Source organism: Lithobates pipiens, unplaced genomic scaffold, assembly GCF_037356315.1.
Source record: "Lithobates pipiens isolate NorthernLeopardFrog02 unplaced genomic scaffold, aLitPip1_a1.2 Scaffold_18, whole genome shotgun sequence".
Classification (NCBI taxonomy): domain Eukaryota; kingdom Metazoa; phylum Chordata; class Amphibia; order Anura; family Ranidae; genus Lithobates; species Lithobates pipiens.
The window spans coordinates 342,700,913-342,979,293 of NW_027507758.1; the positions used below are offsets into that span (position 1 = coordinate 342,700,913).

At 44.7% G+C, this 278,381-nt stretch overlaps 1 protein-coding gene across 3 annotated transcripts; it reads left to right on the top strand.

Moving 5' to 3' along the window:
* The first annotated feature begins 110,101 nt into the window (after positions 1 to 110,101).
* Positions 110,102 to 238,935, top strand: ASRGL1 (asparaginase and isoaspartyl peptidase 1). Of its 3 annotated transcripts, XM_077487397.1 has the most exons (8): positions 110,110 to 110,232; positions 112,778 to 112,856; positions 155,306 to 155,497; positions 172,919 to 173,061; positions 200,882 to 201,024; positions 207,820 to 207,938; positions 213,951 to 214,061; positions 234,818 to 238,935. In XM_077487397.1, the coding sequence occupies exons 3-8, from the start codon at positions 155,311 to 155,313 to the stop codon at positions 235,030 to 235,032; spliced, it is 918 nt and encodes a 305-aa protein (XP_077343523.1). In that variant the 5' UTR covers positions 110,110 to 110,232; positions 112,778 to 112,856; positions 155,306 to 155,310; the 3' UTR covers positions 235,033 to 238,935. The 3 variants fall into 3 exon arrangements, with proteins under 3 accessions (XP_077343524.1, XP_077343523.1, XP_077343522.1); XM_077487398.1 differs by lacking the exon at positions 112,778 to 112,856 and having other exon boundaries at positions 110,102 to 110,239; XM_077487396.1 differs by lacking the exon at positions 112,778 to 112,856 and having other exon boundaries at positions 110,115 to 110,232.
* The last annotated feature ends 39,446 nt before the right edge of the window (positions 238,936 to 278,381 follow it).

Below are 278,381 nucleotides of genomic sequence, written 5' to 3' on the forward strand. Positions count from 1 at the left end.
TAAGTCTCCACCTCCTTTCTTTTCATTGGTGCTAGGACCCAGCTAGCCTGGCGTCAATGTCTACTGGTTTCTAGGACACTGGCATTTAATTATCCTTCACCATCGGTCTCCAACTGAAAGATCCAACCTCCACACACTGGATCCAGTCTAGGACTCTCTAAGGAAAAAAAGAGGAAAAAAAAAAGTAGATGCTATGCCTAAGTGCCCCTCCAACTATAGGGAGAAGAAGCAAACTGGGCTCTGAAGGTAGGTGAGTAAAGCCCCGTACACACTATCAGTTTTTCCTTCAGATTTATCAAAACCATATAATATGAGGTCAAACCTTAGGAGTTTCAATGTGTATGCAATCAGGCAGGCCCTTGGACTACATGGTTTTGGTAAATCTGAAGAAAAAAACTCAGCAGAAAATCTGATAGTGTGTATGGGGCTTAAATGTAGTTAAATTCCTCTTGTTGTGCTTCCTGTACAATTCAGGTGGGAAAAGCTCTCTTAGTAATGGCATGGAGGAGGGGAGGGGGCAACTAAATTCAGCAGTTACTGAGATTTCTGGGCATTCTCTGAGAACATATTGATACAGCAGTTGTACATGACAGACTAACAGTGTCAATTAAAATGAAGCAAAACCACACAAAAAGAGAATACACAATAAAAAATGTGTTCTAACTGAACTTGTCCCACCATCTGGCTCTCTAAACTATTTGAATCCATTATTCAATAAAGATCAGTAGACAAAGAATGCCTATTTCACCTAACTTGCCCAACCAGCACACATGCATGACAAAAATATAAACTCTTATGCACACTGACCCATAATTATACACTACTAGCATACTACTCATATTAAAGAAACCTGCACAGAAAAAAAATATGGGACTTTCATTGCTAAGAAGTCAAAATGCCTGATCTGCATTCTCGTTCTTGGTCAGTGCTCAAAAAGGAAAACAGCAACTGGATTAACAAGACAGCCAGCCAACTAGTAGAAGTTACAGAAGTAATCAGTAGTACCCTCAATGTTCTCTCATTATAGGTCTCCTTTAAGGCCACAGGGATGTCTCAGGAGGACTCTGGTACTGAGATGAATGGCTCAATACACTCAGCAGAGCAGAAAACTTGATTCACATTCCACCAAGAGCAAGCAACAAGGGAAGGATTTGTCTGCACCTGGCAATACTGTCCCATTCATTTATACTCTATACCTATTGTGAGGAACGCATGGCACAAATGCTCATCTGGGTTTTCAGGAATGTATAGGAGTTACTTTTGTGCATCGCACCTGTTTGTAGCCCTATAGTATCAATAGAAGTCTGGGGTGGACTGCTTTATTTTAATAAAAGAAGGCTTCAGAATTAAATCCACAAATCAAAATGATACTGTCACAAAAGAAGAAAAAAAAAACGTCAAAATTTCAAAAACGACAATAGAGGATCTGGATGTTTTCTGATTGCAACAGAAATGTAGCAGAATTTTAGATTGTGCAGCATTGGCTCTACAGAACATGTCACCTAAGATGATCTGATGGGACGGTGTTTTTATTCACTGAAGGGGTCCTCTTTGGATTGTGGCCAAAAGCACCTGCTTCACATGCTTTGCCATCAAGCCAGCCTTCTCAGTAGGCCATGTTTAAATCTCTGTGACCCTCTGTGCATTGATAAATGTATTCATGTATATAACATTTAGCCAGCTATCACAGCTTATTTTTCTTATTAACAACAATGTTGTAACCCATCTGAATCTTTTTGCAACTAATCAGGTTACGTCACGTTTTCAGGATTTGTCAGCAAAATGAAAGTTTACTCACTGCATTCCTGGCCTAGACGCACCACATTTCTGGCCTATGTGTAAAAGCCAATGTGCAAATCGCAGTAATTAATACAGCCTTTTCCAGTACCCCCTAGAAATAACAGTCATTTAACCCCTGGAGTGCAGGGGGACCCCACTGCAAGAGTATTTTCTTATTACAATCTTAAAGCTCAGCTTTAAAGTAGAAGGAAAGGCAATACAATCCCACCTTTTTAAATGTTGCCTCCCCACTGCTTTTTTATTTCCTAAATACAATTATTAATATATATCAAAGTAAATCCCTTTTCCTAATTTGTTCTAGCGGTCATATGCCCACAAAGCACCAATGAGTTTGCTTGTCTGTGCAGCAGGTGGCCGTGAATTGTTTTAGGGCCAACAATACCCTAGAACATGGGTGGCCATTGTTCTTGATATGGAGTGGCTCAAGTGCAGGCCTTGACATCAACAAAGGGCAGAACATAAATGTCAGTGAATATTTAGTGTCATAGACAACAGACACAAAACGGTATATATGCAAAGACTATGAGCATGATATAAAAGATAGTCAGAGACTGCATACATGATAAAGAACTTGGGGAGAGGCTGGGGATTTGATACCAGAGATGGTCAGAGACAGCAGACATGGTATAGGAAATGTTCAGGGACTGCAGACATGATTCAAGGGATGGTCAGAGACTGCAGATATGGTATAGGAGCTGTTCAGAGGCTGCAGACATGATAGAAGTGATGGTCAGAGACTGCAGACGTGATAGAAGTGATGGTCAGAGACTGCAGACATGATAGAAGTGATGGTCAGAGACTGCAGACATGATAGAAGTGATGGTCAAAGACTGCAGACATGATAGAAGTGATGGTCAGAGACTGCAGACATGATACAAGAGATGGTCAGAGACTGCAGACATGGTATAGGACATGGGTGCTCAACCTGTGGCCCCCCAGATGTTGCAGAACTACAAGTCCCATCATGGCTCTGCCTTTTGGAGTCATGCATGTAACTGTCCGTGGCTTGCAATGCCTCATGAGGACTTGTAGTTACGCAACAACTGGAGGGCCACAGATTGAGCACCCACGGTATAGGAGATGTTCAGAGGATGCAAACCTGCTACACGTGATGGTCAGAGACTGCAGACATGATACAAGAGATGCTCAGGGACTGTACACATGATACAAGAGATGGACAGAGACTGCATCATTGATACAAGAGATGGCCAGAGACTGCACACAATACAAGAGATGGCCAGAGACTACACACATGATACAAGAGATGGCCAGAGACTACACACATGATTCAAGAGATGGTCAGAGACTGCACACATGATACAAGAGATGGCCAGAGACTGCACACATGATACAAGAGATGGCCAGAGACTACACACATGATTCAAGAGATGGTCAGAGACTGCAGACAGGATATAAGAGATGGTCAGAGACTGCACACATAATACAAGAGATGGTCAGAGACTGCAGACATGATTCAAGAGATGGTCAGAAACTGTGGACATGCAGTCGCAGACTGTGAACATGTTATAGGAATTGTTGTAGACTAAAGACATTAGTCATTGACTGAAGACATATTACATGAGACTGCTGAAAATCACTGCTATAACACAAGGCATAATGGGAAACACAGATTTGTGTCTGCAGTGGCCCCCAAGGGCAACACAAAAGGTGCCAAGGGGCCCCATGCAGCCTCCGATCCACACGTCAGGCATTCGGGCCCTAAAGTTATGGACACTGGTAGGATGACGTCATCATTCTTTAAAGGCATTGTAGACAATGCACAGACAGACACACTCACCAGAGCTTTGTAGGCATGTGACTGCCTGGAAAAACATAATGTGTTTCCATTGAGATTTAATGGTAATTGTATGCAGAAAATACAAGAGCAATGGAGAAGCAACATTTAAAGCTGAACTATAGGCAGACATAAATGCCATAAACTAATGTAGCCCTGTAATCGTTAACCTATTGCTGACCGTGTAAGGCATATGTGTGGTGACACGAAGAGTGGGTCTTAATGCCTACAAGCGGCACATATTCATCCATGGGGGCCAAGGTATCTGTGTGGAAAGTATGCCTATTGGATGGGATGGGAAGGGGTTAATGTACGATTAAATGTATTTTTTGAAACGTAAGCAGTATAAGTATCTGAATTTGTATCAGTCTCTGTACAGCAGGGCTGGAGTGTGCGAAAAGTAGCAAAAGTAGCCAATCAGTACATGTGCTGACAAGAAGCATGATGATAGGAGTGGAAACCAGAGTGACAGAAGGATGAGCTCATCACTGTGCTGTTTCTCCTTTCACTGTCCATTCACAGGCTGGGTAGAATGAAGCTGGACATCAGACCCGAGGACATCTAGTGGCAGAAAAAAGTAGCTTTGGACTGAAAGTAAATAATTTAGCAACAGCTGCTAATTCATGTTATCGTTTAATAGGCTATTCATTTTTATTTTATTACTTATGGCTGAAGTTCTGCTTTAAAAGGTGGGTGATAAAACTGCCTTCCTTACAGTTTTTTTAAGGTGACCTCACCCTCCACAGCCTCAGTACGTTTTGCACTATTTTTTTGAAAAAAAATAAAAAAATAAAACACACGCACACCTATTTCTGTCAAAAAAGATACTTAAAAGAGACAAGACACTTGAAAAAAAATGATGATTGTCACCAAATGAGTCCAATTATGTTGGTTAAATTTCCATGTGCAAGCAGGATATGATAAGGAAAAGTAAGATGATGTCATCTGATCATATTTTACCCGCTGCATATGCCTTTAAGCTGCCACACCCACCCCTGAATCCATGAACATTTATGCTGCATTTCACATGTGACCATTTTCTCCATGACAGAACAGTTTACTATTAAATCGGCATTCTCAGCGTTTTTTACTCGCTGCACAGAAGAACACTTGAGACTCTGCACGCTTCTACATCATAATCCTTTACAGGTTAACACACACACACATCCAGCTGTAAACATATTCATTATAGCAATAGGACAGACAGTGATCCTAATATTATTTCTTAGTAGTCATCATAATAATATTTGTTAGGGGTGGCCATATTATCAATTCTTTATATTAGTAGTCATCATAATAATATTTGTTAGGGGTGGTCATATTATTATTCCTTTATGTTAGCTGTCATCATCATAATATTTGTTAGGGGTGGTCATATTATTATTTCTTTATGTTAGTAGTCATCATAATATTTGTTAGGGTGGTCATATTATTATTTCTTTATGTTAGTAGTCATCATAAAAATATTTGTTAGGGGTGGTCATATTATTATTTCTTTGTTAGTAGTCATCATCATAATATATTTGTTAAGGGTAGTCATATTATTATTTCTTTATGTTATAGTCATCATCATAATATTTGTTAGGGTGGTCATATTATTATTGCTTTATGTTAGTACGGTAGTCATCATCATATTTGTTAGGGTGGTCATATTATTATTTCTTTATGTTCAGAGATGTGATGTACAGTGCAGACATTTCCCAACATCTGTTCCCCCCAGAAACAGCTTTCATTGCGATGACCAGTCTTAGCTATTAACACAGAAAGGAAGTCGTTTCCTATAGCAACCAACTTGTTGCTGTAATCCACAGCAACTCTTTTCTATTCTCTGTATCAGGGGTAGGCCAACTCGGCACCCCAGCTGTCATGGAACTAGAAGTCTTATGAAGCACTGCAAGACTCTGGCAGCCGCAGGCATCACTCCTAGATGCAAAGGCATGATGGGATTTGTAGTCCTACTAAAGCTAGAGTGCCGAGGTTGCCTATTTCTGCTCTAAATGTTGGAATTTGGGTTTCAATAAAATATACAATATTTACACAGGAATTGTTAAAACTAAAATGCTGTTTTCTTCCTGATCTCCCACAGGCCTAGCAGGTCAACAGAATTACCCTGCATCCATTTTTAGACGCTCTGACGCCCTGCTGGCATTAATGCACAGAAACATAATGGACTGTAATGCATCAGGAATGCTAGTTCATCCCCAAAAAGAGCTCATTTCTTCTATACACATTGGGATAACGGATTTCACATCATCACTAACCACTACTCATGTAGTTGCTGCTACACAGCCTTTCACACTTGTATCTCTATGGCTAGTAAGAATAGAAGGGGGAAAAAAAATGAACATTTGTGTTTTTGACTTAACAGGGTGAAAATCAAGGCATGAAAATATTAAAATGCTTACACAAGCTTCATTTTCTGTAGGCAAGGCAAGGCCTGTAGGTTAGAAGTAAGCAAGATGTTCTCCTTTATCAGTAATATAATAACAACAGGTAGATGCAATGTCATTGATTTTTTTTTTTTTGTGAATACAGAAATGATCAGGCTATAGGACTATAGGTTCTATCATTCTGGATGGTATATAAAGATAGATAGTCATCAGTAGCTAGAAAAAGGCTTTCATCGTTTTCATCTATAGATAGATCTCCGGTGATGAAAGTTGGGATAACATGGCAGCAAGATGAAAACAGTTGGACATTTTCCACCAGCATCAGCATCAGCAGTAGCAGCAGAAAAGACAACCACACCCCATGCTCTCTGGACCAGCAAGTCAGGAAGAAGTCAGTGTTGCACTTGCCTTCAATCCCAGTCCTTATCCAGAAACATGATTGTGTATCATTAGAGGGGAATGATGAGCCCTCCCTAAAGCCTGGATGTGTCGCCTGTACACAGGGGGGGGGGGGGGGGGGTAAACACATCCATCAGCATTCACCTCCCATCCCACATCTCCAGCCATGATTTCCTCCTTGCACTGCCATCCCAGGCAGGGCTTATGTGTAGAGCAGCAAGCATCAGCTGAAGCATGAATGAAAACAGCTGTATGGATGCAGTAAGAGGATGTGGGCAGCAGCACTGGCTTTTCCCAATGGCAGGGCTGGCATCACTAGGCCTGGAGGGCTAGAGGTTGTGTACAGAAAACAGGACAGGCTTTGTGCAGGCCATACTGCCCATATATATTACAGACAGAGTGGGGCACCACATTGTATGGAGGGGGGTGCCCCCCCCCCCACATTGTATGGAGGGGGTGCCCCCCCCCCCATCCCTAGCCAGGCTCAGCAATGGAACCTGTCATTGGAAGGGGATGATAGAATGGATCATCAGACATCATCATTGTCATTCAGTAAACACTGCACACCTGGGGGGAGGGGGGTGCAGTCCACCTTGGCACCATCTAGGCACACAGCATGACACACACACACACACACACACAATGTCACTGATCGCCCATCCATATACACTATGCACATCATGTCATCATCTCCTTACTTTAGCATGGCCTCTTCCTTCTCCTCCTCCTCCTTCTGTCGGTTCATCACTGCCATGATAGTGTTCCTCTCGTCCTCTGTCAGATGGCTGAGATCGGGGAGATCGGACATGGGGGGAGGCACTATGGGTGGCCGAGGGCCTCTGGGCCCCATTGAAGAAGACATGGTGAGAGGGGAAAAGGGCGGGGGGGAGCGCCCACCTTCAGCCTGAACGTGCAGAGAAATGGACCACTTGTCTCCCCCACCCTACCTTGTCAGTGTAGTCCTAGCAGGCAAGGCAGACCGGTGCGGATCTAGCCAACAGCACATCCTCGGCATCCCTTTAGAGGTGCACGCCCCTTTGCCTTTCCCCCCGCCGGCCAGTGGGTGGCGCTCTACCTCTGCCTATCGGTAACCTTGTATCAGCTGAGCTGCCGGTGCGCTAAATCTCCCTCTCTAATGCCAATCACACCCACCTCTCTCACCCTGACACCCACCTCATACGATCATTTACAGTATCTGCGGATTCACATATGAATTTGCACAATATTCCTCACATAACTAGATCTCTATTGGTATAATAACACTATACCCCACTGTGTGCTGTCAGGGTGCCAGAGTCATTTATTACCTCCACACAGATTGCATTATCATTTCTCCTCTATGATAATTAACCCCCTACTACACTTATCATATAGTCATATATTTTTAATCGCTTAAGGACCGGAAGATTTACCCACCTAATGACCAGGCCACTTTTTGCGATACAGCACTGCGTCGCTTTAACGGACAATTGCACGGTTGTGCGACATTATACCCAAACAAAATTGACATCCTTTTTTCCCCCTCACAAATAGAGCTTTCTTTTGGTGGTATTTGATCACCTCTGTGGTTTTTATTTTTTTTGCGCTATAAACAAAAAACAGACCGCCAATTTTGAAGAACAAAAAACAATATTTTTTTAATTGTATTATTTTATTTATTTATTTTTGCTATAATAAATATCCCAAAATTAAAAAAAAATCTTCATCAGTTTAGGCTAATATGTATACTTCTACATATTTTTCGTAAAAAAAAAAAAATCGCAATAAGATGTTGATTTATTTGCGCAAAAGTTGTAGCGTCTACAAAATAAGGGATACATTTATGGCATTTTTATTATACATTTTTTTATAATAGCAATGGTGGTGATCAGCGATTTTTAGCAGGACTGCGACACTGCTGCAGACAGATCTGACACTTTTGACACTTTTTTGGGGGCCAGCGGCATTTATACAGCGATCAGTGTTATAAAAATGCACTGATTGCTGTATAAATGACACTGGCAGGGAAGGGGTTAACACTAGTGGTGAACACAGGGTTAAATGTGTTCCCTGGGAGGTGTTTCTAACTATGGGAGCAGTGTACTGACTGGAGGAGGAGAGAGATCGCTGTTCCTGATCACTAGGAACAGATGATCTTTCTCTACTCCCGTCAGAACAGGGATCTGTTTATTTACATTGACAGACCCCGTTCTGGTTCACTGTGGAGAGTTTGTGCGTGGCCGACGGACATGGTGGCTGCCAGCCACGCATGCCGGCACCCCCACCGAGCAGCAGGCACGTGTTCGCGCCTCCGGCAACACATGCACACCTACTATAGCTCCTAAAGGAGCCAATGTACCCCTATGGCGATTTGCAGGAACAAGCCACCCTACCGCAGTAGAATGATGCCAGCTGGTCAGCAAGTGGTTTAATGTAAAAAATTCATAGCAGTGGCTCTTATTTTATTTTTTTTCCTACAGTTCTCCCTCCCAATCCTTTCCTTTCACTTCTATTACCTCATTGTTTCTATTCATTTCTGTTGTATTTGATCCATTTGTTTATATACACTATATTACCAAAAGTATTGGGACACCTGAGTTTACACACAAATGAACTTTTAAGTGGATGTAAACTTCAATGATTATTAGTACCTACAGGTAAGACTATAATAAGGCTTACCTGTAGGTACTGTAAATATCTCCTAAAAAGTGGTGGCCCTTCCATAGGTGGAACCGCCCCCCCACCCAATCTACATGCAGGGTGTCAGGCACATGGGTTCCCATGTGCTTTTTTTTTTTTTTTTGAAGCACATGATTAGAGCCTGTGAGGCTCTAATTGGCTTCAAAAAAGGGTGGGCAGGGCGGCCACCCACCCCATCCAGTGTGTGACAATAGAAGAATAGAATAAAATTAATATTCGCTATTGTCTTGCTGATTCTCCTCCCGACCAATCAGGAAGCAACTCCTGAGACCCAAGGTCTCAGGACCCACTTCCTATTCAGCCAAGAAGAGATGCATTGGCCCCCGGAGTGAAGAGCAGCAGCCAGGATCCTTCTCAGCCTGCCACTGGTCCCAGAGCTACCTTACACCCATCATTAAGCTGCAACTGCCCCATGTACCGGCCTGCTCCCCCTCAGAATCTGTCCTTCTCATCTCTCAGTCTCCTCGCTGGCTGGCAGGATGAGGGTCAGGATCATCGTGCTGATCGCTGGATTAATAAGGTAAGGAGGCCCCTGCTCACCTACTCATCCATCTCCCATGGGGGGGGTCATTGGTCTCTTTAGTGCTTTGGCCGCTCTGTGTTGCTGGCTGGCTAGGGGCCGTGTGGTGCAAGATTCAGTGCACCACACGACCCCTCTTTTTTTTGTTTTGCACAATCTTTATTTGAAGTGTACAAAACATACACTTCATTCACTGCAGTGTTGGGTGGCACAATGCGTTGCACTGTCTGACATTGCAGTGTGATTCAGCCTTGTGCGTTGTGATAAAATGCAACATGTCTGCATTTTAGCGCAGTGTTAGACTGCGTTGCTGTGTGAATGGGACACATAGAAAACAATTGTTTCTTGCGGTAAAAGTCTGCCATTATCTGTCACCTCATGTAGTGTGAATTGGCCCTTAAAGCAGAGTTCCACCCACATTTTGAAGTCCTCAGCATTCAGCTGTAAGTGTGCAGTAATAAAAAATTGTCATATTTTATTTTAATTATTTTTTGGATCACTTTACTAATTTCATGATTCTGTTCTCACATCCTGCCGCGCGCCTCATTTACGGCTTTGCAATGTCTCCTGGGAGATGTGTGTCATCAATCCCAGGAGACAATAGGCATCACTGGATAGTAGCATTGCGTTTTTTCGAAACCGAAAATTATGCAATGCAAGGCCCAGCTCCCTGTGTATACTGCACATGAGCGAGATTGGGAGGTGCATGCTGGGTAGCCAGCAGCACCTTATCCCAGAAGAGACTCCATGTGGGCTTCACGTGCCCAAAGTGAAGATGGAAGCGCTCTTCATTACAGAAAACAAATGTGAGTAACTAAATATCATGGGATTTGAGTGGCGATTTTGTTAATCACACACATTAAAGTATTTATTGCAGTGAAGCATAATGGATTACCAGAAAAAAAATTCTGGGTGGAGCTCCAATTTAATTTTTCACACAAACCTTTTTATTGCCACATTGTTGTTTTAAAAAGCCATAAAGAATATATATAGTGAAGGAAAAAACACTATTTGGTTCAGCTAATCATTTTTTGCTTATTAACTCTTCATGGACCACTAAACTAAGGACGTGGCAGAGGGTGTGCCCCTCTATGGGTACATGGTTGTAGCAGTATAAGGTTAGGCTCACACTTGAACTTCAGCTCCCTAAAGCATTATTTATGCATTTCTTTTACGTGTTTTTTAGGCGTTTACAGGCTTGAGCATTTTTGTTTTAGCCAATGGAGAAAGAAAGGTAAGAAATCTCATGTGCAATTTTTTAGGCACTCCCATGTCTATAAAGGGACCCAAAACACACTACCCTGCCCCAAAAAAGCAATTTTTTGTATTTTTTTTTTTTTTTTGAGCTTTGAGTGGTCACCATAGGATACTATGGAAATCTGCACATTAAGTATGTTGAGCATTAAAGTGCTTCTTGAAATATTGTTTTAAATCATAAATAAAAATACCAGCTATACAACATAAAATGCTGTCTGGCATACCGCATTTGGTCTTTAAAGGACCATCATTATTTGGTTCTGGTAATTGTATGCAGTACTTGCAAAAAGTATCTTTTATTGTATTGGCTGAAATGTTGCAAATGCTCATGTATCTTTGGCCAGGTTATAGTTTCCCAAACCCCTGTCACCTTCACTTTTGCTGGGCTATTAGGTCACCATGCAACTGTGGAGAAAATATAAGGGTGTGTGAAATACAAGAGATTCATATACTGAATGCTGTAATTACATTAATAAATTATTAGAATAAAATTCCTGAAACTAAAGCGGAACTAACTGTACCTAAACACTTCAAACTGAAAATGCAATTTAAAGAGGGACTGCAGTCTGCTCACATAATTTGTAATAAAACATCTTTGCCATTCGGAAGCTTCCCTCCAACCACTTTGCATATTATTTTATATATACTGTGATTCTGTACTTGCCAAATATGCTGCAGAAATCTCCCACCACTGAGTTTAGCTGCATCCATTGTGGGCAGCTGAAGCTGCTGCCTGTTCACTTCCTGGATTTACACAGACACACATAGGCAGCCCTGCAGCTCTCATTGGTCCTCTTATGACTCACCCCCTTCCCTTCCTGGCAAATTCTCATGAGAGTGAGAGAGAGAGAGAGCGGTGCATGATGCCATAAGCCTAGGCTAATGACCAGACAAGAAACAGAAAGTGGGCTGTATAAGGTATTTACTGGCAGAAAAAAAAAAAAGTTTTACTGTCCATAATTAAAACAACAAGGGCAGAAGATTTAATAGATGGAAAGTTTAAAAAAATGACTGATGGTCCGCTTTACAGAGGATCTTCAGGTTGTATGAAAATAATTAAAAGTCAGCAGCTACAAATACTGTAGCTGCTGACTTCTAATAAAAGAAAGCTTACCTGTCCAAGGATCCAGCACCATCCTCACCCAAACAGGTTCTCTCCTGTGAAACTGAGTTTTTGTAATTTTTTCTTACTGATCTAAACATGGTGTTAGTTTATTGATATTTACATGCCTGTGGGGTTGATTTACTAAAACTGGAGAGTGCAAAATCTGGTGCAGCTCTGCATGGTAGCCAATCAGCTTCTAACTTCAGCTTGTTCAATTTAGCAGTGACAAAACAACCTGGAAGCTGACTGGTTTATTTCCAGAGCTGCAGCAGATTTCTGCACAGTCCAGTTTTCTTAAATCAACCCCTGTGTGTATAGGCCCATTGAAAGCAATGGAAGGCATTCTTTCAACTACATGCTCACGATCAGAAGTATGTCTTATATAAGCAGTGATGTGATGTCTCCTGGGTAGGGATGAGCCGAACACCCCCCTGGTTTGGTTCGCACCAGAACCTTCGAACGGACCGAAAATTCGTCCGAACTTTAGAACCCTATTAAAGTCTATGGGACTCGAACATTCAAAAGCAAAAGCGCTAATTTTAAAGGCTAATATGCAAGTTATTGTCCTAAAAAGGGTTTGGGGACCCAGCTCCTGCCCCAGGGAACATGTTTCAATGCAAAAAATTTTTTTTAAAACGCAGTTTTTTTCGTGCGATGTGGCTCCCAATCAAAATTGACGCCCTTTTTTTCCCACAAATAGAGCTTTCTTTTGGTGGTATTTGATCACCCCTGCAGTTTTAATTTTTTGCGCTATAAACAAAAAAAGAGTGACAATTTTGAAAAAAAGGGAATTATTTCTTACTTTTTGCTATAATAAATATCCCCCAAAAATATATAAAAAATAATTTTTTCCTCAGTTTAGGCCAATACGTATTCTTCTACATATTTTTGGTAAAAAAAAAATTGCAATAAGTGATTATTGATTGGTTTGCGCAAAATTTATAGCATTTACGTGTCATTTTTATTAATATTTTTTTTTTACTAGTAATGGCGGCGATCAGCATTTTTGACACATTTTTGGGACCATTGTCATTTATACAGCAATCAGTGCTATACAAATGCACTGATTCCTGTGTAAATGACACTGGCAGTGAAGGGGTTAACCAGGGGGTGGCAGTGTAGGGGTTAAGTGTGTCCTAGGGGCATGTTACTAACTGTGGGGGGGGCTGGGCTGTGTGTTAGTGAACACTGATCTCTGCTCCAATCACAGGGAGCAGAGATCAGTGTCACTTGTTGCTAGGCAGAACGGGGAAATGCTGTTTACTTCCGCATCTCCCCGTTCAGCCTCCCCGTGAGACGATCGCGGGTATCCCCACGGCGATCGAGTCTGCAGGACCCACGGGAGTCCCGAACCGCGACGCTATGGCAGGGCAGCAATTTCAAATGGACGTACCTGTATGCCAATTTGCCTGCCCGTGCCATTCTGCCGACGTACATCGTCGTGCGCCAATCGGGAAGTGGTTAATGTGAAAAAAAGTGAAACATTCCTTTAAATATTGTGCCTGGGGTGTCTATAGTATGCCTGTGAAGTGGCATGTGTTTCCGGTGTTTAGAACAGTCCCTGCACAAAATGACATTTAACGGAAAAAAGTCATTTAAAACTGCTTGCGGTTTTAATGTAATGTCTGGTTCCGGCAATATGGATGAAAATCATTAAGAAAAATGGCATGGGTAGCCCCCCCACCCATATCCAGCCCCTTTCGGTCTTGTAAGGATATTAAGGGGAACCCCGTACCCAAATAAAAAAAAAGGAAAGGCGTGGGGCCTCCAGGCCCTATATACAACAGCAGTATACAGGCGGTGCAAACAAGACAGGGAATGTGTAGGTTTGTTGTGTTAAGTAGAATCTGTTTGTAATTTTGAAGTTGTACATTTTTAAAGTGTAGCTCCAGTCAAAAAATCTATTTTTAAGATTTTTGGAAAACATAGGGAAGGGTTATCACCCCTATATAATTTTTTTTGCCGTCCGTCTTTTTTCATCTCCCTTCCTGTTGTCTCCTTCCGTTTGCAAGTAGGGGACGTTTGTAAGTTGGATGTTTGAAAGTAGGGGCCTGCCCTATATGCTCTGCAGAAATTTGGGCCTAAGGTGTTGGTGTTGCCACAACACTGTAAGCCCTCAAAGTGACTCATGGTGGGCGCTGGAACGCCCTGCAGTGAACTATTATATCAAGAGTTGAAATTACATGCCATTGTTGAACAGTGGTAGAAAAATTGGGCCTTTGGTGGTTGTGGTGGTGCTGGTGCCACAACACTGTAAGTCCTCTCGTGGGCGCTGGAATGGGCCCTGCTGTGAAATATTATATCAAGAATTGTAATTACATGCACATTTTAAACAGGGGCTGAAAAATTGGTGCCACAACACTGCAACACCTCATGGAATCTCTAGTTGGAGAGCAGGAATGAGCCCTGCTGCAAATTATTGCATCAACAACTGTAACTACATGCACCTGTTAAGCAGGGGCTGAAAAATTGGGCCTTAGGCACTGGTACCACGACACTGCAACCTCTCACAAATATTGTAGTTGAGCGCAGCAACGAACCCTTCTGCAAAATATTGCATCAAAAATTGTACTTATACGCCCCTGTTAAACAGGGGCTGCAAAAATTAGCCTTAGGCACTGGTGCTGGTGCCACGACACTGCAACCTCTCCCAGATACTCTAGTTGGAGTGCAGGAATGAGCCCTGCTGCAAAGTATTGCACCAAAAATTTTAATTACATGCCCCTGTTAAACAGGGGCTGAAAAATTGGGCCTTAGCCACTGGTGGTGGAGCCCAGAACCAAAAATGTTCTTCCAAGCTATCAGCAGGATCATTGAGGAGGAAGAGGATAGTCAGTCAACATAACAGGACAGTCACTCAGCATTAGCATAGGCAGTCTTGAAGGGATGTGAAATTAAAAAAAAATATTTGGTTACATCAGCTTCAGGTGCTTGGTAGCTGGTGGTGATCCAAGACTGATTAATCTTTATGAAGGTCAGTCGATCACCCGAGTCGGTGGACAGGCGCACCCTGTGATCGGTTACAAAGCCTCCAGCAGAGAACGCTGGATGCAGGACAGGCCAGTAGCTCAATTGCACACTGTGCAAGCTCTGGCCAGTGATCCATCCTCAAGACCCAGTAACCCAGAGGGTTTTCGGTGGGAAAGGTGTCCAAGTCTGACCTTGCCCCTAGGTATTCCTGCACCATGTAAAACAGACGCTGGCGATGGTTGCTGGAACTGATCATACATTGGGGCCGCGGACTAAAAAATTGTCTGAACGCATCGGTCAGATAGCCACCTTTTCCACCGCTCCTTCTGTGACTGACCGAAGCCTCAGCAACACATTGTCCAGGACCAGGAGTTTGTAACCTCCCAGTCTCTGGGAACGAGTAGCACAGACCTTTCTGCAAAGCCTCCCGGAGATGTCTCATCCTTTGCTCCCTCTGCGATGGCAAGATAAGGTCCGCAACCTTACCCTTGTACTGTGGATCAAGGAGAGTGGCCAGCCAGTAATGGTCCCTCTCCTTGATCCGAAGAATACAAGGATCCTTCCACGGGCTTTGCAGGATCAGGGAGGCCATGCAGCGTAGGTTAGCTGAGGCATTCGGTCCGGAGTCCTCTGGGTCACTAAGGACAACATGATTCGCAGCCACCTCCTCCCAGCCACATACAAGTCCACAGGTTTCTTGGGACTGTAAATCATCCCTAAAAGACTGCTGCTGCTGATACTGAGTGCCAGGCTCCACCTCCATGCTGACACAATCCTCCCCCTCCTGCTCCTCTTCCTGTGTGATCGGCGGGACAGCAGAAGCACTGTCTGGATAAAGGGGGCCTTGAGAGGCAAGGAAGTCCTCCTCTTCCTGCCTCTGTTCTGCCTCAAGTGCCTTGTCCATTATTCCACACAGCGTGTGCTCCAACAGGTGGATAAGAAGTACAGTGTCACCGATGCATGCACTGTCACTGCTCACCATCCTCGTGGCCTCCTCAAATGGTGACAGAACAGTGCATGCATCCCTGATCATGGCCCACTGGCGTGGGGAAAAAAATGAGCTCCCCTGACCCTGTCTTGGTCCCGTAGTCATACAGGTACTCATTGATGGCCCTCTGCTGTGTGTGCAGCCACTGCAGCATGGCCTACGTTGAGTTCCACCTGGTGGGCATGTCACAGATAAGGCGGTTCTTGGGCAGGTTCAACTTCTTTTTGGAGCTCAGCCAGTCAAGCACTGGCATTATATGACCGGCGGAAATGAACACAGACTTTCCTGGCCTGCCTCAGGACATCCTGTAAGCCCGGGTCCCTGCCCAAGAACCGCTGCACCACCAAGTTAAGCACGTGAGCCACACAGGGCACATGTCGGAGGACAGAGAGGAGGTTGGTGCCATTGTCGCAAACCATCATTCCTGGCTTAAGCTGACATGGCATCAACCACCTCTCAGCCTGCCCCTGCAGAGCTGGCAGAATATCTGCCCCAGTGTGGCTCCTGTCCCCCAAACACACCAGCGCAAGCACGGCATGGCATCCTTTTGCCTGCATACTTGCGTAGCCCCTTGAATGCCTACAGAGCACTGTTGATTCTGAGGACAAAGCACAGGAAGAGGCCATGGAGGAAGAAGAAGAGGAGGGGGTGGAGGAGAGAGGTGTGTCACAACCAGTAGTAGCATTTTGGAGGTGTGGTGGGGGAACAACCTCCAACACTACTGCACTTTGTCCTGCATCCTTCCCAGCTGCCAGAAGAGTGACCCAATGCACCATGAAAGATAGGTAACGTCTCTGTCCATGTCTGCTGGACTATGAGTCAGTGGTAATATGCACCTTAGCACTGACCGCCCTGTCCAGCGAGGCATGGACATTGCCTTCCACATGCCGGTAGAGAGGCGGAATCGCTTTCCTTGAGAAAAAGTGGCATTTGGGAACCTGCCACTGAGGAACCACACATTGCACAAACTCACGGAAGGGGGCCGAGTCTACCAAATGAAAAGGCAGCAGTTGAAGTGCTAGCAATTTAGCCAAGCTAGCATTCAACCGCTGGGCACATGGATGGCTGGGAGTGAACTTCTTTCGACGGTCCAGCAGCTGGGGCAGGGAAATTTGCCTGGTACAATCGGACACTCTGCTAGTGTACTGCTAGCAGAGTGCCCGCAAGTACTTGGCTGTGACACACCTAATTCTACACCTTCATTCCTCTCAGTGCAGGTTTCAGAGAGGACTGAAGGTCTAGTGGGGTTGGAGATCCCAGCTGATGAGGAGCAAGGAGAGGTCCGCTTTGTTCTTTGGTGTGGGTCTTTAAGGTACGCTTGCCAACGAGCTGCATGGCAGATCAACATATATCTGGTCAAGCATGTGGTGCCAAAGCGGCTGATGTTTTGGCCACGCGAGATACACTTGAGACTTATGTTGCAAATAGCAGCGGTGCGATCTGATGCACTCGTCTTGAAAAAGGCCCACACCAAATAACTTTTGGAATAACGTGCAGAGGCAGCGCCCTGCACAGGTGGAGCTCTGCGGTGTGATTCAGTCAGTGTGCTGCCCTTAAGCTGGCCCCTGGAGGGCATCCTGCCTCGGAGATGTGCCTCCTCCTCCTCTCTCCTATCAGGCACCCACATGGAGTCAGTGACCTCATCATCCCCTCCCTCCCCATCACTGGAGAAAACTTGGCAGTATGCTGCAGCTGGTGGAACATGACTTCCAGATTGCTGTCCTTCTTTAGCATCCCCTCTCTCTTGGCCCACCCTACTGCCTTCCTCTAGCTGGGTATCATCATCAGAGACTTCAAAACGCTGGGCATCCTCTTGGAGGATGTACCCAACACTGTGCCAACAGTTCAGGGGACTCCTCAGGAGGACATGGTGGGTCTAGGGAAGGAGTGACTGATGCCGTTGAGAAGAGGGAAGAGGACGCGTTGGCAGCTGCTTTGCCAGTACCCTGAGCCTGGGTGAGAGAGGGTGAGGAGGATGAGGAGGGCTTGGTCATCCAATCTACCAAGTCTTTGGCATGTTGCGGCTCAACTCATCTAGCTGCCGAAAATAAGGACAAACGTGTCCTGTGGCCACGTGCTGATGACGATGCACCACGTCCACGACCAGCACTGTTGCCTCTAGACATAGAGCCTGCTTGCCCTCTTTCATTGGCTCGTGACTGTCTGCCTCTCCTTGTTGGCCTTTCAGATATACTAATGGCCTGCAAGGAGATGAGAACACCAGCAATTAGGGTAGCTTTAGGTGCACACTGAGCAGATGACACAGTACACCGACTGTAATTACTGCAGCTGCATGCCTGTGGTAAAGGATCTGAAGAAAACACAAGCAATTGGGGTAGCTTCAGGTGTATAGTGTGCAGGTGGCACAATACACCGACTGTAACTGCTGCAGCTACCTGTGGTATAGGAACAGAACAACACCAGCAATTGGGGGTAGCTTCAGGTGTATACTGTGCAGGTGGCACAATGCATTGACTGTAACTGCTGCAGCGGCCTGTGGTATAGTTCCAGAACAACACCAGCAATTGGGGGTAGCTTCAGGTGTACACTGTGCAGGGGACACAATACACCGACTGTAACTGCCCACAAAGTCGAACGGGCAAACACCCAGCTCATTCCTACTCCTGGGGTGTTATTGTAGATTGTAGAGCACATATAGTAATGAAGCTTCATAATTCACGGTTACTATTTTCAGCATTAAAAAAAAATGGCAAAGCATTCTCTAACTAGACACTTATGACACCACCACCCTGTCTCCCCACCTTGTCAAATCAGAGAACACTGTGCATTCAATCAGGAAACGCAAAGCATTCTCAAATGGCACCCATGCCATGCCAAGGCAATCCCACAGGTATGGTATATATACATAGTTACATTCTTCCAAGCTTCTAACCATTCAGAGCCGGTTCACACAGCGGGCGATGCGAAGCGACACGACTCGCCTCGCCTCGCTCTCGCAAGTCGCCCCCGTTCTGTACAATGGAACCGTTCTGAGAGGAGCGACTCGAGTCGCTCCGACTCAGAAAAAAGGTTCCTGTACTACTTTTGGGCGACCTCGGGGCGACTTGCATTGACTTCTATACAGAAGTCATTTGCAAGTCGCCGCCGAGGCCGCTGCAGGTCGCGGCGAGGCAAGTCGGAGTCGCCTCGCCTCGCCTGCAGTGTGAACCGGCCCTCACTGTTTTCTGGGAAAAAAAAAATTGTTGCAATCTGTCTCCCAATGAAATATCTCTCCTATGTCTACACAGCTCACAAATAAAAACCTGACAGAGTTTCTAATACTTCCTGTCTGTGTCAAAAAAAGTTTGGGCTGGAGTAAGGCTTAAAGAGTATTTGTTACCACAGGGACACTAACAAACCAAACCCAGCCTGTAAAATAATAGCATCTATGCTTACCTTTCTGGTGGCTTCAGCCTCCAAATGCCTAGCTGTAGGTATCCCACCATTCTGGGTGTATAAAATTCCTATGACACTGGACGCGAGGAAGTGTGTTGAATGATGCTGGGTGTCATTTACCCTTGTTAGACCACAGAGTGGTGAATCATTGGGGTACAGCATCAGAGAGAACGTGAGTATTGAGTGAAAGCTGCAATGTTTAAAGTGATTGTAAATGATCAGTTTTTTTTTTTTTTTTTTAATAAAATAGGATGCATTAAGGTGAAAAAATACGAGGGTTTGCAAGCCCTTTAATTTTACATTTGCTGGGCAATTTTATTATTTAAGTAAAACTGGAATCGGGCTTTAATCAAACAAGATCCTCTGAGGTTGCTCAAGGAAATTATGGGAGGTGGTGAAAGATTTCTTTATCTAAATGATCACACGTTTGTGATTTGGCTTATAGATTAACCAAGGTTAATCTATATATTTTTTACATGTGATTGCTTCAATAGACCCATTTTTTTCTGAGGAAGGATACGGTATGTGTGTAAAATGTGGAAAATTTATGGTCTATGCTCAGTAAATTGAACTTATATTGACTTGAAGTGTTTTTGTACCTTGTAACATTGTTACCAAATCTCCCTTGGATTGTGGTTGGCCGGGTTAACCGTGTGAGCTGACACCACTGAAAGCATGGGGAGTCCTTTCCAGGAGGAAATACTGTGGTATTATTATGTTGTATTTTATGCCTGTCTTCAAGTTTTGATATTGTGAGTGTGATTTTAATAACATTTAATTTTTAATTGCATCTTTTTTAGAAATACTACACAAGCAGGAGAGTGTCTTCTGCATGTTTTCCTCCTAGCATCAAAGGGTTTCAGTCCACTGCAAAAAACAAAGAATCTGGAAGAGAGGGGCTAGATTTCAAATTGGTTATGCAAACAACCGTGTCCCAGAATAAATTGCAAGGTGTATGGATGTCAGTAGGAGAAGAGTGCACCGGACGCATAACAAGTGAAGACCAAAAGTGATGATTAGGGTATATTTTTTTTATTTTTATTTTTTATTCAAATTTTTTTTATTCAGGATAATAAAAAAGGCAAAACATAAACATATAATTGCGGGCGCAGCCGCTAGATGCATAGTACAATAGGTTAAGAACAACAAGAAACCGTCAGTCATAAAAAGTTGTCCAGCAGGTATTGAGTCTGAAGTCTATCCATTTAAGGCTGAATATGAGACATATAAGGCAAAACATGTAACCATTAGTTTATGTATTGTGCCTTACCCTAACCAATATTGTTTGTGCTTAATGTTCGTATTCGTTGTGTGTGACTGGATAGAAAGCATATTTTAATATCTGTATATGTCTATGGTGAGATGATGTTGAATACCTGCACATTCTGTTATATACAGAATTATAGTGTGGGAACAGATACCAAGGATTTTAAAAAACAACAATCGTATAACTACAATCCAAGGGGCACCATAGCCCTTTATTTTGGTCGCAATCATTTACTCTGAGATCTCTAACAAGTGTAAATAAAAACTTAGTCTATAAAAAGTGTTGTATGGAATCCATATCAACGGGGAATAAACCTATCTGTCTTTGGGCTGTTAATAGAGAGCTCGGGAGTGTGGGGTTTCCTCCCCCTCCCTCTCACCCCTACTGGGATCTAGGGTATATTTTTTAAACACTTAAGGACCAACCGCCACAGATGTACTGCGGCAGGTTGGCTCTCCAGTGCAAATCGTCGTACATGTACGGTGGCTTGCACAGGCGCAGTTGGGTCAGGCGGACTCGATGTATGCGATGCCTACTGGCACATTATGACATTGCCTTGCAGGTTTAAAAGGGAAAAAAAAGCCAGCGGTTTACTACCAGGTAAAAAACACACTTTACTTTCAGAACAACTTGAACTTTGAAACCAGGAAAGAGCTGATGGCCACAAGTCTGTGTGAGACAATAGTGATGGCCGAACGGTTCGCCCGGCGGTCGTTTCGCGGCGAATTTCCGACTTTCGCCGTCCGCGGGTTCGAACGCCTTTTTCCGTCGTTCGCCCCGGCGGACTTACGTGTTTAATGTATACAAGAACTTTAACCTTTCGTGACACGTTTATCATGTGTTACAGGACAACCAATTGAGACATGACAGCTCATGGACACTTGGACATTCCCCCTAACCTATAAATACACCCGATCCGGTGGCCATTTTACATTCTTTCTTCTGTCACTGTAGGGAAAGGATCCTGTGTGGAGTAGGGACAGAGAAAACGCTAGCTATTTGGTACACAAAAGTTCTTTTCAGGACTGGTATAGGTGTTAGGTCAGCAGCCTGAGTTTCTTTTGTCAGTTTAGATAAAGGGACAGAGCGCTGTATGCTGCTATTTTAGGGACAGCTCAGCCAGATTAGTCTTTCTTCATCATCATCATCATCATCATCATTAGCTGTTACTATCAGGTCCACAAAAGAGCTGTTCCAGCTAATCGTTCCAGCCTACTCTTTTTTGCCAATTTGTATAGGGACAGGCAGGAAGCAGTGTGTCAGGCAGTGAGGATAATTTTAAAGACTTGCTGTTACTATTAGTTCCACAAAGGTTCTTTTCAGGACTGGTATCAGTGGTACGGTAATAGGCTTGTACACGTATAATATTCTTTCTTCCAAATATAGAAAGAATATTATACTTGACTGCTGCCCTTCTGCTGCAGTCTGCTAATCATTCACAACTCACTTGTTCCACAAAGCTCTTTATCAGGACTGGTAACTTGGTCTGTCTAGGGTGCTACGGTACATAGGCTTGGGTGCGGTACAGTCTGCTGTTCTGTAAGGACCGCTATCGGTCCACAATACATAGGGTTGCCGTGCACTACTGCTGACCGCTGCCCTATACTGCAGCAGTCCTTCATTGGTATAGGGACTGACGTACAGTCTGCTAATCACTAACACACAACCTGCTTGGTCCACAAAAGTTCTTATAAGGACTGGTAACTTGGTATAGGGTGCTACGGTACATAGGCCTGAGTGCGTTACAGTCTGCTGTTCTGTAAGGACCGCTATCGGTCCACAATACATAGGGTTGCCGTGCACTACTGCTGACCGCTGCCCTATACTGCAGCAGTCCTTCAGCGGTATAGGGACTGACGCACAGTCTGCTAAACACTAACACACAACCTGCTTGGTCCACAAAAGTTTTTATAAGGACTGGTAACTTGGTATAGGGTGCTACGGTACATAGGCCTGAGTGCAGTACAGTCTGCTGTTCTGTAAGGACCGCTATCGGTCCACAATACATAGGGTTGCCGTGCACTACTGCTGACCGCTGCCCTATACTGCAGCAGTCCTTCATTGGTATAGGGACTGACGTACAGTCTGCTAATCACTAACACACAACCTGCTTGGTCCACAAAAGTTCTTATAAGGACTGGTAACTTGGTATAGGGTGCTACGGTACATAGGCCTGAGTGCGTTACAGTCTGCTGTTCTGTAAGGACCGCTATCGGTCCACAATACATAGGGTTGACGTGCACCACTGCTGACCGCTGCCCTATACTGCAGCAGTCCTTCAGCGGTATAGGGACTGACGTACAGTCTGCTAAACACTAATACACAACCTGCTTGGTCCACAAAAGTTCTTATAAGGACTGGTAACTTGGTATAGGGTGCTACGGTACATAGGCTTGAGTGCGGTACAGTCTGCTGTTCTGTAAGGACCGCTATCGGTCCACAATAGATAGGGTTGACGTGCACCACTGCTGACCGCTGCCCTATACTGCAGCAGTCCTTCAGCGGTATAGGGACTGACGCACAGTCTGCTAAACACTAACACACAACCTGCTTGGTCCACAAAAGTTTTTATAAGGACTGGTAACTTGGTATAGGGTGCTACGGTACATAGGCCTGAGTGCGTTACAGTCTGCTGTTCTGTAAGGACCGCTATCGGTCCACAATACATAGGGTTGCCGTGCACTACTGCTGACCGCTGCCCTATACTGCAGCAGTCCTTCATTGGTATAGGGACTGACGTACAGTCTGCTAATCACTAACACACAACCTGCTTGGTCCACAAAAGTTCTTATAAGGACTGGTAACTTGGTATAGGGTGCTACGGTACATAGGCCTGAGTGCGTTACAGTCTGCTGTTCTGTAAGGACCGCTATCGGTCCACAATACATAGGGTTGACGTGCACCACTGCTGACCGCTGCCCTATACTGCAGCAGTCCTTCAGCGGTATAGGGACTGACGTACAGTCTGCTAAACACTAATACACAACCTGCTTGGTCCACAAAAGTTCTTATAAGGACTGGTAACTTGGTATAGGGTGCTACGGTACATAGGCTTGAGTGCGGTACAGTCTGCTGTTCTGTAAGGACCGCTATCGGTCCACAATAGATAGGGTTGACGTGCACCACTGCTGACCGCTGCCCTATACTGCAGCAGTCCTTCAGCGGTATAGGGACTGACGCACAGTCTGCTAAACACTAACACACAACCTGCTTGGTCCACAAAAGTTTTTATAAGGACTGGTAACTTGGTATAGGGTGCTACGGTACATAGGCCTGAGTGCGTTACAGTCTGCTGTTCTGTAAGGACCGCTATCGGTCCACAATACATAGGGTTGCCGTGCACTACTGCTGACCGCTGCCCTATACTGCAGCAGTCCTTCATTGGTATAGGGACTGACGTACAGTCTGCTAATCACTAACACACAACCTGCTTGGTCCACAAAAGTTCTTATAAGGACTGGTAACTTGGTATAGGGTGCTACGGTACATAGGCCTGAGTGCGTTACAGTCTGCTGTTCTGTAAGGACCGCTATCGGTCCACAATACATAGGGTTGACGTGCACCACTGCTGACCGCTGCCCTATACTGCAGCAGTCCTTCAGCGGTATAGGGACTGACGTACAGTCTGCTAAACACTAATACACAACCTGCTTGGTCCACAAAAGTTCTTATAAGGACTGGTAACTTGGTATAGGGTGCTACGGTACATAGGCTTGAGTGCGGTACAGTCTGCTGTTCTGTAAGGACCGCTATCGGTCCACAATACATAGGGTTGCCGTGCACTACTGCTGACCGCTGCCCTATACTGCAGCAGTCCTTCATTGGTATAGGGACTGACGTACAGTCTGCTAATCACTAACACACAACCTGCTTGTTCCACAAAAGTTCTTATAAGGACTGGTAACTTGGTATAGGGTGCTACGGTACATAGGCTTGAGTGCGGTACAGTCTGCTGTTCTGTAAGGACCGCTATCGGTCCACAATAGATAGGGTTGACGTGCACCACTGCTGACCGCTGCCCTATACTGCAGCAGTCCTTCAGCGGTATAGGGACTGACGTACAGTCTGCTAAACACTAATACACAACCTGCTTGGTCCACAAAAGTTCTTATAAGGACTGGTAACTTGGTATAGGGTGCTACGGTACATAGGCTTGAGTGCGGTACAGTCTGCTGTTCTGTAAGGACCGCTATCGGTCCACAATAGATAGGGTTGACGTGCACCACTGCTGACCGCTGCCCTATACTGCAGCAGTCCTTCAGCGGTATAGGGACTGACGTACAGTCTGCTAAACACTAATACACAACCTGCTTGGTCCACAAAAGTTCTTATAAGGACTGGTAACTTGGTATAGGGTGCTACGGTACATAGGCTTGAGTGCGGTACAGTCTGCTGTTCTGTAAGGACCGCTATAGGTCCACAATAGATAGGGTTGACGTGCACCACTGCTGACCGCTCACCTATACTGCAGCAGTCCTTCAGCGGTATAGGGACTAAGAGTTTTGTCACAGGGTCATTTAAAAAATGACATGCAGAGGAAGAGGCAGGCCCTTCCGCAGGGGTGGTAGGGGTAGGGCAGGAGCAACAGGCTTGAGCCAAAGTGGGAAGTTGCAGAAGGTGCGTTCAATTACTTTAAAGGATGCACCAGACTTGGTTGAGTGGCTCGCTCAGCCTTACTCTTCTGCACCCTCCTCATCCTCTCGATCTGCACCCTCTTCTTCACTCTCTGCTATGTGCACCCCCAAAGACACTACCACCAACAACACGACCACCACCACCACCACCACATACCTTCCGCTTGAGTCACTGGAATTATTTTCCGATCCATATCAAGAGGACATTTCTGATGCGCAGCCACTCTTGGTATTGGATCAGGAAGAGGAGGTAGCAACAAGCGCTACTCAGCAGTCTGACGCCAGTACCCAGATCAGCCCAAGGAGGAGGTTGGTCCCCGGTGTTGCTGCCTACTCTACTTATAGCGGTGGGGAAGGTGACGTTGATGATGACGTGTCTAGTGATGTCACGTGGGTGCCCACAAGAGAGGAAGAGGAGGGGAGTTCAGAGGGAGATATGGACCAGCAGATAGGGAGGAGAAGCAGCAATGACTTACATTGCACAGCAGGGACAAAGCAGACTGCAAATGTATCAGGAGCGAGTCATCGACCATGTACGGTCACATCTGGCGCTCCCAGGACACCGGCACATGGCTCCGCAGTGTGGGCTTTTTTTAACGTGTCCGCTGCTGACAATAGCGTTGCCATCTGCAATCTTTGCAGTCAACGCGTTAGTCGCGGTAAGCCCAATACTCACCTAGGGACGACCGCCTTAAGAAGGCACATGAGCAGCCATCACCGAGCCCAGTGGGAGCAACGGAACACACAAAGCCACACTGCAGGCTCTCACCGTCCAGCCTCGTCTTCTACTTCTCCTTCTCCTCTCTCCTCACAATTGTCCTCCACTCCACCTTCCATCACGCCAAGCTCACATTTTTCTGCAAAAAGGCAGGCTTCCGTGGGCCTAATGTTTGAGCGTAAAAAAATGATGACGCCGGATAACCCTCTTGCCCAACGGTTGGCGGCTGGCTTGTCAGAACTCATAGCCCGCCAACTACTGCCATATAAACTGGTGGACTCGGAGGCCTTTCGCAAATTTGTGGCCATTGGAACACCACAATGGAAGGTCCCAGGAAGGAAGTATTTCTCAGAGAAGGGCATCCCAGAGCTATATGGCCATGTTCAGCGGCAAGTGAATGTATCTCTGGCACACAGTGTCGGTGCCAAGATACATCTGACCACAGACACGTGGTCTAGCAAACACGGGCAGGGAAGGTATATCAGTTTTACTGCCCACTGGGTGAACCTTCTGACGGCCGTCAAGCATGTAACCCGTGGCACCCGTGTAGATTTGGTTTTACCGCCACGGATTGCATGCAGGCCTGACTCTTCTTCTCCTCCTCCTACTCCATCCTCCTCCCTCTCCTCCTCAGCTGCCTCCTCCTTTTCCGCTGCTAGCGTCTCTTCCACTGCACCGCCCAAGCTCCCCAGAACCTATTCCACATGCCAGGTGAGACGTTGCCATGCCGTGCTGCGTCTGTTGTGCCTGGAAGCAAAGAGCCACACTGGCCCGGCACTCCTTTCAGCTTTGCGTTCACAGGCAGATGAGTGGCTAACACCGCTCAATTTGACAGTTGGTAAAGTGGTGTGTGACAACGGTGCCAATCTGCTTAGCGCATTGAAACAGGGCAAAATCACGCACGTGCCGTGCATGGCACACGTCTTAAACTTGGTCGTGCAGCGATTCCTTGTCAAATACCCTGGGGTCCAGGACATCTTGCGGCAGGCAAGGAAAATCTCGGCCCATTTCAGAAGATCTTACACGGCCATGGCTCGCCTTGCTGACATTCAGCGGCGACACCATCTGCCGGTCAGACGTCTTATTTGCGATTGCCCGACGCGATGGAACTCAACCTTCTATATGCTTGATAGGCTGCTCCAGCAGAAACGTGCAGTTAACGTCTACCTGTATGAACTCTGCGAAAGAAACGGTTCTGGGGAGCTGGGTTTTTTTTCACCGCGCCAGTGGCTGCTCATGCGCGACACATGCAGACTTCTGCGGCCATTTGAGGAGATCACCAAACTGGTCAGTCGCAGCCATGGCGCCATCAGTGACATGGTACCTTATGCCTTCTTTCTGGAGCGTGCATTGCGTCGTGTCATTGATCAGGCTGTGGAGGAGCAGGAGCGGGAAGATGAGGAAGTCGCAATGCTGGATGAATTCCCAGGGGGGGCTACTCTATCTGAGACAAGTCAACAACAGGAGTCTGATGAGGAGTCAGAGGAGGATGGTGCCGGGGCGGATGAGCAGGAGCAAGAAGAGCATGCTTTAAACCTTTCTGGGATCCCTGTTGTGCGAGGATGGGGAGAGGAGAATGAAGAGGACGACATTATCCTGGATGATGAGCAGGAGCCAGGCCACCACACCGCTTCCACTTTAGTGCAAATGGGGGCCTTCATGCTCCAGTGTTTTAATAGGGACCCCCGTATAAAAAGCATGAGGGTCAAGGACCAGTACTGGGTGGCAACGTACTTAGACCCCCGGTACAAACACAAAATGGCGGAAATGTTACCGCCGTCGCAGAGGGCTGTCAGAATGCAGCACTTCCAGGCCTTGCTTCGAGAAATGCTGCATTCTGCTTTTGCGTGCGCTGGCAGAGGAGCAATTCCCACTCCCAGAGAAGGATTTGCGGGTACCAATCCAACAGCGCCTGCAAGAAGAGGCCGGTTTGAAGATGTGTTGGTGACTTCGGATATGAGGTCATTCTTTCAGCCGACCCATCGACAGGTGTCATCCGGATCCAGCATCAGGGAACGCCTAGACCGTCAGGTGTCCGACTACATTGGGTTAACGGCCGATGTGGACGCTCTGAGGAGTGATGAACCCCTAGACTACTGGGTGGGCAGGCTTGACCTCTGGCCAGAGCTTGCCCAATTTGCAATCGAACTGTTGGCTTGCCCCTCATCCAGTGTCCTGTCCGAAAGGACGTTCAGCGCAGCAGGGGGGATTGTGACCGATAAGCGTACTCGCCTAGCTCACCACAGTGTTAACTACCTCACATTTCTAAAAATGAATGAGGCATGGATCTCGGAGGAATTCAACACATGTGATCAGTAGACCATGTATATGTCTATAAACAATTTTTGGAATCAAGCACACAGACCTTCTTAATTCATTTGGCTCACTTCCCTGACCCAAAAAAGCACACCGTACTATATGCCCCTACCCTCCTCTTTGAAGAGGTTGAGCGGTGTCATATTTCTACTGGGGCTGCTTATTATGAGGGGTTCCCACCATCCCTGTGCTGTGCTGACTTCCTCCTGGGTGTTCTTATTATGAGGGGCTCCCACCATCCCTGTGCTGTGCTGACTTCCTCCTGGGGGTTCTTATTATGAGGGGATCACACCATCCCTGTGCTGTGCTGACTTCCTCCTGGGGCTGCTTACGGTGCTGCTGTCAGCGCTGTATGTCACGGAGCTGCTGTCAGCGCTGTATGTCACGGAGCTGCTGTCAGCGCTGTATGTCACGGAGCTGCTGTCAGCGCTGTATGTCACGGAGCTGCTGTCAGCGCTGTATGTCACGGAGCTGCTGTCAGCGCTGTATGTCACGGAGCTGCTGTCAGCGCTGTATGTCACGGAGCTGCTGTCAGCGCTGTATGTCACGGAGCTGCTGTCAGCGCTGTATGTCACGGAGCTGCTGTCAGCGCTGTATGTCACGGAGCTGCTGTCAGCGCTGTATGTCACGGAGCTGCTGTCAGCGCTGTATGTCACGGAGCTGCTGTCAGCGCTGTATGTCACGGAGCTGCTGTCAGCGCTGTATGTCACGGTGCTGCTGTCAGCGCTGTATGTCACGGAGCTGCTGTCAGCGCTGTATGTCACGGAGCTGCTGTCAGCGCTGTATGTCACGGTGCTGCTGTCAGCGCTGTATGTCACGGAGCTGCTGTCAGCGCTGTATGTCACGGAGCTGCTGTCAGCGCTGTATGTCACGGAGCTGCTGTCAGCGCTGTATGTCACGGAGCTGCTGTCAGCGCTGTATGTCACGGAGCTGCTGTCAGCGCTGTATGTCACGGAGCTGCTGTCAGCGCTGTATGTCACGGAGCTGCTGTCAGCGCTGTATGTCACGGTGCTGCTGTCAGCGCTGTATGTCACGGAGCTGCTGTCAGCGCTGTATGTCACGGAGCTGCTGTCAGTGCTGTATGTCACGGAGCTGCTGTCAGCGCTGTATGTCACGGAGCTGCTGTCAGCGCTGTATGTCACGGAGCTGCTGTCAGCGCTGTATGTCACGGTGCTGCTGTCAGCGCTGTATGTCACGGAGCTGCTGTCAGCGCTGTATGTCACGGAGCTGCTGTCAGCGCTGTATGTCACGGAGCTGCTGTCAGCGCTGTATGTCACGGAGCTGCTGTCAGCGCTGTATGTCACGGAGCTGCTGTCAGCGCTGTATGTCACGGTGCTGCTGTCAGCGCTGTATGTCACGGAGCTGCTGTCAGCGCTGTATGTCACGGAGCTGCTGTCAGTGCTGTATGTCACGGAGCTGCTGTCAGCGCTGTATGTCACGGAGCTGCTGTCAGCGCTGTATGTCACGGAGCTGCTGTCAGCGCTGTATGTCACGGTGCTGCTGTCAGCGCTGTATGTCACGGAGCTGCTGTCAGCGCTGTATGTCACGGAGCTGCTGTCAGCGCTGTATGTCACGGAGCTGCTGTCAGCGCTGTATGTCACGGAGCTGCTGTCAGCGCTGTATGTCACGGAGCTGCTGTCAGCGCTGTATGTCACGGTGCTGATGTCAGTGCTCTGTATTACGGTGCTGCTGTCAGTGCTCTGTATCTCCTGCACCCTCTTGTTTGCCTACCCTGGTCCCTGACCTTCCCTCTCCTCCATTGCCTTCATTAGCTCCATAGTCCTGAATTGTCAGAACAATTTCCCAAATAAAAAAAAAATGCTTGTAGTTATCGATCCCAAATTCACCTCATACATGTATTATGCTATTGTCCAGGTGGTGGGACTACGTGCTACCCCCTAATAATTACCCCGTGGCCGCAAATTCGACCTAAAGGTTTGCGAAATTCGCCTCCCATTGAAGTCAATGGAGCCCGCGGCGAACGGTCGTTTTCGCGAACGTTTGTGTCCGTTCGCGTTTCGCGTTCGCGAAACGTCCCGTCGGAAGTTCGTCCATCACTATGAGACAACAGAGAAGAAGACAAGGGGGCTGTAACTCAGGCTGAAATAAACTTTTTGTTTTCTTAATGTACAAAGGATTTGTGCGAACAAAGAAGTAACAATATTGGAGAACTGTTTGTAATTCTTAAAGTGGAATCAGTGGAATCATAAATCAATCAACATTGACTATTTTGAATTCTTATGCTGCTAGCATTAGATAGGAAAGTATATAATATTTACTTGTTTGAAACCATTCATGCCTAAACCTTTTTCTGACACTTGTTGCTTACAGGTTAAAATCAGTATTTCTTGCTAGAAAATTTCTTAGAGCTCCCAAACATTATATATATATTTTAGCAGAGTCCCCAGAGAATAAAATGGTGATTGTTGCAATATTTTATGCCACATTGTATTTGCGCAGCGGTCTTTCAAATGCAATTTTTGTTTTTTGGAAGAAATACACATTCATGAATTTAAAAAAAAACAGTAAAGTTAACCCAATTTTTTGTATAATGTGAAAGATGATGTTTTGCTGAATAAATAGATACTTTTGCTTTTCAAATTGTGCACCATAGGCAATGCTTTAAAAATTTGTACAAGTTACCTATTTAGAGAGGGGGTCTTGTGCTAGAATTATTGCTCTCACTCTAACGATCATGGCTATACCTCACATGTGTGGTTTGAACACTGTTTCCACTATTGTGGACGCGACTTTCCGTTCGCTTTTGCCCGTGAGCACGGAGGGATGGGGCGCTTTAAATTTTTATTTTTTTCTTCTTATTTTTTTTTGCACTGTCCCTTAAAATTTTTTCTTTTCCATCACTTTTATTGCCATCACAAGGAATGTAAACATCCCTTGTGACAGTAATAGGCAGTGACAGGTACTCTTTATGGAGGGATTGGGGTTCTATAAGACCCCCAAATCCCTCCTTTGCACTTAAACGCATTCAAAACATCAAGTTTGGCTGTTTTGAATATTGTAATTTTTTTTAAAACTGGCGCCTTCGGTCTTCAGTAAACCCCACAAGTGATGTCATGACATCGCTTCCGGGTTACTAGATCTGAGACCCAATCAAAGCCGATTCCTTCTTCGTTCGGGTCTCCGGCCGGCTGGCGGAATGCGCCACCTGGTCGCTTAGGCCTCCCGGTGGGACAGAAAAGCCTGGGGAGAGCGGCGGTAGCCGGGGGGTAGTCTCCTCACGCTTCTTGTAATAACAGCCATATATATATATATATATATATATATATATATATATATATTTATAAAAGAGCTGGAAGAAGAAAACGGAGGCCCGGCAAGAAGACTCCCATATGGTGGCGGCGACGACAAAGAAGAAAGCCGGGCTCCTCCGCTAGTAAAAGAACTCGCAAAAGATAGCTGAAGAGTCCGGCGAGAAGACCCCCCAAGACGGAAGACCACCGGAGCTGTGCAATAAATTATTTTAAAAACATGTGTTGTGTTTTTTTTTTTACACTTTTTTTCACCAGGTGAATGGGTAGGGGTACATGGTACCCCAATACTCATTCACATAGGGTGGGGGGCCGGTATCTGGGGCCCCCTTATTAAAGAGCGCTCCCGGATTCCGATAAGCCCCACCTTCCCCAAAGCACCCTCCCCCATGTTGAGGGCACGCGGCCTGGTACGGCTCAGGAGGGGCGGGGGATGCTCGCTCGTCCCCACCCCCTTTCCTGACTGGCCGGGCTGCGTGCTCGGATAAGGGTCTGATATAGACTTTGCGGGGAACCCCCACGACGTTTTTTCGGCGTAGGGCTTCCCCTTTAAGTCCATACCAGGTGACAGGGCCAGCGAGTTGTCAATCTCGCTGATGGAGGAGGTGACATTGACCTCCTTCGCTAGTCCCGTCTACCTGGAGCCGCGTTCAAAGTGAACTGACTTTTCTCTGTGTGGGGGCAAGTCCATTCATTTCAAAAGTCCAGCGGACTAGCACACAGACAGGCGGATTGTCCGCTGGACTGCCGAGTCCGGCGTACAATTTTGAGTCAATACTTCTTTCTAAGTCTGCCGGACTTTTGTAAAGAAAAAGTCCGTCAGAGCCCACACACGGGCAGAAAGTCCGGTCGCGTGTGGGCAGGTCCGCTCGTTCAGAAAGTCCAGCGGACCTCCGCTGCAAAGTCCGGCAGTTTGTCCGCAGGATAGTCCGATTGTGTGTACGCGGCATAAGTGAGCAAAGGGGTGATCGCTGATGTAAAAGATTTTTTTTTCTATGATTGCTTCAATAAATGTATCTAAGTTTGCCTCACACACATTACAATCTGATTGTATAGGCTTTGTAAAAATGTACTTTAGATTTTTCTAGGGTTGCACTGATAATTTTTTTTTAAGAACGAGTATGAGTACCAATACTTTTGCTCAAGTACTCACCGATATCAATTACCAATACTGTGCGGTGCATTGTGACTTGATCCCATACAAAATGAATGGACTCAAATTGCACTGCAAAGAATCGCATGTGATTTGAACAGGTATGCGGTGCAATTCCTGTCTGAATCACATGCGGTTTCCCGCACCACTCCGTGTGAACCCAGGCTGAAGCTACTATGTCAAGCTTAGGTTTACACAGAGTGGTGCGAGAAACTGCATGTGATTAGGACAGGAATTGCACCACATTCCTGTTTAAATCACATGCAATTTTTTTGCAGTACAATTTGAGCATATTAATTTTGTATGGGCTCAATTCGCACCACAAAGGTATCAGTTTCTAAATATTGGAGCATTTGCACGAGTACAAGTATTCATACAAATGCTTAGTATCGGCACCAATACCTGTATCAATGCAACCCTAGATTTTTCCAAAGGACCTGAACAAACAATAAATACAGAGGAAGGCCTTTCTTAGGTGTTGGTAAATCTAAAGAAGATTGCACAATCATATTGTAATGTGTATGGCTTGCTGAACAAAAGAAAAATATTGCACTGTGCTGTTGCCGCAGTAAATGTAATTTAATAATGGCATATTGTTTCTGCAGACAGCCTTAAAATAGAGTCAGTTTTATTGAAAAAATAAGTCATTCATCGTCACTGGCTATCAGTTTACTGTAATGTTGGCCACACACATCAGTTTAGCATATTTTTAACTATTCAATCAGAATTTTCAGTGATATGTTTCTAATATTTCTATTAAGAAGGCACCCATGATTTTTGGTTTTATCCAAATTATGATAAATAAATATTCATTCATTGATCATTTTTTGGGCTCTTTAAAATCAACAAATCGTAAAGAAATATATTTTCTGCAATATTTATGCTGTAACCAGCTTAAAGTCATACTAAAGTCTAGTTTTTTTTCTTTAAAAATAACAAACACTTCATACTTACCTTCTCTGTGAAATTATTTTACACAAAGCAGCCATGATCTGCCTCTTCTCGGGTCCCTCGCTGGTGCTCCTGGCCCCTCCCTCCTGTTGAGTGCCCCCACAGCTAGCAGCTTGTTAATAAGGGCACCCAAGCTGAGCCACAGCTCCATGTGTTACAGACACAGAGCTGCGGTCCGGCCCCGCCTCCTCTCTTCTGATTGGCTAACTGACTTTGATTAACAGCAGCGGGAGTCAATGGCGTTGCTGCTGTGTCTAAGCCAATCAGGAGGGAGAGTCCCGGTTGGCCGAGTCTCTCCTGCAATCTGGATAGAGATGGGCTCAGGTAAGTGTCAGGGGGGTTGTTGCCCATAGAATGCTTTTTATCTTAATGCATAGAATGCATTAAGATTAAAAAAAAAAAACTTCTGCCTTTACATCCCCTTTTAAAATGAACAAAAAAATGTCAACTTGTCTAATTGTTGCCACCTTTAACAAACCCTATAAAATTGGTTGAAAAATAACAATTGTCAGTATGTTTGACTCACTGTATACAGTTTTCTTAAGCATTTTTTTGTGACCATTTTCCGAAGTTTCTTACCTGGAGATCCTGCCAATAACAGCACTTCCTGTTGCACTGCCTTGCAGTTAGCAGCATAGTCTGTCTGCCCTATGCTCTCCTTCAGTATGCTATTAGGATGGCAATTAGGTCTATCAGTGTGAGTCTAGAACTAAAGCACCACATTTTCTTTTTAAAGCATCATATTTTTATGATGTAGTGCAGGGGTCTTCAAACTATGGCCCTCCAGTTGTTCCAGAACATTGCTATTGAAGCACGTTGGATTATATATATATTTATCGGCGTATAACACGTGCCAGAGTATAACACGCACCGGTGTATAACACGCACCCCAAGTTTAGAAGGGAATTTTAAGGAAAAAAAAATTACATTTAAATACCCATCAATGCAGCCTTATTAGTGTCCATTTGAAGCCTTGTCCATCATTGCAGCCTTCTCAGTGTCCATCAGCAGCCTTCCCAGTGTCCATCTACAGCCTTCTCAGTGTCCATCTGCAGCCTTCCCAGTGTCCATCTGCAGCCTTCCCAGTGTCCTTGCAACCTTGTGTCATTTAAAATTGGCGCCGATCGGAGGAGAGGAGTGAGCACCGCCAACATACACAAAGCCGAGTGTACTTCGGCTAGACTCGGCTCTGCTCACAGTCAGGGGCCAGACTGCGAGAGGAGCTGAGTCTAGCCGAAGTACACTCGGCTTTGTATATCTTGGCTCCGCTCGCTCCTCTCCTCTCGCAATCAGTGGAAATGGGCGGGACTGCGAAAGGAGCCGAGTCTAGCCAAAGTACACTCGGCTTTGTGTAGCTCAGCTCCACTCACTCCTCTCATCACAATCAACGGAGATCGGCGGGGATCGGAGCATAACACACACCCACAATTTCCCCCTGATTTTAAGGGGAAAAAAGTGCGTATATACACCGATGTATCTGGTGCTTCATTTTGTGGTGCTTTGTTGCTTTATCCACTCATTCCAGTCCAGGCTCAGGGTGACAATGAAAGCCCTCTTGGGTCTGCAGAAGCTGCCAACCTAGTATGCCAACCTAGTATTCAGACATTGAAAATCAATATGACCAGCAGTATTTAGGAAAAGCTCCAGGGATCCAGCATCACATCCACTCTCATTAAGGACAACCCTGGGCAAAAAAAGACAAACCCAGCCATTAGCCATTGCACAACGGAAAGTTTTGGTTCGTTGTGATTCGTAAAATACATCATTTTATTCTGTTAAATTCGTTGTGTTACGTTAATTTGTTTTCGGATAATTAATTATTTCTGTAGAGTGTCGATCCGTTATACTGAATCTCGAATCATGCGAGATTCGTTATATCCGCTATAATTTCTTTCTTATTCCTTGAAATTCGATATTTATGTATGTATATATGTTCGTGATAATGATTCGTAGTTTGGAAAGTTGTTTGTTTATTGAATCTTTTAACACACACAATGACAATAACCAATTGAACAGAAGAAAAACAAATATATACTTTTCCATCTGCACGTACAGGTACCTAGTCAGCGATATATTTTAGTCCTCAGTAAATGGCCTTTTTACATACGACACTCCAGCCTTAATTCTTCTCTCCTTTTCTTGTTTACATCCACCAGGGTCCTTCACATGTCCTTCACATGTCCACGTTTTTGCGTGCATGATGTGGACACTTCTTATTGGCTGTCCAGCAGTGGTTTCCTTTCTGGATCCAAGTAACCTCTTCAAGAGAGAACTGTTAGGGGCTAGACAGCAGGGGCACATCTGTATTAGTGGTCCCCACACCTGGAAATGGTATTGGTGAGGGACCTGGATGGCAGACTTAGGTGAGCATACAAGGTAAGGATGAAAATACATATTCAGGATGGTTTAGAGAGGGGTGGGATGGAGTTCTTGTTTTGACCAGAGTTGGGGTTTAGGTATAGGTGATTAAAAGCTGACCATTGTGAGCACCCCTGTCAGTGTTAAATGGTTACTCTCAATTAGTGATGAGCTTGGCTGAACCTGGAAGTTAGCTGTTATTAAAGTGGAGTTGCACCAAAAAAATAAAATAAAAAATTCATGAATGTTCCTAAAAAAAAAAAAAAAAAAAAAAAAACATTTGGAAATTTTTTTTTTTTTTTTAACTTACCTCTAAGGCTGGATTCACCTTATGCATTTTTAGTGCTTTTTGCAGATTTGCACTACAGTCCATGTAACATGGTTTCCTATGGAACACATTCTGTACTGCAAATCTGCAAAATGCAGAAAACACTAAAAATGCATAGATGTGAGTCAGGCCTAAATGCCTTTTGCTAGGGTGTCCCTCGTAGTCTGCCTCCTTCAGTGCCTGGGCTCGTGACATCACTTCCCCTCGGTGCAGGAAGGGCTCAGCTCTGCCCCCTCTCTCTCGTCAATCATCTGGGACATGTGACAGGTCCCAGTTGATTGCATGGCCAAATACAGCATGCGGCGCCACTCGTACATGTGCAGTGGGTGCCCGGCTGTGAAGCCACAGCCGGGCACCCACAGTTACAATGCCGATGCCGCCAAATGGAGGGGGAGACGAGCAGGGCTTCGATCCGCCGCATCGCTGAACCCTGGGACAGGTAAGTGTCCAATTATTAAAAGTCAGCAGCTGCAGTATTTGTAGCTGCTGACTTTAAATTTTGTTTTTTTAAATGGCAACACCACTTTAATAAGCCAATACCAGGCCTGCAGTTCATTGGCCCAGCAATGATAGCTACCTTTGGGTTTGTAAGACCTTTGTTTTGGACTGAACCCAAGCCCTAACCCATGCTCATCACCAGTCTTACCCTTTATCTGCCACTTTTGCTGCACAGCTCGGTTTGTTAAAGGAAGGGGAAAAAAATAGGGCTGTTACTGATTAAAATTTTCGGGTTCGATTGATCGATTTTTTTTTAATCGACTAATTTTGATTAATTATAATGCACATACAGATCTAACTATTTTTAGCTGATCTCCTTGCATTGCAGCTCTGCATTAGTCAGTGGTAAATGTGGTATACACTATGTACAATCACCCGACACTAGTTAGTTTCCACAACCCATGACTTAACTTCACAGTTCCCACAAATATGTTTTAAATTCAAACTGTAGCACTGACGTAAGTAATTTTTTTTCCACAGTAGCATGACAATCCCTCCACCCCTGGTTTAACTAATCACTCTTACCGTATGGCATGGACCCCTGTGCAAACAGGTGGTCATGCAAGTGGGTATCAAAAGGGTTAACACGGACCATAAACTTCTCTCACGTCTCCTTAGATCTCAGCAAGGACACCAGGTCATGGGTAGAAAGAAAAGATCTAAGTGCTCACCCCTTAAGTATAAGATTTAGTTTTTGTGTTCAAACACAAATTACTCACATAAAGATGATAAAAACACAGCATGTAAAGCCGACAATCGTGTTAGTTCTGTACGACAGCAGCAGGTGATGTCATGCATAGCTCCTCCCCCGTACGCGTTACGTTCAATCAGAACTTCAACGTCATCAGAACTTCAACGTCACTGGACTCCCCCCCTTCCCTTCATTAGCAGACGGAGGCACGTGAGGAAGGGGGGAGGAGTCTGGTGACATCAATGTCCGTGACGTCACCGGGTCTCCGACGGAACACCCTGAAGACCCGGAAGCTGGCGGAAAGGTGAGTACCGATCAAAAGAATTTTGATCGATCAAAAAAATTAACGATTAATCAAGGAATTCATCTTTAATTTCCACAGCCCTAGAAAAAAAACAGACAGATCAACAGGTAATAAATAATACTGTGTTACAGAGGGGACTGCTGGGGTCAGGGCCTTCTTTAACACAAGCCAAAAGGGGCAGCTTCACCAGCCCAGTCACTGTTGTGGGGCCCAAGGCTGCTTCCCCTTGAGCCTGCACTGCCCTTAATTAGTTGATAAGTGGATTTGGGAGCGCCCAAGAAAATGTTTGCCTGGGGTCCAATCAATATTAAGGACAGCCCTTGCCATTGTAATGCTACTGACACAATGTACCAAATATGTAATTTTTATTGTGCAAGGCAGTGGTCATCAACTCCTGTCCTCAGGACTCATTACCAGGCCAGGTTTGCAAGATAACTGAAATACATCACAGGTGTAGGGTGGTTTCCACCTCATCTCTTTAAATCCAAACACATATTAATTACACAGGTTCTGAGGCTAATTTAATGCAGATCAGGCACCAAGTGAGTTTAGCTACCACCTTAGTTAGCCACAGAACCCGTGTAATTAATATGTATTCGGTTTTAAAGGAATGAGGTGACAATCCTACACAGGTGATATCATTTGCTGCTCAGTGACTGCAGTATTCTAGTCTGCAGCTCCCCAAAGTAATACATAAACCCTGGCCTGTTCGTGGGCCCTGAGGACAGGGTTGACGGCCACTGGTGTAAGGGGACTGCAGAGATCAACTGCTCCGAAACCTGATAATACAAGATAACTGCAAAATCAGTTATAAGTGAGAATGAGGGTGCACGGGAGAACCTGCACCACCCCAAAGGGCATGGATGAGCGAAGAGCATGCCCATCTAAAGGGAGACATGGAATGCTTGCTCATAGTCTACCGGAATCACTGCACATCCCTAGAGCAGTCAATAGATTGGCTGGAAAGGCTGACTCTTGTCGCAAGTTTTATACAGTCTGATGTATGCTTGTTGTATACTAATGACCTAGGTGCTTAATACTACTAGGAGATGGTCATCACCTGTTCCTGACTGTGCTCAGTGTACCCAGCATCCTGTAGCTGTCCCAGTGCTGCAGATGACACGGAGGCTGATGTGGGAGTGGAGGAGGGGGGTGTGGGGAAATGAGCAGAAGCTGTTAACACTGTGCTGTGGGGGAGGGGCACATGACTGCATCCCTCCCTACCAAGACAGCAACATCCCTTTTCTTCTATCTTCATTGGCATATATTAAATGCTTGTCTCATCATATATATATATATATATATATATATATATATATATATATATATATATATATATATATATATATATATATATATATATATATATATATATATATATTTATGGTCGGAGCCCTCCGCTGTAAGAGATATGAAAGAACACATAAACACGTCACAAGACTAACAACATAAAATAGACCTGAGTTGTGCCCTTGGTCTGCTGTAAGGTAAGCCCTGGTGAGCTGGGCAGTGAGCCCTGCTCTGCTGGGCGATATGCCAAGAGAAGGCCGCATACCTTAAGAAAGTAAATGGATGTTTCTGTAGAGAAACGTGTTTTAAGTGAAGTACTCTGAGAAGGGAAATGGGTGGGTGGGTACCTTGCACTGGAACCGACACAGACCGTTGTGGGTGGTCTGATTATATACCCTCCGGGCTCCTCCCATAATTACGGGCCACCATACTGGCCCTCTTATTTATGGTCGGAGCCCTCCGCTGTAAGAGATATGAAAGAACACATAAACACGTCACAAGACTAACAACATAAAATAGACCTGAGTTGTGCCCTTGGTCTGCTGTAAGGTAAGCCCTGGTGAGCTGGGCAGTGAGCCCTGCTCTGCTGGGCGATATGCCAAGAGAAGGCCGCAAAAGATTTGGTGTAGGGAGGTAATTATTAATTTATGTACAACAAGACACTACGGGGCAAAGTTTCTGAAGGCTCAGGACATTTCCACTTGTGGATTGGAGATGTATCGAGTAAAGCAGGTGGATTCCCGCCTGCCCATCTTTGATCGCGTGGACTGGGACCCCGTTTCGTGAGGCTGCTGATGCTGCTCCAATGCGAAAGAATGTCCAAGAAAATGACCAAGGTCCTGGCCTAATTTGCTCAAAAGGAACCTGACGTGACTAATGAACTGGTTGCTGCCTGGGGTACTAATCGAGAACGGTAGTAATGGGCTGTCCTGCGAGGGATCAAACATATGGGCCAAAAATTGATCTAGGATGGACACGGGGCACCAGGCTTTGAGAGTTTGGAAAGGTTTTATGTCAACCCCTGGGCCGGACTATTGTGTTTTGGACACGCTGAGGAGCAAGATGAAGTCTGATGGCGTGTGAGGTGGTGTCTACGTAACACTTTACAACTGGGATGGTGACAGTATTCACTGGGGCGTAAGAAGCTGTAGAAAGCCAGGTAGATGGCTGCTTGAAGGACCAGGCTGAATTTAGCCAAAAGGGGAATGTGACAGGATGAAAGACATGTCTCGGAATATGGCGCTGGTGACGGGTAGCCGTTTGATACTGATTTGGGGTCATTGCCTGTGAATACCACACAACATGGTCTTGACCGTATGGACGGCGAACAAGACGGTTTGTTAGGATCTCATAAGGGGATGAAATACTGGATGTCAGCTGAGTGGGGTCTTAGGTATTGTGTGACAATGCCAACTGTGTGCGGTGGCATAATATGAAGACCAGGATGTGATGGAGAACTCTTGGTATTGCTCTGGGGTTTGAGGCTAGTAACCTGACATAGAACCTCTACGCTGCCCGGTAGGCCTTCAGGGTGTTGTGAGATAATGAAAGATTAATAAGGCAGGTAGCATCGTGAAAGTGTTGTTTGAATCCGAGGTTAGCTACGACCAGTGTGGGATAAGAGACATGGTCGGGTCGGTTCCAGGTTCCTGCAAAAAACAACGAAGCAAAGTTAACGGGTAGTGCGTCGGCCAGATTATTGCGTTTGTCTGGGATGTGGACGCATAGGACGTTAGATTGGTGCTGTGGGGATAGTGGCACCGGCCTGCACAGGAAGGCCACAATGGCCAGCTACTAGGACCTCCTTTATTTATAATACTGGCTGTAGCTTGGTTGTCTGTGGTGAACGTCACTGTTTGTCCTGCCCAGTTGTTGCACCAGACTTGAGCTGCTGCGACAATGGGGTAGGGGTCGAACAAAGAGGAGGACTAACTGAACCCAGGAATCAAGAGGATTTCTGATGGCTATGACCCTATAAACCCAATTTGGCCAAAATTGAGGCGAGGACCTGTGGAGGCTGCGGTGACCATGACTACCTGAGATGAAGAGAAAGATGCTGAGGGAATACACATTGGCATGCCATTCCAATTTGTGAGAAAATCGACTCTCATGGGCAGATCTGCTATAGCTGGCACATCTTAATTTAAGGATTTAGTCAGGGTCTTTGCCTGGAAGAGAAACACTAAAAGATGGGAGGTAAAAGATCCCCTTGAGTCTGGCTGCTACCTTGGCTGAAAATGAGCAGTGATAGTCAAAGGATGGGCACCCTGTATACTTGTGACCTGCTGCGTGCAGATACGGGTCCAATTCTACCCTCCTGTTGGGGTTGCTCTGCCTAGCATGTCTCTGACTGTCCCCAAGGCCCGCACAAACTCTGTGGCAGTGAGCTTGCGATTAAGTAAAGGGTCTCTGGCTTTCAGGATGACGGAGACATCTCCCCGCGAATATGATTTGTTCTAGGCCAAGTTGTGTACTGCTATGAGGAGGGATGCTAAGTTAACGTCGTTGTCATCCAAGATGTCCTCCTAGATGCCCTGCTAGGACAAGGTGTGCAGGGAAGACGATGGTGCAGAAGTTGGGTGTATCTGTAAGTGAAGGTACGGGAATGACGGTGGTGACTGGAGCTGGTAGGGGCACGGCTGGGCGTACCTCCAGGGCTGTCACTCTGCTTGGACTTCGGCGACTGCTGCTGACAGTGTGGTTACCCAGGAGTGCAGCTGAGTAGTCGCAAAGAAGATAGACTGAAGTGGTGCCTGGAAGGGCTGCCACTGGCGGTGGAAACAGTAGCCTAAAGGCTCGGTTTCCTGGCTGCAGCAGGGTAGGATTTACTCCTGCGACACCGTTCTGCTATGAGCTTATTTTATTTATTTTTTTTTATTATTATTTTTATTTTTTGTTTATTTTTTTTTTTATTATATTTTTTTTTTATTTTTTTTTTATTTTTTTTATTGGTCCAAGCTCTTGTGAGACTGTAAACCGCCGCTTGCTGAGCCCGTAAAGGGTGATGGCAGGGCTGAGGCAAAGTCCTCACTGTCTGCCTGCGACATGGCGTCAACTAAAAGCAAGGAGGGGGTGCGTATGTTTGAGGTAAGTTGCAAAGGTAGGAGGGGATAGTTGCGTTGGGTAGATAAGATGAAAGGCGGAAGGAAACAAGAAGAATAGGACAAGGAACGACAGACATAGTGACAGTTGGTTTGCGCTTGAGCGCTGTTGAGTGTGACTTTAGAAAACTCAAAAGAATGCGTAACAACCGAGGTGAGCCAGGAGGTGACTGGCTAGGTAACCGATAGCTCGGGTGTCAGTCTGTGCTCGGCACAGACTAATGAACCAGAGCGCCCCAGGGCGGACTGGGGTGGGTAGCTGAAGTCTGGTATACTAAGTAGGAATGTTGCGATCTGTAGTTAATTGACGTGGGTTCGGTCTACTAATGCTTGCACTGCCAGCAAGTATGGAGATTAGGCGACCTTGTCTGCGTATTGAAGGTTTGTGCTTCGAAAACAGAGTGAAGTGCACAGAAGTATGTGACAGTTGCTAACGCCTCAGGAGCAGGTCAAATTCTGTATGTGAAGTAAAAATATGTAGTGAAAGAGTGTTTAAGAGAAAGGGGGAATCCCATTGAACTACACACCTAACTTTATGCACTAGTTGTGAAGTTGACTGGTTGGAGGCGAGAACTGAGTTGACCGGGAGCCTGTAGTAAGGTGACATGAGAATTTCGTTTTGACAATGGGGAATGCAAAGAGCTGTTTGGGGCAAAGCTGGCCCCCTGGTGAAGATGCAAGCCCTCGACAATGGTTTTTTTTTTTTTTTTTTTTTTTTTTTTTTGGAAGATACTGTCCAAACCTGGTGCAGGGTGGACTAACTGGTGTACTAACTGGCCTAAAAGGGGAAAGCGACAGAGAAAACGATGAGCAGCCGTGTTGCTACTGGAGACGATGAGTGGCAGTTTGAGCCATTTGCTGAAATGCTTGCAGCGATTGCAAGGAAGCGGCCTTATTTGAATTATAAATTGAATTATGAGGTGAGAATGAATGAATGAATGAATGAATGAGGTGAACAGCTGTGTTGCTACTGGAGACGATGAGTGGCCGTATTAAGCCATTGCAAGAAAGCAGCTTTATTTGAATCTATAAATTTAATTATAAGTGTGTAGGAATGAGGAGAGCAGCCGTTTTGCTACTAGAGATGAGTGGCCGTATTGAGCCATTGCATCGATGCTCGCAGCGATTGCAAGGAAGCAGCTTTATTTGAAAGGTGAAAGCAATGTTTTGCGGATTTATAAGTGTGTAGGTATGAGGTGAACAGCAGTGTTGCTACTGGAGACGATTGGCAGTTTTGAGCCAAATGCAGCAAGACTTGCAGCGATTGTAAGAACGCAGCTTTGTTGAAAGGCGAAAGAAAGGTTATAGAGGAAATGTGATTATGTAGGAATGACCGTGCGCAATACTGAGCAAATTGGTGGAGAGAATTGTGTACGATAATGTATGGATAGACTGAGAAGGTCAAATGTAAGTACTGCTGAATTCGTACAGTCGATGTGACTAGTTTGAACTGGGCTATAGCTATGGAATAGTCTGCAAAAGATTTGACTCATTTGAGTCGGTGATGCAACAGGATTCGGCTTGGTTGCGTTTGGCAAGGACTGGAATCGTTGCGCCGACGCTGCGACTAGACTCGAATCCTCCGTAGATGCGACTGAGAGGCTCGTATATGGGATCCGACCGTATCGCTGAGGATATGGCTGGGTTCGGATTGATTGAATTGTGATGGTGGTTGAAGGGGCTGGTGATTGTCAATGATCCGAAACATAGAAGCGAAGTTGCGACTAGATTCGAAATGGCCGTAGATGCGAGGTGACTACAGGGCTCGTATGACAGATCTGTCAGTGTTGCAGATGATATGGCTGGGTTTGAATCGACTAAATGGTGATGGCGGTTGAAGGGGCTTGTGACTGCCGGGGATCCGAAACATAGAAGCGAAGTTGCGACTAGATTTCGAATCGGCCGTAGATGCGAGGTGAGTAAGGGGCTTGAATGTCGGATTTGACCGCATCGACCGTGAAGTGATCGGCTCGAGTAAACCCGCGTTGGGTAGAAAGGATGAAATACATGAAAGCTGACATAGACTTATGGTGGCGTAAGTGCGACTTTGCAAAACGAACATGATAAGGTAACTATTGGAGTTTAGAAGAGCGGTAACAACAAAGTCCTACCTGCGACAGCGAGTGTGTAGCGGTCCGAGCGTGGGACAATCGATGAAGATATACGACCGATCTCGAAGGTACAACTACGTGGACATGCAGTGAGTTGGCAGAGTCAGCCTCTGCAATGCATTTGACACGAATCAGCTCAAAAATGTATGAGATGAATCTGATATAAATTGGCAGTAAGGAGTATCTGATACGAATTGGTTGTAGAGTGTATGCCATTCCTTACTGTGAAACCAAACACCTATCAACCACCCATCCCCCCAGGCTAGTCAAGTGCAGGAAAGACATCAGGTGGGTTTAATTACACCCCAATCAGCCACAGAAACCCATACAAACAATACCTGTTTATCTCAAAAAAGGATGAGAACAGTGAATTTTATAACCAGTGAAGCCTATGGCGAGTGATATTGGAGAACGACCAACAGCGACTCGAAGGCTTGGATCTATGAATGAATCGTACGTTTGGTAGAAAGAATTTACGAATGTACTATGCCTGTGCCGAACAATGTCGGGACATGAGTGTCAACAACTCAGAGGTAGGTTTTGCGAAAGGGGTGCAGGATAGTAAGCATGATAAGTCGCAAGTTTGCACATGATATGAAAAGATTCGGATACTACTTATCTGCGACCATGAGCGGGAACCGCCGACGAAGACCACGAATGAAGAAGCCGAAGTGCACCTACGATTGGACGCACGGATAGACGACCGTGAGGGAGCTGAGAAGAGTCGGCCCCTTGATGTGCAGTACCTTGCACTGGAACCGACACAGACCGTTGTGGGTGGTCTGATTATATACCCTCCGGGCTCCTCCCATAATTACGGGCCACCATACTGGCCCTCTTATATATGTGTGTGTGTGTGTGTGCGTGTATTTGTTGTTTTGTTTTGTTTTATTGCAGATTGTATCTAAAAACTCACAAAAAATGTTGATCAATTAAAACATTACTAAAACAGATTTTAGTGCACAAAAACACTATATAGTCTCAATAAAAAAATTTAAAAAAAGATGTAACTGCACTGTCACAATTTTTTTTTGCATGTTAGCATGTGCTACGTCAGGCAGCCTATTCAAAATGAATGGACCAGCACACACCTCAGCAGCCCAGAAACCATACCTGCACCTTTTCTGTCGGTGTACTGACTGTGCATGGCCACATGTTGTCCTGCAGTGCACCACACCTTCGTTGGTAAGGTGCGCTGGGGTGTTATCCAGAATGATCACGTGTCTAATGTATGCTTGTAAGGAAAGATGTTTGCCATTTTAGTATCTAAGGGCTGGCTCACACTAGTTGTAGTACATGATTGTGTGCGTTTTCCCGCACAAAAACCCTTATACAGGTTATATAATGCGTTATGATGGTCGTGTGACCACTTAACGCATGCAGTAATGAAAATATAAAGCCACTATTTCTCATATGTGGTATTTAGAGTAAAATCTCTTGTTAAATACCTCATAAAAAGGCATTAAAGTAAATTCACAGAAGGAAATAAATCAATGCATGGGGTAATTAAAGCAGAGATTCACACAAAAATGTAACCTCCAGTTTGCGGACACCTTTCAGGGTGGAGGGGGGTGCAGATACCTGTCTAAGACAGGTATTTGCACCCACTTCCAGGCATAGACTCCCCGGGAGTCTATGCCTCTTCCTGTCCCGCCATGCTGTCTGCTGGGACTCAGACGGGTCCCAGAGACAGCGCGGAGCATTCTCATTGCGCTGCGCGACTCGCACATGAGCAGTAGGGAACTGGGAAGTGACGCCGCAAGGCGTCACTTCCTGATTCCCTCACAGAGAATGGCGGTGGCAGCAGCTGACAGCCAAGCGATTGCTCGACTTTGGCTGCCGACATTGCTGGACTCCAGGAAAGGTAAGTGTCCATTTATTAAAAGTTAGCAGCTGCAGTATTTGTAGCTGCTGGCTTTTAATAATTTTGTTTTAGGTGGACTCCTTCTTTAAGTACTGGTCCAAGCTTGGGTTAACTATGCGATAACTATGGCAATGGTCAGACCCCCTTCAATGATTGGTTCAAAATATTGACGGGAAAAGTGCAAGCTGGAGCAGGTGTCAGCTAGATATTAGTCAGAAGTTGTTTGTGGAGGCTGGCAGACAGCATAGCAAAGAGGATGGAGCCCTTTCAATCCAGTCTTCAGGAATTTAACTCCTTCAATACCAGGCACTTACACCCCCTTCCTGCCCAAGCCAATTTTCAGCTTTCAATTGCGTGGTCATGCTACACTTTACATAAACAGAATTTTTATCATTTTGTTCCCACAAATAGAACTTTCTTTTGGTGGTATTTGATCCTCTCTGCGGTTTTTATTTTTTGATAAACAAAATAAATACATTTTGTAAATAAGTAAGTTTTCTCCTTCACTGATGGGCACTGATAAGACGGCACTGACGGGCACTGTTAAGGCAGCACCGATGAGGGGGCACTAATGAGGTGGCACTGATGGCCACTGACGATGGGTACTGATAGGCAGAACTCATGGGTGGCACTGATATGCGGCACTGATGAGCATTGATAGGGGGCACTGATGAGCACTCATGGGTGGCACTGGTGGGCACTGATAGGCGACACTGATGGGCACTGAAAGGCTACACTGATGGATACTTATGGGTGGCACTGATAGGCGCGAGTGAGAAAAAGCCGATCAATGGCCCTTCCTGTTTTAGATCGTGATCAGCTATGATTGGACACGGCTGATCATGTGGTAAAGAGCCTCCATCAGAAGCTCTTTAATGAAATCGGTGTAGCCACCTATTGCCGTGGCATCACCGATCGCCACGATGCACACCCCCACAGACGTCCAAGAGCAGTCGTTCTGGAGGGCCGTCATATGAATTCCACTCAGAATGAGAGTCGCGCCACCCAGCCATCATTTGACAACCGGCAGGCGGGTAGTAGTTAAAGCAATGCAGAAGAGGAGGAGGAGAATATCTCAAGTGGTCCTTTTAAAGGAAAGAAGCTTTAAGGAGCACACACTGCTGGATTAATTCATGGATGCTGATACCCTGCAGAAGTTCAGGTTGTACAGGCCACTTATCATGGAGCTTCATTCTCTACTCATAGGGTACATTGGGCCCTCATCACAGAGAAGCCATGCTATACCATGACTAAATTGCTGGCTGCCTTACACTTTTTTGGAAAAGCATCATATCAGATGCTTGCGATAAATTACTGCATGATTTCATATGGTATTTAAGGCATACTTATTTAAGACTGTACTTCATACAGAAAGATAAGGCAAGCAAGATTTTAAGGAGTGTTTCTCAGGGAATTACACTTTTTTTTTGGAACGTTGTGCGTTATTTTACTGCATACTTGAATGTGGTAAAATAATACTTTGTTTGAATTATGCCCATCATAATAAACCCAATAATACTTAATGGTACCCTACGCATCTGGAAAACAGACATACCATGCGGTTTGGTACAGTGTGATTTTAAAAATTGCGCCGGCAGTACTTTTTGCATGTTCCCACACATTTGCCAGTCTATCAAAATGAATGGGCTGGTCTAAATGTGCATGCTCCTTAAAGGTGTGAATCAGCCCTTACAGTAAGATAACTTACATGGAACAAGTGCCGGTTAAGGGAACCCTGTGGCAATGCTGCAGTGCTAATCTCTCGAAAACATTGGTCATAAGAACTGCCTTTAGCAATATATTGACATTTAGGGCTTGTTTACACCTGTCACCCCTCTGAAGAGAGATCTGTGGTGGATTACCTTTCAAGGTGGCGGTGGTGAGGAGGCATTACAGTATGCTGACTCCTCACTGCCTGTTTTAACTTTTAAAAATCTGCACTACTGCCCACATGTTGCAGGGATAATTTTTGCCACACTATTATTCAAAGCATCATGGCCAAGGCATATGCACATTCACATCGAATGTCTTTGTTGCTAAGGGAGAGCAGTTGGGGGAAGTAAAAACACATCTCAACCATGTGTTTATACTGCCCCAACTGCAAGGCCTTACTTCTTGCATATATGGGATAGTACAGGCCATATGATGCATTAACCTCCCTGGCGGTATGATTCAGTCTGGTTTTAGGTGCTGAAAGCGGTACAATTATTTTGCATGGAAATTTGGCGTTTTATATTGTAGTCCTGTAATTCATAGGAATAACTCTCTTAAATCTGTTCAAACCAGAGTCTAGCAGAAATCCCGGGTATGATAAAGTTTATAATATAATAAATAATAATAAAAATTATTCAATAATGTAATGAAATCCTAAAACACTGAAAAAGGGACACTTTTTGGTTGCTATGGACAATCTCCAAATTGCAGGCAGAAAAAAATGTATTTATAATATAAAAGTGCATGCAGGGCATTGCACAGACCACTAGGGACAAAGGGTGTGTGTATTTTTTAATACAGTACTGTAATCTGTAAGATTACAGTGCTGTGTGTGTTTTGTGTCTTTTTACTTTTTTGAATTTGCCGCCATTCTCCGCTCCCGTGCGCCGTAACGTTGTAGGGAACGGAGCTCGGCGGCATTCAGCACTATGAATCGAGCGGAGGACAGCTCGATCACACAGCGTGGAGGACATCGCTGGATCCAGGGGACAAGGTAAGTAACTCTCCCTGTGTCCTCCCTGCATCCAGCGATGCAATCCCGAGTCTGGCTCGGGGTTACCGCTCCTGTTAGTAAAATCCCAACCCGAGCCAGACTCGGGATTACCGCCAGGGAGGTTAAGAACATGCAGAGGGTTATAAGAGGATTGCTTGAGGTCGAAAGTTCGCAAACCGCAAAGTTCGCGTCAGGCCCCATTGACTTTAAAAACCTACAGGTCATATTTCCAGCCACAAAATAATTACTAGCTGTGCACACATAGTCCCACCACATAGCCACTGACATAACACATGTATGAAGTGAATCTGGGATCGACAACTACAAGCATTCTTTTTTTATCTGTGAAATGTTGACAATTCAGGACTCAGGAGCGCATGAAGGCAATGGAGGAGAGGAAAGGTCAGGGTAGGCTATGAAGAGGGTGCAGGAGATGATCATCAGCACCGTGATATAGAGCACTGACACCAGCACCATGATAGAGAGCACTGACACCAGCACCGTGATAGAGTGCACGGACTGACACCAGCACCGTGATATAGAGCACTGACACCAGCACCGTGATATAGAGCACTGACACCAGCACCGTGATATAGAGCACTGCATCAGAATAGGACAGCAATCTGCAGCAGTGCACCACAACCTTATATATTGTACACCTATACCAGTCCTTACAAGGACCTTTGTGGACCAAGTAGCTAGTGATTTGCAGACTGTACCTCAGTCCCTACACTGATAAAGGACTGCTGCAGAATAGGGCAGCAGTCAAGTATAATATTCTTTTTATATTTGGAAGAAAGTATATTATACGTGTACAACCCTATATACTGTACACCTATACCAGTCCTTAAAAGGACCTTTGTGGACCTAATAGTAATAGCTAGTGATTAAACTGACTGTCCCTGCTACACACAGCGCCCTTTCCCTCCCTGCACTGACAAAAGACAGGCTGCTGCAATCACAAGCACAGCAGTGCACTGAACCCTATATACTGTACATCTTTACCAGTCCTTAAAAGGACCTTTGTGGACCTAATAATAATAGCTAGTGATTAAACTGACTGGCCCTGCTACACACAGCGTCCTTTCCCTCCCTGCACTGACAAAAGACAGGCTGCTGCAATCACAAGCACAGCAGTGCACTGAACTCTATATACTGTACACCTATACCAGTCCTTAAAAGGACCTTTGTGGACCTAATAGTAATAGCTAGTGATTAAACTGACTGTCTCTGCTGCACACAGCGTCCTGTCCCTCCCTGCACTGACAAAAGACAGGCTGCTGCAATCACAAGCACAGCAGTGCACTGAACTCTATATACTGTACACCTATACCAGTCCTTAAAAGGACCTTTGTGGACCTAATAGTAATAGCTAGTGATTAAACTGACCGTCCCTGCTGCACACAGCGTCCTGTCCCTCCCTGTACTGACAAAAGACAGGCTGCTGCAATCACCAGCACAGCAGTGCACTCAACCCTATATACTGTACTACACCTATACCATACCAGTCCTTAAAAGGACTTTTGTGGACCTAATAGTTAGTGATTTGTGTCACTACAGTCTCTCCCTGCTCCACACAGCGTCCTGTCCCTACACTGAAATAAGACAGAATGTAAAATGGCCGCCAGATCAGGTCTATTTATAAGGTAGGGGGAATGTCCAATTGTCCATGTGCTGAAATGTCTCAATTGGCTGTCCTGTACCCCGTGATGGATGTGTCATCATGGGTCAAAGTTCTTTCACACTGTAAACACATACTTCCACTGGGCGAACAGCGGCAATAGTCCACCGATCGCGCGAATCGCGAACACGCAAAATTCGCCGCGAAACGACCGCCGGGCAATTAGTTCAGCCATCCCTAGTCATAGATATATGGAGTTATGGATGTGGGGCTGTAGAAATATTAAGAGAGATAATGTAATACTGTGAGCGCAGTACTTACCTGGCCATACTTTGTGTGCTAACTTTGATATATTCATGTATATGCTGTAGTCCAGATGGCAATGTTAAAGTTATTGTAAACCCTTCCATATAAAGAAAATAATGCAGCACCTCCAAATATAGAATATTACAATCTTAAAGCATGTGCAATCAACACAGTATTCATAATGTGCAAAAAGCATCCACAATATTCAAAAATGATCATAAGAAATAAATCAGTGTGCAATGCAAAAGAGTCCAAAATATGTGTTAAATATCACCGCAAAGACAGTGTCTTTCACCAGAAAATGGAAATCCTCTCCACCACATGTGAGTAACAGAACAAAAATGCGTTCACTGACAGCAACATGTGCGCTTGTTTCAACAGGATCCTTCACATGTGGTCAACCAGCTTCATTCTCACAAAGGGGACACCCTGCAGTGCCGCTTCTCACCACTGGGGACAGTTAGAAGATTTGCTTGATACTGTCTGGGAAAAAAGTGCTTACCACACGGAGCCACAGAGCCACAAGCAGGGGACCACATATAGTGTAGTATATTTATTAAAAAGTAAATATTCCACTGTCTGTCAATCACCTATTGCTGGAGGGGGGCCGGGACTGTCCTCCGAGATTCTGTATTATTAACATAGACTGTCAGAAGTGACTATTGCAGATAGCAGATGGAGGATAGAGCAGATAGGGACTACACTGGGTGCTGGATTGAGACTAGTAAACAATGGGGGAGATTTACTAAAAGTAGAGCACACAGAATCTGGTAAAGCTGTGCTTGGTAGCCAATAAGCTTCTAACTTCAGCTTGTTTAATTAAGCTTTGACAATAAAACCTGGAAGCTGTTTACATGCAGAGCTGCACCAGATTTTGCACCATGCCATTTTAGTAAATAACCCCCAATACACTATAAAAAAATCTGTTTTGTTAATTTTTCATTGTAGAGGCTTCCAACCGCTTTAAATTATTATTTAGGCATCAGTGAAAATTTTCCGTGCTTGTGACATTCATATAACACCATTAGGGATGAGCTTCGTGTTTGAGTCGAACATACGTTCGACTCGAACATCGGCTGTTCGTCCGTTCGGCGAAGTCCGAACATTTTGGTCCGTTCGCGCCAAATTTGTGTGGCGCTCACGGCCCACAATGCACTGCGATGGCGCAGTGCATTGCTGGCTCATGATTGGCCAAGCATGCACTGTGACCCCGCATGCTTGGCCAATCGCAGCGCCAGCAGCGAGGAGAGCCATGATTGGCCACAGGCAGGATGCCTGTGGCCAATCATAGCTCAGGCTGTGTAGTGCACGCCCCACACTATATAAGGCCGCCAGCGCGGCGGCCTTGTGTAGTGTGTTGGCGTCTGAAGCAGTGGGTGTTCTGTGTACCTTCAACACAGTACACACCGATCATTTTCGGCCGATTTTCGATCTTGCTGTTGTGTAGTGGTTGTTGTCTTCGTGCCCTGACCGCAGTATACACCGCTATATTCACCTCACCTACATAGCTAGTGATCTATCTTTTATAATAGAGCTTGCAGTCAGTAGTGTTAGGAGCTAGTGCGTGCTGTCTGCGTGCTCTGTACCCAGTACATACCGCTATATCCACCTACATAGCTCTTCTCTATTTGAGACCACTTGCCATCTGCAGGATTTTTTGGAAGTTGTGTGTGCCTCCAGCACAGCACAGTATACATCTGTATATACCCCTTTATCTCTGGTGTTCTATAATAAAGGCATCTGCAGGAGTTAGTGGGTGTTGTGTGCCTCTAGCACAATATACACTACCCAACTGCTTTTTTACCCAACTCCCTTCAGGCCATTACCATGTCTGGAAGGCCAGCAAGGAGAGGCAGACAGGCGCGAGCCGATAAAAGAGGGCAAGCAGGCTCTGTGTCTAGAGACAACAGTGCTGGTCGTGGACGCGGTGCATTGTCATCAGCACGTGGCCATAGGACACGCTTGTCCTTCTTTTCGGCAGCTGGACATGTTGAGCCGCAACATGCCAACGACTTGGTAGAGTGGATGACCAAGCCCTCTTCATCCTCCTCATCCTCTCTCACCCAGTCTCAGGGTACTAGCAAAGCAGCTGCAAACGCATCGTCTTCCCTCCTCTCAATGTCATCATCAGTGACTCCTTCCCTAGACCCACCACGTCCTCCTGAGGAGTCTCCTGAACTCTTTGAGCACAGTGTTGGGTACATGCTCCAGGAGGATGCCCAGTGTTTTGTGGGCTCTGATGATGACACTCACCTAGAGGAAGGCAGTAGCGTGAGCGCAGAGAGAGGGGATTCTCAAGAAGGACAGCAATCTGGCAGTCATGTTCCACAAGCTGCAGCATACTGCCAGGTTTGCTACAGCGATGAAGAGGGAGGGGATGATGAGGGCACTGACTCCACGTGGGTGCCTGGAAGGAGAGAGGAGGAGGAGGAGGAGGAGGCACGTGTCCAACGAGGCAGGATGCCCTCCGGGGGCCAGCTTAGGGGCAGTACACCGACTGAATCACACCGCAGAGCTCCGCCTGTGCAGGGCGCTGCCTCTGCGTGTTATTCTAAAAGTTCTTTGGTGTGGGCCTTTTTTGAGACGAGTGCATCAGATCGCACCGCTGCTATTTGCAACATATGTCTCAAGCGTATCTCGCGTGGCCAAAACATCAGCTGCTTGGGCACCACATGCTTGACCAGACATATGTTGACCTGCCATGCAGCTCGTTGGCAAGCGTACCTCAAAGACCCACACCAAAGAACAAAGCGGACCTCTCCTTGCTAGCACTTCAACTGCTGCCTTTTCAGTTGGTAGACTCGGCCCCCTTCCGTGAGTTATATATATATATAATGTGTGTGTGTGTGTGTGTGTATATGTTTAGGTGTTCTAAGTAAATGGAAGGAGATATCTCCATTAGCATTGCTGGTTGTAATTCCAACGGCCACCACAAGAGGGCGCCAGATTCCAGAAGGAATAGGATCACAGAAGGGAATAGGATCACAGAAGGCCTCAAAGCCGGGGGCTCAATTACCGCCCGCCAGCGGCGCGGCCCGACGCAATCACGCCGGGGGGGTCCACGGAGACAGGAGACCCCCAGCTGTGCTGCCCCAGGCTCCAGGTCGCTAATTCTAGTCGCCAATGCGACCTGGCGCCCGGGTTTTGTCGAGCCTTGAATTACACCCATTCAATTTTAGAGGACTAAAATGAGTTTTAGTCGACTAAAATGTACTGGAGATTTTAGTCGACTAAATACAACTAAAACTAAAACAATTGTTGGCCAATATGTGGACAAAAATATAAACCCGTTACTAAGTAAATTTAAGCGGAACTGCGACGCCTGGAGTCGGCTTCCTTTGTCGGTGGCAGGCCGTTGCAGCCTGATTAAAATGATATGGCTACCACAATTGTTGTATGCCTTACATAATGCACCAGTGTGGATATGCAAGAGATGGTTTAGAAAGGTTGAAACCCTCTTTCGGGAGCTGATTTGGAAAAAGCGACAGGCGAGAATCCGGCTACAGGCGTTGCAGTTGCCAACGGACAGAGGGGGAATGGCGGTACCTTGCCCTAGGAATTATTATCTAGCAGCTCAGCTACAACATATGGTGGACAGTGATCAGGAGGAAGAGGGCAGTTCAAAAAGCAGCGGGAGGCTGGTAGAGGCTCCACATGAAATATTGACTGATGCTTTAGAGGCAAGCTCTTTTAAACGTAAGGACCCTACAATAGTAATGATGAGTAAAATATGGATAACTGCAAAAAAACTGACGGGGAGTAAGGAATGGTCAGAATATACGCCCCTATGGGATAATAAGAACTTGCAGGAGGTATTATTAATAGGGAAGATTAATACATGGGAGGAGAAGGGGATAATAAGACTGGGTCAATTATATGAGGGTGGAACCCTGAAATCATTCATGGACTTAAAAAAGGAATATAACATTCTACAGCAGACATTTTTCCGATACTTACAGCTACGGCACGCTTTGGAAGCACAGTTTGGTTCCCAGATGCCCGAGCTGGATAAGACCTCTCTGTCACAGAAGATACATAAGATAGATAAATCCAGGGGGTTTATATCTATCATGTATGAACTATTATGTAAAGGTCCCAATAAGGAACTGGTTCTGGTTAAGCAAAAGGAGAAATGGGAGGCGGATATAGGAGTAATTACAGAGGAACAGTGGAGGAGAGTGTTGGAATTGGGACCATTGACCTCGGTCTCCCTATCACAAAGAATATCGCATCTGATGCTGATTCACCGTGCCTATTTTACCCCCAAGAGGTTGCTTATGTTTGGAAGGAGGACAGATGCTGACTGCCCCAGATGTGGGGACTTTGGAGACCTCATACACATGGTGTGGAGATGTCCAAAGCTGTTTCGGTACTGGGAGGAAAAAGTGGAAACCATAAACAGGATCTTTGGGACAAGGCTAGACCTGGACCCAGGAACCTGTATATTGGGTTATAGGAGAGTCCCCGGGGAAGGGTGGAACATAACAACTGCAGTCACACGGTGCTTGTTTCAAGCACGGAAACTGATCGCACAGAAATGGCAGGCGACGGGAGCACCTCTCTTGAGGGAATGGACCCAGGCTATGAATGACTTACTGTGGAAAGAAAGGACGGTATATATACGTAGGGGAAATCTTAAAGGGTTCGAGAAAATATGGGCCCCTTGGTGGAAGGAAATGGAGCATCCACTTGATTCGTTATATCAGATGTGCTAAGGATAAGATAGGCTATAACACTTTTTAATAACCGACTCGTAATAATGAGGATTATAGAGTTTGTGGTGGTAGCTGCACGGGGGGGGGGGACTGAGGGGGGGAGGGGGGAGGGGGAGATAAGGGAGATGGATCCATAGGTTAGTAAATTCCAATGTATCGTGTTTACTCTTTTATAATATGTATTTTTTTGTAAAGAAATTGGATTGTGACATGATGAAATGGAAAATAAATAAAGAGAAAAGAATTAAAAAAAAAAACTAAAACAATTGCAGAAGACTAAAATGCTATTCTAGTCCCAAGACTAAGATTAAAACTAAATCGAAATTTGCTGCCAAAATTAACCCTGGAGTGTGCTTATCTAATGCTGCGTACACACGTAGCAGACTATCCGGCGGACTTAGCCTGGCGGACTTTCCGCCGGACTGTCTGCCGGACTTTCCGAACGAGCTACTTGCCCACACATGGCACTTTTTCAGCAGACTAATACGGCGTACTAAGTCCGCCGGACTACCCGCCATACTTTTGAAATGAACGGACTCGCCCACACACGAGGAGGAAAGTCTGCTCATGTTGAGCGCGTCTCCCGGTAGCCGGGGCCAGCGAAGGAGGCGTCGCTGGGCCCGTCACCTGGTATGGACTTAAAGGGGAATCCCTATGCTGAAAAATCGGCGTGGAGGTCCCCCCCAGGTCCATATCAGACCCTTATCCGAGCACGCTACCCGGCCGACCAGAAAAGGGGGTGGGGACGAGCAAGCGCCCCCCCCCCCTGAGCCGTACCAGGCCGCGTGCCCTCAACATGGGGGGGTGCCTTGGGGAAGGGGGGGCCGTGTGGCCCCCCACCCCAAAGCACCTTGTCCCCATGTTGATGAGGACAAGGGCCTCATGCCGACAACCCTGGCCGTTGGTTGTCGGGGTCTGCGGGCGGGGGGCTTATCGGAATCCAGGAGCCCCCTTTAATAAGGGGCCCCCAGATACCGTCCCCCACCCTATGTGAATGAGTATGGGGTACAATGTACCCCTACCCATTCACCTGTGAAAAAAAATGTAAAAAAAACAACACACAAGGGTTAAAATAGTTTATTGCACAGCTCGGGGGGTCTTATGTCTGTCTTCGGGGGTCTTCTCGCCGGACTCCTCCGCTATCTTCTGCTAGCTCTTTTACTAGCAGAGGAGCCCGGCTTTCTTCTTCGCCGCCGCCCTCTTCTTCCGACTTCGGGGGTCTTGTCCCCCTCTTCGGTTCTTCTTGCCGGGCCACCGCGCCTTCTTCTAGCTGTTTTACAAGCGGTGGCCCGGTCTTCTGTCGCCGCTGTCGCTGTCTTCTGTTCTTCTCTTCTTCTCTTCAGATGTTGCCTCGTCGCTGTCTCTGCTCCCAATGACAGGGACGCGGCGCGCAGTGACTTATATAGGGACATCACCGGATGATGTCCCACCCATCACGATGTCACAGTCCCAGAGGCACCCCCCCATGTTGAGGGCACGCGGCCTGGTACGGCTCAGGGAGGGGGCCGCTCGCTCGCTCATCCCCACCCCCTTTCCTGGCCGTCCAGGTAGCGTGCTCGGTGCTCGCTAGCGTGCTCGGGTAAGGGTCTGATATGTACCTAGGGGGCGATCCCCACGCCGATTTTTCGGCGTAGGGATTCCCCTTTAAGTCCATACCAGGTGCATTTGCACTTTTGATCATTGTGATGCCTTGCTGAATAATCATAGTCTTCTTCTGTCCTGCTTCCCTACTCACCTGCAAACATCTCCACCATCCAACATCAAGGAGCTGGAACAGTTTTGCAAGGAGGAATGGGCAAAAATCCCAGTGGTAAGATGTAGCAACCTCATAGAGACTTATCCCAGTGGTAAGGTGTGGCAACCTCATAGAGACTTATCCCAGTGGTAAGGTGTGGCAAGCTCATAGAGACTTATCCCAGTGGTAAGATGTGGCAAGCTCATAGAGACTTATCCCAGTGGTAAGGCGTGGCAACCTCATAGACTTATACCAGTGGTAAGATGTGGCAAGCTCATAGAGACTTATCCCAGTGGTAAGATGTGGCAAGCTCATAGAGACTTATCCAAAGTGACTTGGAGCTGTGATAGCCACAAAAGGTGGCTCTACAAAGAATTGACTTTAGAGGGGTGAATAGTTATGCACATTGACTTTTTCTGTTATTTTGTCCTATTTGTTGTTTGCTTCACAATAAAAAAAAAACATCTTCAAAGTTGTGGGCATGTTCTGTAAATGAAATGATGCAAATCCTCAAACAATCCATGCTAATTTCAGGTTGTAAGGCAACAAAACACGAAAAATGCCAAGGGGGGTGAATACTTTTTTTTATTTATATCAATTATTTAATATACAAGCAATCGTTTTAGTTTTTTTTGTGCTATGTTGGTTATGCTTTTTGCCTTTTGAATGTTGATTTGGATGGAGGTTGACTTGCCCTTTTCTGCTATATCATTAGATAGGCAGTTAAGGTCTTTCTAACATTCTGCAAGCAAAACCATATCATCGTCACAAATTTGCACCTAGCTCAGTAAATTGAATGAGGGGAAGCTAACTGAATATTCATTTTGCAAGGAAACCCATGTACAAAAAAAAAATGCTTGCTCACACATAATTGAATGATTGAATTCAGCATAGCTTTACCTCATTCACCAAACTTAGTGAATTTTCACTTAGCATAGTAAATTAGGGAACGCAAAGCTGAATTCAATCATCCATTTAGATTAATTTAAATTACCTTTTCCCATAATTGGAAATTCAAAGTTAACAGTTTTAAAGTAAACATGCTCTGTTCCTTTAGTAAATGAACCCCATAGTCTGCATTAGTGTCATTTGGGTCCCAGTTATCGATTTTGTGGGGCAGGAGCAGAGTTGGAAAGGAAAACATTTTCTATATTATTAATAATATTATTATACAGGATTTATATAGCGCCAACAGTTTGCACATGACTTCACAACGTTAGGGCAGACAGTACAGTCACAGTACAATTCAATACATGAGGGATCAGAGGGCCCTGCTCGTTAGAGCTTACTATCTAGGAGGGAGGGTCAAGTGGTACAAAAGGGATATGCCAAGGAACAGTAAGATGTAGTAAATAGCCAATGAACCATAAAAAGTGAAACCCTGCAAATGAAAGGTATTCTTTATACCAAGCAATAGACACATGTAAGCAGACACAGATGTGTACTTAACGAGATCTCTTTGCCCTTGTACGCACGGTTGGAGATTCCGACGGAATGTTTCCTATCGGACCGTTTTGCTGGATATTCCGACTGTGTGTGGTCTGCATCGGACTGTTTCCGTCTGAATATCTGACGGACCAAGTTTTCCAACTTGCCGGTAAAATTTTCCGACAAAATGCTCCTATCGGACATACTCCAATCATGTGTAGCCTTCTCCGACGGACAAAGTGCCACGCATGCTCAGATCAAATTCCTAGACCAAAGCTATTGGCTACTAGCCTGAATGTAGTCCCGTCGTAACGAAATAACGTCATCACGTTATGTACAATCGGATTTTCCGACAACTTAGTCCGACCGTGTGTATGCAATATTACTTCCAGACCTCTTCCGGAATTAATCCGTCGGAATTACTCCGACGGATTTGGTTGTCGGAATCTCCGACCGTGTGTACAAGGGCTTTAAGAATTTGTTCACATTAGTAGCTAAGGGGTGGTAGTAAAAGGAGGTGGTTCAGCTTTTGTTCTACACCTCCCAACTGCCCATCTAAAGAAGTACATTAAATTGCTCGGAGCACTTTACTTCACTGCAATGGCAAAAACTAAAGTGCATGTCAAATTCAGTCAAGGGCTACTGTCACTGAATGCAACCCATTTAAGTGTATAGGGCTTGACAGTATTCACCCTGCAGCTGTGTGCAATGCACGTGGTTGCAGCGTGGTGTTTAAAGTGAAACAATACTAACCTCGGCTCCAGCAATGTGGCATCCTGGAGCTTCCTGCCCGGCCACTGGCATCTAATGAAGGTGGGCTTCTGGGTCTCAATCGCCAGCCGCGTTTAATGACCAGGCAGGGGTGACGTCATTCCCACGCATGTGCAGAGAGTTCAGTCAAATTCGGCATTGCTGAATTTGTACAGTGTTTCATAGGGGCAGAAAGGGCTCTCGTCTGTGAGAACCAACCCTAATGCGCTGTATACACGGTTGGACAATCCGGCAACAAAACTGTGGATTTGTTTCCGACAGATGTTGGCTCAAACTTGTCTTGCATACAAACGGTCAAACAAATGTTGTTGAAAATTCTGAACGTCAAGAACACAGTGACGTACAACACGTACGATGGGACTATAAAAAGGAAGTTCAATAGCCAGTGCGCCACCCTTTGGGCTCCTTCTGCTAATCTTGTGTTAGTAGAAGTTTGGTGAGAGACAATTCATGCTTTTCAGTCTCGTGCTTTTCATTTCATTACTCTCTTCAGTTTGTGCTTGTGGGTTCGTATCTGTTCTTCAGTGCGTGTTATCGGTTCATTTCTGTGTTTCGGTGTATTCTATTTATTAGTTTGTATCTGTTTTTCAGTGCATTCTTGTCTGCTTCTCAGGTCCTTTCTGATTTTCAGTGTGTTCTGTTAGTTCATTCTGACCAGCCGACCGTTTTCTAGCCATGTTGCGAGATACGTAATCTTAGTAGATTTCGTGCTGTGCAAGGGCATGGTGTTGGAGTTCTTGCTTTGACCCAAGCCCAGTCCATGAATAGGACGAGGAGGAGTTCATGGACGAAGAATTGGTTGCTCCAGCGTGACCAATTCTCGCACATGCCTTTGTTGCGGGAGATCCAGGAGAATAACCCTGATGATTTCAGGAATTATCTCCGGATGACGGACCCCGTTTTTCACCGTCTGTTGGCTTAACTGTCCCCTTATATTACGAAGCAGCACACCTGCATGCGGCAAACCATTACTCCCGAGCAGAGGCTCGTCACCACCTTGCGGTACTTTGCACAAAAAAGGGTGAGGGGGGGAAATTTGGGACTTTAAATGAGGCAATGAATGTGTAGGATCATCTACCTCCATCCCTAGTCATGTCTTAAGAGGGAAATAAAGTTGAATGAAGCATAGCTGCAAAATAAGTATGCAAGGACATGTTTGCCAATTCCTTATCGATGTACAGAAGTAAAGGGTAAAAAATATATATAACATTAGTAACAACAATGTCAATTGGTTAACTTGTATTTCATATATGTATACACACAAATACATATTCAAACATGATATAAATGCTAATAACCATATCATTATAAGGTACTCAGTTAGAAATTACATAAATAATCTTCAATTGATTAAAGGATAAAACATTGTAGATAAAATCACGGAGAATTTCAAACACAAGCTTGCAAGTGGTAGCATAAAAGCACTCTACACGTTTCGTGGAGTTCATCCACTCATCAGGAGCAATTCCAAGGTTAAAATTATCTATAAAAAGATAAATGAATGCAAAGGGATCAAAAAACAGCACAATGGGCAGAGGAACAGAGAGGGGAAAAGAGTTAATAGGGGGTGACACATCTAAGAAAACGTAATCTCCAGGGTGAACATGTGTAAACAGTTCCAAAGGATTTCTGTGGGGGAATAAATATATGAATGTATAGACATGTCTGCACAAAGGCGGATAAGTGAAATTACAGTCCAAGGTGTGGTTAGACCAGTGAATGGGACCAATAAGTGAAGGGAGCAGAATAGCCGAGCCAGATAGGTTAGGTACACATAGTGTAAAGATGAAATCATTGTGAAAGGTGAAAGATAAAACATTAAACCACATTGATAAGGAATTGTCAAACATGTCCTTGCATACCTATATCGCAGCTATGCTTCATTCAAAATCCCACTTTATTTTCCTCTTAAGACCTTGCGGTACTTGGTGATGGGGAGAAGTCTCCTGGACATCAAGTTCTCGACTGGAATCTCCCCCCAGGCTCTGGGAATCATTATTCCAGAGACCTGTTCTGCCATCATACAGGTCCTGCAGAAGGACTATATAAAGGTAAGTTTTCTTCTTTAACCACTTGCTTACTGGGCACTTAACCACTTTCAGACCGGACCATTTTGCTGGTAAATGACCAGAGGTCTTTTTACAATTTGGCACTGCGCTGCTTTAACTGGTAATTGCGCGGTAATGCAATGTTGTACCCAAACAAAATTTGCGTCCTTTTCTTCCCACAAATAGAGCTTTCTTTTGATGGTATTTGATTGCCTCTGCGATTTTTATTTTTTGCGATATAAACGTAAAAAGACCGAAAATTTTGAAAAAAAATGATATTTTCTACTTTTTGTTATTAGAAAAATCCAATAAACTCAATTTTAGTCATACATTTAGGCCAAAATGTATTCAGCCACATGTCTTTGGTAAAAAAAAAGTCAATAATTGTATATTTATTGGTTTGCGCAGAAGTTGTCACATCTACAAACTAAGGTACGTTTTCTGGAATTTACGCAGCTTTTAGTTTACGACTGCCTATATCATTTCTTGAGGTGCTAAAATGGCAGGGCAGTACAAAACCCCCCCAAATGACCCCATTTTGGAAAGTAGACACCCTAAGGAAATTGATAAGTGGCATGTTGAGCCCATTGAATATTTTATTTTTTTGCCTCAAGCGATTGAATAATGACAAAAAAAAATTTTTTTTTTTTTTTACACAAAGTTTTCACTAAATGATATATTGCTCACACATGCTATGGGCATATGTGAAATGACACCCCAAAATAAATTCTGCTGCTTCTCCTGAGTACGGGGATACCACATATGTGGGACTTTTTGGGAGCCTAGCCGCGTACAGGGCCCCGAAAACCAAGCACCGCCTTCAGGCTTTCTAAGGGCGTAAATTTTTGATTTCACTTCTCACTACCTATTACAGTTTTGAAGGCCATAAAATGCCAAGATGGCACAAAACCCCCACAAATGACCCCATTTTAGAAAGTAGACACCCCAAGCTATTTGCTGAGAGGCATTTTGAGTCCATGGAATATTTTATATTTTGCCACAAGTTGCGGGAAAATTACAAACTTAAATTTTTTTTTTTTTTTTTTCACAAAGTTGTCACTAAATGATATATTGCTCACACATGCTATGGGCATATGTGAAATGACACCCCAAAATAAATTCTGCTGCTTCTCCTGAGTACGGGGATACCACATATGTGGGACTTTTTGGGAGCCTATTTGAAAAAGTCACGAGGTCGTGACGCAACGCGTCAGGGAGGGAGCTTTTGGTGTTGCATTCATCACTTCCGTTCGCGGCCGAGACCGGAAGTTCCGTTCGTATTTGCGTAGTTTGTTGTCATCTGCTCCGTTCGTACTTGCGAAGTTTGCTGTCATTTGCTTTAATGTAAGTGATTCATTTTATCTATTAAAACGCTGCTATTGATTACTACCCATGAGAGCCTCCCCTTATCTTTCCTATGTACCACGAACGATAATCTCACCTGTTTGAAGACATTGGGGAAACACTATTCCTATATATACAGTGGTATCCTGCTGAAGCTGGACTGCTAAGGACGAGTGAATATCGGTTTTGTTGCAGTGCTTATATATTTGATTTCTGAGGTGAGAGGCTGGGGGAAACAGTGGGTGCACGGAGTTGTGGCACTGAAATTGGGCACTGAAGTTGATCGGTGGACAGTCACGGATTTGGAGAACACTTTACTAATTTTGCATGAACTGAGATACATGCTCACTATTTAATTGCATGGACTTCATTAGAGAAGCACTTTTTATTTATTATTTGTCATTTTATTATTATCCGTCATTTCTCGGACTGTTTTCATAAGAGTATTTATTCAGCAATTTTCACATTTAATATTTTGTTAATATTTCATGCATGATGTTTTGAAGATTTATACACTTTATTTTATCGGATACTATAATATTCACGGTTGAATATTGCACATTTATCACTTTTAGTGAGGTGAATTCACTGTTGCACTACATGTGTTTGAGTATTGTATTTTATTCTAGGTAGCGCCGCATTTCTTGCATTTTTATATTTTTATAAAATGCCGAGATGGCACAAAACCCCCACAAATGACCCCATTTTAGAAAGTAGACACCCCAAGCTATTTGCTGAGAGGCATGTTGAGTCCATGGAATATTTTATATTTTGCCACAAGTTGCGGGAAAATTACAAACCTTTTTTTTTTTTTTTTTTTTAACAAAGTTGTCACTAAATGATATATTGCTCACGCATGCCATGGGCATATGTGAAATGACACCCCAAAATAAATTCTGCTGCTTCTCCTGAGTACGTGGATACCACATATGTGGGACTTTTTGGGAGCCTAGCCGCGTACGGGGCCCCCGAAAACCAAGCACCGCCTTCAGGCTTTCTAAGGGCGTTACAGTTTTGAAGGCCATAAAATGCCAAGATGGCACAAACCCCCCCAAATGACCCCATTTTGGAAAGTAGACACCCCTAAATTTAGGGGTACACTAGTGAGACTAGGTAATAAATGGCGGGTGCCCTGAAACTATAAAAAAATAACTAACCAACCAGCGTCACCTGTAACAATTATATGGTGATCACTGGTGAAAGGGTTAACTAGGGGGCAATCAGGGGGCTTTATGCGGTAGTATATGGGGGTCCCTGGCGCTATAAAAAGCTGCGGCGAACCTAAATACCTACCTGCCTAACTAGCGTCACCTGTGACACTAATACAGCGATCAGAAAAACGATCGCTTATTAGGCTGGGTTCACACTGGAGCGATGCGGGAACGCCACGAATCCACGGCGGGTTCCCGCATCACATGCCTCCCGGCGGCAGTTCACACTACCCTATGCGAACTGCTGGGAGTGTCAGTGAAATGTTAATGACACCCCCAGATCAGTTCGCATATCGCAGTGCGATCTGCAAACTCGGATCGCATGGTGTGAACACCCATGCGATCCGATTCTGCTGCGGACCAAAAAAAGGGTCCCGTGCGAGTTTGCGGCGGGTGCGGCGGGTGCGACACGAATTCAGCCATACTATCTGTATGGCTGAACTCGAATCGCACAGAGATCGGATGTGATTTGCACTGCAGTGCGGTGCGAATCACATCCGTTCTCATAAACCGCTGCAATGTGAACCCAGCCTTAGTGACACTGGCGACGGGGGGTGATCACGGGGTTAAACCTTTATTGGGGGGGTTAGGGGGGTACCTTAGAACTAAAGGGGGGCTAACCCTAACTGCCCTAACAGTTATTACAGTCACAAATTACACCCGCCGGGTGATCAGGGGGTTAAACCTTTATTAGGTAATAAATGGCGGGTGCCCTGAAACTATAAAAAAATAACTAACCAACCAGCGTCACCTGTAACATTTATATGGTGATCACTGGTGAAAGGGTTAACTAGGGGGCAATCAGGGGGCTTTATGCGGTAGTATATGGGGGTCCCTGGCGCTATAAAAAGCTGCGGCGAACCTAAATACCTACCTGCCTAACTAGCGTCACCTGTGACACTAATACAGCGATCAGAAAAACGATCGCTTATTAGGCTGGGTTCACACTGGAGCGATGCGGGAACGCCACGAATCCGCGGCGGGTTCCCGCATCGCATGCCTCCTGGCGGCAGTTCACACTGCCCTATGCGAACTGCTGGGAGTGTCAGTGAAATGTTAATGACACCCCCAGATCAGTTCGCATATTGCAGTGCGATCTGCAAACTCGGATCGCATGGTGTGAACACCCATGCGATCCGATTCTGCTGCGGGCCAAAAAAAGGGTCCTGTGCGAATTTGCGGCGGGTGCGGCGGGTGCGATGCGAATTCAGCCATACTATCTGTATGGCTGAACTCGAATCGCACAGAGATCCGATGTGATTTGCACTGCAGTGCGGTGCGAATCACATTCGTTCTCATAAACCGCTGCAATGTGAACCCAGCCTTAGTGACACTGGCGACGGGGGGTGATCACGGGGTTAAACCTTTATTGGGGGGGTTAGGGGGGTACATTAGAACTAAAGGGGGCTAACCCTAACTGCCCTAACAGTTATTACAGTCACAAATGACACCAATGCAAAAAAAAAAAAAAAAATGACATTGGTGTCACTGTGACTGGGGGGCAGGGGTAATTGGGGGGGTGATCGGGGGGTGTGAGTGTGCCTGGCATGTTCTACTGTGTAGTGTCGTGTTGGTGCAACTCACCGATCCTCTCTCCTCGGTGTCGGAACGAAAAATACCGACACGGAGGAGAGAATACATCACTTCCTCTTCTGTGTTTACATTACAGGAGAGGAAGTGATGTCACGGAGCATTTTCATTCGTCGGGAGCGATCGCGAGGGGGTGGCCGGGATCGCTCCCGAACGAATACCGACCGCTGCAGGCACCGGGCGGGGGCCCGATCGGGCCCCCGACCCGCGGGCAGGCAAGGACGTACATGTAAGCCCTTATGCCTGCCCGTGCCATTCTGTCGACGTACATCGTCGTGCGGCGGTCGGCAAGTGGTTAAACACCCTTCCTGCCCAGACCAATTTTCAGCTCCAGGACAATGGAAATGCCCACAAAGTGACCCCATTTTGGAAAGCTAACACCCCAACGTATAATCTATGATGCATAATGAGTCTTTTGAACGGTTTACTTTTTTCCAGAAGTTTTGGGAAAATGTGGAAAAAAATGAAAACGCATTTGTTTTTACGCAAAGTTGTCCATTTATAAGATATTTCCAACACATAGCATGTAGATAGCAAAAATTACACCCCAAAATACGTTCTGCTACTCCTCCTGAGTATGGCAATATCAAATGTGTGAGACTTTTACACAGCCTGGCCACATACAGAGGCCCAATATTGAAATAGCACCATCAGGCGTTCTAGGAGCATAAATTACACATCTCATTTTCTCAACCACCTATTACATTTTTGAAGGCCCTGGAGCACCAGGACAATGGAAACGCCTACAAAGTGACCCTATTTTGGAAAGCTAACACCCCAACGTATAATCTATGATGCATAATCAGTCTTTTGAACGGTTTATTTTTTTCACAGCTTGTGAGATTTTTACACAGCTTGGCCACATACAGAGGCCCAACATGCAAGGAACACCATCAGGTGTTCCAGGGACACATAGCATGCACATACCAAGGATTACACCCCAAAATACATTCTGCTGAGCAAAGAGTAAACAAAAGATTACCTGTGGTTTTAGCAGCACAGTTGTCCACAGGATGATAGCACTGGTCCAGGCAGCAGGCAGGGACTTGGTCAGCAAAAGCGAACACAATTTTCCAGGCAACAGGCAGGTATACTGTCCATAGTCAATATGGGCAGCAGGCAGGGATACTGTCCATATACAGTCCAAGGTCAGTGCAGGCAGAGATTGTCAGCAGTGCCAAAATATTGGTCCTGGTAGTAGGCAGGAACATGGTCCATCCATGTGGTGTGGTCAGTTCATGCGACAGGCAGAGGCATGATGGTATAGGTCCTACAGGCAGCAGGCAGAAGTAGGGCCTTGTTCAGGACAGAATGGGGATAGGGGTAGAGGCTTCTCCCACCCAAATCTCTTTGAAGCCTCCGAGTCTCCAGACCCTAAACTAGGAATGAGAAAACAAATGAAATTGTCTTCTTCATCCAGAAAAACAATTCTGGAGCCCCTCACATATGTGAGACCCCTGATATGAATCCCACTAGTCCACTGGGAGGGTACAAGATCAGTCCAAGAGGCAGGCAAGAGGCATGGTCAAACAGTCCAGGGTCAGTTCCAGATCAGACAGAGGTATGTACAGAATCGGTAGGCAGAAGCCTGGTCAATTAACAGTCCAGGGTCAGTTCCAGATCAGACAGAGGCATAAACAGAATCAGTAGGCAGAAGCGTGGTCGAATAACAAGCCAGGGTCAGTTACAGAGCAAGAAGAGGCATAAGGGGTGTGAAGGTAAATGGCAGGAAGTGAGGGTTATGGTTACCATACTTCACTAATAATTCACTGAAGTATGGTAATGATGGAAACAGTCACCTATGCAGAGGCCTGGTTGGGAAGGGCATTGGGCACAATGATAAGTGGTGTCTCTTCTCAATCCTTGTTTGCTGCACACCCGACATTTTTTCTGACGTTTTCGGCCTGTTGGTCTGGGAGAGATTTTATCAGGAATGTGGCGTTCAGAGAGTCTGCTAATTACATCGGATCAAATGTTTTCTGGTGGGCCGTTCAGGTATATAAGGACAGTGGTGATGTCCTCCTGGTAGCCAAGGAAGGGTATGGGTCTTTCTGTGGATTTTCAATAGATTACATACATGTTGTACAGAAATAAATTGAATTTTTTTTATACCACTGGTATGTTCTTCTTGTGGAACGGTAGGGTTCGAGCATCTGGTCGTTGAAGTCGAGACCCCCATGAACATGTTGTACTCATGGATACAAGTTGGCTTTTGTATTGGGCCATTCCTCCTGGTGATCTCAACGAATGTATTGTTGTGGATCAAAGAAAGCATGTACACATCCCTTCTGTCCCTCCACTTCACAGCCAAAATTTCCTCGTTCCGTAAACTCGCTGCTTCACCTTTTCTTAACTTTTTGTTGACGAGGCTTTGAGGAAAACCCTTCCGGTTCATCCTTACGGTGCCACATGCTGGGGTTTTCTTTCCATGGAGGTTGCGGAACAGGGGTAAACTTGTGTAAAAATTGTCCACATAGAGATGGTAGCCTTTCTCCAGGAGTGGGTTTATGAGTTCCCAAACAACTTTCCCACTCGATCCGATGTATTCGCTGCAATTAGGGGGATGTAGCTGGGTGTCCTTCCCTTCGTACACCATTAAGGAATATGTATACCCTGTGGCTCGGTCGCACAATTTATACATTTTCACCCCATAGCGGGCCCTTTTGGAGGGAATAAATTGTTTTAGGCCCAGCCTGACAGAAAATTTGATCAGGGACTCATCCACGCATATGTGTTGGTCTGGGGTAAACAACTGGGGGAAGATCTCAGAAAAAGAATTTATTAGCGGCCGAATTTTGTAAAGTTTATCAAAATTTGGGTAATTTCGGGGGAAGGGTATTGTCGTTATAGTGTAGGAATCTCATAATCATGAGATATCTGGTCCTGGGCATTATTGAGGAAAAGATGGGCATGTGATAGATGGGGCGGGATTACCAATATGAACGTAATTATTTTTTTCTGTTTAGTCCCATACAGAATGTGAGGCCCAAAATTTTTTTTAACTCCTCCACTGTTAGGGCTCTCCGCTCATAGGGACGGGCATAATAGGACGTTGGGTTGCTTGCAATAAATTGTTGGGCATATAGGATGGACTGGACCACAATCAATTCAAGCATGTCCTCGGTAAAAATGAAGTGGAAAAATTCCATCAGGGAAAAATTGTGTGTGTCCACCTGGACTCCTGGGCTGGCAGTGAAAGGGGGAACGTTAGCTTCTCCTGAGCTAGGAGGAAGCCACAAGGGGTTTTGGAGGGAATAGGGAAGGCTGGCATGGGACCTAACCCTTTTGGGGCTGAATTGACACACTGGTACTTGGCCTTTGCCGAGGTACTGTGGTGCTGGTGGATGGCACTGCGTTGCTGGTGGATGGCTCTGTGGTGCTGGTGGATGGTACCGCCTCCTCACCAGTATGCCTTCGTCTGACGGGCTGACTCTTATCTTCCTCCTCTGAGGCTGTCATTGTACTGCTGCTGAGGACAGGCTCGTAGTCCACGTCAGACTCACAATCTGAATATGAGGAGGAATCCGAAGCGGAGAGCTCCTCGTTGCTCTCGTCGGCCGCAAGAATATTGTATGCCTCCTCGGCTGAATATAACCTTTGTGATATTTTTAGTGATCACAAATGGCACTGACAGGTGACAGTGATGTGGCAGATGACACTGACAGGTGACGATGATGTGGCAAGTGACACTAGCAGGTGACACTAACTGGTAGCACTGATCACAGGTGACACTGATGTGGCAAGTGACACTAGCAGGTGACACTAACAGGTAGCACTGATCACAGGTGACACTGATGTGGCAGGTGGCACTGACATGGCAGGTGGCACTGACGACACGTGACACTGACACATGGCACTGATATGTGGCACTGATACGTGGCACTGACACGTGACACGTGACACTGGCAGATGGCACTGGTGGTAGATGGCACTGGCAAATGGCGCTGGCAGGTGGCACTGGCAGATGGCGCTGGCAGATGGCGCTGGCAGATGGCTCTGGCAGATGTGGCTGGCAGATGGGGCTGGCGGATTGCTCTGGCAGATGGCACTGGGGCTGGCAGATGGCACTGGCACTGACAGATGGCACTGGCAGATGTCGCTGGCAGATGTTGTTGGCAGATGGAGCTGGCAGATGGAGCTGGCAGATGGCACTGTGGATGGCAGATGGCACTGACAGATGGCGCTGGCAGATGTCACTGGCAGATGGCTCTGGCTAATTGTTCTGGCAGATGGGGCTGGCAGATGGCACTGGCAGATGTCACTGGCAGATGTCACTGATACTGACAGATGGCACTGGGGTTGACAGATGGCACTGGGGCTGACAGATTTATACACTGTAACACTAACACTTACAGATCGCTCTCCCTCCTCACACGCTGTCTCTGTGTGAGGAGGGAGAGACAGGGCAATGAGAGGTGATCTCATATGTTTGCATGTCAGATCATCTATCATTGACAGCTACGATCGCGCTGTAAACGGCCGCTTTGATTGGCCATTTACAGCGATCTGTGATTGCCTGTGTCCGGGGAAGACGGCAAACACAGAACTTCCCCGATGCACGCCCACGGCGGCACACATTGCGGAAGTAAACAGGAGGGCGTCCAGGGACGGCCTCCCGGCAGATAGCGTCCGCTCTGTAGCCGTCTTTCGGCTATAGGGCGGGTGCGAATTGGTTAACATCACATTCTATGATTTAATGTTTGATAATGTATTGTATTTATTTCATCATTCCCTAATTACCATGATTGTAATATGCTGTGAATGTGCTCTGCATGCTGGAAGCTTTTAATGCTCTTTTTTGTCCATCATGCATATTTGCCTTCACTAACCTCCCCAACATGCTATCCTGGGCCCATACACACCTAGCCTAGTCACTTAACAATGTATATTCTCAGCTCCATTGTAATGCTTACCCTAAACACCCCCTAAAATGTGTACAAATGTTATTTATGTCATTAAATTCATGCAGAGCGCAAGATGCTTTTTTTTGGGGTGGCCCAAACTCATTTGGAACCCTCCCTCCTCCAATCGCTAAGTCAGCTGATACCAATACGCTATCTGCTGACTTTGGCAACCCATACACACTATACCTACTTCTTTTGCAGTCATATTTATGGATGAATTCACCAAAGCATGTAGTGCAAGTGCCTGCCTGAATACCGTATATACTCGAGTATAGGCCGACCCGAATATAAGCCGAGGCCCCCAATTTACCCCCAAAAAAACTGGCAAACTTATTGACTCGTGTATAAGCCGAGGGTGAGACATGCCTGTCCATCCCTGTGTGTGTGTCCGTCCATCCCTGTGTGTCCGTCCATCCCTGTGTGTCCGTCCATCCCTGTGTGTCCGTCCATCCATCCCTGTGTGTGTGTGTGTCCATCCATCCATCCATCCCTGTGTGTGTGTGTCTCCATCCATCCATCCATCCATCCCTGTGTGTGTGTGTCTCCATCCATCCATCCATCCATCCCTGTGTGTGTGTGTCTCCATCCATCCATCCATCCATCCCTGTGTGTGTGTGTGTCTCCATCCATCCATCCATCCGTGTGTGTGTGTCTCCATCCGTGTGTGTGTGTCTCCATCCGTGTGTGTGTGTGTGTGTGTGTGTGTGTCTCCATCCATCCATCCATCCGTGTGTGTGTGTCTCCATCCGTGTGTGTGTGTGTGTGTGTGTGTGTGTGTGTGTGTGTCCAGCCTACCTGTGTCCCGAGCCTTTGTCCCGAGCCTCCGTCCCGTGTCGTGCCTTGCCTTCGTCCCGTCCCGTCCCGTCCCGTCCCGTGCCTTGCCTTGCCTCCGTCCCGTGCCCTCTTCGTCGGCGGCCATTGTAAAATTCAAAAGCCGCGCCTCCTCCTTCGCCTGTGATAGGCGGAACACTGAATTTCCCAGCAGCCTGTGTTCCGCCTATCACGGACGTCGTATCATCCTCGTCCGTAGTACGAGGATGAGCGGATGCCCGTGATAGGCGGAACACAGGCTGCTGGGAAATTCAGTGTTCCGCCTATCACAGGCGAAGGCGGAGCCGGAGGCGCGGCTTTTGAATCAGAATGGCCGCTGTCTGTCTGCTCGACACGCTGATCGAGCGGGCAGACAGCGATGACTCGAGTATAAGCCGAGGGGGGCACTTTCAGCCTCAAAAAAGAGGCTGAAAATCTCGGCTTATACTCGAGTATATACGGTACTTTCAAATGGTACTGTTTAAAGATGTGTTCTTCTATTATCTTTATAGGTAATTGCAGAATGTAAAAATGTGCTTCAATTTGCACAGTGTGTATTCATATTTTTGTATTATGACACTTCTTACCTGTCCAGTGGGCTGCCAATAGTGTAAGTAAGGAGGGGCTGGCCAAAGTAATACACATTATTTATGCATTCAGCTCTCAATGAAATGGAGAGGGGTACCTGTCCAAAACAACCCCCCCCCCTAAATTTTTTACAATTGCCCATCAGAGGGGGTGAGGAATATAAGTGGACCTTATACGTTTGACTTTAAATACCCCTCAAAATAAATGTTATACTTATGTTGGCCAAGAATGTTTGTGTCTAATCTGCTTGCAATGTTATGTGCAAAAGTATAAAAATTTTTTTTTTTTATTGTTTGACTCCACAGTTTCCTTCAAACCCACAGGGATGGCAGACTGTGGCCTCCCAGTTTGCCTAGCAGTGGGACTTTCCTACCTGCGGAGGGGCAATCGATGGGAAGCACATCCACATCGTCCCATCCCCTAGTTCAGGGTCATACTATTATAATTATAAGGGGTTTAATAGTATTGAGCTGTTGGCAGTGGTGTCGGTGACATATCAGTTCCTGTATGTGGACGTGGGGAAAAATGGCCAGATGTTGGATGATGGAGTCATCATCGTCCAGACGGAGTTCTTCCGACATCTCCAGAATGGCGGCTTGGGCTTGCCACCTCCAGAAGACAATGTGGCTGGTCTCCCGTTTATGTTCGTCACCGCTGAAGCATTTGGGCTGGGTGACCATCTGATGCAGCTGTTCCCAATGAGGACCCTCACCCCGGACCAGAGGGTTTTTAATTATCGGCTGGCCAGAAGGGTCATAGAGAATGCGTTTGGAATAATGGCCAGCCGGTTTTGCCTATTTCTGACAGCAATCCATATGGCGGAATATAAACTGAATCATATTGTCCTTGCCTGTTGCATTCTCCACAATTTCCTATGGAAAATGCTATAAACTATGTGGCCTCAGTTAGGACTGAGGCTGACGTACAAAATCCAACTACATGGACCACACTTGAACCTGACCGTCCTGGCTGGCCCCCCAAAGCGCCCGCAAAGTTAGACAGAAGTATGTCGAGTACTTTCCGGATTGATATGCCAACCAATGTGTGAAACATTTTTTAATTATTTTTTTTGGTATAAACTGAACTCATATTTCATTTGATTTACTGCTTGTGTTTCTTTTAGCTGTCTCCTAGGTTCTCCAATGGCCTTTTTTTGGGGGTATTTTCTTTAATAGTGCAAACATAATTTATTTGACATAAGGTGACAATCTCTTCTTCAACTAACTATTATGTTGTGGGCCTGCTACACACACACATTGTTTTTGTTGTTAATGTATGTAATGCATTAATGATTAAAAAATAATCATCCTTTTCAGCTGAAATTTTAGAGCACTGTGTTTTTTTTTTTAGTATAGGCAAATACACTTTGCACTACAAGTGCTTTGAAAGTGCACTTGTAGTGCAAAGTGGATTTGCCTTTAGTAAATACCCCCCATTGTCACTGTAAACGACACCAACTTACTCCAAAAACTGGTATTGAGCATTGAAAGAAGAAGCCACACATTGTTGAGTATAAAACATTTTACACAAAGCACATTCACATGTTTTTTTAACAAACCAACATCTTTGGTGTATAAATTTTTTATGTTTGACAGTAGAAATATCATTTTTTTAGTTAAACAGGCATAGTTTCATAGTTAGTAAGGTTGAATATAGACACCAGTCCATACAGTTCAACCTGAGTGATTGTCTACCCCATCCCTGTACATTGCACACTCACATTGGTCCCTACCCTCAAGAAGCCCACAATCTAAGGTCCCCAATCATATGCTAGGGCCAATTTTTGGACAGAAGCCAATTAACCTACCTGCATGTCTTTGGAGTGTGGGAGGAAACCGGAGTACCCAGAGGAAACCCACGCAGGCACAGGGAGAACATGCAAACTCCAGGCAGGTAGTGTCATGGTTGGGATTTGAACCAGCGACCCTTTTTACTGCTAGGTGAGAGTGCTAACCACTGCACCACTGTGCTGCCCAATCATAAAACCATAACACAACTCAGGAACCTACAAAGTTCAACTTGGATAAATTGAAGGTAATATGTGACATTAGTATGTCATAACTGTGTTGATCTTGCCTTCATCAGATGGGGTGATGCTCACAAATAGGGAGTAAAAATGTAGATTTCCCTCCTGATCCTATGCCTAATTTAAACATACTAACTAACATGCTAACTCCCATTATGGGGGATCAATGGACGTGTTTCGGGGGTGAAACCCCTTCCTCTCATCTACTTTATAGTTGCGAGGAAGGGGTTGCACCCACAAAACGCGTACATTGATATCCCGTGATGGCAGATAGCACATGTTGACACACTGTGTGCATCTTCAAAATTTAGCTTTCAAATTACTTTAAAACTTTTTTAAAAATAAAAAAATATAACAACAAAATGTAAACATTTCATATTCTGCCTAAAACATCAATGATGTTGTTGAGTCTTTTTTCAACATCATTGTTGTTTTCCTTTATCTTCTCTAATTCCTGATTGCACACCATGATCTCCCCATTGCGTATCTGTGTACTTGCACTGGTGAAATGAGTTCCTTCTTCCACAACATCCACATCACCTATAAATAAAAAAACACACCATGTATTATAAATATGCAGGGATACATCTATTACCTGAAGCTGTGGTCTCAGACACTGACCTGTTGTGGTCACTATTAAGAGGTTGTTCTGGTGTCCCACACTAGTGCTCCTGTGTCCAGATGTGTAAACAGCTGCTGAGTGTCCTCTCCTTACACTGAATTAGGTTTGTATTTCATTATAGTTACAAACACATCTAGGCAACAATGTACTAAACGTATTTTCATACAAATAGGCCTGAACACATGTAGTTAACCTGCATCTGCCAAAAACATTGTATCAGTGGTCGAACGAGTGATGATTACGACGGACGATCAAACGAACGATGTTTACTACGGACGATCTAATGAACGATGTTTACTATGAACAATTACTGTCCCCATGTCATTTTAAAATGTACAGCAGTAAAGAAAAGCACATGGAGCAGCATGCAAGTAATAATAATTGAAACAAACCCCAAAATTCTTCTGTAGACTTCTCACAACTTTAGTCATGATCTTAGCCTTTCTCACATTTGGGTTGCTGTACGGTCCATACTTCCCATCATAGTCGGCCCTCTTCAAGATGTCCACCATCTCCACAATCTCTACAAAGGACATATTTGAGGCATTAAATCTCCCCCTAGATCGGGACGTCTGTGGCTCTAGGCTTTTGTTGTCCTCCTCATTGCTGATATTATCATGCAGCTGTTGTCGCTCCGTCATGTGCTCTCCCACTGTGCCGAAAGAGAAGGGGCAGGGAATATACTATAAAGAAAGTCAGGGACAGAGTTTCACGCATGTGCAGTGTAGATAAAGCATAACACGCATGCGGCGTACGTACGATCTGTGAGCAGGGGACGGAGTAGCATAAGTGCCAATCGTGCAAACGAAGGTATCATTTTAACTTGGGGCATCAGTGGTTAGTGGCTTATACTGCTTTTATAGATTGAAGCCTATATTGGGACAAGATTAGGAGAGTTTAGCCTGACATTAGGGTTTGTCTTGTGTTGTGTCTTGCAGATAAAATGGATACATTTAATGACCATGACTTCCTCCCCAACTTCATTGATAAGTATAGAGAGCTGCCCTGTCTGTGGCAAGTGAAACACCAATTTTTTAACAACAAAATAAAGAGGAAGGCAGCGCTGGATCAACTATTGGAATTGGCGAAGCCAGTGATTCCCACGGCAGACATATAATTGGGAGCGCAAAATGGTCCAGGATTACATGAGATCAGGAGCAGCAGCAGATGACATTTATGTCCCCAGGCTGTGGTACTATGACAGACTGCATTTTTTGTCAGACCAGAGTGAACACAGGCCATAACTATCTACACTTCCTTCCACTCTTCCACCTCAGATAAGGCTTCTGACGTACAACCTGGGCCTTCCACCCAGGAAGAAGATGTGGAGGAGCCCAGCTTGAGCCAGGTATAGCATTGTTCAAAATATTTCTTGTCAAAATTTTAATGATGTTAACTAGATGCTATTATTGATCACTAATTTCTGATTTAACAAAGTGGTTTACATATCAATAGACAATAGTAGCCAAAAATGTTTGGGACAAGAATGAAAAATGCTGAGGTCAGAAGGATAATCTTTTCTATTTGTTAACATTCAATTTGCAACAGTCATGAGCTCTAAATTGCGTGTGATTGATGACCAAAAACCTAAAACTATGTCACATCTTCATACACAGGAAAGTCTCAGCCAGGTGGAAGCCCTGGAAATTGGCACCAGGGGGTGGCGGGGGAAAGCGGCAGCCAGGAAGTGGCCGTGCCCACTAGTATGACCAAATCCCAGGTTCCTCCCCTCCATCTTACAACAAAAAGGCCCAGGAAGGGTAGGAACGTGGAGGAGTCAGTGGTTGTTTTGATTTGGCAGGCTACTGCGGTACTCACACGCACCCCTAATGTCCAGGAGGCCTTTGCGTGTATGACGGCCAGCAAAATTCAAGTAATGGAGGAGGGCCAATGCCTCATCTGTGAGTAGGTCATATTTCAGGCCCTAAATAAGGGGGTGTGGGGCCAACTCAGCCATAAAAGTCAAAAATGTATTTGCGTTGGACCATACTCCTCCTCCACCTCTTGCAACACCTCCCACACCACAGCCACAGCCTGGAAGGAAGCATGCAAGGAATTCTTGAGAGCGATGGCCTGGGATCGGGCTGGTCTGGCAAAAGACTCAGGCTGTTATGAGACCACAGCCTTGGGACATATATGTCACCTGCTGCTGCTCCCGATCTCTCTGAGTCCTGGACCGGATTGTGCTCCCTATTAAATGGACTCCTCAGGCTACCAATTTATCCTGTCAAATAATTGATGTCTGCCCTGGGGTACAAAGGCTACACCAATTTCAACAGTTTATCCAGCATTGCCTTCCTCTTTATTTTTTTTGGAGAATACTTGCCTATGTGTTTTAGTTAAAAAAAACACAGTTTGTTTGTGAGTAGGCAGGTACATTTCAAAAATACAATGTCAAATTAACAAGGGACGCCGACACCAACCAACCTCTTTTGATGTTAAAAAATACAAGATAATAATGGTGTTGTGGTAACTTGACACACAAAAACGACAAAAAATATTATGGAGATCACTATAAAAAATAAAAATTTCAGGAGATCTTGAGAAAAATAAATAAAAGTACATCACTATAAAAAACAAATAAACATTACTCTGGAGATCTGAAGATTATTCAGGAGATCACGAGAAATAATAAGAAATCAGTTTGTCAGAACTCTGTGTGAATATCAGCAGCAAAGCAACTTCATTATTCTAGCATTATAAAGAAGTAAAAAAATTGACAGCATGACGAATGTACTATCTCCATTACAAACGCTAGTTTTACAAAACCGAGCGCTTCTGTCTTGTACCTGAGTCAGAGCATGCGTGGAATTTTGTGCCTCGGACTTGTGTACACACACTCCGAGTTTCCAAGAACAAAAATTTTTGTCGGAAAATTTGAGAACCTGCTCTCAAATATTTGTTGTTGGAAATTCCGACAGCAAATGTCCGATGGAGCATACACACGGTCGGAAATTCCGACCGTGTGTACATGGAATAAGAGTCCACCATTCGAGTGTATATTATATTGTGATTCAATTATAGTTTAATTCTTAACCCCTAGGCACTGAAAGTGTGCAAATATGCGGCCTTGGCGCCGAGCAGCAGCATATTTGCATTCATTAATGCAAATACAGCTGTGCCAAGAGCACACGTCCTGTGCACTACCAGCACAGTTACCGGCAGCTGGCAAAAAGCTCCAGATTGCTGCTTGCTGCTGCTTACTGATCATGTGACCGCTTAGACAGCCAATTACGGTGGTCACATGATCTTAAACCCCAACCCGCCTTCCGGCATCCTAAATCCCAAAAAGGGCTGGGGGGTGCCGGCTCGAAGTGGTTAAAGGGCTACATGCAAAGAGAAATAATAAAAAATGAAGACAAAACCCACTGCAGCTTGAAATGTTAGTACCCATACAAAGATTTAATATATATATATATATATATATATATATATATATATATATATATATATATATATATATATATATATATATATATATTGTGATAGACTCACCCGGGACAGAGGTTTTTGGAGGGAATTGAATGCTAGCCTCTTGCATCCTGACTATGGGTCCTGGCATTTGAGGGAGCTACAAGCATTTAGGAAGATATTCTGTTATGTAATGCAAAAGGACATTATTAACCACTTCAATACAGGGCACTTTCCCCCCTTCCTGCCCAAGTAAATTTTCAGCTTCCAGCGCTGTCACTGTTTAAATGACAATTGCACGGTCATGCTACGCTGTACCCAAACAACATTTTTATCACTTTCTTCCCACAAGTAGACCTTTCATTTGGTGGTATTTGATCAACACTGCAGTTTTTATTTTTTGTTAAACAAATAAAAAAAAAAAACGAACATTTTGAAAAAAAAGTTTCTTTGTTTCTGTTATAAAATGTTGTAAATAAGTATGTTTTCTCCTTCACTGATGGGCACTGATGAGGCTGAACTGCCGGGCACTGATAAGGTGGCACTGATGAGCACAGATAAGGTGGCACCAATGAGGTGGCACTGATGATGGGCAATGGTGGCATCTCTGGTGGTCAAGGGTGGGCATCCGGAAGGGGAGGGCTGCGCTGATAAACAATAAACACAGACCCCCCTTTCAGGAGAGCCACCGATCGGCTCTCCTCTACTCGCATCTGTCAGACGCGAGTGAGGAAAAGCAGATAAACGGCTCTTCCTGTTTACATCGTGATCAGCCGTGATTGGACATGGCTAATCACGTGGTAAAGAGTCTCCGTCAGAGACTCTTTACCTAAATCGGAGGTGCGAGTTGCAGACTGACATGCCGCAATAACGATTGCTGCGATGTACGCCCCTGGGGGAATGCAGCGACTTGTTATCCTGACCACATTATGTGACATCTGGTCAGGATATCACAATCACTTTTGCGATGTCATTTTGCTTTATGGCAGATGGAAAGTGGTTAAGGAAGCCATGATGGTCTCTGCCAGTGTGGGACTCATAGCTGATGTATGTGAAAGGAATGCTGATTAATGAGATCTGGAAAGCCCTGGGTCTCCTGTTATCTACTAGTCGGAGGGTCTTTCACCCATTGTTGTTCGTTTTAATTAACTCTGCTATTGTGTGAAGGAGTTCTGTGTTGATAGTTATGATAATGTGTATTGCAGTTAGGGAGCTAGGAGATAGCAAGCCTAGGACCTGAAAGGTCATATCTCTGAGTCACCTAGTCTGGAAATGATTAGTTAATTAGCTCATGTTATATTATGTTTCTGGTTACAGTTGTATCATTAGAGTAATATGAGCAGGAGGTGGGACCTCCTCTTCAAATGCATAAAAGACTGTATTCTGTGTTCTAATAAACTGTTCATATTTAGCAACCAAAACGAGTACTGTCTAGTTATTGGTTGTCAACGGTTTGGAATATCTGATATCTATAGTCAGACTGGAGGAAGCAGTACATGACGAAAGCACTCAAGTGAGGTGTGGGATGTTTTGTTACATATATCATTTGCCTCCACTAAAATGATTGCAAGTTCAAAATGTCCCTAAGAATAGGCAGGTCTCCAAGCTGCCTATAAGATCTGCTCATCTATGCAGTCCTAAAACTACCCATAGACTATAGAGTGGTTGAGTGAACATGCTATTTGTTACTGTTTAGGCCAATTTTCACCCATCAAGCCACATTTCCAAGTATATTTCATTGAGAGGGATAGGAATCAAGACAGAAAAGTAGGCCATGCACATAGTAGAGTATGGTTATCTAGCTTGCATTCACAGTTAGAGGTTAGGATGTGTTTTCAACACATCTTGGCTAGAAGTTAAAGGTAATTAAACGGCTTTATCAAAATTGTTTGAGGTTTGTCAAATACTTTGTACGTGCTTATTCAAGTTGATGCTTCTTAGACCATGAAGACTGGAAAAGAATGAACAATGCCTGTATGTCTAGGGCAGCCTTTCTAAAACTTTTTTCTCCTGAGGAACCTTTAAATAATGTTCAAATGATGGGGACCCCCCTGCTAGAATCAATTCATTGGGGGATCAGTGGAAAAAATGTCCCTCTTAAAGTGGTGGTCAGAATTACCCCCTTATAAACACTTAAGATCACTGGAGTCATGCCACTGGATTACAGAGTGGTTTTGATCCTGTAACGGGTGCCATCAAATGGGAGGTCAATCAGCCACAACTTGGGGTAACCCATAGAAACCTCTAGATGAACCCTAAGGATCCTAAGGATCCAAGGAACTCTTGTTGAGAAAGTGCCTAATGATTCAGAACTTACGGTACACAAGTTACTTTTGAACTTAAAGGAGAAGTCCAGCCTGAGCTTCTTAGGCTGGGCTTCTCCTCTGGGTCACAGGAGTGCAATTTGTTCTGTACTCCTGTGCCCCGTTTTTAGCGGAGAACGGTCTGAAATTCTGCTCTCTGCTGATGTCACTGCCATCAGTCGAGGCAGTGCATCATCGCAACTTCCGAAGTCTGGATCTGCCAGCTGCCTTGACTGATGGCAGTCTCAGCAACTCAGCGAGCCGCTGAGACGGCTGCTCCCACCCCTCCACATCTCAGCACTCCAGTGAGTGTGGAGGAGCAGAGACGAGAGACGCTGACTGTCAGCAGCTCTCCTCTCAGGGATATGTGAAAACCGAGGCCATCATCAGTGTTTGGTGGCTCGGTTCTTAGTGCAGACACAGCCTAGGTAAGTATGAATCTAAAATAAAAAAAACGTCTCTTTTAATTCAAATTCAGTTTTGCTCATTGCAGAGTATGCAGACTTCGTATGTATAGTACAGTAAGTTTAAATTTATACATCGATATTCTATGTCAAATCTATAGAAAAGGCAATCCAGCTTTCCTTATTGCATTGTGATTACTTTATACTACAACATACACACTAGTAAAGGTAAGCAAAAAATAATCACTGTCTTTTACCATACATGGCAGTGGTAATTATATATTTCTTCTGCAATTGGTCCGGCTTCCTTACTGTCTCCTATTTCTCATCATTGTCATTTTGTAATGTCTTCTTCACTGTCTTTTACCTGCCTCATCACCAGCTACCAGATGAGTCACTAATTATATCATAAATTAGGGAGTGATATGCTTTTTTTAATTTCCACAGATTTTGGAAGAAGGAATTACACCCCCACATTATTTTATACAATGAAGACTTGTACATGGCTCATATGAAAATAAAACTTTGAGAAGTCTACATAAAGCAAATTCAAAAAGAGAATAAGGCCGCGTACACACGCGGGGACTGTTCGGCCAACTTTGTCCGCTGAACAGTGTTTCGGCGGACAGTCCGCCCGTGTGTGGGCGTTCAGCGGACAGTTTCAGCGAACAGTCCGCTGAACAAGGTTTTTCGGAATTTCCGAAAAACTGTCCGCTGAAACCTTGTTTCAGCGAACAGTTCCCTCGTGTGTAGGCTTGTTCGACAAACTAAGTTCCGCGCATGCTCAGAAAGGATTTACACGCCGAAAGTTATAATGCAGTGTATAGGACGTCGTATTTTTCGTCCCGTCGTACGTGCCGTTCACGTCATCGCGCACGGTTTCAGCAAACTGTTCGTACGTCGTGTGTGGCCATGTCCGTCCATGCTAATTTTGAGCGGACTGTTTGCCGAAACTGTTTGACGGACAAAGTTGGCAGAACAGTCCCCGCGTGTGTACGCAGCCTAATACAGTGGTGTGAAAAAGTGTTTGCCCCCTTCCTCATTTCCTGTTCCTGTGCATGTTTGTCACACTTAAGTGTTTCGGAACATCAAACCAATTTAAACAATAGTCAAGGACAACACAAGTAAACACAAAATGCAATTTGTAAATGAAGGTGTTTATTATTAAAGGTGAAAAAAAATCCAAACCATCATGGCCCTGTGTGAAAAAGTGATTGCCCCCTAAACCTAATAACTGGTTGGGCCACCCTTAGCAGCAACAACTGCAACTAAGCGTTTGCGATAACGTGCAATGAGGCTTTTACAGCGTCCTGGAGGAATTTTGGCCCACTCATCTTTGCAGAATTGTCCTAATTCAGTTACATTACAGGGTTTTCGAGCATGAACGGCCTTTTTAAGGTCATACCACAACATCTCAATAGGATTCAGGTCAGGACTTTGGCTAGGCCACTCCAAAGTCTTAATTTTGTTTTTTTTCAGCCATTCGGTGGTGGACTTGCTGGTGTGTTTAGGATCATTGTCCTGCTGCAGAACCCAAGTTCGTTTCAGCTTGAGTACACGAACAGATGGTCGGACATTCTCCTTCAGGATCTCTTGGTAGACAGCAGAATTCATAGTTCCTTTTATCACGGCAAGTCTTCCAGGTCCTGAAGCAGCAAAACAGCCCCAGACCATCACACTACCACCACCATATTTTACTGTTGGTATAATGTTCTTTTTATGAAATGCAGTGTTCCTTCTACGCCAGATATACTTGGACACACACCTTCCAAAGAGTTCCACTTTTGTCTCATCGGTCCACAGAATGTTGTCCCAAAAGTCTTGGGGATCATCAAGATGTGTTGTGGAGAAATTGAGACGAGCTTTGATGTTCTTTTTGCTCAGCAGTGGTTTTCTCCTTGGAACTCTGCCATGCAGGCCATTTTTGCCCAGTCTTTTCCTGATGGTGGAGGCATGAACGCTGACCTTAACTGAGGCAAGTGAGGCCTGCAGTTCCTTGGACGTTGTTGTGGGGTCTTTTGTGACCTCTTGGATGAGTCGTCGCTGCGCTCTTGGGGTAATTTTGGGCGGCCGGCCACTCCTGGGAAGGTTCACCACTGTTCCATGTCTTCGCCATTTGTGGATAATGGCTCTCACTGTGGTTCGCTGGATTCCCAAAGCTTTGGAAATGGCTTTATAACCCTTTCCAGACTGATAGATCTCAATTACTTTCTTTCTCAATTGTTCCTGAATTTCTTTGGGTCTCGGCATGATGTGTAGCTTTTAAGGATCTTCTGGTGGACCTTACTGTGTCAAGCAGCTCCTATTTAAGTGATGCCTTGATTGTGAACAGGTGTGGCAATAATCAGGCCTGGGTGTGGCTAGAGAAATTGAACTCAGGTGTGGACAACCACAGTTATAGTATGTTTTAACAAGGGGGGCAATCACTTTTTCACACAGGGCCATGATGGTTTGGATTTTTTTTCACCTTTAATAATAAACACCTTCATTTACAAATTGCATTTTGTGTTTACTTGTGTTGTCCTTGACTATTGTTTAAATTGGTTTGATGTTCCGAAACACTTAAGTGTGACAAACATGCAAAGGAACAGGAAATGAGGAAGGGGGCAAACACTTTTTCACACCACTGTACATAAAATGTGTGTTCAGAGAAATAACCCACTCGAATAAATGATATTTTGGCAGCAGCGGTATTCTGAGGTAAATATGGCACTCTCAGAAGTCCTATGGTTCAAACAGAAGTCAATTAATAGTATTAGAAAATGTGATTTGCCAGCATATAATGATAATGGTAAAGAGCACTGGGTAATAGGGATGGGCGAACGGTTCGGCCCAAGCATAAGTTTAGGCCGAACTTTGATTGTTCGGACGTTTGGCGAACAAAGGGGTCGTTTGTTTGTTTGGCCACCCGAACTGACCACAATGCATTGCAGAGCTGAACAGTGCATTGCAATCCCTGATTGGCTGAAGCAGTGAAAGCTTCTGCCAATCAGGGCACAGAGCACTGTCAGAATCATGATTGGACATTGTCATCGTGAGTTTATCCAATCATGGCTCATTCCCGCCCCACAGTATAAAAGTATTCTTTCAATGGCAGCCTTTTTCAGTGTGATTTAGTTGTGTAGAAAGATAGAACAGGGCTCTGTTCAGTGCTATTAGTTTGTTAGTGCGCTATACTGTGCTATTTTGCTTCAATTGTCAGTGTAGAATATTCGTTTAGTGTCATTCTAGGGATAGTGTGAGTGTAGTGAGGAGGAACATCATTCAGCTTTGCATAGTGTGCAGCTAGAGTAGGGACAGCTCAGATAGTTTCACTGTAGTGTAGTGAGACCTTGCTATTCATACATACATTAGTGTAGCGTAGGGACAGCTCATATAGTTTCACTGTAGTGCAGTGAAAGTGTGTCAGTAATCTTTACATTAGTGTATAGCTAAAGTAGGGACAGTTCAGATAGTGTCAGTATAGTGACGGTTGAACACCGTTTACAGTATTTGATTGCGTTACTACCAGTTTAATGTAATTTACTTCTGTGTGCGTTATTGACAGTTTTGCCCCATATTGTTTTATGTGCGTTACCTCCAGTTTAACGCCATATAGTTTTTTTGTGTGTTACTGCCAGTTTAACGCCATATAGTTCTGTGTGCCTTACTGCCAATTTAACACCATATACAGTGCCTTGCGAAAGTATTCGGCCCCCTTGAACTTTTCAACCTTTTGCCACATTTCAGGCTTCAAACATAAAGATATAACATTTTAATTTTTTGTGACGAATCACCAACAAGTGGGACACAATTGTGAAGTGGAACGAAATCTATTGGATAATTTAAACTTTTTTAGCAAATAAAAAACTGAAAAGTGGTGCGTGCAAAATTATTCGGCCCCTTTACTTTCAGTGCAGCAAACTCACTCCAGAAGTTCATGTTGTCCTAAATGACTGATGGTGATAAATAGAATCCACCTGTGTGTAATCAAGTCTCTGTATAAATGCACCTGCCCTGTGATAGTCTCAGGGTTCTGTTGAAAGCGCAGAGAGCATCATGAAGACCAAGGAACACACCAGGCAGGTCCGTAATACTGTTGTGGAGAAGTTTGAAGCCGGATTTGGATACAAAAAGATTTCCCAAGCTTTAAACATCGCAAGGAGCATTGTGCAAGCGATCATTTTGAAATGGAAGGAGTATCAGACCACTGCAAATCTACCAAGACCTGGCCGTCCCTCTAAACTTTCAGCTCAGACAAGGAGAAGACTGATCAGAGATGCAGCCAAGAGGCCCATGATCACTCTGGATGAACTGCAGAGAACTACAGCTGAGGTGGGAGAGTCTGTCCATAGGACAACAATCGGTCGTACACTGCACAAATCTGGCCTTTATGAAAGAGTGGCAAGAAGAAAGCCATTTCTCAAAGATATCTATAAAAAGTCTCATCTAAAGTTTGCCACAAGCCACCTGGGAGACACACCAAACATGTGGAAGAAGGTGCTCTGGTGAGATGAAACCAAAATCAAACTTTTTGCCCACAATGCAAAACGATATGTTTGGCGTAAAAGCAACACAGCTCATCACCCTCAACACACCATCCCCACTGTCAAACAGTCAAACATGGTGGTGGCAGCATCATGGTTTGGGCCTGCTTTTCTTCAGCAGGGACAGAGAAGATGGTTAAAATTGAGGGGAAGATGGATGCAGCCAAATACAGGACCATTCTGGATGAAAACCTGTTGGAGTCTGCAAAAGACCTGAAACTGGGAAGGAGATTTATCTTTCAACAAGACAATGATCCCAAACATACAGCAAAATTTACAAAGGAATGGTTCACAAATAAACGTATCCAGGTGTTAGAATGGCCAAGTCAAAGTCCAGACCTGAATCCAATCGAGAATCTGTGGAAAGAGCTGAAAACTGCTGTTCACAAACGCTCTCCATCCAACCTCACTGAGCTCGAGCTGTTTTGCAAGGAAGAATGGGCAAGAATTTCAGTCTCTCGATGTGCAAAACTGATAGAGACATACCCCAAGCGACTTGCAGCTGTAATCGCAGCAAAAGGTGGCTCTACAAAGTATTAACGCACGGGGGCCGAATAATTTTGCACGCCCCACTTTTCATTTTTTTATTAGTTAAAAAAGTTTCAAAAATCCAATAGATTTCGTTCCACTTCACAATTGCGTCCCACTTGTTGGTGATTCTTCACAAAAGATAAAAATGTTATATCTTTATGTTTGAAGCCTGAAATGTGGCAAAAGGTTGAAAAGTTCAAGGGGGCCGAATACTTTCACAAGGCACTGTAGTTTTGTGTGTGTTACTGCCAGTTTAATGCCATATTGTTTTTTGTGTTACTGCCAGTTTAACGCCATATAGTTTTGTGTGTTAATGCAAGTTTAACACCATTTACTTCTGTGTGTGTTACTGCCAGTTTAACACCATATAGTTTTTTGTGCATTACTGACAGTTTAACGCCATATAGTTTTGTGCATTACTGCCAGTTTAATGCCATATAGTTCTGTGTGCATTACTGACAGTTTAACGCCATATAGTTTTGTGTGCGTTACTGCCAGTTTAACGGCATATAGTTTTGTGCGTTACTGCAAGTTTAACGTCATTTACTTCTGTGTGCGTTACTGCAAGTAGGGATGAGCTGAACACCCCCCGGTTCGGTTCGCATCAGAACTTTTGAAGGGAACTTTAGAACCCCATTGAAGTCTATGGGACTCGAACGTTCGGAATAAAAAGTGGTAATTTGAATGGCTAATATGCAAGATACTGTCCTAAAAAGGGTTTGGGGACCTGGCTCCTGCCCAAGGGGACATGGGTCAATGCCCAAAAACTTTTTGGCGGGAGCGCTGATTTTAATGACGATTAAAGTGAAAAAAAAAGTGAAATATTCCTTTAAATATCATGCCTGGGGGGTGTCTATAGTATGCCTGTGAAGTGCCATGTGTTTCCCGTGTTTAGAACAGTCCCTGCACAAAATGACATTTAACGGAAAAAAAGTAATTTAAAACTGCTTGCGTTTTTAATGTAATATCTGGTTCCGACAATATGGATGAAAATCATTGAGAAAAATGGCATGGGTAGCCCCCCCCTGCCCATTACCAGCCCCTTTGGGTCTTGTACGGATATTAAGGGGAACCCCGTACCCATATTAAAAAAAGGACAGGCCCTATATACTCAGAACAGCAGTATACAGGCAGTGCAAACAAGACAGGGACTGTGTAGGTTTGTTGTGTTAAGTAGAATCTGTTTGTAATTTTGAACTGGTACCCCCTGTCCACCCCATGGTCCCCCTGTCCACCCCACAGTCCCCCTGTCCACCCCACGGTCCCCCTTTCCATCCCATGGTCCCCCTGTCCATCCCACTGGGGTGCCTTAGATACGATGGACGGATTAGTAGTGTTGAGACAGAATGGGCCACTTTGGTGTGGTGTTGATATTGTTGGTTATAGGTTGGATGGGCTACTTTGAAATGTCAGTGGAAGGGTGCAGTGGAACGTAAGGGTTGTTGTAGGTAGGGTGGGTTTAATTTAGGCCCCTTCCACGTTATTGCAATGTGGCTACACCCTCTGTTCACCGTGGCGTACACAGCACACTATGTTACTACTCTTTAAGCCACCTAAAGGTATCCAAGGCCTTTTACAATCCTATTGTCTATATAGCGATAACTAGAAAGAAAAATGCAGCGCACCAGAAAACTGTTCGGGTTTGGCTTAAAAAAAAAGGTGGCAACCCTAGCCACACCACATGGACCTGTCTACTACCAGGACTAATAATTTGGCACTGCTGACAATCTCTGCCTGCACTGACCTTGGACTTTATATGGACAGTATCCCTGCCTGCTGCCTGTACTGACAATGGACAGTATTCCGGCCTGTTGCCTGGAAAATTGTTTGCTTTAGCTGTCCAAGTCCCTACCTGCTGCCTGGACCAGTGCTATCATCCTGTGGACAACTACGCTACTAAAACTACAGGTAATCTTTTGTTTACTCTTTGCTCAGCAGAATATATTTTGAGGTGTAATTCTTGGTACGTGCATGCTATGTGTCCCTAGAACACCTGACGGTGTTCCTTGTATGTGGCCAGGCTGTGTAAAAGTCTCACTCACGTGGTATCACCATACTCAGGAGGAGTAGCAGAATGTATTTTGGGGTGTCATTTTTTGCTATGTATATGCTATGTGTTGGAAATATCTTATAAATGGACAACTTTGCGTAAAATAAATGCGGTTTCATTTTTTTCCACATCACCAAAAACTTCTAGAAAAAAAATGAACCATTCAAAAGACTCATTATGCCTCATAGATTTTACGTTGATGTGTTAGCTTTCCAAAATGGGGTCACTTTATGGGCGTTTTCATTGTTATGGTGCTCCAGGGCCTTCAAAAATGTAATAGGTGATTAAGAAATGATGTGTCATTTATGCTCCTAGAACGCCTGATGGTGCTCCCTGCATATTGGGTCTCTATATGTGGACAGGCTGTGAAAAAGTCCCACACATGTAGTATCACCATACTCAAGAGGAGTAGCAGAATGTATTTTGGGGTGTCATTTGTGGTATACACATGCCATGTGAGAGAAATAACCTATTAAACAAATCTTAAATTTTGCAAAGAATTGTGGGAAAAAAATTACAACATCAAAAACCTCACCATGCATCTTACTAAATACCTTGGAATGTCTACTTCCAAAAAATAATGTGTGGGAGGTAATAATTTTACAATTTTGTGTGCCACATCCAAAGTTATAAACCAGAATTTTGGAATACCCCTAGTGGTGGACTTTTAAGGCACGTACAGTAGATATCAAATTTTAAAGATACTAAAGAGTTTTTTTTATTGAAAAGATTAACCACCTCAGTACAGTGCAGTTACACCCCCTTCCTGACCAGACCAATTTTCAGCTTTCAGCGCTCTCACACTTTGAATGACAATTACTCAGTCATCCAACACAGTATCCATATGAAACTTGCGTCCTTTTTTCCACACAAATAGAGCTTTCTTTTAGTGGTATTTAATCACTAGTGGGTTTTTTATTTTTTGTGCTATAAATAAAATAAAACGTAAATTTTGTGAAAAAAATGCCTTTTTCTTCGTTTCTGTCATAAATTTTTGCTAATTAGTAATTTTTCTTCATAAATTTTGGCCAAAATTTATACTGCTACATATCTTTGGTAAAAATAACCCACATTAGTGTATATTATTTGGTCTTTGTGAAAGTTATAGAGTCTACAAACTATGGTGCCAATCACTGAAAATTCATCACTTCTGATCAGGCCTTCAGTACATCAGGTGTATCTCATTTCTTGAGACTCTAACTAGTCAGGAAAGTACAAATACCCCCCAAATGACCCCTTTTTACAAAGTAGACATCCTAAGGTATTAAGTAAGTAGCATGGTGAGTTTTTTTAAGTTGTCATTTTTTCCCACAATTCTTTGCAAAATGAAGATTTTTTATTTTTTTTTATTTTTTTTTACTAAATTGTCATATTATCAGGTTATTTCTCACACACAGCATATGTATACAACAAATTACCCCCCAAAATACATTCTGCTACTCTTCCCGAGTACGGCGATACCACATGTGTGAGACTTTTACACAGCCTGGCCACATACAGAGCACCAACATCGATGTAGTACCTTCAGACGTTCTACGAGCAAAAATGACGCATCTCATTTCTCAACCACCTATTACACTTTTGAAGTCCCTGGAGTACCAGGACAATGGAATTTCCCATAAAATCACCCCATTTTGGAAAGCAGACACCCCAACGTATAATCTGTGAGGCATAATGAGTCTTTTGAATGGTTAATTTTTTTCCAGAAGTTTTTGGAATATGTGGAAAAAAATTAAAACGCATTTTTTTTTACACAAAATTGTCAATTTATAAGATATTTCTAACACATAGCATGTATATAGCAAAAATTACACCCCAAAATACATTCTGCTACTCTTCCCGAGTACGGCGATACCACGTGTGTGAGACTTTTACACAGCCTGGCCACACACAGAGCACTAACATTGATGTAGTACCTTCAGACGTTCTATGAGCAAAAATTACGCATCTCATTTCTCAACCACCTATTACACTTTTGAAGGCCCTGGAGTACCAGGACAATGGAATTTCCCATAAAATTACCCCATTTTGGAAAGCAGACACCCCAACGTATAATCTGTGAGGCATAATGAGTCTTTTGAACGGTTCATTTTTTTCCAGAAGTTTTTGGAATATGTGGAAAAAAATTAAAACGCATTTTTTTTTTACACAAAATTGTCAATTTATAAGATATTTCTAACACATAGAATGTATATAGCAAAAATTACATCCCAAAATACATTCTGCTACTCCTCCCGAGTATGGCGATACCACATGTGTAGGACTTTTACACAGCCTGGCCACATAGATGGGCCAAACATTGAAGTAGTACGTTCAGGCGTTCTAGGAGCATAAATGACACATCTTATTTCATTCCTACCCATCACACTTTTGAAGGTCCTGGACCACAGGACAGTGAAATTACCCACAAAATGACCCCATTTTGGAAAGTAAACACCCCAACGTATATTCTATGAGACATGGGCTGCAAATAGGTACTCGGGTACTCCGATGGGCTGGAGATAGGTACTCGGGTACTCAGGTGGACTGTGACAGGTACTCGGGTACTCAGATGGACTGGAACAGGTACTCGGGTACTCTGATTGCCTGGTAACAGGTACTCGGGTACTCTGATGGCCTGGTGACAGGTACTCAAGTACTCTGATGGCCTGGTGACAGGTACTCGGGTACTCTGATGGCCTGGTGACAGGTACTCGGGTACTCTGATGGCCTGGTGACAGGTACTCGGGTACTCTGATGGCCTGGTGACAGGTACTCGGGTACTCTGATGGCCTGGTGACAGGTACTCGGGTACTCTGATGGCCTGGTGACAAGTACTCAGGTACTCTGATGGCCTGGTGACAGGTACTCTGATGGTTTGGTGACTGGTATTTGGGTACTCTGAAGGGCGGTGACAGGTACTCAGATGAACTGTGACAGGTACTCGGGTACTCAGATGGGCTGTGACAGGTACTCGGTACTCTAATGGACTGTGACAGGTACTCGGTACTCTAATGGACTGTGACAGGTACTCGGTACTCTAATGGACTGTGACAGGTACTCGGTACTCTAATGGACTGTGACAGGTACTCGGGTACCCTGATGGGCCGTGACAGGTACTCGGGTACCCTGATGGGCCGTGACAGGTACTCGGGTACCCTGATGGGCCGTGACAGGTACTCGGGTACCCTGATGGGCCGTGACAGGTACTCGGGTACTCTGATGTGCCGAGACAGGTACTCGGGTACTCTGATGTGCCGAGACAGGTACTCGGGTACTCTGATGGGCCGGGACAGGTACTCGGGTACTCTGATGGGCCGGGACAGGTACTTGGGTACTCTGATGGGCCGGGACAGGTACTCGGGTACTCAGATGAACTGTGACAGGTACTCGGGTACTCTGATGGGCCGGGACAGGTACTCGGGTACTCAGATGGGCTGGGACAGGTACTCGGGTACTCAGATGGGCTGGGACAGGTACTCGGGTACTCTGATGGGCTGGGACAGGTACTCGGGTACTCTGATGGGCTGGGACAGGTACTCGGGTACTCTGATGGGCTGGGACAGGTACTCGGGTACTCTGATGGGCTGGGACAGGTACTCTGATGGGCTGGGACAGGTACTCGGGTACTCTGATGGGCTGGGACAGGTACTCGGGTATTCTGATGGGCTGGGACAGGTACTCGGGTACTCTGATGGGCTGGGACAGGTACTCGGGTACTCTGATGGGCTGGGACAGGTACTCAAATACTCTGATGGACTGTGACAGGTACTCTGATGGACTGTGATTGACAGGTACTATGAGGGGTGGTGACAGGTCCTCTTTATTGGGGGGGGGGGCAATCAGTATGTTTGGTGTACACTGTATGCGGTAACGAGATGTTACCGCAATCTCCTCCTCACACACGATCGGTGTGTGAGGAGGAGAACCCGGTAACATCCCGTTACCGCGGTTTGTTTACATTTTAGTGATCGGCTGTGAAAGGATCACAGCCGATCACGTGGGTAAACAGCCAGCCAATGGCTGTTTACCAGTGTCGGTGACGAGCAGTGTTCCCGGGGAACACGCCGCCACCGACGTGCACGCGCAGCGCGCTCGCGATCGCGCGCATGCGCCGTGCACGTAGGGGGTGTGACCATCTGTGATCGGCCGTGACTTCATCACGGCCGATCACGTGGTAAACAGCCATAACGAATGGCTGTTCACCCCCTTCGGTGGCGAGCGGTGTCTCCGTGACACGCCGCCACCGAAGAAACAGGGATGCGCGCGCACGATCGCGCGCATCCCTGTTTAAACGGGAGGCCGTCATATGACGGCCTCCCGCCACGATAGCTGCGCCGCCTGGCCGTCATTTGACGGCCGGCGGTCAGCAACCAGTTAAGAAAATATATAAAACAAGGAATGCATAAATACACTGATTTAGGTTATTTGAAATAACATACGCGTTTCGGAGAGACTAAATCTCCTTCAGGGGGTATGTACTATTGTAAGACATAATCTATTGGAACAGAAAATAAGATATAGATTAGAAAAGGATTCCTATCTTCAAAAAAAACGCATACATAGTACATTCCATATAAGTCACTATTGTGATGATCACTTACATATTCAGAACAGTGTGTTGAACTGTGTTGAACATTCCATAAGATTTATAGTTCGTAAATAGCGCTTTGTAAATACCAAAACGTACGTTGCGCCTTGGTGTGTGCCTCAACTCATGGCGCAAACAGTTGGTAATTCAGCCCCATTGAGTTGTTTCAAAAAGAAATTAATGAATGGAATAAAACTGGAAGCAATATTCTCCATGTGATAAGGAAAAGCTCATTAACATGATCAGCATTCCAATGAGCAAGTGCCCGAAACTGTAGTAAAGTTATCCACAGTATTCAGACAAAAATGTAGAAGATCACATTGGCTGTGCTTGCTTATAGTAGGCGCAAAAGATTGCACAATATCGCTTCCTTTGTAAATATGGTTCGGTGCATGTGAGTGCACCATCATTTTTGATAAATGTCTCGAGCCCCGTTTTTTGTGCAATTGCTCCAATTTCTCCACTGCACCACAGGCGCAGGTCTTTAGTAAATCATCCCCCATGTGTAGTGAGGGGGCAAGTGTGTCCAGGGAGGATGTTTAAAAAATATATATATTTTAGTATAACTACAAAAATAAGATTTTTGTACTCACCGTAAAAACCTTTTCTCTGAAGTTCATTGACGGCAGCTCCATTAATCTTGAACTAGGCAGAACATGTAATACATGTGAAAAACAACAAAACTGTACAGTTCCGCCCAAGGGGCGGTCCCTCTGGGTATAACCCCTCAGCCTGCTTCCTGCAGCTCAGTACGTCAACAAGCAGTATAACGTAAACTATAGGAGGGGTGGGTACTGTGTCCATCAATGAACTACAAAGAAAAGGATTTTACGGTGAGTATAAAAATCCTATTTTCTCTTTTGTTCATTGATGGACACAGCTCCATTAATCTCGACCGTAGGGACGTCCCCAAGCAGTGTCATAACAAGGGGTGGAAATGGCAAACATAACTTCAACGGAGGAGTCACCATCTGAACCGACCGCATCAGAACTTGCGGTCAACAAATGCATCAGCATGCATTGGCAACTAAAATGTAACTTTCTCTAACAAGAAGAAAGAGTGTAAATTGCAACCATTACAAAGCCACCTGCAAAACTTTGCAGCCAAAGCAAGCATCAGAAGATGCGCTTGCATGAATTTTGTAGAACTTTGTGAAAGTGTGAACGGACGACCAAGTCACAGCCTTACACACCTGGGAGACAGATGCTTGAAAGTCCAAGAGGTCACAATTGCCCTGGTGGAATGGGCCATGACAGGAAAGGGGGCACCCGCCCCTTCAAGGCGTAAGCCTGGTCCACGATCTGTCTTATCCACCTTGAGATGGTGGTCGACGAGACCGCCAGTCCTTTTTTCGGACCAGCTACCGAAACAAACAGAGAATCTGACTTCCGGAAGGGAGCCGTGGCAGAAAGATATACCCCCAGGACCCGGACCACCTCCAGGGAATGGAGGGCCACCTCCTTAGGGTGTGTCGGCTTAGGACACAGAAATGGTAACACAATGTTCTCATTGAGATGGGAGGCCGAAACCACCTTCGGAAGAAAAGAAGGTTGCGGATGCAACAATACCTTATCCTTGTGGAAAACCAGATACGGTGACTTGCAAGACAAGGCCGCCAACTCAGAAACCCTCCTGGCAGATGTAATAGCCACTAGAAAGACCACTTTTGGAGAAAGAGTCAACAAGGGAATTTCCCTGATGTTCTCAAACAGCGGTTTCTGAAGCGCCGATAGCACCAGGTTCAGATCCCATGGGGGTAGAGGTGGTTGCACTGGAGGGACTACATGCCGAATCCCTTGCACAAATGTGCTCACCAATGAGTGAGATGCCAGGGATCACTGGGAAAAAAAACAGCCAAGGCTGATATCTGCCCCTTGATGGTGCTTAAGGCCAATTTCTGGTCCACTCTTCGCTGTAAGAACAGCAGGATCCTGGAAACGGAATAGGTGCGCGGACGCCACCCCATCTCCTCACACATGGAGATATAAGCCTTCCATGTATGATGGTATATCTTCAGTGAAGAAGATTTCCGTGCCCTCAGCATAGTGGAGATTACCAAGTCCGACAGACCTCAGTTGCATAGCACCTGGCTTTCAACAGCCATGCCATTTAAAACCAGCGACGGTAAAGCAGGATGGAGTATCGGACCTTCCGATAGGAGGTCCTCTCGCATCAGCAACCGCCAGGGAGCATCTGCTACCAGGCGTATTAGGTCGCGTACCAGGGACACCGGGGCCAATCCAGAGCGATTAGTATCACTGGAATCCCCTTGGCCTCCACTCTGCGAAGCAGACGAGGCAGCAGTTTGAGCGGAGGGAAGGCGTAAATCAGCCCGTACTGCCCCCATGGAATCACCGATGCAACTGATGCGTCCGCCCAAGGATCTCTTGTCCTGGACATGAATCCCCGCACCTTCTGATTGAGGTGAGAGGCCAGAAGATCCACATCTGGTGTGTGCCACTGCAGGCAACGAAGCTTGAACACCTCCAGATGCAATGTCAATTCTCCTGGGTCCAGCATCTGCCGACTTAGATAGTCTGCCTGCCAGGTTTCTACTCCCGGGATGTATATGGCCGACAGGGCCGGTACATGACGCTCTGCCCACCGAAGGATGTGAGCGACCTCTCTTGCTGCAGCCGAGCTCCTTGTTCCTCCTTGATGGTTGACAGATGCCACTGCCTTGGTGTTGTCTGACTGGAGCCTGATTGGACGCCCTCGTAGCCTCATTGACCATGTGGGGAAACATAGCCTGATCGCTCGAAGCTCGAGCACATTGATCAGTAACTGGGATTCCTTCCTCGACCAGAGGCCCTGGGTCAACTGTACTCCAGGCATTCCACCCCAGCTGGTCAGGCTGGTGTCCGTTGTGATCACCATCCAATGAGGCAGGAACGATTTCCCGGACTGAAGGGCTGGAAGACCAAAGGCCACCAGAGAAGAGAGTCCCTGACTAACTGGTTCACCCAAATCTGTAGATCCAGAGATAACAGAGATTTATCCCATTTGGACAATATCTCCCTCTGCAAGACTCTGGTGTGAAATTGGGCATATGGTACTGCCTCGAAGGAGGCTACCATGAGGCCCAGAACTCGCATGCAGAAAAGCAGCGACAACCACTTGCGGTTCATCAGCAGCTTCACCGCAACTGTGAGAGTCTGTAGTTTGTCTGAAGGGAGAAACACTCTCCCTTCCACGGAGTCTAGCAGTAAACCTAGGTACTCCAGGTGCTGAGTCGGCACTAGTACTGACTTTTTGAGGTTCAACACCCACCCAAACTCCTGTAGAGTTTGCATGGTGATCGCCACATCTTCCCTTAATTCTGAGGCGGAAGCTGCTCTCAGAAGGAGATCGTCCAGGTAACCCACAATTGCGATCCCACGTCGTTGCAACAATGCCAAAATTGGAGTCAATACTTTGGTAGAGACTCGGGGTGCTGAAGCCAGACCAAAGGGGAGAGCCACAAACTGGTAGTGCTGTTCCCCCACAGCAAATCGCAGAAACCTCTGATGCCTGAGGCATATGGGTATATGTAAGTAAGTGCCCTGGATGTCCAAAGACGCCAGGGAGTCCCCCTGATGGAGTGTAGTGACTACGGAGCGAACTGATTCCATTCTGAACCTTTGTACTTTCACAAAGGAATTGAGGGCTTTTAGGTCCAGGATTGGACGTACCCCTTCCTTTTTGGAGACTACAAACAGATTGGAGTAGAATCCCTGAAACCTTTCTGGTTTTGGAACAGGTACTATCACCCCACGACTGAGCAGGCCCCTTACTGCCCCAGACGGGTCGGCGAGCTGGGAGTAAGGGTATGCTGGAGGGAAAAGATCTGTTTGGTGGCCAAGAGAGGAACTCTATCTTGTAGCCCGATGAAATCAGTTTGCAGACCCATTGGTCGGACAGCCGAGAGGCCCACAGAGCTGCAAACTCCCAAAGGCGACCCCCCCAACCCGAGTGTTGAGTGGGGGCAAACCTTCATTCGGTAGTAGTTTTGCTCGCAGGCTTGCTGGGCTTGCGAGACCAGGGATGCTTTTGTCCCTCAGCAGTTGCTGTATCAGACTGGGTGCATTTACCTGAAGTCCCGGGCGGACAAAAAAGCCTCTTTTGAGTGGAAAAGGAGGGCCCTTGCCTGCGGCGCGGCTACTTACCCTTCTTGGACTGTGGGAGCAACGTGTTCTTCTCACCTATGACTTTCTTAATAATGTTATCCAGAGAAGCTCCAAACAGTCGCTCACCAAGGAAGGGCAAATAAGTCAAGGCTTTTTTAGATGCCTGGTCCGCAGACCAGCATTTCAGCCAGATCAGGCGCCGCAGCACCACTGCTGATACCGATGTTCTGGAGAGCAGGGGGAGTGTATCCGGGGCCGCATCATAGACATACTTAAGGCCGTGCACCATCTGGTCTGCTAGTTCTACGCAGACTGGAAGGGACTGTTTTTTTAGCAGCCTTGTGCCCACACACCGTCTACCCCGTCCAAAGGCACTACACTATTTGCAGGCGAGCCGGTTGAAATTGCAGGGAGGTCTGGGGAAGAAACGCCAACTTCTGACGCCATGCTGACCCAACCTGTTTGCCACCCTTGGCGACTTAGGACAAGGTGCTCAATCCCACCCTCCTGACTGCTAACAGACTGAGTGGCCCCACCACAGAACTCACCACCCTGACCAAGTGCTGGGCCGCATTGTCGCTAATCGCTGTGTCCTGTGTCAGCTCACAAGTGTCCAGGAACAAAAAACGCGCTGTTCTGAGGCACAGGAACCAGTGTTTGGGGAGAAAAAAACTACGCTGAGGCTAGTTCTTGTATAGCAAAAAACACAGGGAAAATGGCTGCCGGACTCCGAGAAAATGGCCTACTACCATGCTTCCCATGGAGGCTAACAGAAAATGGCTGACAATCATGCTTTATACAGTGACTACATAGAAAATGGCGGTGGTCAGCTCTAATGGCGGCAGCACATGCAGACCCCACAGACACCAGCAGAGGGAGGCATCGGGCGCAAGCGCACTGAGCGTGCAGTTTCTAGCGGCGATCATGCAGCTGGTGGCGGCACCAGCGCGCATGCACGGGAGTGACATCATCGCAGCTCCGGCCAGTCACAGCGCCGGAGCTGCGATACCCGGAAGTCACTCTGGGTATCACGGCGGCGACGGAGGAGGTGACCGAGGACCGCTGCAGGGACTTCGATCTCAGGTAAGTAATTTATAATGAGCTAGTATTCTATGCATACTAGCTCATTATGCCTTTGCCTTGCAGGGTGCATTTTTATTTTTTATTTCTTAAGAGGCTTTATTTCCTCTTTAACAATTTTATTGATCATTAGATCTGTTTTTTGTATGCATAAAAATTGTCCTGTTCCTTTTTCAGTGATGTACATGTATACGCATGATTTTTGGATTCTGCTACGGATCTAAATGTAGTGCATGCATCTCACTGATCGCCGGGCAAAGTCAAGTGCAATTAAAAAATTGTAAGGGAAAAGGGAGAAGGGGAAAAGAGAAAGAGACCTTCACACAAAAGACCTCAAGGAAAAGTGTTGGTTCTATTCGACTGTTTAGGCAAAATTAAAAAATGAAAAACGATATATTCAAAAATATTACTTATTTAAAAAACTAAAAATTAGAACAAAAAAAGGGGGTATTATAAAAACATATCAAGTGCTGCTTTATATCCTGTCAATGTTAATACAGTCTAGACAAAATCCATATTCATTTCCATATATATCCAAAAAATTACAAATTATACATTAATACAGAAAGTAAATAAGACAGGGTATCAAGTACAGAACTAAGACTCAGATATGTTCTGGCGCTCTACATGTTTCGTGTTTTTGAGCAACGCTTCCTCAGGAGCTTTAACAATTTTCTAAAATACAGAGAATATATCAATCAAATCAGCATCATAAAGTATTTCACATATATTTATACAGTCTATCAATATATAAAACGAAAAAAACACAATAAAAATTGTTGAAAAAAAAAAAGGGGTGGGGGGAAGGGGGTATATGGATAGGGGGTATGTGTTGTGAGGACTCCCATGATTTGAAGCAATATGGGAACGGATGTGACATTTAATTTTCGTGCATATAGTGTCAGTATTTTAATAAATTTACTTACGTTTCTCCATGGGTACACCCAAAGAGAAATGTGCAGAAGGGAGAAGAAAATTGAAAGGGAAGTATTTTTCCAAGTAGATAAGAGACCAGTTTTCACTTCGGCAACACCCTTTGATCTATATGAGAGCCTGCGGTTTAGCATAAAGGCTTCAGGTACTATGTAGTGTGAGGTAGCCACGAAAAACAGGAGGGGGTTATAGTGCCCCGTATTCTGTATAAACAAAATTAAATGAAATGCTTTTTAGGGTGTTTATGAAAATAAAGAAAAAATATATAGATATATCTTAATATATATAGGAAACAGGTATAAAGGATCTAGTGTATTAAGAAATAATGAATAGAGCAGTGTGAAAGAGATTCCAAACAGCTGATTCAACAAATTGTCCATCGTTTATATGAGACTTATTGTTAATAAGTAACGACTATTATGTAATTGGTGCATATGAAAAATGTGCAGAGCATAATTGATGATAAAAGCAAGAGAAAGAGGGAGAAATGGTGCACAGTACAAATGTGCTCAGCATGTGCTAATAGCAGCATAGTGAAAAGCAAAACAAAAAATAAGAAGGTTAATGTGTTATTATATCACCTTTAAATTTAATTGGTCGCTTCTTGTGGTGTCTCAAGGCAGGTAGAATAAAGACAGACTCTCCCAAATAGTCCAAGGTGAAAAGGGGATCCTTGTAGCCCCTATAATATTTCGCCTGGTAGGGAGGTAGGACCGCTGTGCATGGATGCCGGCCCCATGTGTCCGACTTATGCACAGCCGTCCCGGTAGTGACGTCACTTTGCGGCCAGCGGAAGTGACGTTCACCAGCCCGACCACGCCCCCTTGGGTGGCCCCCGTCAGCCAAAACGCCGTGGACCGGAAGTCCGATGTCCTCACAGTCGGCGCGTATATTGGAAGGGGGCGGATCTGTCGTCCCGCCCCCCAACCAAACAACCACGCCGAACAGCAAAGGAGACACCACACAGCCCCCTCCCCGCCGATGGACAGACCAAGTCCAGCACCCCGAGGCGAACCCCAAGGGAGAGTGGGTGCATACCAACCTCCCCCATGGGGCAGCGCCGACCCGCAGACCCCGAGCACAAAGCAACGGGGCCACCGCGGGCGGCGCTCACGTGGCCGCATACTGCAGTCAAATCAGTCCAAAATTAACACAAAAAAAAAACAAAAAACAATCATTCCAGTAATTAGGAACACATCATTTAAAAAGAAAAATAATAATATTAAAACATAAATTTAAATCAAATATACATTATATACATTTTAAATAAATCCCGATGCCATATATAGCTAAATAGGATTAGAGGACATTATCTAAATATCCAGATATCTACAGTGGCATCATTGTTAAAGCTCCTGAGGAAGCGTTGCTCAAAAAGCGAAACATGTAGAGCGCCAGAACATATCTGAGTCTTATTTACTTTCTGTATTAATGTATAATTTGTAATTTTTTGGATATATATGGAAATGAATATGGATTTTGTCTAGACTGTATTAACATTGACAGGATATAAAGCAGCACTTGATATGTTTTTACAATCCCCCTTTTTTTGTTCTAATTTTTAGTTTTTTAAATAAATAATATTTTTGAATATATCATTTTTTATTTTGCCTAAAAAGTCCAATAGAACCAACACTTTTCCTTGAGGTCTTTTGTGTGAAGGTCTCTTTCTCTTTTCCCCTTCTCCCTTTTCCCTTACAATTTTTGAATTGAAGTTATGATTAGGACGTGGCAATTGGTTTTTTGACTTTTGAGTGTATCCGCAGATACCACCCTGTGATAGATACACACCCCTATTTAATGTTAAAGTCAAGGGCAAGAATTCCAAATCTACATTCTTAGCTTATTGTGAAACACTTTTCCACATCTTCCAGCATTATCTTCTATTATGCCTTTTTAAATTTGATCACAGAGCACCTCAGAGCCGCATAAGACTTTTGCTGGTGTGAGACTTTGCTCTATCAGACTCTGTGATCACAGGTTTCAATGGGGAGCAGCTATGCTCACTGTTGGGTTGATTTACTAAAGAGAGTGCATAATCTGGTGCAGCTCTGCATAGAAATTCAGCTTCCATGGTTTATTGTCAAGGCTTAATTGAACAATCTGATGTTAGAAGCTGATTAGCCACCATGTACAGCTGCACCAGATTTTGCATTCCCCAGTTTTAGTAAATCAACCCCTGTGCGTCACTGACAACAGGTCTTGTAAAGAAACCATAAATATTTCACATACTGTTAGATGTCCTTCTTGGATAATAAACTGCTATAATCTAATTATATCAGCGGAAGTGGTACCTGCCCTTTTAAACCATTGTATGGTCTTGGCCACCGTGCTGCAGCTCAGTTTAAGGGTTTTGGCAATCTTCTTATAGCCTAGGCCAGGGATATGCTATTAGCGGACCTCCAGCTGTTACAAAACTACAAGTCCCATCATGCCTCTGGATGTCATGCTTGTGGCTGTAAGAGTCTTGCTACGCCTCATGGGACTTGTAGTTCTGCAACAGCTGGAGGTCCGCTAATAGCATATCCCTGGCATAGGCCATCTTTATGTAGAGCAACAATTCTTTTTTTCAGATCCTCAGAGAGTTCTTTGCCATGAGGTGCCATGTAGAAATTCCAGTGACCAGTATGAGAGAGTGATAACACCAAATTTAACACACCACTATGTACAAAAATGTGAGGGGTCTACTTACTTTGGTGAGATACTGTACTTGGTTAAATGACATATTTTATTTAGTTTGTTTTAGCTTAGTTGAACATATAGAGATAATAATCATGCATGTTGGGTGTTTAGTAGATTGTCTTACTAGTAATCCATCTCACATGGGGAAAAATTGGAGATAAGAAACTTGTATTTACATATCTACTGTACATTCAAGGATTTATATATTTTTAAAGCCCAACTCTACCCCAAAAATAATTTTTCTGCCCATCCTTCCCAGAGTCAAATTTTCCTTACCCAGTGAGGCCAGTTATACTCACCTGAGTCCCCCATCCAGGCTCCTCATTGCTGCCATTTAGGCTGGGTTCACACTATTGCGAATTGGATGTAGGTTTCTCAGCATCCAGTTCGCATTTCAGGAGACTGTGGCTGGCTCTCTATGGAGTCGCTTCACACATCTCTGTAGCGGCTCCAGTGCAAATTGCACAGGGGTCCTGTGCATCTTTTGGTCCATTTCAGGTCCAAAATCAGCCAAAAATTTGGGTTAAAATTGGACCTGCATCAGTGAATGGAGACGCGCCGGACCCCCTGCTGTGAGCCGCTCTGTGGTCTAGTGTGAACCCAGCCTTATTCCTGTGGGAACCGATAATCCAGTGTCGCTTGTTAACCCTGGCTGGCCTATCACTCCCAATCGGACTGATTTTAGTATCCTAAGATGGCCTCTTCACTGGGCAGCCAAAAGGAATTGTCCACATCACGCAGGGAGTAATGTGGACATCTGGAAAAAGGACCCCACGTTAGGTGATGATGTGACTGCAGCTTTAGGTGAGTGAAAATTGGGTTTTTTTTTTTTTTTGGTCAACCCAGCGATCAGATTGGGGGAGTGGGAGTGCCGTTACATTCATCCTGGAGTTGGGCTTTAACAGCTTAAGGACCACCCCATGTACATTTACTGCAGCAGGGTGGCCCTTTAGCGCGAAATCACGTACCTTTTTTTCTTCAGGGTTTGGGGCGCGCACGCAGGCTGCCGGTGAGCAGCTGCAAATAGACAGTGTGTCCGGTAGGCCTGATGTCCGCCAGGACCCGCAGATCGTTCCTGAAGCAAACAGAACAGCGGTCTGTCTATGTAAAAAGGAGACAGGAGAAGACAGAGATCTTGTGTTTCTGTTAAGCAGGAACACAGATTTCTGTCTTGTTACAGTTAAAGCACATTCCCCACAGTTAGAAAGCACCCCCTAGGGACACAACCCTTTGCCTGCCCCTGATTTAACCCCTTACCTGACCATATCATTAGTACAATGACAGTGCATTTTTTTTTGCACTGATCACTGTATTAGTGTCACTGGTCCCCAAACAAGTGTCAAAAGTGTCACTTAGTGTCTGCTTTGTCTGCCGCAATGTCACGGTCCCACTACAAGTCGCTGATCGCTGCCATTACTAGTAAAAAAAAAAAAAAAAAAGTTTCCATAAAAATATCCCATAGTTTGTAGACTCTATAACTTTTGCGCAAACCAATCAAGATATGCTTATTGGGATTTTTTTTTACCAAAAATATGTAGCAGCATACATATTGGCCTAAATTTGAGGACATTTTTTTTATTGGGTATGTTTTTAGCAGAAAATAAAAAATATAGTTTATTTTCAAAATTGTCTGTCTTTCTTTTGTTTATAACGCAAAAAATAAAGAGGTGATCAAATACTACCTAAAGAAAGCTCTATTTGTGGGGAAAAAAAGGACGTCAATTTTATTTGGGTACCGTGTCCCACAACCACGCAATTGGTAATAAAGGTGGGTAAAACCTTCCAGAGCTGAAGTGGTTAAAGTGGTAGTAAAGTCTTTTTTTTTTTTTTTTTTTTACTAAGGAGGGCTTTGTTCTAAGGTAAGTATTTTAGAATGTGCAAATATGTGATGCATACTAGCACATTTGTCTTGCCAGTTTTTTTTTTTTTTTTTTAAAGGTGCGGTTTACTACCGCTTTAAGCAAAACAAGCCCTCAATGACTTCTGTACCTGCAAGCTCCACAGCACTTGGTCCTCAATGTTCACAGCCCACTCTGTGTATACGTTAGAGATTAGAACACTGCCAAGTCACTACTGTGAGTAGGGAACAGGGTAAACTGATATGCTAAAAAGGAATTCAGTGTTTCAGCTGTAAATTTTGAGGATGGATTATTCCACAGTCCCCACAGCTACAGAGGTCAGTAGCATTAAAACTGTTGTCCATTACTTGGCCACAGATATTATTTTGACTGCTGTTTTTATGGTTGTTACTTCTCTGCTGTCAAAAATATTCACTGCATTTCTACAGTACATTTTCCCCTGCTTTCACCAGATCTAGGTACGTTCGTTGCCATTTACCCAAAATCTAGATTTCCTATTCTTCAGTGGAAAATCCAGTAAACATTTAAGATATGGCCAATGTTACATTTAACATTTTCAAGTGGAAATCAATGATTTTATGAATGGTCAATTATTGATCCCTGTGGAGGCCTAATGTACTTTTTCCCATTGTTATTTGTGTACACTTTCACGTCCTAAACTTGTCACCACAATTTTTTGTGCCTGAGTAGTCATCTTGAATTTATATGAGCTTTGGCATACAAATATGCCTACATTAGCACACAATTTTTTTATAAACTAATAAAACACTAGAATTGGTCAAAATACCGTCTAACACTGTGCAAGGATGACCAGAAACAGAAAGCATAAGAGGTTTTCTTATCAATAAAGAAGATTTATTAATTACCAAATAGAAGACAAATTACAAATTGTGATCAATAAAGATATGATAATATAAAACGTACTTTCTTACGGTTTTATATATGAGTTATAACGGTTCATAGGATGAACCCTTATGCTATATAGGCAACTTGCAGAATATGAATTAAGGATGTCCTTATTCTGATAATCTTGAAATAACATGGTACAAATAATGTTTCAATAAACATACAAATATTATTAACTTCTTCAAATCCGCGCTATAACCAAATGACAGCGAGTTCAAGAGTCTCGCTGGATCATTCCTGACCCCTTACCACGTGATCAGCTGTCAGCCAATGACAGCTGATCATGTGATGTAAACAGAGACGGAAATCGGCTATTTTTTTCTCCTCGCACTGACAGCGATGACCGGCGGCTGTGAAAGGGACTTCAGTCCCGATCATGGAGAGCTGCCACCAGCTCCTCAGTGCCCACCTAGCAGTAGACAACAGTGCCACCTACCAGTGCCCACCAGCGCCACTCATCAGTGCCTCATCAACAGTGCTGCACATCAGTGCAAACTATCCATGGTACCTTTCAGTGCCATCAGTGCAGCCTCATCAGCGCATATCAATGAAGGAGAAAAATTACCTGTTTGCAAAATTTTATAACAAACTATGAAACATGATTTTTATTTTTTTTTAATTTTCCATCTTTTTTTGTTTAGCAAAAAATAAAAAATCCCAGCTGTGATTAAATACCACCAAAAGAAAGCTATATTTGTGTGAAAAAAAAAAGTATAAAAATGCCATTTGGGTACAGTGTTGTATGACAGCGCAATTGTCATTCAAAGTGCGTCAGCGCTGAAAGCTGAAAATTGGTCTGGGCAGGAGGGGGGTTTAAGTGCCCAGTAACCAAGTGGTTAATGATAACGTGGCATTAAACCCAAAACCAAAAATGTCATATATTGCAGTTTACCAATCATTAGGTGTGGTGACTGCATTTGTTTTTAGTCTTTTTTCCCCTGATGATCTTGCCAGTAACACCTCCTATATTAGCCCCCATTCTGGAAGGAGCAACACAGGGAACCTCTGGACAGCAGCTGTGTCAGTCTGGGGAGAGGGGAGCGATAGCTGTACTAGCATTTTTAAATACATTAAATTGCAGCCAAATTCCATATCACACTTTATAACATAACAATAATGCCACGTACACACGATCATACTTTCCGACAACACATTTTTTTGTTGAAAAATTTGAGAACCTGCTCTCAAACATTTTGTTGGCGGAAAGTCCGACAGCAAACGTTCGATGGAGCATACACACAGTCAGACTTTCCAACAACAACAAGCTCACATCCAACATTTGTCGTCGGAAAGTCCGACCGTGTGTATGGGGAATTAAGCCCCCATACAGATTTACCAAAACCATATAATATGTTATATGATTTTGGTAAATCTGAAGGAAAAACTCAGCAGAAAAACTGATAGTGTGTATGGGGCATTAGACTTCATCTACACTGTACTTTTTTTAAAAAAATTCCCAACTGCTCCTAAAATGTCCGTTTACCACCAGCAGTGTGCATGAAGACATTTTTTTTCCTTTTGGGGTAAAAAGTTTTACATAAATACAAGATGATCATTGTAAGCACTCCTGTTTAGAGGTCGACCGATATATCGGCCGATATTTGCCGTTTTTTAAATAATCGGCCGATTGCGATTTAGAACTACAGCAGGACTTTGAAATGACTTCTGTATAGAAGTCAGTGCAAGTTGACTGAGTCGTCATAGCAACCCTTTCCTCCTCTCTGGGCAGGCTGCCAAGAAAAGAACAGAAAGATACAATGTTTACACTTGAATGAATGAAATCATCTCTGTGTGTAGAAGTTCTCAGTTTAACCATTTAAAGACTAAATCTTTTCTGACACTTGTTGCTTCCAATTAAAAATCCTGTATTTTCTGCCAGAAAATCACTTAGACCCCCCAAAAATGATATATATTTTTTTAGCAGAGATCCTAGGGAATAAAATAGCGGTTGTTGCAATATTTTATGTCACACGGCATTTGCACAGAGGTCTTTCAAATGCATTTTTTTGGAAAAAAAATACACCATTTAAAAAATAAAAGTAAAATAAAAACAGTAAAGTTAGCCCATTTTTTTTTTTTGTCCAAAAGTTTTGACTACCTGTTTTTATTTAGAGCCCGTTCACACTGAGGCAGCACGACTTGCAGCGCGACTGCCTCAGGCGACCGGGATCCGACTTTAGAGGCGGCTTGCGAAATGACTTCTGTATAGAAGTCAATGCAAGTCGCCCCAAAAGTCGTACAGGAACCTTTTTCTAAGTCGGAGCGACTTGAGTCGCTCCGATTAGAACGGTTCCATTGCACAGAGCGGGACGCGACTTGTCAGGCGGCTAAGTCGCCTGACGGGTCGCCCCTGTGTGAACCGACCCTTAATATATAGGTTTTTTGTTTTTTTTAGCTAAATCATACATACAAGTAAACTGATTGGAGGTTTGTTTTGTTTAATAAATGTTTAAGTGTAAGAAATTTTCTGTATCACTTATGAAGGCTGCTTTCACACTGGAGCGGGAAGGCGTTGATGGTAAAATGCAAGTTTTAGCGGCTCTTTACCATCATTTTAGCAGTGCTATTTGGCTGCTAGTGGGGCACATATAACCCAGCTAGCGGCCAAGGAAGAGGTTAAATGCGCCCATGAAGCACCGCTGCCAAATCGCATTGCATGCGCTTCGGCACTGGTGCCCATTCATATCAATGGGCAGGAGTGGTGGAGGAGCGGTATACACCACTCCAAACGTGCTGCTTGCAGGACTTTTTTTTTTTTAAGATCCTGCCAGCGCATCGCCTCAGTGTGAAAGCACTCTGTCTTTCACGCAGACTGCAGGGGAGCCATTTTGCAGGCACTTTACAGGTGCTATTTTTAGCCCAAAAGCGCCTTAAAAAACGCCCCAGTGGGAAAGGTGTGTTAGATCAAGGGGGATTAAAAATAAATAAATAAAATAAAATCGGCCTAACATATCGGCCCAAAAAAACGGCATCATATATCGGCTATCGGCCGCCATGATTTCTAAATATCGGCATCGGCCAGAGAAAAACCCATATCGGTCGACCTCTACTCCTGTTATTGGTAAATGGTTTGTCTCCAACTTTTACATTTGAAGCAGTTTGTTATTTTGCAAAGCACATTTACTGGTTAAATCACCAGGTAAAAATAGGAGAAAAACAAGTCAAACAAAAGAATACAAATGCCATCAAATCTAAGAATTGGTAGACTGCAATATAATCTTTGCTTTTTTAAAATACTGCTTTAAAAAAAGAAAAGCACATAATGAATACATTCTAATTCCATGCTTAGAAATATAGCTAAAAAAAAAAGTTTTGAGTTTTGTTGCGCCATCACCATTAGGCTGCTTTCACACTGGGGCGGTATTCAGGCGTTACAGCGCTAAAAATAGCGCCTGTGTAACGCCTGAAAAAAACCGGCCCCTTTAACTCCAGTGTGAAAGCCGGAGGGCTTTCACACTGGAGCGATGCGCTGGCAGGACGGTGAAAAAAGTCCTGCTAGCCGCATCTTTGCAGCGGTGAAGGAGCGGTGTATTCACCGCTCCTATACCGCTCCTACCCATTGAAATCAATGGGACACCGCGGCAATACCGCCGGCAAAGCGCCGCTGCAGCGGCGCTTTGCGGGCGGGTTTAACCCCTTTTCGGCCACTAGCGGGGGTTAAAACCACCCCGGTAGCGCCCGCACACCGCCGCTAAAACGACGGTAAAGCGCCGCTAAAAATAGCGGCGCTTTACCGCCGACGCTGCTCCCGCCCCAGTGTGAAAGCAGCCTTAGCAACCATACAGTCATAACTGCTGTAGTGGACTTGGGTTTAGTAAAGTTTCATTACAGGCTGAAGCTATGTAATTTTTCTGTACTGTGGAAAAAGGAATTTGGGATAGATACATGGAATAATGCTGATTCCTACTAGCCAGTAGAGATGAGGTTGGGCATCCTTCAAAGTCATCTCTATGCAAACATCAAAATGATGTATATATTAAACGCAATGGCATTGGCTAAATATGGGCATGTTTCCATATGAGGGTACGGGCATCACCACTATCCTTCCCTTTGTTTATGTGTGTTGTGGGACTGGAAATGATCTGGGCTGCATGCCAATTGGAGTAAAATAAATAAATGAATTAAAAAAAAAGCATGATTTTGATGTTCAGACAGAAGTAGAGATAGAGATCAGAGGATGCTTAAGTTCATCTCTACTAGTCAGTTGTGAGATGGCCTAGGGAGCACAAACAGATAAATGGATTCCGTTGTTACTACTTTACAATTAGATCAGGGTTAATGATCCATCTAAAATATTAAATCCAACATGTAATGGCTTGCTAAATACAGCATCACATTTGCATATTAATATAGGTATTTCTGTTTCCTGGTCTGCATCATAGAAGCCTAGTAAGTTGCTATTTAAATCCAACTGCATTTTCAATCGGTTAATCTTAGCAATTCCAAGTGAAAGGCTGGTGTCCGATTCATATGAAAGACGATTTCTCTTCGACTGTAGATATCTTTTACACTTTGCGTAAGTTACACCCACACACCAGTCATTAGACATACTGACATCCACTAGGCAATGGATCTTACTTGATGTGTCTCCAAAAATGCAATCAGGGATGACCATAGGAAGTTTACATTTGCAACTTGGTGTATTGGAATAATTTTGACCCAGAGCATTTACTCTAAAACGTGCATCATCATAACCAAACACACCAAGTTGCTTTGATATATGGTTTGGAATGTGTTTTGAGTTGTTTCTAATTGTTAATGTTTTGGACTGATTCGAAACACTACCAGTATATGAGCAGTGTGCGCAATGGATTTCCGTAAAGCTTAGGTTCATTTTCTCAGATGTTTGCAATTTCACTCGAGGAGCCTTCATTTGATTTTGCACTTTTATCCGTTGACTCCCAGACCACACATGCTGTTCGATTTGCTGCGACAGAACATCATGCATGTATGCCAAATGCCGGCCAATGCTGGCTATGTAGTCAGTGGTTTCCTTGTTAATGTTTTCAATCATTTCTTTATCAGCCTCCATGCCAACAACCTGCAGTGTATTCATTTGGGAACTTTGCTGTTTGATCAAAGCTGGTGACCTACCGAAATCCTTTACAAACAGCAGATCATCGGGCTGTTTTCTTAAAATGGTCAGCTCTTTCAATGCCTTTTCGGTGGCAGCTTTTGCATCCTCCATCTGCTTTATTGTGCTGGTAATATTTGATGTGGCCTGTGCTTGATTGATAGAAATTGCCTGTGTGGTCTCTTTAAATTTGCCCCTAACTAGTAGTACAATCTTCTCACAGAGATCTTCAAGGGGCTTGGAAAGTTTAACTGTATTGTCCGTTATCTTTCCCAGACCGACTTGGAGATCTTCGATGTCCTTGCAGAAAGCAGACACGCTATTTGACAAGGCGGACGTGGTTGATGATAACGTGGCCAGCTGCTTTTCGTGTGCTTCCTTCAATGTCATGATGTTGTGGCCCTTGTGGGTGCCAGCGATGTAGCAGGTGACACAGATACATTGGGCGTCCTGCTCACAGTAGTACTCCAGGAGCTTGTCATGCGCAGCACACTTCCTATCCTGGACAGAGGCGGTGGGCTCCAGCAGGAAGTGGCCCCTGTTGGCATGTCTCTCCAGGTGTTTGTGACACAGGGACACCTCACAGCTAACACAGGTCTTCACTGCTGGACTGGCCTGATCCAAGCAATCCCCACATGGGATCTGGGCGTGCTCAGTGTTCTTCTGCATGGACACATAGCTTTCTACAATACTGGACAGCTGCAAGTTCTTCTTCAATTCGGGGAAGTCCTCGTAGTGCTTCTGGCACATGGGGCACGTATACGGTCTGCCCTGATCTTTCTGATGGCTCAGAGCCTCGCTGATACACTGCCTGCAGAAACAGTGACCGCAACCCAGCGACACCGGATCCCGGTACGTGGACAGACACACGGGGCAGGATAACTCGGCCTCCAGCATGCTCCCTTCCGTACCAACGCCCGCCATCGTCACAGCACGAATTGAGGAAGTGATAAGCGAAACCAATAATCCAAAGTTCGTCAGTGGTGTTCAAAGAAGTGATGATGTCTGCTCTCTCCAAGCAACGGTCTCCGCAGACATACATAGAGTTTTGATCTCCATAGTCATGGCCGCCGCATTGAACTGAATGGACCACGGCTGGAGATATAGACACTGGTTGGTTTCTGCCTCTGTGGCGCGTCCTTACCAAAGTAGGCGTGGTTATAAAGAGCCGAGATCAATTTGCAGTGCTGGGAGAGAGCCGTGTGTGACAGCTGACAGGTGAGTGGTAGGCGCTGTAGATGCGTTTGGTGTATTATTAGCATTTCTTCTTCTATTGCTACATTGGTGGGAATGTTGGATATTAACCACTTCAGCCCCGGAAGGATTTATCCCCTTCCTGACCAGGCCATTGTTTGCCATATGTGACTGCGTTGCTTTAACTGACAATTGTGCAGTTGTGCAATGTTGTACCTTAACAACATTTATGTCCTTTTTTTTTACCCCACAAACATTTCTTTTGGTGGTATTTGATCACTTCTGTGATTATTTTTTGCACTATAAACGAAAGAGCAACACATTTTGAAAAACGCTTTTTTTTTTTATTTTTTATTTGGGTTATAGCAAAAAAAGTCATCACTTTATATGTGTGTGTGTGTGTGTGTATGTGTGTATGTATGTGTATGTATGTATGTATGTATGTATGTATGTATGTGTATATATATATATATATATATATATATATATATATATATATATATATATATATATATATATATATATATATATATATATATATATATATGTATATGTATGTATGTATGTGTATTCTTCTACATATTTTTGGTATAAAAAAATAATTCCTGCAAGCAGCTTCTTTGAGGCTCTTTAGGAGCAGTGTATACACCGCTCCTAAAGTGCCCCTGTCCATTGAAATCAATAGGCAGTGCCTGCAAAGCACAGCAGTGTTTTATGGGTGCTTTTAACCCTTTATTTGGCTGCTAGCAGGGGATGAAAAGTGGCACGCTAGTGCCTGAAAAGCTCCACAAAAACTAGCGGTGATTTACTGCTGATGCCCCCGTGCTGACAGTAGGAAAGGGCTCTTATTGATAGTTTACTTATTTATTTTTTATTTTTTCATGATGTGGGTGTAGTGACACTTTAACACCTCATTTAGCTGTAGGGTACGGGAGATGCAGTTTTACTTTACCAATCTTCTACTCCCTAAGCAAACAGCACTCTGGTGGTGGACTTCTTTGGGTTCCAGTCATCCAGTGCAGAACTATGGTCCCTGCAGCAGCCTTGATGACATTAAAGGGTATCTGACCTCTGAAGCATGGGGGATAAGAGGGTGCAGGGAGCACTCTAGCAGCATGGAGGTGCCTGCAGGGGTTTAGATGAGTAAAACTACGTTACCTGGTCCCCTTAGACATAAAGGAGTAGTTAACTCTTGCAGTGCGAGTGTAGCTCCACTGCAGGGGGAGATTTTTAGTTTTCATAAAGTTTGGATTTATGAAATCTTCCCTACAGTGTCTTTCACAGCCACTGGATACTGTCGTGGGCGTTTGTTTTCTGGCTATTCTGAAAAGTCAGGCACCCACCTCCTCTATTCACAGAACTCATATTACAATCCCACACATCATGCTTTGTGAATGAAGGAGGAACAGTTAACCACTTCAGCCCCAGAAGAATTTACCCCCTTCCTGACCAGAGCACTTTTTGCGATTCGGCACTGCGTCGCTTTAACTGACGGTTGTGCGTCGTGACTCCCAAACAAAATTGACGTCCTTTCCCCCCACAAATAGAGCTTTCTTTTGGTGGTATTTGATCACCCCTGCGGTTTTTATTTTTTGCGCTATAAACAAAGAGCGACAATTTAAAAAAAAAAAAACGCATTCTTTTTTACATTTTGCTTTAATAAATATCCCCCAAAAATATATAAAATAACATTTGTTTTCCTCAGTTTAGGCCGATATGTATTCTTCTACATATATTTGGTAAAAAAAATTGCAATAAGCTTTGATCGGTTTGCACAAACGTTATAGCAACTACAAAATAGGGGATAGTTTTATGGCATTTTTATTAACTTTATTATTTTAATTTTTTTTTCATGACTGTGACATTATGGCGGACACATCAGACATTTTTGACACCTTTTTGGGACCATTGTCATTTATACAGCAATCAGTGCTATACAAATGCACTGATTCCTGTGTCACTGACAGTGAAGGGGTTAACCACTAGGAGGCAGTGTAAGGGTTAAGTGTGTCCTGGGGAGCGTTTCTAACTGTGGGGGGACGTGGCCACGTGTGACACATCACTGATCTCTGCTCCTGATCACAGGGAGCAGAGATTAGTGACATTGTCACGAGGCAGAATGGAGAGATGCTCATTTACATTAGCATCTCCCTGTGAGGCGATCGCGGGTATCCCCGCAGCGATAGTCTACGGGACCCACGACCTGACTCGCGGAGCTTACCGCCTCTTAAAGGGCCATGTACAGGTACGTTAGTTTGCCTGTACAAGCACTTCTGCCGACGTATATCGGCGTGAGGCGGTCAGCAAGCGGTTAAATGACGGGATCTACACTACCTATTCACAGAACACGATGCATTGTGAAAGTGTCATAATACAAGTTATTTAGAGGTAAAGTTGATCCAGAGAATATCCGATTGCCTCTTGGGAGGTCAGAGAGGATTTTTTTTCCCCTGCTGGAGTAAATTGGATCATGCTTTGCTGGAGTTTTTTTTCCTTCCTCTGGATCAACTGTGTCTTGCGTATGTAGGATTGTAATTTTGGTTGAACTAGACTTTTTTTTTTTTTTTAGAACAGCCGCCCAGGCTATTCAGCAGATTTGAAGGGGGGACACAGAAGGGAAGATTTGTAGCACTATCAGATACTTGCAGGTAATGTGATACACACCATTACACATAATTGATAGAGAGAGAGCCTCCGCTTTGTGCTAGGATGTCATCGGGAGCTGAAAGCCTCTGATTCAGGCAGCTGGCTCACTGATGACATGCTACAACATCTGCCCTCCTCCAGCCAGTGTATTGAAGCGGATGCCTCCTGGGAAATGTGAAGCACATATCTCGATAATCTTCAGGAACAGAGGGGATGTGTATGTACAGTATATATACAAAAAAAAAAAAAAAAAAAATATATATATATATATATATATATATATATATATATATATATATATATATATATATATATATATATATATATATATATATATATATAAGCACAGATCCTAGCACAGGACCTGATGTGCAGCACAGAGCAGAGGATCTCGGCATATCAATGCTGGATTCACCAGGTAAACATGTAACCTCTAAAAAATTTGAAAGCGTTGCCTATGGAGAGTATTAAAGCGGAGGTCCACCCTAAAGTGGACCTTCCGCTCATCGGAACCCTCCCCCCCTCCGGCGCCACAATTGGCACCTTTCAGGGGGGAGGGGGGTGCAGATACCTGTACAGTACAGGTATTCTGCACCCACTTCCGGGATAGCTCTCTGCGGAAAGGGGCGTAGGTTACGCCCCTTTCCGCAAGTGCCCCGCTGCCTGCTGGGAAACACACAGATCCCAGAGGCAGCGGGGACCGTCCTAATTGCGCAGCGTGGCTCGCGCATGCGCAGTAGGGAACCGGGAAATGAAGCCGAAAGGCTCCATTTCCTGATTCCCATACCCAAGATGGCGGCGGCAGCACCCGACAGACGATCTAGAGATCGGCTTCGGGTGCCGACATCGTGGGCGGGCTGGACAGGTAAGTGTCACTATTTTAAAGTGGAAGTAAACCCACTTTTTTAACTTTTACCTACAGGAAAGCCTATAATAAGGCTTACCTGTAGGTAAAAAAAATATCTCCTAAACCTGTACGGTTTAGGAGATATTCCCCTCGGTATGCGCCGCTGACTGCAGCGGCGCATGCGCACAAGGGGGTTCTCTCCGCGAAAATCCGGCAGCGCTCGTCCGGCCGGATTTAAATCTCCCGCGCGCATGCGCGGGAGTGACGATATCGCGGCTCCGGCCACTCACAGCGCCGGAGCCGCGATACCCGGAAGAGACGCCGAGGGAGCATGTCGGCTTCCTCGGCGTGGATCGGGCGAGATGTCGGGGCCTCGTTCTAAGGTAAGTATTTCATAATGAGCTAGTATGCGGTGCATACTAGCTCATTATGCCTTTTGCTTTGCAGGTTTTAAAAAAAAAAAAAAAAAATGCGGGTTTACTACCGCTTTAAAAGTCAGCAGCTGCAGTATTTGTAGCTGCTGGCTTTTAAAAAAAAAAAAACGCGGAGTCCCGGCGGACTCCCGCTTTAAGTGCTGAAGTGTGGCGCCATTCCACAAGTGTGCACAATTTTAACCACTTAAAGCGGGGTTCCACCCTAAAGTGGAACCTCCGCTGATCGGATCCCTCCCCCCCTCCGGTGTCACAATTGGCACCTTTCAGGGGGGAGGGGGGTGGAGATACCTGTCAAAGACAGGTATTTACACCCACTTCCGGGTCCCATTGACAGCGCGGAGAATTCCTATTGCGCTGCGCGACTCGCACATGCGCAGTAGGGAACCGGGAAGTGAAGCCGATTCACTTCACTTCCTGATTCCCTCACCTAGAATGGTGGCGGCAGCAGCCGAGGGCCGAGCGATCGATCGGCCTCGGCTGCCGGCATCGCTGGAACCCGGGACAGGTGAGTGTCCATTTATTAAAAGTCAGCAGCTGTAGTATTTATAGCTGCTGGCTTTTAATATATATTTTTTTTTTGGTGGAATCACTCTTTAAAGACCGAGCCTCTTTCTGAGATTTGTTGTTTACAAGTTAAAAATACCCTAGAGAATAAATTGGCGGCCATTACAATACTTTGTCACACCGTATTTGCTCAGCGGTCTTCCAAGCACACTTTTTTTGAAAAAATAAATAAATTTTTTGAATTAAAAAAAACGGTAAAGTTAGCCCAATAATTTGTATTTATTTTTTTAATATTATGAAAGATAATGTTACGCCAAGTAAATTGATACCAAACATGTCACGCTTCAAAATTGCAACCGCTCATGGAATGACAACTTTTACCCTTAAAAATATCCATAGGCGACTTAAAAAAATTCTGGAGGTTGCAGGTTTTGAGTTACAGAGGAGGTCTAGGGCTAGAATTATTGCTCTTGCTCTACTGATCGCGGCGATGCCTCACGTGTGGTTTGAATGTGGTTTTCTATGCGGGTGCTACCTATTTGACCTTTTTTTTTTTTTTTTTTTTTTTTTTCCCTATTTAAAAAAAAAATTGTCATTTGAAAAAAATTATTAACTGCTTAACCACTTGCCGACCGCCTCACGCCGATGTACGTCGGCAGAATGGCACGGGCAGGCATAAGCACGTACATGTACGTGCTTTGCCTCCCGCGGGTCGGGGGCCCGATCGGGCCCCCGCCCGGTGCCTGCGGCGGTCGGTTTTCGTTCGGGAGCGATCCCGGACGAGGGGACGGCCATTCATTCATGGCCACCCCCTCGCGATCGCTCCCGACGAATGGAAATCCCCGGTGACATCACTTCCTCTCCTGTAATGTAAACACAGGAGAGGAAGTGATGTATTCTCTCCTCCGTGTCGGTATTTTTCGTTCCGACACGGAGGAGAGCGGATCAGTGAGTTGCACCAACACATCCCACACACAGTAGAACATGCCAGGCACACTCACACCCCCCCTTTACCCCCCGATCACCCCCCCAATTACCCCTGCCCCCCAGTCACAGTGACACCAATGTCATTTTTTTTTTTTTTTTTTTTTTTTTTTTGCATTGGTGTCATTTGTGACTGTAATAACTGTTAGGGCAGTTAGGGTTAGCCCCCTTTAGTTCTAATGTACCCCCCTAACCCCCCCAATAAAGGTTTAACCCCGTGATCACCCCCCGTCGCCAGTGTCACTAAGGCTGGGTTCACATTGCAGCGGTTTATGAGAACGAATGTGATTCGCACCGCACTGCAGTGCAAATCACATCCGATCTCTGTGCGATTCGAGTTCAGCCATTCGCCGCACCCGCCGCACCCGCCACACCCGCCGCAAATTCGCACGGGACCCTTTTTTTGGCCCGCAGCAGAATCGGATCGCATGGGTGTTCACACCATGCGATCCGAGTTTGCAGATCGCACTGCGATATGCGAACTGATCTGGGGGTGTCAGTAACATTTCACTGACACTCCCAGCAGTTCGCATAGGGCAGTGTGAACTGCCGCCGGGAGGCATGCGATGCGGGAACCCGCCGCGGATTCGCGGCGTTTCCGCATCGCTCCAGTGTGAACCCAGCCTAATAAGCGATCATTTTTCTGATCGCCGTATTAGTGTCACAGGTGACGCTAGTTAGGCAGGTAGGTATTTAGGTTCGCCGCAGCTTTTTATAGCGCTAGGGACCCCCATATACTACCGCATAAAGCCCCCTGATTGCCCCCTAGTTAACCCTTTCACCAGTGATCACCATATAACTGTTACAGGTGACGCTGGTTGGTTAGTTATTTTTTTATAGTTTCAGGGCACCCGCCATTTATTACCTAATAAAGGTTTAACCCCCTGATCACCCGGCAGGTGTCATTTGTGACTAATAACTGTTAGGGCAGTTAGGGTTAGCCCCCTTTAGTTCTAAGGTACCCCCCTAACCCCCCCAATAAAGGTTTAACCCCGTGATCACCCCCCGTCGCCAGTGTCACTAAGGCTGGGTTCACATTGCAGCGGTTTATGAGAACGGATGTGATTCGCACCGCACTGCAGTGCAAATCACATCCGATCTCTGTGCGATTCGAGTTCAGCTATACAGATAGTATGGCTGAATTCGTGTCGCACCCGCCGCACCCGCCGCAAACTCGCACGGGACCCTTTTTTTGGTCCGCAGCAGAATCGGATCGCATGGGTGTTCACACCATGCGATCCAAGTTTGCAGATCGCACTGCGATATGCAAACTGATCTGGGGGTGTCATTAACATTTCACTGACACTCCCAGCAGTTCGCATAGGGCAGTGTGAACTGCCGCCGGGAGGCATGCGATGCGGGAACCCGCCGCGCATTCGTGGCGTTCCCGCATCGCTCCAGTGTGAACCCAGCCTAATAAGCGATCGTTTTTCTGATCGCTGTATTAGTGTCACAGGTGACGCTAGTTAGGCAGGTAGGTATTTAGGTTCGCCGCAGCTTTTTATAGCGCCAGGGACCCCCATATACTACCGCATAAAGCCCCCTGATTGCCCCCTAGTTAACCCTTTCACCAGTGATCACCATATAACTGTTACAGGTGACGCTGGTTGGTTAGTTATTTTTTTATAGTTTCAGGGCACCCGCCATTTATTACCTAGTCTCACTAGTGTACCCCTAAATTTAGGGGTGTCTACTTTCTAAAATGGGGTCATTTGGGGGGGGGGGGGTTTGTGCCATCTTGGCATTTTATGGCCTTCAAAACTGTAACGCCCTTAGAAAGCCTGAAGGCGGTGCTTGGTTTTTGGGGCCCCGTACGCGGCTAGGCTCCCAAAAAGTCCCACATATGTGGTATCCCCGTACTCAGGAGAAGCAGCAGAATTTATTTTGGGGTGTCATTTCACATATGCCCATGGCATGCGTGAGCAATATATCATTTAGTGACAACTTTGTGAAAAAAAAAAAAAGTTTGTAATTTTCCCGCAACTTGTGGCAAAATATAAAATATTCCATGGACTCAACATGCCTCTCAGCAAATAGCTTGGGGTGTCTACTTTCTAAAATGGGGTCATTTGTGGGGGTTTTGTGCCATCTTGGCATTTTATGGCCTTCAAAACTGTAATAGGTAGTGAGAAGTGAACTCAAAAAATTACGCCCTTAGAAAGCCTGAAGGCGGTGCTTGGTTTTCGGGGCCCCGTACGCGGCTAGGCTCCCAAAAAGTCCCACATATGTGGTATCCCCGTACTCAGGAGAAGCAGCAGAATTTATTTTGGGGTGTCATTTCACATATGCCCATGGCATGCATGAGCAATATATCATTTAGTGACAACTTTGTGAAAAAAAAAAAAAAAAAAAAAAGTTTGTAATTTTCCCGCAACTTGTGGCAAAATATAAAATATTCCATGGACTCAACATGCCTCTCAGCAAATAGCTTGGGGTGTCTACTTTCTAAAATGGGGTCATTTGTGGGGGTTTTGTGCCATCTTGGCATTTTATGGCCTTCAAAACTGTAATAGGTAGTGAGGCGTGAAATCAAAAATTTACGCCCTTAGAAAGCCTGAAGGCGGTGCTTGGTTTTCGGGGCCCTGTACGCGGCTAGGCTCCCAAAAAGTCCCACATATGTGGTATCCCCGTACTCAGGAGAAGCAGCAGAATTTATTTTGGGGTGTCATTTCACATACGCCCATAGCATGTGTGAGCAATATATCATTTAGTGACAACTTTGTGTAAAAAAAAAAAAAATTTTTTTTTTTGTCATTATTCAATCGCTTGAGGCAAAAAAATAAAATATTCAATGGGCTCAACATGCCTCTTATCAATTTCCTTAGGGGGTCTACTTTCCAAAATGGGGTCATTTGGGGGGGTTTTGTACTGCCCTGTCATTTTAGCACCTCAAGAAATGAGATAGACAGTCGTAAACTAAAAGCTGCGTAAATTCCAGAAAACGTACCTTAGTTTGTAGATGTGACAACTTTTGCGCAAACCAATAAATATACAATTATTGACTTTTTTTTTACCAAAGACATGTGGCTGAATACATTTTGGCCTAAATGTATGACTAAAATTGAGTTTATTGGATTTTTCTAATAACAAAAAGTAGAAAATATCATTTTTTTTCAAAATTTGCGGTCTTTTTACGTTTATATCGCAAAAAATAAAAATCGCAGAGGCAATCAAATACCATCAAAAGAAAGCTCTATTTGTGGGAAGAAAAGGACGCAAATTTTGTTTGGGTACAACATTGCATGACCGCGCAATTACCAGTTAAAGCAGCGCAGTGCCAAAGTGTAAAAAGACCTCTGGTCATTTACCAGCAAAATGGTCCGGTCTGAAAGTGGTTAAGGACCACCTTACACCGATTTACATCGGCAGAATGGCACGGTCCGGTCCTAAGCTCCATGGCCACGGGACCCGCGGACCCGATCGCTGCCGGTGTCCCACAATCGGGTCAGAGAACTGAAGAACGAGGAGAGGTAAGTGTAAACAAACCTCTCCTCGTACTTCCTAGTGTGTCTGTCACTGATCGTCTGTTCCCTGTCATTCCCTACACTGCTCCCTAGTGGTTAACCCCTTCACTGCCAGTGAAATTTTTACAGTAATCCGTGCATTTTTAATTGCACTGGTTGCTGTATTAATGCCAGTGGTCCCAAAAATGTGTCAGAATTGTTAGTGTCCGCCATAATGTTGCAATCACAATAAAAATCGCTGATTGCCGCCATTACTTGTAAAAAAAAAAATATTAATAAAAATGCCATAAAACTATCCGCTATTTTGTAGAAGCTATAACTTTTGCACAAACCAATCGATAAATGCTTATTGTGATTTTTATTATTTATTTTATTTTATTTTTTTACCAAAAATATGTAGAAGAATGCGTATCGGCCTAAACTGAGGGGAAAAAAATGTTTTTTTAAATATATTTTTGCAGGGTATTTATTATAGCAAAATGTAAAAAAGAATGCATGTTTTTTTTAGCTGGAAAATGGTCTGGGGCTTAAGTGCTTAAAAAAAAAAATGCCCCTTTAAGAGCTGGGGGTGGAAGTGACGTTTTGATGTCGCATCTGCCCAGCAATTGTATGGAGATGGGTGGGCCATCTTCCCTTCACTCGTCTCATACCTAACAGGAGACAAAACACGATTGCCTCCGCCACTGCTGACAGCTCCGGTAAGCAGCGGAGGGGGGAGCCCCCCCTCGCCACAATAAGTGATCTCGCGTTGAATCTGCCACAGAGACCACTCTGATCTTGTAGTGGACCGCCTGCTGAAGAAGAGGATACCGGGGTTATGGCAGCTAGCTGCTGCCATAACAATATCATCCTTCAACTAGCCGATGTAAAACTGCGACGGGCGGTCCAAGTGGTTAAAGCATGACATGTTGGGTATCTATTTACTCGGTGTGTGTGTGTGTGTGTATATATGTATATATGTATATGTATATATATATATATATATATATATATATATATATATATATATATATATATATATATATATATATATATATATATATATATTATAATATTCATGAAAGTTTCTTTCCAAAAAAAACACGTTTGAAAAATTGCTGTGCAAATACCGTGTAACATAAAAAGACAGCTATTTTATTCCCTAGGGTGTCTAAAACAATATATGTAATATTTGGGCATTCTGAGTAATTTTCTAACAAAAAATTATGATTTTTACATGTAGGAGGAAAGTGTCAGAATTGGCCTGGATGGCAAATGGTTATTACCATAAGTAATATACAAATAATTTATTATATATTTTTTAAGATAATTTACTATATTTTCAAAAACTGTACTCAAGCAGGTGGCTTAACCACTTCATATTCTTCATACCCTGCCCATAGTCAAATTACATCTGCAGGAGGGATGGCCCATCCTGGGCGAGCGTAATAGGACGTCCTGGGCTCCCCAGCCATCTAGGGGGCATGTCACTCGGTAGCCGGTGTGCGTGCCCAGCGCCTGGCGATTGCCAGTAATGCAAAGCAGGGGAGAGGAGACTGATCATGTGTTCCCAGTACAGAGGAACACTGATCTGTCTCCTCCCCTTGTGAGTCCCCTCCCCCCTACAGTTAGAATCACTCCCTAGATCGCCCCCTAGTGTTAACCCCCTTCCCTGCCAGTGACATTTATACAGTAATCGGTGCATTTTTATAGTAGTGATTGCTGTATAAATGTGAATGGTCCCAAAATGGTGTCTGATGTGCTGCCACAATGTTAGTCATGATAAAAATCACTGATCGCCACCATTACTAGTAAAAAAATAACAAAATATAAAAATGCCATAAATCTATCCCCCATTTTGTAGACGCTATAACTTTTGGACAAACCAATCACTATACGCTTATTGCAATTTTCTCTAGTCGTCTGTCCAGGACAGCACTAGAGAGATAGGCTCCACCTCCAGAGGCAGGAAACCCAAACCAGATCTTTAAAGGGCGGTCTCCGTCCCTTCCCCTACAGTCTTTGTGTTTCCTCCACCGGAGGAGGAGGCTGGATCAGGAGCTCCCCTTCCCCTGACGGTGGGATAGCCCATAAGAGACGGGGAAGGAGTTCGGATTACCTGTTGGTAAACGTACGTTTTTGAAGTCCTCCGGTCGGGTTGACTGCAGCTTCGAACCGGCGTTCTCCTTCTGAAGCCCGGGGAGGGCGTTCGTTTCCCCGCCTGACAATAGGTTCTAAATTGGCGCGAAGTCAGGCGGGGGGCGGGCACAGGCTTCGAGTTCCGGCCTGTGCATCACAGGAGGAGGATAGAGGACTTCCGGCAATCCACTACCGGTTCCGGGTCGCGTGGCGAGCGTGGACGTTCGGGACTTTGGCGGCTATTATAAAAGCCGCAGCCACGAGGCGTTCGCGCTGCATCGCTTTATCGCCATTACGAAGGAAAACCTCCAGGCGGTTAAGCGCGTGCTTCAAGCGTTCGTGTTGCATCGCTTCATCACCGTTACGAGGGGAAGCCTTCAGGTGTGCTCTGAACGAAATGGATGCAGTGGAGAGTGGCAGTGGAGCCGAACCAGCTCAGGTAGGCAAACACAGAGGTGTCTTGTACCTACAGGGCAGGGAGAGAGGGGGGGGGGGGGGGAGTAATGGACTAATCAATGCAAAGGCATTTTGAAATGGTCCAGGTGTATTTTTCCTCCCTCCCTCTCTATCTCAAACAGGATCCGGACTAAAGAGTCTTGCGAATCCTGTTAGCGGTTGGTGGGGTGCACATAGGTGTTTGGTGAAGGCGTCCTATTTTGCTAAAGGTTTCGCTGACGTTGGCTTGTTTGTTTTTTCCATTCCTTCTTCTCTCCTTCTCTTGCCTTAGGCTCTGCCCAAAGAACCAGAGAGGTCAGGGGGGAAGAAGAGATGTCCTTCATGTATGGCTAAATTAAAAGAAGGATGGTCTAAGCCCCTTTGTAAACCATGCATAGACAAATTGGTCTATAAGGAAGCTACGGGAGCTTGTAAGGATTTGATTTCTGGAGTACAGAAAGAAATGGAATCCATCAAAGCAATGTTAGCGAACCTTGAAACCCCAAAACCAGCCGCAGTCCCCTCTGCTTCCACCCCAGTTGTAGGTGACGAATCAGAGGAGGAGGAACTTGATTCTCTGGATGGCCTAAGTGAGGCGGCATCATCCAGAGATGTTCCTGTTCAAGGGTCAAGCTCTCCCAGATACAGGCTCTCACTCGAGGAGGTTGATGCCTTACTGGGGGTAATTTATGAGACGTTCGAAATCAGAGAGGAGCCAGTCTCCCTGTCCTTGCATGACCGGATGTATCAGACCCTTAAAACTGATTCAGTTAGGGTCTTTCCGGTTCATAGCACACTGATAGACTCAATCAAAAAAGAGTGGGAGGAACCAGAGAAAAAGTTATTTTTTCCTAAAAGCATGAAGCGGAGATTCCCCTTCAGCGAGGACCCCTCTTGTGTTTGGAATAAAGTGCCCAAGGTAGACGCAGCTTTTTCCCAGTGTGCAAAGTCAACAGATCTCGCCTTTGAGGACATGGGTGTTCTAAAGGAACCCATGGATAAAAGGATGGAAGTACTGTTAAAGAGGTCATGGGAAGTAACCATGAATAACTTAAAACCTGCAATGGCCACGACAATAGTGGCTCGCAACTTGGAGGTCTGGCTGGAACAATTACAGGGCCACTTGGAAGGGGGGACCTCCAGAAAGGAAATTCTGGATTCCCTTCCTATGCTACATAAAGCAGCAGGCTATATAGCAGATGCCTCTGCGGAGTCTGTTAAATTGTCAGCCAGGACCGCTGCCCTCGTAAATTCATCACGTAGGGCACTTTGGCTGAAGTCTTGGTCGGGAGACTCAGCCTCAAAAGTGAGGTTATGTGGCATCCCCTTTGAGGGAGACCTTCTGTTCGGACAGGATCTTGAGAAAGTCCTGGACCGTACTGCAGACAAGAAAAAGGCTTTTCCTGTCAAACCTAAGAAGACTACAGGCAAACGCTTTTTTCGTCCTCAAAGACAGGGACAGTCACAAGGACAGACCTCTAAGGAGTCAACCCCTAAGAAACAGTGGATGGGAGGAAAACAGAAAAGCAATCTCTTTTCCTCTTCTAAAAAAACCACTAAATCCCAGTGACGCGGTTCCTGTGGGGGGGAGACTGGGGCAGTTCCTCCCACAGTGGGAATACACTACTCCAAGTCCTTTTATCCGGAGGATCATCAGGGAGGGTTACAAAATACAGTTCACACACGTCCCACCTGCAAGGATGTGTCTGACCAAACCTCCCAAAGACCCCCAGAAAGCGTCAGCGTTGCTGTCGCAAATTGGCGATTTAATAGATCAGAGGGTTCTAGTGCCAGTTCCGCCACAGGAAATAAATCAGGGTTTCTATTCACACGTGTTTGTAGTAAGGAAACCGTCAGGCAAATTCCGGTTGATCTTGAATCTGAAGTTACTGAACAAGTGGGTAACTTACAGGAAATTCCGGATGGAAACAATTTTTACAGTGAGATCAGTACTCCCTCCAAATTGTTTCATGGCCTCTCTCGACCTAAGGGACGCGTATCTTCACATCCCGATTCGAGAAGACTCTCAAAAGTATTTGAGGATAGCGATTCTTTGGGGAAGTCAGATTCGATACCTCCAATTCAGGGCTCTGCCTTTCGGTCTGTCTTCTTCCCCCAGGATTTTCACCAAGGTCCTGGCAGAAGCATTGGCTCCCCTAAGACTGAAAGGGATCGCTGTCATACCGTACTTGGACGACCTTTTATTCTTTGCCCCCTCAAAGCTCCAACTGCAGGGAGATCTGAGGGTAGCTATCTCTTGTCTAAAAAGGTTGGGGTGGTTGATAAACCAAGAGAAGTCACACCTGATACCAACACAGGTCTTACAGTATCTAGGTTTTCTGGTGGATTCAGTGTCACAGAAAGTCTTCCTCACGGAGGAAAAAGTGATAAAGGTGAAAGACATGGTAACCTTCCTGCAGTCCAATCAGACAATTTCCATCAGGTCAGCTATGGCAGGGTTGGGCCTATTGGTGGCAACAATCCCTGCAGTTCCTTGGGCAAGAGCTCATTTCAGGTGTCTCCAGGCCAATATTCTGGGCAGTTGGGACGGGACACAAGAGTCCCTGGACAGGACTATCCATCTATCCTCAAAGACCAAAAGGTCTCTTTGGTGGTGGAAGAGAGAAGAGAACCTAGTACGGGGTCTTTGGTGGTCTCCTCCAGTGTCTGTTCGCATCACCACGGATGCCAGTGCTTGGGGCTGGGGGGCCCACTTGGGGTCGAAGGTAGCCCAAGGATGCTGGGGGAAGACACAGTCCCAGAGGTCAGCCAATTGGAGGGAGTTGCAGGCAGTCTGGGAAGCCTTAAGGGTGTTCGCCAGGGATCTGAAGGACCACCATGTACAGGTCCTTTCGGACAGTATAGTGACGATTTCCTACCTAAACAAGCAGGGAGGAACAAGATGCCCGTCCTTGATCAAACTAACAAGTACGATCATGCATTGGGCAGAAGAAAACCTAAAATCGCTTTCAGCGGTCCATCTAAAAGGGGTGGACAACCACCTGGCGGACTTTCTGAGTCGACACCGGGTGTACGAATCAGAATGGTCACTAAACAGGGAGATTTTCCAGATGTTAGTGCGCAAATGGGGTCTTCCGGAAGTGGACTTGTTCACCAGGAAAGCGAACACCCAGGTCCCAGTATACTTTTCCCTAGAGAGGGAGGCAGGGGCAAAAGGGATAGATGCTCTGGCACAAAGCTGGGCTTTTCACATTTGCTACGCCTTCCCCCCATTCAAGTTAATTCCTCTAGTCCTGAGGAAATTTTTGCAGGAACAGACCACATTGATACTAGTGGTTCCGTACTGGCCGAAGAGACCATGGTTCTCGGTGCTGCTGGGCCTGACAGACGAACCTCCCCTCATACTGCCCGAGAGAGAGGATCTGCTGTCTCAGGGTCCAGTTCTGCTACAAGAACTACAGACCCTAAAGTTATCGGCCTGGCGTCTGAAGAGAGTCTCTTGAAGTCTAAGGGACTCTCAGATAGGGTAATTAAAACACTTCTTGCTAGTAGGAAGAAGGTAACCCAAGCAATTTATGTTAAATACTGGAAAGTTTTTTGTTCATGGTTGGACACTAAAAAGGTGTCTATAAGTATCCCGACAGTCTTGGAATTTTTACAAGACGGTGTGGATAAGGGGCTGGCCATTAGTACCTTAAAGGTACAAATTACGGCCCTGTCTGTTTTTTTGGATCAACCTCTGGCGATAGACCCGCTAGTTAGCAGGTTCTTTAAGGGGTTGACCAGGATTAAACCTGTTCCTTTCAAAATTTTACCCAAATGGGACCTGTCAATTGTGTTACAGGGATGGGTAAAAAAGTCTCTGGAAGAAGAACCTTCCTTGAGATGGATCACGCTTAAAACGGTGTTCCTAGTGGCTATTTCCACAGCCAGACGCATTAGCGAGCTTCAGGCACTTTCGGTGAAAGAGCCGTTTTTACAGATTTTTGAGGATAGGCTGGTGTTGCGCACGGACCCTGGGTTTTTACCCAAAGTAGTGACAAAATTCCACAGAACACAGGAAATTGTTTTGCCTTCGTTCTGTGGGTCTCCCACTAATCCTAAGGAGGTTGAGTTCAACCAACTGGATGTGAGAGCCTGTGTCTTACAATATCTGGAGATGTCAAAAAACATTAGAAAATCAGATGCATTATTTGTTTTACATGTGGGTAAAAAATTGGGGTCACAACTTCAAAAAATACAATTGCAAGGTGGATCAAACAAGCTATTGTAGAAGCCTACAAAGGAATGAAAATGGAATGTCCTTTTTCCCCCATGGCTCACTCCACACGGGCGCTATCGACCTCATGGGCAGAGCGAGCTGGAGCAACACCAGAACAAATTTGTCGAGCAGCAACTTGGTCAAGCTACTCGACGTTTATGAAGCATTACAGATTGGACCTTATCTCAGCGCAAGACCAGGCGTTTGGGAGAAAGGTCCTTCAAGCGGTAGTCCCCCCCTAATCTGGGAAGTTCTCGTTGATCCTCTCTAGTGCTGTCCTGGACAGACGACTAGAGAAAACGAGAGTTAGACTTACCGGTAACTCTGTTTCTAGGAGTCGTCCAGGACAGCATGGATTCCCTCCCTATATGCTGTTATAATGCTGGACAAGTGTTTTTGTCGTTACAGAAGCCGTTTCCGGGGAAGTTCTCGTTTACAAGACTGAAGGGGAAGGGACGGAGACCGCCCTTTAAAGATCTGGTTTGTGTTTCCTGCCTCTGGAGGTGGAGCCTATCTCTCTAGTGCTGTCCTGGACGACTCCTAGAAACAGAGTTACCGGTAAGTCTAACTCTCGTTTTTTATTTTTTTTTTATTTTTTTTTTTTACCAAAAATATGTAGAAGAATACATATCAGCCTAAAAAAAATGTATTTCTCTTTTTAAAATTGGGATATCTATTATAGCAATATATTTTTTTTTTTAAACTTGTCACTCTTCTTTTGTTTATAACGCAAAAAATAAAAAATGCAGGGGTGATCAAATACCACCAAAGAAAGCTCTATTTGTGGGGGGAATGATAAAAATTTGTGTATAGTGTTGCATGACCGCGCAATTGTCATTCAAAATGCGACGGTGCTGAAAATTGGCCTGGGCAGGATTGGAGTGAAAATGCCCTGTATTGAAGTGGTTAATTGACAAATTACTGAAGTTTGAAGTTATAACTTCAAATCAGTACGTTCACAGTAAATATATAAATAACTTATGTTATAGCATATAAATATATGGTTTAGCTTGTACCTTTTCAGCAGCAGATTAACATTCTCCCTCTTAACAGTGTGAGAAACAAAATGGGATTATGGGTAAACCTTATACCCATAAATACATGTATTTCCTTGTAGTTAAAGAGGGATTCCACCAAAAAATTTTTTATTAAAAGCCAGCAGCTATAAATACTACAGCTGCTGACTTTTAATAAATGGACACTCCCCTGTCCCGGGTTCCAGCGATGCCGAGGCCGATCGATCGCTCGACTCTCGGCTGCTGTCGCCACCATTCTAGGTGAGGGAATCAGGAAGTGAAGCGAATCGGCTTCACTTCCCGGTTCCCTACTGCGCATGCGCGAGCCGCGCTGCGCAATAGGAAATCTCCGCGCTGTCACTGGGACCCGTGTGTGTCCCAGCAGACAGCGCGGCAGGGCAGGAAATGGCATAGACTCCCACGGGAGTCTATGCCCGGAAGTGGGTGAAAATACCTGTCTTTGACAGGTATCTCCACCCCCCTCCCCCCTGAAAGGTGTCAATTGTGACACCGGAGGGGGGGAGGGATCCGATCAGCGGAGGTTCCACTTTAGGGTGGAATCCCGCTTTAAGAGGGGTGGGCTGGAAGGGAACATGTCTTTTAGATGCATGAACCCATTCTATATCACTGCAGTTAGAGGAGAGCCTCCACTGCAGCATTTTTATTGGACAGCTGGGGCCAATGGTACTTTACCATTGGTCCAAGACTCCGAGCTGGCCATTGAGGAGAGGCACTGTGGGCTCATCCTGTTTGCTGCAGTGTGCCAGCTTGTATTTAACCTGACCGCTCTGTATGTAGCTTCTGACAGGCTGCGCAAGGAGACCCATATCTTTGGGATCATAGATATTGACCAGTGGTGGGGTAGGATATTGGCTACCAGCCTACCCCCCAATATGGGGTCTCTGTGAACACAGTTCGCCAAGCTGCGACCATCAAAGTCTATCTATCCTATCTATCCTATCTATCCTATCTATCCTATCTATCCTATCTATCCTATCTATCCTATCTATCCTATCTATCCTATCTATCCTATCTATCCTATCTATCCTATCTATCCTATCTATCCTATCTATCCTATCCGGTTTTTTTTCCTCTAACTTTCTTAGTTTTCAGCCATGGCAGGGTCCTATGGAGTCACCTATTTGTGCACTCACTTGTGATTGGACTACAGCCCAACAGGAAGTCATTGCCCGACACTGACATGCACAGACTGTCCAAAAGAAAACCACACTGAGGACACACCTGCTTCTCCTTCAAAGCTGAGCATAGGCATGTCTTCAGTCTGCTTTCCCCTGCAGTTGACTACACTTGCCAGTGCAGGGCAGCATCCTCACATTGAACAAATGTTTTACAATTAATGGGCATGCTGGTGCCATGAATCATTGGACATGTAGTCCAAATGATTGTCATCAGCTGGCTATTCATGATCTGAATGCTTGCTTCCCAACTGTTTTTTGGGCTAAGCAGTGCACATGAAGCAGTATAATGTACCTGGAAAATAATTTTTTTACTTTTTTTAATGAACTTTGCTAAAAACATTTATTGCAACGTGCCATTTTGGGTAGGAGGCTTTAGTATTACTGTAAATGACATCAATACATTTTTGTTTCCTTGATTTCAGGCACTAGGCTGCTTCTGGTTATTGAACAACCATAAAGGAATTTAAACAGATACATGGAATATGGAGTGGGTTGTAATTATTTATTATGAGCTCTATAAAAACATAACTCAGAGAAACTGATCTGAAATAATGGCTTGCCATTATTACAGTAGACTGAAAATTGGCTATTATAGGTGAATGCATGGTTTTGCAATATTTTGCTACATGAAATTAAAACAACTTTGGTTATAGTACATCGGGAAATTAGCCACAATTTTTACCATCTTAAGTCAGTGGGCAGGCTGGGGAAGTGCATTGTTGGTGTGTTTCCGGATGCATTCCAGGTGCTTTTTTTTTTTTTCTCCCTTTGTCTTTTAGGACAGCACCTTGGAGAGAGTGTAGCTCCACCTCTTAACAGGAAACGCTGTATGACAAAGCCCTTTTAAAATGAGCCGCTTCCACCATGCCATCAGTTTTAGTAGTTTTTCCTCCGCCATGGTGGAAGCACTGCTGGGGAACCAGAGAGGCTGCGCTCTCTCCAAGGAGGGGATTTTGGCAGTACCTATTTCCTTTTTTTTTTTTTTTTTTTGTCATCAGACCAGTCCAGCTCCCTCCCGCATGGGGGTTGCTCCAGTGCCCGTTCCTTCACTGGCTCACAGGAGTAAGGGTCCGCTGGTCGTCGTCCGCCATGGGTGTGCTCAGATGGAGCGTCCATGCCAGGCTCCAGTGGGGCGTAGCAGCACGTGATTCCGGCTGCTAGAACGCAGGAGGAAGGGGCGGGTCATCTGGCCGGGACTTTCTTCCGCTCCTGAGCAATGGATGCCAGGAGCTTAATTTAAGGAGCACACAGGTTCCTGGCCAGACCCGGGTAGGAGAGGTGCAGAGGCACCTCTTTTCACTGGGTGGCTGGTTGTTTGGTGTGATGGTTGGAGCCTGCAGCTGTCTGTTAGGATGACCCTTTCCCCTAGCAGTTCAGCATGCAGGGAGACTCTGAGGCATGGTTGGGAGTATGCATTGGGCACTGTGTTTCTTGTCTCAGTTGTTGCAGTAGTATCTCGCCCTAATAGAGGTATGGGGTTTTTTTTTGTCTTGCAGAAAGCCACCGCCAAAACAGAACTGCAGGAAGAAAATGCCCTTCATGCAAAAACCCATTAAGGGGCTCATGGGCCAAACCACTTTGCAGATCCTGCATCACTGGTTTAGTAAGGGAAGAGTCCACACAGGAGTGTAAGGAGCTCTTTTCCTCAGTGAGAAAGGGTCTCTGCAAATTCCTAGGGACAGTGTGTTGTCCCTTATGAAGAAAAAGGACTAGCGTTCCAGCCAGGAACAGAGTTCCCAGTCCAGTCTTCCTTCTACCACTTCAAGACTAATTGAAAGTGAGTCTCCCCTCAACAATTGACTAAGGAAGATGGAGGGGAAGAGGGGAAGAGGATACGAGAACGTCTAGATGTAAACTAATACTAGAAGAGGTGGATGACTTACTAAAAGAGGTCTATACCACTTTGGAAATTCAAGAAGAGAAAGCCCAGCTGACATTACATGACAAAATGTATCGGGGGGGCTAGGGGAGACAAAACGGTTTTCTTTTATTTTTTTGGTTTTCCTGTCCATAAAGTTCTGACCGACAGGGCCGCTGTTGGAAATCATGGGGCCCTGTACAGCCTACCTGACAGGGCCCCCTTCGACCCCGTCCCCACCCCTGGCCCCTCCCTGACAGTTGAAGGGGGGGGGGGGAATGATGCAACAGTTGTGGAAGTGAAAAGTGACTTCAGAACTGCTTGTATCACTTCCACATGAAACCTGACAGTTGCTTTTACAAATATACACACAGTCCTGGCTGCTGACTGCAGCTGGAAATATGTATGTGTTTAAAAAGACATGCTTGCAGCAAGGCCCCAGCTCTGATCTAAAATGCTGTGGTTAAAGGAAAATGGTTGGGGGTTGTAAAAATGCAGCTTTAGCTGTGCATTTTTACTGCTCCAAAAACACAGTGCCTTGTGATCTTTAGGCCTCATGCACACTTTTTTTTTTTTTTTTTTTTTTTTTACTGCTTCCAAGCACCCCTTCCTGTTATCCTATGTGTCTATGCACACATAGTATTTTCAAATTTTTAGTGGCAGGGGCGTTTACAAACGGGAAGAAAAAAAAACATGGCCAGTGCGTCCAGGAGCAGCAGTTTTTTGACCAGAAAAATGCTTGACACATGCAAATGCTCCTAAATGCATGTTACCATTAGGCACGTTTACTGCTTGAGTGATAATTAATTTCAGTGACCAGAATAACTTATTATTTTGGCCAATCAAATGAATGCCTAAGTGCTTTATGCCTGTAATTGAGCCTAAATGCTTGTAAAAGTGTTAGACACTTTTACAAACGTCAGGCATTTTTTCTGGCAAAAGGCTGCTGCCAAGAGGAGGTTCGTTTTTAAAGCATCCTGTGTGCATGAGGCCTTATAGGCTTATGGCATTAGGATAATCATTCGCACAGCAGGTGCTCTATGGCACTTTCAAAGTGTGTCACATACTGTTGGGTGCTGACTTTTCTATGGCTGTACAGTGGTACAATCTGTTACTTTATGGCTGTACCGTGTGTTACAAAGTCAGCACACAACAGCGTGTGACACTGACAGAGCCATAGAGCACCTCCTGTGCCAATGATTATCCTATGTTGAGAATCATAAGGCACTGTGAGGATGTGGATGACTATATTACAATGGGTGTTGTAACACCTCAACTCACTGTGTGCAGATGACTATATCCTGTGCTGCCACTGCTCACCTGAGTTGCTTTACTGCTTCTTCTTATGCGGAGAGACGGGAAGGAATCACTCCACGGCACCAGGGGGACGGCAATACAGAGGACACGCTGGCTGGGACTTGAGTGTTCTTCCGCGCCCAAAATACTAGAAATAGTCCCTCCCCTGCCGCCACCTAGTCGTGCCCTTAGCGATCAGAAAAACGTCATCCTGCCGACCAATACAATTAAGAAGGAATGGAAGGTTCCATAAAAAGGACAGGTGTTTTTTTTTTTTTTTTTTTTTTTTTTTTTTTCAAAAGGAGGTTTACTTTTGAAGAGGATGAAGCGTTGGTGTGGAATAAAAGACCAAAAATTGATGGCGCCTTTTCCCAAGTGTCTAGACTGACCGATCTAGCATTTGAGGACATGGGCGTACTTAGATGCCATGGACAAAGTGCGAACGCACTTTTAAGGAAAGCCCGGGACTAGTCCTTAACCTAAAGCCAGCGATGGCCGCTACAGTAGTAGCCAGAAACATGGAATGCTGGCTGTAACAACTTAAAGGCCATGTGGTAGCAGGCACCACTAGGAATAATTTGCAGGAGTCCTTCCCTACCCTTTTAAGATTGGTCAAATACATGGCAGATATCTCGGCAGAATCCATCAGGATGTTGGCCAGATCTTCAGCCCTAGTTAATTCAGCCAGGAGGGATCTTTGGCTTATGTTCTGGTCAGGGGACTCCCCTTCAAAGGTAAATTTTTGTGGAATTCCCTTTACAGGAGATCTGATGTTTGGACCAGAATTAGAGATCGTCCTTGATAGAACGGCGGACAAGAAGAAAGCTTTGGGCACTGCGTTTCTTGTCTCTGTTGCAAAAAGAGCGGTGCAGCAAAGGAAGAATTTTCGATCTTTTCAGCAAGCCCATAAAGAAAAAGATCAGACCCAGAAAAGACCCTGGAATCCTCAAAAGGGGAGAGGCAGAGGAGGGGTGCTCTTTAGACCAACCCCCCCCCCCCTCCCCGAGCAAACCTCAACAAAGCAATGATGACCATCTACCAGTAGGTGGGAGGTTGCAGGCCTTCCTGCCAGATTGGGGAAAAAGCAAAAAAAAAGCCAATTTGTTCTGAATCTAATCAGTCAAGGATATTGGCTAGAATTTTCAGACACCCCCAAACGAGTTTTGCATTACAAACCTACTAAAGGATCAGGAAACTTCTGAGAGAACAGATGCATCAGGATGTAATTTGCCAACTCCCGAAGGACCAAGAAGGGAGGGGTTTTTACTCCCACATTTTCTTGATCACGAAACCATCTGGGACATTTTGTCTGATTCTCAATCTTCAGATTAAGAATCAATCTATAAAGTACAAAAGGTTTCCGCTGGACACGCTTTTCTCTATGAAAAATGTACTCGCCCCCAACTGTTACATGGCATCCATAGACCTGAGGGCTGCTTTATTTCCATGTACCAATTGCAGCTTCATAGCAGAAATTCCTGCGACTAGCAGTCAATTGGGGGGGGGGGGTGAGATTTGGCACCTTCAGTTTAGGGTGCTGTTCTTCGGCCTTTGCTCCTCTCCCAGAGTCTTCACAAAAGTGATGGGAGAGGCTCTGACATCCCTGAGGCTGTTTGCAGAAACAAAAGATCATGTAGTGGTCAATCTACAAGTAACCCAGTGACATCTAAACAGCCTAGGTTGGCTTCTGAATCTCCAGAAATCAAATTTGATACCATCTCAATGAGTAAGGTTTCTCAAATCGCCTTTTAGGACATCCCCGGAGAGTGTAGCTCCACCTTCTTCTCAGGAAATGCCCACATGCCCACTTTAAAAACACCTCCTCTTCCCCCATGGTTTCAGGTATTGTGTTTCCTCCATGGGGGAAGCATGTGCCTGGAACCAGGGGAAAGCTACACTCTCTTCAGGGGATTAAAGGCTTACCTTAAGGTGGTTGTTTATATGGCCCCCAGCAGCATCTCCAGTGGGAGAGGTCTCCTGGAGCTCCTGGTCCCGCCATCTCATGGGAGTGAGGTCCCTCGGAGTGCCGGCATCGTGTGCCCGGTGTCCGCTGGATTAGCGCAGGGAGGGCTCTGTGGTTGGCGGAGGTCGCTGCGGGTCAGCGGCGTGGCTCAGTTTTTGGTGCCGGGTCCCGGGCGGCGACAGCGTCGTCTACGGTGACGCTCGGGCACTCTGAGGGGGCTTGGCGCCGTGGTTCAAGCGCCTTGAACGCAGGGACCATGGGTCGGGTCAGGTGACTGAGTGCTTCCGCTTCCGGCCAACCCTGATGACGCGGCGGCCGGGAAAATTCAAATGGATGGCGGAACTGATTGAAAGAAGCTGTCTCACTGTCTCACTCGGCGGAATGGAGGAGTGTACGTCCACTATGGCAGAGGCAGGTGCCCCTAGCACTGGTCCAGCCCAGGTATGTAAGGTGCAGCGGCACCCTCTGCTTTACTATTGGGCTATGCTTGTGGTTTGTCTGTTCCCCCCTCTTGGGGGGGGCCTGTCGCTGCAGGTCAGAGGTGACTTCGCTCTGACCCTTGCAGCTTAGTTCTGGGGTCTCACTAGTGGTCTGTTTGGTGATGGGTCTCTGCACTGGCTTGGTGTTAGCAGCTGCTAGTTAAAACATTTAGTGAGTTTAACCTGTATGTCGTTTCAGGAAAGGTCACTAGGGAAGGCTAAACCAAGCCAGAGGAAATGTCCTTGCAAAAACCCCCTTAGAGACTCATGGCAGAAGGCAATGTGTAGAGCTTGTATCAGGGAGGTGGTGGAAGAGGAAACATCCCAGCAGTATAAGGCGTTGTTTTCCTCAGTTAAAGAACTGACAAACTCCTTGAGTTCAGTCAGGTCCATCCTGGTACAAAACCCTTCTGGACAGACTGAGCCTCAGAACTTGCCACCTAGCCCCAGGGCATCGTCGTTCAGACCGGTGGAGAACGAGGACTCTGGAGACAAAGGGGGTAGTACTCTTATCTCCATCGGGGATTCTGAAGAGGAGGAAGAGGAAGAAGATAGCAGGGGCTCTTGATACACGCAATCGCTAGAGGAGGTAGATGACATCCTTGGAGCAATCTACACAACTCTAGAAATTCAGGAGGAAAAAGTACAACTGTCCGTTCATGACAAAATGTACCAGGGTTTGAACGAAACAAAACAGTTTTTCCAGTCCACAGGGTCCTTTCAGATACGGTGAGAAAAGAGTGGAAGGACCCAGAAAGCCCCTTTTTTCTTTTAAGGCCCTCAAGAGAAGGTTTCTCTTTGAGGATAAAGACTCGGAGGTGTGGAACAAAAAACCCAGAGTCGATGCAGCTTTCTCGCAGGTATCTAGACGAATGGATCTAGCCTTTGAGGATATGGGGATCCTAAAGGACCCAATGGACAAGAAAGCTGACTCCAACCTCAAGAAGGCCTGAGATGCAGCGTCAGTCTGTATGAAGCCGGCCATGGCTGCTACGATAGTGGCCAGGAACCTGGAATGCTGGGTGGAGAAACGGAAGAGCCATATTTAAGCGGGAATGCCCCGCAAGGATCTTAGTCTTTCCCACTAATTTTGAATGCAGTCAAGTATATGGCAGATGCTTAAGCAGAGTCGATCAAGCTGGCCGCCAGGTCTTCGGCTCTTGTGAATTCAGCCAGGAGGGCAGTTTGGCTGAAGACATGGTCTGGGGACACCGCCTCGAAGGTCAAATTGTGTGGTCTGCCTTTCTCAGGTGACTTGCTCTTCGGCCCCGATCTAGAGTCGGTGCTGGATAGGACGGCTGATAAAAAGAAGGCCTTTCCATCCAAGAAGAAGCAGGTTACCAAAAAGAATTTTCGTGCTCTTCAACGTTCCCATAAAAAAGACCAAGACCGTAAGAGCCGATGGGGTTCAGAGAGGTAGAGGCAGGGATGGAGTTCTCTTTAGATCTCCCCCAGAGCAGACCTCCAAGAGCAAATGACCATCTCTCCCCAGTGGGGGGGGGGGGAGGGGAAGACAGCCTGTCCAACTGTTCGTGAAAAGCTGACAGTCTCCAAATTTGTTTGTGAAAAGCGTAGTCGATCAGGGGTAAAGGTTAGAGTTTGCAGAACCACCCCAAGCAGGTTCTATGTGACAGCTTTGCCGAGGGATCAGGAGAAGGCCTCTGCAATGAAGCTCTTATTACAGGAGCTGATACAGCAAGAGGTTTTAATCCAAGTCCGAGTAAATCAGCGGGGCAGGGGTTTTTACTCCCATATTTTTCTGGTGAGGAAACCCTCAGGGAAGTACCGTCTGATCCTGAACTTAAAAGTTCTGAACGGGTCTATATGGTACAATCATTTCAGGATGGATACAATTTTTTCCATCACAAAGTTGTTGACCCCGAATTGCTTCATGGCATCCCTTAGATCCAGGGATGCCATCTTCATATACCCATTCATCAGGCGTCATAGCAGTTCCTACGCCTGGCATTGAATTTGGGGAGTTCGGTGTGGCACCTCCAATTCAGGGCTCTGCCATTTGGACTCTCGTCCTCTCCCAGAGTCTTTACAAAGATTATGGCAGAGGCTCTGGAGCCCCTGAAATTAAAGGGGATTTCAGTCGTCCCTTATCTGGACGACCTTTTGTTTTTTGCGGACTCCAGGGAGCAGGTCCTAATCAATCTTCAGACATCCTAGTCTCATCTTGAGGACCTGGGTGGCTTCTGAATCTGGAGAAGTCAAACCTGGTCCCCTCACAGGAGATGAAATTTTTGGGGTATACGATAGACTCGGTTCTCAAGAAAGTGTTCCTGCCACTGGAGAAGCAGGAAAAGTTGCAGTTAGCTGTAAAGCAGATACAGGGCAACCAGGCAGTCTCGGTCAGGACGGCTATGGCAGTTCTGGGTCTATTTATGGCGGCAATCCCGGCTATTCACTGGGCCAGGTTCCATTCCAGACCCCTTCAGAGGGAGATTCTGTCAAGCTGGTCCTATCAGGTTCCTCTGGAGAAACAGTTAAGGATCTCGTCAAGGACGAAAAGGGCTCTTTGGTGGTGGAGAGACCAAGCAAATCTCTCAAGGGGTCTGGTGTGGACTTTTCCCATGGACAAGCGACTGACAACAGACGCAAGTGCCTGGGGCTGGGGGGCCCACCTGGACGGTCAAACATCTCAGGGGGGTCTGGTCCAAGCAGGAAGCCCAAAGATCGTCCAACTGTAGGGAGTTGAAGGTGAAAGTTCTGGGTTTAGTGGCCTTTCAGTAGATTTTGAGAGGTCCCCAGTTCCAGGTGTTGTCAGACAACACAACAGCGGTAACCTACATAATGAAGCAGGGGGGAACCAGGAGCAGGAGCTTGATGGAGTTAGCCAATGTGGTGTTGGCCTGGGCAGAGCAGAACACAGCCTCGCTATCGGCAGTGCATCTGAAGGGCTCTCAGAACTTGTTTGCGGATCTCCTAAGCAGACGGAAATTGTAAGCCCTTGCACAAACGGTCAGGGAGATTCCGACGCAATGTGTCCTATCGGACCGTTTTGTCGGATATTCCGACCGTGTGTGGTCTGCATCGGACTGTTTCCGTCGGAATATCCGACGGACTAAGTTTTCCAACTTGCCGGTAAAATTTTCAGACAAAATGCTCCTATCGGACACTCCGATCATGTGTAGCCTACTCCGACTGACAAAGTGCCACGCATGCTCAGATCAAATGCCTAGACCAAAGCTATTGGCTACTAGCCTGAACGTAGTCCCGTCTAACAAAATAACGTCATCACGTTATGTACAATCGGATTTTCCGACATCTTAGTCCGACCGTGTGTATGCAACATCACTTCCGGACCTTTTCCGGAATTAATCCGTCGGAATTACTCAGACGGATTTGGTAGTCGGAATCTCCGACCGTGTGTACAAGGGCTTAGAGGCAGAATGGAGCCTGAATCAGGAGGTGTTCCTGATGATTTCCGAGGCCTGGGGGGTTCCACAGATAGACCTCTTTCCCAGCCAGCAGAACCAAGGTGGACAAATTTTCTCTTCACCAGGGAGATGCAGCAGTAGGGTTGGATGCATTTGCTCACCCCTGGCACTACCAGCTGTGGTACGCCTTTCCCCCTTTCCTCTAATTCCACTAGTTCTGAGAAAATTCAGAGAAGAAAGGACAGACTTAATAGTAGTCACTCCCTTTTGGCCAAAAAGACCTTGGTTTGCGGGACTTCGAAAATTAGCCTCGAAGCCTCGATGGAGGTTACCACCCAGAAAAGATCTGTTATACCAGGGGACAGTAAATCATCCAGAGGTGGAACTTCCACAGCTAACCGCCTGGTTTCTGAGGAGGACCTCTTAAAAGCAAAAGGGCTCTCAGATAGTTGTAAAGACCCTGCTATCCAGCAGAAAAGCAGTCAGGACAGGAATGGTTTATTCTTAAATTTGCTACTTTTGTTAAGTTACCACTATGTATGCTGCTGGATTACGTCCAGAAGAAATTTTTGAGACTTTGAGAGATTTTGGAGGAATGGAAAATAAGCCTAAAATGTCTGGTTTCACCTCCTAACAGCCAGATGGGAAGCATTTCTGCTGCTATGGTCCAGGGTGGTGCTGGTCAGTTGTCGGTGAAGGGCACATATACTGCACCAGTGGAAAAACCACATGACATGGAAGGGCCAAGCGTGGACCTGAAAGCAGCAGAGATCCTGACCAGGGCTCAAACAAAGGTGGTTAACAAAGGTGGTTAACAAAGGTGGTTAACAAAGGTGGTTAACAAAGGTGGTTAACAAAGGTGGTTAACAAAGGTGGTTAACAAAGGTGGTTAACAAAGGTGGTTAACAAAGGTGGTTAACAAAGGTGGTTAACAAAGGTGGTTAAAGAGACTGGGGTCCCCAGTCCAATGGTTGGTTTAGGTGACAAACCTAATAAGGTCCACGAGACATGGGGACGGACAAGGAGTGTGATAAAAATTGTATTTTTATCCACCTGAACAGGCAAGCTCTCGTCTGATCCACATACAGATGGCATCAGAACCAGTCAAGTGGTAGGACAGCTGCCTGCAGACTGGGTGAACCCAGGGGAGGTGACTTCCTGTGGGTGATGGCGGCCCTCTGTTATGTGTGCATTATTGGTGACATGTGCAACATTGAAAGGTCTAATGTTGGTTTGAATATGTCTGTCAATGATGAACCAAGTAATGTGTTAATGGTACATGATAATGTGGTGTCCAAAGGTACATGTAAACCTGGTAAACAATTGGTGACTGCTGAGTCAGGTACCAGAAATAAGAGGCTGGTTCCCGTTATAAACACCATAGAAATAGGCCCCCTACAGTCTCAGAACAGTAATGCTGAGAGAGTTTTGGGAAACCTTGAAGCGTGTGGGGCAGAAGGGTTGGTAGACCAGGGGTACCCTGTTTAAATTTCAGGAGAAGAAGTCTTTATGGAAATGCACCCGGAAGAAGAGTCGAAGATCTCCAAACCCGGTGCAGAGTGACAGGGGGGGCAAAGAGACACCAATGGAAGTCGTGGGTTCAGTTCCCCTTTAGGAAAAGTGAGGTTGGACAGGGTTTGACTTCCGTAAGGTGTAGTTGGCACATAGGTGCCAAAAGTAAACAATGTGTTTCGCCCTCTGGTTCGAAACAAGGGGGAGGGATATGTGACAGTACAGTTCCCTGTCCTAGTAATTGTCGCCCAGGGTTCTCAAATAGGCAGGTTGAGGGGCTCCAGGGGTATTTAATGTGGAGGAATCTGTTTTATCAGTTTCCTCCAAAGTTTGTAAAATCCACTTGGGGACCTGGAGCCTGGAGATTCCATAGCGTTATGGGTGGGATGGAATCTCCAATCCTGGGACTGGATTTTTGGAACAGCCAGGAGTCTGGCTGGTTGAGCAGGTGGGTCCTGGGCTTATAGCAGAGTTAGGATTGGGGTTCTGGGCTCCACCCAGAGAGACAGGAGGTCTCCACCCAGAGAGACAGGAGTCCAGAGAGTGCAGGTGTGCACTAGTGAAAGGCAGAGAAAAACCCCTGTGTGGGCAACCAAGTGAATGTATGAACTTTATTTTGTTCCTTTTAATAAAAGTGGGCTACCATGCCCTTAAACTAAAATTCCTGTTCGCTGTGAACTTACTGAAAAGGCATCTACCACTGAGTTAAACATCCCCCCAATGTCACAATATATTCAAATTCCAGTTAAGTGGTAAGTGATCAATCAAGGGGGACCCCAGGAACTCAAAATGTGGGGGGGCCACCTTCTGCAGAAAGAATACACTAAGGTAAGGGGGGGGGGGTGGGTTAATAATATAAGGAGGAAACCCTTTATATCAGTGCCCGCTTACATTATTGTATTCACTCCCCCCCCTTACATCAGTGACCCCCTCCGACTGGCCTGGTGGTGCTGTCACTGACCTCCTCTCAGGTGCACTGTGCAGGGCTCAGTCAGTCGGCTCCAGCTTGGTGGCTCTGGTTTTATCCTATAGTCTAATCTCCACAGTCCACACAAGTCTGACTTCGCCCATAGAAAGAACAGGGGTGGGGAGAATGGGGGGCTGGAGAGCACTGAGGTGGGGGCTGGAGAGTGATGGGGAGAGCTGGAGAGTACTGGGGGGGCCCTGATTCCCCCCCCCCCCAAAGGTGAATGTGGTACATTGTACCCCTATCCGTTCAACAAAAAAAGCTGTGAAATGTGACAAAAAACAATAGCCGGTTTTTGACAATTCCTTTATTGTAAAATAGCTCTGAGTGGTCTTCTCCCCCGAGCAGTGTCTCCTGCCATCATCTTCTCCCCTGAGCAGTGTCTCCTGCTGTCATCTTCTCCTGGTGCTGTCTCTTGCCGCCATCTTCTGTCGCTGTCTCTCCCGCCACTGCCTACTTCTCCCAATGCCATGTTCTTTTGGCGCAGTATATATCCCCATACCAGACCTGACATTTAAATAAAATTGATGTGAAGTTCCCCTTAATATCCATAACAGACTTGAAGGACCTGGTATGGACTGGTGGGGGAAAGCTATGTTGGTTTTATTTTCTTTGATTTTTAACGCCTATATTGCCGGGAATCGGCAATTCATTACAACCACAAGCAATTTTGCATAAAATGTTTTTTCCTTTTAGAAATATCATTTTGCTGTGGTACAGTAAGGGCCGGTTCACACTGCGAGCCGCGGCGAGGCGTCTCCGACTTCCTCGCCGCGACTTGCAGGGGGGGTCAGCGGCGACTTGCAGAGGACTTCTGCATAGAAGTCAATGCAAGTCGCCCCCGAAGTCGCCCCGAAGTAGTACAGGAACCTTTTTTCTGAGTCGGAGCGACTCGAGTCGCTCCTCTCAGAACGGTTCCATTGTACTCAATGGGGACAACTTGCGGGAGCGAGGCGAGGCGAGCCGTGTCGCCTCGCCTCGCGCCGCAGTGTGAACCGGCCCAAATAAACAGGAAAGATGCACTGCTTTACAGGCATACCATAAACACCCCACAGACACGATATTTAAAGGAATTTTTAATTTTTTGGTTTGTTTCACTGTAAGCATTTATTAAAATCTCTGTTCCTCTGGGACAGGACCCAGGTCCCCATACACTTTTTATGGCAAAGAACTTGCATATAAGCCTTCAGTGAGAACTTTGGATTTTGCAGGTTCGAGCCCCATTGACGTCCACTATTCCTGCATATGTGATCTGACAGGCATTTTTGCTGGCAATAGCACTGCTTTCCATTTGCATTAGCGCCCAGTTTCTGAGAGTTGAAGTCTCAATTGGGTGCTATTTTTTGGCACTATAGTAAATGACCCCCACTGTGTCAGTTGGGTGGGGGTCATTTACTATAGCGCCGAAAAATTATCCTGCAATCACAAAAAATGGCACTCAATTAAGGCCATTTAAGACTTCAGCTCTCACTGGCTATAGTATGCTTGTAAAATAGTGCACCTTTCCTGTGTTTATTACTGTACCGCAGCAAAATTACATTTCTAAAGGAAAACTTTTTTAAAATTGCTTGCGGCTGATATGGCATAGGGGTACCCCCCAAAATCCATATCGGACCCTTATCTGAGTACACAACCTGGCAGGCAGCAGGAAAAGAGGGGAGGAGAGATGAGAAAGTGCCCTCCCTCCTGAACCTTACCAGTCCACATGGGTCCCCCCCAAAACATCTTGTCCCAATGGGTTGATGGGGACAAGGGCCTCATCCCCACAACCATTGCCTGGTGGTTCGGGGAGTCTTCGCGGGAGCTTATCAGGATATAGAAGACCCTTTAATAAGGGGACCTCCAGATCCCAGCTCCCCTTATGTGAATGAATATAGGGTACATTGTACCCCTACACATTCACCAAAAAAGCAGTGAAATGTGACAAAAGACAATAGCTGCTTTTTGACAATTCCTTTATTAAACATGTCTTCTTCTTTCCCCGCTTCTTCCTTCGGTCTTCTCCATCTTTCTCTGGCTTCTTCTTCCCCTGATCAGTCCTCTGGTCTTTCTCCTCTGCTGCTCCCACCAAACATTCAAAAAACGAACCTCCGCCGCTGCCGCAATCAGGCGGATGATGTGACCCCGAGATCAGTGTCGGAGGATGTTTGTTGTTTTCATATTCAGCAGGTCGGTGGCGAAAGACCGGAGCCGGAGGAAGAAGAAAACCAAAGGAAGACCAGAAGCAGAGAACGAAGACAATTTAAATAAAGGATTTTCAAAAACCAGATATTGTCTTTTTTGTCATGTTTCACTGCTTTTTCTGGTGAACGTGTAGGGGTACAATGTACCCGATACCCATTCTCATCTGGGGGGGTGGGGATCTGGGGCCCCTCTTGTTAAAGGGGCTTCCAGATTCTGTTAAGCCCACAGACCCCCACAAGCACCAGGCAAGGGTTGTGGGGGATGAGGCTCTTGTCCCCATCAACATGTGGCCTGGTACGGTTCAGGAGGGGGTGCTCTCACCCCCCCCCTCTTTTATTGTGGCCTGCCAGGTTGCGTGCTTGGATAAGGGTTTGGTATAGATGCTGGGGGAGACCTCACACCATTTGGTGCAGGGTTCCCCTTAATATTCATACCAGACCCTACGCCATTTTTTTTCTTGATTTTTGAATAGCTGAATTTTTTTTTTTTTTTTTTATTCCACACCATAATATTATTGAATAATTACATACCATTGCATGCATTTGAAGAGTTAAAATGATGGAATAAACCAAACTTATGTGCATTCGCTAATTATTCTGCTGAGTACAATGTATGTTTTCAGGAGGTGATATCATTGGTGGGTTTCAAACCCATGGCTTGAACCTTTGAAGGTAGCAGGGCATACCACTAAGCTATGGAGCTGAGCACAACCATACATAGAAAATACTATTACTAATGTTTGATTCTTTTCATTCTATGCAATAATATTTTACATGTGAGGCATTATTATTATGGTACCAAACATGCTCATGTGCCATTGGGTAGGGATGAGCTGAAAGCCCCCCGTTCACTCCAGAACTTGCAGAGAGGCAAAAATTAGTGCGAACATCGTTAGTCTATGGAACACGAACATGAAAAATCAAAAGTGCTAATTTTAAAGGCTTGTATGCAAGTTATTGCCATAAAAAGTGTATGAGGACCCAGGTCCTGCCCCAGGGGACATGTATCAATGCAAAAAAAAAAAGTTTTAAAAACTGCAGTTTTTTTTTCAGGAGCAGCGATTTTAATAATGTTTAAAGTGAAACAATAAAAATGAAATACCGTATATACTCGAGTATAGGTTGATCCGAATATAAGCCGAGGCCCCTAATTTACCACAAAAAACTGGGAAAACTTATTGACTCGTGTATAAGCCGAGGGTGAGACATGCAGCAGCTACTGTTACACCCCTGTGTCCCGTCCATGCCTGTGTCCCGTCCATCCGTCCATGCGTCCATGCCTGTGTCCCGTCCATGCCTGTGTCCCGTCCCTCCCTGTGTCCATCGCAGCCTACCTGTCTCTTTGCCTTCTGCAGCCTCTGTGTGCCATGCCGCGCCGCACCTCTCCTCCTCGTCTGACAGACGGCGGCCATTCCACTGTTCAAAAGCCGCGCCTCTCTGTCTGTGATAGGCGGAACACTCAATTTCCCAGCAGTCAGTGTTCCGCCTATCACGGACATCCTCTCATCCTCGTCCGTAGTATGAGAATGAGCGGATGTCCGTGATAGGCGGAACACTGACTGCTGGGAAATTGAGTGTTCCGCCTATCACAGACAGGGAGGTGCGGCTTTTGAATAGTGGAATGGTTGCCGATCTGCGTGACTCGAGTATAAGCCGAGGGGGGCACTTTCAGCCTAAAAAAAGAGGCTGAAAATCTCGGCTTATACTCAAGTATATACGGTATTCCTTTAAATATCATGCCTGGGGGTGTCCTTAGTGTGCCTGTAAAGTAGCGCATCTTTCCCATGTTTAGAAGGGAAAAAAAGGTAATTTAAAACTGCTTGCGGCTATAATGTATTGTTGGATCCTGGCAATATAATGTAAAAAATGTTCAGCCGCCCCAGTCCATTACCAGGCCCTTTTGGGTCTGTTATGAATATTAGGGGGAACCCTGCATCAAAATTAGGAAAATTGTGTGGGGGGTTCCCCCAAAATCCATACCAGGCCCTTCGGGTCTGGTATGGATATTAAGGGGAACCTTACGCCAAAATTTGAGGGCGCAGGAAAAGGTGGGGGGGGATGAGAGAGCGGCCCCCCCTCCTGAACCATACCAGGCCACATGCCCTCAACATGGGGAGGGTGCTTTGGGGTCCCCCACAAGGGCCTCACACGCAGACCCCCACAACCACCAGGCATGGGTTGTGGGGTCTGCAGGTGGGGGGCTTATTGGAATCTGGAAGCCCCCTTTAATAAGGCCCCCCCCTTTTAATGCATATCGGGTACTTGTACCCCTACCCATTCACCAAAAAAAGCTGTGGAATATGATAAACAATAGCAGGTTTTTGACAATTCCTTTATTGTAATATAGCTCTGAGTGGTCTTCTCCCCCCTGAGCCATGTCTCCCGCTGTCATCTTCTTCTGGTGCTGTTTCTCTTGCCGCCATCTTCTGTTGCCGTCTCACCCACCACTGCCTACTTCTCCCACTGCCGTCCTCTTTCTCACCGCTGCGTTCTTCCACCCCCCGCCGTCTTCCTCCGTTGTGTTGTCCCCGCTGTCTGGTGTCTTACACAGCTATAGGGCGTGACCATCTGTTGACGTCACACGCAGAGCCTGCCCCTTTATTTTCTGGGAAAAAGGGGGCAAGCTTTCCGTGTGACGTCAATGGATGGTTGCACCCCATGGCTGTGTAAGACGCCAGACAGCGGGGACAACACAACAGAGGAAGATGGCGGGGGAGGAAGAACATGACGGTGAGGAAGATCACGGCAGTGGGAGAAGTAGGCGGTGTCAGGAGAGATGGCGACAAGAGGGACAGCACCAGGAGAAGATGACGGCGGGAGACACTGCTCAGGGGAGAAGACCACTCAGAGCTATTTTACAATAAAGGAATTGTCAAAAACCGGCTATTGTTTTTTGTCACATTTCACTGCTTTTCTTTTGGTTAATGGGTAGGGGGTACAATGTACTCGATACTCATTCACATGAGGGGGCGAGATCTAGAGGCCCCCTTATTAAAGGGGGTTTCCAGATTCCGATAAGCCTGCAAACCACCACAACCACCACAACCACTGGGCAAGGGTGGGGGGGATGAGGCCCTTGTCCCTATCAACATGGGGACAAGGTGTTTCGGTGCGGACCCCAAAGCACCCTCCCCATGTTGAGGGTATGTGTCCTGGTATGGTTCAGGAGGAGGGGGACCGCTCTCTCATCCCTCCCCCTCTTTTCCTGGGGCCTGCCAGGTTGCGTGCTCGGATAAGGGTCTGGTATGGATTTTGGGGGGGCCCCACGCCATTTATTTTTATTTTTTTCAAATTTTGGCTCAGGGGTCCCCTCCAAAACCATACTAGACCTGAAGGGCCTGGTATAGACCTGGGGGGGGGGACCCCATGTAGTTTTTTGTTTTTTTGACTTTCAATGGGGAAGTTGCTGACAGCTGAAGATTCATTGGTTGTTAAGGATGCGGCAGATGGCTTCCTGGCCCTCCAGTTAGCAACCAGCTATATACAGTGTTAAAATAATAAAACGCATCAAAATTCACATCACACACCCAACAGTTGCGTTTCTGGTGTGGTTCCATTGAAACCTATTACCTGCAAATCGCGTGAAAAAAGTCCCTGACCATTTACAAAAACACACTAACCCCAAAATGCATAGATGTGAACTAGTACCGTAGGAAACCATTTTAAATGGACTGTAGAGTGTTTCTCAAACGCATTAAAAAAATACATAGGTGTGAACCTAGGGTCAGGGCCAGTTCACACTGGAGCAATGCGGGTACTCTGCAAATTTAGTGAGAGTTCCCACATCGTATACAACTTGCAGGCAGTTCACACTGCCATATGCAAAGTGTTGCAAGTGTTCAGTAGAAAGCTAATGACGCCCCCCAAATCAGTTTGCATATCGCAGAGCAAACTGCAGATTTGGCCAACACTCATGCGATCCGATTCTGCTGCGGACCAAAATATGGGTCCTGTGCAAGTTTGATCCAAATGCGATACAAATTCAACCATACAATCTGTACAGCTGAGTTTTCATCCCACACAGTGCGGGGCAAATCACATCCGATGTTGGACAGCACAGCAGTGTGAACCGGCCCTAAGGCTCCTTTCGACTTGTTCTGCCTCCATAGACCTCAAGATTACACTGGCATTGCTTCAAATCGCATCAATTTGTGGCAAAAAGCGCTGCAAAATCACGGGACTTTCAGCTCACACAAGTGTGAAATGGTCCTTATGGACCTCAAGCTGTATGAAAAATCAGGCAAGTCAAAGGAACCTTTTTGAATTAGGCCCCATTTGTACTCGTACTCGTGCGACCAATGTCTGTGTAATTTTGCTGTATATGGACCTCAAGTTGCATCAAAGTCAAACCAAAGTACTGCAGGGACGAATCTGACTCACTTGCAGGATGCACAAGTAAGAATAGTTCCTAATTCAAAGGTATTATACATGAATCTCACTCACACTGCTGCAACCTGATAGTCGCACTGTTTTGCTGCTGGTACTTGGTCCCTACTTCTGGGAATGCCTGTGTAATATTGCGCCCTATGTACCTCAAGTCACATGAAAGTCGCACCAAAGTAGGACTACTTTGAAGTTGTTGCAACTTGAAGTAGCACAGATATGAATGGTTATTTTGAATCATGGGGTACAACTTGTCATGCAACTCGGAGGTCCAAATTTGCTGAAAAAGTCGCTCAACTGTGAAACCAGTCATATATACTTTTAATACAAAGGAGCTATCATTTATATTTGCATAGTCCTTACTAATTTACATCAGCAGAACAAATGCAGGAAATGATTTGTGCACATACACAAATCAATGAACCCCACCCACACCAAATCTAACTACCACCCCCACATTGAGTAAGTACATATCCTACACTTACCCTGCAAATCAGCAGCACCTCTTCTTTGCTAAAGAGGGACCTTGCCATGTCCACCTAGATGGAGATCCTGACCAGCACAGGAACTTCTGGGTGATTACAATGACTAATTTCCAGGTCAGAAGGTGAAACCACGCTGTTTTGATCACAACCATGATTAGAATTTTTTCATTTTTGTTTATTTGCAGATATGCAAATCTGTATTTCTACATATATTTGAAAGTAAACTTGAGGGAGTTTGATAACAAAATGGTGTGCCTGGGACAGCAGCAGGTGAATTACAAAGGCCCAGTTTGAGCCCTGGTTCACACTGAAAGCATGTGTGAGTTCAGCTGAACTCACAATTCAATTCCTGCATGTCAGTCCCGACTGCGGGGGGGGGGAATTTCAGAAAAATCTGTGCAGGTTTCTGCACTGACGTCAATAAAAATTGCCCCCAAAGTCACCAAAAAGTAGTACAGAAACTACTTTTGAAAATTGCGGCGCCACACCAATTAGAACGGTGCATTTTCCACCGATTTGACATGTCAAATCGCACCAATGTGAACCAGGGCTGACACATACAACACTGCCTATCCACCAGCTGAATTCATTACCTGCAATTCTCCACAGCTGTTATAAAGATTTCACTGAAGAGATTTGAGGAAAAAAAAAAACACCACAAACAGGCTCAGGTCATGTACTTTTACTTTGCCAGGAGAAACAAAATTATGTACATTTATTTACTAGCTTAAAAAAAAAATTCTACAGGCTATATGATGCTACATTTAGCAAAACAGCACTTGGGTTTTAATGACCCTGCTCATAGGAGCTTACAATCTAAAATTTGTCTAAACCTTAGAGTGGACACAGCTTTACTGTCGGTGTATAACGAGCAACGCATCACATTTTATCTGCAAGATTATAGAAACCTACTTAACAGTGATTATTCATACAAAGCATTCCAACATAATATAAAAAAAAATGTTCAACATCGAACCCCCACAACCACCCCACAAATCCACACACATACATACATTTGTGACCACATTCTACTGGAAACTGCATTTCTGTGTACATGATTAAGCAATGAATTCAAAGAGTAGGTCAGCACATGCTCCTAAACCATGTTTGCGTGTTAGGCTTCGGCTATGTGCATCAAATCTCCAACTACAGGCCAAAGATCGAAGTCCATTTGCATGCACATAAACAAAGCAACTGTTTTCTAAGCATATGTACCTATGCAGTGTAAACCCTACAATTTTACATTTCCAAGTCCCTGGACATGATTAGTGCTAACAAACATTAACATCAGTCCCTGGCTGCAATGAGCTTCCAATCTAAAGTCCAAAATGACTTTCTTACATTAGAAACTATTTTAACATGAGACCAATAAAATGCCAGCATGTCTTTGGATTGTGGTGAGAAACACACAGAGGGAGAACATATAAACTTCAACACAAGCATTAGCATGTTGGGGAATTAAACCAGCAACCCCAGTGCTGCTAGACAGAATTGCTACCCTCTTAGCCAGCAGACAGCCTCACACGTTCTCTGCATCTCTGTGGTGTGAACCAGCCCTAAGGCTGGATTCACACCTATGCATTTTTTGCTTTTTGCATTCTGCAGATTTGTACTACAGAATGTGTGCCATAGGAAACCATGGTAAATGGACTGTAGTACAAATCTGCAAAATGCACTAAAAATGCATAGGTGTGAATCCAGCCTAAGTCCATAGCCATGCTCAGTGTCACAAGCAATATACAACACATTGGCCTAAGTATTGGGACACCTGCCTTTTTTATATGCACATGAACTGTAATGGCATTCCAGTCTTAGTCTGTAGGGTTCAAAATTCATTTGTCCCACCCTTTGCAGATATAACAGCTTCAACTCTTCTGGGAAGGCTATCCACAAGGTTTAGGAGTGTGTCTATAGGGATGTTTGACCATTTCAAGTGCATTTGTGAGGTTAGGCACTGATGTTGGATGAGAAGGCCTGGCTTACAGTCTCCACTCTAACTCGCCCCAAAGGTGTTCTGTTGTGTTGAGGTCAGGACTCTCTCCAGGCCAGTCAAGTTCCATAAAGACATGGATGAGTGAGTTTGGGGTGGCAGAACTTGACTGGCTGCACAGAGCCCTGACCTCAACCCGATAGAACACCTTTTGACTGAATTAGAGCAGACTGCGAGCCAGGCCTTCTCATCCAACATCAGTGCCTGGCCTCACAAATGCACTTCTGGTAGAATGGTCAAACATTCCCATAGACACACTAAACCTTGTGGATAGCCTTCCCAGAATCTGTTCTAGGTGCAAAGGGTGGGCCAAATCAAATGTTAACCCTACAGACAAAGACTGGACTGCCATTAAAGTTTATGTGTGTGTAAAGGCAGGTGTCACAATTCTTTTGACTAGATGGCGTATCTGCCAGGATTTACGATGGTGGTGGAACCCTCCTACATATAAAATACTACATTTAGAACCTGGGAGATGAGACAACTTCTCTACATTGAAGTGGCATGTTTGGGATTCAAACCCAGACGCTCAGGAATGCTAAGCAGAAGTTCTAACCTCTAAGCCACGGAACTGCCACATGTGAAAACCTCCTACACATAAATACTGCATTTCTTTGGACTAACAGGTGATGGAATTACAATACTCAAGAGTTATTCTTGATTTATTCTGTGATATTTGCTGGTTCTTTGTGGGTGAGTGTAGAATAGTGATATTACCCTCAAATTTTGGGGAATTGCATTTTGATTTCTGTTATTGGTACACATATCACATTTTTTTGGGCTCAAATTATGATTATTTGGAAATAATAAAAGCACAAAAAATGGTGACTCATTTTATATTTGCATCAGCAATGGTATTTATGCTTTGTAAAGATACATGTGTGAGTTTTGGGTAAAGGTTGTTGTGAAATGGAGAGTAACAAGTGAAAGTGACAGAGAAAAATATTTTATCAAAAAAATCCACATTCTAGAATTCTTAAAAACAAAATATTTGAAGTAGAAACAACAATGTTGCAAAGGAAAAATTATTTCAGAGAAAGATATATTTCATCTCGACATTAAAAGGATTTATTTGGGGAAGTTACAATTTTTCCATTAGAATCAATGGCTAAAACTTGCATTGGACTATAATAGCGCAGATTTTCACTTCCAAAAAATGCCCTTTAACACAGTGCTCATTTTCGTATCTACTATAGCGCCCTGTAAAAAAGTCACTGGAGCTAAAATTAGCTATTTGCAGGACTGAGCATGCTCAGTTGTGTTGGCACCTAGTTGTACAAAAAGGGGGAATTTATCTCTTCTCAGACTTTTAAAGATATTTCAGTGTAGAAATCACTTTTTTACACAGTTTTTAAAAGCAGATTATCTTAAATATCTTATCTTATCTAAATAATATACTGCATATTTCAGTACCATTTAGGCAATTATATCATGTTCTAAACAATATTTCCATGTGCAATTCTCCAGGTTTTAGCAGAGTAAGGGCTTGGGCACTATTTGGTTTCAGGGAACTATAGTAAATTTGATTTTGGGAGTATTTTCTTGCCAGCAATACAGTGAATACCGCATTAGAGCTAATTAGCTCAGCGGCGCTATAGTAAATGACCCACTGTGTCTTTTTGTGTAAAGCAGAGTGCCACCCATTTAAAAGTCAGCAGCTACAAAAAGTGTAGCTGCTGACTTTTAATAATCAGACACTCACCTCTCCTATGGTCCAGTGATGCAAGCGCACAAAGCCTTTCTCTTCTCCCCCTCCTCTGGCACTGGCATTCTCACTGTGGGCACCCTGGCTTGGCTGTGTGAGCCACGCTGTTATTGGCTGGGCAATCTTCTGGGACCTGTGACGTGTCCCAGAAGATTCTAGGGAGGGGGGAGTTGATCTTCCTTCAGGCACCAGGGAGGAAGTGGTAGCTGGCTGCCTGTAAAAACGAGGTACCCGCTCCTCCCCCAAAAAAATTACATGCCAAATGTGGCATGTCAGGAGGTCACCAGCACTTAAAGTGGAAGTTCAGTTTTTGGCTGTAACTCCATTTTAAGTATATCGCCTTTTATCTGTGGACACTATTGGATCAAGATCTAATGATTGTCTGTTCAAATATGTTTGAAAAAGTAAACAATTTCCATGGGGTGTTCTTACCTATTGACATGAGTGGATGTGTTAAAGGCTATGTAAGGCCTCATGTACACTGCTGCTGCTGTTTTTTTTTGTTGTTTGTTGTTTTTTTTTTACCTGCCCCTGAACTCTCCTCTGTTGTCTTATTGTATGTACACAGGGTCTTTTTTTAGTGATTTCCAGGCAGTTTTAGAAGCATTTTTCTGGAACGCAAAAAAATGCGTTCAGGATGAATTTTCAGAGGCATTTGAAACGCCAAATGCCTATAACTGCTTGTAAACGCGGTAACTCATGTTTAGCCTTGTTTCGTTTACAGGCATTTTTTACTTTTTAGCTATTTGAAGAATGATATATATATATATATATATATATATATATATAATTTATTTAGGGGTGCGCATCTTCATTGGTCTCAGGGTTCAATACGATTGTCTGGTCAATGATTCAATTTGATTCCGCGATGCATCACGATTACCGACAAGCTCCCACTCCTGGCTTGGGCCGCCTAGGTGGCTCTTCCACCCTGCAATCTTCTGGGACACATCACAGTTCCCAAAAGATTGCCGGGCTAAAAAAAAATGTCACTTCATACCGAATATCAAGTAAATACATCCCGATCATGTGCCAAGCCCGGCCCGCCTCTCTCCTCTCTCTTCTCATGTTTCACGTCTCTCGAGTCCTGACATCAGCGGGGAATTCTCAGCCCCGCCCGCCTCTCTTCTGATATGATAGCTATAGTCAGCGGACGGGGCTGAGAATTCCCTGCTGACGTCAGGACTCGAGAGACGTGAAGCGTGAGAGGAGAGAGGCGGGCCGGGAGTCACATGATCGGGATATTTACTGTGAAATTCGGTATGAAGTGACATATTTTTTTAAAAAGCGGGGCACATCATTCAATGCAACTCGGCATTTATTAAAATAAAGGAATTGTAAAAATGCACTCAGAGCATTTTCCCGGGAGGGGTGGGGCATGTCGGGAAGATGCCATCCGCAATTGATTTTCCGGTCCTTATGCATACTAGGGTTACTATCTGTCAAGTTAAATCGTTCAGGAGAGGTTGTAAAAACGTCCCGTGTACAGGAAAGCCTTAAGGCGTTTTCGTTTAAAAAAAAAAAAAAAGCCATACTTGCCTCCCCTGTGCAGTTGGTTTTGCACAGTGGCCCCGATCCTCCTCTTCTGGGGTCCCTCAGCAGCGCTACTGGCTCCTCCTCCTCTTCTTGAGTGGCCCCCTGGAGATCCGCTTTCCCTAGGGACACTCGTGCGGGCGTGCTCCCATGTCCTGCCGTTGCACCTATTGACAGACAGCAGGACTCGGGCCCACCTCAATGGCTGCGCTGTTATCAATCTATCCAATCAACACCCAAGACCCCGGCTGGAGCTAGTGTGTTTGTCCCCCTCGATGGAAACGGGGGGCTTTAGGGGGCAGTTGCATCACAGGAGGTTTTTCACCTGGATGCATAGAATGCATCCAGGTGAAAAACCACATGGGTTTACAGCCCCTTTTAGCACACACTTTGGAAAGGTGGTAGTCGAGCAGGATTCAGTGCCAGTACTTTTCAGAAAAGATTGTGGAACTATACAGCATATATACAATGCTTGAATGTAACTGTTGATGTGCACGAGTATCACAGATTTAGAATGAGCTAGCTGTGTCAACCAGCTGATGATATAGGCGTCCATAGTTAAATTTCAAATTACTAGGCTATAACTAGTCTAGAAATTCAAGCAAATGGTGAGAGTGAAAGCAAGCAGAATCGGGGCAAGGGGCATACCTGGGAGATATGAAACTGGCTGAGCACAGGCAGCATAAAAGTAAAGTCTTGTGTCAAGATGAAGTATGGCCATGGGCACACACAGAGGCATGATACAGACTGAGATAGAGGGCATACAAACTGTTCTGTTAAAGCCTTTTTATATATATATATATATATATATATATATATATATATATATATATATATATATATATATATATATATCAAACAGAAAAAATAATAAGGTAGGGAGAGGCCTAGGCGCTACCTGTCGTAGCTAAATAAATATGTGTATAAACCCTATGTGTTTTTTGCTGTTTGCTTTTTAAAACAAGCTTGTTATACATATACAATTTTATTTTTATTTTTGCTTTTTACTTTTGCTTTTGTTGTTTTTTCTTGTTTTTTCTTGTTTTTTCATGTTGGCGTAATAAAAACTTTTAAACATATATTTCTTGAGCGAATACATACATATATTTTTTGAGCAAACTTTCTGAGCATATTTTTGAAAAAAACTTTCTCTGAAGATACTACACTATGAGATCCCTTTCATTATTATCTTTCTGAGGATCCTCTGGCACAGTACTACCTGCTGAGTAAAAACTAGCCCACGCATTAAGGAAGGTGACACAGTTAGAGAGTGGAGGTTTGCCGGATGTCCCCCCCTTTTAGGAGGTGCCCACCTGTGGAATAATTAGACCTCGCACCGTGCAATACTGAAGGCTTGAACGCCCCGTGTGGGCACATAGTTGTGGTGAGTGGGGACCTGAGGGGGTGAGCACGGAAGTCACCTGAATTTCTTCATGTTTTGAGCACCAGTCACTTTTATCTGTTATCACTGGAAGAATCTGAAACTGAAATATTACTTGAACTGTATTTATCCTGGACTGTTTTTTGCCCTGTACTCCTCTAAAGGACTGTTTTCACTGTCTGTGTAGGACGTTTTTTAGTAATCTAATCATGTATACAGTATAACTGCTGCACCTTTTTGTACTTTTTTCCGCACCTTTTCTGCACCTTCTTTGCACTTTTTTGCACATCCTTTTCACATTTTTTTGTGCAAAAAATCCTCTAAGGGGGCCCCTCAAATACAGGAGCTTCTTTGGAAAGGTTTTGGAATTTTTTGCATTTTTTGCACACCAGCACACATTGACTGCTACTTTTTGCACATAATATATATATTATCTACCGTACATACACATACCCGTCGCACAGTTGTTTGCACATATACAATAACCTTTCTATGTATAAAATATATATATTATTTACGGTATAGTGAACACTGTCACACTCTGACATTTACTTAAGACTATACAATATTGGAGTACCTATACTTCTACCTTTTGAAATTTTATTATTGTTTATTTTTCTTATTATATTTTTTATATACTGGCCACACGTCTACGTAGAATCTGGACACAATTGTCTTTCTTTCTCGGTAGAGGCACTTATACCCAGTACTTTCATGTAGCCCGCTTTGGACATAACTTTATACGAAATATTTCCTACACAATCTTTCACTGTGACCTCCTGTGTGTGGTGATAACTCTCTCCACTTGAATTTTCCCTATTTATTGCACACACATAGGGTTTATACACATATTTATTTAGCTACGACAGGTAGCGCCTAGGCCTCTCCCTACCTTATTATTTTTTCTGTTTGTTATATCTCACACCCCTTTGGGACTGTGAGCTATAGGGGAGGCGACACCTTTCTCTCGATAGCGTTTTGTCTGGTGTACCCACATATATCATATACCATTTAGCGCGGCTGTGGCCTTCGGAGACCACTTCTTACATAGTCTTTTTCTATATATATATATATATATATATATATATCTCTTTTCAAAGTAGAGGAAAGCCGCAAACTTCAATTAGTGCAATGCGATCTGGTCATCCCACTGACCAAAATATAAGAAAAAGTTCAGAGGATCCTCTTGATTTTTCATAGATAGATTATATATATATATATATATATATATATATATATATAATCTACCTAGCAGCTTATAGTAGCAAAAAGGATATATGGTAAAGGATCAGAGAGGGATACCAACCAAAATGGATACTCAGAGTGCAATATAGTCCTCAGCTAAACGTGTATTTTATTTTTATATATATATATATATATATATATATATATATATATATATATATATATGTTGTCTGACCCAATTTCTGCCCCTATGTTCCTTTTTGTTATGTGGTCTGCATATTTAAGATGGGACTTGCCCCAAATTTGCATGCATTTTGATAGCTGCGATCACCTGGGACTGGCTCATATCACTAGCCATTGTGTCTGTTTCTCTCTGCAGCCATGTAGACACCAGGGTAGGTAGGTCAATGTAACAGGGAACTTCATGCATACATAGGATTTCCTGAATGTCATCATCATCATCTAAGCAAAAACAAAAAATTTGTTAAACTGTAAAAACGAACCTTAACGTAGCACAACATTTTTATTTAAGTTCCTATCCTATTCCTGCCTCTAAACGCTCCTGCCTATAAACTGAACTAAATCTGAACCTATAAACACTTACCGTATGTGTGCATGAACACGTATGATAACCTAGAGGAGCATTCAGGAAAAAACGCCAAATGCTTAAAATAATGAGCTTATATTGGTACATTAAAAGGTACTCCTTTTTTTTTTTATTATTTTTTTTTTATCATGAACTGTTTTTGTGGGTGGGAGCAGGTTGGGTTAAATATGTAATTTTATAACATGGGTGTCTGCATTAGATTATACAACTATTATCTTGTGTTGCTTCAAAGGTTGAAGAATTGCAGAGGTTAATGGTTACCTAAACCCCAGTGTATGCTTCGAGTAAGAAACACGTTTTGTTTTATCCTTGCAGTAAAAATGAAGCCTGTTGTTGTTGTTCATGGCGGGGCTGGTACAATTGTACAGGAATATGCAGAAGAAAACCGTTCTGGAGTGAAGAGAGCAGCCCTTCGAGGCTACGATATACTGAGACAAGGTGGGGATGCAGTAACGGCAGTGGAAGAAGCTGTGGTTGTGCTGGAAGATAATCCACTTTACAATGCAGGTGAGCTTCATCAAAGTTTACAAAATAATGCATAAAGCGGAATAACATTTTTAAGATTTTAATGCATGTATTGTTATCCAGTCCATGATTTTTTTTTAAACCATGTGATCTCTAGCTATCATTGACCCTCATTGCTGAAAATAAGGGCACCATGGTGATTATTGATCTTTTTAGCTTAGTGATTTGAGCCTGTTGTCTTTTGGACTGCTTAATTAGAAACATATCATTTTATATGAAGGTTTCAATCAGTTTTCGTTTCAAAGCTATTTTTTGGCGGAATTAAATCTGCTACTGACACTTTTTCTGATGTTACTCCCTTTTTGTTGCACCAACTCGTGCATCAAATTCAGGTATTTCTTAAATGCGTCACATTGTGTGCGCCACTTGTGTGCGCCACTTGTGTCATGTTGAATGCACCAAATGTAAAAGTGGGGCCAATTAAAGTGGAACTTCACCCTAAAGGGGTTCCAATTTATGCCCTCCTCCACCCCTCCTCTTGCATTTTTGCCACTTTTTTGGGGGTGGGGAGGGGGAGGAGAGAGGGGAGAGGAGAGGATACCTGTGTTTTGACAGGTACCTGCTCCCACTTCCAGGTGGATCGCTGAGTCCCTCCGCCAACAGTTCTCCTCCACTCCTCCCCCCCCCCCCCCCCAAACCTTCTGGACATATCACAGGTTCCATAATGCTGCAGAACTATTCACAGATCAGTGTGGCTCACGCATGCACCATGTGCAGCCAGCTGTGAAGTCGCAAGGAACCATAGCAAGTTGTCTACAGTAAACATGCTGGCGCCAGGGACCTGTGAAGAAGCGGATTGGATGAGGACAGTGCCTGACCCCTGGACAGGTGAATGTTATTTTATTAAAAGTCAGCAGCTACAGTATTTGTAGCTGTCGTCTTATTTTTTTTTTTCAAACCGGGTGAAGTACCGCTTTAAGACCAACTCTTTAGACCTACAGAGAGAAAAACTGATTCAGACTGCTTAGTAGTATTGCACAGTTTTTGCTACTTCTGACTGATTATAAACTATGCATTCTCTATAGGCCAAATTAACCTGCCCAATAAAAGGAAAGAACACTATTTGCTGCTGTTTATTTATGAAGAAGGAAGGACTCTGATCCCAAAGTGCTGGTTCACACAGGGGCAACCTGTCAAGCGACATAGCCGCCTGACAACTCACGCTCCATGCATTGCAATGGAAATGTTCTAATGGGACCAACTCAAGTTGCTGTACTACTTTGGGGTGACCTCGAAGCGGCTTACATTGACTTCAATACAGAAGTTCTTTTCCAAGCCGCGCTGAAGTCACGCCGTATGGGACAGCTTGAGAGTCGGGCGACTTTGAACCCGCCCTTGTGAACCAGCACTTTATTTTATAAAAAACTGGAAAATCTCTGGGTGCAGTAATAAGAAATTCTGGCGTTTACATTGCTTATTTTCTCCCGTCTTCTAGGTACCCCTAATTTTCCCTTTCACACACGCAGACCATTTATCTGTTTTCCATCCATCCAATGACAGATCAAAAAACCGACATCAATGCATCTCTTTGGAAAAAAACAATGTAAATGGATCATACATTTACATCAGTTTACATTCCCAATTGTCCACATCTGTTTTTTTTTTTTTTTGATCAGAGCTCTATTTTTCTTACATTTCAAAAAACGTATCGGACGAAAAACTGACGTAAACTGACAAATGGTCAGTTTTTCATCCGTTTTTGCATTAATAGTGGATGTAAAAAAAAAAAACCTGCTAAACCTAATGACAGAACTAATGAAATGAACAGTCTGCATGTGTCAAAGGGGCCTTATATTCACTTCCTTTTAATAGGGAGACAACGGTGCTTCCTCTGTTTGTAAATTCCTCCGTTGTCTCCTTCTGCATGGTGCTGCTGTGAAGAAACTACAGCGTGCCGTCCTGACATCGCTTGGGGAGGTGATTCTTCAGTCCATAGAAAGCTCAGGCAATGCAATCTTCACAGATGTCCCGACATGGCTCTGCCCACCCAATACAGTTAAAAACCTTTTGTGAGAATTTATTTTTTTTTTTTAATCCAACACAATCCTATCTGTGTCACCTCAGGGTGCCTATTACTCACAGAGGTGAAAGAGTGACTGTGACATAGCTTTGGGAAGCAGGTGGGGGTGGTTGCACTGGATGCAAGATCTAAAGGGGAGCAAAAAATTCACCCGCTGTCTGAACTCAGGAATATGCTGTCACTCTCCTTGCTCCCAATAGCAGCCTGAACCTGGGAGCTGTTCTCCCCTCCACCTGGCTGCCACTACTCTAATCTGTTCACCTGGCTCCCTCCTCCTCTCCACCTGGCTGCCACTTCTCCTCTGTGCACCTGGCTCCCTCTTCCCCTCTATCTGGCTGTTACTCCTTCTCTGTGCACCTCTCTCCCTCTCTCCCCATTTAAACCTTAAAAATCTTAGGTCAGATACCAATAAAAATTTACATTATAAACGTAAGGACCAGTGACAACTATTCCATATTCCACTAAGAGCATTGCTGCAGCAGCACTAGCAAAGTCACACACATTGTACTTGACATATGGGCGTGTGTTATGTAAAATACTCTCAGAAACGTAGAAAGCACAAGGAGTCATGGAAACTGTAGTTCCCTGTGGGAGATGTAGGTACTAGAACAGTGGAAGGAAATGACATGCCAACTCTGCAGAACTCCTCCCACCATCACTAGCATTATCCAAGAGGGAAGGACCGGTGGAGATAGTAGAGACCCCTATATGGTAGTAAAATAATAAATTCAGTTATGTTTATTTCTATGTGAAACTTTCAGGTATTTATTTTAGGATTTACTAAAATGTGTAGGTTGCCTTTAGTTGTACTTTAAACGTTAGAGTGCAATATCTAAGATCATACCATGTCCTGAAGGAAAAAAAACACACACAGCCACATCCCAAACCATAAATTGAGACAGAAGAAGGCTGCTAAAGTAGCTGGCTACAGATGCCCGCACTCGTGAACACTATTTTTGAGTTGCGTGTCCTTCACGTCGTTGTCGGATGGTCTGATGCCCATGATGCCGCCTCTTGCCTATTTTGGTGGGGGTTGGGTGGTGATGTCAGTTGTTGTTTTGGATTGTAGCAAATAATACAAGTTTGGCACTAAATTCTTCTACAATGCTTCTGTGGTCTCCCTGATGAAGCAGCAGTAGGCTGTGAAACGCGTTGGATCAACCACTGAAATCTTGAGCATCAACACTTTTTTTCTGTTTTATAATAATATTATATAATACTTTTAAGGGTGTTGGTTCCCCTTCTTTTCTCTGTGGTTTTCAACTCCTGGCCTCAGGACCCACTAACAGGCCAGGTTTGCAAGATAACTGAAATAAATCGCAGTTGATATCATTTGCTGCTCAGTTATTGCAGTATTCTAGTCTGCATCTCCCAAGGTAATACTTAAAATCTGGTCTGTTAGTTAAATCCTGAGGACAGGAGTTGAGAACCACTGATCTAAACTTATACTTTACTATATAAAATTATATTAAACCGTCAGTTTTTCAATCACTTTCAGCAGCTGATTTAATCACTCACGGTGTATGCAGCATCTTTATTTTTTTAATACCTGCCTGTGGCAGACCTAGCCAGGACAGAGGCTTTTGGAGGGGACTGAAAGTTATCCTCTTGCCCACCGATCATGGGCCCTGCAACAACTGCGGAATTCCAGGGAGCTGGGGCACTTGGCCTCTCTCCCCAACAGTTAGCTGGAGAAAATGATGTAGGGAAGCTCCTACACCCAGCTGAACTTCTGGCAATGGAGCAGAGAGCTGCTAGCCTCTGCCCTCCACTAACAAACGATGGATTTCCTGCAAAAGTGGATAGGACTTCGGTCTCCACCTGTCTACCCCAGGGATGCTGGGCAGTTGGCCCAGATGCCCAACAGAATGGCAGAGTGAGCCCAGCAGCAATGTTTTCTCTCCAACAGCTGAAGGGGCTCCAGGGGGAAAGACCAGTCCACACCCCCCCCCCCCCAGCAGCGAGTATGTTCTATGAGAGAGGCAGAGGTTGGCTGGGTGAGTAATGCTCTGTTTGGAACAATTTGTTTGGGGTACTGTGTGGGTACAGGCATTGGATCACTTGAACTATGCACTAACTTCTGAGTCAACCCATCTGGGGTCTCCTCCTGTGCTAGTCTTCTGCCGAAAGGGGAGAAATGTGACAGACCTAGCCAGGACAGAGGCTTTTGGAGGGGACTGAATGTTAGCCTCTTGCCACCGATCATGGGCCCTGGCATTTGGAGGAACAGTGCTCTTTGTGAGCTGTATGCCTGGGGACCCTGGAGGTGGTGTTGCTTTGGATTCAAGTCCATATCCCCCCAAGACGCACAGACTCTGGGAACCCTTTCTATCCTATTGTTGTTTGTGTTAATTAACCCTGCTATTGTGAGGTTTTCTTGGATTTGCCCAAAGAGTATTCTTGGACTTCCAAGACTATTCTTGGTTGTTAATTCTGAACAATACGTGATCATTTCAAGACCTGATCACATTGACCTCCGGAGACGGAGACGGTGACCACCTAGATGACCACCTAGGCTACCTTAAGGGCTGTGTTAATTAACATGTTAATTATGTAATTGTCTTTTAAGTTGTTGCTATAGGGGAGGGGGGAGTATCCATGAGCAGCCCTACCTCATTATCTAATCCCTTGTGTTAAAAGTGTATAAAAAGGCTGTATTCTGTCCAATAAAGCATTCAAGGTTCTACAAGCTATTTTCGGCTAGACTTGTATTCAATGCACCTATAATAATATATCTCTCTGATGGTCAGTTTGGAGGAAGCACGCATATACTAGCGGAAGCACGCAAGTGGAGTGTGGGATATGATCCATCACACTGCCCTCGCTTGCCTATGGAGTTGTATCTTCCTATACTATGTGCATCAGTAGAAACCTACGTCCCTGACAACGTCATGTGACATCAGCCCATGCTCACCACAGGGATGTGCGGCAATCGCAGGCGCACTTAGTCACTGGGACATGGCGCGATACTGATCTTGGTAAAGAGCCGATGACGAGGCTTTTTACCCATGTGATCGGCTGTGTCCAATCACAGCTGAGCACATGTAAACAAGGAAGTGCCGTTTATCGGCTCTCCTCGTCTCACACAGTGCGAGTCGAGGAAAGCCGATCAGGAGCATCTCCTCACGGGGGAAACCTGTACAGATAATCAGGGCACTGATCAGTGATCTGATTATCAGTGCAGCCCCAACAGTACCCAGCAGTGATGCCAATCTGTGTCAATCAGTGAGGCCATTCTGTGGCCATCAGTGTGGCCCATCAGTGGCAGCCTATCGGTGCACATCCCTGAAGGAGAAAAATTCCAACATTTTCTGACTAACTAACAAACTTAATTTTTTTACATTTACTTTCCCTGCTGTATATCGTGACAACTTCTGCTTGGTCTGTACTGTACAGCGACACTGGTGGGGGGGGGGGGGGAGCAAGCTTGAAACATCCAATGAAGCCTACAGAGGTCACTGCAGGAAGATTTTATTTCATGTGGCAGAACTAAACCGACTGGACACTGTCCTGGTCACGTGTGCTAAAATTATGACTTCCAATATAAAATAAAACTTTATGTAAGCCATTATTTATTGTCTAAATTGAAAACTGTAATAAAATGAAAGCAGTGCTTATTTTCTTAGATGGGTGGAAGTTGAGTTTGTATGTCACACGAAGTGGCTAGCAGAGGAGAAGAAGCCCCTGTCAATTTCTGCTGGGGTCTCCAAACAATATGACACAGCAGATCACGTGGGGTGGAGAGAAGGGGAGAAGAAGCAAATCTCAATCTTCTGGAGCCGCCCCACAATCTGACAAGAAGACATGGGCTGACTTCCAGAGACCAAATGAAAGTGAAAGGCTGGACCTTCAGAGCGCATGCGCTGGTGACGTCACTGGCTGCAAGGTGAAGATCTCCTAAACGTGCAAGTTTTAGGAGATATTCACAGTATCTACAGGTAAATCTTATAGGCTTACCTGTAGGTTCAAGTGGTAAAACTAAGTGTAGCCCCTGGTACTAAACTGGGACTATAATGTAATTTTAGTTTTTGGCTGGGCTCTAGGCAGCTCAATTAGGTTTTGCATTTCTGAGTCACCAGTAGGTGTCACTGGTACCACACGCCAATATGAGATAGTATAACTAGGTTGAGTTATGAATATTTATTTCTCTTCCAGCCAGCGCAGTAGGAGGTTCTTGGCCACTGGTGCATTCTGGGAGAGGATATATATTTGGACGGGGCCATGTGCTTGCTCTCTTCCCTCAGGCCCTCCTGGCCTGAGCATGTGCTGCTGAAGTGAGCTCTGCAAGTAGGCTCAGAAGCCTGTCTGGGGCCAAACGTGCTTACAGTGCTGCTCGGTCAGCTTAAAGGTTCTGACACTGTGAAGCTGGATCTTGTTCTACATTTAAAGCTGTGTTTGCAGTATCGCTGGGTCGGCTTAAAGGTTCTAGCACTGTGAAGCTGTTCTTTTTTTTTCCGATCTGAGTAGTCTGTAAGTTATCTGCTACTGGTATCTGAGGCCCCTTACCCTCTCTCCTACTACCTACTTTCAAGTTCCACATTAAAGCTTTGAAAAGATCAAAAGTGACTGGTGCCCAATTTCTGTTCAAAACTCCCCATTATAGCCACGGACACAACCCTTGGGTAAATGCTAGCTTGCGCCATGCCTCTGGAGGTGACACCCTGTCTTTAGTAGACCCAGGATAGGGTTGCCACCTCTTCCCTTTAAAACCAAAAGAATATTAATTACGCATGTTCTGTTTCTAATTAACCACTTGCTGACCAGCCGCCGTCATTATTCTGCGTCAGGTTAGCACAATCCCGCGAACCGTTGTAGCTGCACATCGGCTCCTTTAAGCGGGATAGCAGGCGCGCGCATGCACCCGCTGCACTGTGGGGTGCTGATGCTTTTGACCGGTGATCGCGATGACCGCCGGCCACACGTGATCATGGGCACGAGAGGCAGAACAGGGACGTGTGTGTGTGTGTGTGTGTGTGTGTGTGCACACAAATCCCTGTTCTGTGAGGAGAGAAGATGCAGATCGTGAGTTTCTAATGGCTAGGAACCACGATCTGTCATCTCCTATAGTCAGTTCCCTCCCCTTACAGTTAGAACACGCACTAGGGAATACAGTTAACCCTTTGATCGCCCCCTAGTGTTAACTCCTTCCCTGCGAGTGACAGCTATACAGTAATCAGTGCATTTCTATAGCACTGATCACTGTATAATTGTCAATCGTTCCAAAAATGTGTCAAAAGTGTCCAATGTGTCCGCCATAATGTCACAGTCCCAATAAAAATCAAAGATCGCTGCCATTACTAACGGTAGTAAAAATTTAAAAAAAGCCACAAATCTATCCCCTATTTTGTAAACGCTATAACTTTTGCGCAAACCAATCAATATACACTTATTGTGTTTCTTTTACCCAAATATGTATAACAGTACATATCGGTCTAAACTGAGAAAAAATTAGCTTTTTTTAAAAAAAAAATTGAGGCTATTTATTATAGCAAAAAGTACAAAATGTTTTTTTTTTATCAAATACCACCAAAAGAAAGCTCTATTTGTGGGGAAAAAAGGACGTCAATTTTGTTTTGGGTACAGCGTTGCACGAACGCGCAATTGTCAGTTAAAGATTTCCCCTCTTTTGCTTTTCTGGGGACAACCCAACATTTGGGATTTTCTTTTACTTTCGCTTTGAATGATAATGGTAAAAAGCACAAATAGGGGGTGTGGCTAAGGAATGGCCGAGCAAGGCAGCTTTTTTCCGGAGCTCCCGGTCCACGGCCTCATGCCCCGGCGATCGCAGCCTTTTCTACCGGCATGAGCTCATCCAAGAAGCACCGGACACGGGGAGCGACACGTGGGACCCCTCACAGCAAATCTGCCGGTTCGTTCCGCCGCTACTTCGGGAGCAGCGAGGGATCTCCGCCGGGAGCGGCTGCGGCGTCTCCACGAGGCACCTTACAGGCCTCACCGCAGCGGTCGTGTATGGCGCCCTCAGGCTCACTCCAGCCCGACGAAGAGACACCTCCGGTGTACTGCATGGCAGAAGCGGAGCAGGGAGAAGAGGTGATGCCTGCCCCGGTGGCTCCTACACCCTCCATGCTGGACCAGGACATTAGAGACATGCTCCAGGCCCTCCCAACACAATCTGCAATTGAGGCATTGATCCTGCGCCTGGAGGAAACACACAGGAGGGACATTCAGGAGGTCCGGGGGGAGGTCTCCAGCATAGCAGAGCGCGTGTCCACAGGGGAGACATCCCTTACATCCTTGGAGGCCAGGGTTTCCGCTCTGGAGCAGTCGCGGGACCAACACCGGGATACCGCCATCTCCCTCCAACTACACATGGAGGACCTGGAAGACCGGAGCTGCCGCAACAACCTGCGGCTCCGGGGGGTCCCGGAGGCAGCGGGTCCGGAGGATGTGAGTGAAGTGGTTAGAGGTGTCTTGCGCGGTGCTCGGTGATCCGGAGGTGGCGGTGGCCTTGGACAGGGCGCACAGAGCCCTCGGCCCGAGATCGGCTGACCCGGACAGACCGCGGGACATTGTGTGCAGGCTACACCGCTACACACAAAAGGAATCCATCCTGAGACGCGCCTGGGAGCACGGTGATGTGGAGGTAAATGGCGCGAGCATCCGTATCCTGCAGGACCTGTCCTGCTCTACGTTGCGACGGAGGGCCCTTCTTAGACCGCTCCTGGACCTGGCCAGGCAGCTCGGCTACACATATCGCTGGGAGTATCCCCTGTCAGTCATGTTCCGCAAGGACGTTGGAGGTTTCACCCTACAGACGGCCGCCGATCTGCCGGCTCTTTTTCGGTTTCTGGGAGCGGAGCCTATTCCGGTTCCGGACTGGCTACAGCTGCTTCCGCGGCAGCTGGGTAGATCAGGCGCATCGGTCAACCGGGGCCCCCAGCCCCCCCGCCAGCAACTAGGCCGTCGGCGGCACCGATCTGCTTCAGGAGGCGCTCCACGTGAGTAGGCCATGGGCCGCCCTCTCCTGACACTCATCCCACTTCCATAAGGCAGGAACAGCACTGGCATAGGTGGTAGGAGCACTCTGCACTAGTTTTGCTTATGCCCTTGACTCCTTTACTATCGAATCTTCTTATGGACACACCCCAATCCCCCTTGCCAGTCGATCACCCCATTAGCTACGTGGGGTTCCCCCCCAGAGACCCACAGTGGCCACACTGGAATGTGCGGGTGACACGGGCTTCTGGCCACATTTCCGGACAGGACTCTTTTTTGTATGTGCATTGTTTGCTTTTTGAGCCCCGGCATCCTGGCCAGAACAAACAGTCCCGTGCCGTCATGGGTTTACCATGGCTAGATGTCACCATTGCCACCCATTTTGCCCTGGGCAGGGATGCGCTTCACTGACTCTATGGCCCTTCTTTTTTCTTAAGCCACGGTCCGGAGGAGCACATTGCCGGCCCTGACTATAATTTGACTGGGGGAGAAGATCCGGCTGGGACTCCCTGACACAGGTCAACCAACCTCAGGCTCGTTAGCAGGTCCTCCATTTGCAGGAACTTTTTACACCCCAGTACAGACGGAGCAGATGAGATTTCTACCACGGGGGACTTGTTGTCTGCACATAGCAAGCAATTTACTTGTGGGGGAAAACACAGGGTTTTGTGTTGACCTGATACCTTTTTTTTTTGCACTGGGGGAGGAGGGGAGAACCACGGGTTTGCCAGAGAGCCTTTGAAGGCCTTTACACCTGCCTGGGCACCTTACCTGATAGTATTGGGGAGGGGGGTTCTCCTCTACATTGACCTATGCCTCAGCACCAGAGCATGCGTTCTGGAGGGTGTGGGATTGCTTGGTGGGGCGGGTGGCCGCGGCGGAGACACGCATCCGGATGGACTTAGGGTTCGGCGCCGGGTGCTGGTGTCCCTCTGCGGCTTCCGCTTCTGCGGGGCGGTCCCTCATGGTCCGTGTGGCCTCCTGCCATTGGTAGTTTACCTCCCGCCTTGCTATACCTGATGGCGCAGAGGCCAATATAGGTAAATGCTAACTTGTCCTTAATTTTTGCTTTTTCTTGTTATGCCGGTTTCTATAGTTGTCTTTATTTCTTTTAGCATGTGGTTGTAGGTTGCCGGGGGTGGGGTACCGCGCAGGACCGGGAGTTCACCTCTACAACTCGGTTCACCCCAGCTCCCACTTAGGTTTACGCTCGGTAACCAGAGGTAGCTCTGGAGAGCGTTGCAGCCGACTAGGCTAATTTAGTTTTTCCGTTTGGCCGCACAGTTCTGTGACGGCCCCATACCCCTCACATATTTTACTTACGCCCCCCCCCCCCCTTCCCTGATACTTCCCATTTATTATAACTTACTCCCATCCCCCCTCCCCCTTGTTTTTGTTTTTATTTTCTCCTTCTCCCCTCCCTCCCCCCCCATTCCCCTCCCCTGACTTGGTACTCTTTCGCTTATAGCGATGGATTCTCTCCACATAATCTCAGTCAACGCAAAGGGTCTTAATATACCTGAAAAACGTAGGATTCTTATACACGACATGCGCCGTGCCAAAGCGGATGTGGTGTATATACAGGAAACTCATTTCAGGGACAGTAGTCTGCCATTACTTAAAAGTCAACATTTTCCACTGGCATACCACTCCAAATATACTGCGGCCAAATCTAGGGGGGTGACGATCCTAATCTCGGCGAGGGTGCCGTGGACATTGATAGACTCCCAGACAGATGAGGAGGGACTCTTCCTGTATTTAAAGGGTATGATTGGGGGGAGGAAGGTCACGCTAGCAAACCTTTATGCCCCAAACGACCGTCAGGATGTATTCCTTCGCAAAAGACTGGAACACCTTCAGCGTTTTGCTGACGGCCAGTTAATAGTTGGGGGCGACTTGAACATCCCCCTCAACCCTATAGAAGACACTTCTTCGGGTACATCTACTACCACGAGAGACATGCGCAAACGTATAGGCCTATCCTTACATTCGGCACAACTGATAGACGTCTGGCGAATTCTCCATCCGGGGGGAACGCGACTACACATTCTTCTCAAAACCACACCAGACTTACTCACGCCTGGACTATTTTCTGATACCACACAGACAACTGCACACAGTGGCGTACACTTCCATAGGGTCGATTACGTGGTCTGACCACGCCCCGATCAGCATGCAGTATAATTTGTCAGACAAACATACGCACCCTCAAACGCAGTGGCGCCTTAATGAGAGTTTGCTACAAGACCCCGTAGTTCTGGCAGATGTGATCAAGGAAATAGGCCATTACTTTGTCACAAACAACACCCCAGACAGTGACATGGGCGTAGTATGGGAAGCCCATAAGGCAGTGATCAGGGGGGTCCTCATAACACACGGGGCCAGACTGAAGAGAGAGAGGACTGAAAAATTGAACTCCCTACTTGCTAGGCTCCATGCTACGGAACAGACGCATAAAACAGCTCCGTCTCGAGCCCTTGGCGTAGAATTAGACGTTATCCGCTCACAAATAAATGACCTCCTTCAGTATAGAGCTAAAGCAGCTCTACAGAAATGTAGGCGAACGGTGTACGAATCGGGCAACAAATGTGGGCGACATCTCGCTCAGACCTTAAAAACACAACGTATGGCGTCCTATGTCTCACATATCATGACCCCATCGGGACAAAAACGGTCGTTACCTCTACAGATCTCCCAGGAGTTCAAGAACTATTACAGCTCACTGTACAACTTGTCCGGGTCGCCGCCATCCCCCGCCGCTGTCTCACAATATCTTGCTGACTCCAAAATGCCATCCCTATCACCGGAAATACGTGACTCCCTGGAGGGGCCCATTACGTTGACGGAAGTACAATCGGCCTTGAAGAGTGCGAAACTGGGCAAAGCGCCAGGCCCAGACGGGTTGACACTCGCCTACTATAAGACCCTGTTTCCATGTTTGGGTGGCCCCCTAGTGGATCTCTTTAATGGGCTGGGGACGGCGACCAGATTGCACGACACCACTCTGCAGGCGCATATTTCGGTCATACCCAAAGAGGGCAAGGACCTGTCCCAATGCGGGAGCTATCGCCCGATCTCCCCCCTGAACTCGGACCTGAAACTTTTCACCAAAATTCTGGGCACGAGGCTGCAACAACACCTTCCTCAGTTGATCCACATGGACCAGGTAGGTTTTGTTCCATCTAGAGAGGCAAGGGACAACACTACGAAAGTCCTTAACCTGCTCCATATAGCCTCCAAGACCCAGACCCCGAGTGTGTTTCTGGGCACGGATGCCGAGAAGGCATTCGATCGGGTTGAGTGGTCATTTATGTTTGATACACTAAAATATGCTGGCCTCGGAGACAAAATGCTACGTTGGATTTCAGCAGTTTACACAAAGCCATCAGCAAGGGTACGAGTGAATGGGATACTTTCTGATGTCTTCCCTATTACGAACGGCACTCGACAGGGTTGCCCCCTGTCCTCCTTGCTGTTCGCTCTGACCTTAGAACCCTTTTTATGCCATGTTCGTAATAACGCTGCAATCACGAGAATAGGGACCAAGGAGGCTCGGCATAAGGTGTCTGCTTATGCCGATGACCTTATGTTCTCCTTGGCAGACCCTGAGACTTCTCTTAAGACCCTTATGCAGGAGTTTCATGTTTATGGCCAACTATCTAACCTTCGGATTAATTTCTCCAAGTCCGAAGCAATGGGGGTGGGGATACCACACGCCCGCCTACAACGTCTAAAGGGCTCTTTTAAACTGAAATGGTCAGATACTGCCCTGAAATATCTGGGCACTTTTATTCCCCCTTCCATATCGCATCTTTATAAACTTAACTCTCCCCCTTTACTGAAATCGGTACAGAAACTTCTGGATAGTTGGGAGGGCGGTATGCACTCCTGGCTAGGCCGGTGTAATATTCTTAAAATGTCGATACTGCCAAAATTCCTCTATCTATTCCAGGCCCTTCCGATCCACATCCCCAGAGCCTTTTTTGGGCAGGTTCATTCGCTTTTCACCCGCTTCTTGTGGGCGGGCAAACGTCCACGCCTACACAGGAAAATACTATCCAACCCCAAACATCGAGGGGGTTTAGCACTCCCGGAGATTCGGAAGTACTATCATGCCACCCACCTCAGTAGACTCCTAGACTGGTGTCGCCATAAAGACACCAAACTGTGGACGCAGTTAGAGCAGGACCAATTTGAAGTACCCCTGGCAGGCAGTCCGTGGTGCTACGGAGACTTGCCTTCTGAGCTTAGACGTCACCCCCTGATAGGCAATACTGCGAAGATTTGCTCGCTCCTCTTGACTGACCCGGAACTGTCGACACCTGACTCGCCGGTGCGACCTGTAATTGGCCATCCGAATTTCACCCCAGGACTCAGAGACAAACGTTTTCGGGACCTTGGTAGGCAAGGTCTTTTCCAAGCGTCCCATTTTAGTGTAATGGGTAGGTGGAAGACATACGCGGAACTGACGGACCCCGGGGGCCCATACCACCTAGACTTCCTGCGGGCTTCCCAGCTTACCCACTTTCTTAAGAACATGCCGCCACCACCCAATGACTCACGGAGACCCCTTACTAACCTAGAAAAGCTCTGCACGGAGAGCAGGACCCTCACCCACGCATTGTCCATAACATATGCAATGTTGATTGAACCTCCAAAAGATTTCCAGCCCCCGTATCTTGCTTAGTGGGAAGGAGACCTAGCGGTTACCTTCACGGACACTCAGAAGCAACAAATACTTAACTTCACCCACAAGTCCTCACTATGCACCAGGCAACAGGAAACAAACTTTAAAATTCTCTCACGCTGGTACAAAACTCCCGCTCTTTTACATAAGATCTTCCCGACGGCCTCGGACAGATGCTGGAGGTGCCACTCAGACGAGGGCACCCTCCTGCATATATTCTGGTCCTGTCCCCGTTTGTACAATTTCTGGGGAGAGGTGTGGCGTATTACCCAGACATTCACTGACAGAGTGGTGCCGTTTTCACCAGCCTATTTTCTTTTCCACGTGACGGATATACCTTCCCGGAAATATGGCAGATCTGTGATACGGCACCTTCTGGATGCAGCTAAGACGTGCATACCTCTCAACTGGAAATCCCCGAACCCACCAACTACTGCCCAATGGCTACATAAAGCGGATGACATTAGCCGACTGGAGGACTTGATCCTCACTAGCCAGCACCGACAGGAAACATATTCTAAAACGTGGCAGGCGTGGAATGCCTTCAAGTATTCTACTGAAGGCCGTGCTCTCAGGAGAGTTGACTGACAACCTTTTCAGAATAATGACACTGTACCCACCCTCCCCACCCTCCCCTTTTCTATTTGTATTTCCCCCCCCCCTTTTTTTATCCCCCCCTTCTAATGACCCGACCCGTCTTGCCCTGCTGCACCCCTCCCCCGCGGACCTATTCCGGTTCTTTAGTAACTTTAGGGGAAACCCTGGAGGGAGAATTTAGGATAAAAAAAGAAAAAAGGCAAGACCACGTTTACAGGGACAGACGCGTTGCTGCTCCCCTCACCTAGACAGGCCACACCCCTTCCCAGAGGAGACGGTACCGGCCGTGGGAATCATACGTGTCTAAATAGCCTTACACTCTAGACCCACCTAATGGTGAAGTCTTAGTGATGAGCGTTCTGTCTGAATTGGTATAGATATATTGCCGTTTGTTTAACTACAGTTGTACTGTTGTCTATACTGTTGTTTGTTCTGATCCCTGTATACTGGTCTTGTATTAAATAAAAAATTTGAAAAAAAAAAAGCACAAATAGTTGGTGAATCTCCCTGACGGGGACACAGAACGCAATAAAAATTGACACATGTGCCAATCCCTCTCCACTGTCAAAAAAAAGTTTCCCATTTAGTTGTACTTTAACCCCATTCCATCTTTAAATACATGAATTTTAAACAGGAATCAGTGGCGGCTAGGGGGGATGTTTGAAATTCAGCTTTGACAAATGGTTTTCCTGACTGATGATAAACGTGTGAAGTCTGTCCCCTTTAGAAAATCTGTAACTAACCTGTCCTGTTAGTTAAAGATGCTTATTTGAGAATGCAGTCCTCCATGATCTTTTATATAATGCCCTTTTGACCATGTTTAAACTTACCAATAGTTAGTTATAACATGAAACATGTTAACATTTACCAACCCCTCACCCTAAATCTGCCCACCTCCTACTTCTCTGGATTGCAGGGTTCTTCTTCCTGCAGCATGCTGCTATCTTTTGAATTCGATGTGGCTGTGTGTGGCTCCAACCACATATCTACTTTATCCATTTGCATCCATTCACAGGAATCGGTGAATGTAGGACTAAAAGGCCTACCTTCCCCTGGTAAAAGGACACATAGACCTCAATGAAGCACAATGACATCATCACATTTGTAGTCCATTGATTACTTCCTTCAAACCCATAACTGGAGCTCAGTACCTCCAAATGGACCCAGGGTGAGAGAACAGCCAGCAGGAGCCTGTGCATTGCACCCCCAATCCGATGATTGTGTCTGCAATGCTGCAGGCTTTAATTTCCCTCTTTTTTTCAAACAGTGTACTATGTCTATAAGACGTTGAGTGACATTAAAGTGGTTGTGGTTGTAACATCTTTTAATGGTAGCTCCCCTCCACCCCCCCCCCCCAATACTTAAAGCCTGATCGTGATCTATCCCTGTGCATATCTGCAGTGGGGGGGGGGGCAATCCGGGCTGTGTGTCGGAATAGACGCAAACAGCCCAGCTCGGGATCGAGCACGCATGAGTGTCCTCATAGAAAGGCGTTTCCTATGGAGGCCCTTGGTGGGTGGAGGAGCCAGGGGGACCCCACAAGAGGAAGATTTGGGTTACTCTGTGCAAAACCACTGCACAGAGCAGGCAAGTATGACATATTTGTTCTTTTAATGGTAAAAAAAAAAAACTTTAATGTGAGGGAGATGGTGTACCTGTCTTTGCAAATCCTGTTTTTGTGTTTCATGCTATGGTGTTTCTCAGGAATAAACAGTAGGGCAGTGTTTGTTTTAGCCCTTGTACACACGGTCGGAGATTCCGACAACCAAATCCGTCGGATTTTGTCTGAAACTGTTGCATACACACGGTCGGACAAAGTTGTCTGAAAATCCGACGTGATTACGTTATTTCGTTACAACGGGACTACGTTCACGCTAGTAGCCAATAGCTTTGGTGTAGGAATTTGATCTAAGCATGCGTGGCACTTTGTCCGATCGGAATTCTCTACACATGATCGAAGTATGTCCGATCGGAGCATTTTACCAACAAGTTGGAAAACTTGGTCCGTCTGATACTCCGACGGAAACAGTCCGATGTAGACCACACACAGTCGGAATATCTGACAAAACGGTCCGATCAGACACATTCCATCGGAATCTCCGACCGTGTGTACAAGGGCTAAGAAAGAAAAAAACTTACTAAAAAAAGTTTACATTGCATTCTGTAATTTTGTCCATTTTAAAATTATGTGCCTGGTACAAAGCATGGTAAATGTATTACACATGGGAAAAGAGATGCTAGGAAAAAAATAACAAACAACAAATGGGAAAGAAAATAAAAAAATTGGCATTTTGTTTGCTGGTAAGGCTTCTTTAACTGGTGTCATATGTAGATTAAAGGTTACACCTTTGATCTACATATGAATGAAATGGTAAATAAGATGTAGTAATTCATGTTACCCAATGACACCCGAAGACTATCTGCAAGTGCCACATTGCATCGAAGCGGCTGCATTTTGACTGTGTAATGCAAAGAAATACCTAGCTGTCATTTTGACAGTGGGTAATTGCCAATAATTGCCAATAATAGTTTCAAAATCAGGGGGAGAGGAGCTGAATTTAGAAGATGCACCTTAGAAACCTTAAAGTTTCTTTTTAGTTTTTCTGCTGAGTTTTTCCTTCAGGTTAACCAAAACCATGTAGTGCAAGGGCCTGCCTGACTGCATACAAATTGAAACTCTTACAGGTTGCACTTACTGTACCTCCTGAAACCTTAGGCTGTTCCTTCTACACTATAGCTGGATGGAGCCTAAGGTTTCAGGAGGTAAGTGCAACCTGTGAGGTTTACTCACTTATAAACATGACCCTATGACCCTATTGTCTCCATGGATACCGACAAAGGTGACCACCTTCGTTCTGCAGCAGCATTACCATTGGAGAATACCACAGAGGTAAGTCTTGACGCTATTTGAAAAAAGCTTTCCTTCAAAGAAATATTACGTTAAAAAAAGCAGGAAAGTGGCTAACAAACAGCTGCCATGCATTAACTTATACAATAGTAATAGTTGTAAATCTAGTGCTTATACTGTGCTTATACTTTGCCTTAGATTTTAAGATAAGTGATAACAGAAATGATTTCCTCTCTGAGCATATAATCCCAAAGTCAGTCTTTTGTCTGTTAACCTTTGTTATTATTTCTTTAGGCCATGGATCTGTTTTGAATGAAGAGGGAGAAGTTGAGATGGATGCTATTATCATGGATGGCAAGGATTTATCCTCGGGAGCTGTCTCTGCAGTCAGATGTATTTCTAACCCAATAAAACTTGCCCGCCTTGTAATGGAAAAGGTATTTTAACAAAAATAATGTAATGGATGTATGTCATATCTGGCTAAGCTGTGTGCTTATCTTTCTCAAATCACTGGCATGGATAGCATCATTTAAATATACTCAAATTATTAAACAGCTCTTTGACTAGTTTAAGTGCGCACCTTTTTAATAACCTGATCTCCTGGACCTTATTTACCCCCTTGATGTATTTAAAGCTTTCAATCATGTCTCCCCTTTCCCTTCTTTCCTCCAAACTGTACACATTAAGTTCCTGAAGTCATTCTTGATATGTTTTATCCTCCAGACCTTCCACCATTTTGTTACCTGTCTCTGTACTCATTCTATTTTATCAATATGTTTCTGTAAGTGAGGTCTAGAACTGAGGTCTCAATAAAGATCTATATAGTGGAATCGGGACCTCCTTCCTCCTGCTGGTGATGTATCCTAGAATTTTATTCACTTTTCCCACTGCCTGGTCACACTGTTTTCTCATTTTGCAATCATCTGAAATAAGTACCCCCCAATCTTTTTCTTCTGTAGTGCTGGCTAACACTGTACTCCCACTGTTGTACTCTCTAAAGATTTTTTTTCCCTTGGTTTATTAATTTACATTTAGAAACATTAAACTGCAGTCCCCACTGCTTTGACCAATCTTCCAGCAATGCCAAATCATGTTCCATGTTAGACACCTCCAGGCATGGGCGTAGTAGAAGGGGTTGCAAGGGTAGTAATTGTGACCCTGCTCCTGCTTCAGGGGGGCCCGTGCAGCCTCCCTCTGACATTAAGCTTTATATCACTGTAACTGTGTGGGTGGCGGAATCACATGAGGGGCCGGTATATGATGGGCCAGACCACTCCTGGTGCTAGGTGGGAGCCTATGAGTGGAGGAGGCAAGTCATCTGCACAAAACGTAACATGCTGCTGCCTCTCAGCCCCATGTCCTCCCTATCCCTGCCCCTCTGTGAGCTGGTCCCACTCCTCATCTCCTGACCTCTTGCTCCAGGTCAATCCCTGCTGATGTCACCTCGCTCTTCTTATTGCCCCCCCCCCCCCCCCACCTGTCCTCACTGATGGTGGGGGGCCTGGCCGGGAGTGCCTGCTCTCTAGCAGGAGCCATCCGGGTGCAGAGGATCCTACAAGCAAGTTCATCACTTGATAAGAACGGAGCATGGGGGATGTGGAGGAGCAGTCCAGGACACTGACAGGGCTGGGGGTCTTCTGCACATTGTGGGGACTGAGCAGGGCCTAAACTAGGGGGGGAACATGTACCCCAGTGCTGCACAGAGAAGGGGCACTGCTGACAGGAGTAGTGACAGTCACATCACTACTGCTGTCAACCCAGAACCACAAGTGAGGAGGAGAGGGCTGGAGGGAGGCTGCTGTGCATAGTTGCCAAAAGTTCCCCTGGTTAGCTGTGTGTGAGATCCCTCCTGGGGACTGGCTCCTTTCCCTCTCCTTGCTTGCAATGAGTGAGAGCTCTGCATGGTCAATTCAGCTGCTGGGGGGAGGGGCAAGGCATCCTTGCCAGAGAGAGACACAAGCTACCTGCATGGAGGGATGAGCTGAGTGGCTGTCTGGAGCACAATGTAGTGCAGAAGAATCCAGTGGTCCCAGACATCTCTACAGACTACAGGTCTAAGTTTAAATTAGAATTGAAAAGTTGTATTTTGTTGTCAACATTTAATTGGTTGTAAAGAATGGTGCAGTGATGAAGGTGGATCATGATGAAATCCATAATTATCATTGGGACATGAGGTTGATCAGGATTACAGATTTAATTTTGTCATTATAATGTGTAGCAAGAAATGGAAAGTTGCTAAAGTAATAATTTGCACTGTGAATGTACTTTTATATTTTATTTGTAATATGAACATGTGGATATTTATTTGGGTTTGTTAATATAGTTTATACCAAACTATAATAAAAAATATCCTTATGTTCATATTACCAATAAATAAGTATAAAAGCACTTTCAAAGTGCAAATGGTCACTTTAGCAGTTTAACACGCACGCCTAAAATCAGGGGGAAATCGATCGGGGGTGCGTGTTATACGCCGATCCCCGCTGTTTCTATCCCCTTCTGCCGCTCTGTTCGGCTTCCGGGTATTTTCGGCTATCTTCAGCTGTTCTCGGCTATTTTCAGCCATTCTCTGCGGCTTTCGGAAAGCCGAAAGCCACCGAGAATAGCCGAGTTTGGTTGAAAATAGGCGAGAATGCCCGAAAATAGCCGAAGGCCGCCGAGACCGGCCAAGTACTACCGAGCACCGCCGAGATACACAGGACATCCGCTCTGTATCTCGGCGGCGCCATTTTTAAACGGCAAACACACTAACAAGGCTGCAATGGAAGGCTGCAAATGACTAACAAGACTGCAATGGAAGGCTGCAATGCAAGGCTGCAAATGACTGAGAAGGCTGCAATGCGCTGCAATTGACACTGACAAGGCTGCATTGATGGGCATTTAAACGTAAGTTTTTTTTCCTTAAACTTCCCTCCTAAAAGTTTTTTTCTTTTAAATTCCCTCCTAAACTTGGGGTGCGTGCTATAAGCCGATAAATACGGTATGTGCAGTAGCATGCCCTGAGCCCCTACCTGGGCACCCCCTAGTCTGAGGCTTGGCAACCCATTGGAACCTGTAAAGGGGGGGTGGTGGGAGTAGTATTTAGTAGAACTGACAGACTGTATTTTCCTCCTGCAGTGGAAAGCCAAATTTGCCTGCTGTCCCTTCTGCTGGCATTCAGCTGTTGCATGATAATATAGCTCATTGGTTACACTATATGCCGCCCCCACCATCCCTCCTTTTCCAGGTTTCTCTTCCTTCTGCTGATCAGCTTCCCCTGATTGACACCATCCCCTGCCCTAATGACTGACAGAAGTGTAACTTTAAAATAAAAAAAAACCTTGTCCAGAGAAGAAAAGGTGAGCGCTATGCAATCATCAGTCCTGTGTCATGACAACAGTAAATCATCCTGAGACCATTAATGTGTGGGGTGGGTTGCTTCTCTGCCAAGGCAGTGGGACCACTCACAATTTTGCCTAAGAACATAGCCATGAATAAAGAATGGTACAAAAACATCGTCCGAGAAGAACTTCTCCTAACAATCCAAGAACGGTTTGGTGATGAACAATGCCTTTTCCAGCATGATAGTGCAACTTGCCATAAGGCAAAAGTGATAACTAAGTGCCTTGGGTAACAAAACATGGACATTTTGGGTCCATGGCCAGAAAACTCCCCAGACCTTAATACAACTGAGAACTTGTGGTCAAACCTCAAGAGGTGGATGAACCAAAAACAACAAAACACACAATTCTGACAAACTCCAAGCATTAATTATGCAATAATCAGCTGCCATCAGTCAGGATGTGGCACAGAAGTTGATTGACAACATGCCAGGGCGAATTGCAGAGGTCTTGAAAAAGAAGGGTCAACAACTTAATGTTGTTGTCAATAAAAGCCTTTGACAGTCACTTATGAAATGCTTGTAATTATACTTCAGTATACCATAGTAACATCTAACAAAAAGATGTAAAAACACACAGCAGACTTTATAAAAATTTAAATTTGTGTCATTCTCAAATGTTGGTCACAGCTGTACAAGCACACACAGCACACTGCACAGGCACTGTCACTGGCAGTCTGACACAGCATAATAAACCAGTATTTGAGGCTAATGCTCATTTCTACAATAAGAATCAATCAGTTTATTATTTCAACAGTTCTAGTTCTCAGATACATTCAGAGAAAAAGTGCACAGTCTACAATGTCATTAGTGTGTGAATTATAATAGTCACCACTTTTTATGAATCTCTCTCTCTCTCAGCATTTGCAATGACAATAGAGGTAAATATCACACTAAAAAGACTACTGGGGCAAGACCCCGACGTAAGACTGCCCTTTTTGACAGTTACTGATCTATTTTCCCCACCATCTTTCAGGACAGCCACAATGAGAGACCTTGGCTCCTCCCCTTCCCAGGAAACACTGCGTCAGCACTAAAAAATTCCACTTGTTTGTGTTTCCTCTTGTGGGGAGACACTGTTAGGAACCTGGCCAAACAGTCAGGGAGACTGGCTTTGAAGCCCTATAGGGGAGGCCGGGGCACTCCCAGGGAAGTGGTGGGGTACATACCTGACCGCACAGTCCACCACCTCATCTTCGCCGAGTGCGGGGGGAAGATCCGGGGGCCGGCCATCACATTCACAGGGATGCAGCAGGGAGGCAATGGAACCAGGTGGGCCGAGTGATGGGTGACGTAATTTCCAGCGGATGTTTCCCTTTGACCCGTGACTTCTGGTTCCATGTTGCAGTGCTGATAGCAGGCCGTGTGCAGACTGGAGAGGAGTTGGGAATGTGGCACAGGCAGCAAGAGACTCCATAGCAACCACCAGCGTGGCCATATCTAAAGTGGATGCCCAGACAGAGCACAGCGATGCTATCTCCAGCCATCCAAAGGTAAGGGTACGCTGGGGAAGGGTCCTCTTTATCTAGGATTTCCCCCCCTCCATGGATGGTTCCTAGTAGTGGGGGGGGTCCCTCTGGGTGGTTGGAGGGGGGGAGACTCAGGTCCTTACCTTTTTTAAAAGGCCAGAAATTTGGCCAGCAAAAGACAGATGAGAGCTTTTGGTTGGAAAATGCGACCGTGTGTATGCTCCATCAGACTTTTGCTGGTCGAATTCCAGCCAGAAAAAGATTGAGAGCAGGTTTTCAATTTTTCGGTCGGAAAAAGTTTCGATCGGAAATTCCGATCGTCTGTATCAATTCTGACGCGCAAAATTCCTACACATGCTCGGAAACAATTTGACGCATGCTCAGAAGCATTGAACTTAATTTTCTTTGCTCGTTATAGTGTTGAAGGTCATCGTGTTCTTGACGGTCGAAAGTTCAGTGAACTTTTGTGTGACCGTGTGTATGCAAGCCAAGCTTGCGCAGAATTCCGTCGGAAAAACCATTCAAGATTTTTCCGCCAGAAAATCCGCTTGCATGTATGCGGCATTACATGTATTTCACTAAGCTACTGATAAATTAAGATCGTCACATAGCTCTGAGTTTGCCTCTTGTAGGGATACCCTCGGGGAATCTTGGACAAAAGTATTATGAAAAGACTGTATAGATGCATTATTCAGAGAAAGGGCATCAGAGTTGGAATCGGTATTAGCGGCTTCAATGAAGGAGCTTTCCTCAACCTTTCAGTCCTTTAAATCCTTGTTTGAAGGGTTTTAGCTTCCTACAAATCCTTCACCTGCACCCCAAATTAAAACCCCTCCACAAGCATAGGGCGCTGCACCTTCCCAATTGGCCACCCTTTGCCACAGTGTAAGGAGCTCCCGGGACCTCCAGAGAGGAGACTAGGGAGGAGCCGGATAGTGCGACCTCAGGTTCCCAGGAGGAATCGGAGGGGGAGGACCAGGACGGGGAGTCCAGAAATCCTTCACAATATTATAAGCTTTCCCTGGTAGAGGTAGAGTACCTCTTGGGGGCAATTTACACCACCCTTGGAATTCAGGCAGACAAGAAACCTCTGACACTCCACAACCAGATGTACAGGGGCATGGGGGAACATGTCCTGGTGGAAACAGTTAAAAAAGAGTGTCAGGATCCTGAATGGAAACCTTTTTTCTCTCAATCTTTGAAAAGAAGGTTTCTGTTTTCAGAAGAGCCATCGTCCATCTGGAACAAAAACCCAAACTGTACACTGCCTTCTCCCAGGTCTCCAGACATACAGATCTGGCATTTGAAGATATAGGAGCTCTAGCAGATACTATGGATAAAAGAATGGATTCCCTCCTAAAGAAAACTTGGAAATCAACCATAGGAAATCTTAAACCAGAATTGGCTGTCACAGTAGTGGCCCGTAACCTGGAGCATTGGCTTCCCCAAAATTCAAGCTCAGGGCCAGTACAAGGCAGGGGCGGAGTCTTTTGAGGCTGGAGGTGCAAATTGCAATCTGCACAATTCACTGATCCACCAAATCACTGCTGTTACAGTGCTCAGACTTGGTGGCTTTACTATTGGGGGGGGGGCGGTTGACACTCGCCAGAGGGGTGACAACATAAAGGAAGCTGGCAGTTGTAGCAGGGGCTATCAAGCTCCCTACCTCCACCTCCCCATCAGTGAAGTGGTGTCAGCGCCAGTGAGCTGACGTTCAGCTGAACTGCGGCAGCGTTGGTGTGACAGGGAAGAGGCGAGCTGCGGGCTGTCTGAATGTTTGCCCTGCTCGCCCCCTCTTTTCTCCTGTTGACAGTGCAGGAGAAGAGAGAGCGGCTCTCTCATTAACCAGCGCCAGGGGCTTCCGTTTACAAATGCCCACTCAGCGTTCCATCTGCTGTGGCTTTGATTTTCGGCCACAGCACCCCGTTGTTAGTGAAAATATGCTGGTTGATAGCATCCTGTGGCTAGTTGATAGGACCGCTGGGATTCTGGTCTGCAGAGTAAGAGGAGAATGGAACTTTCTCCTGCAAACCCACCTGATCCCAGTGCCACAGCTCCTTCCTGTATGTCCTGTAGCTGCACTGAGAAGAAATGAACCATGATAAAAGTAGGTTCTCTGAGGATCCTGCTCTAAAGGTGATCTCTGGGGACCCTGAGCCAAGGGGTATCTCTGGGGACCCTGAGCCAAGGGGTATCTCTGGGGACCCTGAGCCAAGGGGTATCTCTGGGGACCCTGAGCCAAGGGGTATCTCTGGGGACCCTGAGCCAAGGGGTATCTCTGGGGACCCTGAGCCAAGGGGTATCTCTGGGGACCCTGAGCCAAGGGGTATCTCTGGGGACCCTGAGTTAAGGGGTATCTCTGGGGACCCTGAGCTAAGGGGGAGCACTGGAGATTCCAATATAATGGGTAGCACTGGGGACCCTGAGCTAAGGTGGATCTCTGGGGACCCTGATGTAAGGCAACGCCCATTAAAAGTGATATGTTTAAGTTTTTCTGTGGAATGTATACAGCCATGAGCAGGAGTTAGTGTAAAGGTCTGGGGCAGTAAAGCCATGGCTCAACTGCCTGGTTTTACTAACCCCTGGCTGCACATGGGAATGAAGCCTTACTCCCTCAAAGCCACACAAGGCCCCCTAGATAAATGGATCCCATAGAGCCCCCACCCTTCCAGCTCCCCTCCCTCTTCAAAGCACCACCAAATCAGTCCTCACCACATTTTTCATTTTAGTGACACCAGACACTGGACCATTTTTTCCTTCCAGTGTACCACTATTAAACTGCACGCATCACAATTTATCACATCCCATCTGCTATTCCACCCTGGGCACTGGATGACCTTGTCACGGCACTGTTCAGGCTCATATTGAAGCGGGAAGCACCAGGGAATCTATAGTGTCGTCCTTCCCTACTATTCTGCGCAGAGTGGCATCTATAGTGGATGCGTCCTCAGAGTCCATCCACATGTCTGCCAGAACCGCAGCCCTAGCCAACTCAGCCAGAAGAGCCTTGTGACTAAAAACTTGGCAGGGTGATGGTGCCTCTAAAGTTAAGCTGTGCGGGATCCCATTGACGGGAGACTTGTTTTTTGGCCCAGGACTGGAAGCAATGCTAGACTGCACAGCAGATAAAAATAAATCTTTCCCTGTTAAATGCAAACCTCAGTTCAAACAAAGAAAGGGTAGTCCCTAAGCCTGAGGGGGACAAGAAAGCTTGGGGCCAAAGGGGCAAGGGCAGAGGGGCCGCAATTTTTCACCCTCCTGAACATCCCCGAAAAAGCCAATGAAATTCCAAACATGGTGGAAGGAAGCCTGGGGACCTTCCTCTCACAGTGGGAGGCAGTCTCCTCCAGTCAATTTATCTTGGGATTGTAAGGAGGGGGTACCAACTGGAATTTACAAGACCACCCCAACAAAGACTCCTCATCACACACCTTCCCAGATGTGTGGAGAAGGCCGAGGCCCTATTGGGGGCATTAAAAGAATTGGAGGAACAAAACATAGTACACAGGGTTCCAAGGGGGGAAGAAGGTGGGGTTTTTACTCAGACATTTTTATAGTAAAAAATCCCTCAGGAAAATACAAACTGATCCTGAACCAGTCCGTATCCTACAAAAGGTTCCGTATGGAATCGATCTTTGCGGTCAGAGCCTTGCTACCCCAGAATTGGTACTTGGCATCGCTAGACCTCAAGGATGCCTACCTCCATGTTCCTATCGCAGAAGCTTTCCAGAAGTTTCTCCATCTAGTGGTGAACATAGAAGGAGAAACGATCCATCTACAGTTTCAGTCGCTTCTATTCGGCCTATCCTCATCGCCCTGAATCTTCACAAAGGTCATGGCAGAAGCCATGGCCTTTCTGCGACTCAAAAGAGTCTCAATAATTGCATATCTTGACCACCTGCTCCTCTTCGCAGCATCTCCAGAACAGTTAACCAGAAAAGCTGTAACTGGTGAAGAGAATCCTGTGAGATCTGGGGTGGCTGAAAACCTGGAAAAGTCCAGTTTGATTTCATCTCAGTGCATTACCTACCTTGGGGTACCTGATAGACTCCACTCAGTTGAGGGTTTTTCTGCCAGGAGAAAAATTACAGAAATTGTACAAGGCAGCGGCCTCTCTCCAGAACATCCAGCAGGTCTCTATGTTCAGCAATGTCAACTCTGGGTCTGCTAACATCAACTATACCAGCAGTTCAGTGGGCAGGGCTACATTTTTGTCCCCTTCAAATCTTTTGTCCTAAAAATATGGGACCACAGCCAGGAGTCATTGAACACCTTAGTATATATTCCACCTCATGTAAAAAGATCCCTCTGGTGGAGGAATATGGTAAACCTGTCACTGGCTTGTCTGTGGCTCATCCCGTTCTCCTGGGTGGTGACCACGGACACAAGCAGCAAAGGCTGGGGTGCACACTTGGGAACCCTACTGGCACAGGGAGCTTAAAAGGTCATCCAATTGAAAGGAACTGAAAGCCGTCAGGTTTGCACTCCGTTCCTTCAGGTGGGAACTACAAGGCCACCACATTCAAGGGCATTCAGACAACTCCTCAGTGGTCGCATATGTAAACAAGACAGGCGGCACGAGGAGCAGAATCCTGTTGACCCTGGCAACAGAAGTCCTGAGCTGGGCTGAGACCAACGCACTGTCCCTATCAGCGGTTTATCTAAAAGGGGAAAAGAATGTGGTGGGGGACTTTCTCAGCAGAAAACAGCTGAGAGAGGGCTATTGGGTCCTTAACTAAGAGGTCTTCGATCTTATATCCAAAAGTTGGGGTCCCCCAGAGGTGGTCCTCTTCATATCAAGCGACAACGCAAAAAAAAACCTGTTTCTTCTCCTTAAACAGGTGGGAAGATGCACTAGGGGTGGATGAGCTAACACAACTGGTGTTTCACAAAATGCTATGCTTTCCGGCCACCAGTCTTGCTACCGGAAGTGCTGAGAAAATTCAGAATAGAGAACACCTCTCTGATCTTGGTGGCACCGCATTGGCCCAAAAGGTCCTGGTTCTTGGTCCTCAAACAATTAGCAGTAGAACCCCCATGGTTCCTACCACTCCGGGACAATCTCCTTTTGCAGGGCCCGGTCCTTTTTCCCCAGGTGCATTGATGGAACTTGCTACGGCCTGGCTACTGAGAAGGGGTTACTAAAATCCAAGGGGTTTTCAGAAAGGCTGCTATCCACTCTCCAATAGCAGAAAGGAGATACGCCTGATCTACAAAAAGGTCTGGGTACGCTTTAATAAAAGGTGCGCAGGAAACTCCTTTGAGTTGCAAAGCCTCATAGCAGTTTTGGAGTTTTAGGTGCGGAGCAGATAAAGGTTTAGCCATGAGTATCCTAAAGAGTCAGGTATCAGCACTTGGTGCATATTTGGAAAAGCCTCTGGCCGCCAACCCTTGGGTGGTCAGATTTTTCAGAGCACTAGGGAGGCAGAGGCCAGTTCAAGGCCCACCCTTCTCCAAGTGGGACCTATCTTTGGTCTTACAGGCCCTAACGGAGACCCCATTTGAACTTCTAGAAAATTGTTCACTAAAAGATCTTCAAGAAAATATTTTTGGTTGCAGTGACAACTGCCAGGAGGGTCAGCGAAATAGAGGCCTTGTCAATCAGATCCCCTGTTTGTGTTGTGATGTATTTCCAGGCCGGTAGTTTTCAAAACGGATCCGACATTTTTGCCTAAAGTGACTTCAAAGTTTCATAGAAGCCAGGAGATAGTTTTACCCACTTTCTACCTTAATCCCTCAGGAGAAAGGGAGATTAAATTTCACACTTTAGATGTAAGGAGATGTATCCTGCAGTACTTGGAGCTGACAAAAGCAGTAAGGAAGTCAAATTCCTTGTTTATTTTGTTTTATGGGGCAAGAAAGGGATATAAAGCATCCCGAAGCATTATTGTCAGATGGCTCTGGGTAACCATTGGCCAGGCCTATGCGCTAGCAGGAAAAGAAGTTACGGTTGATATAAAAGCACACTCTACTAGGGCTATGGCAGCTTCTCAAGCGGAAAAGGCTGGAGTGACGCCAGAACAAATTTGCAAAGCAGCAATGTGGTTCACCTTTGTAAAACATTGCAGGGTGGACCTAGTGTCGGCAAATGAGCAAGCCTTTGGGCGAAAGGTTTTGCAGGCCGTAATCCCACCCGAAGTGGTAAGTGCTCGTCTATCCTCTCATTGTGGCTGTCCTGAAAGAAAATTAAAGTTACGCTTACCGGTAACATCTTTTACAGTAGTCTTTCAGGACAGCACTAGTTACGCACCCAAATTTTTGGGGGGTCTTGAGGAAGACCTCAACACAGGCATGGTAGTAATATGTGATGGTATGTTATTAATGTGTTCTTGTGCCTCCCCAGCTGGCCGAAGGTGCTCTTGGAAAAAACTGAAGTCTGGCAGGGGGATATAGAATTTTATGGGCTGGTGCAGTGTTTCCTAGGAAGGAGGAGCCAAGGTCTCTCATTGTGGCTGTCCTGAAAGACTACTGGAAAAGATGTTAGTGGTACGCATAACTTAAATTTTTTTTTTGGTGGTGGTTGTTATAGTCCCACATACCAATGGCATTTGTAGCTTGTGCAATTTTTCTTATGTCTGTTCCGGTGTCCTCACAGATAGTGGCAACTTCCTCTTCCTTATATTTTCTGATCTGCTGATCCTCTGCCTGGGCCTTCTGCTGCCTTTTGAAAGAAACCAAAAGACTGGCTACTTAGATATGTTGCCAGTGCCCTTCTGCTTTCTGCGATTTTTCAATATCCTCCTGTTCCACATCTTCAGACAATTCCTCGTGTGTGTGTGTGTGGCAATGTAGATTTTCTTACAGCATACTACTCCTGCCTTTTCCTGAATATTCTCATCCACCACATCAAGGGTTTCACAGATGGTAGGGTTGACAAAACAAGCAGCTGCTGCAAGTGGCGAGAACATTTCATCAGTTGGATTTAAGAATTAAGCAAAACGCTGGTTCACACTCCCTTTCATTTTCTGTGCAATTGTGGCAAGGTCTTGGTAGCTAGTGTTCGGTTTAAAGTCCTCGAGGTGGCTGAGTATATCAAAGAAGGCAGGGACATGGTGTCACTCTGGAGGGTTTTGGTATGTTCTGCAAAAGTCGGCAGTAGTTCGTGCAAGCTGTCCCACCCCATGTTTGCGATTTTGGCAGACTGACTCTTTCAGTTTGAGGAATCTTGCGATCATGTTGAATGTACTTGACCAGCGTGTGCGGCAATCATTTTAAAAGAGTAAAGCCACAATGCTCAAATATCGTTTCTGTGCAATGGAAGACTTGTGAAAGGGGTTCACTATTGATCTTGCTTTATCTAGGATTCTTATCTAGGACACTCGCCTCTTTCTGGACCATAAGTTGCAAGATATGCACCACACATGGTGTCCGGTCCATGTCAATCTGTTGGTATGCAACAGGTGGAATAAGCATAAAGTATAGAAAAGGTTACTGTTCCATTCTGTTTTAACACTTAATATCTTCTGGGAATACTTTTACACAATATTAAAGTGGAAAAATAACAAAGGTGCACCAGTAGAGTAGAGCAGATGGTGTCCATTTATCAATCATCTCATATCCATGTGATAATTGACTGGTGTCAACCGTGCCCTCATGTAAACGAATAATAAAAATGTCTCACCACAGATCATCAATTTTGGTCTCGGAGTTACTTTCCATCATGGAGTCTTCCTCACTAGAGCTGGGTGGTTCATTTGCTACTGCGGTTTATTTAAATGCTGCCACCATATTACTCCCATTGTCTGTTATCACTGTAAGGATCTTCCTCTTTTATATGTCCCACTTTTGCAAGCATTTGTCCATACATCCATACTTGTTCAAGGTCCAACAATATGTGTTCAGGTTTATGTTTAACACAAAAGTAGCATGCACTTATAGCAAGGAATGAAGCTGGGAGTCCTTTTTTGCTCCACAAATCAGTTCAAATAGATACTCTTGAAGGCAGCAGCCAGTCTTTTTTTTTGTTTTTCATATTCATACTGTTTGTCAATAAGATTGCTTATTTTAGTTTTCTTTGGAACAGTCAGCATGATGGAGACAGTAGGTAGGAAGCTAACAAAGTCCTCATCTTCAATCGTTCTGACTGGTAATCTGGTGCACCCAATCCATCTTGTTATGGCCTCCTCCCTGGTCTGCTGTTCCTTATGCCGCGTACACAAGATCAAACAATTGGGTGGAAAAGTCCGGCAAACTCAAGTCCGCCGGACAATCCCCCCGTGTGTAGCCTCCGGCAGACTTTTTTGACCCGAAAGTACGGCGGACTTAGAAAGTAGTTTTGCACTCCAATCTTCCCGCCGGACTCGCATTTCGGCGGACAATCCGGCCGTGTGTATGCCAGTCCGCCGTACTTTTGAAATGAACTGCTCATTTCGAGCGGGTCTCCAGGTAGGCGGGGCCTGCGAAGGAGACGTCGCTGGCCCCCCCACCTGGTATGGACTTAAAGGGGAACCCCAACGCCGAAAAAAATCGGCGTGGGGGTCCCCCCAGGTCCACATCAGACCCTTGTCCGAGCACACTACCCGGCCGGCCAGGAAAGGGGGAGGACGAGCGAGTGCCCCCCCTCCTGAGCCGTACCAGGCCGCGTGCCCTCAACATGGGGGTGCCTTGGGGAAGGGGGGGCTGCGCGGCCCCCCCACCCCAAAGCACCTTGTCCCCATGTTGATGAGGACAGGGGCCTCTTCCCGACAACCCTGGCCGTTGGTTGTCGGGGTCTGCGGGCGGGGGGCTTATCGGAATCCGGGAGTCCCCTTTAATAAGGGGGCCCCCGGATACCGGCCCCCCCACCCTATGTGAATGAGTATGGGGTACAATGTACCCCTACCCATTCACCTGTGAAAAAAAGTACAAAAAAAAACACAACACAGGGTAAAAATAGTTTATTGCACAGCTCCGGGGGTCTTCCGTCTTCGGGGGTCTTCTCGCCAGACTCCTGCTAGCTCTTTTGCTAGCGGAGGAGCCCGGCTTTCTTCCTCGCCGCCGGCCTCTTCTTCCGACTTCGGGGGTCTTGTCCCCCTCTTCGGTTCTTCTGCCGGGCCCCGCGCCTTCTTAAAGCTCTTTTACCAAGGGGTATCTCTGGGGACCCTGAGCCAAGGGGTATCTCTGGGGACCCTGAGCCAAGGGGTATCTCTGGGGACCCTGAGCCAAGGGGTATCTCTGGGGACCCTGAGCCAAGGGGTATCTCTGGGGACCCTGAGCCAAGGGGTATCTCTGGGGACCCTGAGTTAAGGGGTATCTCTGGGGACCCTGAGCTAAGGGGGAGCACTGGAGATTCCAATATAATGGGTAGCACTGGGGACCCTGAGCTAAGGTGGATCTCTGGGGACCCTGATGTAAGGCAACGCCCATTAAAAGTGATATGTTTAAGTTTTTCTGTGGAATGTATACAGCCATGAGCAGGAGTTAGTGTAAAGGTCTGGGGCAGTAAAGCCATGGCTCAACTGCCTGGTTTTACTAACCCCTGGCTGCACATGGGAATGAAGCCTTACTCCCTCAAAGCCACACAAGGCCCCCTAGATAAATGGATCCCATAGAGCCCCCACCCTTCCAGCTCCCCTCCCTCTTCAAAGCACCACCAAATCAGTCCTCACCACATTTTTCATTTTAGTGACACCAGACACTGGACCATTTTTTCCTTCCAGTGTACCACTATTAAACTGCACGCATCACAATTTATCACATCCCACCTGCTATTCCACCCTGGGCACTGGATGACCTTGTCACGGCACTGTTCAGGCTCATATTGAAGCGGGAAGCACCAGGGAATCTATAGTGTCGTCCTTCCCTACTATTCTGCGCAGAGTGGCATCTATAGTGGATGCGTCCTCAGAGTCCATCCACATGTCTGCCAGAACCGCAGCCCTAGCCAACTCAGCCAGAAGAGCCTTGTGACTAAAAACTTGGCAGGGTGATGGTGCCTCTAAAGTTAAGCTGTGCGGGATCCCATTGACGGGAGACTTGTTTTTTGGCCCAGGACTGGAAGCAGTGCTAGACTGCACAGCAGATAAAAATAAATCTTTCCCTGTTAAATGCAAACCTCAGTTCAAACAAAGAAAGGGTAGTCCCTAAGCCTGAGGGGGACAAGAAAGCTTGGGGCCAAAGGGGCAAGGGCAGAGGGGCCGCAATTTTTCACCCTCCTGAACATCCCCGAAAAAGCCAATGAAATTCCAAACATGGTGGAAGGAAGCCTGGAGACCTTCCTCTCACAGTGGGAGGCAGTCTCCTCCAGTCAATTTATCTTGGGATTGTAAGGAGGGGGTACCAACTGGAATTTACAAGACCACCCCAACAAAGACTCCTCATCACACACCTTCCCAGATGTGTGGAGAAGGCCGAGGCCCTATTGGGGGCATTAAAAGAATTGGAGGAACAAAACATAGTACACAGGGTTCCAAGGGGGGAAGAAGGTGGGGTTTTTACTCAGACATTTTTATAGTAAAAAATCCCTCAGGAAAATACAAACTGATCCTGAACCAGTCCGTATCCTACAAAAGGTTCCGTATGGAATCGATCTTTGCGGTCAGAGCCTTGCTACCCCAGAATTGGTACTTGGCATCGCTAGACCTCAAGGATGCCTACCTCCATGTTCCTATCGCAGAAGCTTTCCAGAAGTTTCTCCATCTAGTGGTGAACATAGAAGGAGAAACGATCCATCTACAGTTTCAGTCGCTTCTATTCGGCCTATCCTCATCGCCCTGAATCTTCACAAAGGTCATGGCAGAAGCCATGGCCTTTCTGCGACTCAAAAGAGTCTCAATAATTGCATATCTTGACCACCTGCTCCTCTTCGCAGCATCTCCAGAACAGTTAACCAGAAAAGCTGTAACTGGTGAAGAGAATCCTGTGAGATCTGGGGTGGCTGAAAACCTCGAAAAGTCCAGTTTGATTTCATCTCAGTGCATTACCTACCTTGGGGTACCTGATAGACTCCACTCAGTTGAGGGTTTTTCTGCCAGGAGAAAAATTACAGAAATTGTACAAGGCAGCGGCCTCTCTCCAGAACATCCAGCAGGTCTCTATGTTCAGCAATGTCAACTCTGGGTCTGCTAACATCAACTATACCAGCAGTTCAGTGGGCAGGGCTACATTTTTGTCCCCTTCAAATCTTTTGTCCTAAAAATATGGGACCACAGCCAGGAGTCATTGAACACCTTAGTATATATTCCACCTCATGTAAAAAGATCCCTCTGGTGGAGGAATATGGTAAACCTGTCACTGGCTTGTCTGTGGCTCATCCCGTTCTCCTGGGTGGTGACCACGGACACAAGCAGCAAAGGCTGGGGTGCACACTTGGGAACCCTACTGGCACAGGGAGCTCAAAAGGTCATCCAATTGAAAGGAACTGAAAGCCGTCAGGTTTGCACTCCGTTCCTTCAGGTGGGAACTACAAGGCCACCACATTCAAGGGCATTCAGACAACTCCTCAGTGGTCGCATATGTAAACAAGACAGGCGGCACGAGGAGCAGAATCCTGTTGACCCTGGCAACAGAAGTCCTGAGCTGGGCTGAGACCAACGCACTGTCCCTATCAGCGGTTTATCTAAAAGGGGAAAAGAATGTGGTGGGGGACTTTCTCAGCAGAAAACAGCTGAGAGAGGGCTATTGGGTCCTTAACTAAGAGGTCTTCGATCTTATATCCAAAAGTTGGGGTCCCCCAGAGGTGGTCCTCTTCATATCAAGCGACAACGCAAAAAAAAACCTGTTTCTTCTCCTTAAACAGGTGGGAAGATGCACTAGGGGTGGATGAGCTAACACAACTGGTGTTTCACAAAATGCTATGCTTTCCGGCCACCAGTCTTGCTACCGGAAGTGCTGAGAAAATTCAGAATAGAGAACACCTCTCTGATCTTGGTGGCACCGCATTGGCCCAAAAGGTCCTGGTTCTTGGTCCTCAAACAATTAGCAGTAGAACCCCCATGGTTCCTACCACTCCGGGACAATCTCCTTTTGCAGGGCCCGGTCCTTTTTCCCCAGGTGCATTGATGGAACTTGCTACGGCCTGGCTACTGAGAAGGGGTTACTAAAATCCAAGGGGTTTTCAGAAAGGCTGCTATCCACTCTCCAATAGCAGAAAGGAGATGCGCCTGATCTACAAAAAGGTCTGGGTACGCTTTAATAAATGGTGCGCAGGAAACTCCTTTGAGTTGCAAAGCCTCATAGCAGTTTTGGAGTTTTAGGTGCGGGGCAGATAAAGGTTTAGCCATGAGTATCCTAAAGAGTCAGGTATCAGCACTTGGTGCATATTTGGAAAAGCCTCTGGCCGCCAACCCTTGGGTGGTCAGATTTTTAAGAGCACTAGGGAGGCAGAGGCCAGTTCAAGGCCCACCCTTCTCCAAGTGGGACCTATCTTTGGTCTTACAGGCCCTAACGGAGACCCCATTTGAACTTCTAGAAAATTGTTCACTAAAAGATCTTCAAGAAAATATTTTTGGTTGCAGTGACAACTGCCAGGAGGGTCAGCGAAATAGAGGCCTTGTCAATCAGATCCCCTGTTTGTGTTGTGATGTATTTCCAGGCCGGTAGTTTTCAAAACGGATCCGACATTTTTGCCTAAAGTGACTTCAAAGTTTCATAGAAGCCAGGAGATAGTTTTACCCACTTTCTACCTTAATCCCTCAGGAGAAAGGGAGATTAAATTTCACACTTTAGATGTAAGGAGATGTATCCTGCAGTACTTGGAGCTGACAAAAGCAGTAAGGAAGTCAAATTCCTTGTTTATTTTGTTTTATGGGGCAAGAAAGGGATATAAAGCATCCCGAAGCATTATTGTCAGATGGCTCTGGGTAACCATTGGCCAGGCCTATGCGCTAGCAGGAAAAGAAGTTACGGTTGATATAAAAGCACACTCTACTAGGGCTATGGCAGCTTCTCAAGCGGAAAAGGCTGGAGTGACGCCAGAACAAATTTGCAAAGCAGCAATGTGGTTCACCTTTGTAAAACATTGCAGGGTGGACCTAGTGTCGGCAAATGAGCAAGCCTTTGGGCGAAAGGTTTTGCAGGCCGTAATCCCACCCGAAGTGGTAAGTGCTCGTCTATCCTCTCATTGTGGCTGTCCTGAAAGAAAATTAAAGTTACGCTTACCGGTAACATCTTTTACAGTAGTCTTTCAGGACAGCACTAGTTACGCACCCACATTTTTGGGGGGTCTTGAGGAAGACCTCAACACAGGCATGGTAGTAATATGTGATGGTATGTTATTAATGTGTTCTTGTGCCTCCCCAGCTGGCCGAAGGTGCTCTTGGAAAAAACTGAAGTCTGGCAGGGGGATATAGAATTTTATGGGCTGGTGCAGTGTTTCCTAGGAAGGAGGAGCCAAGGTCTCTCATTGTGGCTGTCCTGAAAGACTACTGGAAAAGATGTTAGTGGTACGCATAACTTTAATTTTTTTTTTGGTGGTGGTCGTTATAGTCCCACATACCAATGGCATTTGTAGCTTGTGCAATTTTTCTTATGTCTGTTCCGGTGTCCTCACAGATAGTGGCAACTTCCTCTTCCTTATATTTTCTGATCTGCTGATCCTCTGCCTGGGCCTTCTGCTGCCTTTTGAAAGAAACCAAAAGACTGGCTACTTAGATATGTTGCCAGTGCCCTTCTGCTTTCTGCGATTTTTCAATATCCTCCTGTTCCACATCTTCAGACAATTCCTCGTGTGTGTGTGTGTGTGGCAATGTAGATTTTCTTACAGCATACTACTCCTGCCTTTTCCTGAATATTCTCATCCACCACATCAAGGGTTTCACAGATGGTAGGGTTGACAAAACAAGCAGCTGCTGCAAGTGGCGAGAACATTTCATCAGTTGGATTTAAGAATTAAGCAAAACGCTGGTTCACACTCCCTTTCATTTTCTGTGCAATTGTGGCAAGGTCTTGGTAGCTAGTGTTCGGTTTAAAGTCCTCGAGGTGGCTGAGTATATCAAAGAAGGCAGGGACATGGTGTCACTCTGGAGGGTTTTGGTATGTTCTGCAAAAGTCGGCAGTAGTTCGTGCAAGCTGTCCCACCCCATGTTTGCGATTTTGGCAGACTGACTCTTTCAGTTTGAGGAATCTTGCGATCATGTTGAATGTACTTGACCAGCGTGTGCGGCAATCATTTTAAAAGAGTAAAGCCACAATGCTCAAATATCGTTTGTGTGCAATGGAAGACTTGTGAAAGAGGTTCACTATTGATCTTGCTTTATCTAGGATTCTTATCTAGGACACTCGCCTCTTTCTGGACCATAAGTTGCAAGATATGCACCACACATGGTGTCCGGTCCATGTCAATCTGTTGGTATGCAACAGGTGGAATAAGCATAAAGTATAGAAAAGGTTACTGTTCCATTCTGTTTTAACACTTAATATCTTCTGGGAATACTTTTACACAATATTAAAGTGGAAAAATAACAAAGGTGCACCAGTAGAGTAGAGCAGATGGTGTCCATTGATCAATCATCTCATATCCATGTGATAATTGACTGGTGTCAACCGTGCCCTCATGTAAACGAATAATAAAAATGTCTCACCACAGATCATCAATTTTGGTCTCGGAGTTACTTTCCATCATGGAGTCTTCCTCACTAGAGCTGGGTGGTTCTTTTGCTACTGCGGTTTATTTAAATGCTGCCACCATATTACTCCCATTGTCTGTTATCACTGTAAGGATCTTCCTCTTTTATATGTCCCACTTTTGCAAGCATTTGTCCATACATCCATACTTGTTCAAGGTCCAACAATATGTGTTCAGGTTTATGTTTAACACAAAAGTAGCATGCACTTATAGCAAGAAATGAAGCTGGGAGTCCTTTTTTGCTCCACAAATCAGTTCAAATAGATACTCTTGAAGGCAGCAGCCGTACTTTTGAAATGAACTGCTCATTTCGAGCGGGTCTCCAGGTAGGCGGGGCCTGCGAAGGAGACGTCGCTGGCCCCCCCACCTGGTATGGACTTAAAGGGGAACCCCAACGCCGAAAAAAATCGGCGTGGGGGTCCCCCCAGGTCCACATCAGACCCTTGTCCGAGCACACTACCCGGCCGGCCAGGAAAGGGGGAGGACGAGCGAGTGCCCCCCCCTCCTGAGCCGTACCAGGCCGCGTGCCCTCAACATGGGGGTGCCTTGGGGAAGGGGGGGCTGCGCGGCCCCCCCACCCCAAAGCACCTTGTCCCCATGTTGATGAGGACAGGGGCCTCTTCCCGACAACCCTGGCCGTTGGTTGTCGGGGTCTGCGGGCGGGGGGCTTATCGGAATCCGGGAGTCCCCTTTAATAAGGGGGCCCCCGGATACCGGCCCCCCCACCCTATGTGAATGAGTATGGGGTACAATGTACCCCTACCCATTCACCTGTGAAAAAAAGTACAAAAAAAAACACAACACAGGGTAAAAATAGTTTATTGCACAGCTCCGGGGGTCTTCCGTCTTCGGGGGTCTTCTCGCCAGACTCCTGCTAGCTCTTTTGCTAGCGGAGGAGCCCGGCTTTCTTCCTCACCGCCGGCCTCTTCTTCCGACTTCGGGGGTCTTGTCCCCCTCTTCGGTTCTTCTGCCGGGCCACCGCGCCTTCTTAAAGCTCTTTTACAGGCGGTGGCCCGGTGTTCTGTCGCCGCCTTCTGTTCTTCTCTTCCAGATGTTGACTCGTCGGGTCCTCCGCTCACAATGGCACGGACCCGATGCGCGGCGACTTATATAGGGACATCACCGGATGATGTCCCCGCCCATTATGGTGTCACAGTCCCAGAGGATGCTGGGACTGTGACACCATAATAGGCGGGGACATCATCCGGTGATGCTGGGATGATGCTGGCAGAGGATGCTGGGACTGTGACACCATAATAGGCAGGGACATCATCCGGTGATGTCCCTATATAAGTCGCCGCGCGTCGGGTCCGTGCCATTGTGAGCGGAGGACCCGACGAGTCAACATCTGGAAGAGAAGAACAGAAGCGGCGACAGAAGACCGGGCCACCGCCTGTAAAAGATCTATATGAAGGCGTGGTGGCCCAGCAGAAGAACCGAAGAGGGGGACAAGACCCCCGAAGTCGGAAGAAGAGGCCGGTGGCGAGGAAGAAAGCCGGGCTCCTCCGCTAGCAAAAGATAGCGGAGGAGTCCGGCGAGAAGACCCCTGAAGACGGAAGACCCCCGGAGCTGTGCAATAAATTATTTTTTACCCTGTGTTGTGTTTTTTTTTTTTTGTACTTTTTTCACAGGTGAATGGGTAGGGGTACATTGTACCCCATACTCATTCACATAGGGTGGGGGGCCGGTATCCAGGGTGCAAGGTGCTTTGGGGTGGGGGGGCCGCGCGGCCCCCCCTTCCCAAAGGCACCCCCGTGTTGAGGGCACGCGGCCTGGTACGGCTCAGAAAGGAGGAGCGCTCGCTCGTCCTCCCCCTTTCCTGGCTGGCAGGGTAGCGTGCTCGGACAAGGGTCTGATGTGGACCTGGGGGGACCCCCACGCTGATTTTTTTCGGTGTTGGGGTTCCCCTTTAAGTCCATACCAGGTGGCGGGGCCAGCGACGTCTCCTTCGCGGGCCCCACCTACCTGGAGACCCGCTCGAAATGAGCAGACTTTCCTCCGCGTGTGTGGGCGAGTCCGTTCATTTCAAAAGTACGGCAGACTTAGTACGCCGTATTAGTCCGCTGAAAAAGTGCCGTGTGTGGGCAAGTAGCTAGTTCGGAAAGTCAGACGGACCGTCTGGCGGGAAGTCCGCCAGACTAAGTCCGTCGGATAGTCCGCTACGTGTGTACGTGCCATTAGAGTCAATTTTGTATTTTGAAGCGCCTAAAAGAGCAGTGCAAATAGTTTTCTGTGGTGGTGCACTGGCTTGACTTGGCCCATCATCAAAGGTTTTCTGTATCTGTGGGGTTGAATTATTGGGAACATTTTAAGGTTTTCTGATTTTGCTGTCTCTCACCTCACACAGTCAGCTCCAAGTTGTCTCTCTATAATATACTACATATATGGCCTTTTCCCAGGGCTGGCCTTAGGCCTTTAGGCTCCCTGTGTTGTGCAAAAATGAATAGTGCCCACATTCTTCTATATATATTTTGGTGAGATACTTCAATTTGGGGAAAGTCGCAGCTGATAGATATTATGAAATCTCTCCCATTTAAGATTCAGTGACTAAGTGCACAACATGGACAGACAACCAGACTGTTATTACTTAAGAATGACAAAAGGTATGAAATCTGACTGCAACAATGTTTGTTCAAAATCCCTGCAATGTACATAGATAAGACTGTTCCAAATAAAAGTGAAATTAAGTGTGCTGTGCTTAACTTTGTATGAATTTGGGGATGAGTTGTCCACAAATGACGCTTCAAGTTTGTTGTGTTTTTTACCAGCGAGTGTCGCTCCACATGGTTTGCAAAGGGTCTTGTTGTCCTTAAGATCAAATGTAAAATGCATCCATAGATCTTATCTTTTTCTGCTAGTCACAGACGCCGACATTTCCTATATAGTTTATGCAGCAGCGGAGATGGGAAAATGAGAGGGACTCAGTCTGAGCCCGACTTGCCTCCATGACATCTGGATGTGTATGGTGAGGAGGAGGCCTGCAGTGCACAGTGTTCTGGATGGTCTGAGGACAGTGAGGAGGCCTGTACCGTGCTGTGGACTGTGGCTGTAATGCTGCGCCGTGCTGGGGACGGTGGCTGTAATGCTGCGCCGTGCTGGGGACGGTGGCTGTAATGCTGCGCCTTGCTGGGGACGGTGGCTGTAATGCTGCGCCTTGCTGGGGACGGTGGCTGTAATGCTGCGCCTTGCTGGGGACGGTGGCTGTAATGCTGCGCCGTGCTGGGGACGGTGGCTGTAATGCTGCGCCGTGCTGGGGACGGTGGCTGTAATGCTGCGCCGTGCTGGGGACGGTGGCTGTAATGCTGCGCCGTGCTGGGGACGGTGGCTGTAATGCTGCGCCGTGCTGGGGACGGTGGCTGTAATGCTGCACCGTGCTGGGGACGGTGGCTGTAATGCTGCACCATGCTGTGGACGGTGGCTGTAATGCTACACCATGCTGTGGCAGACTGTTATGCTGCACAGTGTTCTGGATGCTGGTATTGGTCTCAGGTCTGAGGGATAGCCTGTAATGCAAAGTGCTCTGAAATACCAGTGGTCAGACGAGGCCTGAAATGCTGCACAGTGTTGGATGGTGGTCTCGGGTCTGACTGGGATGGACGCTAAAGCACAGTGGTCTGGATGCCGGTGGTCAGACGAGGCCTGTAATGCTGCACAGTGCTGGATGGTGGTCTCAGGTCTGATGGATGGCCTGTAATGACAGTGCCCTGGATGCCAGTGGTCAGAGGAGGCCTTTAATGCGCACACTGTGCTATGGATGGACAGTGGTCTAAGGGGAGGCCTCAGGCCTGTAATTGTAGTGTTTGCACTTACAGTGGGTGCTCTTTGCTCTGGATGGTCGTCGTCGGGAGTGGGACCCTCATCGGGACTCAGGAGACCTGTAATGCACAGTGCTGTTCTCTGGTCAGTCGTCAACAGTTAGTCACTCTTCCTCTGAGGTCAAATATAATTGTAAGTAGGAAGATTTCTTTCCCATTCAGGTTTGTTAGGGAGTGTTTGTGATATGACAAAGTGCATCTTCTGTGACCTTTGACAAGCTACCTATCAGTTGGAAGTCTAGATAAACTACTGTTGACATCTAATCCACAGAAGTAATGTAAGATGTGACAACACTAAACACTGCAGAGCAGATATCTATTAAATTTTTAAGTACAGTAATCTAATTATCTGTATTCTTTTAGTATTGGTCTGCCTTCGGGAAAGTGGCATACTGCACTTAAGGATTAATGCCTACAAATATCGTGGTTGATTTACTAAAACTGGAGAGTGAAAAATCTGGTACAGCTCTGCATAGAAACCAATCGCCTTCCAGATTTTATTGTCAAAGCTTATTTGAGCAAGCTAAAGTTAGAAGCTGATTGACTATCATGCACAGCTGCACTGAAGTTTGCACTCTCCACTTTTAGTAAATCAACCCCACAAAGTCCTTATTGAATTGGTCTGAGTATATTTTGGTTTATTAGTTCTACTAACAAGTTATTTTCTCCCTTTTTTAAGCTACTTATGATTCGTTCTAGTGCACACTAATTCTATTCACCTATTGAAAATTTGTCTTGCCACTTTATTTCTACGCATGTACAGTTTATCACAAGAGTACCTGTGTGCCACATTATAGAAAAAATGGCGACATCTAGTGGTCAATTTTCAAAGTGACATTTGGATCCTCCAGCCACAAATAATGCAATTGAAACTGTATTTAACCACTACAATACAGGGCACTTTCGCCCCCTTCCTTCCCAGCCCAATTTTCAGCTTGCAGCGCTCTCGCAATTTCATTGACAATTGCACGGTCATGCTACGCTGTACCCAAATGGAATTTTTATAATTTTGTTCGCACAAATAGAGCTTTATTTTGGTGGTATTTATTCATGACTCTGTTTCTTATTTTTAAACGCGATATAAATGCAAAAAGAGCGTAAATTTGGAAAAAAAAAAATATTTTCTTCTTTCTATTTTAAAAGAAATCCAATAAAATTGACTTTTTTCATAAATTTAAGCCAAAATGTATTCTGCTACATGTTTTTGGTTAAAAAAAAATCCGTTAAGTGTACAATAATTGGTTTGTGTGATCACGGACATAAGTACGCAAATGATCATGTACAGATGTGTGCAGGTGATCACGGACATATGTGTGCAGATAATCATTGGGACATGTGATTTTAGTGTGACATATGTGGGGGACATGTGTTTTTTTTATTATTTGGGGATATGTCTTTTTATTATTTGGGGACATGTGTGTTTTGGGGACATATGTGGGGACATGTGTGTTTTATACTAGACTGGTGATCAGTGAGTAAAAAGCTATAAAAACAGCTCATACTCACTGATCAGCAGCCGGCTGCAGCGATCTGCTCTCCTCTCCTCATCGACAACTTCCGTGTGAGGAGAGGAGAGCCGATTGCCTAGCAACCGGCTGTTTGTTTACATCACACAACGGCTGCGATTGGACATGGCCGTCATGTGATCAGGATGGCCAATCACAGTGCCCTCCTGCCGATCCGAGACATGCGCGATCCCCCTCTTTCTGAAGGACGTTCCTGAATGTCCAGTTAGGAGGCAGCTACCTGGTTTAAAATGCTAGTCCAAGTTTTAGTGCCAAATACAGAGTTTGTGTTCAGAGTTTTAACTACTTCCCACCCGGCCAATGTATATATACGGCCGGGTGGGAAGTAGTTAAAACTCTGAACACAAACTCTGTATTTGGCACTAAAACTTGGACTAGCATTTTAAACCAGGTAGATTTTAGCAGGCAATCACGTCATCTACAAATATGTATGCGCATTTCTTCAATTATATGTATCCTTGAATGTTTGTATTTAACAGAAAATACAAATTTAATATTGGTTTAACCACTTTAAGACCGGACCATTTTGCTGGTAAATGACCAGAGGTCTTTTTACACTTTGGCACTGCGCTGCTTTAACTGGTAATTGCGCGGTCATGCAATGTTGTACCCAAACAAAATTTGCGTCCTTTTCTTCCCACAAATAGAGCTTTCTTTTGATGGTATTTGATTGCCTCTGCGATTTTTATTTTTTGCGATATAAACGTAAAAAGACCGCAAATTTTGAAAAAAAATGATATTTTCTACTTTTTGTTATTAGAAAAATCCAATAAACTCAATTTTAGTCATACATTTAGGCCAAAATGTATTCAGCCACATGTCTTTGGTAAAAAAAAAGTCAATAATTGTATATTTATTGGTTTGCGCAAAAGTTGTCACATCTACAAACTAAGGTACGTTTTCTGGAATTTACGCAGCTTTTAGTTTACGACTGCCTATCTCATTTCTTGAGGTGCTAAAATGGCAGGGCAGTACAAAACCCCCCCAAATGACCCCATTTTGGAAAGTAGACCCCCTAAGGAAATTGATAAGAGGCATGTTGAGCCCATTGAATATTTTATTTTTTTGCCTCAAGCGATTGAATAATGACAAAAAAAAAATTTTTTTTTTTTTTTTACACAAAGTTGTCACTAAATGATATATTGCTCACACATGCTATGGGCGTATGTGAAATGACACCCCAAAATAAATTCTGCTGCTTCTCCTGAGTACGGGGATACCACATATGTGGGACTTTTTGGGAGCCTAGCCGCGTACGGGGCCCCGAAAACCAAGCACCGCCTTCAGGCTTTCTAAGGGCGTAAATTTTTGAGTTCACTTCTCACTACCTATTACAGTTTTGAAGGCCATAAAATGCCAAGATGGCACAAAACCCCCACAAATGACCCCATTTTAGAAAGTAGACACCCCAAGCTATTTGCTGAGAGGCATGTTGAGTTCATGGAATATTTTATATTTTGCCACAAGTTGCGGGAAAATTACAAACTTTTTTTTTTTTTTTTTTTTTTTCACAAAGTTGTCACTAAATGATATATTGCTCACACATGCCATGGGCATATGTGAAATGACACCCCAAAATAAATTCTGCTGCTTCTCCTGAGTACGGGGATACCACATATGTGGGACTTTTTGGGAGCCTAGCCGCGTACGGGGCCCCGAAAACCAAGCACCGCCTTCAGGCTTTCTAAGGGCGTAAATATTTGACTTCACTCCTCACTACCTATTACAGTTTTGAAGGCCATAAAATGCCAAGATGGCACAAAACCCCCACAAATGACCCCATTTTAGAAAGTAGACACCCCAAGCTATTTGCTGAGAGGCATGTTGAGTCCATGGAATATTTTATATTTTGCCACAAGTTGCGGGAAAATTACAAACTTTTTTTTTTTTTTTTTTTTTTTCACAAAGTTGTCACTAAATGATATATTGCTCACGCATGCCATGGGCATATGTGAAATGACACCCCAAAATAAATTCTGCTGCTTCTCCTGAGTACGGGGATACCACATATGTGGGACTTTTTGGGAGCCTAGCCGCGTACGGGGCCCCGAAAACCAAGCACCGCCTTCAGGCTTTCTAAGGGCGTTACAGTTTTGAAGGCCATAAAATGCCAAGATGGCACAAACCCCCCCCAAATGACCCCATTTTGGAAAGTAGACACCCCTAAATTTAGGGGTACACTAGTGAGACTAGGTAATAAATGGCGGGTGCCCTGAAACTATAAAAAAATAACTAACCAACCAGCGTCACCTGTAACAGTTATATGGTGATCACTGGTGAAAGGGTTAACTAGGGGGCAATCAGGGGGCTTTATGCGGTAGTATATGGGGGTCCCTGGCGCTATAAAAAGCTGCGGCGAACCTAAATACCTACCTGCCTAACTAGCGTCACCTGTGACACTAATACGGCGATCAGAAAAATGATCGCTTATTAGGCTGGGTTCACACTGGAGCGATGCGGAAACGCCGCGAATCCGCGGCGGGTTCCCGCATCGCATGCCTCCCGGCGGCAGTTCACACTGCCCTATGCGAACTGCTGGGAGTGTCAGTGAAATGTTACTGACACCCCCAGATCAGTTCGCATATCGCAGTGCGATCTGCAAACTCGGATCGCATGGTGTGAACACCCATGCGATCCGATTCTGCTGCGGGCCAAAAAAAGGGTCCCGTGCGAATTTGCGGCGGGTGCGGCGGGTGTGGCGGGTGCGGCGGGTGCGGCGAATGGCTGAACTCGAATCGCACAGAGATCGGATGTGATTTGCACTGCAGTGCGGTGCGAATCACATTCGTTCTCATAAACCGCTGCAATGTGAACCCAGCCTTAGTGACACTGGCGACGGGGGGTGATCACGGGGTTAAACCTTTATTGGGGGGGTTAGGGGGGTACATTAGAACTAAAGGGGGCTAACTCTAACTGCCCTAACAGTTATTACAGTCACAAATGACACCAATGCAAAAAAAAAAAAAAAAAAAAAAAAAATGACATTGGTGTCACTGTGACTGGGGGGCAGGGGTAATTGGGGGGGTGATCGGGGGGTAAAGGGGGGGTGTGAGTGTGCCTGGCATGTTCTACTGTGTGTGTAGAGTGTTGGTGCAACTCACCGATCCGCTCTCCTCCGTGTCGGAACGGAAAATACCGACACGGAGGAGAGAATACATCACTTCCTCTCCTGTGTTTACATTACAGGAGAGGAAGTGATGTCACGGGGGATTTCCATTCGTCGAGAGCGATCGCGAGGGGGTGGCCATGAATGAATGGCCGTCCCCTCATCCCTGATCTCTCCCGAACGAATGCCGACCGCCGCAGGCACCGGGGGGGGGCCCGATCGGGCCCCCCACCCGCGGGCAGGCATGGACTTATATATACGCCAATATGCCTGCCCGTGCCATTCTGCCGACGTATATCGTCGTGCGGCGGTCGGCAAGTGGTTAATGTCAGTGATCTGTAGTAATCAATGGCAAAGTGTAATTTTGATTTTGTCTAATTTGTTTAATCCTCTAATTTCTTCTTGCTCTTTTTTTCAAAGACAGATCACGTGCTTTTAACTTGTAAAGGGGCATCACTGTTTGCCAAGTCACAAGGCATCCCAGAAATTCCTGGTGAAAATCTTATCACTGAACGCTCAAGAGAAAGATGGAAGAAAAATCTAAAACTTGCTTCAAAGCCAAAGTTAGTTGTAAGCTCAGTTTAATATATTGTTTTGAAACCAGTTCATTTTTATATGACATGTTGTTAGGAACAAAAAATTGAAGCATTGCCCATAGAAACCAGTCAAATTTCTGTTTTCACGGTGTGTGTGTATGTATGTACTGTATATATTCAGTTTTAAATGATACGTCCACGCTAAGATGAGGGACTCCTCTTGGCAATCTTGATCTTCAGAGACACCAGGATGGATGGAAACTTCCACCATGAACTATCAGATGGCACCACCCAGAGTAAATCGCAAATATGATCACCAATTAATGCATGATTTGCTGCCCTCTAGGGTGCAGGGACACCAAACTGAAACATAAAAATAAAAAGGTGCACCAACCTAGTGCATTACCATAAAAAGTTTTAATTGAAAAGCGCACAAATCCATTATACTCACAATCCTAGAATACAACCCACAACAGGCGCAAGTCCGTCAAGTAGACAAAGCTGATGCATTTTGAGGGATGGTCCCTCTTCCTCAGAGCTAGCCTACATTTATGTGTTCCAACCTTTTAGGCTGGTTTAAACTGGAACCGGCTGCAGATCACGCAGGAACACTGTGCGTCCCTGTTCTCAGTTTCAGTGATGAATCGGGGCCGATTCTATGCCTGGTTTCGGCCCTAAAACAGAGCCAGAGATGCACACATTTCTGTGCAGTGCGCACCGCAGCCGCCCCAGAGATATGTGAACCAGCTCCATAGAGAGCCAGTCACATTCTCCTGCTTTGTGAATTAGATGCAGGGAAACATACATCCAGTTCGCATAGGTGTGAACCCGGCCTTATATTATATTTTATTTATATATATATATATATATATATATATATATATATATATATATATATATATATACACATACATACACTAAACATGTATGAAAATAATTGATATAATGCAAGTACACACACACACACACACACACACACACACACAAGTAGTGAACATCCTCTATTAACCTGCACCCAGTAACAGGGGAGGGGACAAAGATGCAACTCCACCCCCAAATAAAGGACATTGGAAGGATGCAGATCATCTTGGACAACAATAAAAAAAAAAAAAAAATAATGGGGATGATTATGTGTCTTAGAAATATGTAAAAATAAAGCATAAAAAATGAAAACTTACTAAGTTTGCTATACACCAGGGTAACTGGTGGCCCTCCAGTTGTTGTGGAACTAAAAGTCCCATCATGCCTCTGCCTGAGGGAGTCACTTGTAACTGTCAGAATTGCAATGCCTCGTGGGACTTGTAGTTTTGCAACAGCTAGAGGGCTGCCAGTTTGAGACCCTTGATATACACCAATGCTCCATCAGAAGTCAATGGACTGCACAAGCACAAATACACATACATACCAATAATACCATCGGGTGCGCCAAGCACTCCAGTGTAAGTACATTCAAAGATATGGAAAATACAAATGAGATCTGCAAAAGGCTCATGGTTCTCACCCTGTCAGTCACCAGGAAGCATAATTCCAATCCAATGGTTGCTAGTCAAAACCAAGTGTGCCACTAATGGGAAAACAGATGCTGAGAGGAAAGCCTACACTAGTGAAATGCATACCGGTCAATGACAGCTTCCAGGACTGCCAGAGTAGGAGGCTCGCCAAACACTCATACAACATCCAGAGCCTTTGTCATTGTATGGACTTGAACAATAACAGACACAGTGCCAACCAGACACAAAGCATCCAGGCACACTCCAAATAATGACACAAATGCACCCTAGCTTGAAAAATTACACCATGCAGAAAAAAAAAAAACAGTGTGAAAAATTTTTAAAATTGAATTGCCACGCACTTTTTAGGTAGCTATCGGATGATGATCTAATTTAGTGGAGCCAGTCTACAGACAGTCCAAAGATATACAGTGCCATCAGAACCTTCAAAAGGCAGAAGGAAAAAAAAAAGGTATAACACTCCATGTCAATGTCAGTGTCCAGGATCGACCCCCATAAGGCCCAAATCCATAAATTACAGACCAACCCCTATACTAAACATGTATGAAAATTATTGATATAATGCAAGTAATCAATAAATCAATAAAAAAAAGAGCAAAAAAGGATGATGAAATATAATGTATACATACGTCCGGTGTGGACTGTATGCTATGCTTGTGAATATTCTCACCTTGTGAGTATAATGAATATTTGTACATTTTTCATATATCCAATTGTATCCAACCCATAGCAAATCTGAGTGCCAGCTCCATGGGAACCATGACTGATACTCTAATACTCTGGAAAGTCTTTTCCCTTTTTTTTTTTTTTTTTTTGAGATAGGATGCCATGTTTGGGACTTGCATGCAGGATGTGATGGTACATGTGCATATTTAAAGTGCTGCAGAACACTTCCTAAGAACAATTAAAGACCACTCACCCATATAATTTTAACGCCCATAGTGCCCAGTCTACATTTTGTTAGAACACAAGAAATTGACAATAGAAGCCAGATTGTATCTTCTATCTCCTATTTTTAATTAAGCATGTTGCTTCAAAAACAATTTGGCAGTAGCTGTTCCTATCCCTGTCCTGCCAGGTTTCTTTTTGACTGATTATTTTTAGGTATGAATGTAAAAAACTTTGAAAGCAATATCTATCATTTAAAATGCTAATAGAATTACTGTAGCACATAGATTGTAGAATGTATTTCTTATTAACACATACACCGTTTACTTTGTGGTAATGTAGTGTTTCTAGTTTTGCGTTATCTTGCAGGTGCAAATGCTAAGAGCACGTCTATGCATCTGAAAACAGGTTGCAAATTCCCTGCAACTGGTCAGGACCTTTTAGCAAAAGCAAATTTTGATAAACTTGCTAGCAGCACTAGTATTCTTTGTAGTAGCTAAAGACCAGCAATGGTAGTGGTTTCAGGGGTTTCATAGGTTTGTAGCTCTCTACAGAGAGGGTGCACATTGTGGTGGTAACGGGTACATTGTACAACATCCCCAACCAGGACCCCCACGTGGCCAAAGTAATAATTCTTGGAGCCACCATGGAAATTTTTCACCAGGGGGTCCCTACACATATGAGAGGGACAATGGTGGGGGGTGATTACTGGGGGGATTATAACCATAAACATAACCATACCCAATCTACCAATCATCGATTAAACAATGATCATTTTTTTTCCCATGGAGGGAGCCAGTCTAAAAAGAAACAGAGCCAAACGAGGGACCAGAGGGGGTAGGAGGACAAGGTCAACAAAGAAGGTGGGTCCAACAGATACTGGGCTATTCAGTCTGAGTACAGCTGCCCTTTCTCATGAAGACAAGGGTGAACAGCGGCGCTAGATATGGTGATAACATAAAATTATATAACAACTGGAATATAGGTATACATAAAATGTGTGTGAATAAGCACACATGATATTAAAACATTTGTTTAAAACATAATGTCCATAAATGATCCGAGATCTTGTATGATTAGCACCTGGAGGCAGCTCCCTTAGAGTGAAGCGATGAGCTCTGTGTAGAAATGGGAACAGAGGGGCGCCAGACTGAGTGCAGTATAAATCATATATTTAATAAAAACAAGTAGTAACTCACAGGTTAAATTAGATGAGTTCAGTATGCAGTGAAAATCGCCAGTCCTGGAGTCTCATAAATGTCTTCCCTTTGCAGCCTGGGGCACTGGTGTGATCTTACAGGGATCCAGAAAATGCTGGGAACCAGGAGGCAGGAAACAAGAAGCAGCTGGTCGTGACTTCACAGGAACAGGAAGTGTGATTATTCACAGTGGCAAGGAATGGTAATGCATTTCGAAGCTACAGCTTCTTCATCAGATCATGGTCTGATGAAGAAGCTGTAGCTTCGAAATGCATTACCATTCCTTGCCACTGTGAATAATCACACTTCCTGTTCCTGTGAAGTCACGACCAGCTGCTTTTGTTTAAAATCTTACAGACCATTTGGCTTAAACATAGAATGGGATGGCAATGCCTCTATCAACATCAACAATAGCTGAATGCCTTGATTATTATTCCTTTTTTTTAGCATTTTTAGTTTTTTCCCATGTTGTTCTTATGCATTTATATTTTCTGTACTACTACTTGTTTTCAACCACTAGATGTCAGCATTGCGTCTATTTTATAGTCGTTTTTTGATTAAGCTGTAAATTCTATTAATATTTTGTTTTTTACTTTTATTAAAATGTTTTGATATTTTTGAGTACTTCCATTTTATGTATCTATTATCATTGTTTCCAATTTGGCCCAGTTCTTTCTCCTTCCTGCTCTCAGAAACTAGTTTAGTATACAGTATAATGTTTCCTATCTGGTCTCCCCAAGCATGGTCACCGTGGGTGTGTCTGGTCATGTATGTCTAAGCCGTGGTGTAAATATCCAGTTATGATGTGGTTCCGCTTCCGGCAAATGAGAGAGGCTTGAAGTGCAGGGGGAATGGGAGTTTTTATCCCGCCCACCCTCCTATATAAAGAGGATATGACGAGCTCTGACCACTCCCCTGAAGACGTTCCATTGGATGAAACGCTGCGTAGGGTGGAGCTCTGATGTCACAATGCTGTAACGTGCCGATCGCGGCCATCTTTGTGGTTGGAAACAAGTGATATCCATGACAGACTGCAGCTTCTGACATGCCTGTTTTTATTTAACAAAATGTGAGTACCCTGGCTGGTTTTTAATAAAATGTATCCTGGTTTTAAATACTACACCATGAGGAGTTGCTTTCTTGTATTCTATGCATGTACCTATGAATTTCCATTTGGTGAGACTACAAGACCCAGCCATCTATGATCCAATTGAAGTGGTTTCGTGGCGCTGTGGACATGCTTGTTTGACCACCTGTAATTCAGTGGTCCATTTTGTTTGGTAAGCGGCCTGGTGTGGTGATGTTTGGTGGAGGATATGCTCATGCTCACCTAATTGTGTCTGTCTACACCGTGGGTGGTTCCCATTTTTTCCCTGAACAAGGACTTTGTCTTAAACAATATGGACTCTTAATTTTATGTTTTTAGCGCTGCATACACTCCTCTTTCATAAATAGCTAAATACATTGCAATAAGTGAGACCTCTAATATACAATATTTTCAAATTCTGAGACCCTCAAGTTCATGATCTTTCAGTTTTGCAGTTTAGGACTCCGCTGCCCATGCTCATTTTGGGTGTGCTGCTGCTGTATGACTGAACATGAAATTTGATAAAATGCAAAAACATTTTGGGGTTGATTTTACTATAACTGGAGAGTGCAAAATCTGGTGCAGCTGTGTATGGTAGCCAATCAGCTTCTAACTTCAGCTTGTTCAGTTAAGCTTTGGAAAAATAAAAAACACTGGAAGTTGATTGGCTTCTATGCAGAGCTGCACCAGATTTCCAGCCACCGCAGTTGTACTGCAGCAACATGGCTCAGCTGCGCGAATCGCCGTCATGTTACATTGGTAACATATTCGGGCACTACGGGGCGCGTGCCGCCACCAACGGAGCCGATGTGAGTGCCCGGCAGTCGCGATCACCGCCAGGCTCGCGCGATCGCTCGGGGCACACCGAGAACTGGGATCCGTGTGTGTGAACACAGTTTCCAGTTCTCTGAGGGGAGAACAGACGGATTGTATGTTCGTATGAACAGTGATCTCTCATCTCCCCTACACAGTCCCCTCCCCCCTTCAGTTAGAACACACACGAGGACACACTTAACCCCTTCACTGCCCCTAGTGGTTAACCCCTTCACTGCCAGTGACATTTTTACAGTAATCAATGCATTTTAATAGCACTGATTGCTGTATAAATATGCCAATGTCCCAAAAATGTGTCAAAATTGTCCGACATGTCCGCCATAATGTCACAGTCCCGATTAAAAATTGCAGATCGCCTCCATTACTAGTAAAAAAAAAAAAAAAGAATAATAAAAATGCCATAAAATTATTTTGTAGACGCTATAACTTTTGCGCAAACCAATCAAGATATGCTTATTGCGATTCTTTTTTTTTTTTTTTTACCAAAAATGTGTACAAGAATACACATTTTTGAGAGATATTTATTATAGCAAAAAGTTAAAAATATTGCGTTTTTTTTTTTTCAAAATTGTCACTTTTTTTTATAGCGCAAAAAATAAAAACCGATGAGATGATAAAATGCCACCAAAAGAAAGCTCTATTTAGGGGGGAAAAAAAGGACGTTAATTTTGTTTGGGTGCAGAATCGCACGACTGCGCAATTGTCAGTTAAATTGACGCAGTGCCGAATCTCAAAAAGTGCTCTGGTCAGGAAGGGGGTAACATTTTACAGGGCTGAAGTGGTTAATGCATCCTGTAGAAGGTTTACTTACCTGAACCCTCGAACTTGTCCCACGGGAACGTGTCGTCTCTCTGCTAGGGGGTTATAGACTGTTGATTGGATAGGTTGATAGCAGAGCAGCCATTGGCTCCCACTGCTGTCAATCAAATCCAATGATGCGGCTGCCGGGGGGCAGGGCCGAGTCCTGCATTCGGCGTTTATGGCTGCCGAATGCTGGACTCGGGTGTGTGCCCGCAAGGTAACCCCCTCTCCCCCCGGGAGAGTGCTTCTTCTAGGGGGTTATCTGATGCGGGGAGGAGCCAAGAGAGCCAGTGTCAAGTGAAGATTCACTTCAGTCATCTAGTCTTGGATGGATAAAATTGACAATAATCTGCTTTACCTGTGTTTGGATAATTAATGTAAATCTTAACTCTTTCTTTTTTTGTTTTTAATATGCACATTCTCAACTCCTTTAATAAATCAGTGCTGGAGTGTAGAGGTGTACTTACTGCACTACACTGATATTTTGTTTCTTTATTTGTAGAGGTACAGGAACCGTTGGTGCTGTGGCTGTTGACAGCCAAGGAAATGTGGCGTGTGCGACCTCTACTGGTGGAATTACTAATAAAATGGTTGGACGTGTTGGAGATACACCATGTATAGGTGAGAGAGAACCTCATGGCTTATACCTGAACTTGCCACAGTTGGCAAAAGGCAGTAAAGCTGTAATTGCATTTGGCCTTTTACTTGCAATATAACAGATTCAATCCCAAATCGTATAATCAAAGTTAATTGTTTAGACATGTACTTTGTATAATCTAAGAATTGTTCATTGCTCCAAAGACTGTTTCACTGTCTAGTTGACTTCTGGTTTCTTTGGCATGTAGTTTTGCAACCATCCTTCTTATAAAATGTATTATGTGCACCTTTCATGCATTTCTGGCAGTAAATATAGGCAACTCTGATGCACAGATTTAACCACTTAAGCCCCGGAAGGATTTGCCCCTTAATGACCAGGCTATTTTTTCGCTTTAACTGACAATTGCATGGTCATACGACATTGTACCCAAACAAAATTGATGTCCTTTTTTTCCCCAGAAATAGAGATTTTCTTTTGGTGGCATTTAGTCACCTCTGCGGTTTTTATTTTTTGCGCTATAAACAAAAAAAAGCAACAATTTTGAAAAAAGACACACTGTTTTGTACTTTTTGCTTCATCGGTTTAGGCCGATATGTATTCTAAGCCCTTGTACACACGGTCGGATATTCCGACGGAATGTGTCCTATCGGACCGTTTTGTCGGATATTCCGACTGTGTGTGGTCTCCATCAGACTGTTTCCGTCGGAGTATCTGACGGACCAACTTTTCCAACTTGCCAGTAAAATTTTCCGACAAAATGCTCCAATCGGACATACTCCGATCATGTGTAGCCTACTCCGACGGACTACTTCTACTACTTCTATCCAACCCAGCAGTACCTCAAATGCCCCATACTCTACCACCCATAATAACTATAAAATCCTAAACATGTCCAAACCACCCATACATGCGTGTTCACACATGCAAACCCACACCCAATCACCCACGCAAAAACATGCACATACACATAACCCCAACCGTGACAAATCACACATCTGCACTAACGCACACCAACTACAACACCCACATCATTATACATGGTGACACATTTGCGCACACACATCCACACATGCACATACATACACACACTGCAACATATTCACCCACAGATCAGCCATCAGACTTGCAAAGTCACAACACACCATTCATAAAACTATACACTGCCAGCCACCCCTATCCACCTGCATTCATAACCTCTTAGTCCCATACCGCCAACCAAAAGACACCAAGAGCAAACAAATTTATGGATCCAAACTGGAGAAGAGGTAGGGAGAAAAAAAAACAAGCCAGCAAATGCCTAATACAGTAAGATACAGCAGAAAGAATGCTTGCACATATCGGCTACCATAGAGGGTAGTCGCCCCGCCACACTGTGTCAGCTTCCATGTAGCACCGATTGCCTTCCCGTAGTGCCACCGAACCTGGCTGCCCGGGAACTGACATATGGCACCACACCCAACGCGGGCGCCCTGCTACAACGCACACCCGCCACCATCCCGAGACCCAGATACAGTCAAGGAGCACGGCTGAGCCAGGAATAAATAGAGAGGTGGGGATTGCATGCAGCTACAGTGGGTTTAAAGCCAGGCTATTTCAGCCACTGCTCTGTTAGCCGGCGCTGTCAGCAATACCAATGGTTGGCAACCCAGCTCGCGTGCCAACATAGATGCACCTGCTTGCCATCTCTTGCACGGAATTCAGAACATCTTTACCTACATTAACCACTTGGCTACCGAGCCATAGCCGAAAGATGGCTAGAGCGTGGTCGTGTTTTTCTGGGTGGACATCCTCCCAGAATCTTGCTCTCGTGCACCCCCTGGGGCGCGCTCCCGCAAACACCCGTGACCGCCGGGTAGCGGCTATTTACCATGTGATCGTTCTGTCAAATGACCGAGCGATCACTTGTAAACAAACCGGCGTCATGACACCGGTTCCTCCCTCCCCTCTCTGTACCGATCGGTACAGTGCAAGGGGAGAGGGGGAAAGATGGCAGCAGCGCTGTGGGCTGGATGTGTAGTGCCCACAGCGCTGCTCTATGCCAATACTCTCCCCATACTGTGCAATATTCTGCAACACTGTGGAATACTCTGCCAATACGCTGCAATAAATTTTAACAGAAACAATGAATTGTTTCTTTTTTTATTTATTTTTTTACCAAATTTTCAGTCTTGTTTGATTTATAGCAAAAAATAAAAAACCCAGCGTTGATTAAATACCACCAAAAGAAAGCTCTATTTGTGTGAAAAAAAAGGACAAACATTTCATATAGGTGTAGCACTGACCCCCGAAGGAGCTGCTGAATTTTGTTTGAGCCTTTACTCTGCTAATGAACCCCACTGACTAAGCTTGGTCCCCTTGACACAGCTGTGGTGCGATGTTAGTGTAGAGCTAACAGTGAAAGACAACCTCAAAATACACAATATAATAACAGTATACCTTGTTATTACCTGAATGTCCTGTGTCTCCACCTGCTGTTAACAACAAAGAACAACACTCCACACCAGTTCACTTAATCCTTCTGTTTTGTTTTTTTAGCGGATCGGATTGGAGGTAGGTGGGTGTAAATAAACACAAGTTCATTTACATCTGCCGCTCCATAGAGGTGAATGGAGGATCTGATTGGGTCGGACCACTCATGTGAAAGGGGCCCAAGGCTGCTTTCACATTGATTTGCTGTGGTTTACCAGCACTGCGGGTGCAGCGTAGTGCAACTATGGCTTTCCTGTGGGTTAGCTGCACTTTGCCATAGAATCTTATTATATCCTGCATGTATGGTGCACTTTTAAAAGCGCACCAAACCTGCCGATAATAACAGAAATCTATGGCTCGGTGCAGGTCACCCGCAGGCGCGCTGTGCTGCACCTGTGGATCAGTTTGAAAGTAGCCCAATAACCACTGCTTTCATTCAGGTATTGCTGGCTGTTGCTGTCCCAGGCGGATGCATTTAATCACTCCATCACTCCATCACTCCACCTGTGACAGGAGCTGGCGCTATACAGGAAGCATTGGCTTATGCAGCTCTGCTCTGCAGCTGCTTGCTTCCTCTACTGCCAGCTTCATTCAAAACACTGATGCTCTGGCATCGTGGGTCGACAACCCACGGTCTGGGCTTGCCAACCCGCCATCCCAGAACATGAAGTCACGGGCCACATCCGAGGGCGTGTGTGTGTGTATATGTATAATGTGTGCGTGTGTGTGTGTGTGTGTGTGTGTGTGTATATGTATATATATATATATATATATATATATATATATATATATATATATATATATATACCACCAGGGAGCTCCCCCTACTTTAGTCAAAATACCAGGCCTTGTAATGCAGAATACAGTCCTTTAATCTTCTTTCTTCCGCTAGCTTTGATGTTTGCAATAATTTGTAATCCAAAAAGGAGTAGGCAAATGTAACTGTAAATGAGTGTTGTATTTGTTCCTGTAGTGGAAACACCTGAGGTTGCTAGATGAAAACACAGGGTTAAGGACACAAAATAGGCTTGAGGCCTGTTTAACTTCAGTCTTCATCTTCATCAAAACCTTCTCTGTAGGACTACAGGTCCCAGCAGTGCTGTGTTGACTGCCTAAGTGTGTACAAGTGCGTAATAAACAATGGGCAACCCACTGGATACTGAGAAAATGTGACAGCTTGCTTCTGGCCGGCCGGCTCCGTCGCACCGCTCCACTCCACAAGTTGAACCGGGTCCTTCTGATGCTTCAAGAGGTGTCTCTGGAGCCTCAACCAGTCCGGTCACTGTGTCTTGCTTCTGCACTCAGAGGGATGGCTGTAAATGTTCCGCAGTGGCTGTAGGCTGCGCTCTCCGGAGACCTCCTCTGTAATCCTCACAAGCAGGCCATGCATTCCAAAGAGACCTAAGATGGCCACGCGGGGGCCCTTTTATCATCTACCCAGCATAAGTATGTGCACAAAGCAAGGTCCTTAAAGACATGGATGAGGGAGTTTGAAGTGGAGGAACTTGACTTGCCTGGCCTCAACCCAATAGCACACATATGGTGTATGGTATATTAGAGCAGAGACTGCAAGCCAGTCCTTCTCATCCACATCAATGCCTGACCTCACAAATGCATTTCTAGAAGAATGGTCAAACATTCCCAAAGACACACTCCTAAACCTTGTGGACAGCCTTCCCAGAAGAGTTGAAGCTGTCATAGCTGCAAAGAGTGGGCCAACTCAATATTGAACCCTCTGAACCAACCCTACATGAATTGTTTCATCTGCAGCAAGCATTTGTTGCATGTCAAGTCCATTGGGAGAGGATTTAACGCTACCCCACCCTATTTAATAACAAAAAAATATGTCTGGCATCTACTTAAAAGCTACCTAAAACAAAACTAACCTGTCTTGAAGAAAGCATCTTTTACTTGGACTGTAGAGGTATATTTTCAAAAGTGATCACTAGATGTCACTAAATACACTACCCGACTATGAGAAGCTCTCTCAGGTACCCCTAGTGAGGAAGTGAAACAGGATTTTAACAGTTTAATATTTAATATTGAATTTAATATTGTATTGTATTGCCCCTGTAACATAGGATTTTCTGAACTAACCCCCACAAAATGCCAAACACTTCTGAGACTTTTCTGTGGATAATGAAATGCCGTACTCAGATTCCCTATTTGCTTGGACCTTATGCTTCAAAAGTGATAGTAACATACAATGGATATAAAACGTCTACACACTCCTGTTAAAATGTCAGGTTTCTGTGTTGTAAAAAAATGAGACAAAGATAAATAATTTCAGAACTTTTTCCACCTTTAATGTGGCCTATAAACTGTACAACTCAGATTTGGGGGGGGGGGGGGGTAAAACTAAAATAACGTGGTTGCATAAGTGTGCACACTCCTCTTATAACTGGGGATGTAGCTATGTTCAGAATTAAGCATTCACATTCAAACTCATGTTAAATAAGAGTCAGTACATGCCTGCCATCATTTACCTTGAAAAAGTATTCATACCCCTTGGAAGTTTCCACATTTTGTCATGTTACAACCAAAAATGCAAATGTATTTTATTGGGATTTTTTGTGATAAACCAACACAAAGTGGCACATAATTGTGAAGTGGAAGGAAAATTATAAATGTTTTTCAAAATTGTTTACAAATATGTAAAAAGTGTGGTGTGCATTAGAGCTGCACGATTCTGGCTAAAATGAGAATCGCAATTTTTTTTTTGCTTAGAATAAAGATCACGATTCTATATATATATATATATATATATATATATATATATATATATATATATATATATATTATAATGTTTGGGGGTTCTAAGTAATTTTCTAGCAAAAAATACTGATTGTTAACGTGTAAGCAACAGATGTCAGAAAAAAGTTTAGTCTTTAAGTGCTTAAACTTCCCTTACAGACTTAAGTTCATGGCTTTTGATCTAAGAGATGTGGAGATAAACTTGGCAGGCTGCCTGGATTATTTTTTTATTTTTATTTTTTTTGTCAGCTGTCAGAAGTGAGCAGAGAACTCTGCACTTATTGCATAGAATCTGGAAATGCTGTTTTAAGATCGCGAGGGGATTATAATTTTGATTCTTTAATGATTAATCGTACATTTGTATTCAGACTCTTTTACTCTGATTGCCCTTAGGCTACTTTCACACTGGGGCGGGCATCGGCGGTAAAGCGGTGCTATTCGGCCGCTAGCGGGACACTTTTAACCTCGGCTATCGGTCGAAAAAGGGTTAAAACCGCCGGCAAAGTGACGATTTCAGTGGGCAGGGGTGCTTTAGGAGCTGCAAAGATGCTGCTTGCAGGATTGTTTTTACCATCCTGCAAGCGCATTGCTCCAGTGTGAAGGCCCTCTGGCTTTCACACTGGAGAGACCGGAGAGGCTCTTTACAGGCGCTATGCAGGCACTACTTTTTAGCGCTGTAGCGACTGTAAAGCGCCTCAGTGTGAAAGTAGAGAGATTTGCTTGGACTGGAGATAAAACATTCATGTGTTTTACAATTTCACTATACTTTTATACATAGATTTGATGTTTTATGTCCTGTATGTTTCTTTCAGGTAGCGGGGGCTATGCAGATAACAATGTCGGTGCGGTCTCTACTACAGGAGACGGGGAAAGCATTATGAAAGTAACACTAGCCAGACTTATCCTGCATTATATGGAGCAAGGTAAATCGTTTATAAAACTTTTTTGTTTCATTATTTGTAACCATAGTGTTCTTTAAAAAGGGAAGTTGTTATATTTACATTATTGGAGTAATATATCAACCATTCTAGTACATAGATACACTATGCTGCTGATCATGGTTACCCAAGGTTACACTTTTAACTGTTGGATAACAGTACAAATAGAAGTAGTATACAGCAACAAGATACTGCTGTGTGTTTAACTGCTTCCCCTACCACACCTGTCCTCTTATGGACCAGAGCAATTTTTACAGTTCTAATATGGACCTGTTTATTCGGTAATAACTTTGTCATTACTTAAGATAACAAAGTAATGCATACTGTATATTGTTTATAAGGACAAACCTGGCTTTCTTTTGATAAGTTTGTGCAAAAATGCATTTTTCCCTGCAATACTTTGACAATAAAATGTACCAAACAAACAAAAAAAGAAACAAACATACTTGTGTTAGGTTATAAATGAATAGTGGCACTGTACATTGAAAATGACACTAAAATTATGATTCTGGTACAAAGTATTACAAATTAAAGTATTTAACCGCTTAAGCCCTGGACCATTAGACAAGACCACTTTTTGTGATTCAGCACGATTTAACTGACAACTGCGTGGTCGTGCAACGTGGCTTCAGAACAAAATTGAGGTCCTTTTTTTTTCCCACAAATAGAGCTTTATTTTGGTGGTACTTGATCACCTCTGCGGTTTTTATTTTTTGCTCTATTAATAAAAAATGAGGGACAATTTTGAAAAAAAATTGCATTATTTTTAACCTCTTGCTATAATAAATATCCCCAAAAAATATATAAAAAAATTTTTTTCTCTCAATTTAGGCAGATACGTATTCTTCTACATATTTTTGGTAAAAAAAAATTGCAATAAGGGTATATTTATTGGTTTGCACAAAAGTTATAGCGTTTACAAAATATGGGATAGTTTTATGGCATTTTTTTAAAAAAAATTTTTCTTAAGTAATGGCAATCAGCGCTTTTTTTTTTTTTTTTTTTTTTTTTTTATCGTGACTGCAATATTATGGCATTAATACAGCAATCAGTGCGATTTAAAATTGCATTGATTACTGTAAAAATTTCACTGGCAGTGCAGGGGTTAACACTAGGGGCAGTGAAGGGGTTAATATGAATCCTAGGGAGTGTTCTAACTGAAGGGGGGATGTGGACTGTGCAGGAAAACAGATCGCTGTTCATACTCTGTATGAAAAGACAATCTGTCAGTTCACTGTTCAGAACCAGAAACTGTGTGTTTACATGTTCCTGGCAGAAGCGCTGGACATGTAGCACATGTCCTGCATACTATGACTTTTTTGGGCATGTGTAGCACGTCTAGTGTCTACAGTTAGTTAAAATGCATGCACCTAGAGGTGCTTTTATACACTTGAATGAAGAAATTATTATTCCTGCACTACCTGTGGCTATAGGGATGAGGTTACTAGTTGCAGCAAACACTCAATTGGTCAACCAACAAAATAAATAGGATAAAAATCAATAATTGGTGTTGCGCTCTAAGTAATAACTAAAATAGCAGTAATATATAGGAAGTGTGGGAACCAAAGTAAATAGAAAGTAAACACATATAAGATTAAGTCCTAAATTCTGATCAAACAATGGTGTAGACAAGCACTAAACATAGACACATACTAATATATAAAGTGAAAGTGACAGAAGTGACATATAATCTTAATATCGAGTAAATATCTTAATATCGAGCTTGTTCCCTGATGGTGTCTTGCATGTGGATTTTTTTAACTAAAGTGGAGAGTTAACAACCAGGAATTGAAAACAGGAGTTAAGACAGGAGTCTCTAACCTCTATCCTACCTCCATCCTCCCCTCCATTTTAAAGATCACACTGCAAGGGGCAACCAGACAGCTTTCCAGAAACGTCAGGCTGACAGCAAGCCAGATTCACCGGAACTAGAGTGTTTAACGGGGACCACCGCAGCCAGGTAAGCTCGCACCTCCACTCCCCCCCCCCCTAGTGATTGTTGCAGGGACTCCATCCGACCGCCTACGGGGGTCAGGAAGGAATTTTTGCCCCACTGGTGCGTTTGGCTGCTACTGTCAGGGTTTTTTTTGCCTTCCTCTGGAACAATCAGGAACAACCATAGGTTAGCATACCCCTACCTCCGGCCTCTTTTCCATTTTTTACGCTATCCTAGGACGACTACTCCAGATCACAGCCAGACTTCTTTTCTGAGCGGAGACCTTCACCTTAAGTAAAGGTAGCCGGAACAGCCAGCAACCGAATACAACAACTCCTTCCGCATCCATATAGGCATCCCCTGATCAACTTGCACGCTAATAGCCTCAAGCACGGTGGCAAGTCTGATACCTAGCCCCTCTTCAGGATCAATACCCTGATCAGGATCATTATCTTAGGCCCATAGTACCATCAACAGCATCCGCAAACCATGTGCTACTTCAAATACTCAGCTGAAGTTCTGCACAGACTAAGGAACATCAACACCACATTGCCATCTTCCATACAAAAAATACTTCAAAGAGAACAACTATTAAAAACCGGACGACAAGCAGCTCCCAACCACAGGAAGACATCTACTCGACCACTACAATTAGATTGCGCCTTGATTAACGCCAGGTCTGCAGTCAAACATAGACTGGAAGTACACGACTTCATCATCGAGAACGATGTAGACTGCCTCTTCATCACCGAAAGCTGGTTAACCTCTGACTGCAACACCATCCTCACCGAATTGGTGCCGGAAAACTACAGGATCCTAACTGAACACCGGATAGGGAAAAAAGGAGGAGGCCTAGCAGTGATCTTTAAAGGTCACCTGGATCTCACTAAACCATCATCTCAGAACCCAGTGCCTTTTATGGAAACCCTGACGCTATATCTTCAACCAACACCCCATGACACCACTCATATTCTACTGTGCTACAGACCACCGGGACCAAAGTCCAATCTTCTTTCACCCCTCATGGAATCCTTTGCAATGCACACCCTAAAATTAAAAAATTTCCTGGCACTCGGAGATTTCAACCTCTGGGCAAAGGAGCCTAAAGACTCCATCACGACTGCCTGCATCAATCAACTGGAAGAATTGGTTCTCCAGCAACTGATAAAGACTCCCACACATGGGTCAGGACACACCCTGGACCTCATTTTCAAACAGAACATCGACGTCAACATATGCGACAACATAACTCTGCCATGGACGGATCACCACGCCATCAAATTCAAAATCGCTACCAACATCACCAACGCAAAACGGAAACCTGTAACAACGCACTGGACCAGATCGCATAAAAAACTGTACTCCGAAGCCTTCAAAACCACTCTGTCCAAAAAGATATCTACAATAACCTTAAACCACTCTACGGAGGAAACACTCAACTCCCTGAACAAGGCATTACTGCAATCAGCAGACTCGGTAGCACCAAAACGCAGGGCACTCATCCGGAAGAAAAACTCTGGATGGTTTAATAGCTCCCTCTCCGTACTAAAGCAAGAACGCAGAAGAGCGGCAAGAACATGGAGAAGAAATCCCACCGAGGAAAACCTATTTAACTACAAAGGTCTCACAGAGAATTATCGGAAAGCAATCTTCAATGCCAAAAAGGACCACTTCTCATATACAATCTCAACGGCCGCAAACCAACCACGGGAACTGTTTAAACTGGTTAATCAATCAATGAATCCGGTGTGCCTAGAACCCCCAGAAAGCGAATCCCAGGATTACTGTGACAAACTGTCGGATTTTTTCATCGATAAAGTCAAAACCATCAGGGAAACCATCTGTCAGAAGAAAACATCCAACCTCAGCCAGCAAATACATAAAGAGGATGTCTGCACCAACATACCGCAACCGCCAAAATTGTCACTATCCCCAATTACCGTAGACACCGCAAAAAACATCATTAATAAACTGCGTGACAGTACCTCACCTATTGACATCATCCCCACAAAACTACTGAAAGAATGCTCCGACATCGTGGCTCCAACCATAACCCACCTCATAAACCGATCATTCCACGGAGGGATTGTTCCCAGCATCTTCAAACAAGGCATCGTCAAACCTCTACTCAAGAAACCAAACCTGGACCCTCAGGATCCAAACAACCGTAGGCCAATTACAAGCCTCAACACCATTTCTAAGATCATGGAGAAAGCTGTAGTACATCAGCTACAACTTCACCTGGATACTCACAAACTCCTGGACCCGCTGCAATCAGGCTTCCGCCCGGGTCATGGAACAGAAACAGCTCTCCTCAAGATTTGGGACGACGCCCTCGAAGCAGCAGATGACGGAGAGCCGTGTCTCCTCGTACTGCTAGACCTAAGTGCAGCGTTTGATACAGTAGATCATAATACTCTACTCGTCCGCCTCACAGAAGTAGCCGGAGTCCAAGACATAGATCTCCAATGGTTCGCGTCCTTCCTAGGAAATCGGTCACAGACAGTGAAACTAGGAAAATTCCTCTCCGAAACTCGGGCAGTCACCTGCGGAGTCCCTCAAGGCTCTCCGTTGTCACCCGTTCTCTTCAACATTTACATTCGCCCACTCCTTCAAATCATCAGATGCTCAGATCTCTGCTTCCACTCTTACGCTGACGACACGCAACTTTATTTCCGGATCAATGGAAGAAAAGATCACCAACAACAACTTGAAAACTGCCTCAAATCAATAGAGGACTGGATGACCACCAACTCCCTCCAGCTGAACGAATCAAAGACAGAGCTTCTTATCTTACACCCAAATCATAATCCCGCAACCAAAACCTCCTGGTCTCCACCAACCGTCTTTGGGCAGACTATCTCCCCAAAGACCAAAGCGAAGAGTCTCGGGGTTATTTTAGACGCACAAATGTCAATGGATGCACAAATAGGATCTGTAGTCAGTCGATCTCACCATCTGCTGCGCATGCTTCGCAGACTCATCCCTTTTATCCCAAAGAATGACAAAGCAGTGGTAGTTGGAACAATCATTAATTCACGAATGGACTACGCAAACTCGCTTTACATAGGATTACCACAATATCAACTTGCGCGATTACAACTGATCCAAAACACAGCGGCAAGGCTGATAACAGGAAAAAAACCCTGGGAATCCATCTCTCCTTCACTGAGGAGCTTACATTGGCTAACCGTAAAAAATCGGATCACGTTCAAGACCCTTTGCCTCACCCACAAATGCGTGCATAGAGAAGCTCCGCAAAACCTAATGGAGAAAATAAATCATTACACACCAAACCGCAGTCTTCGATCAGCCAACAAAAACCTCCTCCTCGTGCCCAAAGCCCGGTATAAATCCAAGGGTGATCGGAGATTCGCTGTCCAAGGGCCTCGGCTATGGAATGCTCTACCAATCAACATCCGCCAGGAAGAAAATCACCTGGCTTTTAGGAAAAAACTCAAGACCTTCCTCTTTTAGCAGATGATCAAAGCTCACCACAGCGCCTAGAGGCGATTCAGTTCGCATTGTGCGCGATACAAGTATTTCATTCATTCAAAAATAAGGTGCCAATATCTACAAATGTCCAAATATAAAACTCTTCAAATTAAATATAAAAGTGCTCCAATCAAAAATAGTGTCCATATAGGTGGGTGAACTGAAGCTGTAAAGTGCTGCTCCAGTTGGCACTCTGTGCAGAGAATGTGAACAGTGACTTGGTGGTTGAATTTTCTTCAGTGCAATTACACCTTTGTGTGGATTAGCCCCTTACCTTACCGCTGTAAGGTAACAGCGTGAGGAATTAAAATGGCAGCAATGCATGAAAAAAAAAAGGCAGAAAATTTCCAAATCCAGTAACAATGTATATAGGGGAGAAAAGAAGGGTCCCAGATCGTGAAGTATGTTGAATCTTGAATTTATTTATTAAAAATAACTGCCAGTTTGGTACTCAGATTAAAAACATGCAAACAAACAGAGCACCATGATCAGCGAGCTCGCAACCTGACGTCACTTACGATGCCTACCTGTTCCAACGCGTAGCGTCACGGTCACGTGACTTCATCAGGGAATATGGATAGGCACTAGAAGTGTCCTTAAATAGATACGATATTAGGTTTAATGAGTGGCCATTTTCTTGTAGCCCTGCATTAGTTCTCGTAGGTACAGATGATGGTCTACGGCTGCAGCCATTTTCTAGTAGATCTGCTGTTTTTAACATAATCGCAGTTGTTAGCTAACCAATATAAGTCAAGTCGCAGCGGGATTAATGATAAAGATAGCGTTCTAAAATACAATCATAAGGTGTGAGATAGCCATTGGCGGTATAGTTATAATGCTGACATTATGACTGAAATATGACATAAAACAAACTGCCATTTTAATAAAACCCCATATAAATACATAGTATGGCAGCCATTTTATTGTTGATACAGGTGACCACCTATGGCCGCAATCTTTCTCCTATTCTCCTAAAGTTTACCTGGAAATCAGGACATTTTATATAGGGAGTTGAGGAATAAACCTATTTTGGATCCCCCTATTAACAACAAATACAGAGGTATTTAAGAGAGTAGTCTTACAGGACTCCCAGTGTGGCAGGCCTATTCATGGCCCAATTGGAAGATGAAATCATCTTCACGAATACACCAGCAGAACTTATCATTTTTAAAAGATATATTGATGATATCTTCAGTTTATGGAAAGGTGACCAGAATCAGCCGGGGTTGGTGGGCAGAGCTGGGGTGTGACTGCCTCCTACACTCCTCCCACAGACTTCTCTACTTTAGCTTATCCTGCAGCTGAAGGAGGAGAAAGGCGAGGACACAGCAGCCTCAAGTGTCTTCATCTGTTATAAGCTACTGCAAGCTGTCACTGCATAGATCCTTAACCTGCCCAATACCACCCCAAACTGCCCTATATTACCCTAACCTGCCCTATACAACCCCAAACTGCCCTATACCTCATAAACCTTGCCTATACCTCACTATCCTGCCCTATACCACCCAAACTACCCTATAACTCACAAATCTGCACTATACCACCCCAAACTGCCCTGTACCTCAATAACCTGCTCTATACCACCCCAGACTGCCCTATATTACCCTAACCTGTCCTATACCACCCCAAACTGTCCTGTACCTCACTAACTTGGCCTATACCACCCCAAACTGCCCTATACCACCCCAAACTGTCCTATACGTCACTAATCTGGCCTATACCATCCTAAACTGCCCTATACCTCACTAACCTGCTGTCAGGTCACCTTGAGGCGAGGTGACAGATGCACACCGAAGGGATCAGGAGTGCACCGCAAGGTTGTGGACCCTAAGGCTGACTGCTGCGGACGGGAGACAGATCCCACCGAGGTTAGAGCATAAGATTCCCTGGGGCGCGGAGTCGAAGAGCCAACAGGTGTGCACCAGAGCCTCTAGTGGTAAGGATGGACTTGGCTGCAACTGGCTCCAGGTTGCGACCCCCAGGGTCCCCCAGCTCACACCCACAGTAGGCAACAGGAGGACAGGAATAGTGAGGGATAAAGCTAAGGTCGGGGCCACAAGCAGACAGGAATAGTCAGGAACACGCCAAAAGGTCAGGATCACAGGCAGACAGGGATAGTCAAGGACACGCCAAAGTCTGTAACAGAACAACAGAAGAGAACACGGCAGGTAACAGGAAGCTAACACACAAAGGTTGATCAGCAGGGTTGGCCTGCAGTGCACAGGTTAATATAGAGTTCTCTGATAGGAGCTAGGGTGGAGCCATGCCAGAGGATGGATTACAAAAGCAGTCAGGGGAGGGTCGGCCGGTCTCTGTCTCATGGAGACAGGTAAGCAGACATGCTCTATTGCATAACCATGACACCTGCCCCATACCACCCAAACTGCCCTATACTTCACTAACCTGCCCTATACCACCCCAACCTGCCCTATACCATCCCAGACTGCCCTATACCGCACTAACCTGCCCTATACCACCCTATACTACCCTAACCTTCCACTATACCACCCTATACTATCATTTACAGGGACCAGTTTGGGGTGTGCCCTGTGACTGCGCACTGCCTGCAGGGCACTGGGCAGGATACACAGGGGGAGACACCATGTTTTAACGCACCAGGTGACACCAGCCCTAGTGACTCCGCTGATCCCACTGATGCCTTGGTGAGTTTCCTTACCTACATGGGACATTTTTTCCCTTTCAGAGAAGCCTCAAACAGTGGGACATTTTTTTTCACTGACACCACCTATACCATGTATTTTTTGTTTTGTTACTAATGCCACTGACATTGGGGTATGTTTTTCCTCAGGCACTGTTAGCCCACACATTTTTTCGCCATTGGCTGCCTTTGAGAACGTCCATGATGAAATGCGTAAGCCAAGAATCAATCTATTTTCAATCCCCCTATTAAAAACAACAACAAACACAGAGGTATTTAAGAGAGTAGTCTTACAGGGCTCCCAGTGTGGCAGGCCTGTTCATGGCCCAATGGGAAGATGAAACCATCTTCACCAATACATCAGAACTTATCGTTTTTAAAAGATATATTGATATCTTCAGTTTATGGAAAGGTGACCAGAATCAGCTGGGGTTGTTGGGCAGAGCTGGGGGTTAGCCCACACATTTAGCCCACACATTTCGTCGCTATTGGCTGCCTTTGAGAATGTCCATGATGAACGGCGTAAGGCGGAGCCACGCACTTGCGTCATTTCCAGTACGGATGTAGGGAGCCTGGAATGCAGTTGGAACGCACGCTGCAAACCGGCCCTGCTTGATGCTGTTTTTGACCATAGTTTGTAGTTGATTTTAATAATTACCCATTTGATGGGAAAGTTTTATAACTTTTTTTTAATAAAATGTAATGTTAGTTCTACACTTTGGGAGCTATATCTCTTTCCTATGACGACTCAGCCCTGGAAAGCTTCTGACCCTCTTTTTTGGATACTGTGAATGGGAAAGTGCTAAGTAGGAGATCGGTGTGGATATCCTGGTCTGCTGGAGCGGGGAGAGGAGCCAGTGAGAGGGTCTACCGGTAAACCGCTAAGGAAGCCAGTAAGGAAGATTATCCACGTCCATTTACATATGCCTATTACCCCTGCAGGGTTAGCAGGAGTTGGCGAGTGGGAACCCTTGAGGGGGAGCACTAGAGTTAAGTGATCTGTTGAGCACAAGAGTCACCTGTTTTCTTGAACACTTGGTCATTTTGGAGCTTCACTTACTTTAGAACAACCTTATGTTTTTTTTTTTTTTTTTTTTTGTCATATGTAATTTTGGTTAGCACATTTTATATTCCTTGATTGATTGGCACACTGGTCATTAATTGATGGACTAGAATTCCTTATGTAATTTTTGATGTATTTTTTTTTGTTATTTGGTTTCTATGTCACGTAGAGAATTAATTTGTTTTTTGCACATTTAGCATCAATCACACACGTGGTGCTGTTATCTATATTCTTTTTGTATGATATGGTTTATCAATGCACATATATATATATATATATATATATATATATCACGTTATATGATTTATTATTATTTGGTTCACTTTAGCACTATTAGTATGATAGAGTGCATTATTGGTCGGGGACTAGCTTTGTTCCCCATTTATAGGTAGTGCCACTTACCCCACCTGCTTTACCTACAAACACCACAGTATATGCAAGGTGATTACCTTGCATATACTTACATATAATTAAATTTATTGTGGCTCATTGAGAGTGCTGCAACCATTGTCTCCATTTTGGTGCGCTGCAACTATCTCCAATCTCAGGCTGACTGACCGTGACTATGTTGAGGGCAAGGCTTTGCATGTCAGAAGTGCTCCAGAATTGATAACTAACTACATGTTCCTGAAATGGGCATTTTAAACTTTGAAAGGTAGAAGTGCTGTCTAAAAGCAAGTGCAACAAGATGCAGGCATAAAACCCCACATGTGAATTCTTATCATTTTATAAATAAGGGCTTGAATTCCCTGACCCTGGGATTACACCCTGCCTAACTGTATCCTCTAAAATATTGAGACTGCCTTTTGTATCCATCAGGGACTTTCTTGAATGACAAATATACCAAAGGCTTAGCCCTAAAGTGAGCAAACTCAAGCCTAGTAAGAAAGTATTACCATATGCAGAAGAACTCACAAGGGAATGTTCTCTGATCGATAATTGCAGTAACCTTATGGTGCCAGTTAGGAATTTTCATTTTTAAAAGTTAAATCCTCCTTTGCCGTTGAACTGCCCCTGCACCACAAGGGTTAAATGCTCATTTAGACCTATGGAATAGGAAAAGCAGTTATAGTTACCTGATTCTGCATTGGTTTTGATAATGTCATTGGACCTGCGCTCGCTGGGACAAAGGTTAGAAGAGTCTGGTCTAGCAGTGTGGAGGAACTTGTGGGAATGGTGGATTGGGTAAGAAACTGTTTTCTCCCTTTACCTAGATGTAAATGAGCATTCAACCCTTGCAGTGTGGGGGACTGCCCTTCTTCAATTTTGGATTTTTACCTGTCTCGGGGTTCAGTTTTAAAATGCCCAGAAGGTTCACTATAGGCACCATGCATGCATAGAGCTGGGAAACGGACCCTTCATGGATGTAGCTAACTCTACCTGAAATAGATTGGTCCATTTTAAGTCATTAACAAATCTGAAAAATCCCAATTTCTATATTGCAAGAGCTGCACACATACAGTATCTCACAAAAGTGAGTACAGCCCTCACATTTTTGTAAATATTTTATTATATCTTTTCATGTGACAACACTGAAGAAATGACACTTTGCTACAATGTAAAGTAGTGAGTGTACAGCTTGTATAACAGTGTACATTTGCTGCCCCCTCAAATTAACTCAACACACAGCCAATAATGTCTAAACTGCTGGCAACAAAAGTGAGTACACCCCTACGTGAAAATGTCCAAATTGGGCCCAATTAGCCCCCCCCCCCATGTCATGTGACTCATTAGTGTTACAAGGTCTCAGGTATGAATGGGGAGCAGGTGTGTTAAATTTGGTGTTATCGCTCTCACTCTCTTACTGGTCACTGGAAGTTCAACATGGCACCTCTTGGCAGAGAACTCTCAGAGGATCTGAAAAAAAGAATTGTTGCTCTACATAAAGATGGCCTAGGCTATATGAAGATTGCCAAGACCCTGAAACTGAGCTGCAGCACAATGGCCAAGACTATACAGCAGTTTAACAGGACAAGTTCCACTCAGAACAGGCCTCGCCATGGTCGACCAAAGAAGTTGAGTGCACATGCTCGGCGTCATATCCAGAGGCTGAGAAATAGACGTATGAGTGCTGCCAGCATCGCTGCAGAGGTTGAAGGGGTGGGGGGTCAGCCTGACAGTGCTCAGACCATACACCGAACACTGGATTACTGGAACCATGTCCTGTGGTCTGATGAGATGGTGCCAAGCGTGTGTGGCGGCAACCAGGTGAGGAGCACAAAGACAGCGTGTCTTCCCTACGATCAAGCATGGTGGGAGTGTCATGGTCTGGGATGGCATGAGTGCTGCAGACACTGGGGCGGTACAGTTCATTGAGGGAACCATGAATGCCAACATGTACTGTGACATACTGAAGCAGAGCATGATCCCCTCCCTTCGGAGACTGGGCCACAGGTCAGTATTCTAACATACTAACGACCCAAAACACACCTCCAAGACGATCACTGCCTTGCTAAAGAAGCTGAGGGTAAAGGTGATGGACTGGCCAAGCATGTCTCCAGACCTAAACCCTATTGAGCATCTGTGGAGCATCCTCAAATGGAAGGTGGAGGAGAGCAAGGTCTCTAACATCCGTCTACGTGATGTCGTCATGGAGGAGTGGAAGAGGACTCCAGTGGCAACCTCTGATGCTCTGGTGAACGCCATGCCCAAGAGGCTTAAGGCAGTGCTGGAAAATAATGGTGGCCACACAAAATATTGACACTTTGGGCACTCGACTTCTTTGGTCGACCATGGCAAGGCCTGTTCTGAGTGGAACCTGTCCCGATAAACCGCTGTATGGTCTTGGCCACCATGCTGCAGCTTAGTTTCAGGGTCTTGGCAATCTTCTAATAGCCTAGGCCATCTTTATGTAGAGCAATAATTCTTTATTTCAGATCCTCAGAGAATTTTTTGCCATGAGGTGCCATGTTGAACTTTCAGTGACCAGTGTGAAAGAGTGAGTGATAACACCAAATTTAACACACACCTGCTCCCCATTCATACCTGAGACCTTGTAACACTAACGAGTCACATGACACAGGGGAGGGAAAATGGCTGATTGGGCCCAATTTGGACACTTTCACTTAGGGGTGTACTCACTTTTGTTGCCAGTGGTTTAGACATTAATGGCTGTGTGAGTTATTTTGAGGGGACAAATTTACAGTGTTATACAAGCTGTACACTCACTACTTTACATTGTAGCAAAGTGTAATTTCTTCAGTGTTTTTACATGAAAAGATATAATAAAATATTTATAAAAATGTAAGAAGTGTGCTCAATTTTGTGAGATAATGTATATAGAATCCTTAGAAATTATTTGTTAAAGTGCACCTGTGCACAGACTATGAACATTGAAGGAGAAGTCCCGCCTGAGCTCATTCGCTGGACTTCTCCTATGGGTCACAGGAATGCAATTAGTTTTGCACTCCTGTGACCTGTTTTTAGCAGAGCGGTCTGAAGTCCATTCTCTGCTGACAACACCCAGATCAGTCCAGGCACCACGTTAGCCTCGCGTCTGGAAGTCTGAATCCGCTAGGTGCCTGGACTGATGGCTGTCCCAGCCTCTCAGCTCTCTGCTGAGATGGCCACTTTCTGCCCCTCCACAGCTCAGCACTCCAATGAGCGTGGAGGAGCAGAGAGGAGAGCTTCTGATTGACAGTCAGCAGCTCTTCGCTGGGGGAGCTGAGAGAACCGAGCCATCGTCAGTGTTCGATCACTCGGTTCACAGTGAAGGTGCGGCGGGGGGACAGATGCAGCATCGTACCGAAGCTGCATCCACCTAGGTAACTATAATTATGGGATAAAAAAGAATCCCATACTTTTTTTTTTTAAGGCCAGTAACGCAGGATGTCTGCATAAGGCATGACCATAGACATTTGACTGGTATGTGCCTAGATGCTATCTCTCCCGTGTCTATGGATACACTGATTCTTGTATCTAAAATCTATCATTATTATTATACAGCATTTATATAGCGCCAACAGTTTGGGCAGACCTTACAGTTACAATACAATTTAATACAGAACGAATCAGAGGGCCCTGCTCATTAAAGTTTACAATCCTAGGAGAGAGGGTCAAGTGAAGCTAAATCTTTTTATCTAAAAATATCGGTTATCTGCAAATCTAGTGACCTTAGATGACAGAGCTTGAATCTGCACTTCTGTCTGCTAAATTTCTTATGTTTATAACCGTTTGATAGATCTGTACAATAAAGCAGAAATGTTTTTCATAAATTTTTGTCTTTTTATTATTTTAATGGCCTTTAAAAAAAAAAATCACAAAATTTAATGGAGTGTTGCACCCCAATGTACGCCACCACACTGCAAATTACAAGTTACTATATACTCCTTCCTACCAATTTAATTCTTGTATCCACCCTGTCCACCTAATCTTTCTTTGAAGGACATTAACCTGTCCTATTTCCATTTCTATTTTCTGCTATCTAGACAAGCAAAATTATAAATGCAACACTTTTGTATTTGCCCCTTTTTATCATGAGCTGAACGCAAAGATCTACAACTTTTTCCATGTACACAAAAGGCCTATTTCTCTCAAATATTGTTCACAAATCTGTCTAAATCTGTGTTAGTAAGCACTCTACTAGCTGCCAGGGAAGGAACTCCTCCAGTGAGAGTGGGGGGGGGGGGGGGGGAAGCGAAGGGAAAGGATAGACAGTTTCTTTTGGTAGGGGACTCATTTCGTAGAAGGACAGAGAGGGCAATCTGTGACAAAGACCTGAAGCGCCGAACTGTATACTGTTTACTGGGTGCTCAGGTTTGCCACATCACGGATCTGGTAGACAGATTACTGGGAGGGGCTGGGGAAGACCCGGCTGTCATGGTGCAGGTTGGCACCAATGACAAAGTCAGAGGCAGATGGAGTGTCCTAAAGAACTATTTTAGGGACTTAGGAGCTAATTAAGGAAAAGGACCTCCAAGGTAGTATTCTCAGGAATACTACCAGTACATCGAGCCACACCAGAAAGGCAAAGGGAGATTAGGGAAGTAAATAAGTGGCTGAGGATCTGGTGTAGTAAGGAGGGGTTTGGGTTCCTGGAGGCCTGGGCCAACTTCTTAATTGATCACCAGTACTAAAGAAGGGGTAGGTTGACTAAAGCACATAAACCCAAGGTAAGTATAGTAACAGGTCCTAGTTGCAATCTCGGAACACCCAATAAGAGGATAGTGTACAACCGGTCTAAACTACATGGCATGTTCACCAATGCCAGGAGCCTGTGAAAAATATGAGAAACCCCGTGCCACAAAAAAATATAGATTAAAAAAAACTCAAAAATATTCTATTGCTGCTCCCCTGAAAAAAAGAGAATACAATTTTCCACTTCTCAATTCAAGATATAAGTATTCAACCCTGGGGGCGCTAAATGACAAAAAAAAAATTATTAATCACCAACGTGAGCGGCAACCTTTTTATTAATGATCAATAATTTTGCTACTTATTACATAACATATGTGCAACTAGTTATAGTGCATTTACCATCATGAATACAACACCACAAGAAACAAAACAAAAAAAAACACTTTCATGTGATAACACCCCGGTGACAGCGTTTGCGGCAATATGCCTACATAAGAAAGTCCTTCAATTTACTATCACCCTGGTGACAGCATTTGCCAGGAGCCTGGCGGACAAGATGGGTTAACTAGAGATACTGTTGAACCAAGTCTCTAAAATTCCTACAAAATCCAAATCCTCCTTGTACAACAGCTCTCATGATTGTCTGGCAACCATTCAAGGGTATACCCTTTATCCCAGGGATAGAAAGGGTAAAAAGGGGGAGGGGTATGCCTGTATATCAAGAATAATGTACAAGTGAATGTGAGAGATGACATCACTAAGGGAGCTAGGGAGGGGTGGAATCCTTATGGGTAGAGCTCCAAAGGGATGAAGCTAAAGAGAAAATACTGGGAGTATGCGATAGTTCCCCTAAACTGAGGGAGGAGGGGGAGGCGGACCTCCTATCACAATTTGGATTAGCAGCAAGGATGGGAAGTGTTATATTGGGGGATTTTAATTATCCAGACATAGACTGGTTGGAGGGAACCATGCATTCGCCTAAGGCTTGCCAGTTCTTAAATGTCTTGCAGGACAATTTCATGGGTCAGATTGTAGATGCACCAACTAGAAATAAAACTATAAATACTAGATCTACTGATTACCAACAATACAGACCTGATCACGTATGTGGAAATACGAGGAGATTTAGGAAACATCGATCACAGGTCAATTGGCTTCAGTATAAATCACACAAATGGGTTTTACTTCCTCTATGTTTCCCTGCAAAGGTAAAGCATAATGGGCTACTATGCTTCGCAGGAGAAGCCCATGATGTCCCCGTTTTCCTTGCTAGCAGCGAGCATGCACTCTTCACCCCTCTTCCTTTCGGGACCGTGAACTCCGGCTCTGTGACTGGCTGAAGTCATGCTCCGTCACTCCCGCGCATGTGCGCGGGAGCCGCAGTCACGGCATTACCCGAGCTAGAAACGACACAGCGTGCCCTCTCTAACTCAGGTGCATGCGCAGAAGAAATCTCCATACGCCGATTTGCAAATATCTCCTAGACCATGTAGGTCTAGGAGATATTTCAAGCACCTACAGGTAAGCCTTAATCTAGGCTTACCTGTAGGTTAAAGTGGTCTGTAAGGGTTTACAACCACTATAAGGGAAATACAAAGACACTTAATTTCAAAAGAGCCAACTTCCCTAAACTATGAACCTTGCTAGAAGGTATAAATTGGAATAAAATCTTAAGAACACAGAGGAGAGATGGGTTCGCTTTAAGAGCATATTAAATAAGGGCATTAGCCAGTGCATTCCATTGGGTAATAAATATAAAAGAGTGAACAAAAGTCCTGGATAGCTTAACGCCAATGTAAAAATGCACATAAAAGCAAAAGAGAAGGCCTTAAAAAAATACAAGGTTGAGGGATCATCATCAGCATTCAAACTTTATAAGGAATGCAGCAAGAAATGTAAGGGTGCAATTTGGGCGGCTAAGATAGAACACGAAAGACGCATAGCGGAGGAGAGCAAGAAAATCCCAAGAAATTCTTTACGTATGTAAACAGTAATAAAGGGAGGACAGAACATATTGGCCCCATAATGAGGAAGGACATCTGGTTACAAAGAATGGGGAGGATGGGGAGATGGCGAAGGTCTTGAATTTATTCTTCTCCTCAGCCTTCACAAGGGAAAAGGACCTGGGGGTCCTAGTAGATAATAGGCTCAGCAATGACATGCAATGCCAAGCTGCTGCTAACAAAGCAAACAGAATATTGGCATGCATTAAAAAAAGGGATTAACTCCAGGGATAAAATGATAATTTTCCCACTCTACAAGACTCTGGTCCGGCTGCACCTGGAGTTATGCTGTCCAGGTATGTGCACCAGTACTCAGGAAGGATGTGCTGGAAATGGAGCGAGTACAAAGAAGGGCAACAAAGCTAATAAAAGGTCCTGGAGGACATTAGTTATGATGAAAGGTTGCAAGCACTGAACTTATTCTCTCTGGAGAAGATGCTTGAGAGGGAAAATGATTTCAATTTACAAATACCATACTGGTGACGCCACAATAGGGATAAAACTTTTTTGTGGAAGGAATTTTAACAAGACCCGTGGCCACTCATTAAAATTAGAAGAAGAGGTTTAACCTTAAACTACGTAGAGGGTTCTTAACTGTAAGGCAAGGATATGGAATTCCCCTCCACAGACAGTGTTATCAGCGGGGGCCATCGATAGTTTAACCTCCTCACGCCCTCCCGCCGTCATATGACGTGACGGACTTTGAGCGGGTATACCTGAATGATGCCTGTAGCTACAGATATCATTCAGATATTGCCGTTTTCAGCCGGTGATTTCCTACATCATAAGAATAATCATAGCAGCTGTTCCACCACTTGATCATTCTTACGGAAGGCGAGAGGGGACGCCCCCCGCCATCCTCCGGTGCTTCTACAGACTCACCGCTACGATCGGTGAGCCGGGCAGAGGATCCGCCGACCCCCGGATATTCATCATAGAGATTTCCGGTGGACCAGATGGTTGCCGGAGTCTTTATGATCGCGGCCGGCCTCAGCATTTAAAAAAAAAAACACGCCGCTTCGGCTGGGAAGTGGCAAACGGTTTATTTATTTATTTATTTATTTATTTTTTATTTCAGGCTTCCCAGCCTAGTGGTAAGATGCGGGGTCTTAGTGACCCCATATCTCACTATAAAGAGGACCTGTCATGTCATATTCCTATTACAAGGGATGTTTATATTCCTTGTACAGGAATAAAAGTGATCAAAAAAATTAATTTTTTTTTGAAAAAGTGTCAAAATAAAAAAAATTTGCTCGCACGGAGAAGCGAACGCTCTAACTCAAAACATGTGACCAGTAAAAAAATTTCAAATGTCGCCTATGGGGATTTTTAAGTACCAAACTTTGGCGCCATTCCACGAGTGTGTGCAATTTTGAAGCATGACATGTTGGGTATTCTGCATAACTTTTTATCTTTTACAATATGCAAAACCATTGGGCTAACTTTACTGTTTTTTTGGGGGTTTTTTTATTTATTTTTTTTAAACACAAAACTGTTTCTTTTCCCAAAAAAAACACGTTTGAAAAATTGCTGCGCAAATACCGTGCGAGATATAAAGTTGCAACAACCGCCATTGTATTCTCTAGGGTCTTTGCTAAAAATATATATATATATATATATATATATATATATATATATATATATATATAATGTTTGGGGGTTCTATGTAATTTTCTAGCAAAGAAATTATGATTTTTTTCATGTAGGAGAGAAATTTCAGAATTGGCCTGGGTGGCAAGTGGTTAAACAAAACTATTAGATAAGCACTAGAACGACCGCAACATACAGGGATAAACAATGTAATACTGACATATAATCACACACATAGGTTAGACTCCATGTACTTGTGTCTCTTTTCAACCTCACCTACTATGTAAAGTGTGAATGAGGTATAGCCACTAAAAAGGGGATTCTATTTGCCAGCGGAAAAATTTTGAGTGATCATAAAGGCACCATCTGAATGTTCGCAAAGAAGAAAGTGGCAGCTAAAGATTAGCCGCAGACAACTACAGTACAAAAGTGAAATGGAAATCCTACCAAATCCTTGGTGATCTTAAAGTCTATTGCAATGTAATAAAGGTGGCCAACATAGAACCCTAAACAAATGTAAAATAAAAAGTTTGCTGTGTGAGCACCTTTAGGTCAGGCTATGGGCCTAATCATTGGGTAATGGAGATTTTGGCTGAGGCTCATGTGATCAGCCAGTGTTCTCTTGGCGGATGTTCTATTGCCCCTTGGAGATCCCCTCAGTAAGCCACATCTACCTTTTTAAGGAGCCACTTAAAAGGAAATACCTATTGGTATTGCACCTGGTGATCCCTGAGCATAGTAACGTAGAGTTTGAGAGCACTAGGATTTTGAATAGGGGAGGGTGCCAAGTCAGCAACCCATTGCCTTGAAAGGTTAGTGATGCTAAGATTTTTTTGTTGCCTTAAGGCATTCTATGCCTTAAGGTAAAAAATGCTCCACCGCTTGTTTCCACCCCCCTGGAACTAAACATTTACTTGATTCCTCCACTGATCTAGCGCCTCTCTCACTTCTCTTCTCACAGGAGACTCTGAGGTCCCATTCACACCTCAGTGTTTTGTAGCCTGAAATCTACACTCCATGTTGCCTGAAGCCAAAGGCCTGAAGCTCAAAAAAGTTCTGTGGCTTTTTTTGTAGATCAATTCCGGCAGATTTGGGAGTTTTTCTGCTTTTTACTTTGGTGATCTTTTGACCCTTGAAAAATCGTGGTACGATCGGGTGACTTTCTGCCTGAAAACAAAACGCTCAGGTGTGAATGCAGCCTGAGGGCATCAGGAGCCATTGGTTTGTACTGCTGTCAGTCAAATCTTGTGAGCACGGTGTGTGTCTATAGATTCATGGCTTGCAAAGGGGGCACATGGTAAGAAAAAGGGATGGACAGCGCCAGTGGGGGGACTCCAGGAGAGGTAAAAGCTGTCTTTCTGGCAAAGCAGTTGTAATAGCCTTTCCTTTGTTTTATAGTAGTGTAAATTCACTTTTACATCTTAATGGGGACTTTTTGCTGACACTGTGTGTACTCTAAAAACTCTATCAAACTCGGGTCTCTCGATGAGGAGTTCAGGTGACAGTTTTTGAAGGAAAGCTCTAACAGTGGTATGCGCATCCAATATTGAACCCTGACCTTCAAACTAGATCTTTCTATTTTCTGCGTCTCTCAAAGAATTCACTTCTTCCCCTCTCTTCATGACCTTTTAGAACTGTTGTAACATCCTTTTATTCTAAATTGTCAAATGGATTTAGAGGTCTAGTGGGCCAAGGGAGCAATCCAGAGAGCATCAGTGCATCCCTGTATTGCTATCAGCAGATTCACTGCCTTTTGAGGGAACTTAGCTTGGTGGGTTTGTTTACTGGAGGAACTATACTCTAGGACTGTGCAGGAAGGCAGCAGGTATCCTTGTAAGCAGCTAAGTGCCTCCAGGTACAGCAAGGTGCAGGTGATAGCTGGTTTTAGTTGACGGGTGGCACAGAGTGGGTTCAATATGCTTCCAGCTTTATGCATGCTCATTTGCTAGTATTTTTCTCGTTTTTTTTTTTTTTTTTTAATTACTTAGAGAAAAAAAATGTAACTGTTACTTTTGAAATATTTTCATTTTCATTTATGTATTAATTTTTTGTTTGTTATTAAAAAATTTGCTAAATTGGTTCATTAGGGGGAATACAGATATGAATGCTGAAATTGTTAAAGTATACATGTATATTATTTAACTAGCACAATGCATGGCATTTTATGGTCCACCCTTATTATATATAAAGTGTACACACAGAATATGTACAAAAATATAGTTTTATTCATATATAGGATACACATTTGTTAAGCTACATCACATAGAAATATTTAAAGTATAGATTGTCAATCCATATTGATGCATAGTCACCTGAGCTCTGAACAGTTGATTTGTTGTCAAATATAATACGAGGTTTATCATTCCTCTCTCTACCTTTAAAAGGTTTTGGTTGAAATACTTTCAAGCTCCCCTATAAAAGTGTTTTGGGTGCGCAGGGGAATAATTTTGCCAATTTGACAAAGCAGTACATTTAACTGCTCCTGCATACTTTCCTTCTTTTGTTCCTCACTGTTCCATTCAGGCTTTGGGTGTGAAGATGCCCTATGTAAAGTCCAGGTTGAAAGTAGAGCTTCCACAGGGTGGAAGACTTTTTTGGGGGTTTTTTGCCCACCGTTTGACAGTTATGAGTGCCTGAGCAGCTAATCGCTGAAGCTGTCACATGTCACCAGTACATATAGCTTTGCCCTGCATTTGTCAATGCACAGGTTGCATGCATGGAGCCCACGTGACTTGAGGAGGGAGTGTGCCAAAAACCCTTACTATCAGATCAAGTCCCGATGAATGTGCAGAGAGTAGCTATGTACGCAGAAAAACATTTTGTTGACAACAAAATTTAACAATGGTACTATGTACACTTACCTTATATATTTTTCAAAATGTAACCTTTCAAATGATTATAATTGATCTTTTTGTACAGGTATGTCTGTAGAGGAGGCTTCAGATGCAGGACTGAACTGCATGAAAACTCGAGTAGATGGCACTGGCGGAGTTATAGTTGTTAATAGTGTTGGTGAATGGACAGCAAAATTCTCTACAAACCAAATGTCATGGGCTGCTATTAAAGATAATAATCTACAATGTGGTATTTATCTTGGCGAAAATGACATTATCCCTGTTTCTGAAACTCTTTGAAAATGCATTTATTGCAAATAATTCCAATTTAACTGCAAAATGTGACCGATAATAGGAATTTATATTTGACATACAATTCCACAAAAGTTGGGACGCTGTTTAAAATGCACATAAACAGAATGCAATGATTTTAAAATCTCATAAATTAGCTTGCGGTTTCTGTGTATGTATTTGGTATGTGGCCTTCTCTCTCTGTTGCCCTGTTTGCATAACCAAGATGTTGTTTTTTTATGCTCTGGACTATCTTACCTAAGTTTTAAGTGTTGATCTTATTTTGGCCTATGGCCTCTTGCTATTCTGACTTTAGAAGCAAAAGGTCCGCTTTGATTGTTAGGCATTCTTATATTCACTCATGATTAATTAACGAACTTCCACCTCACCCTTATAACAGTATAAATTTGAGCATCCTTAAGGGGTCAGCACATTGCAGGGTCTTCTATCCTTAAGGCTATTCTCTCAAAACATACATAGCAAACTGCAGTGGAAAGCACCTAACAGACTGTCTCTCTAGTAATCTCTCCTTCCACTCGGTAACATGCGCTCTCTACCACTTCTTCTGACACTTGTTTCCTCTCTCTTCAAACTCTTACCCTCACCCCTCTTCTCCACCCCCCTGCTTATACATATCACCCTGCCTTCTATCCTTCCCTACTACTGCTCCTACCAACTCTTGCTCATTCTACATCCATATACTGATAAAACCTCCAGTACTCTAAGGCATGCTCCTTCATGTAAATCACATTCCGACATTACCTCCCCCACCCTCCTGCTTCTCCTAACCTCTGATGACATATCCCCAAACCCTGGGCCACCATCATCTGTCTTTGCCCAACGCTCCCATCCCCCTACATCCTCTGGCAGCAGCCGCAACCCACATAACTTGGTCTCTATTCCTCTTCTTTACAAACCCCCCCGTGCCCTCTGGAATGCATGCTCTGTCTGTAACAAACTCACCACCCTCCACGACTTCTTTATCAAAAATTCCTTTAACCTACTTTTTACATTACTGAAACTGGCTCCATGAATCAGATACTACTTCTCCTGCTTTCCTCACCCATGGTGGCCTTCTCTGGACTCACTCCCCCAGACCAAGTGGATGGAAGAGAGGTGGAGTGGGAATCCTAGCCCCATGCGGCACCTATCAGGTACTTCACCCACCTCCCCCTCTGACACTCTGCTCTTTTGAGGCACATTGCATTTATCTATTCTCTCCCATTTCTCTAAGAATTGCTTTCATCTACTGGCCCCCTGGACCAGTATCCGTCTTCCTTGATGACGTCTCTGTCTGGCTACCCTACTTTCTCTCTTCTGAAATCCCCACAATTATTCTCAGTGACTTCAACATCCCTGTTAACATTAACTGAATTGCATGAAAAATTACTTCTAAACTTCTCAGTCTAACCATCTATTGACCTGAAGCAATGGATACAGGCTCCTACTCGCTCCAGTGCCAACACCCTTGACCTTGTCTTCTCCTATTTGTGCACTCTTTCCAACAATCCTCTCCCATTCTCTGATTATCATCTTATTAGTTTTGCTCTCTGTCTTCCACCTCCTCTCCCTGCAACCGCCTAACAGTTATACCCAGAACCCTTCGCCACCTCTACCCTTCTCTTCTCTGCTACTGCTAACCTCTATGACAAAATCTCACCCCTGTCCTGCCCCAACCTAGCCACTTTCATCTACAACAGCTCACTGTCTTCCTCCCTAGACAAGCTTGCCCCCCTCACTACATGCAGAATTAGGCCCCCGACTGCTACAACCCTGGCAAACAGGCGAAACCATAAGTCTCAGAAAACGTAGCCACGCTCTTGAGTGTCTGTGGCATAAGACTAAGTTTCAGGAAGACTTCACACAATATAAACCTGCCCTCCTAAAATACTATTCCTGCCTCCACACTGCCAAACAGACCTACTTTATCACATTTACAGCTTCTCATCCAGTCCACGTCAACTCTTCTCTACCTTCAAGACTCTACTCTGTCTTCCACCCTCTAACTCACTCACGGCCCAGGAGATTGGCAATCACTTCAAAAATAAGATTGATACAATTCACGAGGAGATCTCCAATGTGCAAAAACCTTCCCCATGCAATAACCCAAGTACACAGATACAATCATTACTTCCCTCATTCAACCCTGCTACTATTAATGAGGTTGCTAAACTTTTATCTAACACTCATCTAACCACCTGCGCCCAGGATCCAGCTCCCTCGCAAATGCTACATTCACCCTCTGACTCAATTCTACACACTCCAACTCACATTTTCAACCTCTCCCTCTCTTGTGCCATCATCCCAAATTCTCTCAAACATGCGCTAGTCACCCCCATACTTAAAAAGCCCTCACTGGACCCCACCAATCTTAACAACCTATGTCCCATCTCCTTACTCGCCTTCTCCTCCAAACTTCTTAAAAGACTGGTTTAAAACTTACTGAGCAACCATCTGACCATGAATAAACTTCTTGATCCCCTTCAGTCCAGATTTCGCCCTCAACACTCCATGGAAAGTGCTCTCCTTAAACTCTCACATGACCTACTAACAGCTAAAAGCAGCAGACTCTATTCTGTACTACTTCTCCTGGATCTCTCTGCTGCCTTTGACACAGTGGACCACCCCCTCCTCCTCAATAAACTCCACTCCTTTGGTCTATGTGACTGTACTCTTTGCTGGTTCTCATACTACCTCTCCCACCGCTCCTTCAGTGTCACTTACAACTCTACTTCTTCCTCTCCTCTTCCCCTCTCCATTGGGATCCTCCAAGGTTCTGTTCTTGGACCTCTCCTTTTCTCAATCTACACCACCTCCCTGGGTCAGTTGATTGCCGCCCACGGCTTTAAATATCATCTCTACGCTGATGACACCTAAATCTATCTCTCCATTTGTCTCCTCACGCATCACCAACTTACTAGCGGACATTTCAGCCTGAATGTTACATCACTTCCTCAATCTCAACCTATCCAAAACTGAGCTCATGATATTTCCTCCCTCAGGTGCCACTTCCCTTGATTTCTCTGTCAAGATCAACAACTCAACTATTAACTTGTCCCCCCACGCCAAGGTCCTAGGTGTAATCCTGGACTCTGCACTAACCTTTCGGACCCACATCCTATTGCTATCCAAAATTTGCTGCCTCAACCTCCAACATCTACAAGATACGCCCCTTCTTAACAAATGTCACCACAAAGCTTCTAATCCACTTCCTGGTCATCTCCCGCCTCAACTACTACAACTCCCTCCTCATTGGCTTACCTCTAAATAGGCTTTCCCCACTTCAGTCCATCATGAAGGCTGCTGCCATGCTCATCCACCTCACAAATCGCTCAGCGTCTGCTATATCCCTCTGCCAATCTCTCCATTGGCTGCCACTCAGCCACCGAATTAAATTCAAGATACTAACTATAACTTACAAAGCCATCCACAACCTGGCCCCCAGCTACTTCACTAACCTAGTCCCAAAATACCAACCTAATCGTTCTCTTTGCTCGTCCCAAGACCTCCTGCTCTCAAACTCTCGTCACCTCATCCCATGTTCACCTTCAGGACTTCTCCAGAGCCTCTCCCATTCTCTGGAATGCTCTACCCCAATCTGTCCAATTTTCTTCTACTTTATCCACTTTCAGACGATTCCTGAAAACTCATCTCTTCGGAGAAGCCTTTCTGGCCCCCACCTAGCAACTGTACATTTATCTTCTCAATTAGCACATCACCCACAGTTATTATCTCTTGTATCTCTTGACCTTCCCTCTTAGATTGTAAGCTCTGAGGAGCAGGGCCCTCTGATTCCTACAGTATTAAAGTGTTTTGTATTTGAACTGTCTACCTCCAAGTTGTAAAGTGCTACATAAACTGTTGGCGTATTTTATTTACAATAGAATAAAGAAATCATATCAAATTTTCAAACTGATAAAATGTAAAATTGATGTCAGCAACGCATCTCAAAAAGTTGGGATGATAAAAAGCTGGTAAAGTAAGTGGTACTAACTAGGTAGCTGGAAGAACAGTTTTGCAACTGATTAGCTTCATTGGCAACATGTCTGTAACATAATTGGGGCTAAAAAGAGCATCAGAGTGTCTCAGAAGTAAACCTGTGAAAGGCTGCATATAAAAATTGTCAAACAATTTCAGAATAATGTTCTTCAACAAAAAATTGCAAAACCTTTAAAAACATCATCTACAGTACATAATATCAGAAGAATCTGGAGCAATCTCTGTGCGCAAGGCCGAAACGCAATATTGGCGACTCTCAGATGGTGCTGCATTAAAAACTATGCTGGACATCACTGCATTAGGTCAGGAATACTTCCAAAAATTACAGTCTGTAAATACACGTGTGTGTGTGTGTGTGTGTGTGTGTATATGTATATATATATATATATATATATATATATATATATATATATATATATATATATATATATATATATATATATATATATAAACCAAAAGTATTGGGACACCTACCTTTACATGCACATGAACTTTAATGGCATCTTGGTGCATAGGGATTAATATTGAGTTGGCCCACCCTTTGCAGTTATAACAGCTCCAACTCTTCTTGGTAGGCTGTCCACAAGGTTTAGGAGTGTGTTTAGGGGAATGTTTGACTGTTCTTCAACAAACGCATTTGTGAGGTCAAACACTGATGTTGGATGAGAAGACCTGGCTCACAATTCTAAAAAATAAAAATTCCAAAGTACTATAACGCCGTGCACCTCCCAGCTAACGTTAATTTGTTTTGCAATTATCTGCAGAGGGCTTTCCCCCATCCCTAAGTTTTTTTTTTTAATGTATATCTTATTCTCATTTTGATGTGTGATTTCACATGTAATACACATCACTGGAATTATTGCACTTGAAGTTGATCTGGCAAATATCTATAGCAGGTTCATTTTTTTTTATGTATTTTTTCAGTTTGATTTGTATTTTATGTGACGTTGCATATTACATAGACCTGTATTGTGGTAATTTTGAAGTTTATTGAGATTTCCAAACATTATAGGGTGCCACCATTATTAAGTTATTGATCAGTAAGTTAGCGCTACACTTTTTGTTTTTTTGTGGGAACACATGACAGTGCTTAGCAGCAAGCCTTTTACTGACAATTTTTTTTATTATACCTTCAGTAGTTTATTGTAAAGAGTAGTGTGGTGATTACCTATTATTATACTAAAGATTGCCATATGTCAACACTGATTGGAAGCACTGCTTGGCACTAATAGGCAACATTGGCACTGATAGGTGGTATTGGTTGGCACTGATAGGCAGCACAGATGGGCACTGATAGGCAACACTGGCACTGATAGGTGGTATTGGTTGGCAGCACTAATAGGGGCACCAATAGGCAGAACTGATAGGAGATACTGGCACTGATAGGTGGTGGTTGGCACTGATAGGCAGCACTGATGGGCACTGATAGGCAGCACTGATTGGTTGTATTGGTTGGCACTGATAAACGACACTGATGGGCAACACTGATTGGCACTGGTTGGCGGCACTGATTGGAAGCACTGATAGGCAACACTGGCACTGATAAGTGGTATTGGTTGGCACAGATGGGCACTGATAGGTAGCACTGATAGGCACCACTGATGGACATTGATAGGCAGCACTGGTTAGAAGCACTGATTGGAAGCACCCATAGGCAACAATGATAGGTGGCACTGATTGCAAGCACTGATAGGCAGAACTGATTGGCACTGATAGGCAGCATAGATGGACACTGACATTGATTGGCAGCACCGATGGGCGCCGATAGGGACACTGATAGGTGTCATTGGTTGGCACTGATGGGCGGCACAGAAGGGTACTGATAAAGGAGAGGGGGAGTTTCACACTGAACTGGTAGTGAGGCTTGTAAGAGCCACTCAGTATGTGAAACTGTCAGGTTATGTAACTGCTTGCAGAGGCCAGCTGTCAAAATTTGGCAGTGATGTTGGGCTGCTAAAAAAAGGGGGTGGAGCCACATACATGGAGCGGCCCACCCAGTCCCAATCCCATTGGCTAGTGTTTGATAGCTGCTTGGTCCCACCCACCCCCGACATCACCTCTGAATTTTGACAGCTGGTCTCTGCAAGCAGTTACATCCCCTGAGGCCGCGTACACACGCGCGGACTGTTCGCCCAACTTTGTCCGTCCAACAGTTTCGGCAAACAGTCCGCTCAAACTTAGCATGGACGGACATGGCCACACACGACGGACGAACAGTTTGCTGAAACCGTGCGCGATGACGTGAACGGCACGTACGACGGGACGAAAAATACGACGTCCTATACACTGCATTATAGCTTTCGGCGTGAAAATCCTTTCTGAGCATGCGCGAGACTTAGTTGGCCGAACAAGCCTACACACGAGCGAACAGTCCGCTGAAACCTTGTTTCAGCGGACAGTTTTTCGGAATTTCCGTAAGACCTTGTTCGTCCAACTGTCCGCTGAAACTGTCCGCTGAAGCCCCACACACGAGCGGACTGTCCGCCCAAACACTGTTCAGCGGACAAGGTTGGGCGAACAGTCCGCCCGTGTGTACGCGGCCTGACAGTTTCACACAGCGAGGCTTGTAAGAGCCGCTCAGTATCTGCTCAATGTGATACTGTTTCATGGGCAGTGTGGGTTACATAGACTCTTGCGGCATTTCACAGCAGATCTCGGACATTTGGCATGCGGCTATACTAATACGCCCAGGCACACCCAGCAAATCCCGTGCACACGCCTATGCGAACACAGTTCGTCTTGCCGTCCAAAAATGCAAGGTAAAGCTCTATCATGCAAAGAAGAAGCCTTATCTGATCATGATCCAGAAGCCACTGCTGTCTTCTCTGGGCCAAAGCTCATTTAAAATGGTCTGTTGCAAAGTGGAAAATTGCTCTGTCAGACGAATCAAAATTTGATGTTATTTTTTTTGACAACCATGATCGCTGTGTCCTCTGACCTAAAGTGGGGAGGGACCTTCCAGCTTATTAGCAGTGCAAAAGCCTGCATCTCTGGAATTCTAGGTTGCATCACTGGAGGGATCACCAGCAGGAGAAATGAGGTCCTGATTCCGCCAATGTGAAACGATTCCTAAAGCCTAATACACACGATAGGACTTTGTACAAACTTTCCCTTGGATTTTTGTACAAAGGGCGTCGGCCCTGAACTTTTATTGCATACACACAGCAGGACTTTTTCAGCCAACTTTCACCAAATCACGTGGCTTTTCTGCTCTTTACCGCCACCTTTGGTCAACTTCTATATTGTTGTCTGATCTTTTGCATTGGTTCTGAGCATGCCTGTTTGTACTTTGTACAAAAGTCCTATGGTTTTCTTTACACACGATCAGACTTTGCTCCATCGGACTTTTGTTGCCAGAAAGTTTGTCCGTTCGCACAGCCAACGAAAGTCCGATGAAAACCAAAAAAGTTTGTCCGATGGAGCGTACACACGGTCGGATGTTGCTCCAAAACAGCTAATTTGCATGTTTGTTGTCAAAAAGTCTGATCGTGTGTATGGGCCTTTAAACTAACTTCCAGCAGAGCCAGTCAACAGTAAATTGCTTCAGACATGCTTGGGACAAGCCTAAATCTACAAAACTGCCAAACGTGTATAAAACGGGCAGACTTGGTAGACCACTTTGTCTTTTTTTTTTTTTTTTTTTTTTTTTTACCGTCACTTTTTTCTCTGTGTATCGTGTCTATCTCTGATGGTATTGGGGTGCATTAGTGCATATGGGATGAGCATCTTGCACATCTGGAAATACACCATCAATGCTGAAAAATATATCCATGTTTTAGCCCTTGTACACACAGTCAGAGATTCCGACAATCAAATCCGTCGGATTTTGTCCGAAACTGTTGCATACACACGGTCGAACAAAGTTGTCGGAAAATCCGACGTGATGACGTTATTTCGTTACGACATGACTACGTGCAGGCTAGTAGCCAATAGCTTTGGTGTAGGAATTTTATCTGAGCAAGCGTGGCACTTTGTCCGATCGTAATTCTCTACACATGATCGGAGTATGTCCGATAGGAGCATTTTGTCGGAAAATTTTACCAACAAGTAGGAAAACTTGGTCCGTCGGATACTCCGACGGAAACAGTCCGATGTAGACCACACACAGTCGGAATATCCGACAAATCGGTCCAATCGGACACATTCCGTCGGACTCTCCGACCGTGTGTACAAGGGCTTAGAGCAGCATATGCTCCTATCCAGATGATAAATTTTTCAGGGAAGGCCTTGCATATTTCAGCAGAACAATGTAAAACCGCAAAAAAAAACGTGTTCTCAGTGCTGCCTTTATCCGTGGAGGTGCCAAATACTCAAAAATAAAAAGTTCACTGATCCGAAATAGTCTATAAAAATTAAAGGTGTACTGTCCGTATAAGTGTCCAAGAGAATAGATAAAAGCACATAGCCTGGAAATATTTAAAATGGGTAACTGTAGTCCAAGAGGGATGCAAGGCTGCTTATATCCAAAAGGGCTGGGAGACCCACGCTGCAAGACAAGATTTAAAGGGGAGAAAAGCGCCAAGCGTGCTCTGGTGTAGTACAATTTATTCACAATAAAGTAAATTGTTAAACTTTTTCCACTCACAAAGGTGTCAACAGAGGAGGCTTAATGTGAAGACGTCCTGCCCACGGAGGGGCATGTAAGTCAATGCCACTACTGCGGTTCCAGTAGAGGATGGTGTCAGAGGACTCCGGAGAAGCAAGCTGTAAGAAAGCCAAGAACACAGTCTGTTGGCCAACGGGATGCGTTTTAGAGGCAAGCCACGCCTCCTTTCTCAGCCAAATCAATGCGAAACTGCAAACTGCATCTATGACAACAGCATGGCTTTGAAGTATAAGAGTCCAGGTGCTTAAAGTGGTTGTAAACGCTTGTGTGTGACTTCTAGACTATAAGGCTTACATTTAGGTAGTGAAAATATCTCCTAAACGTGCACAGTTTAGGAGATATTTCACTTGTAGTGCGCCAATGTCCTCATCGGCGTATGCGCTATGAAGAAACAGACGTTTCTTCCCCAGCGTGTGCCATGACTGATGGCTCCTGTGCGCATGCGCCGGAGTGACGTCACGTGACTCCAGACAGTCACGGAGCCGGAGTCCGAGGCCCCCTGGAAGGAAGAGGGCAAAGATGGACGTGGCCTGCACAGGGGACAGCACAGGCTTTGTTTGCTGGTGTGTCACATAATGGGCTAGTATGCAATGCATACTAGCATATTATGCTTTTAATTTGTAGGTTATGCAGGGAGCAAAAGAGGAAGTAAAACCCATCATGGTTTACTTCCTCTTCACTGGCCTGCCCACAGTCCAGACCTTTCACAAAATGACAATACTGTATATGGTGTATCTTGAAATTAAAAATACGACAAAGGAGACTCAGGACTGTTGAGCTGTTATGCCTCGTACACACGATCGGACTTTCCGACAGGAAATGTTGGATATGATCTTGTTGAAGGAAAGTATGACCATGTGTATGCTTCATCGGACAATTGTTGTCTGACTTTCCACCAACAAATGTTGGCTAGTATGTTCTCAAATTTTCCAACAAATGTGAGTTGTCGGACTTTTCGATTGTGTGTACACAAGTCTGTTGGACAAAAGTCCAAAGTAAAAACACGCATGCTTGGAAGCAGAAGCGGCCGGTCTTGTAAACTAGTGTTTGTTGTGGAGAATTAACATTTGTGACGTGGCCAATTATGAAATGTCGAAATGCAGCACACAATTCTCTTCTTCTTTAACCACTTCCCGACCAGCGCACGACGATGTACGTCGACAGAATGGCACGGGCAGGCATATTGGCGTACATGTACGTCCAATATTCGTTGCCGCCGTGCCATCGGGAGCGCTCCGCCGGCGGCGCACTCCCGCGCTGGTCGGGACCCCCGTGAGTCCGGTCGCGGGACCCGCGGACTCGATCGCCGCGGGCATCCCCGCGATCGTCTCACGGAGCGGCCGAATGGAGGAAATGCTGTATAAACAACATTTTTCCATTCTGCCTAGCAACTAGTGACGCTGATCTCTGCTCCATGTGATTGGAGCAGAGATCAGTGTACACTAAATGAAAGCCCAACCCCCCCCACAGTTAGTAACACACCCCTAGGAACACTTAACCCCTACACTGCCACCCACTGGTTAACCCTTTCACTGCCAGTGTCATTTACACAGGAATCACTGCATTTATATAGCAGTGATTACTGTATAAATGACAATGGTCCCAAAAATGTGTCAAAAATGTCCGATGGGTCCCCCACAATGTCGCAGTCACAATAAAAATCGCAGATCGCCGCCATTACTAGTAAAAAAAAAAATAATAAAAAATTATTAATAAAAATGCTATAAAACTATCCCTATTTTGTAAACGCTATAACTTTTGCGCAAACCAATCAATAATCGCTTATTGCGATTTTTTTACCAAAAATATGTAGAAGAATACGTATCGGCCTAAACTGAGGGAAAAAAATGTTTTTTTATATATTTTTGGGGGATATTTATTATTACAAAAAGTAAAAAATAATGCGTTTTTTTCAAAATTATCGCTCTATTTTTGTTTATAGCGCAAAAAATAAAAACCGCAGGGGTGATCAAATACCACCAAAAGAAAGCTCTATTTGTGGGGAAAAAAGGACGTTAATTTTGTTTGGGAGCCACGTCGCACGACCGCGCAATTGTCAGTTAAAGCGACGCAGTGCCAAATCGCAAAAAGTGGTCTGGTCTTTGACCAGCAAATTGGTCCGGTCTGAAAGTGGTTAATGGGATAATAATGAAGCTGCTTTGCTGGTGATACTGATGGAGTTATTGCAAACAAATTTTCAAAGGCTTTTTTTTCTAGTAATATCAAGAATAATATTTATTATGTTTTTTTTTTTTGATTTGTGCAAGTTACCACAACACCGTTATCCCGTAGTTTATAATTATTGCCTACTCCTAAACTGTCAATGTTTTTATTGTGCATTAAAAAAAAAAAAAAAATAGACATGCTATCTGCCAATAGAACTTATCCAAAAAAATAGAAAATATAGCAAATCAAATCATTATTCAACCCAAAAAAATAATGTCAAAGCAATAATTCCAGGGCCAATAGTAAATAACACGTTATCTCCTCCGATTCCGCAACATGTCTGGTTGACGAACAGCCATTCAGAAACGAACTGAAAAGCACAGCGGGTGGCGATAAAAGGGCTAAAAAAAACACATAGTACGTCTAGTCTAGTTCATAATTGTTGGCCAACATTTGTGTGACCGTGTGTATGCAAGATAAGTTTGAGCCAACACCCTTTGAACAAAATTCCACGGTTTTGTTGTCGGAAAGTCTGATCTTGCGTACAGGACTTTAGAATCCTATATCATGCTAGAACGGGACAATATTTCTGCCCAAAACTCCAGCAACTGGTCTCTTCAGTTCCCAGACATTTGTTGTTAAAAGAAGAGTGGATGCTACACCATGGTAAACATGGCCCTGTTCCAACTTTTTTGAGACGTGTTGCTGCCATCAATTTCAAAGTACCTTATTTTTTTTCTTAAAATGGTACATTTTCTCATTTTAATCATTTAATATGTTTTTTTTTTATTCTCTATTGTAAATAAAATACGGGTCTATGAGATTTACAAATTATTGCATTCTGTTTTTGTGTAGATTTTACAGTGTCCCAAATTTTTGGGAATTGGGGTTGTATTTGATTCTGATAAATGGGAAAATAAATCTAGAGAATGTGCCTATGTTTTATAAATATGATCAGATTACAATGTTCTGCAATATTGAGTCAACACATTTCTATTCACGCACTGATTAGATTTCAGCTGCTATTTTCATAGGACAGGTAAGAAGTTTATACATTACTTATGTGCTTCCACTTTACTTTCCGTCCAACATTCATAAGCCGGTTCTTTTATCTGTGAGGTTATAAGTGTACAGAAAGAGTTGGCATAAACCACACTAGATAATGAAGTGGCAATAAATGTAATCTGTTACGTTACTAATCATACTACCTCTCTGCACTTGAATGATGATCACAAATTAAAAGGTTTAAAGATCTGCGTTTTGCCTTTCCTTTGCACTATGACAATACCCTTAACCACTTAAGCCCCGGACCATTGGCTGGCCAAAAACCAGAGCGTTTTGACGTCCTTTTTTTTCCCACAAATAGAGCTTTCTTTTGGTGGTATTTAATCAACTCTGCGGTTTTTATTTTTTGCGCAATAAACAAAAAAATAGCGACAGTTTTATACCTAATTTTCTACATATTTTTGGTATAAAAAAAATTGCAATAAGCGTTTATTGATGGGTTTGCGCAAAAGTTATAGCGTTTACAAAATAGGGGTTCGTTTTATGGCATTTTTATTAATATTTTTTTTTATTAGTAATGGTGGTGGTCAGCGTTTTATTTTTATTTTTATCATGACTGATATTATGGCGGACAGATCGGACACTTTTGGCGCGATTTTGGGACCATTCACATTTATACAGCGATCAGTGCAAATAAAAATGCATTGATTACTGTGTAAATGAGACTGTCAGTGAAGGGGTTAACCGCTAGGTGGCACTGTTGGGGTTAAGTGTGTCCTAGGGAGTGATTCTAACTGTGGGGTGGAGGGGCTGTGTGTGACACAACACTGATCACCGCTCCTAATTACAGTGAGCGGTGATCAGTGTCACTAGGCAGAAAGGGGAAATGCTTGTTTACATTAGCATTTCCCCGTTCTTCCTCTTAGTGAGACATTCGCGGGTATCCCCGTGGACATCGAGTCTGCGGGACCCACGATCGTGCTCACGAAGTTCCTGTCGCGCACCCGCAACCCGCCTCTTAAAGGGCAACGTACAGGTACGCAATTCTGTCTCTACGTGGCCTTCTGCCACAGTACATCTGCGTGAGACGGTCGGGGAAGCGGTTAATAAACTCTTCTCATAGTGATAATCCCTGTCAGATAGATTATGCCTTCTTCAGGCTGAGTTCACACCATTGCGAATTGGATGCGGATTTCTCTGCATCCAATTCGCATGACGGGAGATATGGAGAAATGTGAAGCAGCTCCATAGAGAGCCAGTCACAATCTCCTGTCATGCGAATTGGATGCAGGGAAATCCGCATCCAATTCGCATGACGGGAGATTGTGACTGGCTCTCTATGGAGCTGCTTCACATTTCTCCATTGCGACTGTGGAGCGGCTTTACAGAAGTGCTGTGCATCTTTGGCTCCGTTTCAGGGCTGAATTCAGGCAAACATTTGTCCCTGAGCAGAGTGGGCTCCGTACACGGACACATCCATGAGAAGGAGCCCTTAGTGATCAAACCAGGCCTGTCAAAATGCTCCTTCAACCCTGTGCAGACTTCAACTCTTCTGTGCTCTTTAAAATCGATAAACTGCCTTGGAACCCAGCATGCGCTAACTTTTTAAAATGCAAATGATTGTGTTCACCATTACCACAGAAAGATTTGTCTCCTGTGCAATTTTACGATTATTCATCGATTCTCCAGGATCAGGCTTTTCATTCACTGAATGTTCACAGGAATTACCTGCTGTGGGCTTGGAACCACCATGGCCGGGATCGTCACTGACAAATGTTCGGCCATCTTTAAAACGTTTACACTATTCAAGTCTTAAGGCTGGTTCACACCATAAAAACACACTCCAGATCTGTTCTAGATGCTTATTAAAATATGTTTTTTGATGCATTCCAAATGCTTTTTTAAATACTTTCGGGGGGGGGGGGGGGGGGTGTTTCACTGTACTGGGGTCCAGTGCATTTTTAATGCAGCGCAGGAAAAATGCAGCATGGTCTACTTTTTTTTCTGGAACTGAATGCACTGGTATGAACTATGCCATTGGAAACCATATAATCTACTTTCCATGCCTTTTTGATGCAGGAAAAAACTCATGTGGTGTAAACAGGCCCTTACTGCAACTGAGCATCTCAAGTATTCTGTAGATATTTGCAGGTTTTACACAAGAAACTTCATCACCACACGCTGTTCCATGCACGCACTAACACTTTTGTCTAACATCTTGATTAACGGTCTCTGGACTGATCCACATAAGGCCCCTTTCACACATGCGGATAGTATGTCCCTATTTCATCCATCCGTTTGCGGATGAAATACGGACATACATGCATCCCTATGGGATAGCGGGTGTCTGCGGCTGAACATCCGCAGACACCCGCTATTGTCCGCCTCCGCAATTGTCCTATTCTGCAGACGGAGGAAAATCCTATTTTTCTATAACCGTCTGCAGAGCGGATCGGATGAACACAGACAGACGGCCAGCAAAAGGCCGATGAGAGCTTTTCATCGGAAAATGCGACCGTGTGTAGGCACCATCGGAATTTAGCTGGCCGAATTCCTGCCAGCAAAAATTTGAGAGCATGTTCTCAATTTTTCCGATGGAAAAAGTTTCTATTGGAAATTCCGATCGTCTGTAGCAATTCCAACGCACAAAATTCCTAGGCATACTCTGAAACAATTTGACGCATGCTTGGAAGCATTGAACTTGATTTTTTTTCTCCGCTCATCGTAGTGTTGTACATCACCGTGTTCTTGACGGTTGGAATTTGGTGTGACCACGTGTAGGCAAGACAGATTGAGCGGATTTCCGTTGGGAAAACCATCAGAGCTTTTTCCGCCCATAATTCCGATTGGGTATACGCGGCATAACTGCACTATTTTTTCCATTAGCTCATCCCCCACAGCTATTACCCTTTTGTATAACTTGACTCTCCCTCCTAGATTGTAAGCTCTAACGAGTAGGGCTCTCTGATCCCCCCCCCGCATTGACTTGTATTGTAATTGTACTGTCTGTCCTCATGTTGTAAAGCGCTGCGTAAACTGACGGCGCTATATAAATCCTGTATTATAATAATAATAATAATAATATCAGTGCTAGGACACACTTTCCACTTACTACTGTGTGTTATACCTGTAAAACTAAATGCCTCTCGTACATCTGTTTTATCCTGTGTACTTTTTTTTAATTTAACATATATTTGTTGTAAAGCGAATGTTTATTAACCACTTGCTGACCGCTGTACGCCAATATACGTCGGCACAATGGCAGCGGTGGGCAAATGGGCATACCTGTATGTCCCCTTTAATTGACGGGGCTAGTGGGGGCGCGTGCTCGTGCATACAGGGTGACCGGGACCAGCGGACTCGTGTCATGGAGCTGCAGAATGGGGAAGTGCCACAAGGGATATCCCCCATTCTGGCTTGTGACATGACAGCGATCACTGCTCCCTCTCATTGGGAGCAGTAATCGCTGTCATGTGAGCTGAAGCCCATCTCCCCACAGTTAGAATCACTCCCTAGGACACACTTAACTTCAATCGCCCGCTAGTGATTAACCCCTTCCCTGCCAGTGTCATTTACACAGTAATCCGTGCATTTTTATAGCACTGATTGCTGTATAAATGACAATGGTCCCAAAATAGTGTCAAAAGTGTCCAATGTGTCTGCCATAATGACGCAGTCATGATAAAAATGACAGATCGCCGCCATTACTAGTAAAAAATAAAAATAAAAAAATAATAAAAATGCCATAAAACCATCCCCTATTTTGTAGACGCTATAACCTTTGCGCAAACCAATCAATGTACGCTTCTTGCGTTTTTTGTTTTTTTTACCAAAAATATGTAGAAGAATACATATCTGTCTAAACTGAGGAGAAAAATGTTTTTAATATATTTTTGGGGGGTATTTATTAGGGAAAAAATAAAAAAATATTTTCAAAATTGTCACTTTTTTTTGTTTATAGCGCAAAAAATAAAAACCGCAGAGGTGATCAAATACCACCAAATGAAAGCATTATTTGTGGGGAAAAAAAGAAGAAAAAGATTTTACAGGATAAAATAAAAGTTAAGGGATAGCTACAGTGTTTAAACACATTGGCTTTTAATATATACATTTTTTTTTAGGAACATGCACAATTGTCAGTTAAAGCAACGCAGTGATGAATCGCAAAAAGTGCTCTGGTCAGGAAGGGGGTAAAATCTTCCGGGGCTGAAGAGGTTAAAGTGTCAGTCCAGCCACATATGATTTCAGGTTTTGGTGGATGCTGAAATAGTTAAAGTGATTGTAAACCCTTACAAACCATTTTGACCTACAGGTAAACCTAGATTAAGGCTTACCTGTAGGTCCAAGGTATGTCCAAGGACCGTGTAGATTTAGGAGATATTTACAAAAAGACAGGCACCACTGTCTACGGTGCATAAGTTATTCATAATGAGCTAGTATGCTATGCATACTAGCTCATTATGCCTTTGCCTTGCAGGCTGCATTTATTTATTTTTTAAGTGCCTTTACTTTTATATCTTTTGGGGACTGTATTTCCCATTAAGGAGAATGTTCTAGGAGGTGCTGAAACAAGCAAAAGTAGGATGACAAAACACAAAATTTGCAAGTAGACAAAGAAAACAGAATTTATGTCAGGAGGATCTCGCCATTAGATTGTCTAAAACAAATAAGAAACCCGGAGCTGACTCAGCCCATTGTACCCCTCTGTTACTAAAACATCAGATGACTAGACCCTTTAACTATGTTATGTGCAATCCACGTTCTGCTTCTGCTAATACAAAAACGAAGTGACTGGGGAACTATGAAAGTTAATGTGTTTATATACATTTTTAATAATTATATTATTAATAAAATAAAAATGATCTGTTACTTAATCCCTGCTTTCCCATCTTTAAGATACATTTTGTTCTTGATTGGTGTTATACAACCTATGTTTTTTTTTTTCTCATGTTTTGTAGATTTATTTTCAAATATGCTACTGTATAATTGAATGGAGAAAGTTCAAAAATATTACAAATGATAAAGAACAGAGGACAGCGTGGTCTGAAAGGGAGTATTAAAAGACCAGCAAATCCCAAGTGCATTTTATATGAGCCGAGAGGCAAAGTACATTGTTCACAATGATGTAGCATACCATTGCATCTCCTTTACAAAGCACAATACTTAGGGCTGTATTTATATGCTGTTATTGCCCTGGGCACCACAAGGAATTACACTCTGTCAATGACTGGCCCAAGCCCTGTTATTCATTTCAATTCTTTTTCTTACTATTTGTATTTTTTTTTTTCAGTTTTATAGAAAACATACACAACAGACACGTAGCACAATGGGCAGGGAAAAAAAAGACAAGAATTGTAAAGAAAAAGATTTTACAGGCTAAAGTAAAAGTTAAGGGATAGCTACAGTGTTTAAACACACTGGCTTTTAATATATACGTTTTTTTAGGAACATGTGCTAGTCACTTTCTTATGACCTTTGCATATTTAGGCCTTTCAGGACTGGTTCACACTGGTCCAGCGTGCGCTCCGACATGTCTAAATCAATGATTCCCTATGAGAGCCCCCTTAACTGGTCCGACTTTGAAAATGCTCCTTGCACTACTTTGGTCCAGCTTGGGCACGATTTCAGCCCTTTGTTTTGAATGTAAGTTGCATCCAAGTTGGACCATCATCGGCCTGGTATTGATTTAAGGGGAAATTTGCCAAAAAAAACGCATTTGAACCAGTGTTAATTTTGACAAATTTCGATTTAGTTTTAGTTGTATTCTTTTGACTAAAATGACATTTTAGTTTTAGTAGTATTTTAGTCTTTTGACTATAATGAATTTTTTTTTCAGTTGTATTTTAGCCATCTGAATTATTTTAGTTTAAGTCGTATTTTAGTCAACTAAAATTGAAAGGGTTTAAGTAAATTTTAATGCATTATTTAAGCATTTCTTTAGAATTGACAAACTCATTATATACTCCTGGAGTAAAAATATAATAACATGTTATTATTTATGGTATTAAGGTTTGAACACGCACTACAGACACAGATTTTAGACATTGTGATATATATAACGTCTTTATAAATAAAACCAAGTTTCATAAACAAAAATATTGCTTTTTGACAAGCAGAAGTACAACTTGAAAATATAAAAACTCAAAAGACTGTAAACTCTATTAGCTGTAATGGCATTGCACATATTACCTGAATATATTACCAACATTAAATATAAATAAATATAAATAAATAATTAAAGCCTTTTTCTATCAGAAGCTTAGTAGATACCCCCTACATATTCTTATGTAGTAGTTTTAGTCATAGTCAATTTATTTTTAGTCATAGTCTTCTGACTAAAATTCCACTTTAGTTTTAGTCGTATTTTTAGTCATCTCAATTATTTTAGTCGACTAAAATAGTATTAATTTAGTTGATGAAAATATTTTAGTGTATGAAATTAACACTGGGGGGGATGAGCGAGCAGTCCCCCCTCATGGACCATACCAGGCAATATGTCCTCGACATGGGGGGGTTTAGGTGCTTTGGAGCGGGGGGGCTCTGGGCACCCCCACCCCAAAACACCTTGTCCCCATGTTGATGGGAACAAGGGCCTCTTCCCCAAAACCCTGGTCGGTGGTTGCGGGGGTCTGCGGGCAGGGGGCTTATCGGAATTTGAAAGCCTCCTTTTAAAAAGGGGCCCCCTAGAACTGAGCCCCCCATTGTGTATGAGTATGGGGTACTTTGTACCCCTACCCATTCACCAAAAAAAAAGTGTAGTGTTAGAAAAAACAAGAGACAGTTTTGGAAAAGTGCTTTATTAAAAATTAAGAATGTCTCACGTCATAGCTCCGTGTCTTCTTCCTCTGCCGGTCACGGTCTTACTCCGACGCTGACTTCCGCTGTTATGTCAAGTCCAGTGTCTGCCATTTCTTATATAGCCTTGGGCCGTGGCCATCTGGAGACCCCACCCCTTGTGATGTCACACAGAGATCCTGCCCCCACGTCATGTCACGTGACGTCCCCTGGATGGCCACACCCCATGGCTACATAAGAAATGGTACACACCAGACTTGACATAACAGCAGAAGCTAGTGTCGGAGGAAGAAGTCATCAACGGAGGGAGAAGCGGAGACTAGGAGCTATGACGGGGCCAGTCTTCATTATTAATAAAGGACTGTCTCTTGTTTTATGTAACACTACACTTTTCTTTTTGGTGCAATGTACTCCATACTCATTCACATGGGGGGAGGGGCTGGGATCTGGAGGCCCCCTTGTTACGATTTTCCTCCACTCTGTCTTTTTCTTGTAGGTTTTTGGCTTTTGGCTTTTTTTGCCATTTTGCTCATATTTTTGGGCTTTGAACTGGTGCGACTGAGTTTGGGACCACCTCGTCTCATATTGTTTGTTTACTGGTGGGGGAGGACTTCCTTCCCTGTCCCCATTTTCATTTATCAATGGCTTTATACACTTTTACTTACATATGTTATGTTTAGAATTATTATCATAGTTTTAAAATTTGTTGTACAATACAGTTGCCCAGCGGCGGCCCATCCATTAGGGGTGCAGGGGCATCGCCCCCCTAATCCATGCATCTGCCCCCTAATCTACATGCAGGGCACTGGGCGCATGGAAGAGAGTTAACCATAGCTAATGTCTATGCACCTAATTAAGGCCAATCTACTTTCTTTTCCCGTTTTTTTATTTTTTTTATACCTTATTACATTATCACTCACCACATATCATTCTTGGTGGGGATAGTAACTCAGTCTCACAACCATGTATAGACTGTAGTAAATAAACCCCTAACTCTAAAACATTCTCCAAATCTACATGAACAAATCTAAACTCTATGCAACTTATTGATTCGTGGAGGGCCTTAAACATTGGCGCTCATGAATACACATTTTATTCCCTTCCTCATGAATCTTATTTGAGTCTGGATTACATTTTTTGCACGCCTATTCTTTTATCGAACTCTCTTGATGCCGCCATTCACCCCTGTCCATGGTCTGATCACCATATAAATGCACTTACTACTCAATGTATTGGTCTCTCATCTACTTCCTACTCCTGGAGTCTCAATGCGTTCTTCAAGGTGGGCAGGGGGATTTGACAGGGGTGCTCCTGTCTCCTCCCCTATTTGCACTCGCTATAGAACCATTGGCGACAGCAATTCTGTCACATCCAGTCATTAAGGGATATACCGCATCTAATACTACATACAGTATCTCACAAAAGTGAGTACACCCCTCACATTTTTGTAAATATTTTATTATATCTTTTCATGTGACAACACTGAAGAAATTACACTTTGCTACAATGTACTGTTACTGGGGAAAGAGTACTTTGCTCACACAATGCAGAAAAGGTGAGGAGCTACGCCATAGGCAAGGGCTCCTCTTTTTCTGTTCAGAAGCATTTTTTTTCATCCGGCTGGGTCGGCTGGTAAGCATCCCCAGTCCGACAAGGGGACCGTTGAAGGACAAAAGCGTCCCTGGTATCGTAAGCTGAACAAGCCTGTGAACAAATCAGCTTCCGCATGAAGGTTCGCTCTCGGGTAGGGGGTCGCCTTCAGCAGTCTGCAGACCGGTTGACTTCTCTCCTTTCCGTCCAATGGGTCTGCAAGCTGGTTTTGTCAGGCTTCAAGATAGTTTCTTTCTTGTCCGCCAGTCAGGTTTTTTCCCTCCATCCTTCATCTCCTTTCCGGCTCATTGGGAGGCCCTGTTTGGGGCAGTACAGGACTTACTGCTGCATGGGGTAATAGTACCTGTACCGACGTCGGAAAGGTTTCAGGGATTCTACTCCAATCAGGTTGTAATCCCAAAGAAGGAAAGGGTCCGTCCGATCCTGGATTGCAAGACCCTCAATTCTTTTGTGAAGGTTCGGAGGTTCAGGATGGAATCCGTTATGTGGTCGCTGCACACCATAGGTTCCTGAGATTTGCAGTCGGGGACGAGCACTACCAATTGGTAGCTCTTCCCCTTGGCCTAGTGTCGGCACCAAGGGTCTCCACCAGGTGCTGGCTCCGATTCTGAGTTAACTAGGGATCACGATCGTGGGTTACAGGGATGATCTCCTCCTGAGGGCGGCTTCTGCCCCAAAGACTAGAGTCTTTCTTCCTTCAAGCAAGATGAAGCTCTTCAATCCGCGCGGTTACTAATGTCCTGCAGGTGGTCGTCACTGTGTTTCTGCATGAAAGGTCTGGGCCTCAAGGTAGCCACTTTCGAGGCAGTACCGTATGCTCAATTCCACACTCGGGTCTTGTAGAAAGAGATCCTGTCCAATTGGGACAAGTCTTCGACATCCCTGGATTATCAAATCCAGGTGAGCCAGCTAGCCAGGGCTTAGTTTCTCTGGTGGCTGAGGTCCCCTGCTCTTTGGTCCGGGAAATTGTTCCTTCCTCTTCATTGGACAGTGATCACGACGGATGCCAGCCTGACTGGCTGGGGGGGTATTTTTGGCATCCAGTCGGCCTAGGGTTGCTGGGAGCAGGAAGAATTTTGTCTGTCGATCAATGTGCTGGAGCTGCGGGCAATCAGGCGGTGCCTCTCCACATGGTCGCAGTGGCTGCAGGGTCGTCCGGTCAGGATCCAGTCAGACAATTCCACGGCGTTGGTGTATGGCAATCATCAGAGAGGGACAAGGAGCTCAGCGGTGGCGCTGGAGAATTCCCCCATCCTACAGTGGGCAGAGCGGTGCGTGCCAACTCTGTCAGCCGGGTACATTCCGGGCATGGGCAGCTGGCAGGTGGACTACTTAGTTGTCAGTTGCTTGACCAGGGGAATGGTCACTGCATCCGGAAGTGTTTAGACTCATTTGATTAAGGTGGGGCATGCCAGATGTGGATCTCCTGGCTTCTCGGCTCAACCGGAAGGTGCAGAGGTTTATGGCCAGGTCAAGGGATCAGACACGTTGGTGGCCCCATGGGGGCATTATTGGCTAATTTATGCCTTTCCCCCTCTCAGGCTCCTCTCTTGTCTGCTGCGCAGAGTGGAGGCTGAGGGTATTCTGGTGATTCTGATGGCCCCAGACTGGCTTCAACGTCCTTGGTATGCCAACATGGTGTGGATGTTTCTTGGCGGCTGCCGGTGCAGGAGGACCTTTTGCCTCAAGGTCCGATACTCCACTCTGCCTTACCGTCGCTGGCTTTAATGGCGTGGCTGTTGAAAGCCAGGTGCTGAGGGACCAAGGGCTGTTCGCTTCGGTGATTACCACTATGCTAAGGGCGCAAAAGTCTTCTTCCTGGAAGATTTATCATCGTACCTGGAGGGCCTACATCCCCCGGTGTGAGGAGATGGAGTGGCATCCGCGTTCTTATTTTGTTTTCAAGATCCTGCTGTTTTCTGCAGCAAGGAATGGATCAGAAGCTTGCATTAAGTACCATTAAGGGGCAGATATCAGCTTTGGCTGTCTTTTTTCAGCGGCCTTAGGTGATTCGCTCATTGGCGCGTACGTTTGTTCAGGGGGTTCGACATGTGGCCCTTCCTCTATGCCCGCCGCTGCCCCTGTGGGATCTGAATCTGGGGCTTTCGGTGCTTCAGAAACCACTGTTTGAAAACATCAGGGAGATCCTTTCATGGACGCTCTCTCAGAAAATAGTCTTTCTAGTGGCTATTACATCTGTATGGCGGGTTTCTGAGGTGGCGGCCTTGGCATGCAAGTCTTGTTTTCTACATGAGGATAAGGCGTTGCTGCATCTTATCCTCTCTTCTCTACCAGAGGTTGTTTTGACCTGCCATTTAAATGAAGACATTGTGCTTCCGTCCTTATGCCTTCGGCCGTTGCAGCCCGAGGAAGTCGCTTTACATTCTTTCTTTATATGTGGTCCGGGCCCTGCAGGTGTATCTGTCTGCTACGGCTCCTTTTCGGAGGTCGGATTCTCTGTGTGTCTAGGGGGCTGGTCCCAGGAAGAGCCTGGCTGTCTCTTTCGGCCACTGTTTCTCAGTGAATCAGACAGATTGGGGTTCAGGCTTTTGCCATAAAGGGGTAGGCGTCTCCCTTTCCTGTCACGGCGCTTTCTACCAGGGCAATTGGTGCTTCCGGGGTTTTCTGGCATCAAATGACTGTTTCTCTGAGTGTAAGGCAGCTACCTGGTCATCCTTACACGCTTTCACCAAATTTTATAAGGTCGATGTGGACGCATCTTCGGATGCATGCTTTGGCCGCAAGGTTTTGCAGGCGGCCATCTGAGGTTGTGACTCCACTTATGGGGAGTTCTTTTGGTGGTGGGTGAGTTTATTTGCTCTGTGTTCCCACCCCTCATTTTGACACTGCTTGGGGACGTCCCTAAGGTCAAGATTAAAGTGCTGTGTCCGTCAATGAAGGAAAGAGAAAATAGGATTTTTGTACTCTCCGTAAAATCCTTTTCTCTGATGTTCATTGACTGACACAGCACCCACCCCTCCTATTTGTGTTTGTACTGCTTTTTGACTAACTGAGCTGCTGGAAGCAGAGTGAGGGGTTGTAGCCAGTAGGACCGCCCCCTGGGTTGTACTGTGCTTGTATTTTATGTGTTCTGCCTAGTCCTCTCCTAAAGGTGGCGATATAACCTAAGGTCAAGATTAAAGTGCTGTTACCGTCAATGAACATCAGAGAAAAGGATTTTACGGTGAGTACAAAAATCCTATTTTTCCAGCACTGCCTTAGCCCTCTTGGGCATGGAGTTCACTAGAGCTTTAGAGTCCTCTTCCACTCCTACATGGCGACATCACATATTGGGTTGCCACCTTTTCTTCAAGCCAAACCCGAACATTTTAGCAGCGTTCAGAGTACGGGGTTCAGAAGTGCATTATGTTCAGAGTACTAGGTTCAGGAGTGTGTTTTATCATGTTGGAATACTGCCCTGCGGCCCAGTCTCTGAAGGAAGAGGATCATGCTCTGCTTCAGTATGTCACGGTACATGTTGGCATTCATGGCTCCCTCAATAAACTGTAGCTCCCCAGTGCTGGCAGCACTCATGCAGCCCCAGACCATGACATTCCCACCACCATGCTTGACTGCAGGCAAGACACACTTGTCTTTGTACTCCTCACCTGATTGCCACCACACACGCTTGACACCATTTGAACCAAATAAGTTTATCTTGGTCTCATGAGACCACAGGATATGGTTCCAGTAATCCATGTCTATAGTCTGCTTGTCTTCAGCAAACTGTTTGCACTATTTCTTGTGCATCATCTTTAGAAGAGGCTTCCTTCTGGGACAACAACCATGTAGACAAATTTGATGCAGCGTGCAGCATATGGTCTGAGCACTGACAGACTGACCCCCACCCCTTCAACCTCTGCAGCAATGCTGGCAGCACTCATATCTATTTCCCTGAAGACAACCTCTGGATATGACACTGAGCATGTGCACAAACTGAAATGGGCTTTCTTGCACATCATCTTTAGAAGAGGCTTCCTTCTAGGACGACAGCCATGCAGACCAATTTGATTCAGTGTGAAGTGTATGGTCTGAGCACTGACAGGCTGACCCTCCCACCCCTTCATCTTCTGCAGCAATGCTGGCAGTACACATACGTATATTTCCCAAAGACAACCTCTGGATATAATGCTGAGCACGTGTACTCAACTTCTTTGGTCGACCATGGCAAGGCCTGTTCTGAGTGGAACCTATCCTCTTAAACCACTGCATGGCCTTAGCCACCATGCTGCAGCTCAGTTTCAGGGTTCTTCTGATAGCCTAGGCCATCTTTATGTAGAGCAACAATTCTTTTTTTCAGATCCTCAGAGAATTCTTTGCCATGAGGTGCCATGTTGAACTTCCAGTGACCAGTATGAGAGTGAGAGCGATAACACCAAATTTAACACACCTGTTTCCCATTCACATTTGAGACCTTGTACAGTGCCTTGCGAAAGTATTCGGCCCCCTTGAACTTTTCAACCTTTTGCCACATTTCAGGCTTCAAACATAAAGATATAAAATTTTAATTTTTTGTGAAGAATCACCAACAAGTGGGACACAATTGTGAAGTGGAATGAAATCTATTGGATATTTTAAACTTTTTTAGCAAATAAAAAACTGAAAAGTGGTGTGTGCAACATTATTCGGCCCCTTTACTTTCAGTGCAGAAAACTCACTCCAGAAGTTCAGCGAGGATCTCTGAATGATCCAATGTTGTCCTAAATGACTGATGGTGATAAATAGAATCCACCTGTGTGTAATCAAGTCTCTGTATAAATGCACCTGCTCTGTGATAGTCTCAGGGTTCTGTTGAAAGCGCAGAGAGCATCATGAAGACCAAGGAACACACCAGGCAGGTCCGTAATACTGTTGTGGAGAAGTTTAAAGCCGGATTTGGATACAAAAAGATTTCCCAAGCTTTAAACATCCCAAGGAGCACTGTGCAAGCGATCATTTTGAAATGGAAGGAGTATCAGACCACTGCAAATCTACCAAGACCTGGCCGTCCCTCTAAACTTTCAGCTCAGACAAGGAGAAGACTGATCAGAGATGCAGCCAAGAGGCCCATGATCACTCTGGATGAACTGCAGAGAACTACAGCTGAGGTGGGAGAGTCTGTCCATAGGACAACAATCAGTCGTACACTGCACAAATCTGGCCTTTATGGAAGAGTGGCAAGAAGAAAGCCATTTATCAAAGATATCCATAAAAAGTCTCCTCTAAAGTTTGCCACAAGCCACCTGGGAGACACACCAAACATGTGGAAGAAGGTGCTCTGGTCAGATGAAACCAAAATCGAACTTTTTGCCCACAATGCAAAACGATATGTTTGGTGTAAAAGCAACACAGCTCATCACCCTCAACACACCATCTCCACTGTCAAACATGGTGGTGGCAGCATCATGGTTTGGGCCTGCTTTTCTTCAGCAGGGACAGGGAAGATGGTTAAAATTGAGGGGAAGATGGATGCAGCCAAATACAGGACCATTCTGGATGAAAACCTGTTGGAGTCTGCAAAAGACCTGAAACTGGGACGGAGATTTATCTTCCAAGACAATGATCCCAAACATACAGCAAAATCTACAAAGAAATGGTTCACAAATAAACGTATCCAGGTGTTAGAATGGCCAAGTCAAAGTCTAGACCTGAATCCAATCGAGAATCTGTGGAAAGAGCTGAAAACTGCTGTTCACAAACGCTCTCCATCCAACCTCACTGAGCTCGAGCTGTTTTGCAAGGAAGAATGGGCAAGAATTTCAGTCTCTCGATGTGCAAAACTGATAGAGACATACCCCAAGCGACTTGCAGCTGTAATCGCAGCAAAAGGTGGCTCTACAAAGTATTAACACAAGGGGGACGAATAATTTTGCATTTTCATTTTTTTATTAGTTAAAAAAGTTTCAAAAATCCAATAGATTTCAATTCACTTCACAATTGTGTCCCACTTGTTGGTGATTCTTCACACAAAATAAAAATTTTATATCTTTATGTTTGAAGCCTGAAATGTGGCAAAAGGTTGAAAAGTTCAAGGGGGCCGAATACTTTCGCAAGGCACTGTAACACTAAGGAGTCACATGACATCGGGGAGAGAAAATGGCTAATTGGGACCAATTTGGACATTTTCACTTAGGGGTATACTCACTTTTGTTTCCAGCAGTTTAGACATTAATGGCCGTGAGTTGAGTTATTTTGAGGGGACAGCAAAATCACACTGTTTTACAAGCTGTACACTCACTACTTTACATTGTAGCAAAGTGTCATTACTTCAGTGTTGTCACATTAAAAAAGAGATAAAATATTTTCAAAAATGTGAGGGGTGTTCTCACTTTTGTAAGACACTGTACAAATAAGCATGTACGCTAACAACCGTTTATTATTCCTCATGCAATCAGTTATATCGTTACCGAACGTACTTAAAACTCTACAACAATTTTCATCTCTATCTGGTTTATCAGATTGATAACATCTTGAAATCCATTGGTAGGCCTATAAATATCCCACTATCACAATTTAGTGCCTTAAGAAACTCGTTCACTTTCACATGGCCCATTGACTCTTTCTCATACTTAGGAATCCACCTTACCTCAGATAAAAAATACCTGTTCTCCAAAAATGACCTCCCGCTGATGTCAAAACCTGGGAAGGATAACGGCGATTAAAATGACAATACTTATTTACAGCCCTCCCTATTAGGTTAAATAAAATTAAAGTGACTACATTTCAAAACGGAAGTTAAAAAATTTGTTTAGGCAAACTCTCATCTTCGTCTCTCCAAAACCGTCCTATACTCTCCACAACACACAGGAGGTTTCAGCCTTCCTAATTTCTGGCTATATTACTTAGCTTCACGCTTGTCACAAATACTCAATGGCATGTTTGTAAACCAAGGACCCCATGGGTTGAATTTTTGAAAAGGATTCCATTAAACCTCATGCACTTTCTGGCTTATATTATGGTCAACAGGTGCTCCACAAAACAATATTGCCTTGAACAACCAGCTTTTGTTCTTCAATCATTACAACTCTGGAAACTATATAAACAGAAATTTGGTCTAATATCTACCCCCCCCCCCCCCCAGCAACATTCCTAGGAGACCCCAAACTCCCACCAGGTTTACACAGAATGGAAGAATTCTTATGATGGATATCTACTGATATTATTACCCTAAGTAAATTTATTAAAAACTCCCCATTTGATACATTATCATCTCTTCAACAACATATCATATCTCAAATAATGAGCACTATCGATTTCTTCAAATAAGACATTTCTACAGCACATACCTTAAAACGTCTAATATTGAACCCCTACATTTTATGAAAACATATGCTTAGAAACCCCTAGAGAAATGGGTCTCATATCGGTCATTTATAATAACTTAGTGAATTTAGACCCCCAAGAAAAGCTCCCGTACATGAAGAAATGGGAAACAATGTAACTTTTCCCTCTCCTCCGAAGACTGGAGAGACAGTATAATGAATCTCCAGAAAGACAAAAGATCACTTACAATCCATGAGACTGCGATCAAACTTTTCACTAGATGGTATCTCACACCCACCAAATGACATGTTTTTTTTTCCAACAGTTCCACTAGTTTGCTTCAGAGATTGCCCTTCCCCAGGCTCATTCGCCCATATCTTTAGGGAATACCAAAAAATATCTCATATTTGGCACTAACTTGGAAATTTGGCCTCCACTATCTCAGGCAACCTTATTCATCTTACTATAGCTAAGGCTACTTTCACACTGGGAGCCGCCCGAGCGTTAGTGTTAAAGCGCTGCTTTAGTGCTGTTTAAGTGGCACTAGCATTTCACCCCTACTAACGGCCAAAGAAGGGATTAAAGAGGAAGTAAACCCTGATGGGTTTACTTCCTCTTTCATTCCCTGCAAAGGCAAAGCATAATGGACTACTATGCATCGCATAGTAGCCCATTATGTGTCACTTACCTGACACAGGAGCCAGCGATGTCACCGCTGTCCCCTGTAGTCCGGCGCATCCATCTTTTCGGTGGGGTCTCGCAGCTCCGCCGCTGTCATTCGGCGGAGCCGCAATGACGTCACTCCCCCGCATGCGCACGGGAGCCGACACGCACGACAGCTCCGTTGTTGGAAATGCCGCGCTCAGTGCCGTAGACAGCGGTGCCTGTCTTCGGGCAAATATCTCCTAAACCGTATAGGTTTAGGAGATATTTCTTGGACCTACAGGTAAGCCTTAATCTAGGCTTACCTGTAGGTCAAAGTGGTTTGTAAGGGTTTACAACCACTTTAAAAGCGCCTGTATTGAGGCGCTTTGGATTTGCATTTCAGGCGCTTCAGAAGAGCTGCCCATTCAATTCAATAGGCAGGGCATTTTGGGAGCACTTGCAGGACTTTTTCAAATGTCCCGCAAGTGCACCGCCCCAGTGTGAAAGCACTCGGGTTTTCACATTCGGGCAGCATGGGAGGCAGTTTTCAGGAGCTTTACACGCACTAAAACTAAAACGCCTTAAAAACTGCCTCCGTGTGAAAGGGGGTCTAACTGTCTATTATTTACACCCCTCCCGGGATTGTCTATCCCAAATGAGACTTATCTATACTTTAAGTGTAGCCATACAGTGCCTCATTGCATATTAGTGAAAATCCCCTGCAGTCCCTGTTACTCAATTCAAATCCAGAATACACACAATCAGCCTTATGGTAATAATATTTCATACAGTATATAATTCTACTCATTTCTACAATCAAAAATGGGATCCTTGGTTCAAACATTCAGAAATTCTATTTTAACCTTCGAATAACTAAACTGACCATTCTTGTCACTCCTTTAATTCCGAAAGATACAATATCTATAGCGGATATTACAAACTGCTTATACAATAATTGTAGATAACTTTATTCAATTTAAGTGATATTATGCCTACTCCAATTTCTCTTTTCAATATGTATATCATATTATCTATATATATATATATATATATATATATATATATATGTACATAATGGTGATAATATACTCTATGTTCAATTTTCGATACATACGATTGTAATGTAATGCTACACATTTTCAATCCTGTCTTTCTTTACAATGCATTTTTGTTTGATAAAATGTATTTACATGTACCACCATTTTTCTCTGAATAAAATAGTTTGTAAACAAAAAAAAAAGAATACATTAGCTCAGCAGCGAAGATTCACTCATCCACCTTGAATGTGTGGATGGGGGAATTGAGTCAGTTTAAAAAAAAAAACTGTATAACCTGTGGGCTGCTTTTCCCAAACTGAGTAATGTCCATGCCTAGCACAGCTGATGTGATTTAGGGCTCATATACACTTGCTTTGGCTTCAACACACATTAATGGCTAGTTTAAACTTGTTTCAAAACATGGCTTCAGACAGACTTTGTTAAAGCTCTCTGAACGCTAGTCAAAGCTTCTGTCACTAAATAAAATGGTTAGCTTATAGTTCTGTTTACACCTTGCTTTTGGCTTTGCTTTGCTTTGACTTTGCTTCAAAAATGATACCCAGTGTAGCTTTAGTGGTGCTTCAAAGTGTCTTCAAAGCCTCCGTAGAAATCTATGGCAAAACTTGCCCCACCGAAGCTCCACCAAAGCCTCATCGAAGCACCAAGCAAAAGCAGGTGTAAACAGGAATGTAAGCTAACCATTTTATTTAATGACGGGAGCTATGACTGGTGCTTAGAGAGCTTTAACAAAGTATATCTGAAGCCATGTTTTGAAGGAAGTGTAAACTAGCCCTAAGACCAACAGAAATTCAAGTAATTTCCTACTCCCTAATAGGTTTTATGGCTAGGCTTGAAGACAAGGGTTTCCCTTAGACCCCTTTCACACTGGGGCACTTTTCAGGCATTTTAGCGCCTTAAAAATAGCATCTGAAAAGCGCCTCTCAAGCCACCCCAGTTTGAATGCCCAAGTGCTTTCACACTGGGATGGTGCTCTTGCAGGACAGGAAGAAAAGTCTTGCAAACAGCATCTTTGGTGCGGTGCGGGAGCAGTGTATACTGCGCTCCTCCACCACCCCTGCCCATTGAAATCAATTGGCAGCGCTGCTGAAGCGCTCCACAAAACAGGTGCTATTAATCCTTTCCTCGGCTTCTAGCGGGGGTTAAAAGCGCCCCACTAGCGGCCGAAAAGTGCCGCTATAACATTGGTAAAGCGCCGCTAAAACTAGAGGTGCTTTACCGCTAAGGTAGCCACTCCAATGTGAAAGAGTTCTTAAAACTGATTGTAGAAGATTGTTTCCTTATTGTGGTAAGTTTTTACAGACTGAAAATAGAAAGACTGTGCAGATGAAGAAAATAGAACATACCGTACATCTAAATACTCGGCATAACATCATCTTTCACATTATACATAAAAATTAGGGTCAATTTGTGTTTTGAGGTTTTTTTAATTCACTAAAGTGTATTTATTCCAAAAAAAAAAAAAACTGCTTTGAAAAACCGCTGTGCAAATACCACGTGACATAAATATTTTGTTTCCCTTTTTCTTTTGGATATAATGGGTTTATGTATAGCCAGATGAAAAATGAAACAATATATATTTAAGATATGTTTTGTGATACACATGCAATAAAATTGTCTTTGTGTTAATGTATACAATTTTTTTAAAATAAAATATAGAATAAAAAAAACAAATTGCACCCATTATTTTATTCTATAGGGTCTCTGCTAAAAAATAAATATATATAATGTTTGTGGGTTCTAAGTCATTTTCTAGCAAATAAAAAAAAAAAAGAAGTAGATTGGACTTGCACTTAGGAGCGAAGTGTCAGAATTGACCTGGATACGAAGTAGTTAAAGACTATAGGTTAGTTTTATCTGTTAAAAAAATAAATAAAGGCTATAGGTTGGTAGAGTGACATTACGCACCTTCCTACAGTTATTCTTACTTGACAAATGTTGATAATCGGCATATTAGACCTGCTGATATTTATACTAAATGGAACAAATGCCGTCATTTAAAATGATGTATTTTGTATTGTTTGGAATTTAGGGGATAGTCAGAGATTTATTTATTTATTTATTTAGGGATCCTTGACAGAAATCTTTTAAAAGTGAAAAACGAAACAATATAAAATGGCGTTCTAATGGTTAAATCTTGTTAAAGTAATAACTTTGCTTGGTAATGCTATGCACTCTAATGGAAACTATTTCCAGGTTAATCTTCAACATTGAATGTTTATTCAGATGAGACCAATGAAATGAAGACAAGTTGATTATACATATGGTTCTGAATATTCTAACAACGAGAAGTGCAATGTGTGCTTAATTTTTTTTTACAATGCACGGGACCATTTGTTTTATTTTTAGTGCATCCTAATTAATAGTTGTATTTTTTTCATGTCCATTGGGTAATGTCATGGAGTAACTTTATAATAAAGCACAGTGTTGACATTGAGTTGACCTTTGAAAGTTCATTCAGTTAATCACAAATCTCCAAGCACAGCAGTCATGGCTGGCTAATCTTGTGTTTTGATTTAATTAAGTATTAACTGAAGGAGTTGTTGGCTCCGACTTATGAAACCGGTGCACTGAATAATGCAGTCAGCCAGTCAGCACTGAAAAAGAGGAACAAACATTGATTACATACAAAGATCAGAGAACAAAGTAGTTCTGTGCACCATGTGTTGAGTACTAATAACTGAAGCTGTACTGACATATACAAAGATTATAGATATAATTCATGTTATTAGTTTTCCATTCTTCATACAGATATCGCATTGATAGGAATCTGTCAAATATATATTCTTATCGTTATTTCAATTGTTTCTGTTTAGATAGAAGTTTTTTTACATTTTTTTTAAGATCCATTCACATATCGTTCTTTTAGTGCTTTCCTGTTTAGCTAGAAGTCTGAAAACGCTTGGAGTCCATTCAAATATGTTCGCATGATGTGCATTGCGGTGCCTTGCATTTCTATAAAGCAGGGATATGCAATTAGCGGACCTCCAGCTACTACAAGTCCCATCATGCCTCTGCCTCTGGGTGTCATGCTTATGGTTGTCAGAGTCTTGCTATGCCTCATGGGAATTGTAGTTCTGCAACAGCTGGAGGTCCGCTAATTACATATCCCTATAAAGTGTCATGTTTGTTTTTTGGTCCAGTGCTGTGGGTTGGTAGGCCATAAATAATAATACAGAAGAAACCACACATGCTTTCAATCCAAAAAGCAATAAAACCCTAACTAAACTGTTGCAACTACTCAGGTTAAGCTGGCCATACCTTATACAATTTTCTTCAATTTCTATTTGATTTACCTTCTATTATGTAGTGCAAGGGGCTGCCTGATTGCATTCAAATTTAAAGTGTTTAGGCTTGACCTCATTCTATATGGTTTTGGTAAATCGAAAGGAAAATTATATAATACACAGTCAGTCTTCGAAACAAATATTTTTGTTGCATTCATTTGTCCATACATGTACAGTATCTTACAAAAGTGAGAACACCCCTTTACATTTTTGAAAATATTTTATTATATCTTTTCATGTGACAACACAGAAGAAATTACACTTCGCTACAATGTAAAGTAGTGAGTGTACAGCTTGTGTAACAGTGTAAATTTGCTGTCCCCTCAAAATAACTCAACACACAGCCATTAATGTCTAAACCTCTGGAAACAGAAGTGAGTACACCCCTAAGTGAAAATGTTCAAATCGGGCCCAGTGTCAATATTTTGTGTAGCCACCATTATTGCTCTTTCGTTCATTGACGGACACAGCACTTTAATCTTGACTTTAGGTTATATTGCCACCTTTAGGAGAGGACTAGGCAGAACACATAAAAAACAAACACAGTACCGCCCAGGGGGCAGTCCTACTGGCTATAACCCCTCACTCTGTTTCCAGCCATTTTACCTCCCTGGTGCCATGTGACTCAGTGTTATAAGGTCTCAGGTGTGAATGGGGAGCAGGTGTGTTAAATTTGGTGTTATCACTCTCACTCTCTCATACTGGTCACTGGAAGTTCAACATGGCACTTTATGACAAAGAATTCTCTGAGGATCTGAAAAAAAGAATTGTTGCTCTACATAAAGATGGTCTAAGCTATTAGAAGATTGGCAAGACCCTGAAACTGAGCTGTAGTATGGTGGCCAAGACCATGCAGTGGTTTAACGGGACAGGTTCCACTCAGAACAGACCTTGTCATCTTCAACCAAAGAAGTTGAGTACATGTGATTAGCATCATATCCAGAGGTTGTCTTTGGGAAGTAGACGTATGTGTACTGCCAGCATTGCTGCAGAGGATGAAGGGGTGGGGGGGGGGCAGCCTGTCAGTGCTCAGAACATACACTGCACACTGCATAAAATTGGTCTGCATGGCTGTCGTCCTAGAAGGAAGTCTCTTCAAAAGATGATGTGCAAGAAAGCCCATTTCAGTTTTATGCAAGTATTAACTGTGGGGGAAGGATCACGTGGCAATCCTTCTTTTTCCAAGAGTTAGCTTGCTGTTGCTAATGTTGATTGCATTGCACAAACGATTATAAGAAGTCATATGGGATTTGAGCACAAGCAGACTTGTCGCTGGCTGCTGTTACTGGTGAGATATCTGCTTATAATACTTGTAATTCTGTGTAATACCACCCTAAGGCTGCTCATAGATTATACATTGTTTTTTTCATTCAACTAGCATGTTGAACCTAAAAAAAACAACAACAAAAAAAAAAGAATTCTTATAAACTCTCTTGCTGTATCTTTTTTTCTGACAGCAGGGAGCCTTCTCTGCCATCAGAATACACTGATCATCACTTCCGTCTGTAGCCGGAGGCGCTGATCATGGAAAAAGATTCCAACACAGTGGTTGTACAGAAGTCGATTGGTAGATCAACTCCTGTACAACCACCCTGCCTATACATGGATCAAAATTTGTCCCTGCCTAACCAGCCAAATATCAATCCAGGTATTGCTGGATTTAGCTGATCTTAACCAGAACACCTTGGTATAGTGATAATCTTGTACGAAATCACAGGCTCATGCTTAGGGACCTCACAGGATACATTTTCCAAGATGTGACCTAATGGCTACTCTTTAGCATTAGAGAGGCTCTAAAAAAACAAGCACTTTAAAGCTGAGCATTTGGTTATGTAGCAAAAATGTGAAATCATTTATAAAAAAGGATCTTTGGTAAACATTGCTAGAAAAAAAATGTTCTTTAGAGCTTTAGAAATTTTATTTCCATCAGATTAATTCCATTTTACCTATTTTTCCATTGTATAATAATCACATGATTGTTCGCATTATGAATGCACATTTCCTGGACCTGGAAGCACCATTCCAATATCTGGCACAGTTATGTGTATATTTCAAGTAACTGTTCTTTTTGGGTGGATAAACTCATTACTGTGCATGGAAAAACTGATCCTATGAAGAGCAGTTTTTTAGGTCTGCTGAGCACTGCCATTTTTAGCCTAAATGCTAATAATGGCATTAAATAAATTAGATTATACAGTTAAGGGGTCCTACCAGGTTAACCCCTTAACCACTTCAATACAGGGCTCTTATACACCTTCCTGCTCAAACCAATTTTCAGCTTTTAGTGCTATCACACTTTGAATGACAATTGCGTGGTCATACGACACTGTACCCAAACAGAATTTTATACATTTTTTCCCATAAATAGAGCTTTATTTTGGTGGTATTGGATCACCACTGGGGTTTTTATTTTTTGATCTACAAATTAAGAAAATACAGAAAATTAAAAAAGAAAAAAAAAGTTTTCCTTAGTTTCTGTTACAAAACTTTGTAAACAAGTAAGTTTTCTCCTTCACTGATGGGCACTGATGAGGCAGTACTGATTGGCACTGAGGTGGCACGGATAAGGAGGCACTTATATGCAGCACTGATGGGCACTGATAGGTGGCACCGGTGAGCACTTATAGGCTACACTGATGGATGGCAGTTAGGCAGCACTGAGCAGGGGGCACTGGCAGGCATTACTGATGGGCACAGTGCCATCCCTATTGGGCACTGATTGGCATAACTGGTGGCCATGGGTGGGCATTCCTGGTGCTCCTGGGTAGGCATACCTGGTGGCCATGGGTGGATATCCCTGGAGGTCCCAGGTAGGCATACCTGATGGCCATGGGTGGGCATCCCTGGTGGTCCTGGGTGGGTATCCTCAGGGGGCTGCACCTCCCCTGTCAGGAGAGCAGTCAATCGGCTCAGCACGAGTGGAGGAAAAGCCGATATACAGCTCTTCCTGTTTACACTGTGATTGGACACAGGTGATCATGTGGTAAAGAGCCTATGTCAGAGACTCTTTACCTAGATCGGAGATGCGGTGTGTCAGACTGACACACCACACCAATGTTCGCCGCGCTGCATGCCCCCACAGCTTATCCTGCTGGACATCATATGACGTTCAGTCAGGATAATGAAACCACTTTGCGCATGTCATATTGCTATATGGCTGGCGGGAAGGGGTTAAGGCCCCAATTATGTGACTGTATAGACCGGTTTCCTCTATCTGGTAGTGTGTTTGGCGAATTCTGCTATCCTGAACCCTCTGAATCGGAGATCCTATTTAACCTCTGCCGGTTTGCCTGCTGACTCCTTGCCTGATATTCCTGCCCGCATGTCCTGCAGGATTGTCCTGATTGGTATCTCCAGTCTGGGTTTATGTGACCTAAATCTCCTGACACTCATGTTCCTCTTATCCCTTTGCACATTCTATCTTACTATCTGGTACATTACATACCAATCAGTAAATGGTGGAGTTTGAAAGGGAGGCCTCTCAGCTGTAAATGTTCTGACAGCCAATATCTATGTCTCAAGCAGTTGAAAGACTTCAAGATAATTTTTGTCAGACCAAGAGGTGGATGCCTCCCACGATCACAGGAAATACCAGGCATTTAAGAACTCTTGTGAACGTTACACATCAACTATGAACATTGTTATTGGAAGCTACAAGAATTGGGTTCACCATTTCATTACTTCAGGGTATACCTCAGGCTTGGGCCCATCATCAACTTCAGCAAAGTCATCCCGCATTGGTCACCTCAGACTCTTTTCTCTTAGCCATGGCACAGTTTTATGCTGGTCACCTCCAGACTATTTTATCTCAGTCACGGCACAGTTGTACGTTGACCCTTTATGTTATGTGATTGTCAAGGCCATGCTCAGTAAATCGTGGCAAAGCAAGAGGTCCTGTAGGGGACTATGTATCTGACTTTCATTTTTGTACTGCTGATACAAAGTGGAACAACAATCTATTTCACCTTGGCTTGTCCAATCCCTTGAACGATGAACTAGCTAGAGTGGTGTACCTGATAGTGTGTACCTGCTTTACTGAAAGACTTGATTGATCTGGATCAACGTTTATGAGAGAGAGGACTAATCACCCCCATTACATGCAGCCAAGACCAGATATTCCAGTCTGGTCACCTGTTGCTACCATCCCTGGTACTCCACCAGCTATGAGTGGCTACACTAAAACTTTACAGTGCAGTTTTTGTCAGACACCTCTATCCACAAAAAAACATCTCTAGCAATTACACTGTAACATATGCTTTTGCTGGTCGCCTTATGCACACTTCTCCAGTGAAATCATATACTGTATGCCACTTTCTTAACTGGATTCATACGGTACAGCTCACTGGGACACACCAAGCTCATATCACCCTCCAACTTTCCCTGCAGTTACCCAAAAAGACTCTACCTGTTCCTACAATCATAATTACATTGATTGGTCCCATGGGGTTGTCACCTTCACATACAGCTACTGCCAGACACACTGTATTCTATTTACATTCTTCTTCACCACCCCTCTCCTGAGTATGAAGCGGTATTAAATACATAAAATTTAGTTAGAATTAGTGAAGACGACAAATGGAAGGTGGCTTTTCAGATACGATTTGGACACTATGTATATCTGGTCATGCTTCTGCTTCTGTAATGCTCCAGCCACATTCCATCATTTTGAGAATTATTGTATACATTATATTCCAGGACTAGTGTGTTCTCTTCATCATCATTTACTTAGACGACATTCAGTTTCTCTAATTCATTGGCGCATTGCAGGGTCCATTTAAAGAAAGTATTGGACAGGCTTTATAAGTGTCACCTTTACGCTAAACCAGAAAAGTGTGAATTTGAAAGACACATTATTCATTTTTGGGACCCTTCTCGACCAGTGGAATTGCCATGGATCCACAGAAAGTTGCTACAGTATTGGAATGGCCTGCCATAATGAATAAGAAGGCAGTGAAGCAATTTGTGGGCTTCGCTAACTTCTATAGGATGTAAAAAATAAACTTTGCTGGTATAATTTCACTTATTGCCCATCTGACTAAACCACATATTACTTTTGTACAGACACAGGAGACTCAATCAGCTTTTGAATAGCTGAAAGCTTTATTTACAACTGCTCATATTCTAAAGCATCCTGAGCCAGCTTTTCCCTATGTCCTGGAGGTTGATACATCAGAATGCGCAATGGGGCCACACAGTCTCAAAATCAAGGGCCTAAATCATTACCCTTTCCTGTTTTCTTCTTCTCCTGGAAGTTGAATCCCACCAAAAATATCAGTGATGTCGGAAACTGGGGGTTACTGGCCATCATCTCTGCTTTCAAAGAATAGCGCTATCTTCTGGAAGGGGCATCATACCCCATTCTCATTTTTATGGATCCAGAGTACTTAAAGACTGTAAAACTTTTGAGGCCTCATGAGACAAAACGGTGCTTTTCTTTTGCCGATTTGGATTTCTTTTCCAATCATTTCTATTAAGGTTGTAAACCCTACAGATATAAAACCATACAAAAAACAGTACAGAAAAATACTGGTGCAGGATAAAATTAGTGATATACATCATTGGTCCTTAAGGAACCGGTATAATGCAATTTTGGGCTATTACTATATTTCCTAAGAGCAGAAGATACATCCCCTGAAGAGGAACTGCATGACTGAGGGGCGTTCTCATCTATGACGAGGGCATATCTCAACCATGAATCGATCAAAGTAGCTGTTCTTTGTGTTTGAATACTCACCCCGCAAACAGGGAGTGAGACCAAAGGTGGCCGACCATCAGTCCTACATCGCTCCCCAAACTACCAAAAGGTTTAATAAGTAGAATAAAGGGGAAGAAAAGAAAGACGAAAGGGACAAAGAAAGGCAATAGAAACAGCGAGCCTCTCCTGGGGCACTAAGAGGTTGGCCTTAGGTAGGTAATCCAGGGTCCCAGGTTTTTTCAAATCGAGGAAGCATGTACTGCAGGATGGCAGAGAAGCATTCGTTTAACATTATCCAGGACAATTTGTTCTTTAAAAGGTCAAAAGATAGCACCAGGGATTTCCAAGATCTTGCAATAGTTTTTCTGGCTCATGAAAAAATGAAAGAAATTAGGTATTGGGTGGGTCTTGGGGCTGCCCCAACAGGGTGTCCGAGGAGTGCCTGTGAGGGAATAGATAAAATTGTAGCTACGGATCCAGAATCTGCAAGCTTTTGGGTCGATTTGGATTTCTTATAACATATTGCCCTGGAGCAAAGAATATCAAACCATATACACGTTAACACATATTTCAATTGTCCCCTGAACCTGACACGATTTTACCAGCTAAGAACTTTCTAGTTATGCAAGCCTTTCTAGTATCGTGAGTGTGGAAAGGGCTGTAGACCATCCACCTCTTAAGGACTACATAAGAGCAAAAGTCTTTACCTGCATGAAGGATGAATCTTTGTTCCTGAGCACCTCAAGGTTGCTGTTGTTAAAGCATAACTAAAGGATTAGAGCACCTGTCAGTTTTTATTGGTGTCCCTGTTAGGGAAATTCTACATCGCTATTTATCCCGCTTACCATTATAACTGAAAGTAAAAGAAAATCCCAAATTTTGAGTTGTCCACAGAAAAGTATTCCCATAATTTGCAGGGATTTCCTATAACTTTGCCATGGGACAAAATGTGAAAGCACAAACTGCAAAAAAAACAAAAAATCAAACAGGTGTTATAACCCTCCCTTACTCTATCCAAAATGAAAAAAAAAAAAAATTTTGCCAATAGGTCTACTTTAATATGTATCATGGTCATCCTTTGGCGGGTCACTTTGGGATTCAAAGAACCTCAGATTAGGTCATCTGTTCTTTATGGTGGCCAGACTGAATGCATGCTGTTAAAGTGTTAACACACTCCCATTTTTCATAATCCTCTATGTTTGTTTACTGCAATGGCCACCTGTGACCATGTTTTATGAAAATAATGCTGTATATACCTTGTTTACAGAGCACTGATCTGCGCTCATTGACCTGCCGCTTCTCTTCTCTCTTGGCTCGACATATGCAGTGGGTGGGGCAGAGGATCCCCTGCTGACATCAGTCAGGAGGGGAGGAGGAGAGAGGCGGCCCCACCCACTGCATCTGTCGGGCCAAGAGAGAAGAGAATCGGTAGGTCAATGAGTGCAGATCAGCACTTTGTAAATAAGGTATATGCAGGGAGGGTCAGGAGGGTATGGTACTGTGGGGCAGGAGGGAACGGTACTAAGGGACCAGGAGAGCATGGTATTGGGGGATCAGGAGGGCATGGTACAGGGAGGTCAGGAGGGTACAGTACTAAGGGGCTAGGAGGGTATAGTATTGGAGGGTCAGGAGGACAGTACAGGGGGTTAGGAGGATATGGTATTGGGGCGCTAGGAGGGCACGATACTGAGGTCTCAGGAAGGCAGAATTCATGAGGGTCAGGAGGGCATGATGCAGGGAGGTCAAGAAGGTACAGTACTAAAGGGCCAGGAGGGCATGGTGCAGGGAGGTCAGGAGGGTAAGGTGCAGTGTGGTCAGGAGGATACAATACTAAGGGGCTGGGAGGTTATGGTATTGGGGGGAGGGTCAGGAGGACAGTACAGGGTGTTAAGAGGGCACAGTACTGGGGGCTCCAGAATTTTGGAGGTGCCACTACTGACCGCTTTCTAAAAATCCTTATTTCCTTCCTTTTTCACCAGCTGGATTCAGAATAATTTGAGGCTCTGTCCTGCAGATCAGTAACATTAGGGAAAGGTTCTTGTCTGCATTTTTCCAAGTCAGTAACCCAAACTATACAGGGCAGAAGTAGCCAGGCAAGCATTTTTGGAAGGTGTTCATCAATGGCATCCACCTTGTGTCTCTCATGACAGGCTTCCTTTAAAGTGATTGCAAAGGGATTTGAAAAACAAACATGTTATACTTACCAACTGTGTGCATTAGTTTTGTATAGAGCAGCCCTGATCTTTCTGTTTAACTTGGGTCCCTCCCCAGGCTCCTTTAGACTCTATCTCAACACGTTTCGTCCAATAGGACGCACCTTCAGGGAACCTCTAGTGATTTCCTCCACCCATGGAAGAAAACCAAATATGATTACCTGCATGGGTTTGAATGGAACATCTATGCATCCTTGTACAGATAAACATGGCCCATCTGAAAGAGGCCTATTAGACTCCATGCATACTAGGCCTCTAAACAAATGCCAGAAACTCTGGCACAAAAAAAATCTCATAATGGCTAGCATTGCACTTATGCATTTATGTGTGTTTGCATTGATAATGTTTTTTTCCAAAATATTCCCCTCTCAAAAACATGCTTTTTTTCCACCCTGTAAATGCTCCTCTTCAAATATGCCTATAAATGCTCAAATGTGCATGGACATGGACACATAGGCTAACATAGAGCTTCTACAGCTTGAACGAAAAAAAGAAAATGCAAAACACCTGTATAAACAGAATTTTTTTTATGCCCAGTGTGCACAAGGCTTTAGGCCTCTTCCACGCAATGGGCTTGATCAGGTCCACCTGTCTGTTTTTCAGGTGGACCTGATCACAAGGTCCATTCATCCCTGTGGACAGGCAGGTATAAATTGAATTGTATCCATTTATACCCACCTACCTCTGGCCCGCTAAAAGAAACTATTGAGACCCATACACTGGTTTTTGTCTTCAGATTTGAGGTCAAACCTTAGGAGTTTTAATTTGTATGCAATTATGCATGCAGGCCCTTCTGAATCTGAAGACAAAAATCTGCAGAGAATCTGATAGTGTGTATGGGGCTTAAGGGGATCCATCTTCCTCCTTCTGGTTCTATTGAATCGGAGGGTAGCCAGAACCCTCCTTGCTGTACACAACGCACGCCAGAACGCTCCTTCCTGTACACAACGCACGCCAGAACGCTCCTTCCTGTACACAACGCATGCCAGAACGCTCCTTCCTGTACACAACGCACGCCAGAACGCTCCTTCCTGTACACAACGCACGCCAGAAACCTCCTTCCTGTACATAACGCACGCCAGAAGGCTCCTTCCTGTACACAACGCACACCAGAAACCTCCTTCAAGTACACAACGCGTGCCAGAACCCTCCTTCCTGTACTGCTATGCTATATGCTAAACTATAGGCAGGACTAATAGGCCCCATGCCATCCAATAGGCAGGGCTCTTATAGGTCCCCTTTGTAATGCATGCTTCCCTATAGTCAAGACTCAGATACACATCCTCTATAATTCATGCCCCCTCCCCACTGTAATGCATATTACACTATAGGTAGTATGGTAATGGGTCCCCTTTGTAATGCATGCTAGGCTATAGGCAGGACTGTGACAGGTAAACTTTGCAATGCACGCTACACTGTAGGCAAGACTTTGGCGGGGGGTCCCTTTGTAATATATGCTTCACTATGGGCAAGACTTTGAGGTGGTCCCTTATATATGCTAAGCATCATCCATCCCTCTCCACAATGTATCCACGTCCAGCATTATCCATCCATCCATCCCTCCAGTATCCACATCCACACCCAGCATAATCCATCCAACCCTCCAGTATCCACATCCACGCACAGCATCATCCATCCATCCATCCCTCCAGTCTCCACAATGTGGGTGGATTTGGTGGGACGGCCAGTGGGCAGGCCCTGGGGAATGTTGGTTTTCAGGCCCGGGGAGGGGGGGGGGCCAGGCCTAAAGTTTTGTAACGGGCCCCAAAATTTCTGATGGCTGCCCTGTCTGTATGAATCACTTCTCACAAGTTTTTCTGAAACCAAGAGAAAAACAATGACGGGGGAGTCACAGTCAGGGCCGGGACAAGGGGTGGGCAGGAGGGACAGCTGGCCTGGATGCGGTAGGAATTTTGGGGGGTTGTGCTAGAATGGGTCATTGGGGGGGGTGGATTTGTATCAGGAGAGTGGATTTCTGTTGGGAAGGGGATTTGGGGGGGAGGACTTGTACTAGTGGGGTTGATTGAAGGGATTTGTGCTAGGAGGGGAAATTGGGGGGGGGGGGCTATGTTAAGTGCTAGGATAGGGAATGTGGGGGGGGGATTTATGCTGGGAGAGGGTGATTTGGAGGCGACGCGGGAGCGTATCCGCGGGTCCTGCAAACTCGATGTTCGCTGACGGCCCGCAATCGTGAGACGGAGAGGCAGAACGAGTAGGTGCCTATGTAAACAAGGCATTTCCCTGTTCTAAATAAGATTTAATAGATGGATCTCAAACTACTGTTAATAATTTGGGACAAAAAGAGCACAATTTCTCTGGTACCTCCACAACTTAGGTAATTAGTTCAAAAAATATAGGGAAAAAGAAACAAGGACATGCCTATTGACATGACAGGGATATACTGCTCCCTGTCACCGGGAGCAGTGATTGCTGTCATGGGAGTGGTAGCCCCCCCCCCCACAGTTAGAATCAGCCCCTAGGACATACTTAACCCCTTGACTGCCCCCTAGTGTTTAACCCTTTCCCTGCCAGTGTCATTTACACAGTAATCAGTGCATTTTTATAGCACTGATCGCTGTATAAATGACAATGGTCCCAAAATAGTGTCAAAAGTGTCCGATGTGTCCGCCATAATGTTGCAGTCCCGATGAAAATTGCAGATGGCCGCAATTACTATTAAAAAAAAAATGTATAATAAAAATGCCATAAATCTATCCCCCTATTTTGTAGACACTATAACTTTTGCACAAACCAATCAATATACACTTATTTTTTTTAACCAAAATGATGTAGAAAAATACGTATTGGCATAAACCGAGGAAAAAAAAATTTTTTATATATTTTTTGGAGATATTTATTCTAGCAAAAAGTTAAAAAAATTGCTTTTTTTTTTTCAAAATTGCCACTCTTTTTTTGTTCATAGTGCAAACAATAAAAACCATAGAGGTGATCAAATACCACCAAAAGAAAGCTCTATTTGTGGGGAAAAAATTACGTCAATTTTGTTTGGGAGCAACATCGTACGACTGCGCAATTGTC

What these genes read in the sequence shown, in the direction of transcription:
- ASRGL1 (XM_077487398.1), top strand. Translation starts at nt 155,311, where the DNA reads ATGAAGCCTGTTGTTGTTGTTCATGGCGGGGCTGGTACAATTGTACAG. An exon ending in AAACTTGCTTCAAAGCCAAA is followed by an intron (nt 201,025 to 207,819) that starts GTTAGTTGTAAG and finishes CTTTATTTGTAG; the next exon opens with AGGTACAGGAACCGTTGGTG. An exon ending in CCTGCATTATATGGAGCAAG is followed by an intron (nt 214,062 to 234,817) that starts GTAAATCGTTTA and finishes CTTTTTGTACAG; the next exon opens with GTATGTCTGTAGAGGAGGCT.